The following is a 288358-nucleotide window of genomic DNA, read 5'->3' as shown; positions in this document are numbered from 1 at the left end:
GTCATCAGTAGTTTGATTGGGATTGTGTTAAATCTGTAGGTTGCTTTGGGTAATATGGCTATTTTCACAATAGTAATTGTTACAATCCAAGAGCATGGATAGCTTTTCATTTATTTGAATCAGCTTAGATCATAAAATTTATATGTAACCATAAGAGACATAAGATTATCAAAGCAATCCTGAGGAAAATAACAAAGCTGGAGGCATAATCCTCTAGACCTCAGACAATACTTCAAAACTATAGTAATCTAAAGAGCATGATATTGACACAAAAACAAGCATAGTAATTAATGGAACAGAACAAAGAGCCCAGAAATAAACCTTCACACTTTCGGGCAATTTCTGACAAAGGAAGCAAAAATATACAATCAAGAAAACATAGTCTCTTCAGCAAGTGGTGTTTGGAGACTGGACAGTCAGGCACATGCAAATCAATGGGGTTAGAACACTCATTCAGACCCTACTCAAAATGGCTTAAGATATGACACCATAAAACCCCTAGAAAAGCAAAGCATTTTGATATATGACAGAAATAGTAACAATGTTCTTTTATGTCAGTCTCCCAAGGCAACAGCAAAATAAACAAATGGACCCAATCAAATTTACAAGCTTTCATACAGGATAGAAAAACATGAACAAAATGAAAAGACAACTTATGGACTGAGAGAAAATATCTGCAAATGATGTGACTGACGAGGGCTTAATATCCAAAATAAACAGACAGCTCATATACAACTCAGTAACAAACAAGCAACCCAATTGAAAAATATAAGATATATCTAAACATTTCTCCAAAGAAGACATACTCTGAGTTAACAGACATAAGTAAAAATGCTCAACATTGCTAATTATTAGAAAAATGCAAAACAAAACTACAATGAGATACCGCCTCACACAGGTCAGGCTGGTCATCATTAAAAAGTCTAGAAATAAAAAAAGCTGAACAGGGTGTGGAGAAAAGGAAACCCTTCTTTAGTGCTGATGGGAATGTAAATTGGTGTGGTCACTATATAAAACATTATGGAGGTTTCTTAAAAAAACTGGAGTTGCATATGATCCAGCAGTCCCACTCTTGGGCATATATCTGGAGAAAACTAATTCAAAAAGACATACACACCCCAATGTTCACAGCAACACAATTTACCACAACTAAGACATGAAAAGTGACCTAAATGTCCTTTGACAGATGAACGAATAAAGAACATGTGATATATATATACACATTGTGTGTATATATACATATATATGTATGTGTGTATGATGGAATACTACTAAGCCATAAAAAAGAATGAAACAATGCCATTTTCAGCAACATGTATAGACCTAAAGGTGACCATACTAAGTGAAGTAAGTCAGAGAAAGCCATATAATACTTGTCATTTACATGTGGAATCTAAAGTATGATGCCAATGCACTTATTTACAAAACAGAAATAGATTCACACATACAGAAAATAAACTTATGGTTCCCAAAGGGGAAATGGAGAGAGGCATAAGTTAGAAGTTTGGGATTAGCAGATATAAATAACTATATATAAAACTGATAAACACCAAGGTCCAACTGTATAACACAGAGAACTATATTCAATAATTTGTAACAAACAGTAATGGAAAAAATCTGAAAAATATATATTTATATATGTTTTATATGCTTATACATATGTATAATATTGAATTACTTTGCTATATAATAGACACTAACACAACATTGTAAATCAAATACACTTAAATAAAAAGGAGTATTCCAATCATTTATTCTTCTAGCCTTTACCCTTTCTTGCCAGTTTCATATGTCCAGATTGAAGGAGGTACCTTATACCTTATACCTAGATGTGTTAATTTCTTTCCATTTATGAAAATAAGGAATATAGAACTAATGTGTAAGAACAATAGAATATTCTGATTCTGCTTAGACTAAAACACAGCATTTAGACAACTGTTTTTGTATCTTTCCTGTCCAATGAGGTTTCTATGTCTCTCTAAATAATCTGCCTGCAATGTGGGAGACCAGGTTCAATCCCTGGATCAGAAAGAGCCCCTGGAGGAGAGCATGGCAACCCAATCCAGTATTCTTGCCTGGAGAATTCCATAAAAAGAGGAAACTGGGGCCTGATGGGCTACAGTTCATGGGGTTGCAGTGTTGAAAACTAATGAATGACTAACACATACATGCATGGACACACGGTAATAGGTAGAAATAGTACACCATTTTAACACTTACTTGATCTTCCATTTTGACTGAAGGCAACTAAAAAGATCATTTAGAGGTCATTTATTCTGCTGTTTGCCATCTTATTTATCAGTATGACTAGTTCCCAAATGGTGTTAAAATGGGCCCCCTGGGAAGCCCCAAAGCACCAGTCTATTTCTACTGTTGCAAGTTTTCATTATCTAAATAGCTAAACTCAACTGGTTACAAGCCTTAGAAGTGCTTTAGAAGTACATCATAGGAAGGAACACTTTGATAGCTCACATTCATTCCTTTGATGCTTTGTAAAAATAGGACAGATATTACATATAAATTAAAAGGTATCAACTGAAGAATAGGTTAAATTAAAATTTTAATATTGAATATCAGAACTCTAAATTATATATTTCAAAAATAACTGGTGATTAATGCCAAAAATCATACATTAAATGAGTCATTTCAAATGCAGGATAGATCAATGGATTTTAATGAAACTTAATAGAACAGTTCACTGATAATGTTTCAAAATTTACACTGCAACAAGCTTTTAAGAAGCTAGCAATTGCCAAGTTTGGTATAGCATCAAAGAAGAATATCCACTATTATCTCAAAAAGTCATTCAAATAATTATATTTCTAATACCATTTCTGAGTAAGCCTGGATTTTCTTTACACATCAACAAAAAACAGATTCGGCATAGACTGAATAAAAAAGGTATAAAATATAACTCCTCTATTAAGGCATAAGCAAGGGAAATAATGCCACTTCTCTCAAAAATAGCTTTTCATAAATGTAGGTTTTAAATGTCTTTTATACAAACCTGCAACAGATTAATATTTTATAAAATTAATATTTAAAAATAGTTTTCATATTTAATGTGTAAACATCAATAGCTATATTAACCATGTACTAAAGTTAGATTATACTGAATGGCACATGGGAACTAATTGTTTAATATTCTGGAATTTTGAGAGGCAATTATTAAACTATTGACAGCTAGAAATCTGAGATGATATCAAGATTTAAGCCATACAAATCACAATGTTACAAATCAAAGTTTTTTGTTTTGTTTTGTTTTGTTTGTATTTTTGCCCAGATATCTGTTTTACCAGCCATCACTGACATAACCCACCTAAATAAAAGCTGTATGGAGTCCTTGATAATTTCAGAGTATAAAGAATTCCTAAGATCAGAAAGTTTGAGAAGTTACTTCAAATATATAATACATATTATGCCCATAACTAATTAAAAATTCTAAAACTAAATATAATTCAAAATCTTTGATGATTATTCATAGTTATGGGATAATCAAGATGAGTATCTAAATTATGGGCAGAATTGGGAAAGTAATACTTACCAAACATTCGACATGAGCCATTATATCATGTCATATGATTTTCCATATTTTAGTTTGGATGCGAAATAACCATATCTATAAAGAATAAGTGAAAAACATTGGAGATTTAGAAACAAACTGAAAATTTCTGAGATGATTCTTTTGTGGTACCCAAATTTAAGGGGTTTTGAAAGATGAGAAAGGATAGTTAACTTTGGTGGAAGTTATCAAATACACCCAGAAATTAATCAGTACTTTTGGTCTTTGATGGTATCACCTGTGTTCCAGCTCATCTATTCCTCATTTGGGTTATTAGAGTGAATTCATTAAACTATCTAGAATGTGTGACATTTTGCTTAAAATTTCCCAATGGCACTCCATCTCATTCAGAGTCAGTCAGAATCTTAGTAGTAACTTACTTGCCCTACATAATCTGATTCCAATATAACTGAGTACTATTGCTACTGTTCATCAACTTACTTCCACCTATCAAGCCACATGTAATTTTATGGTCTTGTTTGAAGAGATGAGACTTGATATACCATTAGGGCTCCTAAATATGCTGTTATTCTAGCCTTGAACCCTTAAACTTCCTTCATATTGATGGCTGCATGGCTTAATTTTCATTTACTCATATTTCTTTTTCAGCTACTCTCACCCTGATCATGCTACTTAAATTTTAACTACCTAGGTGACCCTTCTCCCTCTTCCCTGTTTTAATATTTTCTAATTTTGTATCTTCTAACAAAATGTCATTCATTTATGTTCTGTGTCCATAACTAGAATGGATGCTCTCTGAACACAAAGACTTTAAGATTTTTTTTTTTGGTTATTTTTATCATTTTTGTATCTTCAGGGATAATAATAAAGCCCAACATGTAATTTGTGTTTGCAAAATATACTTTGAATGAATGAAAGAATGAATGAACACAGATAGAAAACTAAAGCCTTAATCTAGTATTGTGTTTAGTGGATATCTGATAATACAAAGTTGGTAGAACTTAAGAACATAAGTGTGCAGAAAGATAGGAAAGAACAGAGCCTGGGAATGAAGTAGTCAAGGTAAAATCATAAAGGGTCATTCATACCATGTGTAAGGTATTAAATAAGGACATTTTGAATCACAGGAGTGTGAAATAATCAAAATAAAACATTTTAACACAGAAGAAGGAGGAAAAAGTGAAGGAGAAAAAGAAAAGGAAAGGCGTGAATAAAGAGGAGTAGAAAGAACTAGAGGTCAGGAGATGGGTAGAGGGCTATCTAACTAAACCGGGTAATAAACCGGGTAATAAAGAGGGCAGAGATGGAAGTCATGGTTTAATTTCCATTATAGCCGACAGAGGATAGGCTGAGAATGAAATGCTTAAAAAATATAAATGCTTAGTAGATAAGTGAAAAAAGTAAAGGTAAAGGCAACAAGACATAAACAGTAACAGCGGCTTTGTCAGACAACTGGATATTGGAGGAAGTGGTCCACAGGATCCATTTAGTTTGGCATCTACAAAGTCATATAAACCCTTGACAGCAGAGTTCCTTTGGTGTTGTAGAGAGAAAGCCTGATTCTCATATTTTAAAATAGGAAACTTACAATAGCCAATGGAGTGGCTCATGAAAGGCTCCTCACAGGTTATTTACCAAGATCTCAGTTTTGCAAAGATCTGGTTTCTTATCACTTCACTAAGGGTTTTCCCTATATAGAAATTGTATTTTTTTTAATTTTTTAAGTTTTTTTTTTACTTTACAATACTGTATTGGTTTTGCCATACATTGACATGAATCCACCACAGGTGTACATGAATTCCCAAACCTGAACCCCCCTCCCACCACCCTCCCCATATCATCTCTCTGGGTCATCCGGTATATGGACAATAATGATTAAAGCTAGAATCTTCCAACAATATTCATTATGTTATATTAACCTCAAGTTTTGGGAAACCTAGTAGTAGTAAACATTACTGGCATAAGCAAGTTGAAGCTGGTAAATGAAGTAGAAGTAGCAAGACTTGGCTTTACTATGAGAAGCAGACTGGTTACAGGAAGAATAAACAAAAGGTGATATTTTGACAGAAACAAAAAACATTAAATACATTTTTAAAGGCAAGTATGCTTTCTACTATGTGTGAAGTACACAACTGCATATATATGAATATATATGATTGGTAATATTGCTGATCAGATATTTCATTCAAAAGAAGAAAAGACACAGTATGGTGTCTCCTTGGCAAATCCTTTAAGTGTAATTCTGTTATATAAGAAAGTATCCCATTTGACTGTGAAAAAGTAACATTATTTGCTGAATATATTTCATCTACAATGTCTCCTCACAATAAAGCTGGTTATAGGTATGAGAATTAATGAGGGATCAAGGACAACAGTTCACAAACAATCCCTTAGATTGACAAGAAAAGATGATTCTCATTATCCTGTAAGATCACCAGATATTACTTTAGTGCTGTGCTAATGAAAAATGTAAAATGCAGCAGGAGCCCAAGTTCCCAAAACCTTTGTACAGATGGTCAATTGATTTTGAAAAAGAAATGAGGAGTCCACCTTTTGTCCATAACCTAAATTTCAGAGCTGGCTATCTTACCACCCTGCCCCCCATATACAAGGCATATGAAAACACAACAAAACAAAACCTTAATGCAGGAACACAAATGAGTAATCACTCTACTATTAATAATAACATTAATTTTCCTCACTTGACACTACTTCCAAACTGCCAAAAGAACTATGAAATTTAGACTGATTTAAGGGAATAATTTGAAGCATTTATTGTATCACTAAAGGAAAAATTAAACATTTGTAGTTGCCTTTAGTTCAAAATCCTACTAAAGTTAATTTTAAAAATCATTTAATATTCTTTTCAACTTTGTTATACAAGCTATAGTAAAGGTCAGTGAATCTGACCTGTATATGAAAGAAATTTATGCCACCAAAAGAGTGCTTCTCATGGAAAATTCTATATGATTCTGGACAAAAACTAACTCAGTAATGTTTACATTACTAACTAATGTTTACTACAAGTCACTGCCTCCCTCATTTTACTTTTTGTGGTATAAGCCCCAGAGTCCAAGTATAAACTAAAGGAAACAGAGAATACCAAAAGGACACATATTGTGGACTTCTTACTAACCTTTGCAAGTGGAAGCCTAGAGCCAAATTTGATTTAAACTGAATAAATGCCATAAATGTTGCAACTCAAAAATCATAAAGCAATTTATACCTGTTTCCTGCAAAATTCCTACTAGTTATCCAGTGCTTGCTATTCTGATTACCCTTTACCAGAAATAATTTACCTTAGATAAACCAAGGTAGAAATTTAACCAAAAATAGAAAGTTGTATGAGCCTGAGAATGATAAACTAGAAAAGTAAACAAGCTGTTTCATTTCAAATGTTTCTTTCAAAGCTGTTGGAAAATTCATGTTTAAAAGATCCGCAGTATGTGTATCAATAATATGACTAGGAACAAAAAACACGGAAAAAGGAGTTTTCATTAAAGGAGAAGTGAAGCAAAAGAAGATATTTTTGCCTATTAAACTTTGCAAATAAGTTTTGCAATCTTTATGTTCCACCTCTATACAAATTCAAACTTTCTGACATTAATCAATGATGCTAAATAAATCACATCAAAATGAAATAAGCTGTTTTTCATGATTTAAGGTGAAAATGTAAAGAAAATGTCTTAGTATCATTACTTAAACCTCTTCTATGCCATTTGATATTCTTGCCTGGAGAATCCCAGGGATGGCGGAGCCTGGTGGGCTGCCGTCTATGGGTCGCACAGAGTCAGACACGACTGAAGTGGCTTAGCAGCAGCAGTAGAAACAGCATGCCATTTGGAATGAAATTTTGCATCCTTGTTATGGAAAAAAGATTAGAACATTTTCAAGTAGAAATTCAAGAGTCTCTTCATTTATTATTCAGCAAATAGCTTTAACATCATTGAACAGAGATCCCAAACAGCATTATTATAAAACATATGGATGATTTCCATCTGATATGACAATCTAGATGCTATTAGTATATTACTTTGCCATACTACACAACCTTAACTAGAACACCAGTTCCCTGCATATTATCTTTGGGTGGCATTATCATTCCCAAAGTGGACACATTGTCTACATGATCTAAAATGGCTCTGGCACCAAGAACAGGGTCCAGAAAACCTGACAAAGGAGTAGGTAAGGAAAGACATGCTCTTTTTCTTTAAAGGTACAACATGAACATTTCAAAAACCACATCCACTGTCATCCCAATGGCCCAGACATGACACAGACCTAGCTGCAAAGCATTCTGGGAAATGTACAGCCTTTATCCTGAGCAGTCATATATAGTGGTAAGATTTGGAATACTGTATCTATGAAACTGATATACATATGGAAGGGGAGAGTGAATGTTGGAGAACCACAGCTGTCTCTGTAACATGTTCTCTTTCAGTTTTCAGTTTCTGTACTGTGCTCAGTTGCTTCAGTCATGTCCAACACTTTGAGATCTATGGCCCTGTAGCCCGGCAGATTCCTCTGTCCATGGAACTCTCCATGAAAGAATACTGGAGTGGATTGCCATTTCCTTCTCCAGGAGATCCTCCCAAGCCAGGGATCGAACCCACATCTCCTATGTCTTCAGCATAGCAAGCGGATTCTTTACTGCTGGACCACGGGGGAAATCCCTTTCAGTTTCTATCCTTATATAAACAAAAATCTAGAAAGAAGTTATTTGTTCAAGAGAACTGAATTTATAGTAAGAACTTTGCATACTTTTAAGCAGGTGAATAAAAAGCATTTGCATGTCCTTGAAGTCAAGTGTATAGAGGTTTAAAAGGGAAAGAAATAATTAAGCAAAAATCAAGGATACTCTTTAAAATTAGAGATTAATTTATTTAAGTATGTAATGTTTTATTATAAATTAGTCCACACCAGACCTTAAAGCTAACTGGTTTGAACATATTCATTTATTCTTTGCCACTATCTAACAGAAGACTTTAATGTGACTCAAGCGTTTGCAACACAATAAATTAAATAGATAGATTAGATAGATAGGTAATATAGTACTTGAGTGATGGAGAATTAAAGTCAGCATTCCAAAGAGGAACTAGAGAGTCAGTTGGTTCACAAAACGTATTGTACTATTTAACAACTTTAAAGTGAGAGTTCTTGTCAGGATCTGGATTATTTTTTTTTTCTGTACCAAGTTATAAAGTTAATTTGGAAATGATATGAGTCATATAATTCATATTATCTGTGAGGACTAATTACTTTTCTAAGTATAATTTATAATACACATTTTACAGTTCCTCAAGAAGGAGTGTGTGTGTGTATGATGTAGTAAACAGTGTTTCCAACAGTGATGATAAAGCAATATGAGTAGTTGACAAACCCTAGAATTCAAATCTCACAGTGGTGAATATTTAAACATCCAGCAACTGGCCAGCTTCATAATTTAGGCAAGCTGCTCACACATTGAAAAGTTGAATTCTCAGTTTTGAAATAATGATACCCACATCAAGGTCATTGAAATTTAATTACACTTTATATCAAGAACATAAAAGAAGGCAATTCTCTTTGTAGAAAGATTTATAAAATTTATAATATAAAATTGTCCAAATAATAATATTTCAGTATTAGAATCTATTTACTGAGGCTTTCTATTTTTTTTCATTTATTTCAATTGTACATGTAATTTCTCACTGAAGTGCCTATATCACCTAAATCTTGGCATCTGTGGATAATCTCTTCTCCCTCATGTTAGGTTTTTCCTCGTTCTTACAATGATAAGCAATCTTCATGTGAATCTTGGTTATTACATTGTAAGATTCTGCATCTTATTTAAATCCATTTTATCAAGTCTCTTCTGGTACCATGCTGGTGAACAAAGGCAAGTGGTTTCATTCTGGATCAGATCAGTTCAGTTCATTTCAGTCGCTCAGTCATGTCTGACTCTTTGCGACCCCATGAATTGCAGCACACCAGGCTTCCCTGTCCATCACCAACTCCCGGAGTTCACTCAGGCTCATGTCCATCAAGTCATAGATGTGGGGAAAATTCATGTTTCTTAACTTCATTACTGCTAGTGGAAGTTCCCAACTTGGCCTCCACTGATACCTCCCTGGTTGAGAAGGATAAGAATGCCTCTTTACTGCTTCCTGTGTTATGTCCATTGACATGGTGAAGGGGTAGCACTGTTATTCCAGGGCAGTGGTGAAAGCCCTAACCTTTCACTGAGACTCTTCTGACACCATACTGGAGGGCTGTTATTGCCAGGTGAACTTGGAACTCCAAGCTCTCCACCTGGTCTCAATGGACCCTGAAAGTGGAAGGAGGCTTTTTGCCAAATAGCAGGTATGAGAGCCTAGTTCTACACTTGGCTTTCTGACAAGACAGAAGTGCATGCCTTTGTGTGTAGGGGTGTGTGTGTGTGTGTGTGTGTGTGTATGTGTGCATGCACAGGTGAGTGTGTAACAAGCTTTCAACAGTTATAAGAGAGAGATTAGGCTCCTCGTTCAGACTTCCCTGAAGAGTGTAGGGGCCATCATGTTTTCCTGCTGGGATTTTGCTGGAATAGAGCACTTATTGCCTGGAAATTTGTGCCTTACCAGACATATTCTTCCCTTTTCTTTAGCTAAGCAGACCAGTCTTTTGGGGTCATCTTTTAGCTCATTGACATTTCCAGATTGCTGGTTTCTCTAATAATGAGGCCAGTGCATATAAAGAAAAGTGAAAACCCAGGAGACTCACAACATTTTGTTCTCTAGATTCTGAGATTTCTAGGTGGTATGTCTTTTCTCTCTGCCTTTCAGAGGTTTGTGTCTATTTTATGTATAGCACACAGGATTTAGTCCTACTTAGTGGGAGGAATGGAAAAAAAAGCACATCTACTTTATTTTCCAGAGGTGAAACTTCAGTTTTTTCCTACTAAAAATAATTAAAACAGACAAAATAATACTTCAACAGTTATATAATATAATGAAAACCTCTCAATTCACTACTTGATCCAAGAAGCACATAAACCTGTGACTATCGCCCGACTTCCAAGCATAAAATAAATTTTGTGTCTATCAGTACTTTCCTTTCAATAGGTTTATCAAGTTTCAACTACTTATTTTACATTTAAAAATACCATTTTGTTCACACACACGAGCATGTATTTTTTTTTTTCTAAACAAATGGGATTATCTCAGGATCCTGTTTTACAATTTACTTATTAAAGTAACCATATTTTGTGTAGTAGGAAATGGCAACCCACTCCAGTATTCTTGCCTGGGAAATCTCATGGACAGAGAAGGCTGCTGGGCTATAGCCATGGGATCACAAGAGTCAGGCACGACTTAGCAATGAAACCACCACCACCATGTACTATATTTGATATCTTTGAAAGCTCTTCCTGCAAAATGTCTATTCTGGAACAATATTATTCTTGACAAAACATTTGAAACTGAGACTTAATATTAGTGTATTATACTGGGCTTTACTCAGTTTGGCAAATGTATGGCTCTCTTTCATTTGACTTTCCCTCATTTGACTTTTTTGTAAATCTACCATTCCTTTGACTTACATACATAAAGAGTTAGAGCATACTAGTTTTTGTTCACTGTTCCTCATTTTCTGGGTAAGGCATATTTATGGAGGCATAGTTTTAGCTTGCTTAATATTATTCACAAGTGCATTCACAGAGCCATAAATTGTATCCTGAAAGGGGTCATGACACTGATCTTATTCCAAATGCCACTTCTCATTTCAGCATCTCAAACTATGGTATTAATGAAACAGTCTGGATTTCTCATCTGTCATAGTTTTTAAAATCAAAGTTGAAGAGCACATTCTAGTTAATGAGCATAAACTTGAACCAAATAAGTTTATGAAATTCACAGTATTGTTCAGCTGCTGCTTCTTCATGTATCTGCTAGTATTTTGTTCCTTTAAATAAAATCTACATTTGCAGGGTATCCAAAACTGAAGAATGCACCACTTATAGTTTTTAATCATAATTAAAAGTGAAAGGACCTATGAATCTTAATTGACTTTTGGTTTAATTATAGTATATTATCCATTGTTACCTTTAATGACAGATCTTAGGGCTTCAATTTATCAAACATTAAAGGTTAGATTAATTTATAATAGAAGTTTATTATAAATAATATTTCAGAGAAGGTAATGGCACCCCACTCCAGTACTTTTGTCTGGAAAATCCCATGGACTGAGGAGCCTAGTAGGCTGCAGTCTATGGGGTCGCTGAGGGTTGGACACGACTGAGCAACTTCACTTTCACTTTTCACTTTCATGTATTGGAGAAGGAAATAGCAACCCACTCCAGTGCTGTTGCCTGGAGAATCCCAGGGACGGGGGAGCCTGGTGGGCTGCCGTCTCTGGGGTCGCACAGAGTCGGACACGACTGACGCAACTTAGCAGTAGCATAAATAATATTTAGAGTTTGATTGGGGATAATATACACATATTGATTCTTATTTTCTCCTTGGAAACAAATATATTTTGGAGTAAGTCTCAGTAAAAGTAGTAGAAATATAATATTGAGAAAAAGTAACTTTTCCTATTAAAATGCTTTAAAAAATCTACAAATTCATTTAAGAAACACATACATTTAAGCATTTTAGAAATATTAACTTAGGTCATCTACATAACAATCCTCTGAGGTAGGCACTGTTACAATCTCTGTATTATATATAGGGAAACAGAGGCACAGACAGGTTAAGTTTTTGCCAAAGGATACACAGCACTAACTGGGAAGCAAATCTAGGTTGTCCACCTCCAGAAATTTTCACTCTTTATCACTAATCTATGCTGCTCCATTAAACACACACACATCCCTAAATCCTGCAATGATATTAAAATTAAGAACAAAAAATAAAATTATTAATTAAAAAATCAATAGAAAAGCAAAGCTCTTAGTAGTAAGTTTTTTTAGATTCATATTTTTACTTTTCTTCATTTCCTTATCCATGCATTTTCTATTTATACTTCTCATTAGCATCAAATGACCATTACCTTTCTGATCAACATTAGCTAAATTATGTCTTTATTTCCATTAAAATCTGACTATAATTACCTTTACTGAAAAAGATGATGAGAAAGAGAACCAATATTTACTATCAATTTATTTCTAAAAATGTAATGTTTGGGGAAACAGTAGCCTATTTGATTGTACTATATTTATAAAGGATAATTTATAGTTCTTGTTGAAATAAAAATGTGATACTTTCCAAAATGCAGCATCATATTTTTGGTTATACATACATTTTGCCTATAATATTTTCTCTGAAAAAAAAAACACTGACACATTCTTTTATTAAAGTTTAGTTTTAATAGTAGATTTTCAGTTCAGATCAGTTGCTTAGTCATGTCCAACTCTTTGCAACCCCATTGACTGCAGCATGCCAGTCTTCCCTGTCATTAGCTCCCGGAGCTTACTCAAATTCATGTCCATTGAGTCGGTAATGTCATCCAATCATCTCATCCTCTGTCATCCCCCTCTCTTACCGCTTCAATCTTTCCCAGCATCAGGGTCTTTTCCAATGAGTCAGTGCTTCGTATCAGGTGGTGAAAGTATTGGAGCTTAAGCTTCAGCATCAGACTCCGAATGAATATTCAAGACTGATATCCTTTAGGATGGACTGGTTGGATCTCCATGCTGTCCAAGGGACTCTTAAGAGTCTTCTCCAACAAAACAGTTCAAAAGCATCAGTTGAAGAAGAGCGCTAAGCTTTTTTTTATACTCCAAATCTCACATCCGTATATGACTACAGAAAAAATCAGAGCTTTGACTAGACAGACTTCTGCTGGCAAAGTAACATCTCTGCTTTTTAATACACTGTTTAGGTTTGTCATAGTTTTTCTTTCAAAGAGCAAACGTCTTTTAATTTCATGGCTGTGATCACCATCTGCAGTGATTTTAGGGTTCAAGAATTAAAGTCTGTAACTGTTTCCATTGTTTCTCATCTATTTACCATGAAGTCATAGGACCGGATGCCATGATCTTAGTTTTCTGAATGTTGAGTTTTAAGCCAACTTTTTCACTCTCCCCTTTCACTTTCATCAAGAGGCTCTTTAGTTCTTCTTTGCTTTCTGCCATAAGGGTGGTGTCATCTGCATATCTGAGGTTATTGATATTTCTCCCAGCCATCTTGATTCCAGCTAGTGTTTCATCCAGCCCGGAATTGCTCATGATGTACTCTGCATATAAGTTAAATATGCAGGGTGACAATATACAGACTTGATATACTCCATTCCCTACTTGGAACCAGTCTGTTGTTCTATGTCTAGTTCTGTTGCTTCTTGACCTGCATACAGATTTCTCAGGAAGTAAGTTAGGTGGTCTGGTATTCCATTTCTTTCAGAATTTTTCACAGTTTGTTGTGATCCACTCAATCAAAGGCTTTGATATAGTCAATGAAGCAGACGCTCTTTTTCTGGAATTCTCTTGTGTGTGTGTGTGTGTGTTTTGTTTTGTTTTGTTTTTTCTGATGATCCAACTGATGTTGGCAATTTAATCTCTGGTTCCTCTGCCTTTTCTAAATCAAAGTTGAACATCTGGAATTTCATGTTTCACTTATTGTTTGAAGCCTGGCTTGGAGAATTTTGAGCATTACTTTGCTAGTGTGTGTGATGAGTGCAATTGTGTGGTAGTTTGAACATTCTTTGGCTCCATCCCTTCATTCTTTCTGGAGTTCTTTCTCCACTGATCTCCAATAGCATATTGGGCATCTACCCACCTGGGGAGTTCATCTTTCAGTGCCTTATCTTTTTGCCTTTTCATACAGTTCATGCGGTTGTCAAGGCAAGAATACTGAAGTAGTTTGCCATTCCTTTCTCCAGTGGACCACATTCTGTCAGACCTCTCTACTATGACCCATCTGTCTTGGATGGCCCCAAACAGCCTGGCTTAGTTTCATTGAGTTAGACAAGGCTGTGGTCCATGTGATCAGATTGGATAGTTGTCTGTGGTTGTGGTTTCATTCTGTCTGCCCTCTGACGCCCTCTCTCAGTGCCTACCATCTTACTTGGTTTTCTCTTACCTTGGATGTGGGGTATCTCTTCATGGCTGCTCCAGCAAAGCACTGACACTGCTCCTTACCTGGGATGTGTGGTAGCTCCTCCTGGCCACTGACCTTCACCCTGGAGGTGGGGTAGCTCCTCTTGGCCATGCTTGTGTGGCCACAGCTGCCTGCGCTGTGAAAGTGCTGTACACTATATGCCAGCAAATTTGGAAAACTCAGGAGTGGCCACAGAACTGAAAAAGGTCAGTTTTCATTCTAATCCCAAAGAAAGGTAATGCCAAAGAATGCTCAAACTACCTCACAATTGCACTCATCTCACACATTAGCAAAGTCATGCTCAAAATTCTCCAAGCCAGGCTTCAGCAATACATGAACCATGAACTTCCAGATGTTCAAGCCAGTTTTGAAAAGGCAGAGGACCAGAGATCAAATTGCCAACATCCGCTGGATCATCAAAAAAGCAAGAGAGTTCAAGAAAAACATATATTTCTGCTTTATTGATTATACCAAAGCCTTTGGCTGTGTGTATTACAATAAACTGTGGAAAATTCTGAAAGAAATGGGAATACCAGATCATCTGACCTGCCTTTTGAGAAATCTGTATGCAGATCAGGAAGCAACAGTTAGAACTGGACATGGAACAACAGAATGGTTCCAAATAGGAAAAGGAGTACATCAAGGCTGTATATTGTCACCCTGCTTATTTAACTTATATGCAGAGTACATCATGAGAAACGTTGGGTTGGAGGAAGCACAAGCTGAAATCAAGATTGCCGGGAGAAATATCAATAACCTCAGATATGCAGATGACACTAACCTTATCTCAGAAAGTGAAGAACTAAAGAGCCTCTTGATGAAAGAGGAGAGTGAAAAAGTTGGCTTAAAGCTCAACATACAGAAAATGAAGATCGTGTCATCTGGTCCCATCATTTCATGGCAAATAGATGGTGAAACAGTGGAAACAGTGGCTGACTTTTTATTTTTCTGGGCTCTAAAATCACTGTAGATGGTGACTGCAGCCATGAAATTAAAAGACACTTACTCCTTGGAAGGAAAGTTATGACCAACCTAGACAGCATATTAAAAAGCAAAGACATTACTTTGCCAACAAAGGTCCATTTAGTCAAGGCTATGGTTTTTCCAGTGGTCATGTATGGATGTGAGAGTTGGGTTATAAGAAAGGTGAGCATTGAAGAATTGATGCTTTTGAACTGTGGTGTTGGAGAAGACTCTTGAGAGTCCCTTGGACTGCAAGGAGATCCAACCAGTCCATCCTAAAGGAGATCAGTCTTGGGTTGTCCATTGGAAGGACTGATGTTGAAGCTGAAACTGTAATACTTTGTCCACCTGATACAAAGAGCTGACTCATTTGAAAAGACCCTGATTCTGGGAAAGATTGAAGGCAAGAAGAGAAGGGGACAACAGAGGATGAGATGGTTGGATGGCATCACTGATTCAATGGACATATGTTTGGGTGGACTCTGGGAGTTGGTGATGGACAGAGAGGCCTGGCGTGCTGTGGTTCATGGGGTCACAAAAAGTCAGATATGACTCAGTGAATGAACTGAACTGAACTGAACTGACTTGAACATTCTTTGTCATTGCCTTTCTTTGGGATTGAAATGAAAACTGACATTCTCCAGTCCTATGGCCACTACTGAATTTTCCAAATTTGCTGGTATATTGAGTGTTGCACTTTCACAGCATCATCTTTTAGGATTTTAAATAGTTCGACTGGCATTCCATACCTCCACTAGCTTTGTTTATAGTGATGCTTTCTAAGGCTCACTTTACTTTGCATTCTAGGATGTCTGGCTCTAGATGAGTGATCACACCATCGTGGTTACCCGGGTAAAGAAGATTTTTTTTGTATAGTAGATATTATCTTAATTTATTCCTCTAATTATCTTAGTAATTTCATGTTGTTTAATATGAAGATGTTATTTAATAAATGATTTTATTTGATATAATCTATAACTGTTGTTGCGGGTAACAAGCAAGTGTTTTCTTCCCTAAATAAAGAAGTCTAAATACCTTCAAAAATTTTTTTTTCTTAAAAACCTATAGAATAGGTGACTTTAATACTTAGTGCTACAAATTTTCAATTATGTTCCATTGGCTTGCTGAGAAGAGAAAGAGTAAGCAGAAGGAAACCTAGGATTTATAGTAGAGCAATGTTAATCTGATTTGGAATAATGAACATTTTCATGCCATCGAGAAGATCACTTCTGTATTTCCATAATATTTGGCAAAGCACTTTTATATTTTAACAATCTTGGTGTTCATCAGTGAGAGATAATTCTTAAGGCCATTAATTTTTATATCATAAGACATTTAAAAATTCTCATTTACTAGAATTACTATGTTTGGACAGATAATATAATGAATTGGAATGGACACATTTTGTCATATTAGAGCATTACAGGATATATAAAAATATTGACAGTTTCAAAATAAGGTTGACAGTTACAGAAGTTGATGGTCTAGGAAGAGATCTATTTTTTTTGTGTGTTCTGCAGTTTCACATTCCTTCTGAAGGGACATGCCTTCACGAAATCCTCAAAATGGAGTAGTTTAAATTTGTATTTATACAAAAATAAGTTAAGTTCTAGGATATACATGTTGAGTGTTTTGATGGTGTAGTTGAAGTTTGCAATAAGAATTTCAGCCTTCAATAGGAACAACAACTATTGTACTTCAGAAGTTAGTTAGTAGAATTCTTGTTAACATGCTAGAACTATTGCTGTGTGTTATAATGGTATTCACACTCTGTAAGACTTAATCCAAGGCTCCCGTTTCCATAGGCATCCATAATCTTAACCTACATTATTATAAATAAGTGGAATGATTTCATTCCTTGCAAACTGGAAGAGTGTGCAGAACTACTCAAATTGATGTGACTGTAGCAAAAAGTGACTTTTCAAGGTATGACGGTAGCTAGGTAAAGGTAGATGATGTAGAAATTCTGTACATAGGGCCTGGAGTAATGGAAAGTTTCTTACCAAATTTTTAAGAAGTCTGTGTCCAGAAGAAGTGTTCTAGTCTCTAGACATCAGCTTGATAACTGTGATCAACCATCAAGTCTTTATATTACATCAATAAAGAAAATTATGTGGAAGGTGAGGATTGTTTTCACATATTTTCTATTGTTCAGTTCAGTTTGTTGACAGAAAAAAAATGTAACAGACTGATTTTGAAATATTAGATTAGGATGTTGAGCCTCCAATAACACTCACACAGTCAGGGAACTCTGGCTTTGCTGTTTATTAACACTGTTGCTGGTTTACATGACACTTTTATGTAGAAGCAGGAGGTTATTTGAGATTTTAAAATGTGAATTATAGTTCCATTGTACTTCACTGAATTATGAGCCAGGGAATTATTTTAATATTATTGGAGTTCACTCAGAAGCTGATTATACATTCTCTTTGGTGTGTTAATGAAGTACAAGATTTCTTGTATCTGCAGGACAACTTAAATGTCATTCTGTGAATTCCTTTACTGGTAAATAACAAATTTCACTGTCAGTCTGCTAGAAAAGAATTCTAATATGAAGATGATCTTATTAAAACTAAAAAACAAAGGGGTATTATAATTTCTTAAAATTATTCTCAGACTTTGGAAATAAAATATTTTGTGATTAATTTAAGTGGCTATAATATGGTGGAGGAAGTTATAAGGTACATTTTTTAGAACTGAGTATGAGGAGGGGTGATTATGCTTAAAAAATAAAATATCTGAGTACCATAATAGATCTGGATACGATAAAACTGGGTCCTATTCTGCAGTTGTTTAGTCACCAAGTCATGTTGTTCTCTTCTGCTACCTCATGAACTGTAGGCGGCCAGACTCCTCTGTCTGTGGGATTTACCTGCCAAGAATGCTGGAGTGGGTTGTCGTTTCCTTCTTCAAGGATCCTCATGACCCAAGGATCAAACCTGTGTCTTCTGCATTGCAGGTAGATTCTTTACCACTTGGCCACATGGAGAGCCCCACTCTATAGTTTACAACCCAGTATAGTTCAACAGAAGAAGCTGATTTGTGTATTACCTAGTAAAATGCCATTTCAATTCATCTTTGCTTTGTTGTTCTGTGTTTCCATGCTGCAAACCTGTAACATTTTTTTCCTCATTCTGATTATTTTGGCTGTTTACACAATCTTATCATTACATTGATGATGTTAATTACAGTCTGAGTAGTATTATTATACCTGGAGCTTTTACTCTGTAGCAGACAGTATGCTAAGCAAATAATCCAGTACAGTAGGAGTCAACAGAATAGTTAATTGGATTGGCTTTGAAGTCAGTTGCACATGCATCTGTACTAGTTACTGCTCAATCAATGATGAACTTCGTGAAAATATTACCTACCTCTCTATTTATTTGTCGTTGTTGTTCACTCAGTCATGTCTCACTCTTTGCAACTCTATGTATTAGTTACCAATAAAATGAAAATAATAATAATATGTGCTATTAAGACTGTTATGAGAATTAAATGAGTGCCTGGTACATGATAACCAATTTAACAAATTATATTTGCTATTAATGTAATTAGCTCTCTTCTACAGTTGAGAAAACTAAGGCTTAAAGATGTAAAGCAATCTTTCAATATGATATAGCTACCGAATGGTTTACACAAGGTTTGGATCTAGGTCTTCTTTCTGACATCAGAACCACACTTTCAAACACTATGGCTGTCCTACTGTCTAGTATTACTAATCTAGTCGTGGCAACTATTTTCATATTTTAACCTTTTATCCATGGAGAAACTTAAACTCTATATAAGGAGGCTGAAAGTTTTGACTGAATATATTTAAATAATAAAATATGCTTTATGCTGAGTATGGTAAATGTTGACCAATATTGTATGTAAGATCATTGTATGTGTGATCTTCATATATGGAGAAATGGCCCTTTGCTAGCATATATGCATAATAAAATGCTTTTTGTTGGAATGAGGAAGTAACTTTATGAACAGATGCAGGTGCTGCCATGTATAAACTGAAGGATGACTGTAAATTGGAAACTGTGAGTTGTAGCACAGAAGAAGGATGGCAACTGCTATTTATGGGGAAATAAAAATAACAATTACCGACAGAGTACTCTGACTCTACCTGTTCATTCTGATATTAATTATCAAGTGATCCTATATGTCATTATTATTCCTATTTTAGAGGTAATAAAGCTCAATATTCAGAAAATGAAGATCATGGCATCCGGTCCCATCACTTCATGGGAAATAAATGGGGAAACAATAGAAACAGTCTCAGACTTTATTGTTTTGGGGCTGCAAAATCACTGCAGATTGTGATTGCAGCCATGAAATTAAAAGACGCTTACTCCTTGGAAGAAAAGTTATGACCAACCTAGATAGTATATTCAAAAGCAGGGACATTACTTTGCCGACTAAGGTTCGTCTAGTCAAGGCTATGGTTTTTCCTGTGGTCAAGTATGGATGTGAGAGTTGGACTGTGAAGAAGGCTGAGCACTGAAGAATCGATGGTTTTGAACTGTGGTGTTAGAGAAGACTCTTGAGAGTCCCTTGGACTGCAAGGAGATCCAACCAGTCCATTGTGAAGCAGATGAGCCCTGGGATTTCTTTGGAAGGAATGATGCTAAAGCTGAAGCTCCAGTATTTTGGCCACCTCATGTGAAGAGTTGACTCATTGGAAAAGACTCTGATGCTGGGAGGGATTGGGGGCAGGAGGAGAAGGGGACGACAGAGGATGAGATGGCTGGATGGCATCACTGACTCGATGGACGTGAGTCTGAGTGAACTCTGGGAGATGGTGATGGACAGGGAGGCCTGGCGTGCTGCAATTCATGGGGTCGCAAAAAGTCGGACACGACTGAGTGACTGAGCTGAACTGAACTGAAAAGAGAGACTCATATATGTTGGATAATCTACTCAGCATCATAGTAATGGAACAAAAGATTAATAGAGATCAACAAAAGGAAGAAAGAAATAGTTAAAATATATGTCTGTTGCAATTAAGCCTGAAGGTCTTTTAGAATGGTATTCTAACATTTGGTGATAGGTTTAATTAAACATTTCTAGATGTATCATTGGACGGTTTTCACTGATACCACTACCAGCACCAAACCAACGACGCAACTCCTTTTTCCCAGCGTCACTTAGTTGACCCAGCTCTTTGGTTTACTATGCATTTTATTTAACTTAATGTGCAACCTTTATATATACACTAAAAGTTGGTTGTTTTTAAGCAAAATTGTTCCATTTGGCTAATTTAATCTATTTGAGGGATTGATAAATACGTTACTAAAAACAAAACAAAAACTACTGAGATAGAATCAGTCAAAGCTGATCTTGGTCAAATTCACTAAATAATGGAAGCAGGCCAATATTGTGGGGAGCATGATCATACTATAGGGAGTTTGAGGCTGTGGAAGCACTGTCTCCAACTCTTCAGTGGAAAAGTAATTCAAAAGTATGCTGCTGCTGCTGCTAAATCACTTCAGTCATGTCCGACTCCGTGCAACCCCATAGATGGCAGCCCACCAGGCGCCCCCATCCCTGGGATTCTCTAGGCAAGAATACTGGAGTGGGTTGCCATTTCCTTCTCCCAAAAGTATGCTAAGGCTCTGCTAATATCCTCTGAGAGAGTCACCTGGAAGCCAGTTCTAATTGTTTTGATTGAAACCTAGAATAAACAAGCACAAGACTAAAGAAAAAAAAAAAGGTGTTTATGCTGTTAAATTCATTCCTTCAGTTTTGGGAGATATCACTTGTTTTATCCCAAGGACAAAAATACCATTGTAAGAAATGGGCTGAGTTTCAAATTAGATAGGAAGAGAATTAAGGCAAGGAGACCACCTAGTAGTACTATCTCTAAAATAGACAAAATAATTGCAGGATTGTCCTAAAGGTTATCTTAGATCACACATAAGATAGTGTTCATCACACAATACTAACTAAAATTTTATTTTGTTCTCTTCTGTCAAACTCTTCTACACAGATACAAAAATAAAAGCCCCCATTTATGAATTATTGTTGTTTCGTTCAGTTGCTAAGTCACTTCTGAGTCTTTGCCTTTCCCATGGACTGCAGCATGATAGACTTCTTTGTCCTTCACTATCTCCTGGAATTTCTGAGACTCATGTGCAATGAGTCAGTGATACCATCCAATCATCTCATCTTCTGTTGCATGCCCTCCCCTCGCCCCCTTCTCCTCCTGACTTTGATCTTTCCCAGCATTGGGGTCTTTTCCAATGAGTCAGTAAGTTTACTCTATCAAGTCTCCCTCAAGGAATATAAGTAGAACCACAATATTTAAAACATTCTTGCCCTTTGTGATCTGTGGCTTTAAGTAATGTTTCCTTGCAAAGCCAGGGTTCCTGACAGGAACTGAATGTTTGCTCTGGGAGCAAGAGACACCATATTAAACTGTAAATCTCATTTTCAGTAAAACTTGCAACTTTTGTAGGCAATAATGGCATGCTGACTTTAGCCAATATGGTTCAATTCATTTTGCTGCCCAAAGATAGTCTTTACCTTGAGGCAACTGGGATTCATTCACACAAATAAAATGCCTGAGCTAAAGCCTAGAAGGGTAGGGAGAAACACAACAGGGAGTCTTATTTTCATCTCTATTTCTTGATTTGAAGTCAGCTTCAAGTGAGTGGATGAAAGCTTTAGAGATACTTCACTGGCTAAGAAAACTTAGGACCCTCATTGAGGCCACAATTTAAAACATGATTTGCATTATCAATTAGATAATAAAAGCAGAAAACTACTAATCTTTATACTATAAAATATAAATATGATAGTATGTTTAGAAGACAGTGGGTAATTTTTAATTAATGTAAGAGGTTTTTAGTATTTTTAATTCGATTTACAGCTTTTGATCTCAAATATCTTAAAGTATATATTGTATTCCTTTTCTGTCTGTGCATTTTCCATTCCCTTGTTTAACCACTTTTATTCTTATAAATCTCAAGACTAACTTTAAGACTCTATATAAGACACTAAAGAAGAATATAACTTCTTATTTTTAGTATTCACATGTTTCAACAAACCCATGGAACTTGCTTTGTGTTTCATAGTAATACAGACACATTTTGTATCTTTCTTTCATTATATGTTATTTTCTATGTAATTTATTCAACATATGAGTATCAGATATTTATTCTACCAGATATAATGAATACAATGATGATTGAAGCATTAGACCCTAATCTGTAGGATTTCATAGGTTTGTACAACATTGTTCAATAAAAAATATTAAAAGTCACATAGATAATTTAAAATTTCCTAGTGGTAACTTTAAAAAAGTAAAATGAAATAAATTAAATTTAAATTATATATTACTATATGTCAAATATTTCATAAAGCAATCAATACAAAACTTTGCTGAGATATTTTATATTTCTTTTTTCATTCTTAGTCTTAGAAAACTGGTATTAGTTTCATAATTAGCAAGGTAATTTCAATTTGGGTTACCCACATTTCAAGTGCTCAATAGCCACAAGTAGCTAGTCGTTACTGTGTTGGATAATACAGGTCTAAGATCAGTTAAAAAAAAAAAAAACAACTTCTTTTTTGCTGTATTTTTCTTCTGAGTTTCAGTGTATGTGATATTTTCATTAGGAAATAATCCTTCTGGTATACCATGGAGAAGATTGTATTATAAAACAAGTCTATGGTTGAGAGACCCTTCAGTAGAACAGACATATCAGTATTTTAAGTATTTTCTTACATAGTAGCAGAATAAGTTGGCCAGTAATAAATTGGAAACAACCATTAGTTATTTAAATTCACTTCAAGATCTACAAACACAGAAATGTTGACAGTAAATTGAGATAACCTAGAATTTAGAAGCCTGGTCTGTACCTTAGCCTTTCAGAAACTTAACAATGGAAGAGCAAAACAGGAACACTCATGAGTAGTCATAAAACTTCCAAATTATATTAGACAGAACACTAAGCTACTTGGGAAAATAAATCAGCTTTAAGGGACTACTTCCCTCCAGAGAAATCTTTGGATATGGTGAGTATATCTATACTCTATAACTCTGTGTTTCCAAGACTAGGTATTTTTCCTAATGAAATAATCAGACACATATAATGAAGCTAAAAAAAAAAGAAAAAAAAAGAAAAGAAAGAAAGAAATACTGGAAAAATGAAGATAATTATCTGTAATTCTTATATATTATCGTAAAAGCATTTCAGTGCAAATATTTTCAGAGCTACTGACTTTATGCTTCAGTTGGAAAACTCATCTCTGACAAAAATTTTTATAGGATAACATTTGTCAGGTAAGTTGTCTTTTTTGTACGAGTCTTTTGAATGTTCACTAGATGGTTCAAAATCTTAGGCCTCAATTTCACTCAATTCTAGGATAGGTGATACATTTATCCAATGAAAAACAGTTCCTCAACCTCAGTAGATTTGTTTTTTTGGAATAGATAGTTCTTTTGGGGGGGCCTAAAAGTACATTGTGGGGCTTTCCTGATGGCTCAACAGGTAAAGAATTTGCCTGCAATACAGGAGATGCGAAATCGATCCCTGGGTTGGGAAGATCCCCTGGAGGAGGGCATGGCAAGACCACTCCAGTACTCTTGCTTGGGAAATCCCATGGACAAAGAGGATGGCATGTTATGGTCCATGGGGTCACAAAGAGTTGAACACAACTTATGCAACTGCACACACACGCGCACACACACACAAGTACATTGTAGGATGTTTACCAGCATACTAAGGCCTTTACAAACTAGATGACAGTCACATTACTCAAGTTGTAATAATCAAAAACACTTTCAAGGCACAGCCAATGATTCCCTGTGAAACAAAATCACCTTTGTTTGAAAACCATGTATAAAGACTGGTAGATCCATCAAGATTCTTTCAACATATTGAGAAATCGCAAAGTTTAATTATAGATTTTCAAATTGAGACCTTGTCCACAGCCTATTTTATCATCTTTTAATTTCATTTCACTCTGCTCCATAGAGATTAATTTTAAGGTCTTCCTATTTACAAACTTTGTTTTCAATAATTATATTTCACTAGAATCTACAAAAGATTAAGTTGTTTTAAACTCCATAAATCAAATAGTTTCAAAAATTTTGCATATGTTTAATCAATTACAATCAAATTTAGGCAATGTATGAAAATATCCAATGCCATTGTAAAATTGCATTTATTAAAAAACAGTTTGTCAAAAGCTTCAAACATTTGTAAAATATTGATAGGCAACAAAAAATCTGTGTGAAAACTAACCTTATAAAATATGCATTTTAAAATTCAATATTGAATATGTTACAAAACTTTTCTAATTAATATATTTTATTTTCTAATTAAAATATTTTATTTTTCTACATTAAACCTACCTTTTGAAAATTATAGCTGTAATTTATTTTGGTTATAATGTATTTATTAAATTCTATAGTAAATGATTAATGTACTGCAAGCAATTCAATATACACTGTGTGCTATATCGTTTCATTATATAAAAACATTATCTTGAGCATAATTTCAGTAAAATTTGTATTTTTTTCTATGCTAAAATTTTTAGATGAACTTTCAGTAGCATTTGCCACAGTATCAAATGTTTCCTCTTTGGCCAAATCAACTTCAAAAGCTTTATCGTGATTACATAAATTATATTAAATAATGGAACCATTATTAGAATGAATTGATTTTCTATTGGAAGCAGATGACACTGGCCCTACTTTAAATGTTTGCAAAGCCCTTCTTCTAATAGAACTAATACTTCACAGCTATGGCTTCACTGTTTGTGAAAGTACAAAAACCATGGAATAGAAGATTAGTAAAAATGTACTGAGTAGAGCACACTGATCTAAGTGGTCTAAGTGGAAAGTCACGCTCCACAGGGTGATGCGTCAGAATGCTTCCTGCAGCTATCTGTGTCAAAGAAGCAGCATCCAACCCATTTACCTTTAAAATGCTATTAACTTTGAAGTTTGAGCTGATTCTTCTTTAATAGATTTATGTCTTTTGGTTTTCACATGGCTGTTAACAGCATCACTATTAATTATACTTTCATCATCCAATTTTTTGAGAAAAATATATTCAGCACATAATTATTAAGCTCATTCAATTGTTTTTTTAAATTTATTGCTTCCCAAAGTGTTTTCCCCCAAAATAAACAGTATCAATGAAATAACATAATGAAATATGTTATGATATGTAATGAAATCATGATAATAAATCATAATTTCATAATGAAATTATAATATAAAAACATAATAAATATGTAATGAAATCATAATGAGTAACATAACGAAATACCATAGAATGAAATAACAGTTGCCAATTTATTTCAGTGTCAAATTTTCTATGATACAAATGAATCTTAAGCTTCAAGTTTTTTTCAATTGCACCTGACTTTTTCAAAGTTCTAGAGGTATAGTTCTGGCAATGTATTCACAGTTTTTGTTTTTGTTTTTAATTTGAAAAACTAAGGCATTTTAACTATTGATATCATACATTAAGATTAATTTCTGTTTCTATTCCCATTTCTAACCACTTTGACCCTTGTGTTGTGTGATGTTGGATCAGTTACATGTTTTTTAGGATCTAGAAAAATTTGAGTTGAAAACACATTAACATTTATTAATAGTAAGCTATATGCAGATTCCTTGATGTCCTTTTGAGTATACTTAATTATTGTTTTACTACATAGTGTAGGATTGACCTATTAAAAAACCTACTGCACCCTGTTTAGACATATCTGATAGCATGCTATGAAAGTGACATGTTAATAGTCATTCCAATATGAGCAGGACCTACAAAATGAAATATCAAAATAACGTGAGGCATAGAGGAGAAACAAGATTTGACAAGTAAGGAATCAGAAACTAGCCTATGAAAAATTTTTCCAACAACAAACAGCTGTGGAAAGTTAAAGAGGAGGATTCAGTTTTCACTGACATCTAGTCAGAATGGAAATTCTCTCCAGTTAAAAATATAAGAATATGCTCTGAACATAAAATGTACAGCATTACATGTCACACACTTGGACACACATACAAATACACACAATGCACACATGTTTATTATAAAAAATAAAGCTTATCATAACTGTGTTATAAGAAAAACAGAGGTTACCTATCAGCAAACTTGTCTGTGTATAGAAAGATTCATGCCTCTTGCATTTCAACATGTCAGATCATGTCTTAGTGTATCCGATGCATCTCTTTGTGGTGAAGAATACCAATTTAAAACAACATGCCAAGCTGTCACCAAATGTGGTAATACAATTTGAAGAAAGAAGCATTCCAGTGACAAAAGTCTTACACATATTTGTCAAGAAGTCAATGGATGGATGTACTACATGATTAACTGATTAAATTATGTTGATCAAAAACAACATGGCAGTAATTTTAAAATTGTTTGAATTATCTTTGTCTAGGCTCTAACATGAGACTAATTCTGTATGTTCTTTCAGAATCATTGGTTACACTAACATTTATAATGATTACTGTAAAAATACACCTCATAGTAAATTATTATTTAATATTTCCAAACTTTGAAATGTTCCACTTTATTGTTCTGTAATAGAAAAATAGTCACTTTGTATTTAATTCTGTTTTCATAATGTTGTATTTTTCTTAAAATGCCTCCATCATTTTATAGATTTCTGGTCTTAAAAACCTTAGATCCATTCTCTAATTTCAACTAAAGAAAATGACAATCCCTTTGGCAAGATTATTCATATTTCTCTTTCTACAGCTGGGATGCTCACCTGTATTTCCAAAGTATTTCATAGCTACTTTATAATTTTACATAAATCATTACCTTTCTGAGCAAACCAGGGTGTAGAATCACTCTTCTGAGAGCAGCAAAAGTTTTGGATTTCTGCTCTTTTAGTTTTCTTATTTCTAAAGTGAAATTAATAGCAACATATTTTTAATAATGTTTTGAAAGTTAAATTGAGTGGAATAAATTTTACCCTAAATTTGAGATGAATATCATTATTTATTATCATTCTTCTTCTTTGTGTGAATGTTTCTATCCATGAGATCAGCTCTAAAAATAAATTATTATAATCTAGTCTCTTACTCAGTGGTAAAGAACCTGCCTGCTAATGAAGGAGATGCAGGTTTGGTCCCTGGGTCTGGAAGATCCCCTGGAAGAGGAAATAGCTACCACTCCAGTATTCTTGCCTGGAGAATCCCCTGGACAGAGGATCCTGGCAGGCTACAGTCTATGGGGTTGCAAAGAGTTGGACACGACTCAGCAACTAAACAAAAACAAATGTGTGTGTGTGTGTGTGTGTGTGTGTGTAGTAAGATAAGTTACATATTTAGTATAGGAAAGTTTGTAGGTAGGTTCATGGTAACTGCCTTTACCAGTGCTATTTTCCTGGGCCTATTACTTGCCTTATTATTTACAAACCATACCAGACTCTAGATCAGGGCTTTTCCTTACTTTTTCCTTTCTCTTTCTCTCCAAAAAAGAACTGAATTTGCCTCAAATTCAAGTCTGATAGTTGAGATACTGTTACCCACTGCCCTGAATTTATAGATTTCTTGGTTCTGAATTTCCTTATCTGTGGGTTATATCAATCTCCTTTCCATATGAAATATACTCAACTTGGTTCCACAATTTTGTTTTGACTTTTCTCCTAGATTCTCCTAGGATAAATCTACTTTGTAACAGTGCAGTTTAAACTACTTTTTCACCGAACACAATATTCCAAGAATATGGTGGCCTGCTGGAATCTGTTATGGGTCAAGCTGTGTCCACGACAAAAGCTGTGTTGGAGTGTTAAAACCTAATAGCTCAAAATGTGATCTAATTTGGAGACAGGATCTTTACAGAGGTAACTAAGTTAAGATGAAAACATTAGGCTGAGCCTTAATTAAATATGGTTGGTATAGAGGGGGAATTTGGACAGACATCTAACAATGTGAAGGCATAAGAAGAATTTGTTTAATAAGCCAAGGTAACAAGCCAAGGACTTCCCAAGGTAGAAGAATAACATGGAAGAGATTATTCCTCATAAACCTCAGAAGAAACCAACAATTGCTAACAACTTCATCTGGGATTTCCATTCTTCAGAACAGTGAGACAATTTCTGTTGTTTAAGCTATCTACTTTGTCACATAATATCACCCATAGAAAACCAATGCAGATTCAGAGGAAAAACTTGCCAATCCTGGTCTCTACATAATATTCAATAATTTCAAGTCTCTGGAGTTTGTATTTGCTTCTATTTTATTTTTCTATCTTTTGAAAATTATTTTGCTAATTATGAAAAAAGAAGTTACAAATTATTACTCTGAAATTCACTTTAAATCTTAGCAATTAATATTCTGCATAAATCATAATATAGCTTTAAACTAAATTATTCTGTCTTAAAAGATCATTGCTATTTAAGAAATAATGCTATATTATGATGCTAATAAAACTTTTAAAATAAATACTGAATATGGGTTGTGAGATACCACAGATCCTTAGTGAGTTATGACACTGGATTACTTTACATAGAATACATTTTTAAAAGCTTGAACAGTACAAATACCAATTTTCAATGATGCTATACATCTTTTCTATGCCTGATTAGCTGCTTGTATTATTTATAGCTCTGAGTCTGTGATGGAAACATAGGTTAAGAGTCATGAATCTTTAGGCCTCACTTGACAAGGCAACTAATACATCACTAAGCCTCCCCATTCTTGTTAAACTTACCTGTAAACCAATAGTGTCAGTCTTGAGTTATTTTTGATATTGAATCTACTGATGAACTGCAACGGTTAAAATTAAAGTCTGATTTATGTTGTGATCAAGAGCATGGTGTTAGAGCACCAAGTGATCTGTGCAAATTATAACCATAAATACACTTCAGATTCAGCTTTATAGGTCTGCTATGGAGCTCTAAGTTACCTTTCTCCCTCAAGGAGATTCCTTTGGATAAAAGGGCTGATAAAACTCAGTCTTTCAGATACTGATGACTTTGTGAACAAAGCACTTGATTTCTCCCCCTCTGTCATTTCACTCAGATGGAATTTTAAAACTGAATAGATGAATTTGACCAACGTGATCTGTGCTCTATTACTTGTAGGCAAGCATTACAGATCAGAAAACCATACACTGTATTTCACAGAGGTTCAGAAGAGCTTGATATCACTCCTGGTTAAGGGAATGAATTCATGACTCATTGAAGGCTTTACATTCCACATATCAAGGCTCTATTTGAAGGGAAGAATATAAATTCTCTTCAGCTTATCACATTTAAGCAGACAGGTTTCAACGATAGCAGGTTATCAAGAGACATGTAGACATACATGAATACAAATATGAAAAAAAAAAAGATAAACCCACTGCTGAGATGGTAGAATATCAAAGATGGTGTTTTAAGCTGGAATTTCTTTTGGATTATCTTAAATGTAAATGAGTAAATATCAGCGAGCCTGAGGATGCTGGCAGCAGGAGTTCTGAAATGCCATCACTTCCTCCCAAATATTAGATATGGCCTAAGTAGCCCGTGGGATTGTATCAATAGCTTAATCATTTTATCATACGAACAGATGAAAGAAATGAGATTTTTGCCTTCAATTTTATTTTCTGCTTTCTATCTTCAAGTAAAGGTCAATGAGTAGCATTTCCTTTGGACTGCTTACTTTGTGCCTACTTATGGATATTATTTGATCATACTTGTAAGTTTTAAAAGAGTCATCTCTGGATTTATTCATGTTTTGTGCTCATGAAAATACACATATAAATATATTTTAATGGTTATAATAAAATCACATAATGTAATGGATTTCCTTATAGGTAATATAAATAGTAGTGAAGACAAATAATATTTACTAATAAATAAGTGGTCAATTGTGCATAAAAGTGATTTGAAAATGAATTATTTTCAATATACTGTGGAGACATGGGATTTAAATATACACATCAAGAATCCCATCACAGAATAAAGAGTCCTATCAGTTAAAGTCAAAATTTTTTCAATAAGCAAAATTTTAATGTATACATCTATAAATATACATAAAATATATTTCTGACAGATGGTAATAGCCTTTATTAAATGCAAATAAATTATATGGGAAAATAGTGATAAAATACTTTTATTGAAACAAATACAGCATTCAAATGACCAATTTTATAACTTGTATTCAATAGGGACTTGAGGGAAAGTTAATACTTAGAATGACACCTTCAGGGGTGTATAGTTTATCTACTCTGCCTTGAATGGGGTAACATATTCTTGAGTTCTTCAAAAAACAATCAAATTTTCATCATCCAATAAATGCACAAAACTTAATAACTATATAACATATAGCATTATTTATTCAAAATATTTATTTAGGAGTATTAATGTTATCATTACTGTGATAAAATGTTTAAAATTTTACTTCATTTACATGCTCATTTTGCAGATGATTTTCTATGTGTTTTCTTATAGGAATGAAATTATATATAGTCTTATAAAGCGGATCTTTATCACTTGATTACCATGATATACCTTAATACAGCCTCCTATCAGTAATACTGGCCTATTAAGCAAAGCCAATCAAACCAACAGTGTAGGATGTGAGACCAATCCTCCTTCTTCCCTGGCATAATGAACATATGTTTTCTGAAGAAGTTCCACATTGCCTACCTTCATTCCTCACTGGAAATCACTGGCTATGAAACAGATGTATTCATGGATGTTATGCATGCTAAGTTGCTTCAGTCATATCTGATTCTTTGCAGCGTCCTATGAACATCAGGGCTGTATACTGTCACCCTGCTTATTTAACTTATATTCAGAGTACATCATGAGAAACGCTGGGCTGGAAGAAACACAAGCTGGAATCAAGATTGTTGGGAGAAATATCAATTACCTCAGATATGCAGATGACACCACCCTTATGGCAGAAAGTGAAGAGGAACTAAAAAGCCTCTTGAAGAAAATGAAAGAAGAGAGTGAAAAAGTTGGCTTAATGCTCAACATTCAGAAAACGAAGATCATGGCATCCAGTCCCATCACTTCATGGGAAATAGATGGGGAACAGTAGAAACAGTGTCAGACTTTATCCTTTTGGGCTCCAAAATCACTGCAGATGGTGATTGCAGCCATGAAATTAAAAGACGATTACTCCTTGGAAGAAAAGTTATGACCAGCCTAGATAGCATATTGAAAAACAGAGATATTACTTTGCCCACAAAGGTCTGTCTAGTCAAGGCTATGGTTTTTCCAGTGGTCATGTATGGATGTGAAAGTTGGACTGTGAAGAAGGCTGAACACTGATGCTTTTGAACTGTGGTGTTGGAGAAGACTCTTGAGAGTCCCTTGCACTGCAAAGGAGATCCAACCAGTCCATTCTGAAGGAGATCCATCCTGGGATTTCTTTGGAAGGAATGATGCTAAAGCTGAAACTCCAGTTCTTTGGCCACTTTATGTGTAGAGTTGACTCATTGGAAAAGACTCTGATGCTGGGAGGGATTGGGGGCAGGAGGAGAAGGAGTTGACAGAGGATGAGATGGCTGGATGGCATCACTGACGCATTGGACGTGAGTTTGAGTGAACTCTGGGAGTTGGTGATGGACAGGGAGGCCTGGCGTGCTGCGATTCATGGGATCGCAAAGAGTCGGACATGACTGAGCAACTGAACTGACTGATGGACTCTAACCCACCAGGCTTCTCAGTCCATGGGATTTTCCAGGCAAGAATACTGAAGTGGGCTGCCATTTTCTCCTTCAGGACTTAAACATGTGAATGTGCATAAAAATAAGCTTCAGTGTGACATAAAAATGACTATTTTTTCAAAATACCTTTTTTTAAATGTGGTATAATTTTTAAAGAAAAAGCGTTTTTATTTAAATTTCTTTCTATATATTTCTTTGTATTTCTTTATATTTTCTTTTATATTTATATTCAGTGAAGCTCTTTTATAATTGAAAAAATCCTTATATGGAAATAGAATCACTGCATATACAAAGTTAAGATGAAATTATTAGGTTGGACATTAATCCATTGTGACTGGTGCATATATGTGTGCTAAGTTGCTTCAGTTGTGTCCAACTCTGTGCATCCCTAAGGACTATAACCCCCCAGGCACCTCTGTCCATGGGATTTCCCAGGCAAGAATACCAGAGTGGGTTGCCATGCCCTCCTCCAGGGGCTCTTCCCTATCCAGGAACTGAATCCATGACTCTTATATCTCCTATAGTGGCAGGCAGTTTCTTTACCATTAATGACATGAAGTCCTTATAGAAAAAGGATAAAAGAACAAATTTAGACACAGAAATATACATACAAGGAGAGTGTCATGTGAATATAAACTCAAAGAGTGCTATAACTCTTCCACAAACTAAGGCAAGGAATGCCGAAAATTCCCAGAAAACTACTAGGAGCCAGGTGAGAGGCATAGCACAGATTATGTTTTATCGCTTTCAGAAGGAACTAACCCTGCTTACAACTTGGTATTAGATTTCTAGCTTCCATGACCTCGAGATAATAAATTTCTCTTGCTTAAACCATTCAGTTGTGTGTCCTTTGTTCAACAGCCCTAGCAAACAGTAGAGAAGGCAAAACCAGTAATTGTTCATTACAGTTAATATACCAGAAGTGTTCTTTAATACAGGCAAACTTTATTACAATATGCCAAAGCCTAGTTATACAATTTTCTAAATTTTTTTCAAACTTTTAACATCAAAATGTGATATACTAAATTTTCAAATCTCTTTGCATGTAGATTTGCTTGTAAAGGTAGAAATTGTTAGGCAGTCAGTGTATGGCTGAGACCTTGGTTCTTTTTATAATTTCAACTCTTTCATATAAACATCTCACCCCATTAACCTAAAGCTATAGCCTTTCTTACAGTTTCCTGACTGTCAGAGGAGTGCGTCCTTGGTCAGGTAGATCATAAAACACCCAGATCCAAGAGAGAACAATCATTAACTCCTGGTCCTCTTATCTAAAAGAAAAACAACAGGTTACCAACAGTTTTAGGCTCATATCTGGTCCTTTGAAAAATTGTCATAAGATAGGGTCATGGGATGGTGACTCAATGTCTGAGGAGATTTAGAAACTGGGTATCAAAAGAAGCCATAAAGATGACAAACCAGACACAGTGGCCTTCCAACTGATCAGCCATAAATTACATACATCACGGATATGAACCAGCGAAAAACAAACAGATCAATACTAGTAAGGATATAAGCTACTGTAAGTCACATCTTTTTCAGGGCATTTTACCCCCTCTCTCTGTCTATGCTGGGAGCTCTGCACTTCTCTCTTCTTTAAAGTAAATTCTGCCTGTTTGCTACCATTAGTGTTTGTGAAATTCACTCTTTGGCTCCACAAACAAGAACTCGGATTCCCATTTTAGTAATGCATACCCGTTGCTCACCACTGATATCAGACTGTGTCTAATTGATATAATAATGTTCCCCAGAGTCTAATAGTTTCTTGCATGACAAGATAGATGTTCAGTAATGATTTGTTGGTTTAAAGAATTCTAACTGTAGTATATACAGAAAGGATCTAGTTAGTAATAGTGCTGTTTGTGGAACATGTCAGGTGCTGGATTAGTTACTTTCATGGAAAGAAGCAAAGGACATAAAAATTCACTTTGAGAAGTGGATTAGTTTTCTACAGCCATTTTAACAAATTACTGTAAACTTAATGACTTTATAACAATACAAATGTATTACTTTAAATTCTGCATATTACCTTAAATTCTGTATATTACCTTAAATTCTGACATGGGTCTCAAATGGCTACGTTCAAGATGTTGGCAGAACTGAATCCTCTATTAGAGGGTCCATTTCTTTGCTTCTTCTAGCTTTCAACAGTCAACTAGATTCCTTGCTTCACCCTGAACACCTTTTCTCAAAACCAGCAAAGCTGCATCCTGATCATTCTTCCACAGTCATATCACCTTCTTATTCTACTCTGCCTTCCTTTCCCACTTTCAACAGTAAATTGAGAAGATCCCATGGAAACGTCCCCCATATCCTCTGCTTTAGATCCTCTCTGAAGTACCTGGATAATAGGAGTTAATGCACATTTTCTGAGTTGTTTTGCAGATGAAAAACACTCACCAAGTAGAAAATGTTAACTACTTACTGGCCATGAGCACACAGCCCCAGGCCTCCTGGAGTCTATAACCCCTGTGACAACACCCTTTTCCGTATTATCAGACAGTCAGAGATTCAGCAACACCGGTCCCTCATCTGGCTTTTAAAAACACTGCTGAAAACCTTCTGGGAGATCTAGGCTTTTCAGGGCATGAGCCACCTCATCTCCTCACATGGTCTTGCAACAAAACTTTCTCTGCTTCCAACTCTGATGTTTCAGTTTTTGTGACCTCATTGTGTGTCAGGCACACAAAGCTGGATTAACACAGTAACTCTTATGAATACAATGAGTTTACTTGGATAATTTCTCAATGTTATGGTCATCTAATCAGCAACTTTAAGTCCATCTGCAACCTTAATCCCCCACTCTCATGATACAGCATATTCTTCACAGATCCAATGGACATCTTTCAGTTCAGTTGCTCAGTTGTGTCTGACTCTTTGTGACCTTATGGACTGTAGCATGCCAGGCTCCCCTGTCCATCAACAACTCCTGGAGCTTGCTCAAACTCATGTCCATAGAGTTGGTGATGCCATCCAATCATCTCATCCTCTGTCATCCCCTTTTCCTCCTACCTTCAGTCTTTCCCAGCATCAGGGTCTTTTCCAATGAGTCAGTTCTTCACATCAAGTGGCCAAAATATTGGAGCTTTAGCATCAGTCCTTCCAAAGAATATTCAGATCTGATTTCCTTTAGGATTGACTGGTTTGATCTTACATTGTAAGGAACTCTCAAGAGTTCTCCAACACCACAGTTCAAAGCATCAATTTTTTGGTACTCATTTTTCTTTATGGTCCAACTCTCATATCCATACATGAAATTATTATCCATAGGTGAAATTATTCGAGGTGAAATTATTCTAGAAGTGAATTTCATCAAGCAGTAAAATAATTCATCAGGAGGTGAAATTACTGGGTTGCTATTATTCTACCTGCCACAAGAGGCTCACAGAGATTCCCTTGGGGTAGAATGGGGAGAAAGTAGAGATACATTTTTTTAATGTTTCCAATGGAATGGTATATACTTTTTCTCATCTTAACTGATAAGATAGATATTTATTTAAGAAACGTGCATTATACTGCTTGATGCACAGTGAGGCCAAACAAACTGAAATTTTGGCTTTTGGAGCAGAGAAAGGTTTACTGCTGGGCCATGTAAGGAGACAAGGTGGCTCATGCTCAAAAAATCCCTGCAAATCCTGGAAGGATTTTGGTAAAACATTTTTAAAAGCCAATAGGGTATGTGATCAGTTTAAGCACAATTCTCTGATGGGCTGATGGTTAGGGTGATGTCAAAGGGGTTAACATTTTTAGTCCTTAGGCTTCAGGAGGCCAGGGGCTATGTGCTCATGACCATTAAGTAGTTAACATCTTTCATTAAATGGGGGGATAGGGGGTGGTGGGTAGGTTTCACATCTGTTAAACAACTCAGGAAATATGCATCAGATATTCTTGTCTACTTCAGAGAGAAGCTATAAGCAGAGGATGTGGGGAAAATCTGTCCCTGGAAGGCCCCACAGGGTCCTGCTCAGTTACAATAATAGTGCCCAAACTCTTCCTTTCCCATTTGGGTGTTATCAGTAAGGGAATAGTTATACATTTATGATGCCTTTTTTCTGCAAGTCATTTGCCAGCTATAAATTGGTACTTGCCATCTACCTCTACAAGGATTAAATCATGAGCTGCTGCAGCTGCCGACCTTCAACACCCCCTTAAAGGAGCTCAGGGTGAAGATCAGGAATGAGGTTCTCTGAGTGCTGAGAAAAACTGGCAGAACATGTCTCCAGATAGTTAGATATTTCAGAAGAAGTTTTATGAAGCCAATTCTTGTGTCTCTTCATACATAGAATAGACTAAAATCATACTGACGTCTGCTCTTCATTACTAGTTGTAACATTCGAGAGACTGGCAGCAAACTTCTGCAAAAAAATGTGTACCTGCTTGGACATAATCTCCTTCATCAAATCACAAATATGCTAACTTTCCAAACAGCCTCTTTGGAGTTATGTCTTGGAGAAATCCAAAATGCTTTCTCCCAGTCTGTAGTCCTTATTTTGCCCTAAATAAAACAACTCACAACTCTAACGTTGTGCTTTTTTTCAGTTTGAATATTATGTATTCAAAACTTTTAGGGCTCTCTTATTTTTGAAAGTGTTAGACACTCAGTTGCAAACCGAGTCTTTTTGACCCCATGAACTGTAGCCCACCAGGCTCCTCTGTCAGTAGGATTCTCCAGGCAAGAATCCTGGAGTGGGTTGCCATTTCCTTCTCCAGGGAATCTTCCTGACTCAGGGATTGAACACGGGTCTCCTGCATTGCAGGCAGATTCTTTATCATCTGAGCCACCAGGGAAGCCCATTTTAAATCTGTTGATTAATTCTGACACTTTCAGAGCAACTGTAAAAATCATTTTGAATTCTATTTATATCCTCTAAAGTGTTAATTTTAATTCAGCATTATTTTAATATAAAGCATAGTGGTGAATTATGTCCAGGAATATGCATTTTGCTTGTTTCAAAGATATGCAAAATTGACCAAAATATTTTCTTAAGCCAAAAGAATACTAAACTATGCAGAGTTAATTAGATGAGAGATGACAAAGAGTAAAATATGGCCCACAGACACAGTCAAAAAGAAGGAAAATAAACCTTTTACTTATTTTTTTCACTATTAGCAATTCAGAAAAGCTGCAACCTTAAAATGTCTGATGGGCAGCAAGACACAGTGTTTAGTTCCTTTGCCCTCAAAAATGAAGCTATAATGAGAAATCACACTTTTGGGACTTTGCAGAATCAGGGTGACCTGAAGTGTAGGACTATGTAATTCCTAAATCTTCTGGTTAGAAAACGTTTTAGAAGAGTCTAATTCTTTTGAGGTGAGTAATCAGGATTTTCTATAAATAAATGCATAGCTACAGGGGTTCAAAACCAATCACAAACTCTGAAGGGTCAGAGAAGTTAAATTTTGGCCTAAATTACAATCAAGATTATGAGCCACCACTTAAGAATTTGTCCACACTTTATTTTTATTATGCTCCATGTTAAATGCTACTGTTGAGATTACTGTATGAAAAAAAAAAATCTTTTAAGATTTTGAAGACATTTGGGGATAATTTCTTACTCTGGATAGTGATTTTTGTTTGTTTGTTTGTTTTATTTTCCATAATCTGATTTCTGAGCAAAAAAGAGATCAATATATTCAGGTTAAAAGAGAAAATAGCCAACTCAAGCTTTTACTTACTCTCTGAACAACAGCTTCAGAAAACATTTTGTAAATCATATTCAGCCACATTTTTTCACACCCTAAAATATCAACCTTATATAATTCAACAGAATAGCTCAACTGGTGTTTATAGCAACTTAATAATTAGTACAACAGGATAGATTGCTTTGCCTTTACAAGACTTTCTAGGGCTTCTTAGGGTCATGTGAAAATATTGCAATTTCTCTGTGCAGAAATATTGCATATTCTTTATCTTTTTATCTTTTTTCTTTTAGGGCAGGAACTGAATAACCACCATGAGATTGACAGATATATGGACAATTCCATTCTCTGAACTTGCCTCAGAGTTTCTATATAGGTTTAGAATATAAAGTTTTCATAGGTGACATGGACAGAAGTCATGAAGAAGGAGTGCTATGATTCAATTTAGTCTCCACTTATTCCAATTGATATAAAAGTTTAACCAACCAATTTAATCACGATAACTAGATCTTTCTGGTTTTCACTGAATTCAAGTTGGTTGGTATAGTTTTAACATGTTAATAGCTGGCAATCAAAAAATGTTCAAAGATGAGTAGACTGATTTAAGTTTGCTGAATGAGTCTGTGAAGGAAAACAAAGATTGGCTATGTATTTGAGGTCTGGAAATACAATGCACATTATTCAAATATATTGAACAACTATTTCCTGTATCTGGAATAATATAGAAGGTAAGTTCTAGTCTTTCACAAATTACTCATTGCCATTTATAAAAAGTATAATATGGCTAAAAGTAGATTGCATGTATGCATGCTCAGTTGTGTACAACTCTTTGCCACTCTATGTCCTGTAGCCCACCAGACTCCTTGATCCATGGGATTCCCAAGGCAAGAACACTGGAGTGTGTTGTCATTTCCTCCTCCAGTGGATCTTTCGGACAGAGGGATCAAACCGGTGTTTCTTGTGTCTCCTGCATTGCAGGTGGATTCTTTATCCTCTGAGCTACCTGGGAAGCCCAAAAGTAGAATTCAGTTCAGTTCAGTCATTCAGTTGAGTCTGACTCTTTATGACCCCATGAATCGCAGCATGCCAGGCCTCCCTGTCCATCACTAACTCCAGGAGTTCACTCAGACTCACGTCCATCGAGTCAGTGATGCCGTCCAGCCATCTCATCTTCTCTCGTTCCCTTCTCCTCCTGCCCCCAATCCTTCCCAGCATCAGAGTCTTTTCCAATGAGTCAACTCTTCGCATGAGGTGGCCGAAGTACTGGAGCTTCAGCTTTAGCATCATTCCTTCTAAAGTAATCCCAGGGCTGATCTCCTTCAGAATGGACTGGTTGGATCTCCTTTGCAGTCCAAGGGACTCTCAAGAGTCTTCTCCAACATCACAGTCCAAAAGCGTCAATTCTTTGGCACTCAGCCTTCTTCATAGTCCAACTCTCACATCCATACATGACTTCTGGAAAAACCATAGCCTTGACTAGACGGGCCTTAGTTGGCAAAATAATGTCTCTGCTTTTGAATGCGCTATCTAGGTTGGTCATAACTTTTCTTCCAAGGAGTAAACATCTTTTAATTTAATGGCTGCAGTCACCATCTGCAGTGATTTTGGAGCCCCCCAAAATAAAGTCTGACACTGTTTCCACAATAACTTCTTAAATAAAACCTTAAATTTGTCAAGTAAGGGTTTCAGAGTACTTCTTAAAATACATGATATAACACAGGAAAGAAAGATAAAACCTGTCTTAAGATGTCACTATGATATTGTGAATGTTGCATTAAACTCCAAAGCATCCAAAGCTGGCTCTGAAATCTCCTTCTGATCAAAATGACATATATGTGGGATTTGTTATTCTTTAGTGTATTTTTTCATGTTTTTCTTCATGCAGAAGTTTTTATTAGATGCCTATTATGTCAAATTTTGGAGGAACAAAGAGAAAGATGACATGAGCATATTGTTTAGGAGCTCCTCATGTAATGGGGGAGGGAATGTGTATAGAGATAATTTCGGCACACTGTGACAAGCACTACAAATGTATGAAGAAAGTGAATAAAGAACAGTAAATAAGTTAGCTTGAGGCTGACACATACTCAGAGGGAATTTAGGTCTGGGAGAGATTTTAATGATGTGAACTTCAAAGGAGGAAAAAGCCAAGCAAAAAGAAGAATGTATTCATCAGAATCTAGTTGGAAGACAGAAACCATATTGGTAAATTTGAATGAGGGAAGTATAAATAATTGTTAACCATTGATTGTGGTTAAAAGAGGAAAAAAGAGAACTCAAAATATAAAGAAATTGAAATTACAGAAAACAGCTGCTACCTCAAGGGCTGAGGGAGAGTATCCAAAGAAGAAACAAATTTGGAAAAATGCACCCCCTCCATACTCCCCACCTGACCCTGGTTGAGTCAAAACTTTCTGGAGAGAGTGAACAAGCAACTTGTGGATGGTGATGAAATTTGCCAGTAGCACATACTCAAGCTGGCTTATTGGAACAGCCTACTGTGGGACTCAGGAAACTGCTAGCAGATGAGGGTAGGCAAGAGTTAGTGTAAAAGACTCAGGCTATATGGCTGAGATGTTCTTTGCTGTGCTGAAGGGAGGGATTGGTCCAGAGGATAGAGAGAGTGTCCTCGGACTTTTCTTAAGCCACTGGCAACTGTGCAGCAATAAGGAATGTTCCTTGGACCAATAACAGAAATGTATTCCTCTATGCCCTCACAGTGGTCCTCTAACATAGTTTATTGACAAAGTCTTAGAATGCATCAGTTGACCAAGGAAAAATGTAGCGCCAAGTCTGACAAAGCAGGAGAATGATGAGTGGATGAACATTGAGAAGGTTTGACTTGTGCGATGTTGGCTTCAGAGGAGCATAGACAAGTATGGAGAAACAGGGAAACATCAAACAGTTAAGTGTGGCTTGGCAGGAGTAACTTGGTAAAGTGTTTGGAAGGGATAGTTGAAACCAGATAGTAAAAAAAAAATTAGAAAACAACTGTAAAGCAGATCTTGGGGATAGCGATTAGGTGAAATCTGTTCTTTTGAATACTCTCATAGGAAAGGAAGTACCATCTAATTGGAAGCCTTTAAGGGAATGAATATCACTCCTGAAACTGCATCAGAATCACCCTGAAAGATTTATAGTATCACAGGATCCTATGTCCATCCCATATTTCCTATATAAAAAATTTATAGGGTGACATGGGCATTGGCAACCCACTCCAGTACTCTTACCTGGAAAATCCCATGGACAAAGGAGCCTGGTAGGCTGCAGTCCATGGGGTTGCTAAGAGTCGGGCACGACTGAGCGACTTCACTTTCACTTTTCACTTTCATGCTTTGGAGAAGGAAATGGCAACCCACTCCAGTGTTCTTGCCGGGAGAATCCCAGGGACGGCGGAGCCTGATGGGCTGCCGTCTATGGGGTCGCACGGAGTCGGACACGACTGAAGCGACTTAGCAGCAGCAGCAGCAGCAGCAGCAGCAGCAGCAGCAGCAGCAGCAGCAGCAGCAGCAGCAGCAGCAGCAGCAGCAGCCTCGTAAACCAGAAGATTCTAATGCCGATGGATTTCCCAATCATAGCGAATAGATGCTGCTATGCTGTGCTCAGTTGCTAAGTCATGTCCAACTCTTTGTGATACCACGGACTGTAGCCACCAGGCTCTTCTGTCCATGAGATTTCCCAGGCAAGAATACGGGAGTGAGCTTCCATTTCCATGACGATGACGCAAATCAAGGTAGTAGTCATGAAGATAGAAATGGGAAAGCATAATCTTCTAAAATTGCGTATTTTAAGTGACTTTTTTCTAGCAAGCAACTTTGTACGTAAAATATATGTCAAGCTATCTCTAGCAAAATTTCATCTTTTGTACCCTCTGTTCTGACACTCTCTCAACAAGTAATTCAAATACTCACATATCAAAATTTGTCAGGAAAGTTCTCATGTCACTCACTTCTATATGAGTGTGAATTTAAACCAAAGTGCTTCTTTTCCCCAGATACATTTGAATTTCATGTCTGACCTTTCTTTGCAGAATATGAAACTTTGCTGTTATTAAAAGAATTCAAGCACCAGGAAGATGAGGAGGGCCAGGGGGTTCCTTCTGTTTCATTAAAATTACATAAAAAATGATCACTCCCAAAATTTAATATGGTTTAAGTGTTATCCAAGAAAAAAAAAGAAATATTAAATTAGAGAACCAAAATTCTCATAATCCTGAATTAAATAAATCATTGTGTGTGTGTGCGTGTGTGTGTGCATACATGTAGATATAAATATTTCACTTTAACTGATTTATTTCATGTGTTTCATTTATTTCACTTCATTTTCTATCTGGTGAGGTATGTACAAAAGAGCCAGATTTCTCCAAAATACCTGGTATATTTGAAGGTTTGGTCATGCTGTTCTCCTGTGCTTAGAGAACCAGAAGCTAAATATCCTAAAGGAAGGGCAGAATCTTGTTTAATTATTATACAGCAAGTTTGAGGTTCTTAAGGCAAAGACTATGATATCAAAAGATTTTTTAAAGCACCTTAGTAGAATAATTAACAAATCATTACTGAAGCAAAACTCACATGACATTTTCTGACATTTAATTATATTTAAGGTCTGAAATAATGTGGTGTGCTATGCTGACAATTAAAAAATAGATTTGAAAAGGTTGCATGCTTCACTGCAATTTATTTTAATGTCTGAAAAATTAGTTTAGTCAAAAACAGTTCCTCCCTTCAAATGGCCAGCATAAACAATTAAAATGAAAATAAATGTCCACTTGGTTTGCTTACAAGTGGAACATATTGAGGAGATCTGCATTAGAAATTAAATGGCTTTCAGATCTGCAGCAAATGCACTGCACTCTTGATACCACTCTATGTATTGACTCATCGGAAAATAGCTCATGAGGTTTGGAACTGTGGTTAATTAAAACAGAAGCAAAGAGAAAAAGCAACTGTTCTCAAGTTGCTGTTTGGAGTCTGCAAATAGTTTCTGATTCATTCCATTAGCAGAACTGCCACAACATCGCTGTGGTGATACATGGAGTGCATGCATGCTCAGTCACTTCAGTTGAGTCTCACTCTCTGAGACCCTATGGACTGTAGCCCACCAGGCTTCTCTGTCCGTGGGATTCTCCAGGCAAGAATAGTGGAGTGGGTTACCATGTCCTCCTCCAGGGGATCTTTCCCACTCAGGGACTGAACCCATGTCTCTTGTTTCTCCTGCATTGCGGGCAGATTCTTTACCCACTGGGAAACCTGGGAATGCCAGTGATATGCAGAACCACTTTCAGAGACTACCCAAGACAGAGGACGTCAAGACTGTTTATCATATCTTATATGCTGACTAGTTGCTAAAAATCTATGTCAAAGCAAAATGTATTTCTACTACTGACACAGGTATGATCATTTAAAATTTTAAGTTAGTTGCCCCTTTTGATTTGTGTCTTATGTCACAAAAGATCCTAAATAAAATGCAGATTTTAGGGGAAGAGAGTTACAAAGATTGTTTAATATTTCAATGAATTCTTTGGTACTCTAGCATGTCATCTCTTCAAGGTCTCTAGATAATGGACCTTAGGTATGGCTGATGTTGATGGTAGATAATCTGTTTTTAGAAAAAGAAATATGAGTCCTGGTATCTGGCTGAAGGGAAATAAGGTTGATACTGAGAAATCAGGACATATTTCGAAGATAACAGTTTACTGAGTATTTAGCTCAAGAGATCAATGTCAAAGGCATCTAGTCAACATTAACCATGGAAAGAACCTAAAAGTACTGTGCCAAGCTCTCAAGGCACACACTACTAGTAGAGATATAGCATAGAGTTTATTGGAGAAAACTCTCAGGCAGACATCTAGTAGAGAACACACAACCTCTCCATCTGCTCCAACACTCATTGTCCCTTTTGTTGCTTCCGTTTAGTTGCTAAGTCATATCCAACTCTTAGTGACTCCATGGACACCAGTTCAACAGGCTTCCCTGTCCTTCACTATCTCCTGGAGTCATGTCACATAGCTTAGGCATGTCTTATCATCCCATAGCTTAGGCCAAACCTATATAGTCATCATGGCCAACACACAGTGTCCAGTAGAAAGTATTTTCTTTCATATAACTTTTTATGTACTTTTCAAGTTAGAGGGGAGAAAACAAACAAAAAACTGTAACACAAGAACTCATTGGTCACAGAGGTGAACATGTTATAAAGGAGGAGTCTCTGAAATTTACTTCCGTGTGTCAGCTTGTTTTTCTGTTTAGCTCACCTAGACCTGCTGTGCCAGTTCTCCTCTGATCTATTAAAAGTGTGGGGACAATGAGTCTTCAGATCTCCAGTGATTTTATTTAGGAATCTAATTGTATCTTTTCTTCATTTGTTTGCTATATGCTTGTTACATGTTGGCTTACTTCTTTCACACTTAATTTCTGCACTGGATTATTTTATGCCCGAAGCAATGTACATTTTATGTGCTCAGCATGCAAAACTCTGTGGTAGAGTCTGTCTTATTTTCATTATTTTCTTACTTTCCTCTCTCCTTAACAAAAGGTATCTTGGTGTGAAAATGTTAAGGCATGCTTTATAAAGATCCTCAGAGAATCTTCAACAGAAAGAAACCTAACTCACCATATAAATCACCTGCTCATTAATGCACCTCATTATTTTCTTTTTAAATTTGATTTCTCTATACAACTTTCCCCTCTCTCTCAATGATGTTACCTATCTTTATTTAACTTCTTCTTTTAGGGTCTACTTTGCTTGAAGACTAAACTAAAACATACTTTACATAATTAAGTGCACAATCTACTGCTAGTTCAGGGGTTCCTGGACACACAGCTCCGTTGCTGGTTTAGAATTCCTTTGGCATTCTGCCTCTGTCTTTTGTCTCTACTCTGTCTTCTCTCTCTAGCTCTTTTGAAGAAATTTGTTTACTAGTCGCCTCTTCAATGAACATATAGAAACTTGCTTTATCTTAATATTGTTACATCATTGCTCTGGTATAGTTTTACTTAAATAAGGAATAATGAAATGCCGTAGACCAAGAGAATAAATCTCACTATATTTTGGATACTTTGTGGCTGTTGTGTTAGGAAAATAGTCTTGGATATGAATCTTTTTTGCAATATCCATAAATAATCTCAGGTAGGTAATGAAGGTATTCTAATAAACTTTCTCTCCATCAATATGTTCTGTAATAAGTGAGCCATTAACTTCATAATGACACAGCTCCAATACTTCCAAATAAGTTTTTTATGAGCCCCATAAAGTCTGTTTTCTTAAAACATTTTGTGGTGAAATGTAACAGAATAAATCTGAATTTGCTTCATACTTAGCAAGCATACATTTTGTCTTATACATTTTTACTTCTTTAATTAGAATAAAGCAAAGTTTATGAGAATATAATTTGGATTTGACATAGTCCAACTGCAGATGGTGATTGCAGCCATGAAATTAAAAGAACCTTGCTCCTTGGAAGGGAAGTTATGACCAACCTAAATAGCATATTGAAAAGCAGAGACATTACTTTGCCAACAAAGGTCCATTTAGTCAAGGCTATCGTTTTTCCAATAGTCATGTATGGATATAAGAGTAGGACTGTGAAGAAAGCTGAGCGCCGAAGAATTGCTGCTTTTGAACTGTGGTGTTGGAGAAGACTCTTGAGAGTCCCTTGGACTGCAAGGAGATCCAACCAGTCCATTCTAAAGGAGATCAGCCCTGGGATTTCTTTGCAAGGAATGATGCTAAAGCTGAAACTCCAGTACTTTGCCACCTCATGCGAAGAGTTGACTCATTGGAAAAGACTCTGATGCTGGGAGGGATTGGGGGCAGGAGGAGAAGGGGACGACAGAGGATGAGACGGCTGGATGGCATCACCGACTTGATGGACATGAGTTTTAGTGAACTCCGGGAGCTGGTGATGGGAGGCCTGGTGTGCTGCGATTCATGGGATCACAAAGAACAACTGAACTGAACTGAGCTGAAGAGTTACCTAGATAAAAAGGGGTAAAAGGCAATTCCTTTAAACTCATCTAAATGAATTGAAAGCACTATTAGTAACAGAGTCTAACTAGCAAGTCTACTTACTAGGGCCACAGTGAACACAGAATTTATTAACTTCTAAACTCCATACTCATGTCTCAATATAGTCACAGTAGATAACATATCACCTTCATGAAACACAACCTTGTTCTGGTGAAAGAGCCAGTGAAACTATGAGCAATAAAGCTAGGGCAAACTATTCAAGATCACAGTAATCCAAGTCTATGCCACAACCACTGATGCCAAAGTAGCTGAAATTGAATGGTTCTCTGAAGACCTATAAGAAATTCTAGAACTAACACCAACAAAGATGTCCTTTTCATCGCAGGGGATTGGAATGCAAAAGTAGGAAGTCAAGATATATCTGAAGCAACAAGCAAGTCTGGCGTTGGAGTACAGAATGAAGCAGGGCAAAGGCTAACATAACAAAACAGTGTTTTGCCAAGAGAACACACTGGTCATAGCAAACACCCTCTTCCAGCCCCAAGAGATGTATTTACACATGGGCATTACCAAATGTCAATACCAAAATCAGAGTGATTACATTCTTTTCAGCCAAAGATAGAGAAGCTCTATACAGTCAGCAAAGCAAGACCTGGAGCTGACTGTGGCTCAGATTATGAGTTCCTTATAGCAAAATTCAGGCTTAATTTGAATAAAGTAGGGAAAATCACTAGTCCATTCAGGTTTGACTTAAATCAAATCCCTTATGATTATACAGTGCAGGTGACAAATAGATTCAAGGGATGAGATTTGGTAGACCTAGTGCCTTCAGAACTATGGATGAGGGTCTGTAATACTGTACAGGGGGCAGTGACTGACATCCTCCCCAAGAAAAAGAAATGCTAAAATGCAAATTGGCCATTTGAGGAGCCTTTATAAATAGCTAAGGAAAGAAGAGAAGCAAAAGACAAAGGAGAAAGGAAAAGATATACCCAACTATATGCAGAGTTCCAGAGAATTAAAAGATGCTTGCTCCTTGGAAAGAAAGCTATGACAAAACTAGATAGCATATTAAAAAGCGGAGACATCACTTTGCCCACAAAGGTCTGTATAATGAAAGTTATACTTTTTCTAGTAGTCATGAACAGATGTGGGTTTTGGACCATAAAGAAGGCTGAGTGCCAAAGAATTGATGCTTTTGAACTGTGGTTCTTGAGAAAACTCTTTGAAAGCCCCTTGGAAAGCAAAACGATTAAACCAGTCAATCCTAAAGAAAATCAGTCCCAAATATTCATTGGAAGGACTGATGCTGAAGCTGAACCTCTAATACTTTGGCCACCTGAAGTGAAGAGCTGACTCATTTGAAAAAGACCTTGATGCTGATAAAGACTGAGGGAAGGAGAAGGGGATGACAGATGGTTGGATGCTATCACCAACTCGATGGACTTGACTCTGAGCAAACTCAGGGATATATTGAAGGATAGGGAAGCCTGGCATACTGTAGTCCATGGGATCACAAAGAGTCAGACGTGACTGAGTGACTGAACAACAACAGGTTACACATCCTCTCTGTGGGAATGATGCCCCTGGTGGCAAATAGAGGGCTAAAAAAAAAAAAAAAGACTGAAAAAGTTTTGTCTTTTGATAAAGACTGTTCTTGTGAATTACTGTGCTCTCAACCTATCCCTTATTCAAGTGGAAAGTCAAAGTCAAGTCTCAAGTATCTTGTTATCAATATGGATGAACCACAACAGTACAAGATTTCTAAAGCTACACGTATTTTCTATTCTATCACTGGAAGTAGACTTCAGTGGCAATAGTTTTTTGTTTTGTTTTTGTTTTTGTTTTTCTGTTGTTGTTGCTTTGTTTATCATTTCCTTATGACCTGCTTAGTGAGTGAAGCGCTCAGTCATGTCCGACTCTTTGTGACCACATAGACTGTAGCATACCAGGCTCCTCTGTCCATGGGATTTTCCAGGCAATAGTACTGGAGTGGATTGCCATTTCCTTCTCCAGGGGATCTTCCCAACCCAGAGCTCTAACCTGGGTCTCCCGCATTGTAGACAGACATTTTACCATCTGAGCCATGAGGGAAGTCATGACCTGCTATACATATTTATTAGATGCATAGTTCTACTTCCCACTGGGTCAACAACCTTATCTTGCTGAATAAAGTAAAATTTAACCACCTTAGGAAATAAAATTTGGAAGTCAGCATTTGTTGTTTGATACAAAGTTCTTATTTTTGACCACTTAGCACAGAACATGATGTTAATAAACTGAGAGATACTCATTCACGTTCTCTTATATCCTAAATGGATATAATTAAATGGAAGCCCCCAAATAATGTTAGGAATACTTTACTTCACAGCTCACATCCCAGTTTTGGCTTTTCCTTTTTTCCATGCCATCAAGTGAAAAACACTTGTAACAACTCAGAACAAAGGGATACTGCTTTCACTCTTGGATTTCTTTTCATTTTCAGACAAGTTCTTGTTGTTTAGTTGTTAACTCCTTTCAGTACCCTTTTGCAGCCCCATGGACCATAGCCTGCCAGGCTCCTCTGTCCATGGGATTTCCCAAGAAAGAATAATGGAGTGGATTGCCATTTCCTTTTCCAGGAGATCTTCTCGATCTAAGGATCAAACCCAGGTCTCCTGCATTTGTAGGCGTTATTCTTTACAACATAGCCCCCAGGGAGCAACTCACTAAGTATGAAGACTGATATGAACCACATTGACTCCAATGTATTGTCCATAGGAAGGAAAAACATAATAAAAATAAAAGGACAATAAAGACTGAAAAATTTTTAAAAAGAAAATTTAAGACTTTCCTGGTGCCACAGTGGATAAAAATCTGCCTGGGGACATGAGTTCCATCCCTGATCCAGGAAGACTCCACTTGCTGTGGAGCATTAAGCCTGTGCATCATAACTAGCGAGCCTGTCCTTTGGAGCCCGGAAACCACAACTTTTGAGCCTGCGTGCCATAACTACTAGAGCTCGTACCTAGACCCCATGTTCTGCTACAAAAGAAGCCACCACAATGGAAAGTCCCAGCATCACAATGAAGCGTATCCCCTGCTTGCTGCAACTAGAGAAAGCCTGCATAAAACGAGGAACACCCAGCATAGCCAAAAATAAATAAATAAATTTTAAAAGAGAAAGGAAACAACAAAAACTAAAAACCGATCTGTGCTGATAGGACTTAGGATTTCTGTTTGGCTACAGCACAGATACACTTGTTTTCATGGAATTATCTTGGAACCAATAGTCTTGTATTTCATTGTTTTCAAAGAAAACCATTTTCCAAGTTTGGAATGATTGGTATAATAAGCAAATACTCACAAGACAATCTGTTGGAAAATGTGTAAGAAAGAGCTCTTTTCAACTGTTTCTGTCTCATTACATATTTGCATTTTATATAGATAAAGTATATATATAAACACCTTATAATGTTAATTCAGGTGAAAAATACTAGCATCAAGTTAGAGATTCTAAATTGTTGAATTATAGAAAAATGCATTTTATGGTAAGTAAATACGATGTTGTTGATACACTTGGGAGATTCAAAAAAAAAGGAAAAATAGCCTTGCACAATGTCATTTAGAGAACATCACACTGTTAAATTGTGCTCAGAACACTTCAGAGTATATGTTCAACATCCACTCCAGTACTATTGCCTGGAAAATCCCATGGACAGAGAAGCCTGGTGGGCTACAGTCCATGGGGTCGCAAAGAGTCGGACACGACTGAGCGACTTCACTCACTCATGAAATGTGAAATACTGTGATAATGCCATGCTATAAGACTTAAATTCTAAACAAGTTCTGGGAATATGTCTAAAAATAATTTTTAAATATTTTATACTTTTGATTAGTGGTTTTATTGATTTGCAGTTTATCATTCTATGCAAAAGTCAATACTAACTCAATTATCTTTGGTTATTACCTGGAGTTCAACTTCAAAAATTCTCTTATCCCCACTATTAAATAGAAGCAGTGCTAATGACATTCTGTCAGCTGCAGATTGACTGATTTATCACATCATTACCCAGCCATCCTGCATCTGCAGTTTGTTTGTGGAATGGTATAGCCTGAACATAACAAATCACTATGCTCTCTATCATTGAAAATGTTAGTAGGAAGGCAGCTCACATCCTAGGACACAAATGGTGCTGGAATGTTTAGATGCATTTGATTCGATAGTAGCTAAATATCAGTCATACTTTTAATCATTTACAACTCTTCCATTGCAAAGATTTCAAATTCTGTCTTCTCATTCCTTTTTACTATCTGCTCTGCTTTGACTGCATGATAGGTAGACCTCTGAAATCAATCGACCTATATAGTTTGAGCATTGATCTTATAAACAGATTTTATGATCACAGCTTGTATGCTGATCATGGTAATTGATTTAGAATGTGGAGGGTCAGAACAGCAAAATTAACTCCTAAAAAAGTTTTAAAATTCCTACTGGTAAACTCCTAAACTTCAGGCTCAGACTATTTTTTTTTTTTTTTTTTAGTAAAAATTAGGCATATCATATAGTGGCTCAATGGCAAAGAATCCCTCTGGAAAAAAAAAAAAAAAGAATCCCTCTGAAATGCGGGAGATTCAAGAGACATGGATTTAATCCTTGGGTAGAGAAGATCCTCTGAAGGAGGGAAGGGCAACCCATTCCAGTATTCCTGCCAGGAAAAAGCCCCATGGACAGAGCAGGCTGGTAGGCTATGGTCCCTGTGGTCACAAAGACCTGGACACAACTGAAACAACTGAGCATGCACACACACTTATCAGTTATCTATGCTAGATTTACACAGACAGTATTTTCACTTTGTTTTAATCTCCCAGTTATGGATATATATGTACTACATATTCTCCTGTAAGTATAAAAGTGTTTGTCCTCTTTAAAAGACTAAAATTATATCAGCCATATGATCACTTTTGTTTTTTGACTATTCTCAAAATTACCCTAAGTATACCATTAACTAAATCAAACTTCAATTTGATTAGATTTTGTTAGAGATATATTATTAAATGAATTTTTAATAATTGCAGATAGAAAAGAATATACTAAGAAAGTGAAAGTGACTCAGTAGTTTCCGACTCTTTCTGACCACATGGACTGTGTAAGTCCAGGGAATTCTCCAGGTCAGAATACTGGAGGGGGTAGCTGTTCCCTTCTCCAGGGGATCTTCCCTCCTCCACGGGATCTTCCCAACCCAGGGACGGAACCCAGGTCTCCCACATTGCAGGCAGATTCTTTACCAGCTGGGCCACCAGGGAAGCTCAAGAATACTGGAGTGGGTAGCCTATCCGTTCTCCAGGGGATCATGCTGACCCAGGAATAAAACCAGAGTTTCCTGCATTGCAAGCAGATTCTTTATCAGCTGAGCTACTAGGGAAGCCCATATACTAAAAGCTTAAATTAAAAAGAAAAAAAAAACTAACAATTTAATCCTCTTACTATGGTAAATTAATTTGAAAATAGTATTAAATTTAGTTATCATCTCATTCTAAATGGTTTGCACAATCTACCTGGAATGGTTTCTAACTGATTTAAAGAAAGCTAAATTAAAAAGAAGTGAAATAGACAATGAAACACTAGTTTGGCTATACAAAAATTAGATTAATAACATCCATTAATGATTGTTGTCTTATCATCTTGATTAATCTCTATGTGCACAATAATCATTATGCATATTTTAAATATATGTCATACCATGGGATTTATACATTTAATAAAATGTATTAATATATTTAATAAAACACTACAATTTCTATGTAAAAAATAAGTAAAGAAAGAAACCAACCAGGAATTGTTGAGTAGCTTTTAAAAATATCCCTGGGCTGGGAAGGCCCCTGAAGAAGGGAATGGTAACCCGCTCCAGTGTTCTTGCCTAGAGAATTCCATGAACAGAAGCGTCTGGCTAAATAAAATCCATGGAGTTGCAAAGAGTCAGACATGACTGAGTGAGTGACTAACATACACATACATGCTTTTAAGAATTCACCAATGTTAGCTGTTGTTATTTAAATTATCATTCTCAGGCTATTATTCTAATTACTAGGTATGAAATACTAGGTATGGGCTGCCTTGATAGCTCAGTTGGTAAAGAATCTGCCTGCAAGGCAAAACACCCCAGTTTGTTTCCTGTATCAGGGACAGGCGACCCACACCACTATTCTTGGGCTTCCCTGGTGGCTCAGCTGGTAAAGAATCCACCTGCAATGTGGGAGACTTGGGTTCAATCTCTGTGTTCGGAAGATCCCTTGGAGAAGGGAAAGGCTACCCACTCCAATATTCTGGCCTGGATAATTTCATGAACTGTCCATGGAGTCATGAAGAGTTGGACATGACTGAAAAGGAGTATGTCAAGGTTGTATATTGTCACCCTGCTTATTTAATTTCTATGCAGAGTACATCATGAGAAATGCTGGGCTGGAAGAAGCACAAGCTGGAATTAAGATTGCTGGGAGAAATATCAATAACCTCAGATATGCAGATGACGCCACCCTTATGGCAGAAAGAGAAGAGGAGCTAAAAAGCTTCTTGATGAAAGTGAAAGAGGAGAGTGAAAAAGCTGGCTTAAAGCTCAACATTCAGAAAACGAAGATCATGGCATTCAGTCCCATTACTTCATGGGAAATAGACGGGGAAACAGTGGAAACAGTGTCAGACTTTCTTTTTTGGGGCTCCAAAATCACTGCAGATGGTGATTGTAGCCATGAAATTAAAAGACCCTTACTCCTTGGATGGAAAGTTATGACCAACCTAGATAGCATGTTGAAAAACAGAGACATTACTTTGCCAACAAAGGTCCATCTAGTCAAGGCTATGGTTTTTCCAGGGGTCATGTATGGATGTAAGAGTAGGACTGTAAAGAAAGCTGAACAACGAAGAATTGATGCTTTTGAACTGTGGTGTTGGAGAAGACTCTTGAGAGTCCCTTGGACTGCAAAGGAGATCCAACCAGTTCATTCTAAAGGAGATCAATTCTAGGTGTTCTTTGGAAGGCCTGATGATAAAGCTGAAACTCCAGTACTTTGGCCACCTCATGCAAAGAGTTGACTCATTGGAAAAGACTGATGCTGGGAGGGATTGGGGGCAGGAGGAGAAGGGGATGACGGAGGATGAGATGGCTGGATGGCATCACGGACTCGATGGACGTGAGTCTGAGTGAACTCCAAGAGTTGATGATGGACAGGGAGGCCTGGCATGCTACAATTCATGAGGTTGCAAAGAGTCAGACACGACTGAGCGACTGAACTGAACTGAACTGAGCAACTTTCACTTTCATGGAATGTTCTAATGGAAGCATTTACTTTTTATTTTCCTAAATTTTCTCATCTTTTAGAAATATCCCTGGATATTTAAACATTAGTTGAAAAAACATACAATATTATGTAAAATTGTTTTTATAACAACAACAGTAACTGAAAAAAATTGTTCAAAGAGTGTCCTCAAATCTTAAAGATCAGGTTATTTCTAATCACATTTGTTAAAATTTATGTTTCTATTTTTACCACTTATTTGCTTTTGTTGGAAAGTAATTCTAATGAGACGCAAATTCGTCTAGCAAGTAAAATATTTATATATAATTAAACATCAGATTTTAGCTTTATTGGTGATGAATATTTTTAATTGTGTTAAGGAAAAAAAATAAACAGTATACTGAAAGAATATGTATGCTTTTTGGTCCCATAGCTTTGGAATTTATTCTTTCAGTTCATATAATCACAAAACTCATTACATAATATAAACCATCATTAAAATATGCCAATTGCTAAGAAACTATATAAACCAAATTTTATAAACATTAACAAAAAATGCTATTTAGCTTGACTGAAAGACAAGGAGTTGTTAAATCATAGTAGAAAACCTCAAAATGCACAGCTGCTGCTCTATCTGCAAGAAAAGAGAATAAATTCAAAGTTTGTTGAACTATCTCTGAGCCGATAATGCTCCATGATGTTAATCTGAAATGCATGACACTTAGATTCAAATCATAAGCAGGCCATAGAAATTATTCTAATGAGAAACAGTCTTGCGTATTTTTAGCTTTCTGTGTTTCAGTCTTTTTGTATATCATGTAAATTTACCTTGTTCATTCTCTTCTGTCCCAATCTCCTGGAACAAATTGATACATGGATATCCTCACTCTTGACTGGTGAACAAGAATCTGAGTGTTTCTCCAAGCTGAATCTACACTGTGCTACATTGTGTCTCTTTATTTATGATAGAGGGCTATATGTCATTAGTTTTTTTTTTTTTCTTTCCTCTTTTTAAACCATTCTATTTATATTCATCGGTAGTTGCAAACATCCCAAAATGATAACAGTAAATCTCATCACTGTATACTGTTTTCTGGATTTTTTTTCATTCTGTGTAAAGATATGGAAAATATCATATTTCCTTAATAGGGGACTACAGATATTGTGATGGAGATTTTAGAAAAGATATGACTTTATGTGCTTGTTTATGTCAGTGCTTGCGTGTTTGCAAGTGTGTATATACTTGTGTGCATATTTTGTATCTTGAGCTTCTGGCGAAAACTGTATTTAGAAATTATACTGAACATACTGACAGGAGAAGTCTGTCTTTACTTGATACATATTCATGTTTGAGAAACTTCAGCTGGAAGAAATAGGTGAAACTGAAATTGTCTGAGGATACCATTTATTGGAAGCTTAAAGAATAATCTGAGTAATTATTCATAACATTTCATTTTATTCTATTGAATGATGTATCCTTTCATGTTTCCCCCAGATGTAGGAAATAGAAATAATGTTCAAGATATCTGAATTTTATACAATTTAGACATTATTTATTTTATGTAAAGATAATTATATAGCAAATTTCATTCTTTATCACATTAAAAAAATCTGGAATTAATTAAAGAATGCTACTGTAAATTAAATGCCATAAATTTATCCAAATAACTGTATGCATAATACTTGAACAGAACTCCTTGATTCCCAGTGAAAGAAATTTGATTTTATAAACTAGGATACTTTTGCAAGAAGAAGTAGAAGAAGAAAAGGAAGAATTTGAGGAGGCAGCATAGGGGAAGAAGCGGGGAGGAGAACAATGGATGGGGAAAGGAAAGGAGAGAGAAGAAAAACAAAACCATTAAAAAAGAAGCAAATTTCCCAAAACTTCTTAGAAGTTTGAGAATATCAAAGTATAAAAATATATGTAGAAATGTTGAAGAGATCAGTGTATTTAAAAGCAGGCTTTATAAATAATGTTTCATTATTATAAAGAAGATACAAAAAGCATACCTCTCAAGGTATAAAGACTTCAATATGCACTGATAGAATATGTTTTGATTTTTGTCTGACATTTATGCCCGTTTGGGCTTCCCTGGTGGCTCATCAGGTAAAGACTCCATCTGCAATGCGGGAGACCTGGGTTCAGTCCCTGGATTCGGAAGATCCCCCAGAGAGGGGAACAGCCACCCACTCCAGTATACTGGCCTGGAGAATTCCATGGAGTGTATAGTCCATGGGGTGGCAAAGAGCTGGAAATGATGACTGAACAACTTTCACTTTCACTTTATGTCTGTTTGTGTATATGTGCTAAGTTGCTTCAGTCATGTCTGACTCTGTGTGACCTTATGGACTGTAGCCTACCAGGCTTCTCTGTCCGTTGGATTCTCCAGGCAAGAATAGTGCAGTGGGTTGCCAGGCCCTCCAGGGGATCTTCCCAACCCAGGGATTGAACCTGGGTGTCTCTTATGTCTCCTGTATTGCAAGCGGGTTTTCCAACCCACTCAAGTATTTTAGCCTGGAGAATTCCATGGACAGAAAAGCCTGGCAGGCTACAGTTCATGGGGTCACAAAGAGTCAGACATGACTGAGGATAAATACTTTCACATTTCTTTTCTCCTAGCACAAACTGGAAAGCCCCATATTCCTGTTTAACCTATATTTAAAATCAGCCCTCTTGATATGTTTGTTTCTTAAGTAAGGAAGATAAATGCTACGACTCCTTAAACAGTAGGCAGTTTCCCAGAATCTTTGATTTTTACATGGTAAGATGCATTTTGAATTTGAAAAGGAAGGCATTGTATAGAGCTTCTCAAACATTATTTGTCAACAGATTTTACTGTGTGGAGTTCCCTGAAATCACTTTGGAAATTATTGCTCTAGTGATTATTTTTCTTTAACGTGTCTCCTTGGAGCTTTGGTGAGAGAATGTGAAGTGTTACAGAAGGAATTATTAAATTGTTTAACATGTTAATCTTGTACATGCTACTGGTCATGCATGGGTCAGGTTTCTGGAAATGCAAAGATGGGTGAGAGTTTCTGCTCCCAAGAGTGTATATTCAAATGAACAAAAGAGGCAAGTAAATAGACAATTATTATACACACTCGTATGCACTGTATTGGGAATCCCTGGCGGCTCAGCAATGGAGAATCAGCCTGTAATGCAGAACATGTCAGTTCGATCCCTGGGTTGGGAAGATCCCCTGGAGAAGAAAGCAGCAACCCAGTAACTTGCCTGGGAAATCTTATGGAGAGAGGAGCTTAGCCGGCTAGAATCCATGGGGTCGCAAGAGTTGGACGCGACTCAGTGACTAAACCACCACCATACACTGTACTAGAGCATAAACATGGAACTCTGGGACATAGGAAACCACTTTAACTGGATTACTGGGTTCTCTAAAAAGTGACATGGGAGTAAATGTCAAAGATAGGTAAGCTATGTAATGTGAAGGGAATGACAGTGTGAGGAGAAAGAAAAAAACAGTTCTCAGGCTAGGGAAATAGAAGAGCCCTGGAAGTGAACAAGCTTTTTTTCATGGAAGTTTCCTATATATTACCAGTAAGGAAATAGTGAAATTGAACATATAAGCAAGAGCCAGGTTATAGACACCCAAGTGCACAAACCTAAGAATATTAGATTTTATCTGAGAGCTGTCAGAAACCAGTGGGGGATTTTAAATAGAGGGTAACATGATGAGATTTAAGAGTAAAGCTGAAGAAGGGTAATGAGATCAAAGCAAGAGATGAGGAGGACCTGCCAGTGAGAACAAAGTTCTTTACTGTTTACATATACACTGTATTGTGAAATATATAATATAGCTATAGAATAAAAATGTGTACATAAAATGATTTTTCTACAGATTAGAATGAATTCAATATTCATTTATAAACAGAAGTGTTTTGAAATGGTATTGGGTTTACCTTAGTTTTGGAGTGGTTGTTCAGTCACTCAGTCGTGTCCAACTCTTTGCGATCTCATGGACTGCAGCATGCCAGGCTTCTCTGTCTTTCACCATCTCCTGGAGTTTGTTCAAACTCATGTCCATTGAGTTGGTGATGTCATCCAACCATCTCATCATCGTTCATTCCCTTCTCCTCCTACCTTCAATCTTTCCCAGCATCAGGGTCTTTTCCAATGAGTCAGTCCTTCACATCAGATAGCCAAAGTATAGGAGCTTCAGCTTTAACGTCAGTCCTTCCAATGAATATTCAGGATTGATTTCCTTTAAGGTGGACTGGTTGGATCTCCTTTCAGTCCAAGGGACTCTCAAGAGTCCTCTCCAACATCACAGTTCAAAAGCATCAATTCTTCAGTGCTCAGCCTTCTTTTTGGTCCACATCGCACATCCGTACATGAATACTGGAAAAACCACAGCTTTGACTAGAAGGATCTTTGTCTGCAAAGTGATGTCTCTGTTGTTTAATATGCTGTCTAAATTGGCCATAGATTTTCTTCCAAGGAGCAACCATCTTTTAATTTCATGGCTGCAGTCACAATCTGCAGTGATTTTGGAGCCCAAGAAAATAAAGTCTGTCCCTGTTTCCATTGTTTCTTCATCTATTTGCCACGAAGTGATGAGACCAGATGCCAAATATTCTTAGTTTTTTTTTTTTAAATATTTAGTTTTAAGCCCGCTTTTTCACTCTCCACTTTCACTTTCAAGAGGTTCTTTAGTATCTCTTCGCTCTCTGCCCTAAGGATGGTGTCACCTGCATATCTGAGGTTAGGAGATCTTGTCCATAAAAATTGGAAGAAAGATGCTAAGTAGTACAATATGTCATGATTTTGTAATTAGAATATAGAATTGAAATATGTTTTACCCAAATAAAAATTAACACTATGAAACATATTTTCCCTGTGGCAGATTTCTAATTACTTCCTTCTATAGTAATCCTATTAAACATTCCTTTGTAAGGTAAACAAGGCTATTTTTAAGTCTACAATGATATTACATTATTCAAAGTTGCTGTATTTTAATTTTTATTTAAAATTCTGAAATGTAAATTGGACCTCTAAAACTTTTTAGAAATATTAGTAAAGATTAAATATGTTCAAATTATACATATAAACACATGTAGATATATACATGCTTATAGAGTTATGTTCTGTCTATAGAATTCCACTGAAAAACATACATATCTGTATATTTACTGGCAATAGGTCTCTTCCAAATAGATGCAAATAACTTATTTAACTGATCCTCTATTGATGGATGGCCTTTCTTGGTGGCTAAGATGGTAAAGAATCTGCCTACAAGGCAGAGGAGACCCGTGTTTGATCCCTGGGTTGGGAAGATCCCTGGAGAAGAGAATGGCTATGCACTCCAGTATTCTTGCCTGGAGAATTTCATGGACAGAGGAGTCTGGCTGGCTATGGACCATGGGATCACAAAGAGTTGGAATCAACTGAGCAACTAACACAACACTACTGATGGATAGTTTGGTTCAACATTTTCCTTTTAGAACAATCCTACAGGACTTCACTTGTGGTCTAGTGGTTAAAAGTCCACCTGCCAGTGCAGGTGGGCATGAGTTCCATTGGCTGCTTGGTCTTAGAGGAAGAATCTCTCATGCCCCGGAGCCACTTAAGCCGTGCACCACAAGTACTGAGCCAGCATTGTGGAGCCCAAGCACTGCGAGTCCCAAGCCTGAGTGCCACCACTACTGAGCCCCGTGCCTAGGGCCTGTGCTCTGCAACAAGAGAAGTCACTGAGATGAGAAGCCCACTCACCACGCCAAAGAGTTGCCTTTTTTCTCTGCAAGTAGAGAAACCCTGTGCACAGCAATGAAGCCCCAGCCCAGCAAGAAAGAAATAAAATAGAAAGACTTACATTGTCCCATATGTATATGCATAGGTATGAGATTATAACTACAGGCACTACAAGCAGTGTTTAGAGATGGAATGGCTCATTCAAATAAAACACTTTGTCTTCAATTTTGATATTACCAAATTTCCTTCACTTGCACCAATTTATTCTACTATCTACCCAGGATAAGAATATTTATTTCCCCAACAACCTCACCAATACCGACAATTATCAAGCTTCATGATCTTGCCAATATGACAAGTGAAAAATATTACCTTGCTTTCATGTACATTATTTGATTATGAAAGAAATTGAGCATCTTCTTCAGGATCACCATTACTATTCACTACAAAGGGATGCCCAGCTGAGTGGATGACCTAGAGCTGAAATCAAGGCTATAAACAGATTCCCAAACTGTGCTGTTTGGAGAGTCAATTCCTAGGCAGACTGATAAGAAGTTTGGGGTCCCCAAGGAGGAGAGAGGGGTCTGGAATTTTCAAGGAGGAGGAAAGGACAAAAGTCTTTTTTTCTGTACATTCCTTAGTCTTAGTTACATGAAACATTTTTTACTTTAAGCCTAGACCTGATGATTACACAACACAACTCAGCTTAAACGCTGTACTAAGGATTATATAACAGTGTATCCTGCTTGAGGTCAGTTTCTCCTTCCTGAAAACCTTCTGACTAATCCTGATATCTTAATTATGATAGTGGGTTTGGTAAAATCTTTCTATTGTTAAGTTCTAATCCTGTTATCTTAAAATGTAAATTGTGGGAGTAGGTCTTGTAAAATTTTTAAAACCTTGAGGCATTCTTTGGATTTATTGTAATAACTAAAAAAGTATATAGCTCCCTTGCTAAATACTAGCAAGTGGGCACTCTACCCACTTCTGATGTCTATGTCAGAAGCTTTTTCTGCCCCTTTTCACTGTAATAAAACTTCTGCCTCACAAGAGCCCTGAGTGGTCAAGCCTAGTTTCTGGTCCCAAAGAAAAATCTTCTTCTTTGGAGATCACAGATCTGACATCATTCACTGTAAGCTATCACTGAGATGGAGTTTTTGCTGCTGAAGGAAGGGGCGTTTCTTTTAATTCACAAGCAAGTTATCACGATAGGTAACATAGGCACCGTTGGTTTAGATAGTCTTTGGCTATTATTCTATGAATTTATTCACATCAATTTTGATATCTTTTAATGTTAAGCACATTTTTCTATGTGAAATGAGCTGCAAGTACATTTCAATGTTTCTTTGGGGTTGTTTATTTATTTTTATCTGTGATATTTCTTCACCATATAAAAGTTTTCAATTTTTTTGTAGTAAAATTTACTGCCTTTTCCATGTTGTGCTTATACAGGCACTCCCTTCTCCAATATAAGGAGATATTCCTCTCTATTTTCTTTTTTAAAGTTACAAATTTATATTAAATTTTAATCCATCTAGAACACATTTTGTTGTAGGACTGAGCTAGAAACTAGCTTTGTCTTATGTCTAAATAACTAATCATGTTCCCCCACATTGAAACACCATTTCTAACACTGAGTCTAATAAACACTGAAATTTATTTCTGCATATTTTTCTGCTTTGGCTTTTTGTCCAGGTGCACTACTTTAGTTTATCATTTTAGATTTATACTATAATTGAAAGTAGAATGAATTCTACCTCACCTTTCCCTCCCAGAATCAATTGTCTAATCTTAAATGTTCACAATCATAGAGAATCTTCAGTTTCAAATTTTTGAAACAAACATCTAGCTGTCCATTTAATTAGCAGAATATTAAACATGGAGTATAAAAAAATTGTTTCAATGTGAATGAAAATAAAAAGCTAAAAGTAGTAAAGAGTCTTTCATGAAATACATCTTGTAAAAAAAAAAAAGAAAACAAGAAACCAATGAATCAGAAATACAGACTATTTATAGAAGACTGTGAATAAAATGAGATAAAGTTTAAGGAGGCCTAGTGCTCATCCATGATGCATTATGAAATCTTTTCTCTTTCATGAATTCTGATCTTGCTTAATATGCAATTTCCACTGGCTTACCTGCACTGTCCTGATAGGTTCTGCAAGTTTACCATGATGTTTTACAACAAATGCACTGATAATGTTCTGATGACTTTTGACTGGGCTGTTGAGGTCAGACTCCTTTTACTTCCTCAAACTGACCCATCTGTTTATTTATGTTGCAAAGTAATATTCTGTATCTATTCTGTAGATCCATCTCTAAGTATGTACATCATGCCCATATTCTAATATTTAGATTTCTAGATTTTACCTCACCTTGCAGATTATCCTAGACCCCGTTCCCTGTATTTCCCTGTCAAAGCCAACTCTCTGCTGCTGGACTGGGATATATGAATTATATTCATGGTGTTTGCTGAAAAAGATAGAGAACAAATGAAAGATATAGGTCTTATTTGAAATTACTTGAAAAACTTGCACTAAGTTTTTACTTTTGAAAAATGGCTAACTTGTAGCAGCTCTATTTTCCAGACATCAACTCAGTTATATATCAAAAAATAAACAGCACTAATATAAATCACACTTCTGTGCTGGTCAAACATATAGTTCAAAAAATAATAAACAGAAAGGTATTAATATTTCCATTTGAGGATTTAATCATGTTATGTGGCAACCATTTGAAAATGAAAATTATTATGAGGACAGCCTGGTCATGTTCCCGTTGCCTACCCCTCTAATTAAGATTAATCAAGTTTAATCTCTACTTCTGGATCCACTGATCATCTGCCACTAACTCCTAATATTCTTCCACTGTGCTCTCTGGAACTCAGAATAACAAGTTATATCCTCAACCTATCTTTAGACATTTTCTTCACTGGCTTGTATTGAAAGACTCATTAAAAGCAGACCCTTTCTTGATGACAACTAAAATGACCACAGTCCATAAAAAACTCTTTTCGTCTGTATTTTCCTCTCTGTTCCTCTCTGTTATATGAGTTTTTTCCTCTCTGTTCTCCTTTATAACAACATTTCTGGAAAGAACTGACTATAGAATCTCAACTTTCAATTTCTCTCCTCTCACCCTCTCTTAAGGCAATTTCTATGAAGCTTTTCACGGAAAAGCCCCTAGCACTTCATGGAAAGTAGTCTTATAAATGCCAAAATTGGAAATGTTTCTCTCACCTTGCTGTCGTGATTTCCAAAATTTAAATTTATGGCAAGTTAAAAAAAAAAAATCTCTTTTACTGTTTACCCCTCATTTTCCCAAAGTTTTATCTTTAGAACCATCATGCATTTGTTTTTTCTTGTTCTATCTACACTCTCTCTCTCTTAGTGATCTTACCCAGTCTTATGGTCTTGCTCTATAACTAATGATTCTTATCTTTGTATCTCCAAACTAACCTTCCTTCTAACTTCCAGGATCATATGCTCAGCCACTTTTTTATTAAAATTTTGTATTATTTGAAGAGTTCAAATGTATATGTTGTTGACTTAAATAATCACAACCTAAAATTTGAGAGTTATGTTTTATTTGGTGGGATTTTTTAGGATATCTCACCTGGGAGACAGCATCTCAGGAAACCCTGAGATAACTACTCTGAAGAGACAGAGGGAGGAGCTAGGTTATACAGAAGTTTGCAGCAAAGGGCAGGTAGTTTTAACATCAAAAGATTATTAAGAATAATAATAAAAAAGAGAGAGATACCTCACCACCTTACCTGTCTCTTGAGAAACCTGTATGCAGACCAAAAAGCAACAGTTAGAATCAGACATGGAACAAAAGATTGGTTCAAAATTAGGAAAGAAGTACATCAAGGCTGTATATTGTCACCCTGCTTATTTAATATAATATGCAGAGTGCATCAACTAAAATGCTGGGCTGGGTGAATCACAAGCTGGAATTAAGACTTGCAGGAGAAATATCAACAATCTCAGATAAGCAGAAGATACCACTCTAATCTCAGAAAGCAAAGAGAAACTAAGGAGTCTTCTGATGAAGGTGAAAGAAGAGAGTGAAAAAGCTGGCTTAAAATTCAACATTCAAAACAGAAAGATCATGGCATCTGCTTCCATCACTTCGTGGCAAATAGATGGGGAAAAGTGGCAAATTTTATTTTTCCTGGGTTCCCAAATCACTGTGGACAGTGAATGCAGCCACTAAATTAAAAGATGCTTGCTCCTTGGTAGAAAAGCTATGACAAACCTAGACAGCATATTAAAAATCAGAGACACCACTTTACTGACAGAGGACTGTATAGTCAAAGCTATGCTTTTGCCAGTAGTCTTGTATGGATGTTAGAGTTGGATCATTAAGAAGGCTGAGCGCTGAAGATTTGACGCTTTTGAATTGTGGTGCTGAGGAAGACTCTGAGAGTCCCTTGGACAGGAAGGAGATCAAACCAGTGAATCCTAAAGGAAATCAACCCTGAATACTTACTGGAAGGACTGATGCTGAAGCTCCAATGCTTTGGCTACCTGATGTGAAGAGCCGACTCATTAGAAAAGACTCTGATGCTGGGAAAAATTGAAGGCAGAGGAGAAGGGAGTGACAGAAGATAAGATGGTTGGTTGGCATCACTGACTCAATGAACATGAGCTTTAGTGAACTCTAGGAGACAGTGAAGGACAGAGAAGCCTGGAGTGCTATGGTCCGTGGGGTCAAAAAGAGTCAGACATGATTTAGCAAATGAACAACAAGACATCTCAAGTTAAGAAATTTAGTACTTTTCTATGTATGGAAACATGCAAGAGCCTTCAGAAATCATTCCTTTCATATGCATCTCAGCTGTCTGGGGCCGGTATCCTGCAGTTTTCACATCTCTTGGAGCTCCTCAGTGCTCACTATAGCGAGTGGTTAGAGCTGCTAGCTGTCAGATAGCAAGCAGTCTTCTTCTTGGTCAACCTCCAGGCTCAGAAATTCATATTTGGAGGGCTGGAATTGCTGATGACTGTGGCATTATCGCTTACTGATATGTCAGGAAATAGTCCATTTCTCAATGTTTCCCCCCTGATTCTCTATGCATGTTTCTATCCTGCTCTTCCCAAGTCTTCCCTTCTCAGAAGTATATGTAATATAAGCCTGTTCTTATATTTGCTTATGCCAAACTTACTATCACTTCTGATTCTTCTCTTTCATGTCATCTAGGCAGCTGAAATTATCTTCAAATACCAGGATCTGATCACTATCAAATATCTCTATTACTACTACTCTTGTCTAAGTCATTGTCATCTTTCACTTGGATTATTGCTACAGATGCTTCATTGCTTTTCCTGCTTCTCATTTTGCTCCTTATGTTTTATTCTCAGAAAAGCAGACAGATAATCCGATAAACACTTTCAGTTTGTGATAGTTATTACATGAATATAAGACAATTAAAATTCATAAAACATTAAAGAAAAAAGCAACATCTATTTAATGGTGGGATAATTTAATATATATGTACACACATAGACATATACACATGTAGAGAGCTATATATTTAATGAAAAAAATACCTTTAGTCAATGAATATCACTTCTGTGCTCAATAGTGTTAATGGCTCCAAATGTCTTTCTACTCTCATGCCTTTTCAATGATATTAAAGGTCCTCCTCCTTTGATGACTGTCCCCATCACCCCATTACCCTCAGCCCATATTTTTTTTCGTTTTCTCTCCTCATCTCATTACTCTCCATTTCATTTACAAATATATAGTTACATTAATCTCCCTTTTATATTTGGACCATGCAAGGTATGTTTCTTCCTCGGGAACTTCACATCATGGTTCCTACTTTTCAGAACATTCTTTCTTTCATTCTTTCTCCATATATCACCAAAGCTCACCTCTCCTCTTTTGTAGGTCTTTGTTTAAAAGTTAAATAAGGCCTTTCCTGATTACTTTAAATTGCAAAGTGCATTCCCTCTCCCCTACCAATGTCTCTTCTTATTCCTCCTTTGTTTCCCCTGTTCTTATTGCCATATCCTCAACTATATGGTCCTTTTATATGGACCTAATGCTTTCTTTGTTCATTTTCCATCTTCATAATGTAAACCAGATATTTTCTCCTTTTGTTTGCTGGTATATCCCAAGAATTAGAAGCTTCTATGTTAGGTACTTTAAAACAGACACTCAATAATATTCAGCAAACAAATAAAAAATAATCCACTTTTTTGGAACAATTTAAATGTAGCTTTTTTGTAAATTTAATGATTTTTGAATAGTCTCAGTGTGACATTTTAGAATTTTATTCAAATAAAATCAATATAGCACAATATGCCATATGGGTAATTATTAGGGTAAAAATGTAAAAATGTGAGCTTTTTATATCACATGAGCCCTGTTAGAGCAAAGGAGACATTCAATACATTTATTATTAAATGACAATATACCTATTTTGTTATATAATTTAATAATTCATAGAACAAATTTGTCAAGTGTTGTGGCTGCTGGAAATATCACATTGAACAACAATTTTGGTTGAGGCCTGCAGAGATCTATGTCTAGTGGTCTGCGTATAGTTACAATAGAGATCATAATCAATTTCACAATATCTTGTTTCCCACATATAAAATATTTTTTTTAAGACTAAGGAAATGAAAGTATATAGGAAGTGGGATTTATACAAAATAAAATATGCACTTCATCTAAACTGGTTCAAATAAAACTGATCTAAACCCCAACTGTTTGTAAGACTGTGAAACCAAGTCATAGGTACCTAGACAAACTTTCTACTTTGTATCATCATAATTTTGTATCAATACATATGAATAAAATGACAAAGAATAATTCACAATAGATAAAATCTAATGCTGCCACATACAGGTGTAAAAACCTGATATCAGTCTCTTATTTTAAGAAAAGTCATGACTCTTGACTCCTGCATTTTAGTAATTTGATGACTACGCAGCAGTTATCATCTGGCCACGAGGCTAATTTAATCCTTTGGATCTGAAAGTTCCCATGGTAGTGCTATTTCAATATTGGCACATTTTAGTTCTCTGTTCATAATTTATCTTATGAAAACCATTTTTACATAATTTAAACCTACTTTTTATGTCTAGTAATTGCATATCTAATTTACTGTGAAAAGAAGAAGCCAATATTACATCTGCTAAAGTAACTAAAAAGCACAACTGAAAACATCATCCACCAATGATTTTTATCACTTTAGCTTTACTTTGTTAACTTTTGGAACTTTGCAAAATGTAGTTGCTTTTGGCCAGAACTTTGAATTGCAACTTCAATTTGGAAGAGAAATTATGTCTTGGCAAGAAAGAATACTTTATTTTACACACCACAAGTTTCTTGTTGATAGTTATGTAAAGAAAGCAATCTAATAACCACTACTGATAGAAAACATTATACTTCTAAGAAAGCTGATTTTCTTTTTTTTTTTTAGCTGAAGCCCAAGGGACAAATATTCATCAGTGGTAAATATTTTGAACAGCAGTGCAGTTGTAAAATATGTTTGAAGAAGTGCTTACTTCACTATAGTTGCGTTTTCCTATAGATGTAAACCATCCTGCTCCACAGAAAAGTATCTTGAGCAAAAGGATGATTTCTGTTCATGCCAGCAGAAGACTCAGTCAGGTTGCTCTGTAAAATTAAGGGCCGCTGGCAAAGTCATAGGGACTCAGGTAGGTAACACCAAGCTGTTTTAATAAACTTTTGCACAATACTTTCTATTTTTCAGAGTATTTTTATATCAACTATTTCATTTGCGTTTCTTAACTATGATATATCATCACACAGTAGAATCAGAATAACATAATTCCCTAAAAAAATCTGTCCTTCCTGAAACACTAAATAATTTAATGTATATTACATTCTGTTAATGAGTATAATTTGTTGGTATTATTATTACCAATCACAACTTTCAGTTCAGTTCAGTTGCTCAGTCTTGTCTGACTCTTTGCAACCCCATGGACTGGAGCACGCCAGGCCTCCCTGCCATCACCAACTCCTGCAGTTTAGTCAGACTCATGTCCATTGAGTCGGTGATGCCATCCATCCATCTCATCCTCTGTCTCATCACAACTTTAGGGTAAAATAAATATCTATTTACTCCACAGATTTTTAGAAATGCAAAATTATAGTTTTTTTCCTCAGAAGAATCAGTAATCAAAATGAGTTTTTAATTTTTTTTCCTCCCTAGCTATAACACGTCTAGTTCAATTTATCGTCTGTTGGTTTTTGATGTGGCTACTTGATTTTCAGTTCTTACTATCTCTCTTTGAGGACATTTTTCCAAAGCATTACTGTGAATAGATGACATCTCATCAAACAAAAGAGAACTTTCCTTGGTAAATGATATTCTGCAATTCCTGCTGGAACACCTCATCAAACTCTCAAAGTCTATGTGGACTGTTAATTGCCTTGATATCTAATTCAATAAAGAAACATTTAATTCCCACTTACATGTGGGACCTAGAAAAACAAAGCATATGATTTTTTTTGCAAAGCAGAAAAAGAGATGCAGATGTAAAAATGGACGTATGGATATAGGGATGAGGGAGAGAGGGATGGGATGAATTGGGAGCATGAAATGACATATACACACTATTAATTATAAAATAGATAACTAATGAGAACCTACTGTATAGCACAGGGAACTCTACTCAATGCTTGTAGTGACATAAATAGGGAAGGAAATCCAAAGAAAGAGAGGATATAGTTGATTTACTTTGCTGTACAGCAGAACCTAACTCAACATTGTAAAACAACTATATTCCAATAAAAAATAATTTTTTTAAAAAATAAAAGAAAGAAAGAAATAGGTCTTCCCAGGTGGCCCTAGTGTCTCCACCTGTCAATGCAAGAGATATTAGTGATGTGGGTTCGATCCCCAGGTAGGGCAAGAGATATTAGTGATGTGGGTTCGATCCCCAGGTATAGAACATCTCCTGGAGAAGGGCATGACAATCCATTCCATTTTTCTTGACTGGAGAATCCCATTGACAGGGCAGCCTGGTGGGCTACAGTCCATGGAGTTGCACAGAGTCAGACACCACTTAATGCTTAGCATGCAGCATTCCAGTTTTACTACTCATGGTTTCCTCACCCCAAGCAGCAAGCTACTTAAGTTTGAGTGAAAACTTTATTTTCTCATTTTTCTCTTGATATGAATAAATAGTAGTGATTTTAGGATACTAGGCAATCAACAAGGTATTTATTTTAACCTTTTGCTTCATAAGCTATTATATGATATGGGATGTGTGTGTTCAGTCACTGAGTCATGTCCAACTCTTTGTGGCGTCCGACAGGCCCTTCTGCCCATGGAATTTTCCAGGCAAGAATACTGGAGTAGGGTGCCATTTCCTACTCCAGGGTATCTTTTATAATGGCAAAAACTAGAAAGAATCTAGATGTCACTCAATGAGTCTACGATTAAGCAAAGTGTAACATAGCTATACCCTGAAATACTGCTCAGCAATTAAAAGAAGAAATTATTCATACATACAACTCAGATGTATCTCCAGAGAATTATGCTGAGTGAAAAGAAATCCAATCCCCAACGGGGACATTCTGTATGATTCCATGTGTGTAATATTTTTGAAATGACAGTATCACAGAAATGGAAAACAGATTAGTAATTTCTAGGGCTAATGAAGGATAGTGTTTTAGGAAAGTTAGTAGGTCTTTATAAGGACATCCAGAGGATTTTAACAGTTATGGAAACTTTTTTATCTTGTCTGTATCAACATCAAAACCTGGTTGTAATATTATACTATAGTTTTTTCAAGATGTTATTATTAGGGGAAATTAATAGCTATTACAAGGCATCTCTGTATTCTTTCCTTCAGCTGCATGTGAATCTACAATTATCTTAAAACAAAGCTTAATTAAAAATGAACAACAACAACCAAAAAAAAAAAAATGGGCAGAAGACCTAAATAGACATTTCTGATAAGAAGATATACAGATGGCCAAGAAGCAAACTTATCAGAACCACAATAAAAACATTCCATTGATCATAATTTCCAACTATTGCCCAAATTTGAGTTCCTACATCTACCTTAAAAAATTCTGTAATTTTCCTGGACTTCACTTATGAGGAATGGGTTTTATGAAAATTTAAATTTCATGGAAGGTATGAAGTTCCAAATGAACTCAAGTTTGAGATGGGATGTCAGATCTATGTGTTATTTTTCTGATTTTTTCAAGGCTAAAATAAAGCTGATAGATCATCTTGATTTCTGCTTTCATGTGAGGGATTTGATAATGCTACATGCCTTCTATTCTTATTTGAAGTGTTTCTGAGTAAAGTTAAGGCTTCCCTGGTGGCTCAGTTGGTAAAGAATCTGCCTGCAATGCAGGAGACTCGGGTTTGATCCCTGGGTTGGGAAGATCCCCTGAAGAGGAAATGGCAACCCACTCTAGTATTATTGCCTGGAGAATTCCCATAGACACAGGTGCCTGGGGTGGCTAGAGTCCATGGGGTCACAAAGAGTTGGACATGCCTGAGCATGAGCCTGTTATCACATTATAATTATGAGAAAAGTATTTAAATTATTAGCTCTTATCATCGCTTCTGCACTTCAAGTATGAGCATAATGTGCTTTTATTAATTCAGATGAACTTGTAAGCATATCATCCTTATTGAGCAGATTCATAACAAAACTTAGAGTAAAATTTCCTAGTTACTTATTAGATTAAGTATCATTTCAGTCGCTCAGTCGTGTCCGACTCTCTGCAACTCCATGAACTGCATCATGCCAGGCCTCCCTGTCCATCAACAACTCCCAGAGTTCACCCAAACCCATGTCCATTGAGTCGGTGATGCCGTCCAACCATCTCATCCTCTGTCATCACCTTCTCCTCCTGCCCTCAATCTTTCCCAGCATCAGGGTCTTTTCCAGTGAGTCAGCTCTTCTCATCAGGTGGCCAAAGGATTGGAGATTCAGCTTCAACATCAGTCCTTCCAATGAACACTCAGGACTGATTTCCTTTATGATGAACTGGTTGGATCTCCTTGCAGTCCAAGGGACTCTCAAGAGTCTTCTGCAACACCACAGTTTAAAAGCTTCAATTCTTTGGTGCTCAGCTTTCTTTATAGTCCAACTCTCACATTCATACATGCCTACTGGAAAAACCATAGCCTTGACTAGATGGACATTTGTTGACAAAGTAATGTCTTTGCATTTTAATATGCTCTCTAGGTTGGTCGTAACTTTCCTTCCTAGGATTAAGCATCTTTTAATTTCATGGCTGCAATTAACATCTGCAGTAATTTTTGGAGTCCCAAAAATAAATCTGCCACAGTTTCCACTGTTTCCTATCTATTTTCCATGAAGTGATGGGACCAGATGTCATGATCTTAGTTTTCTGAATGTTGAGTGTTAAGCCAACTTCGTCACACTCGTTTTTCGCTTTCATCAAGATGATCTTCTTCACTTTCTGTCATAAGGGTGATGTCATCTGCAAATCTGAGATTATTGATATTTCTCCTGGCAATCTTGATTCCAGCTTGTGCTTCATCCAGGCCAGGGTTTCTCATTATGTACTCCACATGTAAGTTAAAAAAGCAAGTCAGGAGGTGCCCAATAAGCTACTGAAGAAGGAGGAGAAATAACACCAGAAGGAATGAAGAGACAGAGCCAAAGTGAAAACAATCCACAGTTGTGGATGTGATGGGGGATGGAGGTAAAGTCCAATGTAGTAAAGAACAATATTGCATAGGAACATGGAATGTTAGGTCCAGGAATCAAGGTAAATTGGAACTGGTCAAACAGGAGATAGCAAGGGTGAACACTGACATTGTAGGGATCAGTGAGCTAAAGTAGATTGAAATGGGTGCATTTAACTCAGATGACCATTATATCTACTACTGTGGGCAAGAATCCCTTAGAAGAAATGGAGTAGCCATCATAGTTAACCAAATGGTCCAATATGCCCTACTTGGATGCAATCTCAAAAATGATAAAATGATCTCTGTTCATTTCCAAGGCAAACCATTCAGTATCACAGTAATCCAAGTCTACATCCCAACCATTAATGCTGAAGAAGCTGAAGTTGAATGGTTCTATGAAGACCTACAAGACCTTCTAGAACTAACACTCCAAAAAGATGTCATTTTCATTGTAGGGGACTGGAATACAAAAATAGGAAATCAAGAGATACCTTGATGACAGGCAAAACTGGCTTTGGAATACAAAATGAAGCAAGGCAAAGGCTAATAGAGTTTTGCCAAAAGAATGCACTGGTCATAGCAAACATCCTCTTCCAACAACACAAGAGAAGAATCTACACATGGACATCACAAGATGGTTAATAGGGAAATCAGATTGATTATATTCTTTACAGCTAAAGATGGAGACGATCTATACAGTTAGCAAAAAAAGAGACTGGGAGCTGACTGTGGCTCAGATCATGAATCCCTTATTGCCAAATTCAGACTTAAATTGAAGAAAGCAGGGAAAACCACTAGACCATTCAAGTATGACCTAAATCAAATTCCTTATGACTATACAGTGAAAATGACAAATAGATTCAAGGGATTAGATCTGATAGACAGAGTACCTGAAGAACAATGGATGGAGGTTCATGACATTGTGCAGTATGCAGTAATCAAGACCATCCCTAAGAAAAAGAACCACAAAAGTACAAAATGGCTGTCTGAGGAGATCTTACAAACAGGTGAGAAAAGAAGAGAAGTGAAAGGCAAAGGAGTAAAGGAAAGATATATCATTTGAATGAAGAATTCCAAAGAATACCAAGGAGAGATAAGAAAGCCTTCCTCAGGGATCAATGCAAAGAAAAAGAGGAAAACAATAGAATGGGAAAGACTAGAGATCGTTTCAAGAAAATTAGAGCTTGCAAGGGAACATTTCATGCAAAGATGTGCACAATGAAGGACAGAAATGCTATAGACCTAAGAGAAGCAGAAGATATTAAGAAGGGGTGGCAAGAATACACAGAAGAACTGTACAGAAAATATCTTCATGACCCAGATAATCAGGATGCTGTAATCACTCACCTAGAGCCAGACATCCTGGAATGCGAAGTTAAGTGGGCCTTAGGAAGCATCACTATGAACAAAGCTAATAGAGGTGATGGAATTCCACTTGAGCTATTTCAAATCCTAAAAGATGATGCAGTGAAAGAGCTGCACTCAATATGCCAGCAAATCTGGAAAACTCAGCAGTGGACACAGGACAGGAAAAGTTCAATTTTCATTTCAATCCCAAAGAAAGGCAATGCCAAAGAATGTTCATTTACTTCTGCCCTAATTTTTAAGATTTCTTTCCTTCTACTAACTCTGGGGTTCTCCTATTCTTCCTTTTCTAATTGCTTTAGTTGTAGAGTTAGGTTATTTATTTGACTTTTTTTTTGTTTCTTGAGGTATGCCTGTACTGCTTTTATTACTTTCCTCTTAGCACTGCTTTTATAGTGTCCCACAGGTTTTGGGTTGTTGTGTTTTCATTTTCATTAGTTTCTATGCATGTTTTGATTTCTTTTCTGATTTCTTCTGTGATTTGTTGGTTATTCAGAAGTGTGTTGTTCAACCTCCATATGTTGGAATTTTTAATAGTTTTTCTTCTGTAATTGAGATCTAATCTTAATGCATTATGGTCAGAAAAGATGCTTGGAATGATTTTGATTTTTTTGAATTTATCAAGTTTAGATTTATGGCCCAGGATGTGATCTATCCTGGAAAAGGTTCCATGAGCACTTGGAAAAAAGGTGAAATTCATTGTTTTGGGGTGAATTGTCCTATAGATACCATAGCAAAAATCAACAAAGCCAAAAGCTGGTTCTTTGAAAGGATAAATAAAATTGACAAACCACTAGCCAGACTCATCAAGAAGCAAAGAGAGAAAAATCAAATACAGAAATACAAAGGATCATAAAAGACTACTATCAGCAATTATATGCCAATAAAATGGACAACGTGGAAGAAATGGACAAATTCTTAGAAAAGTACAATTTTCCAAAACTGAACCAGGAAGAAATAGAAAATCTTAACAGACCCATCACAAGCATGGAAATTGAAACTGTAATCAGAAATCTTCCAGCAAACAAAAGCCCAGGTCCAGACGGCTTCACAGCTGAATTCTACCAAAAATTTCGAGAACAGCTAACACCTATCCTACTCAAACTCTTTCAGAAAATTGCAGAGGAAGGCAAACTTCCAAACTCATTCTATGAGGCCACCATCACCCTAATACCAAAACCTGACAAAGATGCCACAAAAAAAGAAAACTACAGGCCAATATCACTGATGAACATAGATTCAAAAATCCTCAACAAAATTCTAGCAGTCAGAATCCAACAACACATTTAAAGGATCATACACCATGACCAAGTGGGCTTTATCCCAGGGATGCAAGGATTCTTCAATATCCACAAATCAATCAATGTAATTCACCACATTAACAAATTGAAAAATAAAAACCATATGATTATCTCAATAGATGCAGAGAAGGCCTTTGACAAAATTCAACATCCATTTATGATAAAAACTCTCCAGAAAGCAGGAATAGAAGGAACATACCTCAACATAATAAAAGCTATATATGACAAACCCACAGCAAACATTATCCTCAATGGTGAAAAATTGAAAGCATTTCCCCTAAAGTCAGGAACAAGACGAGGGTGTCCACTTTCACCGCTACTATTCAACATAGTCCTGGAAGTTTTGGCCACAGCAATCAGAGCAGAAAAAGAAATAAAAGGAATCCAAATTGGAAAAGAAGTAAAACTCTCACTGTTTGCAGATGACATGATCCTCTACATAGAAAACCCTAAAGACTCCACCAGAAAATTACTAGAGCTAATAAATGAATATAGTAAAGTTGCAGGATATAAAATCAACACACAGAAATCCCTTGCATTCCTATACACGAATAATGAGAAAGTAGAAAAAGAAATTAAGGAAACAATTCCATTCACCATTGCAACGAAAAGAATAAAATACTTGGGAATATACCTACCTAAAGAAACTAAAGACCTATATATCGAAAACTATAAAACACTGATGAAAGAAATCAAAGAGGACACTAATAGATGGAGAAATATACCATGTTCATGGATCAGAAGAATCAATATAGTGAAAATGAGTATACTACCCAAAGCAGTTTACAAATTCAATGCAATCCCTATCAAGCTACCAGCCATATTTTTCACAGAACTAGAACAAATAAGTTCAAGATTTGTATGGAAATACAGAAAACCTCGAATTGCCAAAGCAATCTTGAGAAAGAAGAATGGAACTGGAGGAATCAACTTGCCTGACTTCAGGCTCTACTACAAAGCCACAGTCATCAAGACAGTATGGTACTGGCACAAAGACAGACACATACATCAATGGAACAAAATAGAAAGCCCAGAGATAAATCCACACACCTATGGACACCTTATCTTTGACAAAGGAGGCAAGAATATACAATGGAGTAAAGACAATCTCTTTAACAAGTGGTGCTGGGAAAACTGGTCAACCACTTTTAAAAGAATGAAACTAGATCACTTTCTAACACCGCACACGAAAATAAACTCAAAATGGATTAAAGATCTAAATGTAAGACCAGAAACTATAAAACTCCTAGAGAAGAACATAGGCAAAACACTCTCTGACATAAATCACAGCAGGATCCTCTATGATCCACCTCCCAGAATTCTGGAAATAAAAGCAAAAATAAACAAATGGGATCTAATTAAAATTAAAAGCTTCTGCACAACAAAGGAAAATATAAGCAAGGTGAAAAGACAGCCTTCTGAATGGGAGAAAATAATAGCAAATGAAGCAACTGACAAACAACTAATCTCAAAAATATACAAGCAACTTATGCAGCTCAATTCCAGAAAAATAAACGACCGAATCAAAAAATGGGCCAAAGAACTAAATAGACATTTCTCCAAAGAAGACATACAGATGGCTAACAAACACATGAAAAGATGCTAAACGTCACTCATTATCAGAGAAATGCAAATCAAAACCACAATGAGGTACCACTTCACATCAGTCAGAATGTCTGCGATCCAAAAATCTGCAAGCAAAAAATGCTGGAGAGGGTGTGGAGAAAAGGGAACCCTCCTACACTGTTGGTGGGAATGCAAACTAGTACAGCCACTATGGAGAACAGTGTGGAGATTCCTTAAAAAATTGCAAATAGAACTACCTTATGACCCAGCAATCCCCCTGCTGGGCATACACACCGAGGAAACCAGAATTGAAAGAGACTCGTGTACCCCAATGTTCATCGCAGCACTGTTTATAATAGCCAGGACATGGAAACAACCTAGATATCCATCAGCAGATGAATGGATAAGAAAGCAGTGGTACATATACACAATGGAGTATTACTCAGCCGTTAAAAAGAATTCACTTGAATCAGTTCTGATGAGATGGATGAAACTGGAGCCGATTATACAGAGTGAAGTAAGCCAGAAAGAAAAACACCAATACAGTATACTAACACATATATATGGAATTTAGAAAGATGGCAATGACGACCCTGTATGCAAGACAGGAAAAAAGACACAGATGTGTATAATGGACTTTTGGACTCAGAGGGAGAGGGAGAGGGTGGGATGATTTGGGAGAATGGCATTCTAACATGTATACTATCATGTAAGAATTGAATCGCCAGTCTATGTCTGACTCAGGATACAGCATGCTTGGGGCTGGTGCATGGGGATGACCCAGAGAGATGTTATGGGGAGGGAGGTGGGAGGGGGGTTCATGTTTGGGAATGCATGTAAGAATTAAGATTTTTAAATTAAAAAAATTAAAAAAAAAGAATGTTCAAACTATCATACAATTGCACTCTTCTAAGATGCTAGCAAAATAATGCTGAAAATTCTCTAAGCCAAGGTTTAACAATATATGTACTGTGAACTTCCAGATGTTCAAGCTAGATTTAGAAAAGACAGAGGAACCAGAGATCAAATTGCCAACATCCATTGGTTCATTGAAAAAAATAAAAAGAATTCCAGGAAAGCATCTACGTCTGTGATTCATGGGATTGCAAAGAGTCGGACAAGACTGAGCGACTGAACTGAACTGACTGTCTTATTGACTACTCCAAAGCCTTTGACAGTGTGGATCACAACAAACTGTGGAAAATACTTAAAGTGATGGGAATACCAGATAACCTTTCCTGACTCCATATGCAGGTCAAGAAGTTACAGTCAATATTGTACATGGAACAATGGACTGGTTCCAAATTGGGAAAGGAGTACCTCAAGGTTGTATATTGTCACCCTGCTTATTTAACTTATATGCAGAGTATATCATGTGGAATGCTGGGCTGGATGAGACACAATCTGAAATCAAGATTGCTTGGAAAATATCAATAACCTCAGATACACAGATGACATCACCCTTATGGCAGAAAGTAAAGAAGAATTGAAGAACCTCTGGATGAAAGTGAAAGAGGAGAGTTAAAAAGCAGGCTTGAAACCAAGCATTCAGAAATCTAAGATCATGGCATCTGTTCCCATCACTTCATGGTAAATAAATGGGGAAACAGTGGCTGACTTTATTTTTCTGGGCTTCAAAATCACTGCAGATGTTGACTGCAGCCATGAAATTAAAAGACGCTTACCGCTTGGAAGGAAAGTTATAATCAACCTAGACAGCATATTAAGCAGAGACATTACTTTGTCAACAAAGGTCCATCTAGTCAAGGCTATGGTTTTTCCAGTGGTCATGTATGGATGTGAGAGTTGGATTGTGAAGAAAGCTGAGTGCTGACTAATTGATGCTTTTGAACTGTGGTGTTGGAAAAGACTCTTGAGAGTCCCTTGGATTGCAAGGTGATCCAACTGGTCCATCCTATTGAAGATCTGTGTTGAATATTCTTTGGAAGGACTGATGCTGAAGCTGAAAGTCCAATACTTTTCCACCTGATGCAAATAACTCTTTGGAAAAGACCCTGATGATGGGAAAGATTGAAGGCAGGAGGAGAAAGGGACAAAAGAATATTTGATGGTTGGGTGGCATCACCCACCTGATGGACATCAGTTTGAGCAAGCTTCAGGATTTGGTGATGGACAGGGAAGCCTGGTGTGCCTTAGTCCATGGGATCACAAAGAGTCGGATATGACTGAGTGACTGAACTGGACTGAATATCATATTCTGATTGGCTGGCTTTAAAATGGCAGCATATTGTGTTCTTCATTTTTGGGGTGTATATTATAAACTTTCTGTACGGTTCTCTCTTGGTCATTCAGTGGCTTGTGTCCACTAAAATATTTTAATTGGTTAATTTTGAAAATCTTACTGTCACTTTACTTTGGGTGCTTTGTAACAATTGGATCCTGGCACTCATTCCATTTTTTAACCATGGGTTTGATCTCTTTTGAAAGCATTATTGTTTCTTTTTGCTTCTTAGTTGTGAAAAAAAAAATTAGAACATTTGGCATGAATTCACTGGGGGCCAGAATCAATCAGTTCTAGTTATGAACTCTGTTGGAGGATATGTGTAATTTACACTGTAGTGAATTAAAATGTACTTTAAATTTCTACTTTCCAGTGTCTCATTATTATACAATCAACAACTCTGTAGCTTTTAACCAATAGGATTTACTTGACATATAAGTCATATAAAATATACCACATTTCACTTTTAGGTATTCTACCCTAATTCCTAATGGCATCAAAATGCCTTCAAAAATTTTTAGTACCTATCATATTGAGTTACTTTGATATAATTTCTTAAATTTAAAAAAAAAGACTATCAAGTAAATTCTAATTTACAACAAATTAAACCATGTGAATGCAAGAAAGAATGTAAGAAGTGCTGATATATTACAAAGGACCTTATTTGTTGCATTTAAGGTACATAATGACACTCTGCATTACTTATGTCTTTATATCATACACAAAATAATACTTTAATTTTAATCACAGTAGTTTATGACACAAGGTATGTATGAAAATTAGCCTTTTACTAGGCATAGAACCTTACTTTTTCCCAGCAATGCTTTTAATTTATTAAATTCATACCATGAGCTGTATCTAGACTATTAGTTTTTATTTTTTACAAAAAGCCTTTGTAAAACTCATATTTTTTTCCTAAAAAAAATGCAAGTAAATGAATTTTTGCTCAATTTCTGAATGTTTAGTATTTCCCCATCTCCTTTGAGCTGGTGAATGGCCTTCTTTAATTGGTGGCAAGTTGAACTATTGCACTAAAACTGAGATTTATTTAGTTTCTGTTTCTAGTAGTAATATATAATTGTTCTTGATTATGTGACTAAAATTTTTGCTTTCATCGTATTCAATTATTTCTCTATAACAAATATTTTTTCAAAGAATAGAAACAAATTCCTTTTTTGCTGTATTTTTTCAATTCATAAGGTAATCTGTAACTGTAAAGTAAATCAATGGTTTTTCAGTCTCTTCAAAATTAAACAAAAATATTAGATATTTTCACAAACATTTAATTTATGCCATAAATAGTAATTTAAAATTATTTTCATTTAAAAGATAACCATAAGTATAAATTAACATGTGTATATCCACAAAACTATCCACATAGGTTTATGTGTTCTATGGAAATATATATATAAATGTATATTTCTGATTATCTTTTAAGTGAAAAGAATTTCTTGATTTTATATATATATGCACATATATATATACACATATATGTAATTTTCAAAAATGGGCCCATGATTACCAAATATTTACAGTTTACTTTGCAGCATGAACTGCTATAGGCATTTTATTATCCATTTCATTTAATATGAAGAGTCACATCTTCTAATAATTACAGAAATTTTTTTTTTAATGTTTCACTACTCTACTTGTCTGATGTTAAAAATTATTTTATTATATTTGAGACTTTTTGTTAATTTAACCTATCATCTTTATTATGTGAACTGTGTGTAAAAATGGGATAAAATAAATAATTTTAATGATCCTTTTGTATTTGGTTAAATTAGCTCTTAAGTACTTGAAAAACATTATTAATATAGCAATATTTCACAGGATAGTTCATATCTACATATTTACCTATTAGAATGTTTATAAGAATGAAAATTTAATTGGACAGACTACTTAAAACAAATATTTCAATTCGGCCCACCTTATAAAAGGGAAAAGCCCAAGTTTAAGTATAATCAAATGATTAAGCAATTTATCAAATATCATAACTACTGTAACATTCATGTCATTGCATTACATGTTACTCTACTAAATACTGTAGCCTTCAGACAATTTTAAATGAGTATCTTATTTTTTCCCTTATTCTGAAAATACTGCTTGAAAGGATATGTTAAATACAGTATATATTACTGAAGACTATATTTTATGGCTAATTGACAATAGGCTTGCAGATAAATAATTAAAAATTTTGATAACCATTTTGAAGGGAAAGATCAGGATGGTATAATAAACATAGGTATTTGCATAAATACTCAGTCCACTCATAAGTATTAAGACAGAGCTTCTAAAATATCTCAAGCCCTATTTGTAGGTGACCTTTTTCAGTGGATGTCTAAGTGAATTTCTGATGTAATACTAATCTTTGTCTATCAGTGTTAGCTGATCAGTCATGCCTGACTCTTTGTGATCCCATAGACCATAGGCCATCAGGCTCCTCTTTCCATGGAATTCTCTAGGCAAGAATACTGAAGTGGGTTGCCACGCCCTTCTCCAGGGGATCTTCCCAGCCCAGGGATCGAAAGTTGGTCTCCTGCACTGCAGGTAGATTCTTGGCTGCCAAGTCTAAAACAATAGAGACCACTGGGGTCTGTTTCCATAGTCCCAGTGGAAATGATGATTGGAGTGTTGACGCTGAGAGAATTAAAAAGCATTGCAAAGACCAATACAATGTCAAAGTCAGAAGAAAACTAGTGTGTCACATTTAAGTCAGTAGAGCAGAACTGAGCATCTGAATATCAGCAACAGTTTAGTACATTATTTTGCTGAGTCTGCCACCATAGAAAGATACCACAGACGTGATGGGTTAAACAATAAAATTTTTTACACAGTTCTTGAAGCTGGAAGTCTATGATCAAGGCTGACAGGCTTAATTTCTCCTGAGACATCTCTCCTTTGCTTGCACATGGTCACTTCTCAAATATCCTCACACAGCCTTTTGTCCATACTTGTGTCCTAGTCTCTCTTCCTCTTCTTATAAAAACAACAGTCATATTGGATTAGTGTTCCATCTTTATGACTTCATTTAACTTAATTTTATCCTTCAAAGCTCTATTTCTAAATGCAGTCCCATTGAGGGTTAGGATTTGAACATATGAATTCAGAAGGGACACAATTCAACTTATAATAGTAATGTAAGAATCAGTACAAAACAATGCCAGAAGGTGACACACTCTTAGCTATTATTCATCAGTTATAGTTTCAGTAGATTCTTGACATAGTCTGAAACTAAGATGCACATTAGCTATAAACAGCAATGAGGGAGACAAAGGAATCTATGTGGCCAATGAAAAGCTATGAAGTGAGAATGGGCTAGAACTCATATCATCTATTAGATTTTCAGTCTTAAAATCTCTGCATTCATACTAAACAAAATGAGTAGAATCTGAAATTACAAACATAATACCATTTATATTACTACCTACCCAAAATGAAATAATTAGGCATAAATCTAACAAAATATGTAAAGGTCTATAGAAGGAAAACTATAAAACTCTGATAAAAGAAATCAAGGAAGAACTAAATAAAGGGAAAACTAGTCCAAGTTCATGTATAAGAAGACTCATTACATCATACCTTGGAAATATTGTGGGTTCAGTTCTAGAGCACTGCAATACAATGAATATCACAGTAGAGAAAATTACATGTTATTTGGATTCCCAGTGCATATTAAATTTAGATTTATATAATAGTCTACTAAGTATATAATAGCATCATGTCTAAAAGAAAGTGCACATACCTTAATTAAAATAAGCTTTGTTGTTAAAAACTGTTAACCATCATCTAAGCATTTGGTGAGTCACAGTAGTAATATCAAAGAACACTGATCATTGTAACTAACATATTAATAATAAAAAGTTTCAAATACTGTAAGAGTTACCAAAATGTCACACAGAGACACAAAGTGAGCAAATGCTGCTAGGAAAATAGTTCTGATAAACTTGCTCAATGCAGAGTTACCATAAGCTTTTAATTTGTAAAAAACAGTACCTGCAAAAAACAGAAACCAAAGTGCAATAAAATGAGCTATGCTAGTATTGTCAAGATGTTAGTTCTTCCCAACTTAATCTATGCATCAAAATGCACTCCAATGAAAATTACAGAAGGTCATTTTGTGGATATCAACAAACTGATTCTAAAGATTAGAAAGAGAGGCAAAAGACCTGGAATAGTCAACACAATGTTGAAAGCAAAGAACAAAGTTAGAGGACTGAATTTTCTCAGCTTAAAACTTAACTATTAACTTATAAATATCAGAATGGTGTACTATTGGAAAATTAATAGACAAATAGATCAATGGGACAGAATAAAGAGGCCAGAAATAGACTTGTATCAGTTCAGTTCAGTTCAGTCACTCAGTCGTGTCTGACTCTGCGACCTCATGAGTCGCAGCATGCCAGGCCTCCCTGTCCATTACCAATTCCCGGAGTTCACTCAAACTCACATCCATCCAGTCGGTGATGCCATCCAGCCATCTCATCCTCTGTCATCCCCTTCTCCTCCTGCACCTTCTCCTCCTGCCCCCAATCCGCCCCAGCATCAGAGTCTTTTCCAATGAGTCAACTCTTTGCATGAGGTGGCCAAAATATTGGAGTTTCAGCTTTAGCATCATTCCTTCCAAATAACACCCAGACTTGTATAAATACAGTTGACTGATCTTTGACAAAGGAAGAAAGGCAATACAAAGGAGCCAACATTTTGTCTCGAACAGATGGTGCTGTACATTCACATGCAAAAAATCAATCAATCAATCTTGACAGAGGACTTACCCTCTTCACAAAAATTAACTCAATATGTATCATAGATCTAAAAAGGGAAATTCAAAACCATAAATCTGCTAGAAGATAACATGAAAGAAAATCCAGATGACCTAGGGTATGCCAATTCTTTTTTGATATAATACCAAAGGTACTATTGATGAAAAAAATGAAAAGCTGAAATTCAATAAAAATTTTCTCTGTAAAAGACAATGTCAAAACAAGAAAATGAGTCACAAATTGGGAAAAACATTTGCAAAAGATACATCTGATAAAGGATTGCTACCCTATATATAAAAATATCTAAAACTTAACAATAAGAAAACAACTTGATTATGAAATGAGCCAAAAACTTTAAGGAATACTTCACCAAAGAAGATAAACATATGCCAAGTAAAGGTGGAAGAAGAGGCACCACATTCTATATCACATAAAAGTACAAATTAAAACAAAATATTACTTATACATCTATTGGTGATTTAGTTTCTATGTCATGTCCAACTCTTATAACTTCATGGACTGTAGCTCATCATGAGATTTCCTGGCAAGAATATAGGTCTGGGTTGCCATTTCCTTCTCCAGGGGATCTTCCTGGCCCAGCAGTTGAACCTACATCTCCTGCATTGCAGGTGGATTCTTTACCACTAAGCCACAAGGGAAGCCCCACACATATTACAGAGTAGCCAAAACCCAGAACATTTGACAGCACCAAATGCTGGACAGAACAAGGAGCATTAAGAACTCTTATTCATTGCTGGTGGAAATGCAAAATGGTATAGTCACTCTGGACGACAGCTTGTTAGTTTCTTATAAAGCCAAACATATTTTTTACCAGATGATCCTGTAATTGTGCTCCTTGGTATTTAAAAAAAGGAGCTGAAAATTTAAGTCCATGCAAAAATCTGCACGTGGTTGTTTTAAGTTTTATTCATAATTGCCGCAACTTGGAAGAAACCAAGATATCCATTAGTAGGTGTGTGGGTAAATCAACAGAGGTACATCTAAACAATGAATATTATATGGCACTAAAAGAAATGAAAAGACAAGGGGGAAACTTAAATGCACATTACTGAGTTAAAATAATAGTAGTAATAATAATAATAATAAAAAGTACCTTTGATACTTTTCTCGACTGGCAATAATGGTGAAAAGATATATTCTCTTATCTTGGGTGCCTCTAGTGGTTCTTTTTAATGAACCAATCGTCTTTATCAATACGGTAATCTAATTGAGATAACACTTGGAGAAAACTGCCAAACAAAAGGATGACCATATCTATGAAGAGTTAACAAACAAACATAAAAAAATGTTAAATATCTTTGTTTTTGTTTGACATGTAAACTCAGTCTCAAAATATCTTTTAAGTATTTCAAAATCAAATCAACAGCCATGAGAACATACTTTTCAAAACTTAATTTTTTGATTTGTAAGCATGCAGATCTATTTCACTTAGCTTAAATTAATTTATCAGATTATTTTAAAAGAAAATAATTCAAATACATGTTTATTGGAAAGGAAGCATGTGGATGGGAAAGATTTTGACTGTGTTTCCTAAAGATACTCCAAACTTCCAGTTTAGCATCAAAATGAGCATTTATAATTATTCTTAAATAAATGACTCAGGTTAGAATAGAGAATACTAAAACATGGTATTCATATGACTTGTTCACTTATTCAGAAATGAAAGTGATAGTTGTTCAGTCATGTCTGAATCTCCGTGACCCATGGACTATAGCCCACTAGGGTCCTGAACATGGGATTCTTTAGGCAAGAATACTGGAGTGGATTGCCATGACATTCTCCAGGGGGATCTTTGTGACCCAGTGATCAAATGTGGGTCTCCTGCATTGCAGACAGATTCTTTACCATCTGGGTTACCAGGGAAGCCTCATTCAGAAATGTGCACCAAATAATTCTGTAACCTAATCAGGTAGGGTAAGTGCAGTACTCTAAGCAAGGCCCCACAATATGCATATAACTCATGAAAGAGATGTCATCCTTTTGGAGTCACTAAGTGGAAACAATAATTGCTTCAGAATTTCTATTCAACATGAAATAGAATTAGTCACCAATGCAAAGAAATAGAGGAAAACAACAGAATGGGAAAGACTAGAGATCTCTTCAAGAAAATTAGAGATACCAAGGGAATATTTCATGCAAAGATGGGCTCGATAAAGGACAGAAATGGTATGGACCTAACAGAAGCAGAAGTTATTAAGAAGAGGTGGCAAGAATACATGGAAGAACTGTACAAAAAAGATCTTCACAACCCAGATAATCATGAAGGTGTGATCACTCATCTAGAGCCAGACATCTTGGAATGTGAAGTCAAGTGGGCCTTAGAAAGCATCACTACGAACAAAGCTAGTGGAGGTGATGGAATTCCAGTTAAGCTCTTTCGAATCCTGAAAGATGATGCTGTGAAAGTGCTGCACTCAATATGCCAGCAAGTTTGGAAAACTCAGCAGTGGCCACAGGACTGGAAGAAGTCAGTTTTCATTCCAATTCCAAAGAAAGGCAATGCAAAAGAATGCTCAAACTACCTCACAATTGCACTCATCTCACATGCTAGTAAAGTAATGCTCAAAATTCTCCAAGCCAGGCTTCAGCAATACGTGAACCATGAAACCCCTGATGTTCAAGCTGGTTTTAGAAAAGGCAGAGAAATCAGAGATCAAATTGCCAACATTCACTGGATCATAGAAAAAGCAAGAGAGTTCCAGAAAAACATCTATTTCTGCTTTATTGACTATGCCAAAGCCTTTGACTGTGTGGATCCCAATAAACTGTGGAAAATTCTGAAAGAGGTGGGAATACCAGACCACCTAACCTGCCTCTTGAGAAATCTGTATGCAGGTCAGGAAGCAACAGTTAGAACTGGACATGGAACAACAGACTGGTTCCAAATAGGAAAAGGAGTACGTCAAGGCTATCTATTCTCACCCTGCTTATTTAACTTCTATGCAGAGTACATCATGAGAAATGCTGGACTGGAAGAAACACAAGCTGGAATCAAGATTCCCGGGAGAAATATCAATCACCTCAGATATACAGATGACACCACCCTTATGGCAGAAAGAGAAGAGGAACTAAAAAGCCTCTTGATGAAAATGAAAGAGGAGAGTGAAAAAGTTGGCTTAATGCTCAACATTCAGAAAACGAAGATCATGGCATCCGGTCCCATCACTTCATGGACAATAGATGGGGAAACAGTAGAAACAGTGTCAGACTTTATTTTGGGGGGCTCCAAAATGACTGCAGATGGTGATTGCAGCCATGAATTTAAAAGACGCTTACTCTTTGGAAGAAAAATTATGACCAACCTAGATAGTATATTCAAAAGCAGAGACATTACTTTGCTGACTAAGGTCCATCTAGTCAAGGCTATGGTTTTTCCAGTAGTCATGTACAGATGTGAGAGTTGGAGTGTGAAGAAGGCTGAGCACCGAAGAATTGATGCTTTTGAACTGTGGTGTTGGAGAAGACTCTTGAGAGTCCCTTAACTGCAAGGAAATCCAACCAGTCCATTCTAAAGGAGATCAACCCTGGGATTTCTTTGGAAGGAATGATGCTGAAGCTGAAGCTTCAGTACTTTGGCCACCTCATGCGAAGAGTTGACTCATTGGAAAAGACTCTGACGCTGGGAGGGATTGGGGGCAGGAGGAGAAGGGGACAACAGAGGATGAGATGGCTGGATAGCATCACGGACTCGATGGATGTGAGTCTGAGTGAACTCCGGGAGATGGTGATGAACAGGGAGTCCTGGCAAACTGCAGTTCATGGGGTCGCAAAGAGTCAGACACGACTGCGCGAATGAACTGAACTGAACTGAACTATCACATCTGTCCATGCTAAAACCAAATATAATTGAGTGAAAAGGACCCCAGTATATGTGTGTGGGTACATTATAACAATGGCCCATATGTTGGCTAAGAACACTTGTGTTCAGATTCAACCCCATGGTCAGAGGAATCACCTTCAAGAAAAACAACTTCAAAAACATTTTTTATATTTCAAAACTGTTAGGGTCTCACTTGTTCTTCTTGTTCACAAGTGTGTCTTTTATATTCAGTGTTGCTTATAAGAAGGGAGAAAAAGCACTTGTGAGGAAGAGGCCTTATGAAGGAATACAAGCTATTTTTTGTAGTTTATGAAATATATATTATGAAAATGTACTTGAAAACACTGCCCCAGCTGGATCCATAGATCAGTTGTTTATAACGATGTCTCTGAAGAAGGAAAGGTGTGTCTCACAGGGCAATTGAGGCTGAAAAGCTCTCTCCTCATTAATTAAAGGAAAGAATGAGCCCATCAAAATATGAGGCTCTATGTGAAAAATAGGAAGAAAAACATCAACAACAACAAAAATAACTCCAGAGCTCTACACCAAATAAAATATAAATGCAAATGTTATACAGTCCCAGATGTCATTTCCCCACCATTCTTTTTTTTTTTTTTTTTCTTTCTTTTTAGGAAACCTAGACTGGTTCCAAATAGGAAAAGAAGTACGTCAAGGCTGTGTATTGTCACCCTGCTTATTTAACTTATATGCAGAGTACATCATGAGAAACGCTGGACTGGAAGAAACACAAGCTGGAATCAAGATTGCCGGGAGAAATATCAATCACCTCAGCTATGCAGATGACACCACCCTTATGGCAAAAAGTGAAGAGGAACTTAAAAGCCTCTTGATGAAAGTGAAAGTGGAGAGTGAAAAAGTTGGCTTAAAGCTCAACATTCAGAAAACGAAGATCATAGCATCCGGTCCCATCACTCCATGGGAAATAGATGGGGAAACAGTGGAAACAGTGTCAGACTTTTTTTGGGGGGAGGGGCTCCAAAATCACTGCAGATGGTGATTGCAGCCATGAAATTAAAAGATGCTTACTCCATAGAAGGAAAGTTATGACCAACCTAGATAGCATATTGAAAAGCAGAGACATTACTTTCCCAACAAAGTTCCATCTAGACAAGGCTATGGTTTTTCCAGTAGTCATGTATGGATGTGAGAGTTGGATTGTGAAGAAAGCTGAGTGCTGACAAATCGATGCTTTTGAACTGTGGTGTTGGAGAAGATTCTTGAGAGTCCCTTGGACTGCAAGGAGACCCAACCAGTTCATTTTAAAGGAGATCAGTCCTGAGTGTCCTTTGGTAGGAAGGATGCTAAAGCTGAAACTCCAATACTTTGGCCACCTGATGTGAAGGGCTGACTCATTGGAAAAGACTCTGATGCTGGGAGGGATTGGGGGCAGGAAGAGAAGGGATGACCGAGGATGAGATGGCTGGATGGCATCACCGAGTCAATGGACATGAGTTTGAGTGAATTCCTGGAGTTGGTGATGGACAGGGAGTCCTGGCGAGCTGCATTCATGGGGTCGCAAAGAGTCAGACATGACTGAGTGACTGAACTGAACTGAACTGCAATGTATTTATTTATGTTTTAACTTTTATTTATGTTGTAGTATAACCAATTAACACAACATCTATTTCTGCTTTATTCACTATGCCAAAGCCTTTGACTGTATGGATCACAATAAACTGTGGAAAATTCTGAAAGAGATGGGAATACCAGACCACCTGACCTGCCTCTTGAGAAATCTGTATGCAGGTCAGGAAGCAACAGTTAGAACTGGACATGGAATAACAGACTGGTTCCAAGTAGGAAAAGGAGTACGTCAAGGCTGCATATTGTCACCCTGCTTCTTTAACTTATATGCAGAGTACATCATGAGAAACGCTGGGCTAGAAGAAACACAAGCTGGAATCAAGATTCCCGGGAGAAATATCAGTAACCTCAGATATGCAGATGACACCACCTTTATGGCGGAAAGTGAAGAGGAGCTTAAAAGCCTGTTGATGAAAGTGAAAGAGGAGAGCGAAAAAGTTGGCTTTAAGCTCAACATTCAGAAAAAGAAGATCACGGCATCCGGTCCCATCACTTCATGGGAAATAGATGGGGAAACAGTGGAAACAGTGTCAGACTTTATTTTGGGGGGCTCCAAAATGACTGCAGATGGTGACTGCAGCCATGAAATTAAAAGATGCTTACTCCTTGGAAGAAAAGTTATGAGCAACCTAGATAGCATATTCAGAAGCAGAGACGTTACTTTGCCGACTAAGGTCCGTTTAGTCAAGGCTATGTTTTTTCCTGTGGTCAAGTATGGATGTGAGAGTTGGAGTGTGAAGAAGGCTGAGCACTGAAGAACTGATGCTTTTGAACTGTGGTGTTGGAGAAGACTCTTGAGAGTCCCTTGGACTGCAAGGAAATCCAACCAGTCCATTTTGAAGGAGATCAATCTTGGGATTTCTTTGGAAGGAATGGTGCTAAAGCTGAAGCTCCAGTACTCTGGCCACCTCATGGGAAGAGTTGATTCACTGGAAAAGACTGATGCTGGGAGGGATTGGGGGCAGGAGAAGAAGGGGACGACCGAGGATGAGATGGCTGGATGGCATCACAGACTCGATGGACGTGAGTCTGAGTGAAGTCCGGGAGATGGTGATGGACAGGGAGGCCTGGTGTGCTGTGATTCATGGGGTCGCAGAGTCGGACACGACTGAGCGACTGAACTGACTGAACTGACGTTGTAATAGTTTCTAGTGGACAGGAAATAGACTTCGTTATTTACATTGGTATTTATCTGTATCAACATCATTATTATTGGGAAAAAAAGCCTCCCTCTGAGAGAAAGGAAATACTTGGTGTCTCAGCACTGTACAAGTTGGCTTTGCCCACTTGCGGAATTTTAAATAACTGGTCCCTTAGGCAAGGCATAGCTCTAAAGTACATCTTTACAAATGTTTGTAGAATCACATCATAGTAACAGGAGAGTTAAAGTTGTAAACTTTCAAGTTACATACATTATCATCTGAATTGGGGAAATAAAGTACTGGAAGCTTGAAGCAAGCAAAGTAATAATCATATACACTGAATTTTAAAAATGTAACAATGCAAGCATACTGTTAATGGATTGGAAAGGCTATTTACAAGAATGATAATAATACCTTCATTAGCATCAGCAATGTTTTTTGATGTTAGTTTATATGCTAGATGTAAAAGCCCTAAGTACCATGGGACCTGCCAAGAATTTCAAAATAAATAAGGAGAAATTATAGAGTGATATAAATGCTACACAGAGAAATAATTTATAAAGATGGTTATAAGATGTTATTAAAATCACATGAAGTAATAATTAAGCACATCCTCAAATTATCAATGGCAATGAACTGAAATATACCTGTTTTGCATTTTGAAAACTGAATGACTATTTATTTTTTTTAAAAAACCTAACTGACTTCCTCAGTTGTTCAAAATGGGAAGGCAATACAATGATGGAATGAGCCACGCTAATGAGTTCCTTCCAGGCAATGACTCCATCTTATTTGCTTTCATTTCTCTAGAACCAAAGGGTCGGTGGCCTGACATAAAAGATAATAAGTAAATGTTTAAATAGTGAAATTGAACTGAGTCCTAATGAACACAATCATCGCAGTCAGACAGTTTTAGTTCAGTTCATGGAGACATCATTTACATGCAGAATTATCTTGGAAAAAGTTATTTAATCTATCTGACTTTTTTCTCTTTAAAATAAGAATATCTGCCCCATTTTGTCAGATCATTGTAAAGATTAAATGAGGTTATATAAATATTGAAAAAATGTGGAACACAGGGACATGTGGTCAGTACTCAGTGACAGTTGCTGGTAGTAATCCCGCCTGATTTTTAGGATACCCCTCTTTCCCAGGACTGTTCTATAAGTTTCAGCTAAGTGCCCATCCACCCCAGGAAGCCTGTCTTCCCTATCCTTAGCCTGGACTGCATCTGTTCTCCAGTCACTTTCAGTGCATTTATTTGCTTTCATTAATTCTCATTGCATAATCTGTGATATCTAGAAATGATTTGTGTTTTCATTAAGTATGCTCCAGTATTTGACTTAAGAATAAAACATATGTCATATGTCTTCATATCTCCAGTGACTGATACAGTTCTATTAGTGAAAGTGAAAGTCACTCAGTTGTGTCTGACTATTTGCAACCCCATGGGTTATACAGTCCATGGAATTCACCAGGCCTGAATACTAGAATGGGTAGACTTTCCCTGCTCCAGGAGTAGGTACAACCATTTGATTCATTTATTAAGGCACAGGAAATAGTCTATCCTTATATTTCACTGTTAATTTTTATGGATAAATCTTTGAGAGAAAATTTTGATTTGAGATCATTGTGCTACAACATTATTACAAGAAAATAAAACATTATGATACAAAGTACTGTTGTCAATGTACTCTGAACATGGTGTCCAGGATATCTTCTTAGCAAGTCACAAGAAGTGCATGCTCAGTTGTGCCTGACTTTTTGTGACCCCAAGGACTATAGCCCACTCATCAGGCTCCTCTGTGCATGGGATTTCCTAGGCAAGAATACTGGAGTGGGTACTATTTCCTATCCTAGGGGAGCTTCCTGACCCAGGGAATGAACCCAAGTCTCTTGTATCTCCTGCACTGGCAGGCAGATTCTTTACCAACTGTGCCACCTGGGAAGCACATCCTAAGAGAACTAGGAAAAAGCCAGAGAAGCACTGCTATAATAACAGTCACAACATAGGAAGTCTTTGGTTGACTCTATACATGAAATTTTCACTGTGTTTCCCTAGAGTTAGATGAATACAGTGCCTATTAACTATGAGACCCAGAAAGAGAAAAGATCAATCCATTTCCTGAATATGTGAGAGTTTAATCAGTGTACCACATAGGATAAACATATGTTGGTGCCTCTTTACAGATGAAGGAAAATAAATTTTAACTTACTTTGTGAATTATAGGCTTCAAAAAGCATAGCAAAGTATTTGGGACAAAATGAACTCAAGAAAGAATTGGAAAAGTCATGAGTAGTAGAACCACAATAGAAAATTATAAAATGTGTATATTCCTTACCTTTGGAATTTTCATCTTGGAAGGTCATTTCTATGCTATTCTCTAAAATGTTTAAGAGTTACTTTTAGAGCAGTTTAGATCAGTATTATACAATATGGCATTACTTATATACTTACTATGAAGAAATTGGGCTTGGTGTTTACTCTGTTTTGGTATTTTAGAGGAAGGAGAATCACATGAAATAAGTCTCTGAAATATATTTAGTAGATTTTAGAAATTCTCATATGGCCAGATTTCCCTAAATGCAGAACCTTAGGACAAAATAAAATAAAGGAAGAAAGGGAGGGAGGAAGAAAGGGAGGTAGGGAGGAAGGAAGGAGAGAAAGAAGGAAGGAAGGATGGAGGCTTGGACACTGTTAGTAAGTTTATATAGATGAACTGAGAAGAGACATAGTACAGAATTCTAAGATCTCTAAGGTTGACTTCAGGGTGATTTCAAGCCAATTTGGTAGACAAAATTCCAAAGGAATTATATTTCAAATTTGAGATACAGAGAGTGTCATCATTGAAGGAAGTATTCCAACAGGCTGAAGGACTTCAGCTCTGTTTTCATACCTACTTAACATAATCTCCCATTATACACACTACACTGCAAGAGCTTTGTAAAAGCACACTTGTCAAATTGTTACAACCTAATTATCACACAAATAAGGAGTACATATTAAAGATTCATTTATTTAATGATAATTTCAAGAGAACAAAAGAAGTTCCAAAAAAATTTCTGAAACACATGTAGTTAACTAGAAAAAGTAACAAGATATGATTACTAAAATGTACACAAGCTGGTTAATGACCTGAAGGCTAATTGGAGTATTGAGTTCACCTTCTCTATGGGAAACAAAACAAAATTATACCTTACACTTTCCTGCAAAGTTAACATATCCAGGATTGTGAAACAGCATAATCCCAAACAATTGTGAAGTTAGTCTAACACAGTTAAATTCCATAAGAGAGACAGATGGCTGTGATAGAGGCTTATTAGGACATGATATTAAAAAGTCTCACAATCATCATTTGTTCATTCCCAAGTATTAGATAATTTTTGTGCACATCAGTTAAAGAAGATGAAATAGCTTAAGGCATAGTTCTAAATTATTAATTAAACTCAAGTATGAGGAAGAAAAATGCATGGATTGAAAAGGAAAATTATTCCAAAGATTTGGAAGAACATAAAATCTCATATTGGCACTGTTTAGTGGAAATACAAAGGTCGGTGGGAAAAAATGATACCACATCAAAAAAATCACTTTACTTCAAGCTCTATGACAGCTATGAAGTCATTGCTAACCTTGGAGAATCTATTTTCAGGTAGCATGGAGAAGATAGTAGTTTCTTACTGAAGAATCACAGAGATTCTCAGATGCTCAGATAATAGCACTCCAGTTATAAACATCACTTTTATAATGCATTAGAATACCAAAATAATTGTATGACTCACTTTATTACAGCTGTTGAAGCCAAACTTGCAATATAGGAGGTATGCCTGTATTGGGGAAATATTGGTATTTTTAAATTATTTTTACTACATTTTAAAATGAGAAGGTTACTTACTTTACTCTTTGGTCTTTGAATCTGGAGATCATGAATTATAAGTAAAAAACTATTCTCTTTAAAAAATACAATTAAAAAAATAAAAACAGTATATCTTACTGAAGATTGAGATCCATTTTTGTAGTGGATAAGATATTTTCATTTGACCTTGTCCAGAGTAAACAAAACATGCAGTATTTGAAACTTCTCCTAAATAGTAGAATTATACCAAGGACATTTTTTTTTTTCTGTTTGGTTACTGTGAAAGGTGAGTCATCAAAGCTATTATAAAAATTGAAGTTTCAGAAAACATGAAGCAATCTGATATGGAGCCATTTTCTTATTTACACTAATGACTTTATTAAGTCATTAAATATTTCAGATGAATTAATACTTTTATTATAATACTGGGTATATTTAAATTTTTATGATATACAATTAATTAAATGCCCACAATAGTTAATAATTGATATTGCATTAAACAGGATGTTGGATTTATAATAACATAGATTATTTTCAGAAAACTGAAAATTTCTGCTCTGTTATTAAATAACAAATGCATAATTTCTGTAACTAAAATCAATTTACTATGACTTTTCTTTACTAATCTTATTCATTTTTTAGTACCATGTGATGAGGAGTTATATATTATGCTTTTAATGTGAGTTCCTTTGAGAATCAAGAACATACAAGTTATCCACAATAGTGCCAAATTTGCTTGTCATCCCAAGAAAAAGGTATTCTATAAAAGTGAATTTTCTGTAAAATAAAATTTTAGTAATTTTAACTCCTAAAGTCCAATATTTCTGTTAACTATTTTATGAAAATATTTATAAAATGCTAAATATTTCTATGATTTTTTTCATAACTTCTTTGAACATGAATTGACTTTTATTTGGTGATTGTGCTATTTTAATAAACATTACTGATAATTCTTTGCTGTAATGAGTGCATGTTATACTACAAAAGATGAGATTTAATCTTAGCATAGCTTAGTGCTTTTAAAATTCGTGTACCTGCTTTTTTCCATCTAGTAGTTAGCACTATTACAGCTTCTGTGATCATGACTTTTGCTTATTTCTAGTTGGGCTTTTTTTCAGAATCTGCCTCTACAATGTTCTATATTTAGAAATAAAATAAAATTAGTGATTTATATTGTTCATACATCTAGTTAGAACCTCTCCATAAGGTGTTGAAAGTGATAACTATAATTAAAAAGAGTATATATTTCTGGTAAATAGGCAAGCATTCTATTAGCTTTCTCTGAAGTTAAAAATAACTTTCTACTTTGGGGCTTCTACCCCTATTGTGAGTTTATTGCTGTCAAATTTGAAGATAAATGAGGTGTTTGTATACTGTTACTCTGCGAGTTAATTGAACATAAGCAGAATCTACTGTAGAAAGGAATATTTACACAAAAGTTAAAAATCTCTCAGTTAAGTTACTAATGGTATTGTAAAAGAAGTCTGATGAATTTTTAGGGAACAAATCAGTGATTTGAAGTTCTAGAGTCCTGAGAGGATGATGCTCTGGAAAAATAAAATTGTAAAGGTTGATGAACTAAATCAACAAATATAAAATGCAAATAGATGATGAAGAAAACCTGCTTAAACTCACAGTTGAAAGCCATGTGACTCAGTTTTGATCAATAAGATGAAAACAGAAGTCTGATAAGGATTCTAGGAAATGTCCTGCTCCTCCATAAAGAAACAGACTTGACTATCATTGTCCTTTTCACCTTCATCCTACCCTGAATATTGATTTAACGTCTAAAGCTAAATAATCATTCTGCTGTCTGGAAGGCAAAAAGAAGTTGAGGGGAATCAGGAAGATACTGTAACTGACATCATTAAGACCCTGAACCAAGTTTGATAACTGTGTACCCTCGATTTACTACAGAAAATATATCTAACTGCTGAAAGCATTGGCTGGCATTTGTTATAAACTGAGATAAAATGGACAAACCTAGGAAATAAATGTTACTATGGTATGGGAAATAACTTTTCATTCCTTGCTAAAACAAATGGCAAGGCTTTGCAGCTTGCCATAAATTCAGTACTCTAATTTAGAGAAGACAGAATTGGTGGAAGCCTGTTCAATAATCTGGCAAGACAGGTTTAAATATCAACTGTGTTACTTTCTGGCTCTGTGTCCTTTGGTAATTTAGATAGTATTACAGGCCTCAATCTAAAAATGGAAGAATGATCTCTGTTCGTTTCCAAGGCAAACCATTCAATATCACAGTAATCCAAGTCTATGCCCCATCCAGTAATGCTGAAGAAGCTGAAGTAGAACAGTTCTATGAAGACCTATAAGACCTTCTAGAACTAACACCCACAAAAGATGTCCTTTTCATTATAGAGGACTGGAACACAAAAGTAGGAAGTCAAGAGTTGCCTGGAGTAACAAGCAAATTTAGCCTTGGAATACAAAACTAAGCAGGGCAAATGTGAATACACTTTGTTAAAAAAAAAAATGCACTGGTCATACCAAATACCCTCTTCCAACAACACAAGAGAAGATTCTACACATGGACATCACCAGATGGTCAACACTGGAATCAAATTGATTATATTCTTTGCTGCTAAAGATGGAGAAGCTCTATAAAGTCAGCAAAAAAAAAAAAAAAAAAAAAGACCGGGAGCTGACTGTGGCTCAAATCATGAACTTGTTATTGCCAAATACAGACTTAAATTGAAAAAGGAGGGAAAACCATTATACCATTCAGGTATGACCTAAGTCAAATCATTTACGATTACACAGTGGAAGTAACAAATAGATTCAAGGGATTAGAACTGATAGATGGAGTGCCTGAAGAACTATGGACAGAGGTTTGTGATATTGTACAGGAAACAGTGATCAAGACCATCCCAGAGAAAAAGAAATGCAAAAAGGCAAAATGGTTGCCTGAGGAGGCCTTAAAAATAGCAGAGAAAAGAGAAGCTAAAGGCAAAGTAGAAAAGGGAAGATATACCCATTTGAATGTAGAGTTCCAAAGAATAACAAGGAGAGATAAGAAAGCCTTCCTCAGCAATCAATACAAAGAAAAAGAGGGAAACAATAGAATGGGAAAGACTAGAGATCTCTTCAAGAAAATTAGAGATGCCTAGGGATTCATGCAAAGATGAGCACAATAAAGGACGGAAACTGTATGGACCGAACACAAGCAGAAGATACTAAGAAGAGGTAGCAAAAATACACAGAAGAACTATACTAAAAGGTTCTCCATGACCCAGTAAACCATGGCAGTGTGATCACTCATCTGGAGCCAGACACCCTGGAATGTGAAGTCAAGTGGGCCTTACTTAGGAAGCATCACTACGAGCAAAGCAAGTGGAGATGACGGAATTCCAGTTGAACTATTTCAAATCTTAAAAGATGATGCTGTGAAAGTGCTGCACTTAATGTGCCAGCAAATCTGGAAAACTCAGCAGTGGCCGCAAAACTGGAAAAGGTCAGTTTTCATTTCAATTCCAAAGAAAAGCAATGCCAAAGAATGTTTAAATGACTGCACAATTGCACTCATCTCACACACTAGCAAAGTAATGCTCAAAATGCTGCAAGCCAAGCTTCAGCAGAACATGGACCATGAACTTCCAGATGTTCAAGCTGGATTTAGAAAAGGTAGAGGAACCAGAGATCAAATTGCCAACATCTGCTGGATCATTAAAAAGCACAAGAGTTCCAGGAATATATCTACTTTTGCTTTATTGACTATGCCAAAGTCTTTGACTGTGTGGATCACAAAGAACTGTGGAAAATTCTTAAATACCAGACCACCTCAACTGCCTCCTGAGAAATCTGTATGCAAGTCAAGAGGCAACAGTTAGAACTGAACATGGAACAACAGACTGGTTCTAAAGGAGTACATCAAACTATATAGTGTCACCCTGATAATTTAACTTATATGTAGAGCACATCATCCAAAATGCAGGGCTCGATGGAGCACAAGCTGGAATCAAGATTGCTGGGAGAAATATAAATAACCTCAATATGCAGATGACACCACCATTATGGCAGAAAGTGAAGAACCAAAGAGCCTCTGGATGAATTAAAAGAGAAAGGGGAAATGTCAGCTTAAACTCAAAAGTCAGAAAATTCAGATCATGGCACCCATTTGCATCACTTTATGACAAATAGATGGGCAAACTATGAAAACAGTGACAGACTTTATTTTCTTGGTCTCCAAAATCGCTGCAGATAGTTACTGCAGTCATGAAATTAAAAGACACTTGCTCCTTGAAGAAAAGCTATGACCAGCCTTAACAGCATATTAAAAAGCAGCATTACTTTACCAACAAAGGTCCATCTAGCCAAAGCTATGGTTTTTCCAGTAGTCATGTACGGATGTGAGAGTTGGAGTATAAAGAAGGCTGAGCACTGAAGAATCAATGCTTTTAAAGTGTGGTGTTGGAGAAGACTCTTGTGAGTTCCTTGGACTGCAAGGAGATTCAATCTGTCAATACTAAAGGTAATCAGTCCTGAATATTCATTGGAAGGACTGATGCTGAAGCTAAAACTCTAATACTTTGGCCACCTGATATGAAGGACTGTCTCATTGGAAAAGACCCTGATTCTGGGAAAGATTGAAGGAGTGAGGAGAAGGGGATGACAGAGGATGATATGGTTGGATGGCATCATCAATGTGATGGACATCAGTTTGAATAGGCTCTGGGAGTTGGTGATGGAAACGGAAGCCTGGCATTCTGAAGTCCGTGGGATCGCAAAGGGTCAGATACGTCTGAGCAACTGAACTGACTGACTGACAAGCCTCAGATTTCTGTTACACCAGATATACCTACCTTATAATATCTGGAGCAGATTAAATGTCCTCACACATAAAAGGCACATCAGAATGCCTGGCATAGAGTCAGTGGTCTATATTTTTGATTTGTGCATACTGTTAGATATATCCATTTCTATAGACTATATAAGATTGAATAAATTAATAATAATGAGAATACAATTAAATATAACTGCTCTGTCTTTTAAAATATTTATTTGATTTACTAGGAGTTTAATAAATCTTATGAAGTATCTGGAACTCTAACAGTTGCTAGAAACACTGAGATAGAACAAAATTATTTCAAGAGATACAGAATATCAAGGAACATAACGATGAAAACAAAGCATAGTAAGTACTAAAAAAATATAACTATGGACATGTATTAAAGGAATAAAGAGAGGAGTACACTTAGAACTTTCCTTTATTTTGAATGGCTGGGCCGTCATATACTTGCACTGTTAAAGGAAACTTACTGCAGCCATGAAATCAAAAGATGCTTTCTCCTTGGAAGAAAAGTTATGACAATTTAGACAACATATTAAAAAGTAGACATGTTACTTTGCCAACAAAGGTGCATTAGTCAAAACTGGTTTTTCCAGTATGGATGTGAGAGTTGGACCATAAAGACAGCTGAACACTGAAGAATTGATGCTTTTGAACTGTGTTGTTGGAGAAGACTCTTAAGAGTCCCTTGGACTGCAAGGCAATCAAACAAGTCAATCCTAAAAGAAATCAATACTGAGTATTCATCGGAAGGACTGATGCTGAAGTTGAAGCTCCAATATGCTGGCCACCTGATATGAAGAACTGACTTATTAGAAAAGATGGAAGGCAGGAGAAGGGGATGACAGAGGATGAGACGGTTGGATGGCATCACTAACTCAATGGATATGAATTTGAACAACCCCAGGAGTTGATGATGGACAGGGAAGCCTGGCATGTTAAAGTCCATGGGTCACAAAGAATTGGACACAACTGAGCGACTGAACTGAAATGAAGACAATGGAACGACGGATAAAATTACATTTCAGGCAGAGGATGAGCATTTATAGAGGCAAGGAGATGCACAACACTGTGGCCCGTTTTGGAAAATATAACCACTTATGCACGGCTGTGACAGAGGCTTATGTGGAGAAGTGGAAAGAATGAAAGAACATATTCCTGGAATTAGATTAGAAAGTTCCTTTTATAGCTCTCACAGCTTGAATTTCAAATCAGTATAAAGAGTGGTTTTCAAATTATGTGCCATAGAATTCAATTATTCCACAGAAGCCTCTCAGGGCCTCTAACTTATATGAGAAAAAAGATGAGCAGGTGCATTTTGAGGATTCACTCCTCATTTTAACCAATTTCTTCATTTTTTGTTAAAATGTACACACATAACTAGGTATTATACATGATTGCTTTTGAAAATGAGAGAAGGCTGCTGAAAAAAATAAAGATCCTAATCATCAAGTGACACATTATATTTTCATACTTTCTATGTTAAGCTTTTTCTGACAATAATTTGAGGAATGTTTGTGTAAAGGACATTAATAATCAATGTGATAAATTAGATTAAATGGACTTGAATTAAAACTCTGAAAGTGGGAGTAGAGAGGAAGTGGGTTTTTTTTTTTTAAATTTTATTTTTACTTTATTTTACTTTACAATACTGTATTGGTTTTGCCATATATTGACATGAATCCACCATGGGTGTATACAGGCTCCCAATCCTGAATCCCCCTCCCACCTCCCACCCCATATCATCTCTCTGGATCATCCCCATGCACCAGCCCCAAGCATCCTGTATCCTGTATTGAACATAGACTGGCATTTCGTTTCTTACATGATAGTATACATGTTTCAATGCCATTCTCCCGAATCATCCCACCCTCTCCCTCTCCCTCAGAGTCCAAAAGTCCGTTCAATACATCTGTGTCTCTTTTGCTGTCTCACATACAGGGTCATCATTACCATCTTTCTAAATTCCGTATATATGTGTCAGCATACTGTATTGGTGTTTTTCTTTCTTTCTTGCTTCACTCTGTATGATCGGCTCCAGTTTCATCCACTTCATTAGAACTGATTCAAGTGTATTTTTGTAATGGCTGAGTAATACTCCATTGTGTATATGTACCACAGCTTTCTTATCCATTCATCTGCTGATGGTTGTTTCCATGTCCTGGCTATTAAAAACAGTGCTGCGATGAACATTGGGGTACATGTGTCTCTTTCAATTCTGGTTTCCTTGGTGTGTATGCCCAGAAGTGGGATTGCTGGGTCATAAGGCAGCTCTATTTGCAATTTTTTAAGCAATCTCCACACTGTTCTCCATAGTGGCTGTACTAGTTTGCATTCCCACCAACAGTGTAGGAGGGTTCCTTTTTCTCCACATCCTCTCCAGCATTTATTGCTTGTAGACTTGGATCACAGCCATTCTGACTGGTGTGAAATGGTACCTCATTGTGGTCTTGATTTGCATTTATCTGATAATGAGTGATGTTGAGCATCTTTTCATTTGTTTGTTAGCCATCTGTATGTCTTCTTTGGAGAACTGCCTATTTAGTTCTTTGGCCCATTTTTTGATTGGGTCATTTATTTTTCTGGAATTGAGCTGCATATGTTTCTTGTATATATTTTAGATTAGTTGTTTGTCAGTTGCTTCATTTGCTATTGTTTTCTCCCATTCAGAAGGCTGTCTTTTCACCTTACTTATAGTTTCCTTTGTTGTGCAGAAGCTTTTAATTTTAATTAGATCCCATTTGTTTATTTTTGCTTTTATTTCCAATATTCTGGGAGATGGATCATAGAGGATCCTGCTGTGATTTATGTCAGAGAGTGTTTTACGTATGTTCTTCTCTAGGAGTTTTATAGTTTCTGGTCTTACATTTAGATCTTTAATCCATTTTGAGTTTATTTTTGTGTGTGGTGTTAAAAAGTGATCTAGTTTCATTCTTTTAAAAGTGGTTGACCAGTTTTTCCAGCACCACTTATTAAAGAGATTGTCTTTACTCCATTATATATTCTTGCCTCCTTTGTCAAAGATAAGGTGTCCATAGGTGTGTGGATTTATCTCTGGGCTTTCTATTTTGTTCCATTGATCTATGTGTCTGTCTTTGTGCCAGTACCATACTGTCTTGATGACTGTGGCTTTGTAGTAGAGCCTGAAGTCAGGCAAGTTGATTCCTCCACTTCCATTCTTCTTTCTCAAGATAGCTTTGGCTATTCGAGGTTTTCTGTATTTCCATACAAATCTTGAACTTATTTGTTCTAGTTCTGTGAAAAATATGGCTGGTAGCTTGATAGGGATTGCATTGAATCTGTAGATTGCTTTGGGTAGTATACTCATTTTCACGATATTGATTCTTCCAATCCATGAACATGGTATATTTCTCCATCTATTAGTGTCCTCTTTGATTTCTTTCATCAGTGTTTTATAGTTTTCGATATATAGGTCTTTAGTTTCTTTAGGTAGGTATATTCCTAAGTATTTTATTCTTTTCGTTGCAATGGTGAATGGAATTGTTTCCTTAATTTCTTTTTCTACTTTCTCATTATTAGTGTATAGGAATGCAAAGGATTTCTGCGTGTTGATTTTATATCCTGCAACTTTACTATGTTCATTGATTAGCTCTAGTAATTTTCTGGTGGAGTCTATAGGATTTTCTATGTAGAGGATCATGTCATCTGCAAACAGTGAGAGTTTTACTTCTTTTCCAATTTGGATTCCTTTTATTTCTTTTTCTGCTCTGATTGCTGTGGCCAAAACTTCCAGGACTATGTTGAATAGTAGCAGTGAAAGTGGGCACCCTTGTCTTGTTCCCGACTGTAGGGGAAATGCTTTCAATTTTTCACCATTGAGGATAATGTTTGCTATGGGTTTGTCATAGATAGCTTTTATTATGTTGAGGTATGTTCCTTCTATTCCTGCTTTCTGGAGAGTTTTTATCATAAATGGATGTTGAATTTTGTCAAAGGCCTTCTCTGCATCTATTGAGATAATCATATGGCTTTTATTTTTCAATTTGTTAATGTGGTGAATTACATTGATTGATTTGCAGATATTGAAGAATCCTTGCATCCCTGGGATAAAGCCCACATGGTCATGGTGTATGATCTTTTAAATGTGTTGTTGGATTCTGATTGCTAGAATTTTGTTGAGGATTTTTGCATCTATGTTCATCAGTGATATTGGCCTGTAGTTTTCTTTTTTTGTGGCATCTTCGTCAGGTTTTGGTATTAGGGTGATGGTGGCCTCGTAGAATGAGTTTGGAAGTTTACCCTCTTCTGCAATTTTCTGGAAGAGTTTCAGTAGAATAGGTGTTAGCTGTTCTCGAAATTTTTGGTAGAATTCAGCTGTGAAGCCGTCTGGACCTGGGCTTTTGTTTGCTGGAAGATTTCTGATTACAGTTTCAATTTCCGTACTTGTGATGGGTCTGTTAAGATTTTCTATTTCTTCCTGGTTCAGTTTTGGAAAGTTGTCCTTTTCCAAGAATTTGTCCATTTCTTCCACGTTGTCCATTTTATTGGCATATAATTGCTGATAGTAGTCTCTTATGATCCTTTGTATTTCTGTGTCGTCTGTTGTGATCTGTCCATTTTCATTTCTAATTTTATTGATTTTATTCTTCTCCCTTTGTTTCTTGATGAGTCTGGCTAATGGTTTGTCAATTTTATTTACCTTCTCAAAGAACCAGCTTTTTGCTTTGTTGATTTTTGCTATGGTCTCTTTTGTTTCTTTTGCATTTATTTCGGCCCTAATTTTTAAGATTTCTTTCCTTCTACTAACCTTGGGGTTCTCCATTTCTTCCTTTTCTATTGCTTTAGGTGTAGAGTTAGGTTATTTATTTGACTTTTTTCTTGTTTCTTGAGGTATGCCTGTATTGCTATGAACTTTCCTCTAAGCACTGCTTTTATAGTGTCCCACAGATTTTGGGTTGTTGTGTTTTCATTTTCATTCGTTTCTATGTATAATTTGATTTCTTTTTTGATTTCTTCTGTGATTTGTTGGTTATTCAGCAGCGTGTTGTTCAGTCTCCATATGTTGGGATTTTTAATATTTTTTCTCCTGTAATTGAGATCTAATCTTAATGCATTATGGTCAGAATAGATGCTTGGGATGATTTCCATTTTTTTGAATTTATCAAGGTTAGATTTATGGCCCAGGATGTGATCTATCCTGGAAAAGGTTCCGTAAGCAGTTGAGAAAAAGTTGAAATTCATTGTTTTGGGGTGAAATGTCCTATAGATATCAATTAGGTCTAACTGGTCTATTGTATCATTTAAAATTTGCATTTATTTGTTAATTTTGTTTAGTTGATCTGTCCATAGGTGTGAGTGGGGTATTAAAGTCTCCCACTATTATTGTGTTATTGTTAATTTCCCCTTTCATGCTTGTTAGCATTAGTCTTACATATTGCAGTGCTCCTATGTTGGGTGCATATATATTTACAATTGTTATATCTTCTTCTTGGACTGATCCTTTGATCATTATGTAGTGGCCTTCTTTGTCTCTTTTCACAGCCTTTGTTTTAAAGTCTATTTTATTGGAGATGAGTATTGCTACTCCTGCTTTCTTTTGGTCTCTATTTTCATGGTATATCTTTTTCCAGCCCTTCACTTTCAGTCTGTATGTGTCCATTGTTTTGAGGTGGGTCTCTTGTAGGCAGCATATATAGGGATCTTGTTTTTGTATCCATTCAGCCAATCTTTGCCTTTTGGTTGGGGCATTCAACCCATTTATGTTTAGGGTAATTATTGATAAGTGTGATCCCATTCCCATTTACTTTATTGTTTTGGGTTGATACGCCCTTTTTGTGTTTCCTGTCTAGAGAATATCCTTTAGTATTTGTTGGAGAGCTGGTTTGGTGGTGCTGAAATCTCTCAGCTTTTGGTTGCTGGGTACAGTAATCTGGGCTGTAGGTTATTTTCTTTCATCACTTAAAGTATGTCTTGCCATTCCCTCCTGGCTTGAAGAGTTTCTATTGAAAGATCTGCAGTTATCCTTATGGGAATCCCCTTGTGTGTTATTTGTTGTCTTTCTCTCGATGCTTTTAATATTTGTTCTTTGTTTTTGGTCTTTGTTAATTCGATTAATATATGTCTTGGGGTGTTTCGCCTTGGGTTTATCCTGTTTGGAACTCTTTGGGTTTCTTGGACTTGGGTGATTATTTCCTTCACCATTTTAGGGAAGTTTTCAACTATTATCTCCTCAAGAATTTTCTCATGGTCTTTCTTTTTGTCTTCTTCTTCTGGGACTCCTATAATTCAAATGTTGGAGTGTTTCATATTGTCCTGGAGGTCTCTGAGGTTGTCCTCATTTCTTTTAATTCGTTTTTCTTGTTTCCTCTCTGATTCATTTATTTCTACCATTCTATCTTCTATTTCACTAATCCTATCTTCTGCCTCCATTATTCTACTATTTGTTGCCTCCAGAGTGTTTCTCATCTCATTTATTGCATTATTCATTATATATTGACTCTTTTTTATTTCTTCTAGGTCCTTGTTAAACCTTTCTTGCATCTTCTCAATCCTTGTCTCCAGGCTATTTATCTGTGATTCCATTCTGATTTCAAGATTTTGGATCATTTTCACTATCAATATTTGGAATTCTTTCTCAGGTAGATTCCCTATCTCCTCCTCTTTGGATTGGTTTGGTTGGCATTTCTCCTGTTCCTTTACCTGCTGAGTATTCCTCTGTCTCTTCATCTTGGTTATATTGCTGCGTTTGGGGTGGCCTTTCTATATTCTGGGAATTTGTGGAGTCCTCTTTCTTATGGAGTTTCCTCACTGTGGGTGGAGTTGTATCAGTGGCTTGTCAAGGTTTCTTGGTTAGAGAGGCTTGTGTTGGAGTTCTGGTGGGTGGAGCTGGATTTCTTCACTGCGCACACCGCTCAGGCTCTACGTAGCTCTGCCGGGGAACCGTCTGAGGCCGGCCCTAGGCTGCATGCACCTCCCCGGTCTAAGCCACTCAGGCTCGGTGCTCAGGAAGCCCTCAGAGGTGCAGATTTGGTTGGGCCTGCGTTTTGTGCCCTTCCCAGGTCCGAGAGGCTCAGGATTTTGGCGACCGCAATCACTGCGACTATGGCCTTTCCCTGCTGCTCAATTTTCTGGGTGTACCTCTGGCGTTCCTTCTCAGGTGGATGATGACTGTCCAGAACCCTCAGAAGTCTTAGTTAACAAGGAAACCTGCTTTCATTTTGGTAGGTAATGTCTCTCTTGGGCTGTGAATGCCCCCTTCAAGCCCTTAAGGCCCTGGCTGCCTGTCACCGGAGGGGGATGGTCTGCAGCCGGCTATTTCTGATCCGTCCTTTGTTCTGTGCACGGTCCGGGTGGTGTCTTATGTTCGAGCATTTCGCGAAGTAGCTATCCTACAGTCTGGTTTGCTAGCCCAATTTAGATCACTCTGTCCATGCGCTGGGCGCTCCAGCCCGATTCTCAAAAAAACACTGCAGCCCGCACCTCCCATGGCCAGATTCTTAAAAAGCACTGCCGGCTGCGCGTCCCGTTCCTCCCTGCCCAGCCCCCACTTGCTGGTGGCGGATACAGGCATCTGCACTGCTTTTCCACTGGGGGAGTTACTGTTGGGCTCCTAACCTGTTGGTTTTAATTATTTATTTGTTTTTCCTTCCTGTTATGTTGCCCTCTGTGCTTCCAAAGCTCGCCACAGACTCGGCTGCGAGAACGTTTCCTGGTGTTTGGAAACCTCTCTTTTTAAGAGTCTCTTCCCGGGACAGGATTCCCTTCCTGGGACGGAGCTCCCTCCCTACCTCCTTTGTCTCTTTTTTCGTCTTATTATATTTTTCTACCTGTTTTTGAAGCCAATGATCTGCTTTGCTGGGTGCCTGATGTCCTCTGCCAACATTCAGAAGTTGGTTTGTGGAATGTATTCAGCACTGAAATGTTCTTTTGATGAATTTTTGAGGGAGAAAGTGGTCTCCCCATCCTATTCCTCCGCCATCTTAGGACTGCCCCGGAAGTGGTGTTTGTGATAGATTTAGGAGACAGAATCAACATTTTCGGAGATTTGATACAAAGATCTTAAAAATCTTTTCTATCATGCCTACTAAAAATAATTGTGGAAATTTTTATTGGTCTTCAGACATTATTATATTGATTTCCACTTTTGTTTGAAGTTTGAATAGCTATAAATAATAGAATATCTGCAAAGTTTTAAAAATTGACATTTTGAAAGAAACTTCATTGTCATAAAATATATACAGACAGCAGAATCTAAATTCCATACCAAGTTGATTCAAATACTTACTTGAAACAAAATTAAAAAAATTCAACAACTATAAATTTATCTCACTACTTTTACTCCTTAAAACTACCCTAATAAATATATTGAAAGTTTTATTGGTCAAGTACTGTTGTTCTTCAACTTTAAAATGTACATTAAAACTTTAAAATTCTCTTCATTTTGGTGGCCATAAAATTCTAAGAGTTACGTTTTACAGGATAAAATAACATTTGTCAAAAATAAATGAAATTATAGTTATGTAAGATGAATAAGTTTAGAGATCTAAATTATAACCTAAGACAATAGTTAATAACACTGCATTGACTACTGAAAATTTTACTGAAACATAGGTGTAAGTTCCTATAATTACACAAAAATTTTGGTATATGAGGAAATATGCTAACTAGTTTGACTAATAATTGTATTTTTCTATGTATATGTATACCAAATCATCATGTTCTGCAGTTTATACACAATTTTATTTAAAAATAAATGAAAAAAATAGTGAAAACATGTCTCAATGAATGTAAGGGACCGATTACATTAAATATTCACACTGGCAAAAAGTAAACAACACTTTTATACCTAAAAAGTCAATTAGTTCCTAAACTTGCTCTAATTGTATATTATTTTGTTCTAAGAAATAATGATTCTGATAGTATATTAAACTATGCATATTTGCAGATTAAAAGTTGCTAACAAATGCTGCACTATTTCTTTCATTTCTAGACTATTTGGTTGTAGGGTAGATTATTTTGCCATTAAAATGAGATAATACTCAATATATTTTAGTTACCTAACATTAATAAATATTTGTAAAATATCAGATGTGACAAAATAAGAGCTGCATGATCATTCTAAATAAAATATATATTACATGCCCTTCTAAATAAAGTGTAGTAAATTAAATTATTTTTGGTTTGAATAATTTTTTCCATGTTTCCTTCTAACTAAAAAGAAAAGTTGCTTCTATACAACTTTCAGGGAGAAGGATAGACTAATTCTTCACTTGCCACAACCTTTCAATTACAAATGATTAAAAGGAATAAGATGAAAGATGTAGCTATGCTGAACACCCACAATGAGTGGGCCAACAGAGGAAAAGAAAACTTTCAAAGCCATTGCTGGTTGAAAGTCTCCAGTGGGCTGTCTCCTGGGTAATTCATTGCTTTAGGGAGGAAGGAAGAATAAGACGCCTGTCTATTTGATAGCTTTTCTTTCTACTGGAAGTAGGAAGTTGTTTTTTGAAGTGAAAGTCACTCAGCTGTGTCCGACTCTTTGCGACACCACAGACTAAACAGCCCATGGAATTCTCCAGGCCAGAATACTGGAGTGGGTAGCCTTTCCCATCTCCAGGGGCTCTTCCCAACCCAGGGATCGAACCCAGGTCTCCTGCACTGCAGGTGGATTCTTTATCAGCTGAGCCACACAGAAGTTGCTTAATCCTAAAAAAAATTACAAATGAAGAGGTGTGTAATTTATGTGAGAATAAAGTTGTCATTAGTTATAAGAATTCAAAAGTTGACTGTGTGGACTTTTTGAATGGCTGTGTATTACACCCCCACGATTCTCAAGAGAAAAAAAAAAGTCATATAAATTATGAAATGTAATTGAAGAATGTTATATGGACAGAATTAATGGAATTCTCAATAGCTGGATACAATCTTGAAATGTTATTGTCTTATCTTATTTCATAAATTTAAACTGAGCAAGGAATAATTCTTATTGAAGAGACTGATTTAACAAGCATGAACATAGCCTGTGGTGAAAGCTAGGCACTTGTAATACAAAACATAAAGCTAATGATACAGAAAAGAATGCTTTAATGAATACTGAGAACTGTGAACACATATTCAAAATACAAAAGGATTTAGATTGGACACATACAGTTGAGCTATGGGTCCAAATATTCCAGATTAATAGTTAAGAGCAATGCTATAAAATGTGGGTTCTGTGCTAATGCTTTATATACACTTGCATTTGATTCTGAAATCATCCTAAATGGAAATGACTTATTATTTTTAGAATATTTTAGGAAAATAAAATATATTTTCATATATCTTATTTTAAAATTTTTATGTTGTTTTCAGCAATGATATATCTGGGTCTCTCATCTAATCTATTTAATATATCTTGAATAATAAAAATCACATTTTTCTCTTCCTAATTAGTTCATGGTGTTACACATGAGCATTTGTGTGTCTCTCCATGTATGTATTTAAATAAAAATCCTGTCATATTACTTTTGTGGGGATTTTTCTCTGCTAGCATGACTAAAAGTGCAATGCAATGTGATATCTGGATTATGATAACTGTTATTAGTCTGAATAGTTTAATTTAAACTGCATCAGAATTAACTATGATATTCCAACAATATTGCCAACAAAATTCCATTGCAGTGTGAATCTAGGGTTTGACTGGTTGTCAGAATATTTCTACTTCTGTAGTGGAGTGATTCTTCTCTCTTTCCTTCTCCTGATTCTTATTGAAAAATATTATTGTTATAAAAATATGATTTAAATTAATCTTACTAGGTTAAGGGGTATATAAATATGATCTATGATGTAACCTAAAATTTACAAGCAAGGAAGTTACTTTGCAAGCAGTACTTTGATTAGTGTGATCTTTACAAGAATCTATTTGGAATATAAAAATCTGTAAATACATAGAGTAATAGCTTGGAATCAAATTGCCTAGGTTACGTGTTAGCATCTCAAATACCTTTATATACACTTAGTCTTTCTTAGCATCTTTTCTTCATATGTGAATAGGAAACAATAATAGCCATATTTACTAAGTTAGTGTATAAGTTAATTATTATGTTTATGTGATTACTCTGAATAAAAAAGAAGATTACCTTAGCAACTGGCTGACATATGCTTGGTAAATGATATCATATATAAGAAATAAAAAATTATAGTAGTATAAGAATAAATGGTACTAAGATTAACATACATAGAATCTATAGACTGTCAGAGAACAGCAAAGTAAGTTATTCACAGCACAAATGTGGCTGGCTGGCTAAGCTATAGTTTATTCATTTACCAAATATATCAAGTGCTTTATTTCATAATGGTACTGTTAGTTCCCTAAGGAACTCCCTCCTCTCAGGGAAACAGACATTAAGGAAACCCCCTAAATAAATATATACTTATCTCAAGATTCTTGGATGGAGCTTATATGGTTGAGACTACTAACTGCATTTATCATCTGTAATTTTCTTATTTATTTTCTTGGCCAAGAAATGTTCTTATGTGTTCCTTAGAACTGTGGCTTTCAGTAGCTCCATACCAATGGTTGTGAAGGGTAAGTAGTTACAAATATTGAAAAAGACCTATAATAGTTAACAAAGAAATGTCTCATACCTTTCACTAGCTTACAATGTATACTAAGGGGAAAATTACTAATAAATACAATAAAATTAAATAAAAATATAAGTAAGATCACAAAAATTTTTCTTTCTCAGAGGATAAAGAAAAGAACAAGAGAAAGTAAATCAATTAAAAAAAACTATTGAAATTAAAACATAAAAACAATAGATACTAAGCAACAACTTTACAACCCACGTGTAAAAAGTTAATGTTACTAGAGTAGTATATATATCTTTGTAGGAAACACCTTTCTATAGTTTTTCTTAGTAATACCTTCTATAAAACAAATGTAGATCTCTTTTCATCTCATTGAAAACTGAACTACTGTCTGTCCTAGATAAGTAAATGGTGTTTTTCAGAATACCCTTCTATCTAACAGAACATTTGAGTCTAAATGTTGGATAGATATATTCTAAAACCAATTACTGGATTTTCATTTCAAGAATTATGAATGCCTGCTGGACTGGTTCTCTAAACTATTTTTCACTTAACCCTTTAGTTGTTGAAGAAGGCAATGGCACCCCTCTCCAGTACTCTTCCCTGAAAAATCCCATGGATGGAGGAGCCTGGTAGGCTGCAGTCCATGGGGTCGCTAAGAGTCAGACATGATTGAGCGACTTCACTTTCACTTTTCATTTTCATGCATTGGAGAAGGAAATGGCAACCCACTCCAATGTTCTTGCCTGGAGAATCCCAGGGATGGGGGAGCCTAGTGGGTCGCCATCTATGGGGTTGCATAGAGTTGGATATGACTGAAGTGACGTAGCAGCAGCAGTAGCAGCATATAAATTTATAAGTATGCAAAATGAAAAATATTTCCTAGAGACTCATAAGAGTCTAGGTCTAGGCCTGTTAAACTTCTTTTAGATTCTTTCATCTTAAAGGGAAATTACTGGAACTCCAGAGTACCCGCAGTTCCTATATTTTGGTATGTCAAGTGTTTTTCTTATATGTTCCTTTACTAGTGAATGAGTCACCTCATTAACATCCACAGCAGGCTGAGGCCAACAACTGGATTAAGTCTTGTACTGCTTTGTGTGATTGAAGTTTATTATTCAGAAACTGAAAGCATGGAAATATCTTTTATTCCAACATGCTTTAATTTATTCTATAAACATATACATGTATCCTCTGGATGGATTTTAATTATGTTGAAAAAGTCCCTTTTTCAAGACATCTTTTCTATTCCATTATACTCTGACATCTAGATAAATGAATTTTCAAATGAGGGAGCTTTTGCTTGTCAGAGGACATCTGGTGACACCTGAAGATATTTTCGCTTTCTCAAATGAGTGAGAGGGGAAGACTACTAGCATCTAGTGGGTAAAGGTCAGGAATGCTGCTGCACATTGTACAATGATCAGCACAAGCACAACAAAGAACTATATGGCCCTAAATGTCAACTGTGCCAAGGTTGAACAACTGATCTACAACACAGGAGACATGACAATACGGACAGAAGCTGAAGCTGAAAAAATGAAATAAGTAAATCCTGTGAAATATTTTGTGTGACAAGGACAGTTTGTCTAACGAACAAATCATTCTCATTCTTTCTCTGCTAACAGAACCTAATGTTCAGCAGCTAGCAAATTTCCTAGCCCCAGGAATAAATTATAATCAGACAAAACTAAACATGGCAGGCCTTCCTCTTTGCTAGTAATTGGCCTAAAAGAGGAAGTGAAACTTTTCTAACCAAGGATATTTGTTGGAGACATCTTAGAATGCTGGAATCTTCATTCTATTAAAGGAGAAAAATTTACAAAGTGAAAATCCTTTTTTTTTTTTTTTTCTCTTTTCCTCCATTCTGTCCTCAGGTTCTGTTATGACAGGACATGACATCTGAAGCTAGATTAGCTATTTTATAAACAAGAGGGATCAAGCCTGTGATTTATACCTAACACTCAAAAGATTTTAAAGTCCAATATCCTTGATGTTCTACCTGTAAAACCATATTTAGAGAATATGACTAAGTAAAGACATGTAAGGTGGCCCTATTCAGCAATAACTAGATGGCTGATAGCAACACTTCTGCAGATAATAAAAATAATATATGTAAAAATACAGAAATAGTTCTTTGTGTTTTTAAATTAATTTATTCATTTTTAATTGAAGGATAAAATTTTGTTGTCTGTCAAACCTCAACATGAATCAGCCATAGGCATACATATGTTCCCACCTTCTTGAACCTCCCTCCCATATCCCTCCCCATCCCACCCTTCTAAGTTAATACAGAGCCCCTGTTGAGTTCCCTGAGTCATAGAGCAAATTCCCACTGGCTATCTATTTTATGGTAAAGAGAAACAGTTCTTTGAAGGTATCAGAGAAAAACCAAGGCATCCAACACTTGAGAATCCAAGATCTCAGACAGCAAGTAAGTCCAATGAGGTGTACTTTCTATTCAGTGCTGCTTTTCCTGTACCAAACATTTACTGATAAACATATACAGGGCTGTAAAATATTTTAAGAGTCAGGGTTTTATAGCAAATGAAACTGCAGAGAAGGAATAAAATCATTCGGTGCATGATTCCTGAAGTCATTTACTAATTTCTAATCTCTGTGTGGATCATGATTAAGAAGCTGAATACTGAACAGAAAGTGGTTATTAAGGGGCAAAAAGCAAGTTGAGGTTTGTTTGTGGGGTTTGTTTTTTTTGTTTTTTTTTGTTTTTTTTTTGGTCATTTTTCATTGCTGAGAAATCAACAACTGGAGCTAAGGGTCTGCCCACCCCCGCACCCTGCTGGGGAAAAAAAAAAAAAATCAGGTAAAAACTCTTTTTTTCAGTTGAGAACTCAGAAAGCTCAAGTCTTGGGAGCAAAGTTAAGACATACCAGCTATCAAAAGAAAAAAAATTAAAATCCAAAAATGAAGTCTGATAGTATTTCAGTTTCTCATTGGATCTATCTTATCTATCCATATTCCCTGCCTGTCAGAAGGAAGATAATCCTGCTTGAAAGACTATAATGTCATCTAGAGATTCTGTATTTTCAATCATAATATCTCATATTTGATATAAAATTATCAAATATGTCACAATAAGACATCAAGGAGAAAAAGTAAACAAGAGACAGTAAATAAACCTATATTTATTACATATAGCTATATATATTTTTTTACATGTAGTATAAATAACTCCAGATATTAACACTAGTAGAAGTGCAGCTTAATAAGTTTTCCCTGGTAGCTCAGATGGTAAAGAATCTGCCTGCAGTGCTGGAGACCCAGGCTCAATTCTTGGGTCAGGAAGATCCCCTGGAGAAAAGAATGGCTACCCACTCCAGTATTCTTACCTGGAGAATTCCATGAACAGAGGAGCCTGGCAGGCTACAGTCCATGGGGTCGCAAAGAGTTGGACATGACTGAGCAGCTTTGAATGTCTTTTATAATGAAGACAAATGTGTATACAAAATATGAGGAAAGGATAATACAATTTGTTATGAATCTATAATGGTTAATAAATACACAATAAAGAATACTAGAACTAAGAAATACACTGAAAGCATTTAATATATATATATTAAAGGAAGTTCATTTAGACACAGCAGCAAAGGGAATTCATATTTCTAAAGATAAATCAGTGTAAAATAATCCAAATTGAGGTGGATACAATAGAAAGACAGTAAAGTCAAGAAGAATGCATAAAATACAATTTGAATCATGGTAAAAGTAAAAATATATATCTAGTTTGAATATGAGTATCAAAGTTAAAAAAAATGAGGCAAAAGTTATCTGAATAGATACTGCCTACGAGTTTCTGGGAATTTCAGATGATAACAAGCCCCAAATTCAAAGCTGCTTATGCCAAGGAAAATAATATTTAATATTAAAAATCCCTAGGAATATTATGGTCAAGCTGCTACTGAATACTAAAGGAAGACATCTGAAGTGTGGTTAATATTCTATATTTTGATATGCCAAGGGTCATATATTCAAAGCTTCCAAGTAATAATGTATAGATGTGAGAGTTGGACCATAAAGAAGGCTGAGCATGGAAAAATTGATACTTTTGAACTTTGACGCTGAGGAAGATTCTTGAGAGTCCCTTAGACTGCAGGAGATCAAACCAGTCAATCCTAAAGGAAATCAGTCCTGAATATTCATTTGAAGGACTGAGGCTGAAGCTGAAACTTCAATACTTTAGCCACCTGATGTAAAGCACTGACTCATTGGAAAAGACCTCGTTGCTGAAAAAGATTGAGGCCAGGAGGAGAAGGGGACGACAAAGGGTGAGATGGTTGAATGGCATTACCAATTCAATGGATGAGTATGAGCAAACTCTGGGAGACGGTGAAGGACAGGGAAACCTGGCATGCTGTACTCCATGGTGTTGTAAAGAGTAAGCCACAAATGAGCGACTAAACAACATTTATTTCGTATAAGTGTAACAAACAGCAGACTCAGTTCAGTTCAGTTCAGTTTAGTTCAGTTCAGTCGCTCAGTCGTGTCTGACACTTTGTGACCCCATGAATCGCAGCACACCAGGCCTCCCTGTCCATCATCAACTCCAGGAGTTCACTCAGACTCACATGCATCGAGTCAGTGATGCCATCCAGCCATCTCATCCTGTCGTCCCCTTCTCCTCTTGCCCCCAATCCTTCCCAGCATCAGAGTCTTTTCCAGTGAGTCAACTCTTTGAATGAAGTGGCCAAAGTACTGGAGTTTCAGCAGTGGGTTGCCATTGCCTTCTCCAGGGTATCTTCCTGACCCAGGGATTGAACCCAGGTCTCTGGCATTGTAGGCAGATGCTTTACCATCTGAGCCACCAGGGAAGTCCCTCAGCATCATTACCTCCAAAGAAATCCCAGGGCTGATCTCCTTCAGAATGGACTGGTTGGATCTCCTTGCAGTCCAAGGGCCTCTCAAGAGTCTTCTCCAACACCACAGTTCAAAAGCATCAATTCTTTGGTGCTCAGCTTCACAGTCCAACTCTCACATCCATACATGACCACTAGAAAAACCGTAGTCTTGACTAGATGGACCTTTGTTGGCAAAGTAACGTCTTTGCTTTTGAATATGTGATCTAGGTTGGTCATAACTTTTCTTCCAAGGAGTAAGTGTCTTTTAATTCCATGGCTGCAGTCACCATCTGCAGTGATTTTGGAGCCCCCCAAAAAAGTCTGACACTGTTTCCACTGTTACCCCATCTATTTGCCATGAAGTGATGGGAGCGGATGCCATGATCTTCATTTTCTGAATGTTGAGCTTTAAGCCAACTTTTTCACTCTCCTTTTTCACTTTTATAAAGAGGCTTTTTAGTTCCTCTTCACTTTCTGCCATAAGGGTGGTGTCATCTGCATATCTGAGGTTATTGCTATTTCTCCTGGCAATCTTGATTCCAGCTTGTGCTTCTTCCAGCCCAGCATTTCTCATGATGTGCTCTGCATATAAATTAATCAGGTTGACCATATACAGCCTTGACGTACTCCTTTTCCTATTTGGAACCAGTCTGTTGTTCCCTGTCCAGTTCTAACTGTTGCTTCCTGATCTGCATATAGGTTTCTCAAGAGGCAGGTCAGGTGATCTGGTATTCCCATCTCTTTCAGAATTTTCCACAGCTTATTGGGATCCACACTGTCAAAGACTTTGGCATAGTCAATAAAGCAGAAATAGATGTTTTTCTGGAACTTTCTTGCTTTTTTCCATGATCCAGCGGATGTTGGCAATTTGATCTCTGGTTCCTCTGCCTTTTCTAAAACCAGCTTGAACATCTGGAAGTTCACGGTTCACATATTGCTGAAGCCTGGCTTGGAGAATTTTGAGCATTACTTTACTAGTGTGTGAGATCAAGATTTGTGTATATTATTTATATTACATTATTCTTCACTTAAATCATTATCAGTAATAGGCCTTTATAATTTCTCTAATTTGTAGAAAAATTTTCAGCTTATAGATATTATATAACATATCAGTAGGCCTGCTACTCTATGCAGGTGAAATCTTATAAATTAAATTGGCATGGAATTAACATGTTTATGTCTTTATTTCAGAAAAATAGTTAAATCCTTGGTGCGTAGAATGGATTACATGGTGCCATTCTGTTGGCAAAAAGACTGATTTGGTTTGAAATTGACTGCATTGTTTCCTCAATAATTTCCTTATAAAATTGGCAAAGCATTCCTCTGAGTTGGCATAATACTGTGATTTGCTCTGGTAACGCCCTTCAATTAAAGATCACCAGGAAATCCTGCAGTTGAACAAACTGGGTTTACTGCTGACAACAGTGAGGTAGAGTATACTCTGTAGGGAACCATCAGGAATCAGGAAAGAAGGTCATATCAAGACTTTGTTACAGGATTTGTGACTTCATTGGATAGTTTTGGGGAGAATCTATGCATGTGACCAATTGTTCTGAATTGGATGGTGCCAGAAAGTGAGGTCAATTATATGACTGGGTATCTCAATAAATCATATCTATAGGAAGAGAATACTAGAGTAAGGATGAAGCTTTGATTGCCAAAGGAGTATTGGAAACTCATTAGAGAAAGAAAAAGTGTTTGGTATTTTGTGGGTTTCACAGTGATCCCATTTTTCTCTTACTTTTTCATGGTCTCAGAGTGACCTCACTTGACACAGATATTCTGTGATATTGTTTGTGTCCAACAGAACTACATGGTTTAGGTGTAAAACTTCAACTGGGATAACACTGAGATTAGATATGAGGTCAGATCAGTTCCCTGACATCAGGGGACGTTTCATTCTTTCTTAACATCAGGGAAATACCATATATATTCTTGATTTTCCTAGAGTCACAATAACTTATCTGACTAATTAGAGAGTAATAATAAGCTCATAGGACTAACTATAGAAGGAAAAGAGGGAGGGATTCAAGAAGAGTAATAAATAAAGACATACAAACTGACAAATGATGTGTGTGTGTGTGTGTGTGTGTGTGTGTGTGTGTGTGTGTGAGTGCATGCTCAATGGCTAAATCATGTCTGACTCTGCGACCCCCATGGACTGCAGCCCATCAAGCTCCTCTGTCCAGGGGATTTCCCAGGCAAGAATACTTGAGTGTGTTGCCAGCCTTCCTCCAGGTGATCTTTACAACCCAGGGATCGAGCCTGCATCTCTTAGTTCTCATGCATTAGCAGGTGGGTTCTTTACCACTAGCACCACCTGGGGTCTTCCCTAGTGATTCACTCAGTAAAGAATTCTCCTGCCATGCAGGAGACCTGGGTTCAATCCCTGGATCTGGAAGATTTCTTGGAAGATGAAATAGCAACCTATTCCAGTATTCTTGCCTGGAGAATTCCATGGACAGAGAAGCCTGACAGGCTACAGTCCATGGGGTTGCAAAGAGCTGGACATGGCTAAGCAACTAACATACACACAAAGTATGTACATATACACATACATAAAGAATAAAGATAGCACCAGGTCGTGTTCGAGTCTTGCGATCCCATGAATCCTCTATCCATAGGCTTCTTCAGGCAAGAAAGAATACTGGAATGAGTTGCTATTTCCTTCTTCAGGGGAACTTCCCGACCCAAGAATTGAACTCAGGTCTCCTGCATTGCAGACAAATGCTTAAAGGACTGAGCTATATGGGAAGCCCTATATATATATGCATATACATATATATATATATATATATATATATATAGTAAAAAACAATAATGCTGTCTGTTTCATACATCTTCCATAAAAGGAAAAGAATCAACTCGGTTTCTAAAGAATAGCTGGAAGAAAATACATTCAAACACTGTATCCTTCTACAGAAAGCCAGAATGGAAAGCTGTGGTTAGAGAGTTGGACACAGAACTGGAATAACCTTATTCCAGTTTAGCAAACAACTCATAACCAATCAAATTTATAGGACAGTGTAGATTTGGACAAATTAATCCAAGAATAACCTATGTGGAGTAAAGAGCAGAAGGACCTTCCTAAGTGTTTGAAACTTATAAATCTGAGATATTTACAAGAAACAATAGAAGACTCAATGATAACAGATTAAAATATTCACCGTGATTGAAGTGTGGTCTAAAGTTACATTAAATGTGGCTTAGAAAAGTAAGGTTATATTTATTTCAAAAAACAAATTATTTCTTATTTTACTTTAGTGTGACACCAAAGTAAAATCTGTAACCTATATAGTCTTCTTATTTCTCAGTACAGAAATACCAACAATTAAATGTTCTGTCCCTAAACTATTTCTGGGACACACTCTTATATATGATGTCACTGTTTTGGGGGGAACTTCTCTGGTTCAGATGGTAAAGAATCTGCCTGCAGTGCAGGAGACCCAGGTTCGATCTCTGGGTTGGGAAGATCTCCTGGTGAAGAGAATAGCTGCCCACCCCAGTATAACTGCCTGGAGGATTCCATGGACAGACGAGCGTGGTGGGCTACAGTCCATGGTGTCACAAAGAGTCAGACATGACTGAATGACTAACACTTTCACTTTCACTGTGTTTTAGGATTGGTATGACAATAGTATTCATCCATTTCTGTATCACAATTTGCCCTTCATATCCTTCAGATTTTACTTATGGAAAAGAATTGTTGATAAAATGTAAAAAGTATGTATTAAAACACTAGCTTGTCAGGCATCTTAACTAAGGGTAGGGGGTAAAATCGATATTAAACCCAGGTCACTAATTGTGGCCTTGGTGACACAGTAAGTGAAGCAAGGGTAGAAACTGCCAATACAAGACTGAGAAAAGATTGATGTGTTCAAAGTCCTTGTCTTTAAAGTTGCTACTTTGAGGCATCTTGCTGTTCCCAGGGGAAGGCTTCTATCACTATCGTCACAAGGATGGGACACATCAGGGGAAGCTTGGGAATAAGAACTGTACAGATTATAGATATCTGATGCTTTAAATCTTTGCAAAATATATGCAAACTGGAAACAGAGTCAATAAACACAGAGTACATTATTTATGCTTTCAATATATTTTATCTCAGGTTAATAAGGCTTTCCAAGTTGCATGAATGGTAAAGAATCTGCCTGGCAACGCAGGAGACTTAAGAGATGCAAGTTCAACTCATGAGTCAGGAAGATAACCTGGAGGAGGGCATGGTAACCCACTCTAGTATTCTTGCCTGCAGAATTTCATGGACAAAGAGCCTGATGAGCTACAGTCAACAGGGTTGCAAAGAGTTGGATACAGCTGAAATAACTTGGCAAGCATGCATGCAATATGGTTTATTATAATGAAGAAGCATTGGTTCTGAAAGAAAACTGCATAGAAGACTGATATAACCAGATGTACTAGGGTGAATATTGTCTCCATAAAAGATAAGGCCACCTGGAACCTCAGAGTATTACTTTAACTGGAATGAACTCTTGCAGATGTTATTAGACAAGAATCTCAATATGAGATGATCCTGGATTATGGTTGGTCTTAAATCCAGTAACGCATTCTTAGAAGGGATACATAAGAAACACAAATGAGAAGGCCATGTGAAGACAGGAAGAGATTAGAATTATGCTGTGTATTGTGTTTAGTCGCTCAGTCATGCCTGACTCTTTGCCATCCTGTGGACTGTAGATCACCAAGCTCCTCTGGCCATGCAATTCTCTAAGCAAGAATGCTGGAGTGGGTTGCCATGCCCTTCCCCAGGGGATCTTCCCAACCCAGGGATTGAACAGTCTCCGGCTTTGCAGGCAGATTCTTTACCTACTGAGTCACCAGGGAAGCTAAAACAAGAAGAATACCACAGCCCTCAGAACTAGAAGAGGCACAGGAATCTCCTGGGAGCCTCCAGAGGGAGTACAAACCTGCTGATAATTTGATTTCAGAATGCCAGCATCCAGAACTGTGAAAGAATACATTTATGTGGTTTAAGCCACAAGGTCTGTGGTAATTTGTTGTGGCAGCCCTAGGAAACTAAAACACAATATAAAATGTCAAATCCTCTATCATGCTATAGTTAATAAGGAAAGGCAAAAAAAGCATATCACATGCCTTTGATCCAAGAATATAGCTCATTCAAAAGAACAGACAGAATAGAAATTACTAAAACTTAAATGCTTAGTTGAAAAAAATATTTTGCAATACATTGTGTTGGTCCTATTCAGAGTGGCCTCTAATAGCTTCATTGTAAATAGAAGTGTATTATTTATCCCATACCCTAGGTAAGAGTCTTTTCTGAGTGAACTCCAGGAGTCGGTGATGGACAGGGAGGCCTGGCATGCTGCGATTCACGGGGTCGCAAAGAGTTGGACACGACTGAGCTACTGAACTGAACTGAACTGAAGGAAGGACAGGGATTTCATTTTGTTTTTGCTTGTTTGCTTTCTTGTTCTTTCTTTTTCATTTTTAGAAATATGTAGCCCTTATCAGATCCTTCAGAAGAAAACTGTCTATGTTATATAGGGCTATCTATATATCAATACTACCTTTCATCAACCTCTGTCTCTAAAGCAATGGCTTCCTTTTTTCTTCATGAAGCAGCCACATCTTAGGCTCCTTTCTAGATCATATCAAAATAAACATTTGTGCTGTGGATGATAAAGCCCTGAAATATTTTTCTCCCCACATTTCCTACTACAGTCTTCTTTTTCCCTTCTCTCCCAGGCACAATGGGTGCCCTTTCTGTTTCTTGAGCACACAAGACACATTGCCTCTTCAGTGCCTCCTCCCATCCTGGAAAACTCTCCAGGTAGTCTCCTTGCCCTTTACTTCATCTCATTTGAAATTTTGATTAAACATTGCATATTTTAAACTCTAAACCCCTCATCCTCTGCACCTCCATTTTGTGCTTCCTTTATCTCAGTCTTACTTATTGCTTTTTGATAACATTATATATAACTCACTTATATGGTTATTTTTGTATGAATATTTTCCTGCTGAAGTGTAACCTGCAAGAGTTAGAAATCTGTTTGGTTAAATACTGTGTTTACAATGCTTAGAACAATACCCAGCTCATAGTAGTCTATCCATCTAAAATATTCACTGAAAGAGTAAATAAAATTGTGCGGTAAAGTCAACTTCTGAACACCATTTCATCTGTTTTTAATATCAGAATGCATATGTCCAGGTCAAGTGAAACAATCAATGAATATGTTCTGCGATATAATTCATATATGCTGAATATACCCTATTGACTTTCATACTCTATTTTTTTCTCCAGTGTAGTTTTTCTCTTGCTATCTTCTGAGCATACTCTTGATTATCTTAAGAAGGCTTCATGTAATATTTGGAAGATTGGAGAGGATAAGAATCCATTATTCTTTGGTAGCACTTATGCACAGGTACAGGGATGATACAGAGTTTCCATTCACTTCTGCGTATCATTTTGTGAACTACCTGTTTGAGTAGTCAGCTGACAGTATTTGTGCTTTTCTGTTATTTTCATATTTTGTGACTCCTTAAATTCTAAGTATGGCTTTTTCTCATGTTCTCTCAAACACTCCAGAACATAAATACATAAAAGGATTTACATCTCTGGCTCTGCTGTATCTTTGTGGAAGTACTACCATTCATTACATGCTACTGTTTAAATTCTTTTCACATGTACCTGCACAACTGAAATTGAATGAAGAAAAATATGCAGTCATTTTAACTGACCTAGTACAGATTAATGACACTGAACATCATATATGCCAATAATTCCATCAGGATACCACAGCATGCTGTCAAGTCTGTTTACTCATTCCTAAATAACAATTTCACTTTCTTCTCAAGTCACAAACAGTTGATGACCTTGACTTCCCTTTCACTTCACTGGGATACTTAAATAAAAGCTTTGACTCCCACTGCCATGTGTACCATCCGGCCAGCAAATGCCTTCCCATTTCATCTATAAACAAAGTTGAGACGTGTTCTCTGTCCTACAAACACCCAGTCCTTTCCCTTATGTGTCTCGGACTTACTTAAGGGTTTCACTCCAAAAATTCATCCCTCTCCCTTCTATATTTTAATTTTGGTGTTTCTTCTAATGCTTTGTAAATACCGCTTCCATCTTGAAAAATCCCCTACCATATCTATGGCAAATAGATGGGGGAAATGTGGAAATAGTATCAGATTTCACTTTCTTGGGCACCAAAATCAATATGGACAGTGACTGCAAGATGCTTGTTCCTTGGAAGATTACCTATGACAAACCTGTACAAGTAAGCCTGCAGGTTAAACCTGTATTAAAAAGGAGACACCCCATCACTTTGCTGACAAAAGGCTGTCTAGTCAAAGCTATGGTTTTTCCAGTAGTTTTGAATGAATGTGAGAGTTGGACCATAAAGAAGGCTGAGCACCAAAGGGCTGATGTTTTCAACTGTAGTGCTGGAGAAGATTCTTAAGCTGATCCTTGGACATCAAGGAGATCAAATCAGTCAATCCTAAAGGAAATCAAAGTTGAATATTCATTGGATGGACTGATGCTGAAGCTCCAGTACTTTGGCTACATGATGTGAAGAGCTGACTCATTGGAAAAGACCCTGATGCTGGGAAAAATGAGGACAAGAGGAGATGGGGGTGACAGAGGATGAGATATGAGATATTTGGATGGCACTCAATGGATATGAGTTTGAGCAAACTCAAGAAGATAGTGATGGAGAGAAAAACCTGATATGCTGCAAACCATAGGGTCACAGAGAGTAGGACATGACTTAGTGATTGAAAAACAACCACATTTTTAGATACAGCCAGATAGCTTTGTTCTGTTAGCAAAAACAGAAACAAAACAACAAAACAAGGAAAAACATCACCTTGAGTTTCAGGACAATAAACTTTTGTCTTCTTTCCTCTATGAGGACACTTTCTCAGTCTTTTTCTAATTAATTTCTTTCTTCTCTATTTGTTATAGTTTGAAAAGTCAGAAGACAATCCTTGTTACTCTTTTTGAATATCTACACTTACTCTCATTTGAAAAGACCCTGATTCTGGGAAAGATTGAAGGCGGGAGGAGAAGGTGACAACAGAGGATGAGATGGTTGGATGGCATCACTGACTCAGTGGACATGAGTTTCAGTAAACTCTGGGAGTTGGTGATGGACAGGGAGGCCTTGAGTGCTGCAGTCCATGGAGTCTCAAAGAGTTGGACATGACAGAGTGACTAAACTGAACTGAACATTTACCCTATTGGTGATCTCATTCTATCTCATATCTTTAAATGCCAACTCTAATGCTACTAATTCCCCGAGTTTATCTCTAGCCAGCACCTCTCACCCAATCTCTATTCATATATTCAAATTCCCATTCAACCCATTCACTTCAAAATCTAACAGACAACTCAATGTCAACTTGTGCAAAAATGAATGCTCTGTTTTCCCACACAGACCTCTTCCCAAAGCATCTCCCATACCTCACACACATCTTTTCTTATCTCAATTTATGTCAACTCAACTTTCTGGGCAAAATCTTTGAAGTCATCTTTGGTTACGCCCTTGATCTTAAAATTAATTCTAAAACCTCTATCTTCTAGATATATCTGGAATCCATCTACAATTACATTACATTACAATTTTTAATAAAAGCACCATGATGTCTTACTTGAATTACTATCTTAGCTACCTGGTATGTTTTCTCTTTCTTCCCTTGACTCCCTTCTCATTGTCTAGTTTAAATAAAGCGCCCAGTTCGATACTTTTAAATCACAGGCCATGCTAAGTTTGCTCAGCATTTGGTGGTCCTATATTTCATTTCAAGTAAAATCCAAAAGTCTGACTATTCTAACTTTCATACATTTTTTTATGAACTCAAACCCCCAAAGCTTTATGGGTTCCTTTCCCTTTGTTCCTTTCTGTTGTTTGAATATGCCAGGTGCATCCAGGTCTTGTGTGCATGCATGCAAAGTCGATCCAGTTGTGTCTCACTCTGTACTATGTACAGAGTACAATGTACTATGTACTATGTACTATGGAGTGTAGCCTGCCAGGCTCCTCTGTCCATGGGATCCTCCAGGCAAGAATACTGGAGTGGTTTGTCATGCCTTCCTCCAAGGGATCTTCCTGACTCAGGGATCTTGTATCTACCTGTATGGGTAGGTGGGTTCTTTACTACTAGTGCCATGTGGGAAGCCCCCATCCAGGTCTAAGATATCTTTTAAAATAATTTTTTAAAATTTTATTTTATTTATTTGGCTGCATTGGGTCTTAGTTGTGCTTTTCCCATCTTTCTTAGCTGTGGCACATGAGATCTTCAGGGATCTGTTTCCTTGACCAGGGATAAAAGCCGGGCCCCTGCATTGGGATCATGGAGTCTTAGCCACTGAACCACCAGGTAAGTCCCAATCTTAGAGAACTTAAACAACTATTTCCTCTGCCTTTAATGATCTTCTTCCAATATCTCCTTGCTAAACTCTCACTTTCTTCAGGGGTTTGCTCAAATCCCTCAGTGTTCTTAGGGATTCCCAGGTAGCACAGATGTAAAGAATCCTCTCGCCAGTGCAAGAGATATTATACATGGGTTTGATTCCTTGATCAGGAAAATTTCCTGGATAAGGAAACAGCAACCTGTTCCAGTATTTTTGTCTGAAAAATTCCATGGACAGCGGAGCCTGGCAGGCTACAGTCCATGGGATCACAAAGAGTTGGATAAAAATGAGAACACACATTCAATGAGGAACACCTTGGTTGCCCTAATTAACACTGCAATATCCCCACAGCCTGCTTTTCTTTTTCTATTTTTTTTTGTAACTCTTATCACCTTTAACATACAATATAACTTAATTATTGATCATATTTTCCTGTTTTTATCTGTTTCACCTGCTATAACACAGGCTCCAAAGCACAACAATCTTTTTCTTGCATGTGCACTGATGTACAGAAAACACATGGAAAAGTACCTTCCTTTCTGAAACTACTGAATAAATATTTTTAAGTAAAACAAAACAAAAAGATGAGTGAATAAACGAACCCACAGGAGGTTCAAACTGAAAGTTCATAAATACTAAATTTTCTGTATACCAAGTGGCAATAGTAAATAAATGAACAAAATATTGTCTTGAGGGTGATCATGATAAAACAACAACCATGTCTGTAAAATTAAAAATTGTAATTGAGGGTAAAATGCTAACAAGATATAAGATGGTGACAAAAATTCAGTTAAGAATGGAACCAAAGATATTTCATGCTAAGGATATGACAAGGATTTAGACACTAGGGTAAAGAATATCTGGCATGGGTGATGCATTTGTCAAGACCTCAAAAATACTCATCAAAACTTTTAGAGTATCTACAGTGAGATGGAAACTATGCTGGACTCTGAAGACACAAATTTGAACACTTTGATTACTATTTTCAATGTATTGGCAACATTTATCTGTTATCCTACATATTCATAAATTATGACTTCAAGAGCCTTTGACTGACTGCTCTTACCACTGTATATCCATCATAGTCAGGAATAACTGAGACATTCAGGAAGGCTATAATGTTAAGAGTCCTTAGGTTTTATAGGCATGGAGCAAACACATCCAATATGTCATTCTTCAAGACAAAACTCCATGTTAATATCTGTGCAGTTTGGATAACTGATAAAAGCATAGTTTGAAAACAGGTTGTTGAATGTCTGAATCTTCTGTATCAATGACCTGAATGTGACATGCTCAAGAGGCTCACTGAAGAAGTGGACTTGAGGAAAGCAGATCATTTCACACATGAACTCACCCTCCACATAAGACACAGCAAATCCACATGGAGGGGTCTCAGCTTATTCTCTAAAGTGGATACTCTAAAGATATGATGACTGTGCCAATGGCTTTCTATATGGTGGGAGAGAAAAGAAAACAGGGATTGTGTCAGCATTCTAATTCAAAATACTGTTGGCAAAATGTTTTATTTATGAGTTATGTTTTATTATTTTCCTCTTCCAAACAAAATGTATAGAAATATTACAATTAAAGGCATAGATGCAATCCTGAGCACACTGTAGGTATTCAAGAAATATTGTTAATTGATGGCTAAGATCATGCACACAGTAAAACTATTAAGTTTACAATAGAATCATTGAAATGATAATACACTATAAAGTACACCGTTTTACTGACATTACATCTAAAATTTCTGATAACTTGAGTAAAAGCAAATAATGCAGTACATAAACCTCTTAATCAAGTAAATGGAAGCATCCTAGAGGCTGAAGAGATTTTCTTTGTTAATATTAATTTACTTGCTGCTACTTCTATTCTTGAATCAGATTTAGACTTCTTTCAGACAGAGACTGGGATTATGAAAATGCTTATAGGTCCTGGTGGACAATATAACTGTGCAAACAGGCTAGTTACATGGAAATACCAGTGGAAAATTCTCCTGACCCATCTTTATAAATAAGGCAGATGTGATTCAGCTCCAACTGACAGACACCTGATGGAGATATCAAATTACTATTACCAGAGTTTTGTTTTTTTTATGGAAAAGTCAGATTTTAGTATTTTTGTTACTGTTTAAGTATAATTTCCTTATACATATTTATATGCTGATATTAATTTTTTAAATAAGGTTAGGTCAAATATATGACTAACAGGTTCCTGGGTTACAATTTACAAATCACTTTTTTTTTTTTTTTACTTTAGTATATTCCTTGGCATATTGAAGACTTAGTGAGACCTATTGAATTAATAACTCTCTAAATGACAAGCCTGAAAGAAGAAGATAAATAAGGAAAACGAAAAGAAAGAGCATCTTTTTTTTTTTTATCATCACATTCTCATTCTACATGATGTAGTTTTGAGCAGGTTTAACCATTTTTATTTCTCAAATATTTAATTTCATGTTGACAACAATTCATAAGATAATAATATTTTTTCTTCATGGTACTACAGATAGAAAAAACTGAGGTTAGTCATAAAATTAGTATCATTTTCTACTAAGCCTACACCTTTATAGGATTCAAAATGTAAATATATCTAACATTATCATGTTGTCATTTAGTTGCTACATCATGTCTGACCCTTTTGCAGCCCCATGGACTGAAGCCTGCCAGGCTCCCCTGTCCATGGGACTTCCCAGGCAAGAATACTGGTGTGGGTTGCCATATCTTTCTCCAGGGGATCTTCCCAATCTAGGGATTGAACCCAGGTCTCCTGCATTGTAGGCAGATACTTTACCTCTGAGCCACTGGGAAGCCCAACATTATCATAAACAAAGTCATATGCATGATGAATTCATTTATTAGATAGATTATATGTGTATAAACAGTAATTTGAGTAACACTGAATCAGATATATGAAAGGTATCTTTGTATATGGGCTTCCCAAGTGGTGTAGTGGTAAAGAATCTGCCTGCCAATGCAGGAGACTCAAGAGAAGACCCCTGGAGCAAATAATGGCAACTCACTTCAGTTTTCTTGCCTGGAAAATTCCATGGACAGTGGAGCCCTGCAGTCCATGGGGTTGCAAAATGTTGAACATGACTGAATACCTGTGCACACACAAATACACAGATTTGTATATAATCTCTCTGAAGCACTTATGTTAACCATGAGGTCAGTGAGGACAGTTTAGAGTCAATGTCTACCTACTACCATAGAGCCAGTTCATAATCATACATATTTGTATAGAATTAAAAATAAACTCCAAGAATGTGCTATTGTCTAAGAAAAAGTCTCATATGGACTACTTTCTCTACATCTATGCACAATGTTCAAAATCAGAAATAAATGGTGACACAATTATCATCTTTCTGACCATCTGGTGGAAATCAGCATACCAGTAAAAGATTAAACTAGTGACCTGAACTATAACCATTTACTCCATCAGTTCAGTTCAGTCGCTCAGTAGTGTCCAACTCTTTGCAACCCCATGAATCGCAGCACGCCAGGCCTCCCTGTCCATCACCATCTCCTGGAGTTCACTCAGACTCACGTGCATCGAGTCTGTGATGCCATCCAGCCATCTCATCCTTGGTCGTCCCCTTCCCCTCCTGCCGCCAATCCCTCCCAGCATCAGTCTTTTCCAATGAGTCAACTCTTTGCATGAGGTGGCCAAAGTACTGAAGCTTCAGCTTCAGCATCATTCCTTCCAAAGAAATCCCAGGGCTGATCTCCATCAGAATGGACTGGTTGGATCTCCTTGCAGTCCAAGGGACTCTCAAGAGTCTTCTCCAACACCACAGTTCAAAAGCATCAATTCTTTGGTGCTCAGCCTTCTTCACAGTCCAACTCTCATATCCATACATGACCACAAGAAAAACCATAGCCTTGACTAGATGGATCTTAGTTGGTAAAGTAATGTCTCTGCTTTTGAATATGCTATCTAGATTGGTCATAACTTTTCTTCCAAGGAGTAAGCGTCTTTTAATTTCATGGCTGCAATCACCAACTGCAGTGATTTTGGAGCCCAGAAAATAAAGTCTGACACTGTTTCCACTGTTTCCCCATCTATTTGCCATGAAGTGATGGGAGCGGATGCCATGATCTTCATTTTCTGAATGTTGAGCTTTAAGCCAACTTTTTCACTCTCCTCCTTCACTTTCATCAAGAGGCTTTTTAGCTCCTCTTCTCTTTCTGCCATAAGGGTGGTGTCATCTGCATATCTGAGGTTATTGATATATCTCCCGGCAATCTTGATTCCAGCTTGTGTTTCTTCCAGTCCAGCGTTTCTCATGATGTACTCTGCATAGAAGTTAAATAAGCAAGGTGACAATAGACAGCCTTGACATACTCCTTTTCCTATTTGGAACCAGTCTGTTGTTCCCTGTCCAGTTCTAACTGTTGCTTCCTGACCTGCATACAGATTTCTCAAGAGGCAGGTTAGGTGGTCTGGTATTCCCATCTCTTTCAGAATTTTCCACAGTTTATTGGGATCCACACAGTCAAAGGCTTTGGCATAGTCAATAAAGCAGAAATAGATGTGTTTCTGGAACTCTCTTGCTTTTTCCATGATCCAGCGGATGTTGGCAGTTTGATCTCTGGTTCCTCTGCCTTTTCTAAAACCAGCTTGAACATCAGGAAGTTCACGATTCATGTGTTACTGAAGCCTGGCTTGGAGAATTTTGAGCATTGCTTTACTAGCGTGTGAGATGAGTGCAATTGTGCGGTAGTTTGAGCATTCTTTTGCATTGCCTTTCTTTGGAATTGGAATGAAAACTGACCTTTTCCAGTCCTGTGGCCACTGCTGACTTCTCCAAATTTGCTGGCATATTGAATGCAGCACTTTCACAGCATCATCTTTCAGGATTTGAAACAGCTCAACTGGAATTCCGTCACCTCCACTAGCTTTGTTCGTAGTGATGCTTTCTAAGGTCCACTTGACTTCACATTCCAAGATGTGTGGCTCTAGATTAGTGATCACATCATCATGATTATCTGGGTCGTGAAGATGTTATTTGTACAGTTCTTCTGTGTATTCTTGCCACCTCTTCTTAATATCTTCTCCTTCTGTTCGGTCCATAACATTTTGTCCTTTATCATCTGACAATAATAATAACAAAACATGATACTTCTTTCATGGAAATATTCTATAGTTATTTGAGACTTATATATGGATGCTTTGGGTTTTGAGGGAAATGTATATTAAAACACACATTTAACATTAAGTATAGTTACACTATTTTGAAGATCACTTTTAGCAAGTCTAATTTTACTGGTTTAACAGCATCATGTTACATAAATAGATTCTCAGCCTTAAATGGTTATAAATCTTGTGTTCAAAATCCCCAAATATAGAACAGATGTATTATTGTAACTCAAGCTAAGAACAGAGGTAAAATTGTCATCACACATCTTTCAAATACATTTTACTTTTCATATGTGGGGAAGCATCTTAATTCTTTAGAAATATTCTTATTTTACTATTTATCATTTTCATTTAGTACTAAGAGGATCTTTTATATTTTATAATTCTAAGGAAAAAATATCATAGGACACACTATATTTTTGCAATTTTTTTAATATTTTAAGTACTTAAAAATTCTGAAAAATAGTTCTTGACTTACATTCTTGAAAGAATTGATTTCTGAGGAGTTTTCTCTTCCTCTTAGCTTTTACAGGTGGTCAAAGGAGAAAAAAACTTATACACACTTACCTTTACTGTAGATTCTTAAGACAAGAGATATGTAAATTAAAAAGCAAAATACCTTTGTAATGGGACTCCTTTCCCTATTTGAAACCAGTTTGTTGTTCCATGTCCAGCTCTAACTGTTGCTTCCTGGTCTGCATACAGATTTCTCAAGAGGCAGGTCAGGTGATCTGGTATTCCCATCTGTTTAAGAATTTTCCAGAGTTTGTTGTGGTCCACACTGTCAAAGGCTTTGGCATAGTCAATAAAGCAGAAGTAGATGTGTTTCTGGAACTCTCTTGCTTTCTCAGTGATCCAGAGGATGCTGGCAATTTGATCTCTGGTTCCTCTGCCTTTTCTAAAACCAGCTTAAACATCTGGAATTTAATGGTTCACATACTGTTGAAGCCTGGCTTGGAGAATTTTGGGCATTACTTTACTAGTACATAAGATGAGTGGAATTTTGCAGTAATTTGAGCATTCTTTGGCATTGCCTCTATTTTGAGGGGCTCCAAAATCACTGCAGATGGTGACTGTAGCCATGAAATTAAAAGACACTTGCTCCATGAAAGAGAAGCTATGACCAACCTAGACAGTATATTGAAAAGCAGAGACATTACTTTACCAACAAAGGTCCATCTAGTCAAGTCTATGGTGTTTCCAGTAGTCATGTATGGATGTGAGAGTTGGACTAAAAGCTGAGCACCAAATAATTGATACTTTTGAACTGTGGTGTTGAAGAAGACTCCCTTGGACTGCAAGCAGATCCAACCAGTCCATCCTAAAGGAAAGCAGTCCTGAATATTCATTGGAAGTACTGATGCTGAAGCTGAAACTCCAATACTTTTGCCACCTGATACAAAGAACTGATTCATTTGAAAAGACCCTGATGCTGGGAAAGATTGAAGACAGGAGGAGAAGGGGATGACAGAGGATGAGATGGTTGGATGGCATCACCGGCTCAATGGACATAAGTTTGAGTAAACTCAGGGAGTTGGTGATGGACATGAAGGCCTGGCTTGCTACAGTCCATGGGGTCGCAAAGAGTCAGAAACGACTGACCGACTGAACTGAACCAGTCCTTCTGATGTTATCAGTAGGGTTTATTTCTGAGTGTTTCATTTTTCCCTTATGTCCATTCATCCTTCACCATGAAGAGTCTATGCCACTATTTCAGTCACCAAATGTGTGTACACTTTGTTTCAGAGAAGAAAACAAAGATAGTACTTCCAGATAATTTTCTGTTTGATTTATCCTTAGCTCAAGATGAATAATGGGGAATGAGGACCAAAAATTTATGTTAAAAAGTAATTGAATAATTTAATACATACCTATTAAGCATCTGCTATAGACCAGATCCTAATGCAGGCGCTCAGGCTACAACAGTGAAAAAAATAGAAAAAAAAAAAACTAAAAATAACAGCACTTGCATTCTCATGTGGGGAGACTATTAATATCAATGGATAAAATATAATATATAATATTAAACTAAATAAATTTAGTTGTAACTAAATAAATTATGTAGTATAATTAACAAAAAAATACAATAGACAGAATTGAATAACATAAATGAACTTGGAAATACTATTGGGAGGGTTTATAATTTAAATGTGTGCCCAGGGTAGGTTTTGCTGAAAGGGGGAGATTTGACAAAGATTTGAAGTCAATGTGGGTGTAAGCCATGTAGATAACTGGGACTAAGTCATTCAAGACAGTGGAAAACTAAGACTCTCAGGTGCCTGCCATCTTTAAATAAAAGCAAGGAGGCTAGTGAGGCTGTAACAGAGTGAGTTAAAAGCAAAGAAAATGTTGGAGAAATAACCATGAACTACACTGTGTAAGATCTTGTCAAGTACAAATAAACTAATCATGAGTAAGCCAAAGATAAAGTAAACTTTGGGTAAATGGACTTACAACAGTACATGATAAACAGCAGAGCTGGAGAGGAGAGGCTGGAATGACCTTGGGAAAGAGGTTCCCAATGGGGGAAACTTTATCTTTCTCCTCTTGGGGACACTTGTTAATTTCTGAAGATAACTCTGATTACCATGACCTGGGGAAGGAGAGAGGTAATGCTCCTGGAATCTAGTGAGTAGAGGTCAGGAATGCTGCTAAATAAATCACAATGTGCAGGTAAGCCTCTCTCAGAACAATGAAGTATTAGGCCCCAAATGCCTCTTGTGCTGAGGTTGAAAAACCCTTCTTTGGAGAACCAAGTCTAGTCTATTTTCGGCACATCCTTATTGCTTAAAACTATATAGTGTAATTTCTATGTATTTCAAACTTTGCAGAAAGAGTTAGGAATTAACAAAGTGAAAGCAGAGAGGGCAGAAAGGAAATTTAATAAAAAGCACAATTGAGCATAGAAAAGAAGCATCCCAATAATAAAAATCTTTGAATGAGTATCAAGAATAATAATTAATTCCATGAGGACTAGTATTTTCACATTCTCCCTGCTCTAGGTCATATCTTATATAATAATGAATGAAATTAGGCCAAAGAATAATACCTATTTTAAGAAATGAATTCAAAAGTAGAAAGCATTTATACTAAGAAAAAATAATTTCAAGCTCTGTCTCCTAAGGCAGATATACAAGGATTATCACAAGTTAAAAGAGACATTTGTTCGGATCAACTTAGAGATAACCATTCACAAGTGGCATTATTGTGGTCATGCTTCTTACAGCACTGAATAAAACTAACAAGCTTTCTTGGAGTTTTCACTGCAAGAATGAAATTTATCTGCATGCTGCATCAATCCTTCAGAATCACTAGTGGGTCACTGAGGCATATCAGGCCTTGTTAAACCCTAGGAAAATATGCTACTCCGGTATTTAACAATGGTTCTTTTCCATCAGTCTGCCTCCAATATTGTTTGTTTGTTTTCTCACTTGCATGATCAGTTTCCATCTTGGAATCTTGTTTACTGTTTCCCCCAATGGAAGCAGATACTCTCAGTCAGTTCAGTTCAGTCGCTCAGTTGTGTCCGACTCTTTGTGACCCCATGAATCGCAGCACGCCAGGCCTCCCTGTCCATCACCATCTCCCGGAGTTCACTCAGACTCACATCCATTGAGTCAGTGATGCCATCTAGCCATCTCATCCTCTGTTGTCCCCTTCTCCTCCTGCCCCCAATCCCTCCCAGCATCAGAGTCTTTTCCAATGAGTCAACTCTTCACATGAGGTCGCCAAAGTACTGGAGTTTCAACTTTAGCATCATTCCTTCCAAAGAAATCCCAGGACTGATCTCCTTCAGAATGGACTGGTTGGATCTCTTTGCAGTCTAAGGGACTCTCAAGAGTCTTCTCCAACACCATAAAATTTATAAATATATAAAACCTATTACCTTAAAACATATGATAAACTCTTATATGATTAGAAGAATCACCATGAACGAAGAACAAGTGGTACCCTCATGAATGATAACTGTGACAGTTTGCCATCATTTGCCTTTTTAAAAGTTATCTGTAAATTACCAACCTTATGTATAAATACTATATATCTGATTTCACGGAGAAATGTCTCCTCTGTGGAAAAAATGGGGAGTGTGACTCATGGAAGAAAAATAACATGAAGGAAACGCCAGGTCTCAGAGTGGTAATTTGGGCTTCCTCCACTGCCTGGCTGCCACATGACCTTGAACAATGCCTGGCTCCTGTGGCCCTTAATTTATCCATTTCTAGGTGAGTGTAACACCACTAGATGACGCTCATAAGATTGTTGTGAGGAGTCTCTAATAAAAATGTACTTTAACAAAATGCTGCCTAAATGCTAAATAGAGTAAAATATGTCTTGCTTCCGTTTCATTTATGAGAGCTTTATGTGTAGGTTCTCCCATAATATTGAGCACCTCAATGAGCTGCAGCAACCTTTTCAAGTACCGTACAGGCAATCTATTTGCTTGTGTGAGTGCAAGGGAAATTTGGATACCAGACTAGACTCGTAGACTAGATAGCTAGCCTGCTATCCACAGAGGAAAGCAAATTGCTCGTTCAATATACACTTTGCTATACATACACTAATATGTGATGTCTGTCCATAACTGCTTAAAGGTTCATATCCTTCAAGATACAGGATATAAAATTGTGTTCTACAGTAGAGCAAAATATTATATTTCCTATTTGGCTGCAAAGGGAAGCAGGAGGATTCACTATGTATATTCTAATTCATCAGAGTTTTCAGGGAAATTTTTTTTTAATTTTTTAAATTATATTATATTCTTCTGCTTTATTGACTTTTTTTTTTAACTTTACAATACTGTATTGGTTTTGCCATACATTGACATGAATCCACCACAGGTGTACATGAGTTCCCAACCCTGAATCCCCCTCCCACCTCCCTCCCCATATCATCTCTCTGGGTCATCCCAGTGCACCAGCCCCAAGCATCCTGTATCCTGTATTGAACCTAGACTAGCAATTTGTTTCTTACATGATAGTATACATGTTTCAATGCCATTCTCCCAAATCATCCCACCCTCTCCCTCTCCCACAGAGTCCAAAAGTCTGTTCTTTACATCTGTGTCTCTTTTGCTGTCTCGCAAAAGAGACAGGGTTATCATTACCATCTTTCTAAATTTCATATATATGTGTTAGTATACTGTATTGGTGTTTTTCTTTCTGGCTTACTTCACTCTATATAATTGGCTCCTGCAAATAGAACTGCCTTATGACCCAGCAATCCCACTGCTGGGCATACACACCGAGGAAACCAGAATTGAAAGAGACACGTGTACCCCAATGTTCATTGTAGCACTGTTTATAATAGCCAGGACATGGAAGCAACCTAGATGTCCATCAGCAGACAAATGGATAAGAAAGCTGTGGTACATATACACAATGGAGTATTACTCAGCCATTAAAAAGAATACATTTGAATCAGTTCTAATGAGGTGGATGAAACTGGAGCCGATTATTCAGGGAGATTTTAGAGTAAATAGAATACAGTGACAAGATGTAAAACTAACTCCATTTTAACGGATTTGGGTGGAAATAGGTGTAGATATGGGGACTATGCTCTAGGTTAGATTAATTATGGTGTTTAAATTATTTTTATATATGTAATTACAAATAAATGGATTCAAAACAAAGCAAGTAATCTTAAAAGTTTTGATGAATAGGATTGGCTGGTCAAATCAGCATATTCACTTCTTCAAATGTAAAATATTTTAAATAAATTATTTAATTTATGTACTTTGAATTAATGTCAAATTAATAAAGCAAAATTGTAGAAGTGTAATACCTTGAGAGTGTCAAATCTTATTGGCTGAAAGTTGATAGTCATTGTATATACATGTAGCTCTCAACTTACTCTTTAGGCCCTAGAAGAATCGCATCTAAATCAGGTTGTATGTATAAACATTCAACTTTCTGACTATTTTTCATTTGAAACATATAATTTTAACATTCTAGTGATGTTTATTTCTTATTTCTAGCCAAGGTACCAACTCTTAGGTTGCTGAGAACAGAAGTGTTAGTAGTAATAATCTAGTATAGCAATTCTCAAAATGGACTGCTCATTTCAAATACCTTGAAAATTCAAAATAAAAATAATAGTTTAGTAGGCACTATTTAATCCAGTAGATCTTATTTTGGGCCTAAAAAAAATCAATTTGGGCTTTAAAAATATAAATTCCTCAGTGATTCTGTTGTTCAACCAGTGATAGAAACCAGTAATACAGTTAATAAAAAATAAGAGTCCCAGAGTTGTTGAGTGATACAGCAAGGACTTAGAGTTAACTGGCAGAACTGAAACTAGAGACCTAGTATCCAGAAACAGAGGGTGTATTAGTAACTTTCTTCTCTGGAAAGCAAAATACACTTCTAGGTTAAACATTCTATAAATTAAAATTCTATTAAATAAATTAGTGTTCAGCTTTTCTCAATTTTCAATTCCATTCATGTGTACATGTGTTTGTGTATAGTGTATTTGAGGTTTCCCAAGTGGTACTACTGGAAAAAAACCCACCTGCCATTGAAGGAGACAAGAGATGTGGGGTGATCCCTGGGTCAGGAAAATCCCCTGGAGGAGGACACAGCAACCCACTCCAGTATTCTTGCCTGGAGAATCCCTTGGCAGGCTACAGTCAAATAGGGCTGCAAAAAGTCAGACCTGAATGAAGCAATTCACACATGTAGTGTGTTTCTTTACATATTAGATTTTACTTTTCCTCTACATTATATTCCCTTTCCCTAAACTTTCTGCCAGGAGACTACTTCTCTCAATAAATAAACTAACTGCACCCAAGCTTAGCCTTAGTTTGTGTATAGTTTATCATCTTATGCTGAAAATATTTAAATAATTTGAATATAAAAAATGTCTCCTGATCATTTCCTAAGGGATATCATAAGAGGGGCGCACCAGAATGCTTGGCTAGGAGGCATGATCCATGTGATGTGGGCAAGAATGAAATGGTGAGATCCTCAAAATACCAAGGCTCCTGAGAACTACACATCTTATGGAAAGGGCTTTGGAGATACACACACAGTAGTATCAGAAATGACTTAAGGCAGTAATTATAAACTTTGTACTGAAAATTTGATAATAGTAGGTCAATCATATGATTAATGATTAATTCTTACCTAGAGCAGGAGAATGAGTATTCATTATGTTGGTTGTCATGTTCAACAGCTATAATCCAAAATATTCTTTATTCATTTTGAACACTGAGTGGTCTTCTAATTTTAGATTAGTCTTTCTAACCACATATGCTATAGTATTTATTACTCATTACAAGGTCAGAGTTATTTCTGTGCTAGTTAAAAAAACAGACCCCTGGGAACTCACTGGTAAAGAATCCATCTGCCAATGTAGGAGACGCAGGTTCAACCCCTAATCTGGGAAGATCACCTGGAGAAGGGAATAGAAACCCACTCTAATATTCTTGCCTGGAGAATTCCATGGAGCCTGGTGCGCTACAGTCCACTGACTTGCAAAAGAGACAGGCATGACTTAGAGGCTAAACAACAACAGCAACAACAAATACATAGACATACATATTTCAACAACAATATATAACATCAGTATCAATACAAATGTCTGTGTTTGTATATGGACAAAAATAGGTAACATCAATATCAACACAAATTTCTAAAATAAACCTAAGCCTTTACCTGACCTCTTTATTTACATGTTTAATTGCATATTTTACATATTCACTCAAATGTCCAAAAAGAATTTCAAGCTATTTAGCAGAATAGGTTTCTGATATATTCATTTGTTTCTTTTAACAGGTATTGGCCTACTACCCTTCCCACCTTTCAAGCAAAGATGCATACTGCCTAAATGAGGAATTGGAAATGCAGAAAGAGGGCAAAATGTGAATTCTTTTTGGATTTTGTGTTCACTTTGAAAAACCTGGAAAATTCAGGATATAAACTTAAGGTATATGAGAAAAGGAAGAGCAAAATCCTGGAGCTCTCCCAGAAAATATTACACCATTCCATTAAAAAGAGTTATTCCCTTGGGTTGAGATAAAGTAAACTGAAAGGGAACTGGATCCTAGAGAGGCATCAGACACTCTGCCATTGAACACAAGCCAGATAAGTTAGCAAAACATTAGCAAGGAAAAGGAGCTGTGTGGTCTGAAGGCAGAAGCCACCTGAAGCCTGGTAGGGATACCTCTGCAAAGGATGCTCTCTCATACATCCAAATAATTGCTGCTACTCATTTTCAGAACCTAGTTACACTATCTCTTCTTTATAAATGTCCTCAATTACATGCTCTCAAGCACTTTACTATATAGCACTTTGTAACATTTAAAATTGGCAAGTTATTTGAATGATATCATGATAATGTCTAGCTCCTCCTATACAGTGAAAACTATGAGATCAGGGTGCTTGTTAATGTTTGATTCCTAATGTATATGTGTGTGTATGTGCTAAGTTGCTTCAGTGCTGTCTGATTCTGTGTGACCCCATGGACTGTAGGCTCCTCTGTCCATGGGATTCTCTAGGCAAGAATACTGGAGTGGATTACAATGTCCTCCTCTAGGAGATCTTCCTGACATTAGTTGTCTGATTAATAATTGCTCAAAGAACAAATAAATGAATGAACTTATTATTGTTACCATTGTAACTCACTTTGTGTAATGTTTCCCAGATGCACTGTGGCGTGGCTGGACCAAAAGATCTTACAAACAAACATACTCAAACATCCAGAAAATCATCTTGTTTTCATACTCATCAATCATCAAGGTAACATATTTGCAGCTCCTTGAGGGTCTTATTTTTGCTTCACTCTGAGATACACTGATCCAACATCTGATGTCCACTGAGATAAAATAAATCCAGAGACAATAAAAGCATCCCCCAAACTAAATCATAGGTGAAGTATATTTTATTTAATCTTAAATTCTTTTCTAGGGTTACTAGATTAAGATTTCCTTGAAAACCCAAAGCTGCATTCACTAAAAATCATTTTTCAGATAACCTGTCTACAAATTTATAAATTCTTATTTTTTAATCTCCCATCTTGTAAAACTCTCTTAATTATTAAAAAGATAACTATTTTTTTTAATAAAAGAACTTTAAACATGCAGTGCTATTTTCATAACAGCTCTCTGAATAATTATGTCATGTATTATCCTACCCACCACCACTTTAAAGATGAAGACATCAGAATTTAATGAGGTCAAACCACATGTACAAGGCTGTACAAGATGTACAGAGCGCAGCTGAAATTTAAACCAGTTTTACGATGCCAAATATAATTTTTTTATTTCATCATAATTCTAGTCTATAAAAGTAATGTACTGAAAGTAAATATCTTTCAGAGCAAGGTTTTTCCAATAAACAAACCATTTCTACAACTGCTATCAAATTACAAGTTGTCTGCAATTTTATTTGTTACTGTGTTCCTATCAAATTCTGTAAATATATGTATATGTGATGACAACATCAGAAATTTTAGAACTGGAATTCTACATAATCTGTGTTAAACATCATTTAATTCAAACTATTCATTTTGCACATAGGATGGTCAGGCTCAAAGAGAACAGGTCCATCATAGTTCAGTACCACATACTTGGCAGCTTAGCAGATACTAGTACTGATTCTTCTTACATGTTTCTTACTGCATGTGATATTAAAAATATTTCCTATCTCCAGGAATGGCTTAAGACACCAGTTCTCTCTATTCTAATAAAGACCTAAACCCAGGAACAGTGCATCAAAATCTCTGCTGTAAAGTCTTGGCATCAGTATTTTTATAAAGTTCCTTGAATAGATCCTGATATATAGCATGAACAGAGAACAACAGTTGCAGTGCAAAAATAGAGACATAGACATAGAAATAGAGAATAAATATATGGATACCAAAGGGGGAAGAGAAGGGTGGGGTGAATTAGGAGATTGGGATTATCTATATACACTGCTAATATTATGTATAAAATAGATAACTAATGAACCTACTATATAATTCAAGGAATCCTATGCAACCTTCCATGGTTACCTAAATGAGAAGAAAATCCAAAAATGAGGGGATATATGAAACATATAGCGGATTTGCTTTGCTGTATAGCAGAAATGAACACAACATTGTAAAGCAACTATGAAAAGTGAAAGTGAAGTCGCTCAGTCATGTCCGACTCTTTGCGACCCCATGGACTACAGCCTTCCAGGCTTCTCCGTCCATGGGATTTTCCAGGCAAGAGTGCCGGAGTGGGTTGCCATCTCCTTCTTCAGAGGATCTTCCCGACCCAGGGATCAAACCTGGGTCTCCTGCATTGTGGGTAGACACTTTACTGTCTGAGCCATATTTCAATAAAATTAATAAAAAATAGTAAAGGATCATACATAAAACTTTCTAGTTGCCAACTATTGTCTTCAGTATTTAGATTGCAATTTTTTCCATTAATTTAGATGAATAGAAAAGTACTTTTCTTTTTTTCCTGCACTGAGTTGAATACTTGTGTGTATGACTGTGTATGTGTGTGTTTAATCTTCACCACATCTCTGTCAAACAGAAAATAGTTTAGTTTTCTTCCATGCTGTGCATGGAAGGGAATAGAAGCAAAATCCTGCTTTATGCATGTATGTGAATGACTGAATATGTAAGTGTATGTGTGTGAACCTTCTGAAAATAACATTTAACTGCGTGAATTCAAGAATCTTCTCAATTTTGCCTGCTAAATTCTATATTTGTATGAAATTATTTTCTAATCTATACTATCCTCATTATAAATTTATAGATAAAGGAGAATCCTATTTAATTCTGATACATTTAGCCTTCCTCCATTCTCCATTATGTTCTTTGAGGTAAGAAACTAGGATACAGTCATTTATTCAAAAATTGAATTAACATTTATAACTCTTAATATGTATTTTATACATCTTTTTATGTATCATTTTAATTCCAATAGTGAGATTTAGCTTTCCCGTTATTTTAAGATTGACTTGAGGGCAAATGATTAACTAAATGAGTCTTTATGCAAACTGTCCCTTGATGCACACATTAATTAGATGAATAGTGATAATAGTAATTAAGAAAAGGAATACACTAGAGTAAATCATTGTGTGGATATACACAGGGGCCCAGAGGTAGTATGATTTGAGTAAATGTGTTTGATATAGTACATGTGGTGACATTAAATAAACACTTGTTTTGATATGGCATGTAAGTGATATCTCAGTGTATTAAGTGTGTATCTTTATTTTCTTCAAATTTTAAGAATGGTCTCAGGATGAACCACCGCATGAGTTTATGGTTAAAGCTCTAGATATACATACATGCTGAAAAAATTAAAAATCCAAGCAGTAGATCATAATTGCTTTCTGAAGAAGGTATCAAAGCAGTGTATTTGGAGAAAGCACCAAAATTGGAAGCAGTGTATTTGGTAGCCACATTATTCTTTTTAAATGGGATATAAAACTTACCCTCTGAAATAGTCTATGACTTTCTGCATTTACTAGTTTACAAATGAATAATGGACTGAAAATAGTAAATGTGTTGAAGTTCATGTTTGTGTTTATTTAAACATAACTTCAAGGAAAATAGCTTTCATCTTTCTGGTTTTGCCTTCCAAAACCACTCAGTAGTTTATGTAAAACATTTTCTGGAAAATTTTGAAAGTTAAAAATATATGTTTTAACATAATTATAAAAGTTTACAATGTTTATAACATATTCAGAATAAATTTATCATGAGTTTATAAAAATCATGAAATATCAAACCACTGGGTTAGAAATACTGATAAAAAATAAAAACTATCTTAATTTACTACAGGATTGATTCTTTTTTCCAACCTCTTTGACAAGACATGACATCTTGACACACCAGTTAACATAAATGGCTTAAAACGCCCTGAGCCCTTGCACTTAATACATTCAGTACCCTGCACTTCAAATTGTCATACACTATTATCATGTTTCAACATGTCAGTCTCTTAACTGAAGGATATCACATCATCAACGTGTAAACTCTTTGGATATTTGTCTTTCAATGTCAGCATCAAAATATGTGCCCTTTGATCACTAATCTAATCCTTTACTGAGCTGTAAACAGACAATAACAATCAAGGATTTCCATCAGCCTACAGTATTTATGATAGGATACTGAAAGAAAAACTCGCCAGGTCAGTAGGTGTCCAATATGCTACTGGAGATGAGTGGAGAAATAACTCCAGAAAGAATGAAGGGATGGAGCCAAAGCAAAAACAATACCCAGGTGTGGATGTGACCGGTAGAAGCAAGGTCCGATGCTGTAAGAGCAATATTGCATAGGAACTGTGAACATCTACATTCTAGGAATCAGCAAACTAAAATGGACTGGAATGGGTGAATTTAACTCAAATGACCATTATATCTACTACTGTGGGCAGGAATCCCTTAGAAGAAATGGAGTAGCCACCATAGTCAACAAAAGAATTCAAAATGCAGTACTTGGATGCAGTCTCTAAAATGATAGAATGATCTCTGTTCGTTTCCAAGGCAATCCATTCAATATCAGGGTAATCCAAGTCTATGCCCCAACAAATAATGCTGAAGAAGCTGAAGTGGAACAGTTCTATGAAGACCTACAAGACCTTTTAGAACTAACACCCAAAAAAGCTGTCCTTTTCATTATAGGGGACAGGACTGGAAAAGTAGGAAGTCAAGAAACACCTAGGGCAACAGAAAAATTTGGCCTTGGAATACGGAATGAAACAGGGCAAGGGCAAATAGAGTTTTGCCAAGAGAACACACTGGTCATAGCAAACACCTTCTTCCAACAACACAAGAGAAGATTCTACACATGGACATCGTCAGATGGTCAACAAGGAAATCAGATTGATTATATTCTTTGTAGCCAAAGATGGAGAAGCTCTATACAGTCAGCAAAAACAAGACTGGGAGCCAACTGTGGCTGACATCATGAACTTCTAATAGCTAAATTCAGACTCACATTGAAGAAAGTAGGGAAAACCACTAAACCATTCAGGTGTGACCTAAATAAAATTCCTTATGATTATACAGTAGAAGTGAGAAATATACTTAAGGGACTAGATCTGATAGACAGGGTGCCTGATGAACTATAGAATGAGGTTCGTGACATTGTACAGGAGACAGGGATCAAGACCATCCCCATGGAAAAGAAATGCAAAAAACAAAATGGCTGTCTGCAGAGGCCTTACAAATAGCTATGAAAAGAAGAGAGGCGAATAGCAAAGGAGAAAAGGAAAGATATAAGCATCTGAATGCAGAGGTCCAAAGAATAGCAAGGAGAGATAAGAAAGCCTTTCTCAGCAATCAATGCAAAGACATAGAAGAAAACAACAGAATGGGAAAGACTAGAGATCTCTTCAAGAAAACTAGAGATATCAAGGGAATATTTCATGCAAAGATGGGCTCAATAAAGCACAGAAATGGTACGGACCTAATAGAAGGAGAAGATACTAAGAAGAGGTGGCAAGAATATACAGAGGAACTGTACAAAAAAGATCTCCACGACCTGGATAATCACAGCGGTGTCATCACTCACCTGGAGCCAGACATCCTGGAATGTGAAGTCAAGCGGGCCTTAGAAAGAATCATTACAAACAAAGCTAGTGGAGGTGATAGAATTCCAGTTGAGCTATTTCAAATCATGGAAGATGATGCTGTGAAAGTGCTGCACTCAATATGCCAGCAAATTTGGAAAATTCAGCAGAGGCCACAGGACTGGAAAAGGCCAGTTTTCATTCCAATCCCAAAGAAAGGCAATGCCAAAGAATGCTCAAACTATCGCACAATTGCACTCATCTCACATGCTAGTAAAGTAATGCTCAAAACTCTCCAAGTCAGGCTTCAGCAATATGTGAACCATGAACATCAAGATGTTCAAGCTGGTTTTAGAAAAGGCAGAGGAACCAGAGATCAAATTACCAACATCCGTTGGATCATGGAAAAGTGAAGAGAGTTTCCAGAAAAACATCTATTTCTACTTTATTGACTATGCCAAAGCCTTTGACTGTGTGGATCACAATAAACTGTGGAAAATTCTGAAAGAGATGAAAATACCAGACCACCTGACCTGCCTCTTGAGAAACGTATATGCAGGTCAGGAAGCAACAGTTAGAACTGGACATGGAACAACAGACTGGTTCCAAATAGGAAAAGGAGTATGTCAAGGCTGTTTATTGTCACCCTGCTTATTTAACACATATGCAGAGTACATCATGAGAAACGCTGGACTGGAAGAAACACAAGCTGGAATCAAGATTGTCGAAAGGAATATCAATAACCTCAGATATGCACATGACACCACCCTTATGGCAGAAAGTTAAGAGGAACTAAAAATTCTCTTGAAAGTGAAAGAGGAGAGTGAAAAAAATTGGCTTAAAGCTCAACATTCAGAAAACGAAGATCATGGCATCCGGTCCCACTACTTCATGGCAAATAGATGGGGAAACAGTTGAAACAGTCTCAGACCTTATTTTGGGGGGCTCGAAAATCACTGCAGATGTTGATTGCAGCCATGAAATTAAAAGACGCTTAGTCCTTGGGAGGAAAGTTATGACCAACCTAGACAACATATTCAAAAGCAGAGACATTACTTTGCAAACAAAGATCCATCTAGCCAAGGCTATGGTTTTTCTAATAGTCATGTATGTATGTGAAAGTTGGACTGTGAAGAAAGCTGAGCGCCGAAGAATTGATGCTTTTGAACTGTGGTGTTAGAGAAGACTCTTGAGAGTCCCTTGGACTGCAAGGAGATCCAACCAGTCCATTCTAAAGGAGATCAGTCCTGGGTGTTCTTTGGAAGGAATGATTCTAAATCTGAAACTGCAATATTTTGGCCACCTCATGCGAAGAGTTGATTCATTGGAAAAGACTCTGATGCTGGGAAGGATTGGCGGCAGGAGGAGAAGGGGACGACAGAGGATGCGATGGCTGGATGGCATCACCGATTTGATGGACATGAGTTTGGGTGAACTCTGGGAGCTGGTGATGGACAGGGAGGCCTGGCGTGCTGCAATTCATGGGGCCGCAAAGAGTCAGACACAACTGAATGACTGAGCTGAACTGATCTGCACTGAAATTATTTAGACAATGGTAAATCTTCCTCAAGAAGAAATCATTGAAACATCAAATGTAAACAGTGCTGAAAAAAGAAAAAATACATGAAATCTAATGGACTTATATAACCAATATTTCTTCTTCATCTCAAAAGTTTTAAAGAGGAGGCATATAAATCACTCAGCAATGCAATAGATAGTAGTTATATGGCTAAACATACTCATTCCTCATTATGTAAGTGTTGGGTTATCTAATACATGCAAACACAGATAGATATTGAAGCTACAGAAGTTAGGTTTATGCCCTCATGAAACTCATCATCTGGGGAAAGCTCAGGGGACAAGCATATTACATTAGAAGAGAATACACAAACTATCTGAATGCTTAATAGGAGACAATCGCCAGTTTTCATACAGCTAACACGTAGTTATGGACCCAAAGGCACCTCTGAAAAGAATCTAAAATTTTTCATTTGTCAGGAGTCTGAATGAACCAATCTCCAAAACATATTTTATATGAAAGGACCAAGGCATTATGAACTAAGAACTTGAATCTGAAATTATTTCAGTGAAAACAAATCAAATTTTCAACTGAGTAAAGCAATGCATTTAAAAGAAAGTCATTCTATCAAGTGAAATCAAGGATGCAATCTGAGAATATTCTTTTATGATTTCTTTGAAAACTTAATAATCATTCTGGTAGCTACTTGTAGCAACTAAGCTAAGAGTTTTAAAAACCTGTTTGAGTTATACAAACAAGTATGTTAATATGTGTGTATACACGCACAAACACACACACACACATATATATTTATTTTAAGGTGATATAAAAAGATATCTTAAAAGAACAACAGCAGAGAATTAAGGAGAGATTTAAAATCATGATTTTTAACTAATGTTTATTTTTTATAGACTCTAAAATAACATTTACTGTATTTTACTAAAACACACTGCATTAGAATATTTACCTTCAACTGTAACAGCATTTGGATGGATCTCTCATATTTAAAAAGGCAGTAGCCCTTTTGGATCTCTGAGTAGCACCATGGTATTCAGGAAGAACAGGCACCTTACAAAAGCAGCAAAAAGGGAGCCAAGAAGAAAGTGGTTGACTCATTTTCTAAGAAAGATTGGTATGATGTGAAAGCATAAGTATGGCTAAATAGAAGAAATATTGGGAAAACACTGGTCATGAGAACCCAAGGAATACAAATCACAACAGATGGCTTCAAGGGCTGTGTTTTTGAAGTGAACCTTGCTAATCTGCAAAATGATGAAGTTGCATTTACAAAATTCAAGCTAATTACTGAAGACGTTCTGGACAAAAAATGCCTGACTAATTTCCATGGCTCAGATCTCACCTGTGACAAAATATGCTCTATGGCTCAAAAAATGTCAGACTGACTGAAGCTCACGTTGATGTCAACATTACCAATGGGTATTTGCTTCTTCTGTTCTGTGTGAGTTTAACTGAAAATGAAACAGTTATGCCCAGAACTGGTAGGTCAGCCAGACCCACAAGATCACAATGTAAATCATGAGGGGTGAAGACAAATGTCTTGAAAAGGGTGGTCAATAAATTGATTTCAGACAGCAATGGAAAACACATGGAAGAGGTTTGCCAATCTATTTATTTGCTCCATGATGACACTGTTATAAAAGAAAATATGCTGAAGAAGCCCATGTATGAACTGGGAAAACTCATGGAACTGCATGGAGAAGATAGCATTTTTTAAAAAGTTATTGGGGATGAAATAAGTACTAAAGCTGATCAAGCTAACGGGTATGAGTCAGCTGTCCAAAAATCTGTGAAAAATTCGGACTTTTAATGGTGATAAATAAAAGGTCTTATTTGTGTTAAAAAAAAAAAGGCAGTAAAAGTAGGTGATAGCCAGCTAAATTTTTCTAATAAATCTTTTTCAATGCAAATTTACATTCCACTGCTGTATATATAGGGAATAATTTGGACAGGTGTTTAACTGACTTTCTTTATTAAAATGCTCCAACTGTCAAATTCAAATTGCTCTAAGCACAAAAGCCAACAAAGTAAAATTAACTAATGGTAAAAAGATTACCATATCTTCATGAGAGGAAGTTTTTAAATAATTAAGTGAAGGGTAGCTTTGCATGTGACAAATAAGATGAAATAATAACTTCAAGTTGACCTCCCAAGTACTTTTTTTCATGCTCTTTTACACGAAGAAACAGTAAATAACGCTTGACTTTGGCTGCTTCTTCTGTTTTATTTTTGAGACAAGTCAGTGTTTTTACTTTACAGGTGACAGAGGACACTTGTCTTCCTGTTTGCAACATTAGAAGGGACTTTTCACTCCATTTCTGGAAGGAACAGCAGGAGAGGAACATTCTACTCTAAATTTCCTTACTTCTTCCCAGGAGGAAGGAGTTATTTAGCTGATTCACACAACTGGAAGAGGGAGATAAATATGACTCCACCCTTAAGAGTTCACTCACTGTGAACTGCCTGCCTGCAAAGAGGGTACTTGGGATCTGCTGGTGGCAGTCAGCTATCCAGCACTGCCCAAGACATAGTAGATCTCTCATCTGGAATACACGTTAAGAGGTCTATTTGGCCACAAGTCCGTTACACTTTCTCCAGTTTAGATTTACAGGAAAAAAAATTATTTTGATTTTTCACCTTAGCTACAAAATGGTTCCAAACCTGGGCGTTAGAAGGGTGCTATTTGTTTTTCTTCTAAAATCTGAACAAACATGATGTTAACAGATAACACAAATTCTATCAATTAAACCTTTCCTTTAAAATTTGTATGACATGAAGCACATCTGACTCTTCATGGGATTCTCCATTTTCTACTTTATTCTATTTACATGACCATATTATACACATTATATTATTTCAAGTATTTTGCCTGTTTTTGTGTAGGATTGGTTGGAGTTTTTATGTTGATTTACATGGGAGGGTAAATTTGTTCCATGTGAATACATCTTGGCCAGAGGGGAAGCACTCATTCTTTCTTCATTCAAAATGGATTTCTTGTTAATAAAATATATTTGAGTCTTGTTTTTTTCATCCATTATGACAATTTGTATTTAACTGATGCATTTAAACCATGGACATTCAAAGCGATTATTAGTACAGGTGGCTCTGTCATATTTGTTACTGTTTTCATTTTCTTCATTTCTATTTTTGTCTTCCTTGCTTTTTCTGCCACCTGTGATTTGTCTCTATGATTCTATTCTCTCTCCTTTGTTAGTGTCTCTTTTGTTTCCTATTTTTACCTTTTTATATGTTGCTAATCAAAGCCTACTTTCAAATAGCACTATGCCATTTGACAGGTAGTGTGAGGATTTAATAAGAACAAAACAATCTTAATACCTCCCTTTCATCCCTTGTTTTATTGCTATGATTCATTTATCTTGCAGTAGGAATATCTAAGCATATTTTTTCTAACATACATAGCTTATATAATTAAATACCTTATTGGTATCATTATGTTTAACAAATTGTTATTAGACTGATTAAGGATGAGAAAAGTTAAAGTTTTTTACCTTCATCTATTTATTCTTTGAAAGTCTTTTCTTTATGTAGATTGAAATTTATGACATACCACCTTCCTTCTCTCTAAAGAACTCATAACATTTCTTACAAGGTAGATCTTTAAAATTCAGTGTACAGTGTATAGTTTATTTCACTGAAGCCTCTTCTTGCTTGCATGGGCTGAAGAGGAGTCAGAAGTAAATCTTAAATTCATTTCTTTACAGGTAAGATGTTCTTTCATTTGACTTCTTTCAGAACTTTATCTTTGATTGTCCATGGCTTGAAAATTAGTAGTCCTAAGTATCCTGGGATTTGTTTGTTTGATTGGTGGTTTTTGTTTTTGTTTCATTTTTTTTTTTTTTTACATTAATCCTACTGATGGTCTCTGAGCTTCCTGGATCTATGGTTTGCTGTCTGACATTAATTTGGAAAATTTCTCATTCTTATTGTTTGAAATATTTCTTATGATCTTTTCTCTTTTTCTTCTACTTCTCAGGTCAGTTCAGTCACTCAGTCATGTCTGCCTTTTTGTGATCCCATGGACTACAGTAAGCCAGGCTTCCCTGTCCATCACCAACTCCAGAAGCCTATTCAAACTTATGTCCATTGAGTCGGTAATGCCATCCAACCATCTCATTCTCTGTTGTCCCCTTATACTACTGTCTTTAATCTTTCCCAGCATTGGGGTCTTTTCCAATAAGTTGATTCTTTGCATCAGGTGGCCAAAGTATTGGATTTTCATCTTCAGTATCAGTCCTTCCAATGAATATTCAGGACTGATTTCCTTTAGAATGGACTGACTGAATCTCTTTGTTGTCCAAGGGATGCTCAAGAGTCTTCTCCAACACCACAGTTCAAAAGCATCAATTCTTTGGTGCTCAGCTTTCTTTATGGTCTCACATCCATAAATGACTACTGGAACAACCATAGCTTTGACTAGATGGACATTTGTTGGCAAAATAATGTATCTGCTTTTTAATATGCTGTCTAGGTTGGTCATAACTTTTCTTCCATGGAGCAAACATCTTTTAATTTCAGGGCTGAAGTCACCATTTGCAGTGATTTTGGAGCCCCCCAAAATAAAGTCTCTCACTGTTTCCATTTTGACTCATCTACTTGCCATGAAGAGATGGAACTAGATGACATGATCTTAATATACTGAATGTTGAGTTTTAAGCAAACTTTTTCACTCTCCTCTTTCACTTTCATGAAGAGGCTCTTTAGTTCTTCACTTTCTGCCATGAAGGTGGGGTCATCTGCATATCTGAGGTTATTGATATTTCTCCCATCAATCTTGATTCCAACTTGTGCTTTCTCTACCCTGGCATTTTGCATTATGTACTCTGCATATAAGTTAAATAAGCAGGGTAACACTATATAGCCTTGACATACTCCTTTCCAGATTTGGAACCAGTCTGTTGTCCCATGTTCAGTTCTAACTGTTGCTTCTTCACCTGCATAAAGATTTCTCAGCAGGAAGGTGAGGTGGTCTGGTATTCCCGTCTCTTTCAGAATTTTCCACTATTTGTTGTGATCCACAGAATCAAAGGTGTAGTCAAAAGCAGAAGTAGGTAGTTTTCTGGAACTCTCTTGCTTTTTTTGTGATCCAGCAGATGTTGGCAATTTAATCTCTGGTTCCTCTGCCTTTTCTAAATCCAGCTTGAACATCTGGAAGTTCACAGTTCAAGTACTGTTGAAGTCTGGCTTGGAGAATTTTGAACATTATTTTGCTAGCGTCTGAAATGAGTGCAATTGTACAGTAGTTTGAACATTCTTTGGCATTGCCTTTCTTTGGGATTAGAATGAAAACTGACCTTTTCCAGTCCTGTGGCCACTGCTGAGTTTTCCAAATTGGCTGGCATGTTGAGTGTAGCACTTTCACAGCATCATCTTTCATGATTTGAAATAGATCAATTGGAATACTATCACCTCCACTGGCTTTGTTCGTAATGATGCTCCCTAAGGCCCACTTGACTTTGCTTTCTAGGATGTCTGGCTCTAGGTGAGTGATCACACCACTGTGGTTATCTGTGTTATGAAGATATTTTTTGTATAGTTCTTCTGTGTTTGTTGCCACCTCTTCTTAATATCTTCTTCTTCTGTTAGGTCCATACCATTTCTGTCCTTTATTGAGCCCATCTTTGCATGAAATCTTCCCTTGAAAGCTCTAATTTTCTTGAAGAGACCTCTAGTCTTTCCCATTCTATTGTTTTCCTCTATTTCTTGGCAATGATTGTGGAGGAAGGCTTTCTTATCTCTCCTGGCTACTCTTTGGAACTCTGCCTTCCAATGGACCTATTTCATGGGTTTCTTTTTTCTTTTGCCTTTCACTTCTCTTTTCTCAGCTATTTGTATGGCCTCATCAGAAAACAATTTTGTCTTTTTGAATTTCATTTTCTTGGGGATGGTCTTAATCACTGCCTCCTGTATAATGTCACAAATCTCCAACCATAGATCTTCAGTCATTCTATCAGATCTAATCCCTTGAATCTATTTGTCACTTCCACTATATAACCATAACGGATTTGATTTAGGTCATACCTGAATGATCAGTGGTTTTCCCTGCTTTCTTCATATGAAGTCTGAATTTGGCAATAAGGAGTTCATGATCTGAGCTACAGCCAGCTCCCAGTCTTGTTTTTGCTGACTGTATAGAGCTTCTTCATCTTTGGCTGCAAAGAATATAATCAATCTGATTTTGGTATTGACCATCTGGTGATATCCATGCATAGAGTCTTCTCTTGTGTTGTTGGAAGATGACGTTTGCTATAGCCAATTCATTATCTTTGCAAAATTCTATTAGCCTTTGCCCTGCTTCATTCCGTATTCCAAGGCCAAATTTGCCTGTTATTCCAGGTATCTCTTGTCTTCCTACTTTTGCATTCCAGCCCCCTATAATGAAAGGGACATCTTTTGGGGGTGTTAGTTCTAGAAGGTCTTTTAGGTCTTCATAAAACTGTTCAGCTTCAGCTTGTTCAGCATAACTGGTCGAGGCATAGACTTGGATTACTATGATATTGAATGGTTTTCCTTGGAAACGAACAGAGATCATTCTGTTGCTTTTGAGATTGCATCCAAGTACTGCATTTCGGACTCTTCTGTGACTATGATGGCTACTCCATTTCTTCTAAGGGATTCCTGCCCACTGTAGTAGATATAATGGTCATCTGAGTTAAATTCACCCATTCCAGTCCATTTTAGTCTGCTGATTTCTAAAATGTTCATGTTTACTCTTGTCGTCCCTTGTTTGACCACTTCCAATTTGCCTTGATTCACGGACCTAATATTCCAGGTTCCTATGCAATATTGCTCTTTACAGTATCTGACTTTACTTCCATCAACCACCACATCCACAACTGGGTGTTGTTTTTGCTTTGGCTCCGTCTCCATTCTTGCTGGAGTTATTTCTCCACTCTTCTCCAGTAGCATATTGGGCACCTACCGACCTGGGGAGTTCATCTTTTGGTATCACACTATTTTGCCTTTTCATACCATTTATGGGGTTCTCAGGGCAAGAATACTGAAGTATCCAACTGTTTGTGACCCTATGGCCTATACAGTCCATGGAATTCTCTAGGCCAGAATACTGGAGTGGGTAACCTTTCCTTTCTCCAGGGGATCTTCCCAACCCAGAAACTGAACCTATGTCTCTCTCATTACAGGAAGATTCTTTATCAGCTGAGCCACAAGGGAAGTCCTCTTCTCCTTCTAACATGCCTATTATTTGCATGTTACAACATTTGTAGTTGTCACTCAAGTCATGTGTTCTGCTTCTTTTTCCAGCCTTTCTTCCCTTTGCTTTTGGGTTTCAAGGATTCTATTAATAGATCCTCTATCTCCCAGATGCTCTTCTCAGCCATGTCCAGTCTACTAGTAAGCCTAAGAAAAGTATTCTTCATTTTGTTCACACAAGAAGTGGGAAAATGAGATAATCTCCTTGTTAATATTCCCAGCCTTTGGGTACAAATGTTTCACCTGATCATTTGTATTGGTTTGTGAAAGCTACCACACAAAATACCACAGATTGTATGACTTACACAACAGAAATTTGTTTCTTACAGTTTGCGAAGCTCAAAGTAAAAAATCAGGGTGCCAGAACAGCTGGCTTATCCTGAGGACTCTCTCCATCTCTTAAATACAATCACCTTCTTATTGCTTCCTTTCATGGTTGTACCACTATCTGTGTGTGTGTGTGTGTGTATACATATATATATATATATATATATATATATATATATATATATATATATATATATATCCAGATGTTCCTATGTTCTAATCCAGTCAGACTGAATTAGGGCTCACAATTATGGTCTCCTTTTAACTTAATTATCTTCATAAAGGCCCTGTCTCCACATATAGTCACAATCAGAAGTGCTGAAGGTTAGGGCTTTCAGTATGTGAATTTCAGACAGACACAGTAAATCCAAAATATCATTTAGAGTTTTAAACCCTTTTTTATCATTACCTCCAATGGAAATTGATGTCTCAAATTTAAAATTTATTGTTTTACAATGTAAATAAACTTTAACATCTCTCTATGGATATGTTTCAGAGAAGGCAATGGCAATCCACTCCAGTACTCTTGCCTGGAAAATCCCATGGACAGAAAAACCTGGTGAGCTGCAGTTCATGGGGTCTCTAAGAGTTGGACACGACTGAGCGACTTCACTTTCACTTTTCACTTTCATGCATTGCAGATGGAAATGGCAACCCACTTCAGTATTCTTGCCTGGAGAATCCCAGGGACAGGGGAGCCTGGTGGGCTGCCATCTATGGGACACAACTGAAGCAACTTAGCAGCAGCAGCAGCATGGATATGTTTACCCACTGTGCTTGTCACTTACCACTTACTCTTCCATCTTTTACATATTCTCCAAATTTATTAAAATTTGCTTTCCTTTATCATTTTCATTTCCTCTTATTTTCTTAGGAAGCCTTGGTGGCTCAGATGGTCAAGAGTCTGCCTGCAGTTTGGGAGACCCAGATTCGATCCCTATGTCAGGAAGATCCCCTGGAGAAGGAAATGGCAACCCACTCCAGTATTCTTGCCTGGAGAATCCCATGGATGGAGGAGCCTAGCAGGCTATATTCCATGGGGTTGCTAAGAGATGGACGTGACTGAGCAACTTCACTTTCATTTTCATCATTTTCTCTCCATTTATATTAGTCTCAATGTATTTCTATTACCTGTTTATCATTTATCTAGGAGTTTGGGCATGAAATGTGTTAGAGACAAGTTCACTGTATTTTTTATCAAAATCAAATAAATGTTTTTGAGCTGAAAGGAGTGATGTTAAACTAAAATAAACAAAAATATTTTAACTTTTTCCTTCTAAGTTGGTCTGTTCCCACATATTTTAAAAGGTCTTCATTCCCAGACTATAATTAGAATTTATCATCCTGAGCAGTCACCCTGAACCTGGGGTAAGTCTCTTGGCTTCCTAATAGCATAAATAGTTTGGACTGAGAGCCGCTAATGAACTGAAGATGATGAATACCAATTCTGTCAGTGCCAATGGACCATGTGTACATGATGATTAAAGAAATACATTTTAGACTGTCATAGATAGAAGCCTGGTTACACTAACCACAGGAGTAAGTGAGGCACCTGGAAGTTTTTCATTTAAAAAGTAGAACATAGGAGTTTCACTTGCACCATGATGCTGTAGGCTTCCTAGGTACCTCACCTGGTAAAGAATCCACCTGCAATGTAGGAGACGTGGGTTTGATCCCTGACTTGGGAAGATACCCTGGAGAAGGGAACAGCTACCCACTCCCGTATTCTTGGCTGGAAAATTCCATGAACAGAGGAGCCTGGATGGCTACAGTCTGTGGGGTCGCAGAGTCAGACACAACTTTCACTTTGGGGCTTCCCCGGTAGCTCAAATGGTAAAGAATCTGCCTGCAATGCAGGAGACCTGAGTTCTACCCCTGATTTGGGAAGATCCCCTGGAGAAGGAAACGGGAATCTACTTGAGTATTCTTGCCTGGAGAATTCCATGGACAGAGGAGTCCAGCAGGCTACAGTCCATGGTGTCGCAAAGAGTCAGACATGACTGAGTTAACTTTCACTTTTTGTTTTTTCATGATAAGGAAAAAGGAGTTCCATGGATCTTCTCCCAAGTAAAATTGCTAAGAATGACAAATTTGATAGAACAGCAAGATTTACATTCCTTAGAAGAGAACTGGAGGCCATAAAGCATATTAACACACTTGTCCAAGAAAATTTAGTAAAAGTCAGTAAGAATTTTAAGAGTTCTATGTTAATGAAGACCCACACCATCCCTCTTCCTTGCAGCTCAGTGAGGCAGAAGCTATTGCAAACTGGTACAACCAGGAAGACAGGGCTACCTCTTGCCTCCAGCTTCCAGTCAGAAGACCATCTGCTCAGGAGGGACAAGACATCAGCATTTTGTATCCTGCTTTCAGGAACCCGCCAGTGAGAGGTTGGATTCTAGAAAATAATATCAAAAGGTAGGGACTCATGGGGTTACAAAGACTTGGACATGACTGAATGAATGAAGTGAACTGATCTAATTCTGTCCATCCCCCATTTATGTAACAGAAATTCTACCTAAAGTTGGATGCAACTGTGGATACTGGGATCCTGATTACCCTTTGCTCTGGCTTATCAGATGGGAGTCCCATGACAAGAAAGGCAAACTAAGTAGACCTAAGTCTGTTTTCCTCCATGCACTGACATACATTGTGTATGTAAAGTAGGAGTGTCACTTAAAAGAATGTCATTTTCTCCATCCCTAGCACTAATGCTATGGCTCAGAGATTTTTTTTCCTGTGGGGAGACACAGCCATAGAACAGAGAGCTGTGATGTGTTGCCAAAAGAACTGACTTCATATGCCACAGACTATGCAGAAGTTTGTGCCTAATGGTACTCTCAGAAATAGTGGAAATAGTAGTAAGAAATAATTAGGGGAGATTTATAGATTCATTGGAGAAATAGGCTAAACTTCATGACTGCCAGTTTTTCAGAAATAGTGAAAGACATGGATAAGAAGAACACTTATGAGATCAGAATAAATCTCAAATACTGACCTTTGAAACATTACCTTGTAAGGAGCCTTAGTTTGATTGGATTAGCCTGTGAGGCAAAGTATGCAGAGTACTGTTGAAAACAATAGAGCAATCAGCTCACAGTATAATAAGAGAAAGACAAGGAAAGAGAGCTCTGCCAAAAATCACTGTCATCTTACAGTGACTATGGACATACCCAAGGATGTATCCCTTAGGAGTAACATAAGAATTTTCACACTGGAAGGTGGGGGGCGTCAAAATAGATCTCACCAGAATAATCTAGTCAGTCATTAAACAAGGAAATGAACAAGTAACAAGCTCCATACTAGAGGGAGGAAGAATACCTCAAACTGCCATAATATATTATATAAAATGTCCAGTTTCTAATTAAAAAAAAGGGAGAGATGTAAAAGAACCAGGAAAGTATGACCCATACACCAAAGAAACTAAGCAGGCAACAAAAGTCACCTGCTATAGTCAACCAATGCTGGATTTAAAGAAAAACTTTATATTAGCAAATATAAACATACTTATAGAACTAAAGAAAAACATATTTAAGCAGGCAAAGAAAGGTATGATGAGAAAGTAGTATCAGATAAAGAATATCTACAAAAATTTAGAAATTATAATACAAGAAGGATAAAATGAAAATTTTAGAGTTGAAAAGTACAATAATAGAAATTTTAAAAATTTACTAGAGTGGTTTAAGAGTATATTTGAACTGAAAGATTTAGTCAAGTAGATAATAAGTGATTGAAGATCATACAATTTGAAGAAAAGAAAAAAATAGAATGAAGAAAAACAAAGGTTTTAAAAGCTGGACACTGTTAACACACCAACATACAGGTATACTTTGTTTTACTGCATGTCACTTTATTGTACTTTTCAGATATTTCATTTTTTTGCAAATTAAAGGTTTGTGGCAACAGTGCAAATCTATAGGTGCGATTCTTCCAACACTAGTTGCTCCATTTGCATTTCAGTGTAATATTTTGGTAATTTTTGAAATTTTTCAAATCCTGCATCAGCAAAAATATTATGACTCATTGAAGACTGAAATGATGGGTAGCAATTTTTAGTAATAAAGAATTTTTAATTAAGGTATGTACATACTGGGTTTTTAGACATAATGCTATTGTCCTTAGAGTACAATATAGTGTGAACATAACTTTTATATGCACTAGGAAACAAAAAGATTGTGTAACTTGCTTTATTGTAATATTCACTTTATTGAGGTGGTCTGAAACCGAGCATGTAATATCTTCAAGGTATGCCTATATTCATAATGGTAGTACCAGAGAAGAGGAAAAGAAAGAAGGAGAAAAATATTTAGAGAAATAATGGCAGGAAACTTCTGTATTTTTTGGAAACATTAACCTGTACATCCAGAAGTTTCATCAAACTCAAGTATGATAAATGCAGATATCTACAAGTAGAAACATTAAAGTAAAAATGCTGAAAGACAAAGTCAAAGAGAAAATCTTGAAAGTAGTTTAAGAGAATAATGACTGCTCACTTAGAAGTGGACCTCACTAAGTTTACCAGCTTATTTCTCACCAGAAACAATGGAAGTCAGGAAGTAGGATGTCATATTCATAGTGTTCAAAGGAAAGAGTAGGCAAAGAAAGAAATCTTGTCAAATAGAATTATGTATCCAGGAATGCTATCTGCTATCTTTCAAAAATGAAGTAAAGATAAAGCATTCCCATACAGACAAAAACAGACATAATTTGTTTCTACCAGATCTGCTTTATAAGAAATACTAGCTTCAGGCTTAAAGTAAGTGATCCCACCTAGTAATATGAATTCACATGGAAAAAAAGAACAACAGCAAAACTAACTGTACAATTATAAAGGACATTATTAAGAAATTATCCATTATGCTTGTGATGGATTTTGCAATCAATTGCACAAAACTATATACATATATTGTTGGGGCCATAGCATCTAGAAATGTATTTGCCAGTAATAGCACAAAGGAGCGATGTGGGATTAAAAACTGTATTATATCATATTCTAGCACTTTGTTTGGAAAAGAAAAAATGTTCTTATCAGATAATAGACACTGGACTTCCTAGAAGTTATAAACAGATTTGTAAAGAATAGGCTACAGACTAGGAATGTGTGTTTAGAACATATTAGTTAGAAAGTAACTTTGTGCAGTTTGTACCACTGTTCATGATGGAGCTATTTGTTTCAGGCTTTATAGGGTTTCTTTAATCAGTGCAGAAATTATTTGATGGTCAGAGTGCCGCCGTAACTGATACAAATAGATGAACATTTTAGGAGTGATCTATGAGGAAACTGGTATCAGCAGGTAGAAAACTAAAGATCTATTTTATGAAGAGACAATACAGTTGGCAAAACTGTTATGGTTGGTAACTTGGAAGGCAGTCCATGTCCTTAACAAGACTGCAGCTCTGTGGGAACTGTTTGGAAAGAAATGGAGTGATAGTGTTTGTTGGCATTTATTTTCTGCTTTTACCAGAGTACTAAACAAGAGAAATGAGCCCAAGCACAGAAAAGAGTTGACAGTTTTCAGGCAGAAATGTAAGAGAATAAATAAAGTCCAGAAATGTGTGGCCTTGCCAGTTAAAAAACCCAGCTGCTTCTGGCCTCAAAATCTAGTAAATGAGTCCAAAGTTGTTTGAGTGATAAATGTCCATTAAACTTCCCATTAAACAAGATCACTCAGCCTTGTGACAAAGTACAAACTAAGGGTCTTTCTTTCCCACCTATTGAGAAATAAAGCCATCTTAAGACCTATGTCTAGGAAGAAAAAAACTTACTGGAACACAGATATTTCTAGAAGGAAACAGACGAGCCTTCTTGTCTTTCTTTTGGGGAAACTGTGTTACCAAGAATAGCAAGAGCTTAATGTAATTGTGGTTTTCTCTATTAAGGATTAAAACATTTCTTTGCCCCCAAACTTTCAATAGTAGGATAAAAGCAGTGGAAGCTGTGTAGGCCCCAATGAGAACACATTTCCAAAGGACCACTTTAGATGATGCAATCAAAGGATGAGAGTGAGGAAGGATATAAGGTGGGCATGCTTGCTCACGTGTGTGTGTCTGTGTGGACATACACACAGACACACACACACACATACGCAAGACACTGAAGATACTTGACAATGCTATTCCTTCCAAACAGCAGAATCTGAATCTAGTTAAGGAACTTCTCCTGTCAACATAGAAGTAAACTTTTACAAAGTCTACTCAGTAAGATTTCATAATTTTTATAAACCAGTGACCTCTGTATGTGATGTCCCATCTCCACTCTTGAAGTGTGCAAAGTGGTCATTTTCTCCTTGTTCATCATTACATACTGGATGAGAAGGACAAATTTCTTTTCAGTTCACAGCTTAATAAGTCATGAATAACCATACAAACAATGACCTAATGGAGACTATTGTACAGTTACTAGATATTTGGGACTTTGAAGTGAATGTAATAATTGGAATTGTAGAAAGGTCATAAAGATCTAATATACATATTGCATTTCTCCTCCTGGGAACATTACTACTATAAAATTTTGGAAGCTGTTATGGACGAGTTGCTTGCATTAGCCAGCGAAATGTTGGCAACAGTTATATGAGTTCTGTGTTCTGCTCCCCCTGCCCTGGTGACAACGGAAGTATACACCTTTCTGAAGCTTCTACCACATTGATTCCCTGTGTGATCACTATAGTCAGAACCCCTCTGCTAAACTATACCGGGCTTGTATTGTGGAGTGACAAATAAATTTAAGTGGCATTAAGCCGCTAAGACACTGCCTTTGTCAGTTAATGAACATAACCTAAATTATTCTGATTGATTGTGATTGAATCCCTTGAGAATTAAGTGACTGCTATTTGTATGGGATATGAAGAGGCCAGGAAGCAAACTGGCAGACCAGAGAAGAAACAGAGTAACTGGTATGTGTTCTTTTCCTCCTCTTCTTGGGCACAAAATTGGGCTGAAATTTCCAGCTTCCTTTGCCAGAAGATGTGATCGTATAACTTACTTCTAGCCATGGGAATATGAGCACAGATGTTGTGTCTCAGTTAGAGTAGGGCCTATGACTATCTTCTACTTTTGATTAAGACACTATTTCCTTTCCTCCAACCAGTTGTGTATAAAACAATACATAGAACTTTGAAGAACAGAGGAGGCAAAGATGTTGTTAATACTGAGTATCTTATTTATACCTCAGAGAAAAGCCTCCCACAAATTAAGATGATGTTTTGAATCAGTGGATTTTACTGGGTTTTGGTGGAGTCATGTTCTGCAGCATCTGACATCACACTGCACTCCCTGCGTGCACATGTGTTCAGTCACTTCCGTCGGGTCCGACTCTTTGTGAACCCATGGACTGTAGCCTGCCAGATTCCTCTGTCTGTGGTGATTCTCCAGGTGAAAATACTAGAATGGGATACCATGCCCTCCTCCAGGGGATCTTCCCAACCCAGGGATCAAATCTGTGTCTGCTGCACTGTAGGTGGATTCTTTATAGCAGAGCCATGAGGGAAGCCCCCTCTCTTCATAGCATACACATACCGGAAAGAAGAAAGTCCTAGATAATATACTGGATTTCATATGACATAAAGACAGGTAACCTCAGATATGCAGATGACACCACCCTTATGGCAGAAAGTGAAGAGGAACTAAATAGCCTCTTGGTGAAAGTGAAAGAGGAGAGTGAAAAAGTTGGCTTAAAGCTCAACATTCAGAAAACTAAGACCATGGCATCCGGTCCCATCACTTCATGGCAAATAGATGGGGAAACAGTGGAAAGAGTGTCAGACTTTATTTTTGGGGGCTCCAAAATCACTGCAGATGGTGATTGCAGCCATGAAATTAAAAGACACTTACTCCTTGGAAGGAAAATTATGACCAACCTAGATAACATATTCAAAAGCAGAGACATTACTTTTCAAGCAAAGGTCCGTCTAGCCAAGGCTATGGTTTTCCTAATAGTCATGTATGGATGTGAAAGTTGGACTGTGAAGAAAGCTGAGCACCGAAGAACTGATGCTTTTGAACTGTGGTGCTGGAGAAGACTTTTGAGAGTCCCTTGGACTACAAGGAGATCCAATCAGTCCATTCTGAAGGAGATCAGTCCTGGGTGTTCTTTGGAAGGACTGATGCTAAAGCTGAAACTCCAGTACCTTGGCCACCTCATGTGAAGAGCTGACTCATTGGAAAAGACTCTGATGCTGGGAGGGGTTGGGGGCAGGAGGAGAAGAGGACAACAGAGGATGAGATGGCTGGATGGCATCACTGACTCGATGGATGTGAGTCTGAGTGAACTCCAGGAGTTGGTGATGGACAGGGAGGCCTGGCGTGCTGCAATTCATGGGGCCACAATGAGTCGGACATGACTGAGTGACTGAACTGAACTAATGCTACAAAAGATTGAGGGCAGGAGAATGGGACAGAGGATGGGATGGTTGGATGGCATCACCAACTCAATGGACATGGGTTTGGGTGGACTCTGGGAGTTGGTGATGGACATGGAAACCTGGCATGTGCGGTTCATGGAGTCAGAAAGAGTCGGACATGACTGAGCGACTGAAATGAACTGAACTGAACTGAACTAGGATCCTCCTTACCTTTTTTTGATGTTACAACTACTCAGTGATCTACTCCTTCTCCCAAAATGAAAGAACTAAATGACTATACAAATGTGAGCTCTCCCAGAGGATAACCTAACTTTGCATCAAGTGCACTGCCTGTAATAATAACAGGGAGTATGAGCCTGGAGCACCAAATATGCTGAAATAAGTAAACTAAGGTGGTGATGTCCTACTGCAGGGTGGTGACACGAGGAGCTGATGAGTCACTGAACGTAGTACACCTAGTGGCTTTTATTCTCAGTTGTCACTTTTAGTCTCTGAGATTAAATGGGAAATATTTGTCTTGGTATAACACCTACCATATTATGCTACCATTATTATCCCAATTATATGTGGGACAGTTGTGCACAGAACTGATTTCTAGACAAATTATTTACTCTTGCAGTCTTGAGGAATTGGAAGTAATTAATTTCACTGCTAAACTAAGAATTCTGTGCTTGCCACCTATTGATTTGGGATTTTTTTCTTCTGGGGTGAGGGCGGTTCCTATCTCTCAACTTAAATAAATGTGTATGTGTTTAATTTTTTACATATTTTCTGTTTCTTGATTTCTGTCTTCTCTGAACCTCTTTCTAGATAAGGCTTTCATTGATCTCAGACTGACAATGAACTAATACCTATATTTTACACTTGACTTTGCTTCAATTTAAATGCCTATCTTTTCTTGTATGCAAACCAATCCAATTAGAAACAAACAAACAAACGAAAAAGATGAACTTCCAAAATGAGCATCCTTGAGAGTGTGTCCAGTTACTTGGACCCAAGCCAATTATTCATTTTCTGGGCTTCCCAGGTGGTGCCAGTGGTAAAGAATCCGCCTGCCAATGCAGGAGATGGAAGAGACACATGTTCCATCCCTGCATCAGGAAGATCCCTGGAGTAAGAAACAGCAATCCATTCCAGTATTCTTGCCTGGAGAATCCCATGGACAAAAGAGCCTGGTAGGCCACAGTCTGTGGGGTCGCAAAGAGTCAGACACAATTGAAGGGACTTAGCACAGCACAGCACAAGACACATGTATGGACTGAATGTTTGTAAAACCTCAAAATTCACATGGCTATTCTGGTTCCAGCCCATTTCAGGCAAGGAGGACATGTTAGAAGTTAAAGACACAGCTTACAGTCCTTAAACTTCTTCATCTATGTCCAAGGCCTGATAACGTGTCTGGCATATTATTAGGAGATCTGTAAATACTTTTAACCATTCCTACTCCTTCCTTCACCCCAAATTTCTATTTACTAATTCCTATTTCACTTAAAGTTTCCTCATTGTAACACAATCTCAAAACTATCTTCACATGCTCTCTCTTTTGCATCTCTACCCAATCCAGTTAGACATTAACTCCATGATGAATATTGGTCAACTATATATTCTTGTCAAATCCTAATTCAGATCTCATTATTTCACAACTGATTTACAGTAATAATTTCCTCACTTGACTTTATTTATCCATATGTTTCATTTGTCAGTTTTCATTGATCTCAGTTTGAATTGCTTGCCAAACAAACAAAAAATCCATATCTACCTTTTAAAATTTTCAATAGCTCTCTGTTCTTTATGGAGAAAAATGTTCATAATCCTTATAAGACCTGTTTGGCCATCTATGAAATTAAGAAATCCATATCTCTGAAGCTGCTCCAGTGCTACAATTCATATCCTTCTTCAATTACAGCACAATTGTTCTCTGGTCAAGCACTTTTTGTAATGTTCTGTCTTCACTAAGCTTACTTTTTTCTGCCCCTGTCGCTCTTCTATGCTCTATTTTTTTTTTTTAATTTTCAAATTCTAAATAAATTTTTATTACTCTAGGAAATATTCCTTTAGTTCTAATATTTAAAAAGACTGTCTCCTGGGGCCTCCCTGGAGGTCCAGTGGTTAAGACTCTGCACTTCCAATCCTGGGGGCATCGGTTTGATTCCTGGTTGGGGAACTAGGATCCCATAAACCATGCAGCCAAAAATAAATAAATAATAAAAATAAAAAATACTGTCTCCTTACTCAGTGCTATTATAGTATGCTTCATATAACCTCACTGAGCAATTCTTTCTTTATTTCTTTATTTTTTGGCTTCACTGGGTCTTCATTTCTGTACAGAGGCTTTCTCCAGTTGTGAAGAGTGGGGGCCCGTCTCTAGTTGCGGTTTGAGGGCTTCCTTTGTTGTGGAGCATAGACTCTAGGTACAAGAGCTTCAGTGATGGCTGCACATATGCTCAGTAGTTGTGGCTCACGGGTTCCAGAGCAAAGGCTCTAGCTGTGGCACACAGGCCTCGTTGGTGGTGGCATGTGTGATCTTCCTGGACCAGTGATTGAACCAGTGTCCCCTGTGTTGCAAGATTGATTTCTTACCACTGGACCACCGGGAGAGCCCTGAGCAATTCTTTCATTTGGCCTTGTTACCATAATAATTGTTTTTTTAATTTAAATTATTTATTTTAATTGGAGGCTAATTACTTTACAATATTGTATTGGTTTTGCCATACATCAGCTTAAATCTGCCACTGGTGTACATGTGTTCCTCATTCTGAACCTCCCTCCCACCTCCCTCCCCGTACCATCCCTCTGGGTCATCCCATTGCACCAGCCCCGAGCATCCTGTATCATGTATTGAAAGTGGACTGGTGATTCGTCTCACATATGATATTATACATGCTTCAATGCCATTGTCCCAAATCATCCCACCCTCTCCCTCTCTTATTTACTAACATATATCTGTTTTCCTCATCATCACATTCCTAGTATTTTCAGCAATTTTGAAGGAAATAACACATGTTATTTATCTTTGCTTATTTTTTAATATCTCTTCACAACGCTTCATGGACCATCAATCAGTGTTTTGAATTTAATTGAATGCGTTCATATTTTGCTTCAAAAATGACCATGAAATTTCTTTAAATTTAAACCACAAAATGAAAATATAGAATGAGTATATTAAGAATAAGATCTTACACTAAATATGCTCAAAACTCTCTATTTTTTACTACTTTTATAACATAGAAAACATTAAGGATAAAGGGAATTTCTTATTGATAAAACATTACTTAATGGTAATGGCATCTAATAATTACAGGAATTTTAATAAATTATTTCATCTGGTATCCACAAAGACCTTTTAGAAAAAAATACAATGACTCTTTTATCTTCACTATATAAAAAAAGAAAAAAGCCTCAGGATTACTACTCAAGGTCATAGAAATAATAAGACCTAAACTGTATACTCAATTCTGTGACCTAATAGCCTGCTTAGCTTTTCTTCTATAATACAAGGACCATCACAGAAATATGATGATCAATTTGAAGATTGTTTTTCAGTAAAAAATTCAGTGTGTCACTTAATAAGTTACAGGTCCTCAAGTGAAAAGAATGAAAAATCTAACATTTTAAAAACTCAGTGAATCTACTTTGAGTATATTAGTACTTACTATGTGACACAGAAACTACTTCTTTATGTGATTAAATTACTTTAAAAGGTTTAACATGTTCTCTCTTAATGAATATTTTTATGTAATTCTATAATAAGCTTTGTAATGCTTATTATAAAGAGTTTTGAGCTGCAAAAATTATTAGACCAAATTATATGAAAGAAATCTATGTAATAACATTAAATTTACTGCTGTTTATTTGGGGAATGGTAGCTATTCACTGGAATTTCATAAAAAGGAAAATATATGATTGATTATTCCTATTAAAAGTTATGAAGTCTGGATATTTATGTTATGGCCTATGAAATGTGACAGGGAGTCAATATGTAATGGTTAATTCTACTTTGTTTGAAGACTAGGAAAGAAACTCCATTTTTATATATTTTAAAAAGTCAAGGTAATACATGACAAAATGCAATGTCAATATTTATGTAGATGTGGAGAAACACAAATGTGAGAAAACATTCTCAAAACTGGTTAATGCTTATAATTATATACTTAGGTAAAAAGTCATGTTTCTGTTCATAATCTGTCAAAATCTCTAAATGAATTTCTGTTGCACTATGACTGCTATCAACATTAAGAACAATAAAGTACTGCTGTCTGGTATCAAATTATTCATGCTCATTTTTCACAATCCTTTTGTAAAAGGTGCTAATTAAAACACATAGTGCTCCCTGACAATCAAACAGTCGGTCATTATCCTTTATTTTAGCTCATAAAGATATAACGCATAATCAGTTACTTTTTTTCAAGCTAAATTTCAGGTACTACACCAGTGGCTCAGCAGTAAAGAATGCACCTGCAGTGCAAGAGACACAGGTTCAATTGCTGGGTCGGGAAGACACCTGGGGAAGGAAATGGGAACCCACTTCAGTATTCTTGGCTGGAGAATTCCACAGACAGAAGAGCTTCAGTCTATAGTGTCATAGAATTGGACACAACTGAGTGACTAAGCCCAACACAGCAGCACATTGGATACAATTATTGAGGACATACATAAGACTATAAGACATTAATCAGACCTATGTTTTATCCAGCTCAGTTCTGACACTGGCATGACCATACACTGTGTAATCTAAACATGTATAATAGGAGTGCAATGTGTGTGGTCTTCCCTGGTGGCTCAGATGGTAAAGAACCCTCCTGCAACCTGGGTTTTCTCTCTGGGCTGGAAAGATCCCTTGGATGAGGTTATGGCAACCCACTCCAATATTCTTGCCTGGAGAATCCCCATGGACAGAGGAGCCTAGCAGGCTATTGTCCATGGGGGTCACAGAATCAGACACCACTGAGCAACTAATCATAGCACAGCACTCATACTCAACTGTGTCTGACACTTCACAATCCCATGGACTATAGCCTGCCACGCTTCTGTCTCCATGGCATTTCCCAAGAAAGAATACTGCAGTAGGTTGCCATTTCCTACTCGAGGGGAATCTCCCCAGTCCAGGAATTAAACCTGTGTCTCTTGTGTCTCCTGCATTGGCAGGAAGACTCTTTTACCACTGTGCCACCTGGGAAGCCTGAAAAATGTATAATACTATAGTTAAATTTTAAATTGCTTTGAGAAAAAAGAATTATCTTTTTGGGAATGAAAGTTTAGGTCACTTTGGCTCTCTTGCTAATGTTATTTGGAAAAGCTGAATAATTTATTTTTAAAAATGTGTAAAGATATTGGGAAGCTGCTAAGTCAGTGCAGTGTTTAAGGGTCAAGACTAGAAAGAGAAGCCTGAAACCAAGATGTCTTCCTCTAGTTAATTCCAAAATTATTAGACAAGAATCTGAGAAACTGACCCACTGTTTTGAAAATCTGTTTAAAACTATTTTCTTTGAAAAGGGAAATCTGAGACAAATTAGCAAATAAAATATTATGGATCAATATATTTGGAAATGAGGGCAAATAAGTAGATCCAAACAGAGAGAAAATGTTAGTTGTAATGTAGACCCTCCTAAGGTCTTAGTCAGCTTCATGAAAAATACTCAGCTGGCATGACTCAACATAATTGCTCCAAGGTTGGGAAAAGTCTAGGATTTTAACATATCAATTTGACTAGTCATCGATACGAAGTATCAGTTCTTTCCACTTGATCTATATGTCCAATGCAATTACAATCAAATTCTAGAAAATTATTTTCTTATTTTATGCTCAACAAATTAATTCTAAAGTTTATACAGAGAGGCAAAAGAATTAGAGCAGCCAACAGAACATTGAAGGAGAACAAAGTTGGAAGATTGATGTTGACATCAAAACTTACAGCAAAGCTACAGTAACCAAGACTGTGTGGTTTTGGTGAAAGAATCAATGTAACAGAGTAGAGACCAGAAACAGACTCCTATAAATATAGTCAACTATCTTTAAAGAACAAAGGCAATATAATGGGACCAAAAAAGGCTGAAACAATTGATCATTAACACGGAAAAAAAGTGAATCTAGGCAGGATACTCACAATCTTCACCAGATAAAATGTATTTTGGATCTAAATTCAAAAATGCAAAACCAACTTTAAAACCTCTAGAGACAACATAGATGACCTTGCACACATAGATGCTTTTTAAAATGTAACAGCAGAGACAATCCATGAAAGAAATAATAACTTCATTAAAATTTTTTTAAAAAATCTGCTCTGCAGAAGACAATCAAACTAATTAGAAATAATCCACTGATTGAGTGAAAACATTTGAAAAAAAAATAGCACATCTGATAAAAGTTACTAAAATATACAAGGGACCCTTAAAACTCATCAGTAAGAATGCAAATAGCCTGATTAATAAATGGATCAAAGACTTTAATAGACAACTTACCAAAGAATAAATACAGACGGCAAACAAGCATATGAAATGATGAACCATATATTATATTATCAGCAAAATATTAATTCAAGAGATCGTTAGATACTACCACACACCTATCAGAAGGGCCAAAATCAGAAACACTGACAACGCAAAACACTGGCAAGGATGGCAACAGAAATTTTTATTCATTGTTAGTACTAGTAGTGTTAGTCAGTTAGTCGTGTCTGACTCTTTGTGATCCCACGGACTGTAGCTAGAAGGGCTCCTCTGTCCATTGGAGTGGATTGCCATTCCCTTTTCCAGAGGATCTTCCTGACCAAGGAATCAAATCAAGTCTCCTGCATAGCAGGCAGATTTTTTTTACTGTTTGAGCTACAAGGGGTTTATTATAATCATTGTTAGTGGGGATACAAAACTGTACAACTTCAGAAGACAGTTTTGCAGTTTCTTACAAGCTAAACATACTTCTATAATACTAAATAATTCATCAGTGATTCTTGTTATTTACCCCATGACGTTGAAGGTTTATGTAAACACAAAAACCCACACAAGGATATTTACAGCAGCTTTATTCATAATTGCCAAATTTTCCAGATACCATTTTGTTATTGATTTCTAGTTTATTTTATGATATGGAACATACTTTGCATGATAACTGTTTCTATTGTTTTGCTCTGTGGCCCAGAAATATGGTCTACATTGGAAAATGCTATATGTGTAATTGAGAAGAATATATTCTCTGTTCTTATTGCATGGTGTATTTTATATTTAAAAAAATACAAAACTTCATTAAAAAATACTTTAATACTAAACTCTCACTAGGGATCTGAAGTTTCACCAAGTGTCAGTTGTAAGGTCAAAGATTGATCATATACCACCATGACAAATACAATAGTAATTTAAAAGCTTGATATATTGTGGGAATTAGCAAAATGTGATACAGAAATGCAGAGTGAGCAAATGCTGTTGGAAAAACCACACCTATACACTTGTTTGATGCTGGATTGCCACAGACTTTCAAATTGGAAAAATGGTGCACTATCTGTGAAGCTCAATAAAACAAAGTGCAATAAAAGGAGGTATACCTGTACTGAAAATAGGTTTCTTCCATTTAAAATAACTTTCTCCTTCACTATGCTCATTAAGTATTCTAAAGGTTAAATCTTCATTAATTACAGAAATCTTCTCTGAAAATTAAATCTACAGTAATAATTGTCATCTTCTAATAACCATACAATTGTCCTTTATTTATAATCACAGATTATTTTAAGCAATTAAGATACTCAACTAACTCTCAAAAGAACTCTGTATTTGGAGACATATTTGAACTCCAACCTCTAGATACTAGGCCAGACTGAATGATTTAAAACGTTTCATTCATTTGCATTTTTCCAAATTGATTCAAAAACCTTATAATACATTACAAAGACATCACTGTATTACTATAAACCCTTTGGAGTACTCAGTGAATGTTTAAAATGTGTGGGCTAAAACAAAACTAGCATATCATTTTCAAATGTTTTAGCTTTGAATCACTGTATGGATCTCAAAATTCTTAAGCAAAATGAGAAGACTGTTTTTAACACAAATTAGAGTGCTGCATATTTTATTTCCTTCAGCAGCCCTCATGTCAGTTTCACTTCCTAGCAAGAGCAAAGTCATCTCTGTTAGGATAAGCATTTGAACTGTCAGAATCTGAATGATTATACTGGACATAAGTAATTTTCATGTCAAAAAGCTATTCTACTAAGTACCGTCAACACCTATTACACATACTGTTGAGAAATGTGGTAAAGCCTTTCTAAATGCATAGATCAATATTCAATGCCAGTCATATATGTGATGAATGATAGCTCTTTAAATCTTGATGTTTGGAAGCTTAGCCTATCTCCCTTTATCCAGCAGGGAATATTTAGATAATACTTGTAAGATAAGGTTTTATGTTCTCCATTTATGCCTGAAGATATTTAGTAAGTTATTCTTTGGTACAGTAGATATATGTAGAAAATGAAAAGGCAATTCATATTACATAGACTCTTGCTCTAAATATTTAAGGACACTTTAAATACAGCATAATTTAAAATTTCAGTATTTTCTTTTAGTATTTTCAAAAAAGCGATATAAAATTATGCTTTGATTTTTTAAGTAATGATTTTAGATACAAAACATTTCCATATAAAACAAAAAAGGCAGGATTTCCCTGGTGCTACTATGAATAAGAATCTGCCTGCCAGTGCAGGGGACACAGGTTCAATCTCTGGTCCAGGAATGCCCCACATGCTGCAGAGCAACTGAGTCCACACACCACAACTGCTGAGTCTGTGCCCTAGAGTCCTCGTGCCACAACTACTGAGTCTCCAATTAATTCAGTTAAAAAATCACTGAAGCCTGGGCACCTATAGCATGAGCTCCGCAATAAGAGAAGCCACTGTAGTGAGAAACCCATGCACTGCAATGAAGAATAGCCCCAACTAACCACAACTAGAGAAAGCCCACATGCAGCAATAAAGACCTAGTGCAACCAAAAAAATAAAGTAAAAAAAAAAAGGCATATCTTGTCAATCATGTAGGTGTAGGCATGGTAAGGGTTGGTTTACCTATAGCCTAGACTAGCTTTTCTTTTTAAAAGGATATGAATCTATTAATTTTTCTTTCTCATAATATCGATATGAAGAAAATTCTATAAACCTAAGAAAACCTAAGAAAATTAGGTTTCTTTGGCTAAAGACTAAATTTACTAGTATCCAAACTATATTTAATTTGGCAGTTATCCTAAACAAAAGAAAACAGACCAACTATGAAATGTTTGTGATGTATATTCTGAAAGGTGTTTAGGTTAAACTTTTGCATTTTCATTAACCTGACTATATTTTAATCATTTTCCATGGTCCAAGTGAAACTTAAGTAAGCAATTTGTAGTGGTTTTATTTATCTTATAGTGTTATCAGCTCTCATAAATGCAGAATTTTGAATCAAAATATAATTAAATATAATAATAATTAAATTTGGAAATTGAATAAGATGTTGCTTATGAAATATTGTGTATAAAATCAGACACTGAATAAAGAATCAGACAGTTATTTCATAGACACAGCCTAGATTTCTTACTGCTTCTCACCACAAAATAGAAAACTTATTTTATATCATGTTAATACATATATAAGCATTTATGGATACTCTCAAAAAGAACTGCATTCGATAGAGTTAAATAAAGAAGGACGATTTTATTCAAGACTACTGCAAAGTGTCAAACTTTATTTTTTGGGGTCCAAAATCACTGCAGATGGTGATTGCAGCCATGAAATTAAAAGACGCTTACTCCTTGGAAGAAAAGTTATGACCAACCTAGATAGCATATTCAAAAGCAGAGACATTACTTTGCCGACTAAGGTCCGTCTAGTCAAGGCTATGGTTGTTCCTGTGGTCATGTATGGATGTGAGAGTTGGACTGTGAAGAAGGCTGAGCAACGAAGAATTGACGTTTTTGAACTGTGGTGTTGGAGAAGACTCTTGAGAGTCCCTTGGACTTCAAGGAGATCCAACCAGTCCATTCTGATGGAGATCAGCCCTGGGATTTCTTTGGAAGGAATGATGCTAAAGCTGAAACTCCAGTACTTTGGCCACCTCATGCGAAGAGTTGACTCACTGGAAAAGACTCTGATGCGGGGAGGGATTGGGGGCAGGAGGAGAAGGGGATGACCAAGAATGAGATGGCTGGATGGCATCACAGACTCGATGGACGTGAGTCTGAGTGAACTCCAGGAGTTGGTGATGGACAGGGTAGGCCTGGTGTGCTGCAATTCATGGGTTCGCAAAGAGTCGGACACGACTGAGCCACTGAAGTGAACTGAACTGAAAATACAGAGTAAGACTATTGTAATAGGGAGGGAAGACTGAACTCAGCTCTACTGAAACAAAGGACAAGGGAGGAAAGACTGAACTCAGCTCTACTGAAACAAAGGACAACACAGTTTTTTAACCCTAGGGTGAGCTAGTGAAAAAGAAAAAGTAATGAAGAATATTAGGGCAAAGGTAGGCTGTGATTTGAGGTCAGAGGCAGAAGTCAGGAGGACCCCACGCCTGAGGGGCAGAGGCCAGGAGGAGCTGCCCCATGCCCGAGACAGTGGCTGTGGCCATGAGGTGCGACCCCACGTCCAAGGAGCAGTGGCTGCACAAGCGCTGAAGGGCTTAGAGGAGTTATTCCACGTTAAAGATCGGGAGAGGCGGCGGTGAGGAGATACACCTCATCCAAGGTAAAGAGCAGCTGCTGCGCTTTGCTGGAGCAGCCATGAAGAGATACCCCACGACCAAGGTAAGAGAAACCCAAGTAAGACAGTAGGTGTTGAAGAAGGGCAGACACACTGAAACCATAATCACAGAAAACTAGTCAATCAAATCACACTAGGATCACAGCCTTGTCTAACTCAATGAAACTAAGCCATGCCCTGTGGGGCCACCAAAGATGGGCTGGCATGGTGGAGAGGTCTGACAGAATGTGATCCACTGGAGAAGGGAATGGCAAACCACTTCAGTATTCTTGCCTTGAGAACTCCATGAACAGTATGAAAAGGCAAAATGATAGGATACTGAAAGAGGAACTCCCCAGGTCAGTAGGTGCCCAATATGCTACTGGAGATCAGTGGAGAAATAACTCCAGAAAGAATGAAGGGATGGAGCCAAAGCAAAAACAACACCCAGTGGTGGATGTGACTGGTGATAGAAGCAAGGTCTGATGCTGTAAAGAGCAATATTGCATAGGAACCTGGAATGTCAGGTCCATGAATCAAGGCAAATTGGAAGTGGTCAAACAGGAAATGGCAAGAGTGAACGTCGACATTCTAGGAATCGGTGAACTAAAATGGACTAGAATGGGTGAATTTAACTCAGATGACTACTATATCTACTACTGTGGGCAGGAATCCCTTAGAAGAAATGGAGTAGCCATGATGGTCAACAAAAGAGTCCAAAATGCAGTACTTGCATGCAATCTCAAAAATGACAGAATGATCTCTGTTCGTTTCCAAGGCAAACCATTCAGTATCACAGTGATCCAAGTCTATGCCCCAACCAGTAACACTGAAGAAGCTGAAGTTAAACTGTTCTATGAAGACCTACAAGACCTTTTAGAACTAACACCCAAAAAAGATGTCCTTTTCATTATAGGGGACTGGAATGCAAAAGTAGGAAGTCAAGAAACACCCGGAGTAATACACAAATTTGGCCTTGATATGTGAAATGAAGCAGGGCAAAGACTAATAGAATTTTGCCAAGAAAATGCACTGGTCATTGCAAACACCCTCTTCCAACAACACAAGACAAGACTCTACACATGGACATCACCATTTGGTCAACACCAAAATCAGATTGACTATACTCTTTGCAGCCAAAGATGTAGAAGCTCTATACAGTCAACAGAAACAAGACCACGAGCTGACTGTAGCTTAGATCACGAACTCCTTATTGCCAAATTCAGACTGAAATTGAAGAAAGTAGGGAAAGCCGCTAGACCATTCAGGTATGACCTAAATGAAATCCCTTATGATTATACAGTGGAAGTGAGAAATAGATTTAAGGGACTAGATCTGATAGATAGAGTGCCTGATGAACTATGAAATGAGGTTAGTGACATCATACAGGAGACAGAGATCAAGACCATCCCCATGGAAAAGAAATGCAAAAAAGGATAATGGCTGTCTGAGGAGGCCTTACAAATAGCTGTGAAAAGAAGAGAAGCAAAAAACAAAGGAGAAAAGGAAAGATACAAGCATCTGAATGCAGAGGTCCAAAGAATAGCAAGAAGAGATAAGAAAGGCTGATCAATGCAAAGAAACAGAGGAAAACAACAAAATGGGAAAGACTAGAGATCTCTTCAAGAAAATTAGAGACACCGAGGGAACGTTTCATGCAAAGATGGGCTCGATAAAAGACAGAAATGGTATGGACCTAACAGAAGCAGACAACATTAAGAAGATGTGGCAAGAACAACAGAAGAACTGTACAAAAAGGATCTTCATGACCAACATAATCACAATGGTGTGATCACTCATCTAGAGCCAGACATCCTGGAATGTGAAGTCAAGTGGGCATCACTATGAACAAAGCTAGTGGAGGTGATGAAATTCCAGTTGAGCTATTTCAAATCCTGAAAGATGATGTTGTGAAAGTGCTGCACTCAATATGCCAGCAAGTTTGGAAAACTCAGCAGTTGCCACAGGACTGGAAAAAGTCAGTTTTCATTCCAATCCCAAAGAAACGCAAGGCCAAAGAATGCTCAAACTACTGCACAATTGCACTCATCTCACATGCTAGTAAAGTAATGCTCAAAATTCTCCAAGCTAGGCTTCAGCGATACATAAACTATGAACTTCCAGATGTTCAAGCTGGCTTTAGAAAAGGCAGAGGAACCAGAGATCAAATTGCCAACATCTGCTGGATCATGAAAAAAGCAAGAGAGTACCAGTAAAAACATCTATTTCTGCTTTATTGACTATGCCAAAGCCTTTGACTGTGTGGATCACAATAAACTCTGGAAAATTCTGAAAGAGGTGGGAATACCAGACTACCTGACCTGCCTTTTGAGAAACCTATATGCAGGTCAGGAAGCAACAGTTAGAGCTGGACTTGGAATGACAGACTGGTTTCAAATAGGGAAAGGAGTACGTCAAGGCTATATATTGTCACCCTGCTTATTTAACTTATATGCAGAGCACATCATGAGAAACGCTTGGCTGGAAGAAGCACAAACTGGAATCAAGATTGCTGGGAGAAATATCAATAACTTCAGATATGCAAATGACACCACCCTTATGGCAGAAAGTGTAGAGGAACTAAATAGCCTCTTGATGAAAGTGAAAGTGGAGAGTGAAAAAGTTGGCTTAAAGCTCAACATTCAGAAAACAAAGATCATGGCATCTGGTCCTATCACTTCATGGGAAATAGATGGGAAAACAGTGGAAAGAGTGTCACACTTTATTTTTTTGGTCTCCAAAATCACTGCAGATGGAGACTGCAGCCATGAAATTAAAAGAGACTTATTCCTTGGAAGAAAAGTTATGACCAACCTAGATAGCATATTGAAAAGCAGAGACATTACTTTGCCAAAACAATGGTCCATCTAGTCAAGGTTATGGTTTTTCCAATGGTCATGTATGGAGGTGAGAGTTGGACTGTGAAGAAAGCTGAACAATGAAGAATTGATGGTTTTGAGCTGTGGTGTTGGAGAAGACTCTTGAGAGGCCCTTGGACTGCAAGATCCAACCAGTCCATTCTGAAGGAGATCAGCCCTGAGATTTCTTTGGAGGGAATGATGCTAAAGCTAAAACTCCAGTACTTTGGCCACCTCATGCGAAGAGTTGATTCATTTGAAAAGATTCTGATGCAGGGAGGGATTGGGGGCAGGAGGAGAAAGGGACAACAGAGGACGAGATGGCTGGATGGCATCACTGAGTTGATGGACACAAGTCTGAGTGAACTCCAAGTGTTGGTGATGGACAGGGAGGCCTGGAGTGCTGTGATTCATGGGGTCACAAAGAGTCAGACACGACTGAGCATCTGAACTGAACTGAGCTGAGGTTGTGATTAGGCCACGTGTTTTTGCTAATCGGCACTTAGTGAAGTTGGCTTCCTTGGTGGCTCAATGGTAAAAAATCCATTTGCCAATACAGGAGATCTTGGCTGCATCTTTGATTCAGAATGATCCCCGAGATAAGGAAATGGCAACCACTCCAGTATTCTTGCCAGGGAAATCCCATGGACAGAGGAACCTGGTAGGCTATAGTCCACAGGGTCAAAAAGAGTCAGACGATTTAGTGACTAAACAACTTACTGAAGTTAGACCCCTGTCCTCACAAAGAGAATGGGAGGATTCTCTCTGTGAAAATAAAAATCCTATCTTTCTTGATGTTTGCATTTTAATGGAATAGCTCCCAGATCCTTGGGGATGACATTCCAGGGTTATAAACCTTGCAAGAGACTGGGATTTATCTCCATTCGAGAAGCTGAGAAAGAATTTGCAGTTACACATTTTCTAAAGTAAAGCTCTAAGTAAAAGGTGATAAGAGTTAGAGTCAGAAAAAAAAAAAAAGAAAAGAAAACTCTGTAAAGTTTAGTCAAGCTGAGGAGGATGTTAAGGTCATCTTGATAAATATTACATGAATTATTTTAGTTTATTACAAATAGTTTATGAGTCTGAATACAAGGATATAGGCTAACATGCTAAGTGTTTAATGATAACATTTGAGAAAAAAAAGTATGACAAGTCAAAGAAAAAATAATTTATGTCCTGGAATATGTCATTCGTATCCTACTCTTTTGTCATAGAGAATCACTATATATTGAATGGATGCCGCTACTGCTGCTAAGTCATTTCAGTCATGTCCGACTCTGTGTGACCCCATAGACGGCAGCCCACCGAGCTCTTCTGCCCCTGGGATTCTCCAAGCAAGAACACTGGAGTGGTTTGCCATTTCCTTCTCCAATGCATGCATGCATGCTAAGTTGCTTCAGTCGTGTCCAATTCTGTGTGACCCTATGGACAGCAGCTCACCAGGCTCCTCTGTCCACGGGATTCTCTAGGCAAGAATACTGGAGTGGGTTGCCATTTCCTTCTCCCTGAATGGATGCTACATTGATCAATTTGGTGATTTTGTTTGCTATTGCAAAAGGAAGCAGAGAATGCACAGAATGAGAATAGAATGTATTCGCCAGAAGACTATGGTCGATTATTACATATAGTTCTGATTTGGTAAGTTAAATGCATTTATTACGTTCTTGACTAATATTCTATAAATCTTAGGAAAAGGAAAAGTTATTGTGTTATGTCAAACTGTTCCCTGTTTAGGATCAAAAGGGTAAAGCAAAATTATAAATGATGAGACCTGAAGATTATGCTATTGGCACTACTTGGAGTGGAAAACAGTGTGTGGGTTTTTTAAATAGTGAGGTCAGAGGTTTCAATAAACAGGATATTTCAAGCCAAAATGCAGATATTACCAACTTAGATGCTGGTATACATGCTCTATGTTTGTCATCGGGGAGAAAGTTGAGATTGTGAGCTAACTTTGAGGGTTTTCTCTTTCCTGCCTTGAGAAGGGACCTGTTTTAAAATCAGTATATTCAGGTCTCCATCAAGCCTTTTTTTTTTTTTTCTGCTGTGTATCCATCAGTATTAAACAACTAGAAATCCTGATCACCACAGTCTTTATGCAGATGAATGAGTAATGAGTAGGAGAAGAGTCTATCATTAAATTGGTGAGAAACCTATCAGCTTAGAATCCCTTAAAAACAACAGACATTTTTTGTGTGTACTTACATTACTATAACTATAGGAAAAAAATAATAACAGTATGGCTTCTGTCTGCTTTCTCTTTCCAAACCTTTCTAATTGCATCTAGGAGGAAAAGAGAGACACTTAGGTCAGTGCTGCCTAGAAGAAACACAGTGCCAAGTATCCTGTGTTCACATCTGTTCTTTGCAGTGTAAACATTTGATCACGGTGCTCTTTATTATCTCACGGTTTCTGTGGTTCAAGGGTCTGATTCAGGATCTGGACATGGTTTAGAAGAATCTCTCAGGGTTTCAAAAGGTGGAGAAAAAGGTGTCAGCCAGTTTGTGTTTTTTTTTTTTCTTTTTTTTTTTTTCAGTTCATTTTATTTATTTATTTTTTTAATTTTAAAATCTTTAATTCTTACATGTGTTCCCAAACATGACCCCCCCTTCCATCTCCCTCCCCACAACATCTCTCTGGGTCATCCCCATGCACCAGCCCCAAGCATGCCGCACCCTACGTCAGACATGGACTAGCGATTCAATTCTTACATGATAGTATACATGTTAGAATTCCCATTCTCCCAAATCATCCCACCCTCTCCCTCTCCCTCTCCCTCTGAGTTCAAAAGTCCGTTATACACATCTGTGTCTTTTTTCCTGTCTTGCATACAGGGTCGTCATTGCCATCCTCCTAAATTCCATATATATGTGTTAGTATACTGTATTGGTGTTTTTCTTTCTGGCTTACTTCACTCTGTATATCTTTTAAGTTTAACCAGATTGATTTCAAGGTCACTTAAATAGAAAATTTATTTCCTTGAGTTTTTAGGACTGAGAGCTCTGACTTACTGCTGCATTTTACCTGCTGGAATCTGCTCTCAGTGTCTAGAGGCCAACCTCAGCTTCTAGAAGCCATCTGCAGTTCCTAGAGGCCTCTCACAATTTCTTCCCACATGAAACATTCCCAATACAGTCATTTTGTTGAGTCAGCAAGGAAAATTTCTAGACAAGCTTTCTATAACAAGATAGGATCTTATATAACATAATGTAATGAGAGTGATACCCCGACACCTTTGCCATATTCTACTCATTAAAAGAAATTCATCTCTCTGCCCATATCCAAAAGTGTTAGTCACTTGGTTGTGTCCAATTCTTTGTGACCTCATGGGCTGTAGCCTGCCAGGTTCCTCTGTTCATGAAATTCTCCAGGCAAGAATACTGGAGTGGGTAGCCATTCCCTTCTCCAGAGGATCTTCCCAAATCAAGGATCGAACCTGTGTCACCTGCATTACAGGTGGATTCTTTACTATCTGAGCCACCAGGGAAGCCTATATCCAAGGGAGACGGTTATATAAAGCAATGAACACCAGGGATCACTGAAGGCCACCGTAGAGTTTATCCTCCACAGAGACTGATACAAATAAAAGTGCAAATCAAAGAGCCAAGACAAACAAGGCCTAAAATGAAAACTACAGACAAGAAGGACCTAATTTGCTTTATGGAGAACAAATGAAATAAGCCATCGTGAGTAGTAACCTCTTAATAGTATAGTATAAAAAGCAACTACCCAAAATAAATAATAATCTGGAATGACAAGAAGGGAGGCAAGATATTCCATAAAGTAAACTCTATGAGTAATAATGCCAAGTTTGAACATAATAGCTACTAAAAGTATCAGACAAATGGACATAAATACCAAGACATTATTAAAATGTAGGTCATATAGGGCCATAGAAATAATTAATATTCAACTGTTTTTGAATTACAAAAGTAGACATTTCATACAATTCAATATAAAAAGTTAAAATCCCAAGGGTGCACTAAGTTCTTCAACATTTTTCCATCAGATAGAGATAGAGGTACTTTAGCAATTGTTGACATTCTGAAATATTTTTGTGTGACAAGTACAATATCAAGGGAAATTTGTAATCAGGTAGATACCCTGAATGAATGGATGACATTGTGTTCCCTCTGATTATAAGTCAATTTACTTGTTCAAATCTTTAGTCTTCTAAAGATAGTGAATAATAGTGTATGCAGTAGGTATGAGAGGATATGACTTTGGTAATGTGAGAAGATAAAGGGTTCAGTGTTTTGAATATGAATTAGGCAGAAGTAATAATTTTCAAAATGATTTCCAAGTACAACTATATTTCAATATGAAATTAGAAATAGTTATAGAAGGAGCTCAAGTCAAGGAGCATGTGCACATTGTCAATAAATTAAAACTGTCAAAAATTCATTGAGTTACAAAATTGAGAGGAAAAATTCTGAGTTATCAAGTCAAAATCGACCCATGACCCTCCACCAGGGAAACAATATTGTCAAGTACACAACTGAAGCAAATAAATGGAAAGACTTGGCCTTTTTAAAGGTCAAAAAATAACAAGCAACTCTAGACTAATTGATATTGGTGTGTTCATTGTAAATGATGGGGAATGGGGGAAGGAATCAATGATGAGCAGCCATGGAGAAACTTCCAAAACAGATATGTCAGAAGAGATGGCAGGACATAGACAGTGAGCACTGAAAGAAGCATAAAGGAACAATAAGAATAGGGAAGCTTTGGCTGATTGCTCAGTACTTGGGTGTTTTCAGATTCCATGAAAACACTGTGGGAAAAAGTAGTAGAATTTTTATCTATAACAATTGAGGAAAAGGTTTTACTTCTTTTTATGTTAATTTATTGTGCATCAGCTACCTCTCAGACCAGAATGAAATCATAATACCAAACCTCTATGAGAACAAGCAAAGAACACAACCAAGAAAGGGTAGGTAAAAGGGTGGTCAAAGGTTTTAGGATTAGTTAATCCAGGGCAGGATCCTAGTCACAACTAAATTGTGTGAAATTTGGTAGCTATATAAAACTTTGACGTTCTAATTTCTCATATAACACACAATTCTCAGTTTTGTGATATAGTTAAATGAAGTGTGCATGCATGCTCAGTTGCTCAGTTGTGTCTGACTCCTTATCACCCCATTGACTGTAACCCACCAAGCTTTCTGTTGATGGAATTTTCCAGGCAAGAATACGGGAGTATTGCTATTTCCTTCTCCAGGGAATCAACTGGGAACCCCAACTGAAGTGTAAAGTAATTGCTACTGATGATAATAAGTAAGTACTCAGGAAGTATTTTTTTTTTTTAGAATGACAGAAGATTTAAGAAAATTTCTATTGCTGATCATAAATAATCATATATACTGGATATATTGAATATAACTTTACCATTAGGAGGTCAATGTTAACAATTTAAAGAGTTACATAAGTCCAGGTCTCAAGCACTTCTATTTCATATTTCTTATGTTAACCATGAAACTAGGTAGATAGATATGATAAATAAATCTAAAGTATATGCACATAGGCACAGAAATATAGTCCACAGTTTAGATATGTACATCTTCAGTTGAAATTATCTTCACTCTATTAATAAACAATTAATTGTTAGTTTTCACTGACAATATCTTGAGCAATTTAAGTTAACACAAGCATATCAGGTTCCTGAATTGTCAGTTTTAAAGGGAAGATGCATAATGCATATAGCAATTTGCTGTCTGTTTAGTGATGCCAGATGAAGACTGTTTTTGAAAAGAAAAGTAAGAGAAATAATTTTCATCAAGCTATTCTCAGCTGTAAGTCCTAGAGATTTTATGAGAAAAATATTGTTCTATAAAATAATAAAATGATATATAATTTAACTTGTCACATGAGAGTTAAAATAATGGGTAATTTTCCACCGAATATTAAAAATGCACACCCTAAGAGAGATTTTCAATATAACACTTTAGCAAATTCTGAAATCCATGTTCTAGTTTCTTTCTAATCATTTTCAGAAGTAAGTAATAATACAAACCAAGACTCCAGTTTTGAAGTCTAAGTCTGTAAATGAAATTGCTAGAATGATCAGTGAAATTTGCTAATTGAAAAACAAATGCATCAGATTGCAGAAGTTCACCATTTTTGATGGAATCATCTATCAGTAACCTGAAGCAACTCTGAAACATTAAAATATGTATATGTGTATAGAAAGAATTACTGGTTCTGAGATATTATTTTGATATTACTGTTGTAGCAGAAAATAAGTAAGTACATGGTTTTCACATTTCAGAGTGCATCAAAATTAATAATAATAACAGCAGCAAGTATAGCTAATATACTGAATGTTTAATAGGTGACATGATATTTACTGAAATTAGCTATACAATAGTCTAACTAGTTACTATTATCTTTATTTTTACAGATAAAGAGGTTATAAGTCTCTCACTTGAGACAAAGACTTAGTCATCTGTATTTCCTATGTGATTCCCAGATGGCACTGATGAAAATCAAATTTTTAGAAGTTGCTCAAGTCATACTTTGTATGAAAATTAAAGACATACTGTCACTAAACTTTTCCTCAAGACTTCTATGTGAATTATCTCTACATACAAGAAACATCTCTGATTATGTTGTACTCTTATAAGCTCAGTCAACTCATGATCTAAAAACTCACTAATTCAATGGGTATTCTGAATATTTGTCAGGCTTTAAAGAAAATTGCTGAATGTGCTCTAATTAGGAAATTCCAGGGACCTTCTTGATTTCAATAGACTATTTTTTTTTTCTGAGCACTGTTTAATACAAGATATATATTTTGATCTGAAATATGATACATAATTCATGGGCTTTTTTCAATTAACATATGAAATGTGTAACTTTCACTCTGTAATTAATTCAAGTCAGTATATCAACAAAACATGTAAAAGTCCACATACACAAAATATTAGTCTATTAAAATTTAATCAAAAAGAAGAGTAAAGTGTCATATATTAAAGTAGCCAATAAAATTCTGTCCCACCAGATTCAGATAATTTAAAAGGTAGTCAGGCTTATTCAATAGCCCAAGTTTAGCAGGTTTACTTCCTTGAATCCTTAGTCCTTGAGAATATGGACTACTTAAACACCTTGGAGAAGAAAATAGTAACCCACCCCAGTATTCTTGCCTTGAAAATCCCAGGACAGAGGAACCTGGCAGGCTAGAGTCCATGGGGATGCAAAAGAGTCAAACATGAGTTAGGGACTAAACAACACCTTAAATATGTAGTATTTTCTTCAGCCAAAGGAAATTTATGACCAACCTAGATAGCATATTAAAAAGCAGAGACATTACTTTGCCAACAGAGGTCCATCTAGTCAAGGCTATGGTTTTTTCCAGTGGTCATGTATGGATGTGAAAGTTGGACTATAAAGAAAGCTGAGGCTGAAGAACTGATAGTTTTGAACTGTGGTGTTGGAGAAGACTCTCAAGAGTCCCTTGAACTGCAAGGAGATCCAACAAGTCCATCCTAAAGGAAATCAGTCCTGGGTGTTCATTGGAAGGACTGATGTTGAAGCTGAAACTCCAATCCTTTGGCCACCTGATGGGAAGAATTGACCCAATGTAAAAGACCCTCATGATGGGAAAGATTGAGGGCAAGAGGAGAAGGGGACTATAGAGTATGAGATGGCTGGATGGCATTACTGACTCAATGGACAAGGGTTTTGGTGGACTCCGGGAGTGGATGATGGACAGGGAGGCCTGGCGTGCTGCAGTTCATGGGGTCGCAAAGAGTCGGACACGACCGAGAGACTGAACTAAACTGAACTGATGTCTTACATTCTTACTCAGACATAGTCTACTGAGATTTTGACCTACCAGTTAAAATTCGAAAAACATGAAACAAAATTATATTTAATTTTAATTTCTAAATCTAATCTCTATCTCTTTTTATTTCCCTACTTCTTTTCTCTTTTCTATCTCTTTCACACAAAATCACAAGGTAAAACTAAAGGAGACTTCAGTAGCTATTTAGAAACTTAGAAACAAATGCAAAAAAGGAAGCAAGTAAGCATAAAATTGTTTACAAAATTCAAGTCAATGTTGTTTTATATCTTTATTTTCCATCACAATGTCATAATTACATATATATATATATATATATATATATATAACCCATATATGAAACTTTGCTGAAAAATAAAATTACATATGGCCAATGTGATTTTAATTTTCAGAGGCAACCATAGTAATTAAAACCAAAGTTTGAATCAACTCTCCACTGTTAGTTGGAGTGTCCAATGTTTGTTTCATGTCTGTATCAGTGGCTACTAAAATTCAAATAATTGTTACCATTTCTTAACATTAACTCTTCAGGCATCACAGCATGCCAAATTGAGTGCAAAGTGGTACCTATTCGAGAGGATTTCATAATTGAAATTTTAAACTGAACATACATTTGCAAGATATTTTTTATCTTTTATTACTTTAAAAAATATTATGGAAGTAAATTATAATACCGCAGAAACTTTAAACTTAAAGCGGCCTTCAAGAATATCTTCTGAGAAACCTTGAGTTTAGAGATTAGATTTGAGCTTATAACAAAGCTAGTGAGCTGTAGTGGTAACTAACACTCTTACATTTAGATCTCCAGACAAAGCCTTGTTGGAGTTACCCTCTTCTATCTGCTTTTATCCCTCCTTTCTCTAAGGTTGAGAGCAGCAATAAAACATATCTGATCTGTTGCCTGGACAACTGCAGTGGTCTTCAAAAGTTATCTTTGGTTTGAGCCTTGATACACAGAAAATGGATTCAAAGGTATACTCTGAACTTCAATCTTCAGAGAGAACATGTGGGTAATTTAGGTTGGATCATGTACTTGTCCTTGACTTTAGACTATAGCTACCAGATAATGTCTATTGTTTATAAGAAAATGAGTTAACATGTACACATATTTCACTTTGTGTAATATACTACTTTAATGATTTCTATGTTTCAGTCCACTTAAATATTATATAAATCAATAAAACTGGTGCTATTTTAATACCCCTAAAGATAACTGTGATATAAACTAAAAATACTAAATGTCCACTCTCCCTTTCTATCATTTCAAGGATACATTCTTGTGAAAAGATTCTGAATTTGAGGTTGGCCTTTATTAAGGCCATGTCAATAAGACTAAGTAATTATAATTACATCATAGGACACTTCTTCTCAAGCCCGATTCAGCCACCTCTGTGGACGATATTATTAAATTATGTAGAAAATGGTCATTATTTCAGTGTCAATTACCTAGATGATTTAAAATTGAATAGACTCAGATTTAACCATTGTTTTAGGTGAGTGGTTGACATGAGATCATTCTGAAATCATATTTTTGCCCAACATCTTGTAGATAATTGTTAAAGAATGGTTGAAAATGCTTTTTTGTTTGTCTTTTTTTCTTTTTAATATTGGAAAATTCAAAATCTTGGAAAAGAAATTGATGAGAGATATATATCAATAATAATCTATAGTTAAATAATGAAAAATAATAATAATAATAATAATCTATAGTTAAATAATGAAAAAATGTCTAATGCAGACACTATTTCAAATGAAGCTCAAACAAGGCAGAGATAAACCCATGCATGTATGGTCACCTAATCTACGACGAAGGAGGCAAGGATATACAATAGAGATAAGATAATGTCTTCAGTAAGTGATGATTAGTAAACTGGACAGCTACATGTAAAAGAATGAAGTTAGAACACTACCTAACACCATAAACAAAAATCAACTCAAAATGGATTAAAGTTCTAAATAAAGGCCAGATATAACAAAATTCTTAGAGGAAAACAAAGGCAGAACACTCTCTGGCATACAATTGCAATGATATCTTTTTGAACTGACCTAGTGTAAGGAAAATAAAAACAAAATAAACAAATATAACCTAACTAAATTTAAAAGCCTTTCTACAGCAAAGGAAACAAACAAAAAAAAGACAACACACAGAATGGGACAAGATATTTGCAAACAATTCAACTGACAATGGGTTAATTTCCAAAATATATAAGCAACTCATTCAGTTCAATATAAAAAAAATCAAACAATCAAATCAAAAACTGGTTGAAGAACTAAATAGACATTCTCCAAAGAAGTTTACAAGCCAAAAAGCACATGAAAAGATGTTCAATATCACTCATTATTAGAGAAATGCAAATCAAAATCACAATAAGGTATCACCTCACACCAGTCAAAAAGACAATCATCAAAAACTCTACAAACAATAAATGCTGTAGAGGGTGTTGAAAAAGAGAACTCCCCTACTATGTTGCTGGGAGTGTAAATTGGTACAATCATTATGGAAAACAGTATGGAGGTTCCTAAAAAAGGAAATATATAACTATCATATGATCCAGGAGTCCCATTTCTTGCTATATATCTGGAGAAGACCATAATTTGAAAAGACACATGTACCCTAATGTTCATTGTAGTACTATTTACAATAGCTAAGACTGCAAGGAGATCCAATCAGTCCATTCTAAAGGAGATCAATCCTGGTTGTTCTTTGGAAGGAATGATGCTAAAGCTGAAACTTCAGTACTTTGGCCACCTCACGCAAAGAGTTGACTCATTGGAAAAGACTCTGATTCTGGGAGGGATTGGGGGCAGGAGGAGAAGCGGATGAGAGAGGATGAGATGGCTGGATGGCATCACCGACTCGTTGGACATGAGTTTGAGTGAACTCCGGGAGTTGGTGATGGACAGAGAGACCTGGCGTGCTGTAATTCATGGGTCACAAGGAGTCAGACACGACAGAGTGGCTGAACTTAACTGAACTGAAAGACATGGAAATAACCTAAATTCCCATTGACAAAGCAATGGATAAAGAAGATCTGGTACATATATATATATATAGGAATATTATTCAGCCATAAAAAAGGACAATACATAAATTTATATTTAAAAATAAAATAAAAAGGACAAAATAATACCTTTTGTGGCAACATTTATGGACCCAGAGATTATCATACTAAATGAAGTAAGACAGACAGAAAACCAAATATCAAATGATATGTTATATGTGTGATTTAATAAAAATGATACAAATGAACTTACTTACAAAACAGAAACAAACTCAGAGAGTTTGAAATCAAACACAGCTGCCAAAGGGGAAATTTGGGGAGACAAATTAGGAGATTGGAATTAACATATATACACTACTATATAAAATATATAACTAATAATGACCTACTATATAGCACAGTGTGTGTTTGGGTGTGGGTGTGGGTGTGTGTATGTGTGTTCAGTCACTCAGTCGTGTCCACCCACTCTTTGCAACCCCATGGACTGTAGCCTGACAGGCTCCTCTGTCCATGGACTTTTCCAGGCAAAAATACTGAAATGGGTTCCCATTTTCTCCTTCAGGGGATCTTCCCAAACCAGGGATCAAACCCATGTCTTTTGTGGCTCCTGCATTATAGGTGGGTTGAGCCATCATGGAAGCCCAGAACTCTAGCCCATAGCACCAGGAAATTCTGCTCAATATTCTGTAATATGTAATTCTGTAATATTACAGAATATATGTAATATTCTCTAATATGGGAAGGAATCTGGTAAATAATGTATATGTGTGTGTGTGTGTGTATATATATATATATATATATATACACGAGATTCACTTTGTTGTACACCTGAAACTAACAAAACATAGTAAATCAACTGAACACAATATACTAAACCGATTGTATGCCAATCAAAAAAAAAAAAAAGAGAGTATGAACTTTCCAATGCCTCTTCTCTTGGATGGTTCATGATAAAGAGCAGTGATCTGTGGTGAACCAGACGGGTGGGATAGATGGGTGTCCTAGATGAGGGGGAGGGCGTCCAAGAGGGTGTGGCTCTAAGTATACAAATAGCTGATTCACTAACACAGCATTGTAAAGCAACTATACTCCTAGGTTTTCTTTCTTTTTTTTTTTTCTTTAAAGCAGGTAGTAATATATAATACTATAATTTTACTGTTTTGTCTCTGAAGCATGGGATTGACAGTAAATGAGCAACAAGCAGCTATTCTTCTTTATTGTAATGTAGATTCTACTTTGCTAAAGATTATCATTTTCACATGTTAGATTCTTGATGGATACTGTTGTTAGCATCTCATACACCATTTATGATCTTACCTTTTAAATCAACATCATAGGTGATGAATTTCTACTCTAATTTGTATATATTCTTGTCCTATGAAAGCAAAATCTGTAGGTCAAGTTCTCCTGAACTGATAAAGATGAGGGTGGGGAGAGTCTTAGATGACTCTTACTCAAGTTGATAAAAAAAACATTTATTATAATGAAACTAAATTCAGGGATTTCATCTTAAGCACATATGCCTACTGCAACAAAGTAAGCCAAGTGAAGAAAACTGTGACACACTTAGAAGACAATAGAAAACAACGAGACATATTCCAACGTTATGAATTTCAAGAATTGGTTCTTATTATAGATGTTACTTCTAAAGCATTTCTGTAAAAAATAAAATAAAATAAAATATTTTTGTTTGGCTTAGGCACAGTTTTAATGAGGTAAGAAAAGGTATTAATTAATCTGGATTTACTAACAGTGACTAGTAAAAAATGTTTTAAGGTACAATATATGCATTTTCAGTTACCACTATCATTTAAAGAGAACTTTGTTATTATTTTTAAAGTGATTCCAAAGTTTCTTTTCTTTCTGCTTTCTGATATAACTATTTAAACAGAATGATCTATCTCTACATCTTATAATTAAATGATGATTTTATAAATTACGTACTTCTTATTTCTAAAGTTTCGTTTGTTTATAGTCATTTTAGCATTAATCCATGAATCATCTTCCTATTCACTTCTATGTACATCTAACCTAACTTTTGGAGAAGGAAATGGCAACTCATTCCAGTATTCTTGCCTGGAAAATTTACAGTCCAAGCGGTCGCAAAGAGTTGGATGTGACTGAGCGCAATCTGACTTTTAAGGATGGAGTTATGTACTTAAAATATTAACATTCAACTAATCATGAGCCCCTAATAATTTTACACTGGAAATGTACCCTATCTTACAGGATCAGAGGCAACATGGAACAATCTGTGTGCTTGTGTACTGGTAATACTGAGATGCCTCTGACCCTGTTCAAGTTCCTCACCTTAGCTACCACTACCCTGGTCTAGAAATAACAATATGTGTTTCAAAGTAATATCATTAAGATTAAGAAATGTATGTGAAAGTATCCAGTCCATTATCTGGCATAGGGGATACTCAATAATTTTTAGTTGAATGCATCTACAAAAGCCAAATTTTGTTATGAAGGAAGAGGTCTCAATTTCTTGAAGCATGGGCAGGGTTGAAAAGATACTTCTGGGCAAAAATAATGAAGATTCAGAGAATAGCACTGAAAGGGGAAATTTTTAAGATTTAAATCTACTCCTGAAGTGGAGTAGAGTAGGTCAAAGGCAGATTTTGGCTACCACTGAATGGTGTGATGACATAAGTGTCTCTCTTTATGTGTACAAATTCCAATGCCATGTCCTACTGTTGGAGATACGTAATATAGCAAAGAACTTGTGGATAGTACTACTTTTTAAATGATCTATATTGAAGTATAATGTATACAGAATAAAATTCACCAAGTTTAATTTTAGAGTTAGATGAATTCTGGGAAATGTACATTTCACATAAATACTACCACAATCATAAAACTGAATATTTCCATCACGCAATCATACCTCTACCTTCCATCCCAACCTGAAGCCCCTTAGCAACTCTTGACATGATTTCTGTCACTAGAGTTTTGACTTTTCTAGAATATTCATATAAATGGAATTACACAGTACGCAGTTGTTTTTTTTTTGTGTGTGTGCCTGGCTTTTGTCTTTTAACATGCTTTTTTGTCCATCCTTTTTGTTATCAATAATTTGTTCCTTTTAACTGCGGAGTAGAATTCTATTGACAACTGTCCTATCTGGTTTATTTTCAGGAGGTTTTCTTTTTAATGATTAAAGTTACTATGAACATTTAAGTACAATTCTTTGTGTGGACATTATTTTAATTTCTTTTGGATGAATACACAGAAATGTGATTGCTAGGTCCAGTATTAATTTTATGCTAAATTAATTTGCCAAAATTCTTTCCAAAGTATATGAAGCAATATTGTTTCAACCAGCATCAGAGTTCTGTTAGCCTCATCTTCCAACTCTTCTGTATTTATTTCCTCTTTAATTATAGCTAGTCAAGGGGACATACAGGAGTAACTATTTCCAGTTCCCCAAAGCTTTATAACATTAAACCTCTTTGCAATTTCTCACTTCTCATTCCTTTTTTTGTTTCCTTGCATGAAATACCCGCCAAAAGTATCTGTCCAGTTTTTGAGGATTATTTTATTTTCAAATATTTAGGTTTGGAGAATTCTTTATATATTCTGGACATAAGTATTTCTCAGAATCATGCTTCGCAAAATATTCTGCCTGTTTTTGGTTTGTTATCCATTTTTTTTCAAAGCATCCTTTGAAAAACAAAAGTTTTAAATGTTTCAGAAGTCCAATTTATTCTTTTATATTGTATTGTTTAATATTATAAACCTTTGCTAAAAATAAAAGTCACATAGATTTATCTGTTTTCTAGTTTTAGTTCTTAATTTAGTGCTCTCGAGTCATTTTTATTTATTGTTGTGTATGTGAGAGGTAAAGGTATAAGCTTCTTTTTTTCTTTACATGTGTACATCCATATTTCTAACATCAGACGCATAAAAACTACATTTTTCCCTACTGAATCACCTCGGCAACTTTGTCAAAAAATCAATTGACCACAAGCATGTGAATCTCTTTATTTTATTCCATTGATCTTGATGTCTGTCTTTATTACAAACATAATGCTGTCTTCATTATTTTATGGTAAATCTACTTCATTTATCTTAGTCTTACTTTTTGTACTTACTTTGCTTATTCTCAATTCCTTTCAGTTTTCATATACATTCTAGAACAAATCAATTTATATGAAATATTTTGCTAAGATCATAATTGGAATCATCTTGCTTTTATAGTTCAATATATAATTTATCTTAACAATATAATATTTTCTAGTCCATGAACATGCTCATCTCTCCAGTACAGCATTGCACATATTTTGTAAACATATCTTATCTTTAATTGTTTCATAATTTGGTGATATTTAATGACTTTTTCAAATGCAATGCCTAATTGTTTCCTGTTAATGTGTGTGTGTGTGTGTGCGCGCGCGCGCGCGCGCACCTTAAATACTACCCTGTTAAACTATTACTTTCTGTTGTAGATTCCTTAAGATTTTCTTCTAAATGAAGAGATTATGGATCACTTGATGTTTCACAGATTCCAACTGATAGAAGCTAAAGCACTTTTTCAAGGTTTCTGTATAAAAGTAACTGAATGTTTAAGTGAACAAACATTTTTTTCGTCACTTACTTTCCATAGCAAATATTGGTTAAATAACTAGTTCCTTATCAAATAGCTAAAGAGTAAGAAAGCTGGAAGAGAAACGTTAAAATCAGTTTTCTTGACTCGAAAGTTTTGGGAATTTTATTTGCAAATTTTCTTTCAGTTCAGTTCAGTCGTTCAGTCGTGTCCGACTCTTTGCGACCCCATGAATCGCAGCACGCCAGGCCTCCCTGTCCATCACCAACTCCCGGAGTTCACTCAAACTCATGTCCGTCGAGTCGGTGAAGCCATCCAGCCATCTCATCCTCTGTTGTCCCCTTCTTCTCGTGCCCCCAATCCCTCCCATCATCAGAGTCTTTTCCAATGAGTCAACTCTTCGCATGAGGTGGCCAAAGTACTGGAGTCTCAGCTTTAGCATCAGTCCTTCCAAAGAACACCCAGGGCTGATCTCCTTTAGAATGGATTGGTTGGATCTCCTTGCAGTCCAAGGGACTCTCAGGAGTCTTCTCCAACACCATAGTTCAAATGCATCAATTCTTCGGCTCTCAGCTTTCTTCACAGTCTAACTCTCACATCCATACATGACCACTGGAAAAACCATAGCCTTTACATTATAAAATCATTATGCTGTTCACCCAAACCTGGAGGAAGAAAGCATGTCAGGATTTGAAGTAATTAAGATTAACTTGGTAATGCTTATGGAAATATTTATTAGTTTGCTGGTTTTACTGGTATCTCAATTAAATGTGATAGCAATACAAAATTAGTTTTCCTTTTTACTTTAGTTTTATGATGTATAAAAACTATAGAGATTAATTCATTTTGAAAATAGTCACTGAAGCTTTAAAGTGCTATTTTTAAATAATCAACCATCTCCTCATTTTGTCACCTTTGTATCAAAACATTTCCAACTCTAAGCTAATCAAATAATGTTTTGTTATACATGTGTTTGTCTATAAACCCATATAAAAATTAAAAGCAGAATTATGATTTATTTTAACTATGAAAATTTTATATCCAGATGGTAAAAACTTGAATAAACTCACACACAAATGCACCCCTTATTTTGGGTTGCAACAATTACATTATTAAAATGTACCTTTAATATTATAATACATATTTAATTATTTAAAAAGAACTTTATGTATTCTTTTTCATTAAATCTACATAAAATCCTGTAAGATACAAAGAGGTGAAGTGACTTACCTAAGACTAAAGAGAATGGAAGAATTGGAACAAGAGTCCAAGCCTTCTGTTTTATGGCAGGTGCTTTCATTCATTCTCTTTTTCTCAGTCCTTCTTTGGAAAAAAGTCAATGATTTCAGTGAAAGAAATGTTTCTATTCCCTGGATATTGTTGAAAAAAATGTCTGCATAGTTTTTCGTGTATTTATTCTTTCTAAATCCTTACCAAAACATTTTTGGATAGTAACATGCTGATTATTGTTATAATGTTAAATATATGACAAACATGTTAATATTAACTGGAGAATATATTATTAGCATGCTGTTCTGCAAAATGCAAAGTTCAATATTAATCAAGACAAGACTATACTACTAGCACCAAGATTATTATTAAAGTAAAAAAATGTTATAAATAATAACTGAGATTTGAAAACTACTGCAAAAACAATGTATTTGAGCTCATGGATTGTCTCTTATGAAAAAATGAGTATGAAGATAACCATGCAGTACTATATATTTGAAAGATATAATCATTAACCTATTAGATTAGGATGAGGTCCTCAAGAAGCACGAATGGGCATAAGATGATTGTCAAAATGACTTCTAAGAAAGGTGGAGTCCTCTGAATGTGAAAGTGCCTGAGAGCTGTCTTCTGCAGATAATTTTCTCAGAACAATGGAAGGGACACAAATGATCACTAACTGTGGTCTGATTGCTCTTTTCTTTATCCAACATTATTCATGATTAAGAAATATTTTACAAATATGGTTTTGAAGAGGCTACATATTCAGCCTAGAGAGATATGCCCTTTTTTCCAGAACAGAAAGATCAGCACTGAGACACCCCTACCATGACTTGTGAGGAACCTCATGAGGTATCTTCATATCATACTTCATAGATGCCTCCTGAACCACAGCCTGAAACTGCTGCAGTGTGTTCTCAAAAATGGCAACCTTCCCAGTCACATGGCAAATAGATTAGAGGAGTATTCCCAAATCATGTTTTACACAATCTTACCAGAACTCAAAAGGGGCTGATAAAATGCTGTGCCTCTTTTAACTGTTGGAGATTCAAAATGAAATATATTGCCCTCTCTTTTTCTAGAGGGCTTCCCAGGTGGCTCAGTGTTAAAGAATCTCCTGCTAAGCAGGAGAGGTGCATTGGATCCTGGATAGGAAGACCTGCTGGAGAAAGAAATGGCACCCCACTCCAGTATTCTTGTCTGGGAAATCCCACGGTCAGAGGAGCCTGACAGGCTATAGTCCATAGGGCCGCAAAGAGTTGAATATGACTTAGCATTTAAACAACAACAAAACCTTTTTTAGAGGAGTTATCCCAGAATGCTCACATCCTATATATTACACTGATCATGAAAGATAGTGAAAGTGAAGTCGCTCAGTCATGTCCGACTCTTTGTGACCCTGGGGACTGTAGCCTACAAGGCTCTTCCACCCATGGGATTCTGCAGGCAAGAATACTGGAGTGGGCTGCCATTTCCTTCTCCAGAGGATCTTCCTGACCCAGGGATCGAACCTGGGTCTCCCGCATTGCAGGCAGACACTTACACCTCTGAGCCACCAAGGAAGCCTATGAAAGACAGTAGAAAAGCTTATCTTCCAACCACTGCTATGCAGGTGCCTTACCAGTGTATCAGGAATATTTGCTGATTGTCAGGTCTTATTAACACAATGTCATCAAGATAGTGCATCAGTAGATGTTCTGTCAAAATGTCAATATGAGAAAATTTTACACAAACTATATAGAGACAGAGAGCAGGGAGAGTCAACTCTGCCCCAGGGCAAAACTAAAACTGATTACTATAGTCTGGTGTTCTTTCTTGATGGGATTGAAATGAAGGAATTCACCAGATCAACAGCTGAATAAAAAATGCTGGAGGCTGTAATAACACATTGTAGAAGAGATACTACATCAAGTGAGGCAGTGCAAATTGGGACCACAACTTATTTTTAAGTTTAACTTAATTATCTTCTGCCATATTTCATCAGGATTTTGCGTAATTTTGATAAAATAAAAGCAAATATGATGGGTAGCATCCGTGCTGCATTCTTTAAGTCTGTATATTATGAGCAGTTCTAATTTCTGTCACTGCATCTGTGATAAAATGTTATTTCAGTTTCATTAATCTGCCAAAGGAGAGAAGCTTTAAAAACCTCCATTTGCCTTTTCCTCAGTAATTGTTCTTGCTGCATAGGCCAGGGGACCCATTGTTAATCTTCTGCTAACTTTGTTGTTGTTCAGTCACTCAGTCGTGTCTGACTCTTTGCGACCCCATGGACTGCAGCATGTCAGGCTTCGCTGTCCTTCACCATACCCCATGGTTTGCTAAAATTCATGTCCATTGAGTCGATAATGCCATCCTATCATCTCATCCTCTGTCGCCCCTTTCTCCTACTGCTCTCAATCTTTCCCACCATGCTGGGAAATATATAGGATGTGAGCATTCTGGGATAACTCCTCTAAAAACGGTTTTGTCGTTGTAAACGCTAAGTCATATTCAACTCTTTGCGGCCCTATGTACTGTAGCCCGTCAGGCTCCTCTGACCATGGAATTTCCCAGGCAAGAATACTGGAGTGGGTTGTCATTTCTTTCTCCAGTGGGTCTTCCTGACCCAGGGATCCAATGCACCTCTCCTGCTTAGTAGGAGATTCTTTAACACTGAGCCACCTGGAAAGCCCTCTAAAAAAAGAGAGGGCAATATATTTCATCTTGAATCTCCAACAGTTAAAAGAGGCACAGTATTTTATCAGCTCCTTTTGAGTTCTGGTAAGATTGTGTAAAACATGCTTTGGGAATACTCCTCTAATCTATTTGCCATGTGACTCGGAAGGTTGCCATTTTTGAGAACACACTGCAGCAGTTTCAGGCTGTGGTTCAGGAGGCATCTGTGAAATATGAAGATGCCTCATGAGGTTCCTCACAAGTCATGATAGGGGTGTCTCAGTGCTGATCTTTCTGTTCTGGAAAAAGGGCATAGCCCTCTAGGCTGAATATGTAGCCTCTTCAAAACCATATTTGTAAAATATTTCTTAATCATGAATAATGTTGGATAAAGAAAAGAGCAATCAGACCACAGTTAGTGATCATTTGTGTCCCTTCCATTGTTCTGAGAAAATTATCTGCAGAAGACAGTTTTCAGGCACTTTCACATTCAGAGGACTCCACCTTTCTTAGAAGTCATTTTGACAATCATCTTATGCCCATTCATCCCCAGAGGTGGATGGTCATTTGTCGAATAACTATATCCGGAGTAAAGATACCTTTCAAGGGCTATTGAATATAGTCTAAGGAGAGAACTAATATCAAAATACTGTCATGTGTGTGTGTTAGTCGCTCAGTCATGTCCGACTCTTTGTGATCCCATGGACTGTGACCTATCTGGCTCCTCTGTCCGTAGGATTTTCCAGACAAGAATACTCGAGTGAGTCGCCATTTCCGTTCTCCAGGGATCTTTGTGACCCAGGGATCCAACCCTCGTATCCTTGATCTCTTGTACAGGTGGATTCTTTACCTGCTGAGCCATCAGGGAAGCCCCGAAATATTGTCATACTTCCCCTCTTACAGTCAGATTATACAGAAACGCTGTGTTTAGGATAAGGACTTGGTCCAGGTCCAAGACCATGTCATAAGAATTCTGTAAGTTTAGATCCAATCGATGACTATTTCACCTATTCCTTCACTCCAGATATAGTTACTGGACAAGTGATGGCCCATCTCTGGGGAATAGCTACTCCTTATATTTGCTGTAACATTACAAGTTTCTTCCTGAAGAGATCACAGTCTCCTCCTTTGAAATTCTCTGATTTTTAATTTTCTCTTTCTTATAAACCCATTTAACACAGAGAGTAGCTTCGCCATCATTTTAAGCATTTACTTTGCTACACAAAGTGTGGGGCCTGGGACCAAATGCCTTTTCATCATCTAGAAGACTTGTTAGTTCACTTAAACTTACTGAATCAGAAATCTGCATTTTTATCAACATGCTTAGGCATTCCTTAAGTGTACTAAAGTTTGTGACATGCTAGTTTCACACAAATATGGGTCATGTGTGTTAACTAATATTTCAAGTTCTATCATTTTTATCTCTAAAATAAGACACAAAGTTAGCTAAGGATAAGAACTTAGAAAAATGTTTTTATGCTCTGAAAAAAAAATGCCTTAAAATAACAAGTTACTGAATTAAGAACTTAATCAATGATTTTCAGTTACATGCTATTAATGTATGGAACCTATCATAGTAGAGTTTTAATTCATAAATTATGGATTCATGCACTCAAAGTCTCCTTTGTATGAGTGTACTTTTTAAATATTTCACAGAAATTGGCACTTTCTGTTGCCTATACATTATGGATTCTACAATGCACCAAGTTTACTCACAGGATGTTCTACTAATACAAGATATAATATAACTGTAAACAGAGAAATATAACTATAGTTCTATGGCTAAGAGTACTTGAAGTAGAAGATCCTTTGCTCAGAAAGTAATGATTGAAGTACATTTTCAAACACAGAAACCAACTACCAATTATATAAAATAACAGTTTTCATCTACTTAATGATATGGCAAATTAGATGGAGATTCTTGCATCCTTTGAGTTCAGTTAAATCAGTTGACTTGTTTTGTGCTTTCAAATTGTAAGATAAATTTTGTTTAACAATATTCAACCACATTTTCCAAATAAACAATTGAGCATTTTTTAAGGCTCTATGTGTTGTAAACAAAAATTATTATCCTCAAAATGGCTTAATTGGAGAATAAGCTGTGTATTACGTTCCACAAATAGAATTATAGAATAAAGTGATACTCTATATTAAACACTGGTACACTATATCACATACATGCAAACAAATGTAAATGTAAACATATCGATATCTAGGAATACATAAATAGGGATACATGTGATATGGAGACAGATATAGCCACCTATACACAGAGACATAGATATAAAAATAGATATAATTGGTATATTTAATGTCTCTCTGTTACAAAAATTTTAACTTGATTATCATTATTGAAGTTACAAGTCAATTCTCCTCATTTGACTCAGAGAGATTTTACGGTGCATAGAGGTGACTTACCTCTTAGGGAAACATTAAGCCAGTAGCAGAATCAAATCTAAATTGGTCTTCTCAATACCTAGCATGGTGATCCTTTCTGAGGTTCCCTTTTTATTCAGGAACTTTCTATTAAGGCTCTTTACATTGCTTAATTAACATATATTTTAAAAGTCTGAAAAAGAAAGTAGGTGCTACTGATAAAACATGGACTCATTTTAATGTCAAATAATCAAATAGTTTTTGCAGTGTTCTCTGCTTTTAACAGCCCAGTGGGACTCATTCTGCCACATTATTCTTCAAAGTAATAAGTGTCCTAATTGCATGTGAAATGTTACACTGCATTAGTATGAAGGTATAATCAATATATGGCCAGTTCATTCAGTATTTTGAACACTCTGCAGAATGTAAGGTCATGCCTGATGAGAATACAATAGCAAGAGTGTCACCAAGTGATTCCAGCGATTCCACAGTAATCAGAGTATTATTTTACTTAGATGCAGTGCTTAACTTGCTTACTACCTAAAAAAATTTAGTATCAAACTCTTCTTGCTTTAAATATTTTATCATCATTCTAATCAGTAATTGAAATGCAAAATCAGTACCTCACTATAAATGTCCTTGAGGTGTAGTCCATTTTGAGTCTATGAGAGCAGTGAGTATACACCTTTCAACAGGTGATGTTGTAAAACACAACTTAAGAGGCATACAGTCAAATTTATAAGAATTTTTTCAATAAAAAATCAGCAGAGTGCTGAATTCATTATGACAGGTCACAAAGAATACTGCAGCCAACAAATTTAAAAAGTTAGAAATAATAAAAATAATGATAATAAAAAATAGTAACAATTATTCAGTTCAGTTCAGTTCAGTCTCTCAGTCGTGTCTGACTCTGTGACCCCATGAATCGCAGGACACCAGGCCTCCCTGTCCATCACCAACTCCTGGAGTTCACCCAAACCCATGTCGATTGAGTTGGTGATGCCATCCAGACATCTCATCCTCTGTCGTCCCCTTCTCCTCCTGCCCCCAATCCTTCCCAGCATCACGGTCATTTCCCATGAGTCAACTCTTCACATGAGGTGGCCAAAGTATTGGAGTTTCAGCTTCAGCATCAGTCCTTCCAATGAACACCCAGGACTGGTATCCTTTAGGATGGACTGGTTGGATCTCCTTGCAGTCCAAGGGACTCGCAAGAGTCTTCTCCAGCACCACACTTCAAAAGCATCAATTCTTCACTGCTCAGCTTTCTTCACAGTCCAATTCTCACGTTCATACATGACCATTGAAAAAACCATAGGCTTGACTAGACGGATCTTTGCTGGCAAAGGTCTCTAGGTTTGCTCTCTAGGTTGGTCATAACTTTCCTTCCAAGGAGTAAGCATCTTTTAATTTCATGGCTGCAATCACCATCTGCAGTGATTTTGGAGCCCCCCAAAATAAAGTCTGACACTCTTTTCACTGTTTCCCCATCTATTTCCCATGAAGTGATGGGACCAGATGCCATGATGTTAGTTTTCTGAATATTGAGTTTTAAGCCAATTTTTTCACTCTCCTCTTTCACTTTCATCAAGAAGCTTTTTAGTTCTTCTTCACTTTCTGCCATAAGGGTGGTGTCATCTGCATATCTGAGGTTATTGATATTTCTCCCAGAAATCTGGATTCCAGATTGTGCTTCTTCCAGCCCGTGCTTCTTCCAGCCCAGCGTTTCTCATGACGGACTCTTCATATAAGTTAAACAAGCAGGGTGACAATATACAGCTTTGATGTACTCCCTTTCCTATTTGAAACCAGTCTGTTGTTCCATGTCCAGTTCTAACTGTTACTTCCTGACCTGCATATAGGTTTCTCAACAGGCAGATCAAGTGGTCTGGTATTCCCATCTCTTTCAGAATTTTTCACGGTTTATGGTGATCCACACAGTCAAAGGCTTTGGAATAGTCTATAAAGCAGAAATAGATGTTTTTCTGGAACTTTTTTGCTTTTTTGATGATCCAGCAGATGTTGGCAATTTGATCTATAACAATAATATAGTAATAATAATAAAATATATCATTTCATTGCATTAACAAGCTTTTCCCCCTGGACACTGTAATTTCAATTTTATAAATATGCAAACTGAAAAGTTAAATAATTTGCTTTTTATCATTGAATTGTATGAGTGTGAACAATTTGAACTCATTTATTTGCAAGAGAAGTGTTTAGTATTTATGTCAAATCTGAGAAAAATGTTTCCTGCTCACAAAGCTTCCATTACCTAGTGATGGATGGAATACAGTCAACAACACAACTAGGAACATTTAGCAGAATATATAAATGTTTCAGTTCAGTTGCTCAGTCATGTCCGACTCTTTGAGACTTTCAACAAAACAGTAAGTGAACTTGATAGTCACATTTAAATTTGACTTTAGTAAATGTAGCTAAATGTTCCCAGATAAGGTAATATTTGACCTTAGATTTACACGGTACTTTCTTATGGACAAACAAAAAAAGTCAACTTTATTTTCATGATATTGAAGGCTATGAGGAACAACAAATCAAGAATGATCCTGGCATGTTCAAGTATTAACAAGCAATTCGGTACCTACAAAACACAAAATACATAAAGAACGGCAGAAGAAGAGGGTTCAGTAATTAGACATAAGATTTTAAAAAGACATAAGAAGAAACCTTATGAAGTACTCAACTTGCCATGCTAAGACATTTTAAAATTTTTCTATTGGCAAGAAAAAGAAATATAAAAAATGAACACTGAGATTTCTCTGGGAATGGTGTAAGGTGAAATGGCATGCAGAGTGACTTAAACCCAAGGCTGTCATTTGGGAGAATATTTGAAGGGTTTAACTGCAGTGAGATACCCCTCTCCACTATGCATATATCTAATGAGTAAATGTGCATCCAGAATCATTCCATAAAATGTACAGTTAATATTATTTATGATAATAGCATCTATTTTGATATCACTCTATAGCCTAAAATTAATCTCATTTATGCATGCAAAGATGGGCTCAATAAAGGACAGAAATTGTATGGACCTAACAGAAGCAGAAGATATTAAGAAGAGGTGGCAAGAATACACAGAAGAACGGTACAAAAAAGATCTTCATGACCCAGATAATAATGATGGTGTGATCACTCACCTAGAGCCAGACATCCTGGAATGTGAAGTCAAGTGGGCCTTAGAAAGCATCACTATGAACAAAGCTAGTGGAGGTGATGGAACTCCAGTTGAGCTATTATTTCAAATCTTGAAAGATGCTGCTGTGAAAGTGCTGCACTCAATATGCCAGCAAATTTGGAAAACTCAGCAGTGGCCACAGGATTGGAAAAGTTCAGTTTTCATTCTAATCCAAAAGAAAGGCAATGCCAAAGAATGCTCAAACTACCGCACAATTGCACTCATTTCACACACTAGTAAAGTAATGCTCAAAATTCTCCAAGCCAGGCTTCAGTAACACATGAACCGTGAACTTCCAGATGTTCAAGCTGGTTTTAGAAAAGGCAGAGGAACCAGAGATCAAATTGCCATAATCTGCTGGATCATGGAAAAAGCAAGAGAGTTACAGAAAAACATCTATTTCTGCTTTATTGACTATGCTAAAGCCTTTGACTGTGTGGATCACCATAAATTGTGAAAAATTCTGAAAGAGATGGGAATACCAGACCACCTGATCTGCCTCTTGAGAAACCTATATGCAGGTCAGGAAGCAACAGTTAGAACTGGACATGGAACAACAGACTGGTTCCAAATAGGAAAGGGAGTACGTCAACGCTGTATATTGTCACCCTGCTTATTTAACTTATATGCAGAGTACATCATGAGAAACGTTGGACTGGAAGAAACACAAGCTGGAATCAAGATTGCTGGGAGAAATATCAGTAACCTCAGATATCCAGGTGACACCACCCTTATGGCAGAAAGTGAAGAGGAGCTAAAAAGCCTCTTGATGAAAGTGAAAGAGGAGAGTGAAAAAGTTGGCTTAAAGCTCAACATTCAGGAAACTAAGATCATAGCATCTGGTCCATCACTTCACGGGAAATAGATGAGGAATCAGTGAAAACAGTGTCAGACTTTATTTTTTGGGCTCCAAAATCACTGCAGATGGTGATTGCAGCCATGAAATTAAAAGACACTTACTCCTTGAAAGGAAAGTTATGACCAACCTAGATAGCATATTGTAAAGCAGAGACATTACTTTGCCAACAAAGGTCCATCTAGTCAAGCCTATGGTTTTTCTAGTGGTCATGTATGAATGTGAGAGTTGGACTGTGAAGAAAGTTGAGTGCTGAAGAATTGATGCTTTTGAAGTGTGGTGCTGGAGAAGACTCTTGTGAGTCCCTTGGACTGCAATGAGATCCAACCAATCCATCCTAAACGATACCAGTCCTGGGTGTTCATTTGAAGGACTGATGCTGAGGCTGAAACTCCAATACTTTGGCCACCTCATGTGAAGAGTTGGCTCATTGGAAAAGACCATGATGCTGGGAGGCATTGAGGACAGGAGGAGAAGGGGATGACAGAGGATGAGATGTCTAGACGGCATCACCGACTCAATGCAAATAAGTTTGGGTGAACACCAGGAGTTGATAATGGACAGGGATACCTGGCTTGCTGCGATTAATCGGGTCGAAAAGAGTCGAACAATACTGAGTGACTGAACTGAACTGAACTGATGTATGCTCAGCCGTGTCCACGTCTCTGCGGCCGCAAGGCCTGTAGCCTGCCAGGCTCCATCCCCCATGGGATTTTCCAGAGTAGGTTGCCATGCCCCACTCTACGGGATCTTCCAGACCCAAGGATCAAACCCGTCTCTCGGCATCTCTTGCATTTGCAGGAGATTCTTCACCACTTGCACTACCTGGGAAGTCCAAATGTTAAAGTAATCTCATATACTATTATATTCGATCTTGTGTGTGGGAGACATGAAAAAAAGCAATACGGGTATTTTACCAGGATTCTGAAGTACAGAAAATATAATGTAAAATATAATATTGTATTAAAAATATGAAAATATTTGCTCAGACTCATAAAGCAATTACTGAAGAAAACTAAATGAAACCTTGAGCCTCCTGACCCGATTCATCATCTTATGGTAAGTTCTAAGTAACAAGGATAAAAGATATCACATTTTAATATGCATTTATAAATACCAATATTTAATTTGATATTATTTCTAAAGTACTGAATAGAGTGATACTTTATATGTGTCTGCTTACTTACAGTTTGAAAACCATACTAATAATAATTAATACTTATATTTTGCTAGCACAAATGAATCATTGATAAGGAAGGAAGAGCCTTTAATGAAGGCTCTTCTATTCTTTAATGAAATCTCAAACCTTGCAGAGAACAGAGAAATTAATGTAATAATTACTAAAATCATAATTCCTCTTTACCTACTAATTAATTTTAAAAACCATAATAATTTACATATTTAATTTATACCCCTTCATCCACAATGCAACAGAACACATTCAGGTAAAATATCTTGAATTAAATGTTATAAACTACTTGAAATCTTGTCAAGAGTCCAGTTATAATCATCTCTTTTGGACACAGTCTGCTAGCAGGACTTTTGGAAATATACTTCAAAAGCTCTGAAATCAAAGTTTTACTGGGAAGTAAAGATGGCTTATGAAAGAAAAAGAAGAAGATGAAGGACTTATAGCTCAGCTCCCCCACATAACCTCACAAAAGAATATCAAGGTGATTTTTCTGTCAAAGGGAATTTATGGGGTTCAATCATGATAAAGCTTTCAAAAGTATATCTAGACACACCTAGATCAACATGACACATGGCTGAGTATAGTACACTGTAGCGTCTCCAATTTTTTTACACATGGATATATAGAAAAATGAAAATTCTCAGCAACTTGGAAAATGAAAGACTGGCAAATAAATAGAATCTGAGAGAGAATCTCTTTTTAATGATAAGATATGGTATCCAAAGCTGAGAAACCTAACTGAAATTGAAGTTATAGGACGTGCTATAATTGCTTCATGAGAAGACATCAAGGAAAAAGCTAGAAAGTCATTTCATTCTTATGTTTATTATCTAACATCCACTGACCCACAAACTTGGGGCGCAGAGTGCTCAGTAAAGATGGCAGGCGTTACCTTCTCACCTGGGGAATTGTCTTATAAGATGTACCCTGCTTTCAACCTCTGAAATTCCATCTTTTCCATATAATAGTATATTTTTAAAGTAGGATAAGTAGTTATAAATATCACAAGTCAAAAGCTGAAATTGGGAACTGACTGGTGGTAGCATTGTGCATTTCGAGATGTCAAGTCATGAAAAAGCATAGAATGAAGACTTTGTGTACCACAAAAGCTTTAGGAACTTGAAAACCAGGCAAACAGAATAAAAATAAGACACTGTGGAAAATTTTAAAAAAAGAAAAAAGTGCTAAAATCAAGAAATCTTGTATTTCTTGAGTTCACTTCCAGCTAGAGAACTGAAAAATTTTAAAAGCCTTTTTAGGAGGTTGAATGGTGAACAGATACTTCCTACTCCACATTATTGGATAATCACGGTAGTCTTTTTTTAATAGGTAAAAACAATATGTGGGGTCAATGTATAACATCTAAGATAATCAGGAAAAAGCTGGTTAATATTAAAAGGCAAGAAAAAATTAAATATTCAGCAGAAGAAATAAGGAAAAATGTCATGGAAATGGCAAATATATTCAAATTTATACTAAAAAAATAAAGAACAGAATTAATCCAATCCAATTAACAACAAAAGAAATAAACAAAAAATGCAATAAAGCACTAGAACAACTCATCAGTTGTTGAGCATGTTTGAAAAAAAGTTCTTAAAATGGAAAAGAGAGGACAAAGAAGTCAGCATTATGAATGAGAGAATATTATCATTAGTATTAATTGGGAACAAAAATCCAACATGTGCATAAGAAATAACAAATCATATGATACATAAATTAAACTACTTGTGTACAGGAGAGATCCATACAGTCAGGCAAAAACAATAACAACAGCAAATATGCAGGCAATTTCTAATAGTAATATCTGAACTTATAAATATTAGTAAGTTTATTGGCTACTATGGGACCCCACTCCAGTACTCTTGCCTGGAAAATCCCATGGATGGAGGAGCCTGGTGGGCTGCAGTCCATGGGGTCGCTAAGAGTTGGACACGACTGAGTGACTTCACTTTCACTTATCGGCTACTAAAATGCAGTAATCAACTATATAAAATGCTCAAAGTTTTAAACCAAAATTACTACCCTTGAACAACATCTCCCTTGCAACTTGTAATAATATAAATACATCCTTGAGGTATAATGCACAGCATAGTGATTACAGCCAATCATATTGTATTATAAAGTTCAAATTTTCTAAGAGACTGGAATTTAACTGTTCTCACAATCAAAACAGTTATAATTATTTGTTAGAGCTATTACTAACACAATAGTGATAAACATATTGCTATATACATGTATCAAATCAAAATATTTCACTCCTTAAACTTATACTATGTTTCATGTGCATTATGTCTGAATAAAAAATAATAAAACAAAATTACTAGACATGCAATGAAACAGGAAACTGTGCCCCACCTTTAGAGGGAAAACTAATAAATAAAATATTAATTTCAAGAAGACTCATATTTTGAATTTAGCAGTAAGACTTTAAGGAGGCTAATATAAACATGCTACAACACAAGAATGAGGCAAAATAAATAAATAAATAGTAAACTTACTGGAAAAGGAGTTTAAAAAGCACTTGCAACATGCATTACTGTATATGTAGAAAATACTAAAAAAAAAATCACAAAATTCTACTGAGTTAACTAAGTGGATTTAGTAAATAAGCAGACTAGAAAATCAATTTATTGCAATTAACTTATATATACCAGAAGTAAGTAGTGCAACATATAATACATTTAACTGTTTTTAACCATTCATTGTATCACTAAAAGAAAATAGAATATTTTTAGCAAAGATCTGCAAGTCCTATACAGTAAAATCTATAAAATACTACCGAATAATTAAAGCAGGCTTGGGCAAAGGGCTAGCCACCCTGCTTTTATGATTTGTAAGGCTCAGATTTGTTAAAGACGTAGTTCTCCCCAAAGTGATTTATACATTTAATGTTATCCCAAACAAAATCTCATCAGACTTTTTATAGAAACTCACTAGCTTATTCTCAATTCATATACATAAAAACTGACATTAAAAAGCCAATATAAGTTTCAAAATAAAAAAAATAATAAAGTTAAGGACTTGCAGTACATTATTGTTATGCTATAATCAGGGCAGTATAGTATTGCTACAAGCATAGACAGTAAATGTGTAAGTTATTGGAATGGAAAGAGTCTTCCCATGGGCTCAGACAGCAACACACACATATATGGATTCAATTTAATTTCATTAAAATGCCAAAGTAATTCAGTGTGAAAAGTATGGTCTTGCCAACAAAAGACAAACATGACACAAACAAAAAGAGCTAAAATCAGAAACTTCTAAAGGAAAACTTGTGGAAAATACATGTGACCTTTGGTTAGCAAATATTTCTTTGATAAGACACAAAATACACAAATCTTAGAAAAAATGATAGACTAAATTTGTAAAAATTAATAACTTTTGTCCAGCTGAGGACACTATTCATAAAATGAAGAGAGGGACAGATTAATAGATTTTCTTTCTTCTGACATGGACAGGTTCTCTGTTCTGAAGTGTGGCCAGCGCTGCACACACCTTTCCCCAGGAAATACTAGGGGGTGAAACTGCCTGCCTGATGCATATGAGCTCAGCGCACCAGGCGACTGGGGCCGTGGTATGCTAGGGGGATTCTGGATCACAGTTTTTCCGTAAATGCTGCCCCTCACTCCCACCCCTCCCATATTTGGTTCCCAGCATGGGGAGGCAGGATTCCTCTGTGGCCTCCTGATGAGGAAATGGTGTGGATTGGCACCCCAACAGCTTGAAGCCTCACTGACCTCCAAGCCGCATGGCTGGCCTCACCTGGACACCCAGTGCCAGTCGGCCCAGTGGCTCCTGTTCCTGCTCCGCAGCTTGGTCAGACTAAGCCGCTCCAGCTGCTCCAAGCGCTCCAGTTCTTCATAACATTTGCACATGCGGGTTCAACTGCATGAGCATCATCTTGGAGAGCTGCCTGAAAAGGGGCAGCATAAGTGTGTCCAGGATGCCAGGGCTTTCTTATTACTGGTTGGGGTCTATGTCCTGGGACCACTGGGCATCCTGAACCATAGTTTACCTGCAGGGAAGAAGTGGCGATGGCTTCTGCAGTTACCCTGTCCACCCCCGCCTACCCCTGCATGGAGCACTGCACTGAAGGGTTACCAGGCCAGAGGAGGCAGGCTCAGGGGAGCACCCACCTCCTATCCACCCTTGTTTTGTGGCGGCCCCTCCTCATGACCTGATGCAGAGGCACTTCAAGGGACAGATGCTGCAGACCCCTGGGTGGTTAGGGGAGGAGGTGGGACTAAGTGGGTCCCAGGAAGACCAGGGATAGGGTGCCATTTCTTTCTGCTTCTTGGCAACCACCTATGTGCCAATCCAAGCTAAGCTTCCTCCTGGACAAGGTCACTTCTGTAAACTTTTTCCCATGGTAACTAGAGGATTGATTCCTATCCTGTTTCCAGGAGGGCCTGAGGGTCAGGGATAGCACCCAGACACCCCCTACTCCAACGGGGCTGGCTTTGCGTTCAGCAGGTTCTGTCAGCTGGCCTGGGAAACATCAACCCTCTATGAATCAGGCTGCACGGAATTCTTCCTTTACCACAACCTGTTTGTCTGCTTCTCAAAATCTACAGCCATCACTTCTCATGTTTTATGCTGAGCCTAGGCAGCAGCACCAGGCCATGATGTACAGCAAATGGTACAGGAAATAGGAGATGGTACAGGAAATGGGGGATGGTACAGGAAAGCATGGTCTAGCTAGGCACTTAAGAACCTGCAGGCTTTTCCTAGTTAATAAGAGCTGTTCTGGGAAGCTGTCCTGCAGGAGATATAGCTGTCAGCATCAGCAGCACTGTCCTTTCCTCTGACATCAGTGCTGCAGAAGCATGTCCTAACCATCCCCCATTCCTGGAAGTGGAGTCAATGTCTGGGTCCCCAGTTAAATCTGTCTCCAACATTTCCCACGTGCACTTCCCTGGCCCTGTCCCCTGACACACGCTTCACTATAAATATTGCTTCCTTTCCAGAAATTCCAAGGAAGCAAGACCCACTTATTTACCAGGGATCTATTTTAGGTTGGAAGGCAAGTCTCAGCTCCTCCAGAGAGGCACACTGTGGTCACCCTGGCCAGGAACTAAACCAGGCCCAGAGACTCTGGCCCTGCTGGGAGGAGCTCAGTAAGTAGAAGGCATCTGTTAATCAGCACCTAAAATGTGTTGCAGCCTTGGGTGCTGGTGCTGGGAGGCAGAGTCAGGGCTCTACACTTTCCACTTGTAGCACTTCCAGTCATCAGATTGACCCGCACTTCTTGTGCAGAGAATATGTGTAGTGGCTTGCTCAGTATCAGGTGCAGGGACTCTTACCCACCCCACTCCAGCCTTTCCCCCAGGTGTACCCATCTACCAACTCAGCCACCCCTCTGTGACCCCCCTGGCAAGTCATTCAATCTATCAAAGCCTCTAAGCTCCAGTTTTTTCATCTGTAAAATGGATAAATATAGGGGAGTCATGCAGGTTAGCCCCTGGCTCTCATGCCTATAGTCTCAATAATCAATGCTTATTTCAGGAGCTACAGAATGGGACTTCCCTGGTGGCTCAGATGGTAAAGCGTCTGCCCCCAATGCAGGAGACTTAGGTTCAATCCCTGGGTCGGGAAGATCCCCTGGAGAAGGAAATGGCAACCCACTTCAGTACTCTTGCCTGGAAAATTCCATGGACAGAGGAGCCATGTAGGCTACAGTCCATGGGATCGCAAAGAGTCGGACACAACTGAGCGACTTCACTCACTCACTCACAGAATGGTAAAACATACCCAGCCAGTGTGCAACACACTACACTACCGTGAGGCTAGCTTGATTTGTTAACACACGTCATTGTAACACCTAAGAAAATATCCAAGAAATGTACCCACACATAAAGAAAAAAAGAGAGAAGGAAATCAAAGCAAAATGCTACTAAAAAATCAAGATGAAAGCAGTGGTGGAGAAAATGTGGGACAAGAAGGTATAAAACATATAGAAAACAAAGAGCAAAATGGCATAAGTACTTTCTTATCAGTAATTATTGAGCTGGCCAAAAAGTTTGTTTAAGTTTCAGAAAAACCCAAACTTTTTGGCCCACCCAATACTTTAAAATAGATAAATTAGTTTTGCCAATTAAAAAACAGAGATTGACAGAAAAATAAAGACATGATCCAACAACATACTGTCTATAAAAGATTCATTTTGGACTAATAAAGTTGGGGTGAAAAGGTGGAAAAATAGCCCATGTAAATTCATAATCTAAAGAGAGTTGGGGTGGCTATACTAATATCAGACAAAATACACTGTAAATGAGGAACAAAAGTACTATATATTGATGAGTCCATTCATCAAGAAGAGATAACAGTTATCAACATATATGCATCAAACAGCAGAAATTCAAAATGTACAAAGCAAGTATTTGTGTAATTAATGGGAGAAATAGAGAAAAGTTCTATGAGTTGGAGACTTCAATATTCCACTTTCAATAATGAGCAGAATATCTAGACAAAAGATCAATAAGCAGAAAGATGGCTTGAACCACACTGTAGCTAGATCAGAAAACATAAAAACATGACTTATTTTTTTATTGAAGTATGGTTGATTTACAATATTGTGTTTCAGGTATACAGAAAAATGATTATTGATACATATAATTTTTCAGATTATTTTCCTTTATAGATTATCACAACCTGGATGTTGAATATAGTTCCTTATGCTATACAGTAAGACCGTGCATGCCTGCTGAGTTGCTTCAGTTGTGTGTGACTCTGTGCGACCCTATTGACTGTAGCCCACCAGGCTCCTCTATCCATGGGAATCTCCAGGCAAGAATATTGGAGTGGGTTGCCATTCCCTCCTCCAGGGAATCAAACCCTGGTCTCTTATGTCTCCTGCATTGACAGGTGGGTTCTTTACCACTGGTGCCACCTGGGAAGCCCCAGGAACTTGGTTATCTATTCTGTAAATCATAGTTTCCACCTGCTAATACCAAACTCCTAATTTACATCTCACTTCCTCTTTTGTAGCCATAAGTTTGTTTCCTATGTCTGTGATTATATTTCCATTTTGAAAATAAGTTTATTTGTATTATTGTTTAGATTCCACATATAAGTGATATTGTATTTGTCTTTGTCTGATTTACTTCACTTAGTGTGACAATTTCTTTGTCCATTCATTCTGCTGCAAATGGCAATATTTCATTCTTTTTATGGCTGAGTAATATTCCATTCCATATCACATCTTCTTTATCTGTTTATCTGTCAGTGGACACTTAGGTGGCTTCTATGTCTTGTCTATTGTAAGTAAAGCTACTGTGAAAATTGGGGTGTAGTTATCCCTCACAGCTCAGTTTGTAAAGAATCTGCCTGCAAAGCAGGAGACCCCGGTTCAGTTCCTGGGTTGGGAAGATTATCTGGGGAAGGGATAGCTGCCCTCTGTAGTATTCTTGGGTTTCCCTTGCGGCTCAGCTGATAAAGAATCCACTTGCAGTGCAGGAGACCTGGGTTCGATCCCTGGGTTGGGAAGATCCCCTGGAGAAGAGAAAGGCTACTCACTCTAGTATTCTGGCCTAGAGAATTCCATGGACTGTACAACCCATGGGATCGCAGAGTCACATAAGATTGAGTGACTTTCACTTTCACACCTTTGATTTAGAGTTTCCATCTTTTCTGAATATATGCCCAAGCAGTAGTACTACTGGATCATAAGATACCTCTATTTATAGGTTTTTAAAGAACCTCCATTCCCTGATGCATCAATGGTAGAGAACCCACCTGCAATGCAGGAAACCACCTGCAATGAAGGAGATATGGGTTCGATCCCTGGGTTGGGAAAATCCCCTGGAGATGGAAATGGCAAGCTACTCTGGTATTTTTGCCTGGAAAATTCCATGGAAAGAGGATCCTGGTGGACTATTCTACATGGAATAGCAATATTACAACATAACTTAGTGACTAAACCACATCACCACCATACTGTTCTCCATAGTGGCTGTACTAATTTACATTCCCATCAACAGTATAGTAGGATTCCCTTTTTCCACATCCTCTCCAGCATTTATTATTTGTAGAATTTTGATGATAACTCTTTTGACTGATGTGAGGTGATATCTTATTGTGGTTTTGATTTGCATTTCTCCAGAATTTTACTCCTACGTATTTACCCAAGGAAATGAAAACTATAACCACACGAACTGACTTGTATGCAAATGTTCATAGCAACTCTTTCATTCTCATGTCTTTTCTCTCTTCCCTTCACACCCACCAACTCTGCCTCAGCCAGCCACCAGAAATTTTTAGAGTTTCTCAGTCCATATTTCATCTGGCATAAAGTACTGTGGTTCTGCTAGGTGCTGGGTTGTAGGTCTGGGTTCCTGTCTGGGCAAGCTTGGTGGGGGAATTCACCATCTAGAGATAATCATCTTAATTTTAGCCTTGAATCTTTCCTAAATTGCCATCATGGGTTTCAATTTTAAAGAAAATTCACCTGGTCATGCGTGCATAGGGGTGTGTGTGTGCACGCATACACTAAGGTGGCATAAAGGGGAGCAGTCTTGCATTACAAATCTGTATTTTGTAAATCAGATTTGTACTTTGTGAATCACTAAAAATTAATATATTTTCTTTTTACCCTCCAAAACGTGTCTCCTGTCCTTTTTGTAGGTGTTAATTTATATACACTATTAATATTTTATTATCATCATAGTGACTTTTCAGGAAGGAACATAATGAGTGAATTTAATCTTCCATTTTTACCTTGTAGCATTTTGTTAATATGCCACCTTTTTTTTTTTTTCAAGGCCATGCATTTATGTCTAAATACTGCATTGGTTGTGCTTCCCCGGTGGCTCAGTGGTAAAGAACTCACCTGTCAACGTAAAACTCGCAGGTTCAATCCCTGGGTCAGGAAGATCTCCCTGGAGAAGGAAATGGCAATCCATTCCAGTATTCTTGCCTGGAAAATACCATGGACAAAAGAGCCTAGGCTACAGTCCACGGGGTTGCAAAAGAATCAGACACGACAGCAACCAAACAACAATATCTGCATTGGTTACACCCAACTTTAAACATGTTGAGCTTTTCTTATTTTTTCTCTCATAAATATTTATTTTAATATGGTTTATTTGACCCATGAAGTATTTAGAAGTGTATAGATGCAACATTTTACAAAATATGGATATTTTGTTGTACATTTTAGTTACTGATACCTAATTTTTAACTTGACAGATTACCAGGCCTATGTTAGTCAATCTTTGTTATTTATGACTACCATTTTGTAACTATTGTGTGTGCATTTGAGAAAAAAAATATGAGTATTGTCTAATTATTGAATACAGAAATCTATGTATATCACCTGGTCATGTGTTTCTCAAATTACCTGTATGCCTAAACTGTACACTTCATTCAGTATTTTCTGAAACAAATTTTTCACTTTGACGATTTGAATATCTAATTCTTCTTGCAGTGTTTCAAATTTTGTTTTACATATGTAGAGAATGTACTGTGAAATAAGTGTAGGTACAAGATTTTTTCACGCTATTTATCTTATTTATTTTGCCAACATGTAAGAGCTCTATTCCCAATAATTATTTTTATAGAGAGTCTATATTGTCTTTTATGTCTTTTGCTTTTGTTTCTTTATTTTCACGTTTCTTTAGTAGAGCCTTTTCCTGTACCTTCATGTTATACATTTTGTGTAGAGGTATTACTCATAAATAACATATCTGGATTTTTTCCATCCAACTTGAAAAACTATAACTGTTGATTTTACAAGTTTCGCATATTTGTATTTTTTTTGTTAATTTTATTTTTCTATTTATTTTTGTTTCCCCTTTTCCCCTGCCCTTTAATTAATTGTTTACTCTTTTCACCCATCATTTTTCTAACATCCCTATATTTTAATTCTGTTATATGTATCTTTGTTTTAAAGCACCTTTGTCTCTCAGTAGTGACTGTAACTTGTCAGCAGATCTGCTCCCCAAAGATTCTGATTTATTGACAAGCTACAGTAACCACTGAGAGACTTAGACTTCTTTTACCGAAGACACTGCCTTGAAAAACCAAAGTGAATGCAATGTTCTCCAAAGTCAAATTCTGAAATAAGTAAGGAGGCCTTTTTAAATGATTTGGATCTATTTTAAGCAGCTTCTTACTGTTACATAGTAAAACTTCTTTTCTCTTCCTCTTTTCAGGATACACAAGATTTAGGACACAACAGTATTGATATCCTAACATTAAAAAAAAAAAGATTTTTATTTTCAAGAGGTAGATTTAAATCCTGTCTTAACTAACTAAACGTATATCTATTGAGCATATTGAACTATGTGCTTGTAACAATGCCAGATTCATTGACTGGAAAAAAAACTACATAAGAAAATCTTTGCTTTTGAGGAATTGACAGGATATTGAAGATACAGACTAGTAATTAAATATTCAAGGAAGTATGATAAGGGGAATACGAATTCATCCAACTCAGTGTGAGTGGTTAAGTTAGAGTTTTAATAGCTTCAAAGGTCTCGGCCACCTACATAACATCTAGAGCAGTCCACTTCCCTAGGGCTAGTCCAGATACGGGCTGCAGGAGGAAAATGAACAAAAACAGGGGAACTTCTGTCAGACATGAGGCCTACAGAACTTCTTCCGTCAAGAGTATATTATTATTGAAGATAAAGAGAATTGTGTTTCACAGCATTTTTTTTAATGTAAAATTAGCAAATTTTTAAAAGAATTACATCAAGAAATACAAGTTTGGGCATTATTTTTACAGCTGATAGCTACATTTAATGCTTTTCCTCTGTGATCCTATGACTTCTTGGGAACCTCTTTAACTTAGATATTGAAAAAGTCTCACTACATGTCTTTCCCATTAAACTATCAACTTAGCACAGTTATCTGTATAGAGGAAAATCATAAAATATAGAACTGTAGCAGTTGCCAAATACTTTGAACTGAATGAAATTGCTGAACTTAGCAGGAAAAGGGCAAAAAATAAAAATAAACACACCCCAGTTCATATCTGAGACAAAATTGTATGGACAAAAATATATATCATATATAATTAGACTAATGTTTTTCTAATTAAACAAATTATTATCTAATCTTTACTTTCTATTGTACATAAAGACTTGCTTGCTCAGTGATTGTGCTTAGTTGCTTCTGTCTTGTCAGATTCTTTGCAACTCTATGGACTGTAGCTCTCCAGGCTCCTCTGTCCATGGGATTCTTTAGGCAATAATACTGAAGTGGGTTGCCCTGTGCCCTCCTCCAGGCTCAGTGACTATATGGAGATGTATTTTAAATTATTTCAAAGATTCTGAATGAAGAAAGAATGGATGCACTGAACTTGCTTCCTTTACAATTAGACATTTCAGTGGCCATGGTTAATTCTTAATGACTCAGACACTAACTACAGCTTCTAGTATTAAGGTTTAGGACAATTTTAAGATAGTCTATAACAAAATAGGATATATAGTTTTCTATTTTAATTATATTACAAATCATAATAGAGTTATTTTGGTTTTACATGTGTGTTAGTTTTTTTAGAAATATCTTAATATTTGGAATGAGAATATTTGAATTCAAGTCTTTGGTTTTACATTTATGCCCAGACTGATAGCAAGTGATTTTTATCATTTTGAACCACAATTTCCCATTCTACAAAATTTGGGCAAAAGTATGTGATATGTAAAAAAGTGCCTTCCAACTGTAAGTTATCGTTTTAAATGAAGTACATTAAGATGTTATGCATGCTCTTCAAATTACTTGAAATTTGTTGTTATACTGAAAAGATGAGATATGTTTTCTTTACAATGTTTTAATGCAGGATATAGTGCTACCTAATCATAAGAGTAAAACTGCAGTCATGTATAGTTGAAATCAAATATCTGGTAAAACCAAAAGTCACCACCAGCCCCCAAACCAACTAAATAAATGTAAATATTGGTAGATTTAATTTCATTTATAAAAGGGAAAGAACATGGAGAACAGCAAAAATCCAATAGCAACGTTATTGGATAAAAGTTTAAAACTTGGGTGCATTATTGAATTTAGCTCAGGGCATTTTTAAAAACTTTATTTTATTATGTTTTCTTTGTTGTAAATACCACATAACTTTAGCACCCTCTTCAGGATCCAACTTTTCCCAAGAACGGCCTCTCTTATTCATATATATGTCCCAAGAGGGAAAACAAATAATCATCCTGCAACTATATAAAGAGAAGCAATTCTGAATTCTCTTATGAATAATAGAAAAAATTGAAATGTATGGAATTTAAAAAAAAATCAAACCTGCAAAGACTCCAGCAACCAAATGGTATTTATCACCATGAATATTCTTGATATATAAAAAAAGAACAAGGTGTTTAAATTTTGAGGAAAGGCATTTACTACCCAGAACTAAATCAGCTTTATAACTTGCAAGCTGCTTTAATCTGTCACAGGAGGGGAGAATGATGGTTATATATTATAGGTAGTTAAAGGTGTGGTTTTTAAAAACAATTATTTGAGTTAGGATGAACCTAAGAATGTAAAATAATCTTATGACCCGTCCCATCCATTATGTTTGGAATAATATTCCTAGACAATTATATGGCATAATAATAAATAGTCTCTTAAGTTAACAGATTTAAAAGTGTATTTTTCATCATCAAGATCACTAACTAGCACTTACTGGAAGTTTGACTCTAATGGATATTGACCTTGTAAAGAATGGCATTTAAATATGGAATGCTTTGCCACATGATAGACATTATAGCCAGCCATGTTCAATGGAATGATTTTGTCTCACACAGGTTTTCATTTTCAGTGACTGTTAATACATGTGTATTAGTTGCTCAGCCATGTCCAACTCTATGAGACCCCATGGACTATAGCCTACGAGGCTCCTCTGTCCCTGGAATTTTCCAGGTAAGAAGGTAGGAGTGGGTTGCCATTATTTTTCTCCAGGCGGTCTTCTGGACTCAGGGATCGAACCCAGGTATCCTGCGATAAAAGTGGACTCTTTACCATTTGAGCCACCAGGAAATAGATGATGTCTTCAACCAAGGTAGTTTTAGTTGCTCATGCCATAACCATGTCCTGCTCAATTATCTGTTGTGTTCTGAAGGCTAAAACAAACATTTTCAACACCTACTGAGTACTGGGCACCACAGACTGTGCTAAGATTTTTAATTTGTATTAGTTGATCCAACAGTGGGGCTTCCCTGGTGGCTCATATGGTAAAGAATCTTCCTATAATTCAGGAAACCCAAGTTTGGTCCCTGGGCCAGAAAGATCCCCTATACTCAAAAATAAAAATGAATACATGAACTGAATATCATCATCTGCATTCTACAGATTAGAGAATGATACATAAAATTTAAAATTATTGATAAAGAAAATAAAGAGTAGAAGATATGATTCAGGATTCAAATCCAAACAGTTGGATTCTTGACCCAGCAATGCTAGGACTTCATAGGATTTCAGCTAAACCCACAATAACATGAAATGACAATGTCCCTAAATTTTATCCTCAGGGAACTGAATCCCCAGGCCCCTTATGCCAGCTCTAAGTTGAAAATTTTAGTAAAATAACACATCTAATTTTCTAACTGAAGCTCCCCCTTATAAATGAAGATACATTGAAATACCATAAAGGACAGCTTCTTAAACAATATGTCTACAACTGCATTCCCTAGTTTTATTTATTTTTTAATTATTAATTTGTTGTTTCTACTGTAACAACATTTCATTTGTTGTTTCCACTGCTGGGATGGATGAAGCACAATCTGGAATCAAGATTGCCAGGAGAAATATCAATAACCTCAGATATGCAGATGACACCACCCTTATGGCAGAAAGTGAAGAGGAACTAAAAAGCCTCCTGATGAAAGTGAAAGAGGGGAGTGAAAAAGTTGGCTTAAAGCTCAACATACAGAAAACAAAGATCATGGCATCTGGTCCCATCACTTCCTTGCAAATAGATGGGGAAACAATGGAAACAGTGACAGACTATTTGAGGGGGAGCTCCAAAATCACTGCAGATGGTGACTTCAGCCATGGAATTAAAAGGCACTTGCTTCTTGGAAGAAAAGCTATGACTGACCTAGACAGCATACTAAAAAGTAGAGACATTACTTGTGCTGACAAAGGTCCATCTAGTCAAAGCTACAGTTTTTCCAGTAGTCAGGTATAGATGTAAAAGTTGGACTATAAAGAAAGCTGAGCGCTGAAGAATTGATGCTTTTGATTTGTGGTGTTGGAGAAGACTTCCTTGACTGCAAGGAGATCAACCCAGCCAATCCTAAAGGAAATTAGTCCTGAATATGCATTCTAAGGACTGATGCTGAAGCTGAAACTCCAATACTTTCGCCACCTGATGTGAAGAACTGACTCATTTGAAAAGACTCTGATGCTGGGAAAGATTGAAGGTTGGAGGAGGAAAGGATGAGATGGTTGGATGGCATCAATGACTCAATATACATGAGTCTGAGTAAACTCCAGGACTTCGTAATGGACAGGGAAGCCTAGCATGCTGCAGTCCATGGGATCGCAAAGAGCTGGACATGACTGAGCAACTGAACTGAACTGAACCGTAACAAAGAGGCCTCCATTTTTTGATAAAACACAAATCCTTCCCACTTCTTTTTTCACAATTTAACAGATGAGCTTAACTGAACTTATGAATCAAGTGAAAGATCACTCTTTCAAATATTTTTTCAAGTCCAATGGGAGAGCAGAGAATGGGCAAAGTTTACCCCTACTGTTCTCTCTCCATGATACATGATTTGTCTCATTTTTCTCATTTGTTCTATTGTACTAGCCTGGTTTGTAAGGGATAGAATTTTTTGCCACTGAAATAGAAGAGTCAAGGATGGCTATCAGTGCAATCTATCCTAGAAAATCAGTTTTAAACATAATAGAAAGGATGTTCCTCACAGAGTAGTATCATCATTGAGATTAAGACTCAGTAGCATTATCCCGGAGAAGGCAATGGCACCCCACTCCAATACTCTTGCCTGGAAAATCCCATGGATGGAGGAGCCTGGTAGGCTGCAGTCCATGGGGTCGCTAAGAGTCAGACACAACTGAACAACTTCACTTTCACTTTTCACTTCCATGCATTGGAGAAGGAAATGGCAACCCACTCCAGTGTTCTTGTCTGGAGAATCCCAGGGACAGAGGAGCTTGGTAGGAGGTGGTTTATGGGGTCGCACAGAGTCAGACACAACTGAAGCAGCTTAGCAACAGCAGCAGGAACAGCAATCATATCCAGGAAAGAAGCAGGCTGAGCAAAGCAATAGGGATCTATGTAGAGGACTGTTAGACATCCTGTCCTGTATTCTATCTGAGTCATAAAAATATTTTGGAAGAATTAAGGTGACAGCTTAAAGAAAGAGTAATGATTTAGATCTGGGTTGTTAAAACCATCAAACTGTAGAAAAGAGCAGCTATTTTGTTTTGTTTAACTTTTCATGGTTTGAACTGATATGGAAAACAGCTTTAATTGTTTTAAGCATTTTATAAACACCATCTACCTTTGTTTTTATGTTTCCTAAGCTATTTTTACAGGTGTGTAGAATTCTATCTTATTTGTTCTTCAGTTCATTGCCTGTGCTCTCATTCAGCTCAGTTCGGTTCAGTCACTCAGTCGTGTCTGACTCTTTGAGGCCCCATGAACTTCAGCACGCCGGGTCTCCCTGTCCACACCAACTCCGGAGTTCACCCAAACCCATGTCCATCCAGTCGGTGATGACATCCAACCATCTCATCCTCTGTCCTTTCCTTCTCCTCCTGCCCTCAATCTTTTCCAGGATCAGGGTCTTTTCCAGTGAGTCAGCTCTTCGCATCAGGTGGCCAAAGTATTGGAGTTTCAGCTTCAACATCAGTCCTTCAAATGAACACCCAGGACTGATCTCCCTTAGGATGGTCTGGTTGGATCTCCTTGCAGTCCAAGGAACTCTCAAAAGGTTTCTCCAACACCACAGATTAAAAGCATCAGTTCTTCGATGCTCAGCTTTCTTCACAGTCTAACTCTGTGAAGTTAGACTTCACATACATGACCACTGGAAAAATCATAGCCTTGATTAGATGGACCTTGGTTGGCAAAGTAATGTCTCTACTTTTTAATATGCTGTCTAGGTTGGTCATAACTTTCCTTTGAAGGAGTGTCTTTTAATTTCATGGCTGCAGTCACCATCTGCAGTAATTTTGCAGCCCAGAAAAGCCACTGTTTCCACTGTTTCCCCATCTATTTCCCATGAAGTGATGGGACCAGATGCCATGATCTTCGTTTTCTGAATGTTAAGCTTTAAGTCAACTTTTTCACTCTTTTTACTTTCATCAAGAGGCTCTTTAGTTCTTCTTCACTTTCTGCCATAAGGGTGGTGTCATCTGCATATCTGAGGTTATTGATATTTCTCCCGGCAATCTGGATTCCAGCTTGTGGTTCTTCCAGCCCAGCGTTTCTCATAATGTACTCTGCATATAAGTTAAATAAACAGAGTGACAATATACAGCCTTGACATACTCCTTTTCCTATATGGAACCACACATTTTCATAAGGGAACACAAATTTATTATCTTCCATTCTGGAAGTCAGAATTCCACAATCAGTCTTACCAGACTAAAGTCAAGGTGTCAATAGAGCTGATTCTTTCTTGAGGCTCTAGGTCATTCCTTTTTATTTGTTTTCTCAAGTCATTTCTTCAGGCTACCAATTTCATTGCCTAATGTTTACATCACTTTAATCTCTGTCCATCACATTTACTTTTCTTCACTTTACCTTCTGGTAGGGATCCTGCTATTTAATTGGGCCTATCTAAATTATGGCAACCCATTCTAGTACTCTTGCCTAGAAAATTCCATGGATGGAGGAGCCTGGTGGGCTACAGTCCATGGGGTCAGGAAGAGTCGGACACGACTGAGTGACTTCATTACGAAATAAATAAAAATAATCTCCTTGTCTCAATATGCTTAACTAAATGAGATATGCAAAGTATCTTTTAGTATGTAAGAAAAGATACTTATAGGTTCCATGGATTAAGACATAGGAATACTTGTGGAGCCATTATTCCACAATAAGGTATGGGAAATTTTTTTCTTTTAATGAAAAGCAAAATTCAAATTTAAGTTTTATTATTTTCATGTCAAGTAACCAAAGATTCATAAGTAATAAGATATAGACACTAAGGAGTAATTGTTCATAGTTTTCTTTAGGTTAATATTATTTTTAGTTCTATTTGATCTTCATAGAAATTCTAATTATGTGTGTCAAATACCATGATTCCCACTCTCTAGAAGAGAAAATGGATAAGTATAGTCCACTTTCTTAGGTAACATGTATAATTAGAGATAGATTTAGGGCTGAAATCCAAATTCCTAAAACCTAGTCAAGTGTACTGCCTATTATCATCCAATATTTATTCTTTTAAGACAAGAATTTTTTTTTTAATTTATTTATTTTAATGGAGGGTAATTACTTTACAATATTGTGATGGCTTTATCCATTTATCAAAATATCAACCACTATAAACATAGAGTGTCTAGAAAATCTAATCCCAATATCACTAGTTCAAGTCAGAAAATATGTCATTTTCATCTGTGTAACCACAGTTGCTGATGTATAGTAGGTTACTAAATATAGTATGTTTGGAGAAGGAAATGGCAATCCACTCCAGTATTCTTGCTGGAGAATTCCATGGACAGAGGAGCCTGGCGGGTTACAGTCCATGGGGTCACCAAGAGTCAGCCATGTTTGAGTGACTGACACAAATAAAGTATGACAGAGAATAACAATGGACTGAGAATTTAGATTAATGACATGAGTTTATTTATATTTTCTCCCATATGTTTTATTTTATTTAGTATGGATAGACAGTTTAGTGCATGTAAAATATTCATTTAAATGGGAAATATTAATACCTACTCAAAGATATTTTACTTTGCTTTCTTGCTTGGGCAACTTCCTATATATTTATTTCCTGCTGGCAGCAAAACATGAAAAATCAAAGTCAGAGCATAACTGAATGCAATATAAATAACCCCTACTGTATACTCTGGGCTTCTTAGGTGGAACAGTGGTAAAGAGTCTATCTCCTAATACAGGAGACACAAGAGATGTCAGTTAGATCCCTGGGTAGGGCAGATCCCCCAGAGGAGAAAATGGCAATCCTCTCCAGTATCTTGCTTGGAAAATCCCATGGACAGAGGAGCTTGGCAGGCTACAGTCCACAGGATCGCAAAGAGTGAGGCATGACTGAGCAACTGAGCCCAAAGGCACATACTGTATACTCCAGGCTTAACTGAAATTCTGTAACATTAGCTGCATCCACCTAGTCATTACGATGGACAATTCCTTCCAAGATTCTCTATATTCACCTGGTGTTATTGGTTTCTGTTGAAAATAAAATCAATGCAAACATTAGGACTTTCATCACAGAACGGAATGAACCAATTTCTGGACTTTGCCAGTACTTTTCACTGCAGGTAACAAAGAACTATTAAAGGTGCATTATCTATTTTCCCCCATGAAATTCCATTTCAGTCTATAGTTTATTGCACAACTCTGTTTCCTACAGCCCCTATGCTTTGAGTGCCTTCAGCATCTCCTCTCATTGTAGCACAGTGTATTTCTTATTGCTCTGATTTGGGCATTGACCATGTGACTCTGTTTGGCCAGTGGAGTAGAAGTGGCTGTGGTGTATTCCGAAGCTATAAATGGCTTGTGTAGTTTGACCTGGCCCTTGCACTATCACTGTCCTAGAAAAGAACATGTCTTAGGTAGCCACTGACCAGGGAAGATAAAAGATACATGACAGCCTTGGGCTTCAAGCACAGACTGGCTCTGAGTGGGATGTAACCACTGCCTGAGGAGACCTGCCCATGCAAGCACAACTGACATTACCCAAGCTGTGTTCAGATCCACATAACTATGAATATGAGGGTGAGTTTGCTGTAATAACTGCTGAATGTTGAGTGATTTTTAAGCAGCATTCTTGTTAAAAAAAAAAAAAACTGATAAAACAACCTTTCCAAATTAAACTCAAAGTTCATTCAGACTGGTTGGTTGATTCGTGTCCTCATCTTTCTCCCATTTCTCACAGGTTATGACCCTCGCTTTTCTTATAGCAAAGCCACATATCGTTTGCTTTTGAGTTTCTTCCTTAAAATGTTTAAGGAAAGAGCTGACATTTAGAGATAATTTGAATGTTAACAGTATTGAAAGACCTATTATTTGCAGTCTTTTTTTTTTTTTTTAATGAAAGGCTGACCACTACCTAAATAATGACTTTTCAGGCTATGACTGTGTGGTATGCAATCTCTTGCTGAATATATTACCTTTTTATTATTGGTTACAAAGTAAAGAGTGCACTTTTGATTTATAGTATCTTTCTTCTCCTTATCTTTTAACTTTCCAGTTTTATCTTCCTGCTCCATAAGTGAGTTAGAAGTGAAGTGAATAAGTGAAGTCTCTCAGTCATGTCTGACCCTTTGCAACCCCATGGACTGTAGCCTACCAGGCTCTTGTGTCCATGGAATTTTCCAGGCAAGAGTACTGGAGTGGTTGCCCTTTCCTTTTCCAGGGGATCTTCCTGACCCAGGGATCAACCCTTGGTCTCCTGCATTGCAGGCAGACAGTTTACTGTCTGAGCCACCAGGGAAGCCTCTGAGTTAACATACTGTCAAATGACAAATGAGAAATATTGATTGAAATTGAATATTAAACTTTTACTTCACATCTTATAGTCCTTGCTGAGACTTTAAACTGTGTTGAATAGACACAATTAAAAATATCTCAATAATATAAATCATAAATTATTTTATTACACTGATTGCTTTTTTACTGATTATTGTCAACTTTCCACTAATTTTCCTTTATATTCATCGTTATCTACTATTTATATATGTTTACTGTTCTTTTCTGAGAAGTTTTCTGTTTGCTCGGGTAGAATATGCCCAATGTTTTGTTGTTGATTCTTTAATGAGGACCAGGAAAGGCATATGAGCCTAATCAGGTGAGGCCTTTCTAGAGCCTAATCAGGTGAGGCCTTACTAGAGCCCACTCAAGCAAGCCAGGATTCTACCAGCAGCTCACCTTTGGGCTACAGCTCTTCCCGGAGTCTGGGGCCTGCTGATATACTCCATCAGATTTTGTATTCACCAAGCCTCCGTAGTTATGTGAGTCAATTCCTTAAACTAAATAATTCTCTCTCTCAGTGTGTGTATGCATTCTGTTGGTTGTGTTTCACAGGAGAACCCTGACTTGGAAGACAGAGGCCTACCTTCCCTTGGTGGATTTGGTAGGCGTGAGGATTTGTTTTTTCTGTGGTGTCTAGATGGTGCAGTGTGGTTATTTTCTAAAAGTTTCCTGTCTTGCTGGTTGCTCTTTTAATGGTCCTTCAGCTAGAGACAGCAGACAATGGGGGAAGGGGATGATGTTTATGCATCTATGAGTGAAAAAGAAAAACAACACATTGTGGGGTTTCTGGGTTACTCCAGCCAGGAAGTCTGGACTACAGGAGGGAACAAGAAATCCAAGGAATTTACCACAGTGTGCTTCTCAGTTACCTATTATCCTGTATTTTGGGTATTTATTTATCTTCTATAATAATTATTCTCTTTACCTTTAAATTTTCTCTACTCCTTTCTCTCTCTTCTCTCTTTCCCACCCCCTGCCTTGCCTCTCACGATAGTTATTACTATTTGAGTTGAATCTAATCTCTCTTGCACATTTTGAAATTTAATGTGAACAAAGCTGGTGGAGGTGATGGAATTCCAGTAGAGCTATTTCAAATCCTGAAAGATGATGCTGTGAAAGTGTTGCACTCAATATGCCAACAAATTTGGAAAACTCAGCAGTGGCTACAGGACTGGAAAAGGTCAGTTTTCATTCCAATCCCAAAGAAAGGCAACACCAAAGAATGCTCAAACTACTGCACAATTGCACTCATCTCACACACTAGTAAAGTAATTCTCAAAATTCTCCAAGCCAGGCTTCAGCAATACGTGAACTGTGAATTTCCTGATCTTCAAGCAGGCTTTAGAAAAGGCAGAGGAACCAGAGGTCAAATTGCCAACATCCGCTGGATCATCAAAAAAGCAAGAGAGTTCCAGAAAAACATATATTTCTGCTTTATTGACTATGCCAAAGCCATTGACTGTGTGGATCCCAATAAACTGTGGAAAATTCTGAGATGGGAATACCAGATCACCTGACCTGCCTCTTGAGAAATCCATATGTAGGTCAGGAAGCAACAGTTAGAACTGGACATGGAACAACAGACTGGTTTCAAATAGGAAAAGGAGTCTGTCAAGGCTGTATATTGTCACCCTGCTTATTTAACTTATATGCAGAGTACATCATGAGAAATGCTGGACTGGAAGAAACACAAGCTGGAATCAAGATTGCTGGGAGAAATATCAATAACCTCAGATATGCAGATGACCCCACCCTTATGGCAGAAAGTGAAGAGAGCTAAAAAGCCTCTTGATGAAAGTGAAAAAGGAGAGTGAAAAAGTTGGCTTAAAGCTCAACATTCAGAAAACTAACATCATGGCATCTGGTCCATCACTTCATGGGAAATAGATGGGGAATCAGTGGAAACAGTGTCAGACTTTATTTTTGTGGGCTCCAAAATCACTGCAGATGGTGATTGCAGCCATGAAATTAAAAGACGTTTACTCCTTGGAAGAAAAGTTATGACCAACCTAGATTGTATATTCAAAAGCAGACACATTGCTTTGCTGACTGAGGTCCGTCTACTCAAGGTTATGGTTTTCCCAGTAGTCATGTATGGATGTGAGAGTTGGACTGTGAAGAAGGCTGAGCACCGAAGAATTGATGCTTTTGAACTGTGGTGTTAGAGAAGACTCTTGAGAGTCCCTTGGACTGCAAGGAGATCCAACCGGTCCTTTCTGAAGGAGATCAGCCCTAGGATTTCTTTGGAAGGAATGATGCTAAAGCTGAAACTCCAGTACTTTGGCCACCTCATGCGAAGAGTTGACTCACTGGAAAAGACTCTGATGCTGGGAGGGATTGGGGGAAGGAGGAGAAGGGGACGACAGAGGATGAGATGGCTGGATGGCATCACAGACTCGATGGACGTGAATCTGAGTGAACTCTGGGAGTTGGTGATGGACAGGGAGGCCCGGCGTGCTGTGATTCATGGGGTCGAAAAGAGTCAGACACGACTGAGTGACTGAACTGAAGTGAACTGAACTGAGTGACATGAATCTTTCTGGTGTTTTTCTGTTTGCTTGGTTTAGTAATCCCTTTCATAATTATTTTCTTGTTTAAAATGCATTTACGTGCTGAGTAAGATTACTGTTTTGTAATCTGAATATTACCCTGTGCTTAAGAATATTATGTTGATTTTCAGTTAGTTTTCCTCTATTTATGATTTGAGAGAGTTTTTTTATTACCTGTAATATTTTATCATTTTCTAGTTGCATTTTATGATACTGTACATTATTTTATTTTGAAATTACTAATAAGTTCCTGAAACCTCAGTAATAGTTATTTCTCTGTAAGCAGCCTTAAAGAATTTGGGCAACTTCTCAGATTTCTCAAATCAATATTGTTTTTTTCTGTTGGTGTGAGTAACTGCAGTTTCTTTAATGGATGGCATATTTTGGGGAGAGAATATTAACTTTGACGTACTCCTTTGTTTCTATTGATCGTTAAATGATCTCCTTGTTTTCTTTTTCTCTTCACTGATTTCTTTACAAAGGGCTCTTTCTCTTCCCTATAACCATTGTCTTCCTTAGATTTCACTTCCAGATTTGATTCCCTGAATCTTTGAGGTTTTAGGACTAAGCCCGCTTTCTCTTACTAGCCAATGGCACACTACCATTTAGTTCTTAAAGGCCTGTTTTGAGTCACTGAATCTAGAACCCTGCATCTTAAAGTAGCAATCATGGTTCAAATTGGAACTTCCTGACTTCCCCTTTGACTTTCTCCTGCTTCCAGCTGGAGGCAGTTCTGTTTTTAAAGGTCAGGCATTATTAGTTACACCTAGATAGTCGAGGCTACCCTCCCTATTTTAATGTCTGTAGGCTCAGTGGTAAAGAATCTACCTGCCAATCCAAGAGACATGGGTTTGATATCTCAATTAGGAAGATCCCCTGAAGAAGGAAATGGCAAACCCATTCCAGTATTCTTAACTGGGAAATCCCATGGACAGAGTATCCAGGCAGGCTGCAGTCTATGGAGTTGTAAAGGGTTGGACATGACAGCAACTAAATAAAAACAACAGAAACCAAAGTCATATGCAAACCATTTATTTCCCAGGATACTTTGCCACCCAAATTTTATCCCCCTTTCCATATTATAACTATTGTTTTACTCCTAAAGTGTCCATATGTAAAGCCCATCAAATGCTGGTTTTGAGGCCATTAATCCTTAACCATCTGATTCAGCAATACTAATTCTCTCAAATAATTTTGTTAAATTGCAATACTATAACTTATTCATGCAAAAGGTACTAATTGTTTCTAGAAGATTCCAGGTAAGGACAAGAACTTATTGTTCATGTTTAGATTTCACACATCATCACTGTGAATTTGTTGGATTATCATATATTTAAAAACCCTCCCACTAATCAAGCATGAGAAGCCAAAAAATATATTCTGCACAGATGGGCAGTTAATTTCTTTCCCATTGAGCTTGCAATGTGCTCCATGATGTTGCAACAGCTGTGATGAGAATGGTGGATATCCCCAATCTATGCTTCATTTAACTTCAGGAATTCTAAAAGAGTGCATCCTGTAGGAAATGAAAATGTATTTTAAAGCAGGGGAGTTTGGTGTCCTGAAGCAGCATTTCATTTCTAACAACTGAAATTTTACCACAAATGTTGATACTTGTCTGTTTCTTTCTTCTGACAACTTTACCATCAACTTAGATTGTGTTTCATCACTAAACACATACTGTCGACCTAGTCCTAGACATCCTATGAAAATCAATGGAATCTTGATACAGTAAATGGAAGAACTGTACAGTAAATACTGTGTTTCAGTTGTCTACCACTCAAGTTTATTTTTCAGAGACATTGATAACATGATATTATATTGGTATAGAACTTTTTATATTCAAAAGCATTCTCCTGTCAAGTGGGAATAAAAATGCTTTTCCTAACCTCTTCACAGAGCTGATGATGTGATTATCTGACATAAAAGAAATAAAATGCTTTCTAAAGTAGAGTGCTATAAGAGATATGGGTTTATCATTGTCATCACGCCTGAGGAGAATTTCAGTCACTAAAAGGTAGGGTCTTTGAAAGAAGAGCTGGATCTTGCTCCTGGTTCTGTTACTCACACTATGTATGTGCATGTGTGCATAGTCCTGTCCAACTCTTTGCAACCCTATGGCCTGTAGCCCACCAGGTTCATCTGTCCCTGGGCTTTTTCAGGCAAAAATGCTAGAGTAGGTAGCCATTCTCTTCTTCAAGGGATCTTCACAACCCAGGAACTGAACGCATGTCTCTTACATATCCTGCATTGACTGGCACATTCTTTACCACTATCACCATCTGTAATTTCCTTTTTTCACTGAGCCTCAGTTTTTTGCTGTGTAAAAATGTTGAATAATGTAAACTAATATATAAGGAATGTGTGTGTGTGTGTGTGTGTGTGTGTGTGTGTGTGTGTACACACTTGAAAATTACAAGGGATGGTATGTGGAAAATGCCTAGCTCAATGGAAGGTTAATATGTGTCATTAAAATTTTTAGATACCATCAGAGCCATTATTTTGAAAGTATCAACTGTGGATAGACTGGTACAAGATATACTCTGACAACAGATATTAAGGACTTTCCAAGAAAAAAGAGGGACTATAATGGCCAAAGGAGATCACGTTTCCCTTGCCTTCATTCAGTATGCCTAAGTGGTATGTGCAGTATTTCTGCTTAGACAGAGCCATTTGATGACCATATTTCTGGTGGATCTGTAACTGCTAGATTATATATCATAGATCATAATCCCTTTAGAAAAAATTCTTGCTAAATTTCTACGGGTAACTCAAGACTCCTCCATAGCATTCTCTTCCAGTCTTCAAGAATGGGTCAGGTCACTTCATCCCCAGAGAGTAAAAGGGTTATTCAGGTTTTAGAGTGTCAAAATGTTTGAGCTACAATGACAAGGGAGAATATTGATATACTGAGTTAAAATTTGAAGTATACATAGTTATGGTCCTTTTTGAGACTTCCTCTACTATAGCTAGTATAGTAAATATTAGTGGCTATTTTCTGTGATTTTTCTTTTTTGATATTTCTTTTACTGTTGCACTTTTCTTCCTATTAAATGGAGTACAAATAATAGGGTTCATTTTCTCAAAGAAGGTGTTCATTAATTTCATATGCATTCTCAGTGATTCAGTCCTTTCTGACTCTTGGTGATCCCACAGACTGTATCTCACCAGGCTCCTCTGTTCATGGGATTTTGATTGGCAAGAATACAGGAATGGGTTGTCATTTCCTCCTTCAGGGGATATTGCTGACCCAGGGATAGAACACACATCTCCTGTGTCAGCAAGCGGATTATTTACCTTTAAGCTACCTGGGAGTCCCTTTTGATTTCTTATGATCCCTTAATTGGAATTAGTTTCCTTTCCTGCTTTCTCACTTCTGCAGTTCTCAAGGGGACATAAACCCGGTCCTTTTAGAAAGAAAGCAAGCTCCACCATCTTTTAATTCATATATTTCTCTTTCTTCACCATACATATTCCATAATTTCAGTGCTGTTTTCTTTGACATCCTTCTTTACCTGATGTCCCAGGCTCACAGTTCTATATTTGGTGAGCTAAACTATCTACTTGAGTGGAAGATAAGCTTAGATCAATTATTATATCCTCTCCTGACCTCTATTTCCTACTTAGAATTCAAGCTTTAGACTTTACTATTTTATTATCTGATGTAAATTGTCTTTTATTCATTTACATATTTAATGTCTATTTCCTATTCTTCCACTAGAATATAAACTCCCTGGAGGCAGGGGGTTTTATAGTTTTGTTTCTTTCTATTACTCAGAGGAGTGCTTGTAAATGCAATAATTGATGTAAAATAAGTCAGTAAATAAATACAAAACTTGTTTTGAACTTAAAAGACATATTTCCTGATTTGGACTTCCCAGTGCAGGAGAAAGGTGCAATGTGCATATTCCAGCTAAGCATGATAGGATTCTACCATAGAGGTGAGTCAAATCCTAGCTAATAATAAATTATTACTTTGAATAAATAATAAATAATTTTTGAATAATTTTGAATAAATTATTTATAAATTATGTCTTTAATTTATTTATAAATTTATTTATATAATTATAATTTATCTATAAATTAAATTAATAATGTATTAATAAGTTATTCTTTTTTATTGTCTTTGTCAAGATCCTCACAGTTCATGCTACTAAAAAGAACAAGGCAAGAGATCAAGACAATATTGCATTGTCATTACTATGTAACAGCGCATTAATCCATCATTTTCAAAAGTATGTAGTTTTCCTAATGATGAAAGAAATTATAATCATTCTACAAGACAAAAAAATGTATAGAAGCATAGAAAAAAGTATACATAATTCTAAAACAAATATAATTTGTTGTACTTTTTTCTTGGCATTTTTTTTAGCTATATTTTTATTTTCTAAAGGTTCATAGTTTTCATTAATGGAATTGTTTATGGCACAATATCAAGAGTGTCATCCCCCAGTATATGCTACATATAACATGAGTTCTAAAGTTTGCATAGGGCACCAGATTATCAGTCTTGCCTCATTTAGCTAATTCCCTAGGGTTGGGAGAATGCTGGGATTTTTTTCTTCTGTTTTGTGCTCTAATTTTCATAGCTTGGTATCAGTATTTGATTAGAAATGATCTGCTAAAAATCCTTTGATTTTACAGGGAAGAAATATTAGGGCCATGGATGTGTAAGTTAAATTACCCAAGAATCATATTTTAAGACTTAGAATTTCAACTCAAACTCTCAATTTTTATTTCAGTGCTCTTAAAAAATGCACATGATTATAAAAAAGTAAGTTTTATTACTTATTTTAAGCCTTAAATTGTGCTCTAGATTTTCATTGTTAAAGAAACCAGCTGGAATAGGGTAGTTGTTAGGGAGTTTTGAGTCATAAATCTTTGACACCAAGATCTTAATTTACTTTTATTTATCATAAAATAGAATTATATCTAAAATAAGTCAATAATAAAAGACTACCCAAAGGTGTTGAGGGGATGGCTCAAGCATAGGCCAATGACCCTCATGTATGAAGAGGGAGAGAAGGGCTGTGGGCACAAGTTCATTCTTTTTTGTTTCGTTAGCACATTTCCTCCAGCAATGTATTTACTAAGGTTGATGCAGGAGATGAAGAAGGCATGAATTCCATCCCTGGGTTGGGAAGATCTCCTGGAGGAGAAAATGGCAACGCACTGCATGGAAAATCCCATGGACAGAGGAGCCTGGTGGGCTACAGTCCATGGGGTCACAAAGAGTCAAACATGACTGAGCACAGTACATCAAGTTTTAACTCTGTTATATGAAATAAATGAAAACAAAATGATTGGGAAAACTAAGCACATTCATTTAAAAATGATCTCAGTTAAACTCAATGTCATTTATGGTAATTAATATGTTTTAAAACAATACATTCTATATATACATGTTTGTACATATACGTATGTGAGTGCAAGGAGACCAAACCAGTCCATTCAGAAGGAGATCAGCCCTGGGATCTCTTTGGAAGGAATGATGCTAAAGCTGAAACTCCAGTACTTTGGCCACCTCATGTGAAGAGTTGACTCATTGGAAAAGACTCATGCTGGGAGGGATTGGGGGCAGGAGGAGAAGGGGATGACCGAGGATGAGATGGCTGGATGGCATCACAGACTCGATGGACGTGAGTCTGAGTGAACTCCAGGAGATGGTGATGGACAGGGAGGCCTGGCGTGCTGTGATTCATGGAGTCGCAAAGAGTCGGACACGACAGAGCTACTGAACTGAACTGAACTGATGTGAATGCTTATATATTTGTATATATATATAATAAATATATATTTACAAAAATGTAAATATATTTACAAAGAATGCAATATATATATATACATACACACACACATATATATATTTTGTGATGTTATGCTAACACATACATGCATACACATTTTATGCTGTGATTGTTCACTCAGTCTTGTCTGACTCTTTGTGACCCCGTGGACTGTAGCCCACCAGACTCCCATGTCCATGGAGTTCTCCAGGTAAAAATACTGGAGTGGGTAGCTGTTCCCATCTCCAGCAGATCTTGGCACTCCAGGGATCAAACCCAGGTCTACCATATTACAGGCAAATTCTTAACTGACTGAGCCACCAGGGAAGCCCCTTTCCCCAAAACAACTTTCTAGGTTTAAAAATACTGATTTCGATTAAATAAAGTTTTTGTTTCAATAGCAATACAGTACTTTAATTCCATTGTATATTACTTGATAAGATTTAAAAGGAAATAATATTTAAAATAGATTCTAATATTTAAAAGGAAATAATATATTAAATTGATTTATAATTGTATAAATTGATTTGTAATTTATAATTACATTATAAATAATAGTGTAAAAAACCCTAAATACTAAGATATTCTTGTCTTACTACATTTGAAAATGATTGCAGCTAATAGTTCTTTTAATTAATTTAAAATGTTTGTGAAACCCCACAGATATTCTTATGACATCCCTATTATCAGGTGAATATCTCTATATGGATGATGCAACAATATTTACTAAAAAAGCTAATGTAAATGTTGCTGATATAGTTTTAATTTTACTTAAACCTGAACAAGCCTGAAATTCAATTGAAAATGGTCTTCAAAACCAAGCAGGTGTTCTGGTCAATAGCTCAAATTTATTGAAATGCACTGAGAGTCTTGAAAACTAATTAAACATTTCAAAAAGAAACACTCCCCTATGAGAGCTTCACTTTTTCTGTGAAGCCCTTTTGGAACTCCCACATTCAGAACTGGGAAAACTAAACACCTGCTTTTAAGGGACTCATGAATGTTTAATCCTGATGAATAGATTACTCCAGTGGGATCTAGGCAAACAGAGCGGATCAAGTAAACATGAAAACAAAATACTCCTCACTCCAGAAGCATCTCCTTCTGCTGCTTTACTTCAGTCATTCTTTTTTATTCTATTTATTGAAATTTGTATTTTCTATCGCTTATGGTTATATATGGATGTATGTATATTCTTGCAAAATTATTGGCATGGGTATCAGACATATGTAAGAATATTTGATGTGACTTTTAATTACTTTCTTAATCTCTTAGTAATTTATATATAATATATTAGCAAAAATTGTATCCAAAGTTGATTTCAAGTTATTTTAATAACTGGAGCTAATCCTAGGAAAATCATGTTCTCTAAGTGTAAGGTATACTGTAATACATTCTTTAAGTTATGAATTCTTAGCATATATCCTAAATGTGCATAAGTAACCTTTAGAAATAGTAAGAATCATACACTCAATGTGTTATTTTATTTATATGTAAACCACAGATCCCCTTTGAAGAGAATTAAAATGAATCATGTAAAGCTTATAAAAAGTTAATGTAACTTCCAGGTTCAGAGGAAGAAGAAACTCTGTGAAATACTGGATACATACATATATACATTACATATAAACATTTACTTACATATATGCAGTACAATTTAAATCAATAAGATTATTGTGTGCTGCTTTTAATTTACAGCCAAGTCTTCAATCCATCAATTCTATAAGATGCTAAGTTAGAGAGTGCAAATAAAAATTTAAAACAAAAATACAATTGAACAAATAATTATTCAATAGTCTGGTATGTCACTTATTGTAAGTATGCACTTGACATTCTGAAAATTTTTCAATATCTCTTTGAGTGGATTTTATGTTCTTCATTGTCAAAGACATAAGTAAGACATTTAACAGCAGTTTTCTGCACCTTAAGTAGAGTGTCCTATTTCAGCTGTGTAACTGAATCCAGTTATACAGATATTCTGCTCACTTAGTGGAAAACTAGGGCTAGTGAGATCATATGGATGAAATAAAGTGGTACAGAAATCTCTACCTGGAAAAAACTCAAAACCCACATGAAGTAAGACAGCAAAAAATATTGCCTGATTTTGTTTTCCCTCACACTTCAAATTCTGCCAATCCCAACTTCCAAATTTATATTGTATATGTTTCTTTCTTTTCACATCCACCATAAGTACCTCAGAATATGTCACCATTTCTCACTTCTGATTACAGCTCTAGCCTTCTTTTTTTTTTTTTTTCCTTCCCACTCTTGCCTATACTCTACTAAAGCGCTAGTGTGAACCTGAAAAAAAAAAAAAAAGTTGAAATGTATATCAGGTTATATCAAACCTCTGATAAAATAACTTGACAGTCAGGAAAAAAAGCCATATTCTTTATAGAGAGTTGCATGATCTTTCCCTTGACTTGGCACTAGGGAAAAAAAAAAAAAAAGAAATGAAAGAGTTGGTATTTTGTGGTGACTCAGCTGGTAAAGAATCTGCCTGCAATGTGGGAGACTTGGGTTCAATCCTTGGCCTGGGAAAATCCCCTGGAGAACAGTATGGGTATCCACTCCAGCATTCTAGTATTCTGGCCTGAATAATTCCATGGGGTCACAAAGAGGCAGACACAACTGAGCGACTTTCCCTTCACTTATAGCAACATTGATGAATTCAAAGGTATTATGCTGATTGAGAGAAGTCAATTTCAAAAGATGATATATGATCCATTTGTATGACATACTGGAGAAGTCAAAACTACAATGGCAAAAAAATATTCAGTGTTTGCCACAGGTTAGAGGTAGTGATTTTAAACGAACAGCACATGAGAGTTTTGGGGTCAATGGCATTCTATCCCCTGATAGTACTGATAATTACACAGATCTATACAGGGATGGGGAACCCTGGTCGGCTGCCGTCTATGGGGTTGCACAGAGTCGGACACGACTGAAGTGACTTAGCAGCAGCAGCATACATGTGCTAAAGCTGTACATCTAGAACATTCAGATTTCCTATTTGTTCACTGAAAAATAAAATTAAGTAAATATTAGTTCCAGTTTTTCAATTGGCCAAACATCATTTTGTATTCCTGGTAAGCTATTCAGTTTCTCTAGCCAGAGTTTCTTCATAAATGAAATGAAAAGTAATTAGCCTCCAATTAAAATAAATAAATTAAAAAAATGCAATGAAAATAATACTGTTATCTTTATTTTTTTTTTAATTTTTAGTTTTTTATTTTTTAAATTTTAAAATCTTTAATTCTTACATGCATTCCCAAACATGAACCCCCCTCCCACCTCCCTCCCCATAACATCTTTCTGGGTCATCCCCATGCACCAGCCCCAAGCATGCTGCATCCTGCGTCAGACATAGACTGGCGATTCAATTCACATGATAGTATACATGTTAGAATGTCATTCTCCCAAATCATCCCACCCTCTCCCTCTCCCTCTGAGTCCAAAAGTCCATTATACACATCTGTGTCTCTTTCCCTGTCTTGCATACAGGGTCATCATTGCCATCTTCCTAAATTCCATATATATGTGTTAGTATACTGTATTGGTGTTTTTCTTTCTGGCTTACTTCACTCTGTATAATCGGCTCCAGTTTCATCCATCTCATCAGAACTGATTCAAATGAATTCTTTTTAATGGCTGAGTAATACTCCATTGTGTATATGTACCACAGCTTTCTTATCCATTCATCTGCTGATGGACATCTAGGTTGTTTCCATGTCCTGGCTATTATAAACAGTGCTGCGATGAACATTGGGGTACATGTGTCTCTTTCAATTCTGGTTTCCTCGGTGTGTATGCCCAGAAGTGGGATTGCTGGGTCATAAGGTAGTTCTATTTGCAATTTTTTAAGGAATCTCCACACTGTTCTCCATAGTGGCTGTACTAGTTTGCATTCCCACCAACAGTGTAGGAGGGTTCCCTTTTCTCCACACCCTCTCCAGCATTTATTGCTTGCAGATTTTTGGATCGCAGCCATTCTGACTGGTGTGAAGTGGTACCTCATTGTGGTTTTGATTTGCATTTCTCTAATAATGAGTGATGTTGAGCATCTTTTCATGTGTTTGTTAGCCATCCGTATGTCTTCTTTGGAGAAATGTCTATTTAGTTCTTTGGCCCATTTTTTGAATCAATATAGTGAAAATGAGTATACTACCCAAAGCAATTTACAAATTCAATGCAATCCCTATCAAGCTACCAGCCACATTTTTCACAGAACTAGAACAAATAATTTCAAGCTTTGTATGGAAATACAAAAAACCTCGAATAGCCAAAGCAATCTTGAGAAAGAAGAATGGAACTGGAGGAATCAACTTGCCTGACTTCAGGCTCTACTACAAAGCCACAGTCATCAAGACAGTATGGTACTGGCACAAAGACAGACATATAGATCAATGGAACAAAATAGAAAGCCCAGAGATAAATCCACACACATATGGACACCTTATCTTTGACAAAGGAGGCAAGAATATACAATGGAGTAAAGACAATCTCTTTAACAAGTGGTGCTGGGAAAACTGGTCAACCACTTGTAAAAGAATGAAACTAGATCACTTTCTAACACCGCACACAAAAATAAACTCAAAATGGATTAAAGATCTAAATGTAAGATCAGAAACTATAAAACTCCTAGAGGAGAACATAGGCAAAACACTCTCAGACATAAATCACAGCAGGATCCTCTATAATACTGTTATCTTTAAAGGACTGCTACCTCTAAATATAAAATGTTGTCTCCCTATCTTATCCTTCTGTCTTTTTTAGGCTTGTTTATTCAGTAAGTATAGAAAGATACATTATTTATATTTCTCAGGAGAGTTCAATTGATCTAATTTCTGTTAATGCATTCTATGCAGTTACCTTGTTTTTGTAAGGGAGCCAGTTTTGTTGGAATCCCCATGGTTTTGTATACCATGGTGCTCTGCAGATGATACATACAAATTGCAAATTAACATAATTTTGAAATCTCCTGCTATAAAAATATACTGATGACAAACTAAAATAATATAATTGTATTTTTCAGAATGAATGTGATATGCTTAAATAATCAATTAAAAAGTAAATCAAGGAGCCCTTCTAAAATTTAATAGGCTATACAAAATCATATTTTTCTAATTAAAGTATAATAAAATATCCTGACTTTAAAAAATATTGGCAGTGCAGATATAACATAATATCCCTTTTCACAACAGTGATCCTCAGGTGTGATACCTCCGAATTTAGATGGATACTTGACATGTTTATTCAGTCTTTTTGCAATCAAAAGGAACCATATGCCCTTTACTGATTTAAGATGAGAGGTGTAGAATATCTCTGCATTGAAGGGTGATTATTATATTTCTTTCATGAGTATGAAAGTCTCATAACTCACAGACATCACAAAGTGCCTATGGAGTTTGTGAGTTATTAGGGTCAGCCATGGGTATAAAGAAGATAATAACTTTTTACTGGTGAACTATTCAGTTTATTTTATGAGAAAACTTTTTATTGATTACCACTTCAAGAATGGGAGAAACTAATAAAGAACCCAGGGGAATTTTCCATCCGTCTATCCAACATTCCAGGACCTATTGGAGTGTACTGTTATTGTTTTAGTGATAGTCACACACTGAAACGATAACAGAGAAGAATAAAGATTTCTTCCATTTAATCTTGTGAATTTTTAAAAACATTTAAACATAAAACAGTTCTCTGCTTTATTCATTAATTTAGTTTCAGGGAGTAGGAAAAAAAACAAAACAAAACAAAGGAACACTGACTAGAATGACTCTGCTGCTGCTGCTGCTGCTAAGTCACTTCAGTCGTGTCTGACTCTGTGCAACTCCATAGACGGCAGCCCACCAGGCTCCCCCGTCCCTGGGATTCTCCAGGCAAGAACATTGGAGTGGGGTGCCATTTCCTTCTCCAATGCATGAAAGTGAAAAGTGAAAGTGAAGTCGCTCAGTCGTGTCCAACTACTAGTGACCCCATGGACTGCAGCCCACCAGCCTCCTCCATCCACGGGATTTGCCAAGCAAGAGTACTGGAGTGGGGTGCCATCTCCTTCTCCAAGAACGACCCTAGTCAATGTGAAATAAGGATGTCATTTTTCAGCTTTCTAGAATGGGCTTTCTTTGAAAATCAAAGGCAGTAAAACACAAAAATCAAGGACTTCTGAGTAATTCTAGACTCCAGTACCTAAAGAACATTTTATAAAATGGGAAATTCATTTTGTTAAGGTATATTTGCATAATTACCAAGCAAAATTCTAAGGCTCTGAACACAGTAAAAGAGAAAATAATAATTGAGAAGGATGAAAGGATCTTAGATGTTTTGAATAGCAAATGATGTAGTATGTAAGAAAGGGCATCTGTAGGTTTGTGTATGTGATGTATATGCACTTATAACGTTAAGACTATTTAAAATGTATGACAGGAAAGAATGATACAGGGAAATGTTTAGGCAATCTTAGAAATCAGTGTTTGTTTTATCTTAATGCTTATGAAGGTGACTGATATGTTTCCCTGTATTGACTCATTGTTTTTAAATATTATTTTAATGTGTATCACTTTTAAGGCCTTTATTGAATTTGTTACAGTTTGTTTCTGCTTTCTATGTTGTTTTATTGGCCATGAGGCATGTGGGATCTTAGCTTCTCAACCAAGGATTGCACCAACACACCCTGCATTTGAAGGCAAAGTCTCAAGCACTGGGCTGCCAGAGAAATCTCACTCATTAATTGTGGAATCATTCAGTTTTTATGCATCCATTTCTTAGAAGGTTCTCAATTTCACTGTGCAAAACATCTCTCCCGTAAGGTTGTATATCCTGGAAATAGTTACATTCTTTATCAGTATTTTTACATATCTAATTTTATTTTCTGAAGTATTTGAAGACAAATATCATTTCCTCCAACTTATATTTTTGATAGTAAAGAGCCACAAGGTCAAGATTTCCTTATTTAACTTATTTTGAAGTGCCTTCATTTTCTACTTACATTTTTCTCATTCAGTTTAGTTCTTCTCGCAGTGATATTTTAAAATCAAAGTTTCTATGTGGCATGGACATAGAGTAGATGTGAAAGTCAAAAAAAATGTCAAATGCAGTATGCTGATTATCAAAATGATTGGAGTGAGCTAGTTCTAGGAGTCTTGAAGACGCTTAAACATGATGATAAAAAAGGTTGTAAAAAATATTCATTTGTTGAGAATTAGGGATAAAAAATAATGAAATTTTGCCATTTCCAAAAGCATGGATGGAGTCGGAGAGTATTATGCTTAGTGAAATAAGTCAGACAGAGAAATATAAACACTGTATTATGTTACTTACATGTGGAATCTAAAAAATGCAAACTAGTGAATATAAATGAAAAGAAACAGACTTATAGATATAGAGAACAAACTAGTAAGTACCAGTGGGGAAAGGAAAAGAAGAGGAGAAGCCGACAAGTTTAGGGAATTAAGACGTGCAAGCTACTATGTATAAATAAATAAGCTACAAGGATATATTGAACGGCACAGGGAAATAGTAAATATTTTATAACGACTGTAAATGGAGCATAACCTTTAAAACTGGTGAATCACTATGTTGTAGACCTGAAACAAATAATACTGAAAATCAATTATGAGTAAAAAAATAAAAATAAAAAAATAAATGGGTTGTTAGGTTTTGCATACTGCTGCCACCTGGAGGTGAGAAAAGAGGTCAACAGAAAGAGACTTGTGAACCAAGAGAAGTCTTGGAACTGAGATAAGAAATATTTGCAGCCACATGAAGCAAAACTCACTCTCTTAGGCAAAAACAACTGTTGGTGGGAAGTACCTGGTAATAGGGATTTCTATCTCAAAATAGTCCCTGAAAATGAAAGAAAAGCTACCTTTAAACAGCCGATACCCTAGAAGACACCAAGACAGATTTAGAAGATCCTAGTTCAAATAAGGGTTTTCTGCCCTTTTTCATTCTTCATTTCCCATATTCCTGCTCCAAACAGGTGAAGCAACATACTTCATACATTTCATGTTTCCCTGCTTGTAATTTTACTTTGATAGGTTTCTTTAATTTAAACGTGTATATCCTCTATTTGTCTTAGTCAATATTTTATTTGCCATAATAAGTGTTTCTAAACTTCCTGGTTTGGAAAAATCTGGAGGTTCACTATTTTATCTTCCTCTGTCTTCGGAATCTAATGTTAAGGAAAATAGAGACCTAGAAGTAGTTTACATTTTTTTGGTTATGTTGTAGGTCATCTATTTGTTTTACTTAGTAAATTCTATTGGACTGAGCACATTGAAATCGTATAGACAATCTCTTTTAGCACAGCTCGCTTCTCTTATTTCATTTGTTCTCTTCTTCATGGTGAAAGTGACAGTGAAGTCGCTCAGTCATGTCTGACTCTTTGTGACCCCATGGACTGTAGTCTACCAGGCTCCTCTGTCCCTGGTATTTTCCAGGCAAGAATACTGGTGTGGGTTACCATTTCCTTCTCCGGGGATTGAATCCTGGTCTCCCGCATGGTAGTCTCTTCCTTTTCTGGGTCTATATTACTAGTAATTCTTCTTAAGTCCTAAAGCTTATACTATGCCTTTTTGTTAATAGTGCCAATTCTATATTTTAGATATTTAAAACAGTGGATTATTCTTTTTAATCAGAGCAATTATTAGTTTCTACCTAAAATTAAATATATTCTTTTACATCTTTCAGTTATTAGTATCTCACTCAGAATTTTTTCCAAAGCATCTGTGTTGTCTTAAATTTTTTGTTTATTTCCTTGCTTATTTTTTAACAGTAGCAGTCCCATAGATAAATATGTGTTCAAGGGGTTTCTTTTAAAGACTTGGTTACACTGAAGGGAAAAATAGCTAATTAAAAATACCAAATATATTTATTTATTAATAGTGCATTTTTAAAAAGATAAAACATCTTTTAAACTATCAGAAAATTTACAGTAATAGTACACTATTATCTCAATATCATTATAAAATATATAAGAAAATAAGCTAGCAAACATAAGAGCATTGATCCAAACATTGATCCAAAAATTCAATGACATATATTCCTCTTGAAAGTGTCTCCTACTTTTAACAACAAAAGCAGGAACTCTTCTGGGAGACAGTCGCCCATGTATTCTCTTCCTTTAGGTGATATCTTGAAAATTGAATGACCCCACAGTTCACCTGTAGTCATGCATTAAGATGAGCATGTCATATTAGTAGTGTTTAATTCCGAGGGGAAGTCTGTCTATAACATTCATCACAAGTCACACTTATTTCTAACTGATAGGGTGGGTATATGAGTGGTTCTCACAATCAGAAAATAGCTGATGATAAGTGCTTATTCCTGACTATTATGGCCACTGTTAAAAGGTTTTTTTCACTAAGTACTTGTAGATTTAGGCTTAAAGTAGTTATGCTACAAAAGCTTAGAAATTACTTTAAAACTTTAATTAAATAGGGGATTTTGGTTATAGATTCAGAAGCAGATCTGATATTAATAATTTTTTCTATATGTTTAAAATAGTGACTTTTGAACTTCTTAACTTTAGCACATACTAAAAACAAAGTTTCTATATCATGACAATACATACACAGACACACATAACTGAAATGTGTACAACCTATACTGCACTCTGTTATTTCTTTTTTAATCTCTTTATTAGAAATAATAATAATGGCTCTCACAAACTAAATTTCTTTTATGACCCATAATAAGTGGCAAAACAACAAATTCAAAATAATACTCTGAAATACCCAAAGCCACAATATTTTGAGTTTGTCCAACATCAACTAATCAAAAGGCTGGAATCCAAGGGTTCTTATATTCAAATATAGATTTGATTACTAGATTTAGACATTGCCTTCTCTAAAGATTTAGACAAGACCTGCTCTAACAGACATAGCAGATGGGGGAAATCCTTGTGAAAATCCTTTATTGCTAAATCCTAGAATAATCTATCTTTAAAACTCAGAGAACATATCAGATATCCCCTTCAGGGCTGTAACTGCTGGAAGATACTTCATAGTGAATTTTTCTTTGGACTTGGCTTAGACAAAAGTTACAATTAATAACAATTAAATCTGGTTTCAGAAACGTAACCAAGCATTTGCATTTTATAAAACAGTATGCTCTAATTTAATATGGAATATATTTAAAATTAATTTTTCTTGGGGTATATTTGCTTTACAAAGTTATGTTAGTTTCTGCTGTAGAGCAAAGTGAATCAGCTATCAGTTCAGTCACTAAGTCATGTCTGGCTCTTTACGACCCCATGGACTTCAACACACCAGTCCTCCCTGTCCATCACCAACTCCCGAGGTATACTCAGACTCATGTCCATTGAGTCAGTGATCCCATCCAACCATCTCATCCTCTGTTGCCCCCTTCTCCTCCTGCCCTCAATCTTTGCCAGCATCAGGGTCTTTTCAAATGAGTCAGTTCTTTGCATCAGGTGGCCAAAGTATTGAATTTTAGCTTCAACATCAGTCCTTCCAATGAATATTCAGGACTGATTTCCTTTAGGATGGACTGGTTGGATCTCCTTGCAGTCCAAGAACTCTCAAGAGTTTTCTCCAATACAACATTTTGAAAGCATCAATTTTACAGTGCTCAGCTTTCTCTATGGCCCACTTCTCACATCTGTATATGACTACTGGAAAAACCATAGCTTTGACTGTATGGACCTTTGACGACAAAGTGATGTCTCCGCTTTTTTAATATGCTGTCTAGGTTTATCATACTTTCTTCCAAGAAGCAAGTGCCTTTTAATTTCATGGCTACAGCTGCCATCCACAGGAATTTTGGAACCCAAGAAAATAAAGCCTGTTACTGTTTACAAGCTTCCCCATCTATTCACCAAGAAATGATGGGACCAGATGCCAAGATCTTAGTTTTCTGAGTGTTGAGCTTTAAGCCAGATTATTCATTCTTCTCTTTCACCTGCATCAATAGGCTTAGTTCCTCTTCACTTTCTGACATTGGGTGGTGTCATATGCATATCTGAGGTTACTGATATTTCTCTTGGTAGCCTTGATTCCAGCTGGAGCTTTATCCAGCCCAGCATTTCACATGATGTACACTGCATATAAGTTAAATAAGCAGGATGACAATATATAGCCTTGACCTACTCCTTTCCCAATTTTGAACTAGTCTGTTGTTCTATGTTTTGTTACTTCTTGACCTGCATACAGGTTTCTCAGGAGAAGGGTAAGGTGGTCTTGTAGTCTCATCTCTTTACAAATTTTCCAATTTGTTGTGATCCACACATTCAAAGGCTTCAGCATAGTCAATGAAGTACAAGTAGATATTTTTCTGGAACTCTGTTGCTTTTTACATGATCCAGTGGATGTTGGCAATTTGACCTCTGGTTCCTCTGCCTTTTCTAAATCCAGCTGTCCATCTGGAAGTTTCTGGTTCATGTACTGTTGAAGCCTAGCTTGAAGGATTTTGAATATCACCTTACTAGCATATAAAATGAGTCCAACTTTGTGGTAGTTTGAACATTCTTTGGCATTCCCTTTCTTCGGGATTGGGATGAAAACTGACTTTTTCCAATCCTGTGGCTACTGCTGAGTTTTCTAAATTTGCTGGCATATTGAGTGAAGCAGTTTAGCTGCATCATTTTTCAGGATTTGAAATAGCTCAACTGGAATTTCATCACCTCCACTAGCTTTGTTTGTAGTAATGCTTCCTAAGGCCCATTTGACTTCACACTCCAGGATGTCTGGCCCTAGGTGAGTAATCACACCATCATGGTTATTCAGGTCATTAAAACCTTTTTTGTATGGTTCTTCTGTGTGTTATTGCCACCTCTTCTTAATATCTTCTGCTCCTGTTAGGTCCATATCATTTCTGTCCTTTATTGTGCCCATCTTTACATGAAATGTTCCCTTGGTACCTCTAATTTTCCTGAACAGATCTCTAGTCTTTCCCATTTTATTGTTTCTCTCTGTTTCTTTGCACTGATCACTTAGGAAGTCTCTCTTAGCTCTCCTTGCTATTCTTTGGAACTCTGCATTCAAATGGGTATATCTTTCCTTTTCTCCTTTGCCTTTCACTTCTTTTCTCACCTACTTGTAAGGCCTCCTCAAACAACCATTTTGCTTTTTTTCTTGGCAATGCTTTCGATCACTGCCTCCTGTACATTAAGAACCTACATCGATAGTTCTTCAGGGACTCTTGTCTATCATATCTGATCCCTTGAATCTGTTTGTCACCTCCACTGTATAATCACAAGGGATTTGATATGGGTCATACCTGAATATCCTAGTGGTTTTCCCTACTTTCTTCAATTTGAGCCTGAATTTTGCAATAAGTAATTCATGATCTGAGCCACAATCAGCTCCCAATCTTGTTTTTGCTTACTGGATAGAGCTTCTCCATCTTTGGCTGTGAAGAATATAATCAATCTGATTTTGGTATTAACCATCTGGTGATGTCCGTTTGTAGAGTCATCTCCTATATTTTTGGAAGAGGGTGTTTGCTATCTATGACCAGTGCATTTTCTTGGTAAAGCACTGTTAGCCTTTTTCCTGCTTTGTTTTATACTCCAAGGCCAAACTTGCCTGTTACTTAAGGTATTTCTTGACTTCCTACTTTTACATTCCAGTCCACTATGATGATGAAAAAGATATCTTTTTTTTTTTGGTGTTACCATTAGAAAATTAAAATCCAGTCACTTTATATCATTTTATATCAGATATCTAATAAGTCATATCAGTGCCTAGAACATAATCAGAAATAAGTCATGGTTAAGTAGTCTTGCCAGACAATCTTAAAATGATATCAGATTTCACAAAGTGAAGATTAAGAGGATAATAAAACAAAACCATGAATTAGCCCAACATTCTAGGTTTTCCAATGGCTTTGGCTCAATAATAACAAACAATTGTCTTTAAATGTCAGTGTTCTTAAGAAAGTGACTAAAATGTCATACAGGCATGGGTTTAGATAGGTTATTTAACTCTACCATGACTCATTTTTCTCAGGCTCAAAACTTTAGTGTACTCTACTCAATTCTCTGTGGTTACCTAAATAGGAAGGGAATGTATAAAAGAAGGGATATAATTATAACTTATTGACTTTGCTACAATGTAGAAACCAACACAATATTGTAAAGCAACTGTATTCCAAAAAAGTTGTTTTTTAAATTGATGAAGTAAAACTGCTGCTGCTGCTGCTAATCGCTTCAGTCGTGTCCAATTCTGTGCGACCCCATAGACAGCAGCTCACCAGGCTCCCCTGTCCCTGGGATTCTCCAGGCAAGAACACTGGAGTGGGTTGCCATTTCCTTCTCCAATGCATGAAAGTGAAAAGTGAAAAGTGAAAGTAAAGTTGCTCAGTCGTGTCTGACTGCTAGTGACCCCATGGACTGCAGCCCACCAGGCTCCTCCGTCCATGGGATTTGCCAGGCAAGAGTACTGGAGTGGGGTGTCATTGCCTTCTCCAGATGAAATAAAACTACTTACCTCATAAGGTTGTATTGTACATGAAACATTAGTTCACATAAAGCACTTAGTGTTTGCCATAAAGTAAATAACAATAACCATTAGATACTGAGTTTTCAAAAATAACAAATATTGGTTCAGTTTCTGAATTTTTTTATATTTCGCAAATGCACATGGTAGAATATTTTAAATGAACTAAAGTATTCCCTGAAATCTAATGTGAATAAAATTATCACAAATAATATTAATAAGACCAATAAAATAAAGTAAAATAAAAGCACCAAGAGAAAAAATAAATCTAAAAACAAATTTAAAAAAATAACAAAAACCTATATGAAGTAGCACTGGAGAACAGAAAGCATTTCTTCCTATATATGATATATAAATAATTTACAAAACAGAACAGTAATGATTACTCACATTTCAGGCCAAAAAACCTCATCTTAACCTTGTAAATTTTCTGAAAAGATATTATATATAATTTCAAATATTCAAATTAATTAACACACTACCAAGCAAAAGTCACAGTTTATTGGATAAGATTCTCTTTGTCAAACATTGAATATTTAAGCTCAGTTTCACAAACAACCCACATTCTTTTGAAATGTACTATGTGTGTCAGGACTTGAGGTAGGGTAGGCAAGGAAGACCATGTCTAAATAAAATGTCAGCATTTGTTTTTTATGAAATGACATTTCTTGTATAACTTAATTTTTTTTCTTTGACTTTTAAAATTGTTTTTGGCTATAAAAATATAGCCTTTCTGGGACTATTCCAGCTGCCCTTACATTAATTCTTACAAATAGTTTTTCATAGATAATTTAACTTTTGGATCAAACTTCCCTTCTCTTGTATCTTTCTTCCCTTTTATAATTATTATTTTATTAATATTTATTAGGGTATAGTTGCCTTATCTTGTGTTACTTTCTGTTGTACAGCAAAGTGAATCAGCCACATGTGTACATATGTTCTCTCTTTTTAGGATTTCCTTCTCTTAGGTCACCATGAGTGAGTGAGTGAAGTCGCTCAGTCATGTCTGACTCTTTGGGACCCCATGGACTGTAGCCTACCAGGCTCCTCTGTCCATAGAGTTTTCCAAGAAAGAATACTGGAGTGGGTTGCCATTTCCTTTCTCCAAGGGATCTTCCCAACAGGGATTGATCCCTGGTCTCCCGCATTGCAGGGTACAGCAGACGCTTTACCATCTGAGCCACCAGGGAAGCCCATAGGTCACCATAGAGCACTGAATATAGTTCTCTGTGCTATACAGTTCAGTTCAATCGCACAGTCGTGTCTGAACCTTTGTGACCCCATGAATCGCTGCACGCCAGGCCTTCCTGTCCACCACCAACTCCCGATGTCCACCCAGACCCATGTCGATTGAGTTTGTGATGCCATCCAACCATCTCACCTTCTGTTGACCCCTTCTCCTGCCCTCAATCTTTCCCAGCATCAGGGTCTTTTCCAATGAGTCAACTCTTCACATGAGGTGGCCAAAGTACTGGAGATTCAGCTTTAGAATCATTCCTTCCAAAGAACACCCAGGACTGGTCTCCTTTAGAATGGACTGGTTGGATCTCCTTGCAGTCCAAGGGACTCTCAAGAGTCTTCTCCAACACCACAGTTCAAAAGCATCAATTCTTCGGTGCTCAGCTTTCTTCACAGTCCAACTCTCACACCTGCACATGACCACTGGAAAAACCATAGCCTTGACTGTACAGTAGGTTCTCATTATTCATCTGTCTTATACATAGTAGTGTATATATGCCAATCTGAATCTTCCAATTCATCCCATGCCTCTCTCTCCTCCTACCTCCCTACCACCTCTTGGTGTCCATGTTTTCCCTCTATATCTATGTCTTCATTTCTACTCTGTACATTAGTTTACCTGTGTTATTTTTCTAAATTCCACATGTAAGTGGTATTATTTGGTATTGCTTTTCTCTTTCTGGGTTACTCCACTCTGTATGACAGTCTATAGGTCCATCCATATGTCTGCCAATGGCACAATAACATTCTTTTTTATAGCTCAGTAATATTTCATTGTATATCTGTATCATATCTTCTTTATCCATTCCTCTGTTGATTGACTTTTAGATTGCTTTAGTTCTGGATCTTGTAAATAGTGCTACCAGAAATGTTGGGGTGCATGTATATTTTGAAATTATGATTTTCCCCATTTATATGCCCAGAAGGTTTCCCTGGTAGTTCAGCTGGTAAAGAACCCAATTCAGTTTCTTAATCAGGAAAATCTACTGGAGAAGGGATAGGCTACCCATACCAGTATTCTTGGACTTTCCTGGTGGCTCAGACAGTAAAAAATCCACTTATAATGCAGGAGACATGGGTTTGATCCCAGGTAGGGAAGATCCCCTGGAGAAGGGAATGGCTACCCACTCCAGTATTCTGGCCTGGAAAATTCCACGGACAGAGGAGCCTGGAGGGCTACAGTCCATGGTATTACAGAGAGTTGGACACAACTAATCAACGTTCACTCACTCACAGAGTCTCTTAGTTTTTCTCTTTTTTTTAAAAAAAAAGGAAGCTCCATACTGTTCTCATAGTGGCTGTATCAACTCACATTCCCATCAAGAGTTCAGGAGAGTTTCCTTTTCTCCACACCCTCTCTAGCATTTATTGTATGTAGATTTTCTGATGATGGACATGCTGACCAGAGTCAGAAACCATTCTCTCCTCCTCTTAAATATTGTGGTTATTTCAAAAACTCAAGCTTTAAAACAGCCTCTTCTCTCCGAGCAGAATTACCTAATCTCGCAATCTGAATGCTCATCTTCATATGGCTACTTACAGAGTTTAAATATCTGCATTTTATTACAATTGATTTATAAGTTGCACCACCTAGCTTTCTACTTGGTAGCTAACTAATGATCCCTTAAAACTCAATATGTCACGAATGAAAAGTATTTCTTTCCTCAATAAACACTCCTCCCCTCTTATTTCTCTTTCTGTTGGCTGCATCCTCATTCTTCCAATCACCTCATTTTGAAACCAGAAAGTAATCTTTTAGTCATTCTTTTCCTCTGGTCTTTATATATATCCAGTTTCTGAAATCTACATCTCAGTTCCGTTTTCCTACTTTGACTTCATTTTTATGACTCTACATTAGGATTTTACCTTCTTACAGTCAGACTACCAAAAGGGTCTCTTCACTGATACCTTAGTTTCTATGCTCTGATCTTTTCAACACATCCTCCTTTTTATTTCCAGAGTAATCAGACTATTTAGTTATGTCTCTTACTTCTTCAAAATTTACAAATCCCCTTTGTTTCTTAAATTTGAAATTTATTAATCTTTAATAAAAGATGTATATTTAAGTATACAGCATATTGATTTGATATATAAAAACACAATGGAATGATTACTACAGTCAAGCTAATTGACTTTTTCATCTCATCTCATAGTTAATATTTGTGTGTGGGTGGAAAGCACCTGAAACCTACAATCTTGAAAAATTTCCAATATTCAATAGAGTATTATTACATTTAACCATCTACGTTAGAGTTCTAGGTTTATTCATCCTCCACGATTTTGTACCCTTCAACCACACTCTCCCCCTTTGCTGTACCCTATGGACACTTATAATGACCTTTTACTTTCTGCTTCTGTGTATTCAGTCTTTCTAGATTTCACATAGAATAAGATAATGCGCTACTTTTCTTTCTTTTCTTTAAGTTTAGGATTATGACATTCATTTTTATATGTACTTTAAGGTGAGATTAGTATTTCAAAGAGATACCAGCACACACTTACAGTGTTGCGGTGTTGTTGATAACAGGAAAGATGTGGAAATAACATAAGTGCTCCTCCATGGATGAATGGATAAAAATTGTGATATAGATATAACTGTAGGTATAATAGACATCAGTTCAGTACAGTTCAGTTGCTCAGTTGTGTCCAACTCTTTGTGACCCCATGAACTGCAGCATGCCAGGCCTCCCTATCCATCACCAACTCCTGGAGTCCACCCAAACTCCATGTCCATTGAGTTAGTGATGCCATCCAACCGTCTCATCCTCTATCATCCCCTTTTGTCCCACCTTCAATCTTTTCCAGCATCAAGGTCTTTTCCAATGAGTCAACTCTCCGCATGAGGTGGCCAAAGTATTGGAGTTTCAGCTTCAATATCAGTCCTTCCAATGAACACCAGGACTGGTCTCCTTTAGGATGGACTGGCTGGATCTCCTTGTAGTCTAAGGGACTCTCAAGAGTCTTCTCCAACATCACAGTCCAAAAGCATCAATTCTTCTGCACTCAGATTTCTTTATGGTCCAACTCTCACATCCATACATGACTGCTGGAAAAACCATAGCTTTGACTAGACAGGCCTTTGTTGGCAAAGTAATGTGCTGCCATTGATATACCAGCCCTAAGTGACTTTCTCCTTTACCCTCAGGCAGTCCCCTCTAGAATACCTCCTGGACTTTTTGGACTCCTGCCTCCACAAACCTTCTGTCTTTTACTTGACCTATCTAGTTTGACTTCTAAAGGAATTACTGTTCACCCTGGAGTAATTGATTCAGATTATAAAGGAGAAATTCAAATTATGATGTCATCCCAGATTTTATGGCAATTCACAAACGGGGATGAAATTACTCAATTACTCCTTTTACCTTACATTTCTATTAACTCCTCTAATGATGTACAGATGGGCGGATTCGGCAGTACAGATCAAAAACAGTCCTTTTGGACATCATTAGTATATGAATTTGCCCGACTGACTATAAATATCAAAGTTAATGGTAAAAGATTTTCTGGTCTCCTTGACACTAAATTTGATATTACTATTATTTCCAAACATTTATGGACCAAATCCTGGCCTGTACAAAAAATTTCTTGCCAAATTGCAGGGATTTCTCAAACCAAAGTACAAGAGGCTTATCAGAGTACTCAAATTTATGCATGTGAGGGACCAGAAGGCCAACTTACAACATTAAAACCTTGTGTGATAGATGCACCCGTTAATCTAATAGGAAGGGACTTACTTACGCAATGGCAAACTCAGATGTACATTCCACACTTTTCCTAGGGGCCACTGCTCATTTAACAATACAATTATTAAACAGCTTGGAAAAATGAGCATATTTGGACAGAGCAGTAGCCCCTCACGAAAGGGAAATTACAGGAGGCTAAGGAACTTATAGATACACAACTAGAATTAAAGCATATTGAGGAATCTTCTTCTCCTTGGAACTCTCCTAAAGAAATCTAACAAATGGCATTTCCTAACAGACCTTAGAAAAGTTAATGCGTCTATGAAACCTATGGGTGCATTACAACAAGGAATCCCATCACCTACCACTGTTTCTCAAAACTGACATATTATTATTATTTATTTAAAAGATTGCTTTTTTAACATACCTTTACACCCTTTAGACCAAGAGAGATTTGCTTTCTCTCTCCTTTATCCTAATCATATTGGACCTCATATACAATACCAATGGACTATACTGCCACAAGGGATGATGAATTCTCCCACCATGTGTCAGTACTACGTAGCTAAAGCCCTTGAGCCTGTGAGAAAACAATTTCCTAACTTTCTTGTTATTCACTACATGGATGATATATTGTTTTTGGCTCCATCCATCTTAGAAACTCAACACATGTTTGATATAGCTCAACTATGCTTAAAAAACTCTGGATTAATTATTGCCCCTGAAAAAATTCAAACCTCTACACCTTATCATTACTTGGGGTTTGTTGTTAATAGACATCCTATTACTCCCCAACTAACTCAGATCCTTACTGATAAATTATCAACCTTAAATAATTTTCAAAAGCTCTTAGGTGATTTTAAATTGGATTAGACCTTCTTTAGCAGCAGCAGCAGTTGCTAATTATCAACTGAATAACCTATTTAATACTTTAAAAGGAGATCCTGATTTAAGTAGCCCTTGTTGCAGCCATGAAATTAAAAGATGCTTACTCCTTGGAAGGAACCTTATGACCAACCTAGATAGCATATTAAAAAGCAGAGACATTACTTTGCCAACAAAGGTCCGTCTAGTCAAGGCTATGGTGTTTCCACTGGTCATGTATGGATGTGAGAGTTGGACTGTGAAGAAAGCTGAGTGCCAAAGAACTGATGCTTTTGAACTGTGGTGTTGGAGAAGACTCTTGAGAGTCCCTTGGACTCCAAAGAGATCCAACCAGTCCATTCTAAAGGAGATCAGTCCTGGGTGTTCTTTGGAAGGAATGATGCTAAAGCTGAAACTCCAGTACTTTGGCCACCTCATGCGAAGAGTTGACTCATTGGAAAAGACTCTGGTGCTGGGAGGGATTGAGGGCAGGAGGAGAAGGGGACGACAGAGAATGAGATAGCTGGGTGGCATCACCAACTCGATGGATGTGGCTTTGGGTGAATTCTGGGAGTTGGTGATGGACAGGGAGGCCTGGCATGCCAGAATTCATGGGATCGCAAAGAGTCGGACACAACTGTGTGACTGAACTGAACTTTTCACTTTCTCAAGAAGCACAAGAGGAACTCTATTTGGTGCAAAATAAATTACAATAGCAATGTCTTACTCGCATCAAACTAGATTTACCTCTAGAATTGTTATACTCTCCTCTCCTCATTCTCCCACAGGACTTCTTGCCCAACAAGAACACGCAGTAGAATGGATCTATACCCGTTTTAGGGAAATATATTCACTTACACCCTAACTTGATTTAATTGCTCTAATCATTATCAATGGAAGAAATAGGACTAAACTCTAATTGGCTCTGATCCTCATAAAATTATAATACCTATCAATAAATCTCAATTTGAGAACACATTACAAATTTCTACCGATTTTCAAATAGCTTTTCTGGAATATTTTGGAGAAATTTCATTTCATTATCCTTCTGGTAAGCTGTGGAATTTCTTCAAAAATACTAAATTTATTATTTCTCGCATTATCAACTCAAAGCCTATACCACAGGCTGAATTTTTTTATATAGATGGAACTAAAAACTCCAAAGCTTCATTCCGGTCTCTTAAAGAATATGAAGTCTTTTATACTAAATTTTATTCTGCTCATCAAAATAAATTATATGCTCTTATTCAAGTTATTTGCCTACATCCTTTCCCCATTAATATATTCTCTGACTCTATATATTCTGTTTTTGTGTTAAAAAATATAGAAACCTCCACCATAAACTCCAATCAACCTATTACTCAACCACTCTTCTTTGAACTACAATTTGTTGTTAGAAACTTCAATTCTCCCATTTATATTACACATATTCGAGCACATTCTTGTCTTCTGGGCCCCATGACTTATGGTAATGAACAAGCTGATAAACTGGTTTCTTTTGCTACTCCAGAGAAACTCTGTTACTCCAGCATGCTCTGTTGCATAACAACCCTGGCTCCCTTCATCAGCTATGGAAAATCCCATACCACCAGGCTAACGAAATTATTAGTAATTGCTCTACTGTAGACCCGTACATCTTCAACCCATCACACAAGGTATTAATCCTCGTGGTTTGCAACCGAATGAACTATGGCAAATGGATGTAACTCATTGCCCTGAATTCTCTCCATCTTCTTTCTTGCATGTCTGTATTAACACTAATTCTTTTATTTGGGCCTCTTCGTGGTAAGGCTACACAACACATTATAACTCGCTTATTAGCTTGTTTTGCTGTAATGGGAACTCCTAGTTCTATAAAAACAGACAATGGCCCTGCCTATATTTCTAGACACTTTAAACAATTTTTACAATCTTTTTCTATTAAACATATTACAGGTATTCCTTATAATCCACAGGCACAAGACATAGGCAAATGAGCACATCACACACTAAAGTTGCAAATAAAAAAATTTAAAAGGGGGGAATATACAGGAAAACTACTGTCTTCCTTATCTAAAGCAGACTTTACTAGATTCCAACATTAGATATTTTCTAAACCTGTAACTATTGTTAATACAGATTTATTTGTTTTAAATTTTTTAAACTTACCACAGGGAGATATCTTAATGAGAACAGAAAGGAATTTCGAGGAATTGAAGGACACTTCTCTTCCTCTGCCCATTTGGTTCCAAGACAGGTTAACAAAACAATGGAAATTGGGGAAACTAATCTTACGGGAAAAGGAGTATGCTTGTATTTCCCCAGATGGATCCAACGAACTCACATGGCTTCCTCTTCTGAAGATTCGACCCGGGGGGGGCCCAGCCTTCAAAATGGAGACAGGTCAACAAAAACCCCAGGAAGAAGAAATTCCAATACAGGCCATGGCGGCATAGCCCGTATGATCTCCCCACTTGGGGAAAAATAAAAACCCTAACTAATCAAACTAAAAATCTGGTTTCTCAACAGGAAATGCCTCGGAGTCCTAAAAACATCAGTTGGCTTGTGCAACCCCCGCTCTGAGCCAGTTTAACTAATCAGACTTAACCGGGCTTACTTACCCAGTTCAATTCAGTTCAGTCGCTCAGTCGTGTCCAACTCTTTGTGACCCCATGAATTGCAGCACGCCAGGACTCCCTGTCCATCACCAACTCCTGGAGTTTACTCAGACTCACATTCATTGAGTCTGTGATGCCATCCAGCCATCTCATCCTGGGTCGTCCCCTTCTCCTCCTGCCCCCAATCCCTCCCAGCATCAGAGTCTTTTCCAATGAGTCAACTCTTTGCAGGAGGTGGCCAAAGTACTGGAGTTTCAGCTTTAGCATCATTCCTTCCAAAGAAATTCCGGGGCTGATCTCCTTCAGAGTGGACTGGTTGGATGTCTTTGGTTCAAGGGTCTCTCAAGAGTCTTCTCCAACACCACAGTTCAAAAGCATCAATTCTTCGGTGCTCAGCCTTCTTCACAGTCCAACTCTCACATCCATACATGACCACAGGAAAAACCATAGCCTTGACTAGACGGACCTTAGTCGGCAAAGTAATGTCTCTGCTTTTGAATATGCTATCTAGGTTGGTCATAACTTTTCTTCCAAGGAGTAAGTGTCTTTTAATTTCATGGTTGCAGTCACCATCTGCAGTGATTTTGGAGCCCAAAAAATAAAGTCTGACAAGTTTCCACTGTTTCCCCATCTATTTCCCATGAAGTGATGAGACCGGATGCCATGATCTTCATTTTCTGAACGTTGAGCTTTAAGCCAACTTTGTAACTCTCCTCTTTCACTTTCATCAAGAGGCTTTTTAGTTCCTCTTCACTTTCTGCCATAAGGGTGATGTCATCTGCATATCTGAGGTTATTGATATTTCTCCCGGCAATCTTGATTCCAGCTTGTGCTTCATCCAGCCCAGCATTTCTCATGATGTACTCTTCATATAAGTTAAATAAGCAGGGTGACAATATACAGCCTTGACGTACTCCTTTTCCTATTTGGAACCAGTCTATTTTCCATGTCCAATTCTAACTGTTGCTTCCTGACCTGCATACAGATTTCTCAAGAGGCAGGTCAGGTGGTCTGGTATTCCCATCTCTCTCAGAATTTTCCCCAGTTTATTGTGACCCATAGTCAAAGGCTTTGGCAGAGTCAATAAAGCAGAAATAGGTGTTTTTTCTGGAACTCTCTTGCTTTTTCCATGATCCAGAGGATGTTGGCAATTTTATCTCTGGTTCCTCTGCCTTTTCTAAAACCAGCTTGAACATCTGGAAGTTCACAGTTCACATATTGTTGAAGCCTGGCTTGGAGAATTTTGAGCATTATTTAATAGCATTTGAGATGAGTGCAACTGTTCAGTAGTTTGAGCATTCTTTCGCATTGCCTTTTTTGGGATTGGAATGAAAACTGACCTTTTCCAGTCCTGTGGCCACTGCTGAGTTTTCCAAATTAGCTAGAATATTGAGTGCAACACTTTCACAGCATCATCTTTCAGGATTTGAAACAGTTCAACTGGAATTCCATCACCTCCACTAGCTTTGTTCATAGTGATGCTTTCTAAGGCTCACTTGACTTCACATTCCAAGATGTCTGGCTCTAGATGAGTGATCACACCATTGTGATTATCCGCGTCGTGAAGATCTTTTTTGTACAGTTCTTCTGTGTATTCTTGCCACCTCTTCTTAATAGCTTCTGCTTCTGTCAGGTCCATACCATTTCTGTCCTTTATTGAGCCCATCTTTGCATGAAATATTCCCTTGGTATGTCTAATTTTCTTGAAGAGATCTCTAGTCTTTCCCATTCTGTTGTTTTCCTCTATTTCTTTGCACTGATCCCTGAAGAAGGCTTTCTTATCTCTTCTTGCTCTTCTCTGGAACTCTGCATTCAGATGCTTATATCTTTCCTTTTCTCCTTTGCTTTTCACTTCTCTTCTTTTCACAGCTATTTGTAAGGCCTCCCCAGACAGCCATTTTGCCTTTTTGCATTTCTTTTCCATGGAATGATCTTGATCCTTGTCTCCTGTACAATGTCATGAACCTCATTCCATAGTTCATCAGGCACTCTATCTATCAGATCCAGGCCCTTAAATCTATTTCTCACTCCCTCTGTATAATCATAAAGGATTTGATTTAGGTCATACCTAAATGGTCTAGCGGTTTTCCCTACTTTATTCAATTTAAGTCTGAATTTGGCAATAAGAAGTTCATGAACCCCCTTTTATTGCAGGTCTGATCCTGTCAACCAATGACTCCACCCATATGGCCCCTCCCTCAAACCATCACACCCTGGGACAGAGGGAAGTCTAAGTAACATTTCTTTAGGCTATGAAGTCCTTCCATTGTGGCTGGGCCCAGAGAAATTGTGCATAAATGTTAGCCAACAAACTTGGGCTTTTGCCCTACCTCCCAAAAAGGATTTTCAGACATTGTTTGGACTATTTACTGCTCTTTCTTTGTGTGTGAATCATCTTTATACTACTGAGACTTAAGGGAAAGTGTTAGGAAAAGAGTTAGGGAAAGAAAAAAGAACATTATGCAAAGGGTTTACTTGTAAGAACTTCACATATACTCCTGTTCATTGAGAAAAATGTCAAGCCAAATCAGGAAAATTAATGCTTGTGGCTAATCGTACAATTGTTGATTGGGGACCCCATGGTATGCGGTTATCTAACTGCTCAGAAGAGGTTAATAGCACAGTATGTGACTATGTTACTCAAGGGACATGGAAGGTCACTGACACTATGATAGAGGATTACCATGACAAAGGACTTCTTGGGTGGCTTGACAGTGGATTAGCCCCACTTCATCCTAGGATTGTCCTCTATAAACAGAGTGGGCCTGAACAATGGGACATTTAGAAACTTGCTGTGAGCACCAAGCACCAAAGAACTTGGAACTTGGACCGGACATTTCACAGGGACCAGTTGTGATCATAGTAACTATTTCTTTCGCTATAATCAGTCATATCTTATACAGGCCTGTGTCCCACATCCTTTTGTTATAGCCATAGACAAGTATTACCCACAGCATCAGGTCTGGAACTATAACTTTGGTGATTGTCTTGGTAATTATATTTGTTGTTTATCATTGCCTTTCTATAAGGTTGGTTAATACTAAACAAACTCAATTGGTCAAGACCTTTTTTACAAATATAACAAAATAGGGGGAATTGTCAGGAAGCATTTAACAGGAGGCTTCCTATGTGCTGTTTTGGATATGTCAGGAATCCTCTGTCAGGAGCCCAGAAAAATAAAGTCAGCCACGGTTTCCCCATCTATTTGCCATGAAGTGATGGGACCAGATGCCATGATCATAGTTTTCTCAATGTTGAGCTTTAAGCCAACTTTTTCACTCTCCTCTTTCACTTTCATCAAGGCTTTTTAGTTCCTCTTCATTTTCTGCCATAAGGGTGGTATCATCTGCATATCTGAGGTTATTGATATTTCTCCCAGCAATCTTGATTCCAGCTTGGGCTTCATCCAGCCCAGCGTTTCTCATGATGTACTCTGCATATAAGTTAAGGAGGGTGACAATATACAGCCTTGACATAGTCCTTTCCTATTTGAACCCATCTATTGTTCTATGACCAGTTCTAACTGTTGCTTCCTGACCTGCATATACGTTTCTCAAGAGGCAGATCAGGTGGTCTGGTATTTCCATCTCTTTAAGAATTTTCCACAGTTTGTTGTAATCCACAAAGTCAAAGACTTTGGCATAGTCAATAAAGCAGAAATAGATGTTTTTCTGGAACTCCCTTGCTTTTTCAGTGATACAGTGGATGTTGGCAATTTGATCTCTGGTTCCTCTGAATTTTCTAAATCCAGCTTGAACATCTGGAATTTCATAGTTCACATACTTTTGAAGCCTGGTTTGGAGAATTTTGAGCATTGTTTTGCTAGTGTGTTAGATGAGTGCAATTGTGTGGTAGTTTGAGCATTCTTTGAAATTGCCCTTCTTTGGGATGGGAATAAAGACTGACTTTTTCCAGTCCTGTGGCCACTGCTGAGTTTTCCAAATTTGCTGGTATATTGAGTGCAATACTTCCACAGCATCATCTTTTAGAATTTGAAATAGCTCAAACAGAATTCCATCACCTCCACTAGCTTTGTTCATTGTGATGCTTCCTAAGGCAAACTTGACTTCACATTCTAGGATGTCTGGCTCTAGGTGAGTGATCACACCATCATGATTCTCTGGGTCATGAAGATCTTTTTTGTACAGTTCTGTGTATTCTTGCCACCTCTTCTTAATATCTCCTGCTTTTGTCAGGTCCATACCATTTCTGTCCTTTATTGAGCCCATCTTTGCATGAAATGTTCCCTTGGCATCTCTAATTTTCTTGAAGAGATCTCTAGTCTTTCCCATTCTGTTGTTTTCCTCTATTTCTTTGCACTGATCATGGAGGAAGGCTTTCTTATCTCTTCTTTCTATTCTTTGGAACTCTGCATTCAGATGCTTATATCTTTCCTTTTCTCCTTTGCTTCTGGCTTCTCTTCTTTTCACAGCTATTTGTAAGGCCTCCTCAGACAGCTATTTTGCTTTTTTGCATTTCTTTTCCATGGGAATGGTCTTGATCTCTGTCTCCTGTACAATGTCATGAACCTCCATCCATAGTTTATCAGGCACTCTGTCTATCAGATCTAGTCCTTTAAATCTATTTCTCACTTCCACTGTATAATCATAAGGGATATGATTTAGGTCATACCTGAATGGTCTAGTGGTTTTCTCCACTTTCTTCCACTTAAGTCTGAATTTGGCAAGAAGGAGTTCACGATCTGAGCCACAGTCAGCTCTCAGTCTTGTTTTTTCTGACTGTATATAGCTTCTCCATCTTTGGCTGCAAAGAATATAATTAATCTGATTTCGATTTTCTCCATCTGGTGATGTCTATGTGTAGCGTCTTCTCTTGGGTTGTTGGAAGAGGGTCTTTGCTATGATCAATGCATTCTCTTGGCAAAACCCTATTAGCCTTTGCCCTGCTTTACTCTGTATTCCAAGGCCAAATTTGCCTGTTACTCCAGGTGTTCCTTGACCTCCTACTTTTGCCTTCTAGTCCCCTATAATGAAAAGGACATCTTTTTGGGGTGTTAATTCTGAAAGGTCTTGTAGGTCTTCATAGAACCATTCAACTTCAGCTTTTTCAGTGTTACTGGTCAGGGCATAAACTTGGATTACTGTGATATTGAAGGTTTTCCTTGGAAATGAACACAGATTATTTGTTCTGTCGTTTTTGAAATTGCATCCAAGCACTGCATTTTGAACTCTTTTGGTGACTATGATGGCTACTCCATTTTTTCTAAGGGATTCCTGCCCACAGTAGTAGATATAATGGTCATCTGAGTTAAATTCACCCATATCAGTCCATTTTAGTTCACTGATTCCTAAAGTGTTAACGTTCACTCTTGCCATCTCCTGTTTGACCACTTCCAATTTGCCTTGTTTCCTGGACCTAATATTCCAGGTTCCTATGTAATATTGCTCTTACAGCATTGGACCTTGCTTCTATCACCAGTCACATCCACAACTGGGTGTTGTTTTTGCTTTGGCTCCATCCCGTCTTTCTTTCTGAAGTTATTTCTCCACTGATATTGGGGAGTTCTTCTTTCAGTGTCTTATCTTTCTGCCTTTTCATACTGTTCATGGGGTTCTCAAGGCAAGAATACTGAAGTGGTTTGCCATTCCTTTCTCCAGTGGATCACATTCTGTCAGACCTCTCCACCACGACCCATCCATTTTGGGTGGCCCCACATGGCATGGCTTCATTTCATTGAGTTAGACAAGACTGTGGTCCATGTGATCAGATTGGTCAGTTTTCTGTGATTGTGGTTTCAGACTGTCTGCCCTCTGATGCTCTCTCTCAGCGCCTACCATCTTACTTGGGTTTCTCTTCTCGGCTGCTCCAGCAAAATGCAGCCATTTCTCCTTACCTCAGACGTTTGGTATCTCCTCTCAGCTGCCATTCCTGAACTTGGACATGAGGTATCTCCTCTCTGCTGCTCACCGCTACTGCGAGTGGCAATGTCTCTTATTCATAGACATATATGTCTATATATATGTGCGTCTATAATAGACATGCATTAATAGATACAAATATTTTGTATCTGTTTTTATATTTTATAATTTATTTTATATTTTGTATCTTTTAATAGATACAAATATTTTGTGCTCAGTCACTCAGTGGTGTCTGACTCTTACTGACCATATGGACTGTAGCCCTCTAGGCTCCTCTGTCCATAGGATTTCCCAGGCAACAGTACTGGAGTGGGTTGCCATTTCCTTCTCCAGGGGATCTTCCAGACCCAAAATAGAACCCACATATCTTGTGTCTCCTGCATAGCAAGCAGATTCTTTATCACTAAAGCCACTTTGGAAGGCCAATTATAAATATCATTCTACATTTAAAAAGATCCTGCCATTTATAACAACATGAATGTTTCCTCTTTCTGAACTTTAAAATCTCATGTCATCTTGACTACCTGTTTTGTATTCTTGTATATGCTCCTACTTACTCATTCTTGATTTCATGTCTATGGTCTTATGGTTGGTCTTAGCCTGTAATGATTTCCCAGTTTTTTCTATCCAAATCCTACTGATTCTTTAAGCCTCTAATGGTTTCCCATTTGATTCTATCCAAATCCTACTAATTCTTTAAGACATACCTTCTAATATTTCCACTTGGTAATGTAATACATTGAATTTTCTTTCCTCTTACCTGCACCACACTTGATGATTGCATCCAGTGGTTAGGCTCTAACCTCTTGGATTTTTTGTTGCTACATGGTACATTGAGTGCAGAATATGAAGTTGGGAAGAAGCTGTAACCATACCAGATATTTTATTTTATAATTAGGAACCCTGGATTTTAATACATTTAATATTCAAAAGTTTCTTGAAACTAGGGTAAGTGCTACATCATTCCTCTGTATTCAAACACCCTCCCCGCATGCATTTAGTATGGCACTGAGATTCCATTAGGCACTAGTTAATTCTTACATCTAACCTGATAATATGACTTAAGTTGTATCTTCAGTCAGTTCAGTAGCTCAGTCGTGTCCGACTCTTTGTGACCCCACAAATTGCAGCATGCCAGGCCTCCCTGTCCATCACCAACACCCGGAGTTTACTCAGACTCACATCCATCAAGTCCGTGATGCCATCCAGCCATCTCATCCTGGGTCATCCCCTTCTCCTCCTGACTCCAATCCCTCCCAGCATCAGAGTCTTTTCCAATGAGTCAACTCTTCGCATGAGGTGGCCAAAGTACTGGAGTTTCAGCTTTAGCATCATTCCTTCCAAAGAAATCCCAGGGCTGATCTCCTTCAGAATGGACTGGTTGGATCTCCTTGCAGTCCAAGGGACTCTCAAGAGTCTTCTCCCACACCACAGTTCAAACGCATCAATTCTTCGGCACTCAGCCTTCTTCACAGTCCAACTCTCACATCCATACATGACTACTGGAAAAACCATAGCCTTGACTAGACAGACCTTAGTCGGCAAAGTAATGTCTCTGCTTTTGAATATGCTATCTAGGTTGGTCATAACTTTTCTTCCAAGGAGTAAGCGTCTTTTAATTTCGTGGCTGCAGTCACCATCTGCAGTGATTTTGGTGTCCCCAAAAATAAAGTCTGACACTGTTTTCACTGTTTCTCCATCTATTTCCCATGAAGTGATGGGACCAGATGCCATGATCTTCATTTTCTGAATGTTGAGCTTTAAGCTTAGTTGTATCTTAGAAGCTGAATTTTAAGCATTTGGATGATAGAATTGGTCATTTCTGTAATACTTCTTTATGATACATCTATTAGAGATAAGGCTATATGAGTTACTTATATTTATTGAAATCATGTAATTTTTATCTTATATAAAATATACATGTATGTATATACACATGCATATGAGAATGTATTTTAGGCATACATATTCTCCCATATTACTGTGTGAACACTAGTCGTTTACATGACTGGGTAGTGGTGAAGCCATGTTTAAGATAGGTCAGATACCAAATACTCCCCAAATAGCTTCCATGTTATAGTTCCACTATACACTTAAAAACAGTGGCTAAATAGATGCCTTTTAATTAAGTTGATTACATAGCTTGGAGAAAGCAAGGAGGTTCTAGAAAAGCATCTGCTTCATTGATTACACTAAAGCCTTTGACTGTGTGAATCAAAACAAACTGTGGGAAATTCTTAGAGATATGGGAATACCAGACCACCTTACTTGCCTCCTGAGAAATCTGTATGTGGATCAGTGAGAACCAGGCATAGGAAAACTGACTGGTTTAAAACTGGGAAAGGAGCACAATAATGCTGTAATATTGCCGTGCTGCTTATTGAACTTATATGCAGAGTATATCATGTGAAATGCTGGACTAGATGACTTACAAGCTGGAATCAAGATTGCCTGAAGAAATATCAACAACCTCAGATATGCAGATGATACCATTCTAATGACAGAAAGCCAAGAGGAACTACAGAATGACTTGATGAAGATAAAAGAGGAGTTAAAAAGCTGTCTTAAAACTCAACATTCAGCAAACTAAGATATGGCACCCAGTTGTATCACTTCATGGAAAATAGAAGGAGAAAATGTAAACAGTGACAAATTTTCTTGGACTCCAAAATCACTGTGGATGGTGACTGCAGCCATGAAATTAAAAAAAATAAAAATTCTTCCTTGTAAGAAGCCATGACAAGCCTAGTCAGTGTATTAAAAAGCAGAGACATCATTTTTCTGACAAAGGTCCATATAGTCAAAGCTATGTGTTTTCCAGTAGTCATGTGCAGATGTGAAAGTTGGACCATGAATAAGGTTGAGTGCTGAAGAATTGATGTTTTCAAATTGCAGTGCTGGAGAAGGCTCATGAAAGTCCTTTGGATAACAAGGAGATCAAACCAATCAATACCCTAAAGAAAACCAACCCTGAATATTCATTGAAAGGACTGTTGCTGAAGCTCCAATACTTTGGCCACATGATGCAAAGAGCCACCTCATTGGAGAAGATCCTGATGCTAGGAAAGATTGAGGGCAGGGAAAGTGGGTGACAAAGGATGAGATGCTTGGATTGCATCATTGACACAATGGACAAGAGTTTGACCAAACTGTGGAGATAGTGAAGTACAGGGAAGACTGGCATGCTGCAGTCTGTGGGATCACAAAGAGTCAGATATGACTTGGTGACTGAACAGCAACAAATATAGCTTGTATTTAAGCTGTTTATAATAACAAAATAATATTATATTGTTATATATTTGTGATAACAAATAATATCATTGGATCCATTCTATATGAAAGTTTTTCTAATGAATTCCAATAAATAAAGTATGTATTGAGAAAATACTAATTAACTACTATTTATGAACTAGGTACTAAGCTTACGATAAGAAATACAATGATTCTCAAATGGTGCATTTAGAGGCATGTGGCATCTTCCTTCCTTTACACAAAGCACATAGAATATTTTTGCTACTGAGATGACAGCTCTTTAAAGACAGGCATATTAACAAAGTGGATGCTAAAACAAAGTTACCTCAACTTTGTATGACAGTATGGGCATACTCTTGATACGAACAGGTGAGTTTCTATATTGCCAAAATGATAGGAGACTTTTCTACTGAAAAGAAAAGAACAAAGAAGATAGAAAAGAAAGGGGGAAAATACCCTTTACCTGTAGCTCTAATGTCCTGAATCCTAGTGAGAGCCCCACTGTTTTTTATGACTTAGCTCTTAGTGCAAAAAAAAAAAAACCTCAATATGATTTGCATGTTAATTTGCATGCTTTTGTATAATTCATGCTGCTGCTGCTGCTAAGTTGCTTACCTGTGCAACCCCATAGACAGCAGCCCACTAGGCTCCCCTATCCCTGGGATTCCCCAGGCAAGAATACTGGAGTGGGTTGCCATTTCCTTCCCCAATGCATGAAAGTGAAAAGTGAAAGTGAAGTCACTCAGTCATGTCCGATTGCTAGTGGCCCCATGGACTGCAGCTTACCAGCCTCCCCCACCCATGGGATTTTCCAGGCAAGAGTACTGGAGTGGGTTGCCATTGCCTTCTCAGTGTATAATTTATATATGTTATCAAATTTGCTGGTAGCTGATACAATTCTGTAGTTTCCTTGAATGCCAATCCTAAATTCTCTGATGTGTATAGGCAAGATGACTAGATTGGAGTGAGTAAGAGATTACGTTGCTGTCTCTTTCACTTTGAAATTTTGTTATTTTACTGAAATACCATATCAAATGCTAAATAGTTGCAGAGATAATTTATAAGAGCTGTCACTAACATGACGTTTACTCTGTGCCAGGTACTGTCTTACAAAATTTATTCTGTAATTTTTCAAATAGCATTAAACCTATGCTATGATATATATGCTAATATTATTTTTATTTCTCACCTGAGTTTAATTAGCTGATCAAAGATGGCATAGCCAGGAAATAGTAGTCTAATATTTGAATACGTTTAGTCTGGCTTTTATACTTTTGTTCCTAATCACCATTTTATACTCACTCTTAGGAGTCTGATAAAGAGTGAAGATATATATGTTCCTAATTACTTATGTTATTTTCTACATCATGATATTTGAAGTTGATGCTAAATACATTCTGATAACATGGCTCACTAATATTTTTATTCGTGTGATAGAAAATGCAAATGACTGGAGAATTATTTAAAGATAAGCTAGCACAAATAAGGCGCTAAACAATTGCCAATGAATGCTGCAATTGAAATGTAATGTGAATAAATTTCTGTAAAACAAATAACAACTTTACTTCACAAGATTGAAAGGGAGATGGAAGAAAATTTGATCATTAGTAAGATATGTTTATCTTCTTTATAGTTTTTTCTTTAGTCATGCGGGTTTCCCTATCAAATTCATTGTTAAATCTATTATCTATCACCCTTTTTATTTTCTCATGGAAAGACTCTTTTGATTATAGAAGTTATTTATTTGTTAATTCTTTCCATCCTTAAAAATACCAGTGAGAATCAAGCTAAGTGTTAGAATTCATATATTTGGTGAGCAAATGTTTAAATTGAAACTTGAAAGATAACAGAATTTCCTAAGTAAAGTGAGGTGAAAGGGTAAGAGACATTTTAGGTTGTAGAAACAGAATGTGTTACTATCCAGAAATGAGAAACAAGTCATATTTGTAGGTTAGAGTTAGAAGAGGAGTTAGATGAGACAGGACATAAATATGACTGCTGGACCCTGAAAGCTTTTGTTGAGAGAGTTGTACTTAGTCTTAAATACACTATAAAGCTGTTTAATGAATTTGAGAGATTCCAGGTTCATCATGGAAAATGATTTCAAGTGAGCTAAATATGAACTTAGCAAGCTTAGTAAGGAGGATTTCCTAGAAGTCTATTTTAATAGATGATGATCTGAACAGTACTTTGGCATTTAGAATAAAGAGAAACACAATTTTTAGAGTTATAACAGAGTAGAAGGCAATGGCAACCCACTCCAGTTCTTTTGCCTGGAAAATCCGGACGGAGGAGCCTGGTAGGCTGCAGTCCATGGGGTCACTAAGAGTTGGACACGACTGAGAGACTTCACTTTCACTTTTCACTTTCATGCCTTGGAGAAGGAAAATGGCAACCCACTCCAGTGTTCTTGCCTGGAGAATCTCAGGGATGGGGGAGCCTGGTGGGCTGCCGTCTATGGGGTCACAGAGACACGACTGAAGTGACTTAGCAGCAGCAGCAGAACAGTTTAAGACTTGATAATGGATCTAATTTGTTAGTATGGCAGTGGAAAGGGGTCACGGTAGCACTCTGACTTAGGAACTGCATATGGTGGCACAATACATTGAAACAAGGAATACTGAAGGGAAAGCAGGTTTAAAAATGTTGAATGTGAGATTCTTGTGGAGATGTCCAACATATAATGTGGTGAGCAGAGCTGGTAATTGGTGGGTAGGTCTGTGTTGATATGTAAATCTCTGAATATTTAATGCATGATAATGACTGTGTGGATCACAATAAACTGTGAAAAATTCTGAAAGAGATGGGAATACCAGACCACCTGACCTTCCTCTTGAGAAACCTGTATGCAGGTCAGGAAGCAACAGTTAGAACTGGACATGGACCAACAGACTGGTTCCAAATAGGAAAAGGAATACGTCAAGGCTGTATATTGTCACCCTGCTTGTTTAACTTATATGCAGAGTACATCATGAGAAATGCTGGGCTGGATGAAGCACAAGCTGGAATCAAGATTGCCAGGAGAAATATCAATAACCTCAGATATGCAGACGACACCACGCTTACGGCAGAAAGTGAAGAGGAGCTAAAAAGCCTCTTGATGAAAGTGAAAGAGGAGAGTGAAAATGTTCGTTTAAAGCTCAATGTTCAGAAAATGAAGATCATGGCATCTGGTCCCATCACTTCATGGGAAATAGATGGGGAAACAGTAGAAACAGTGTCAGACTTTATTTTAGGGGGCTCCTAAATCACTGCAGATGGTGACTGAAGCCATGAAATTAAAAGACGCTCACTCCTTGGAAGAAAAGTTATGACCAATCTAGATAGTATATTCAAAAGCAGAGACACTTTGTCAACAAAGGTCCATCTAGTCAAGGGTATGGTCTTTCCAGTGGTCATGTATGCATGTAAGAGTTGGACTGTGAAGAAAGCTGAGCCCTGAAGAATTGATGCTTTTGAATTGTGGTGTTGGAGAAGACTCTTGAGAGTCCCTTGGACTGCAAGGAGATCCAAGCAGTCCCTTCTGAAGGAGATCAACCCTGGGATTTCTTTGGAAGGAATGATGCTAAAGCTGAAACTCCAGTACTTTGGCCACCTCATGCAAAGAGTTGACTCATTGGAAAAGACTCTGATGCTGGGAGGGATTGGGGGCAGGAGGAGAAGGGGACAACAGAGGATGAGATGGCTGGTCTTTTCTAAGGAGTCAGTTCTTCGCATCATATGGCCAAAGTATTGGAGTTTCAGCTTCAACATCAGTCCTTCCAGTGAACAGTCAGGACTGGTCTCCTTTAGGATAGACTGGTTGGATCTCCTTGCAGTCCAAGGGATTCTCAAAAGTCTTTTCCATCACCACAGTTCAAAAGCATCAACTATTCAGCACTCAGCTTTCTTCACAGTCCAACTCTCACATCCATACATGACTGCTGGAAAAACCATAGCCTTGATGAGATGGACCTTTGTTGGCAAAGTAATGTCTCTGCTTTCTAATGTGCTGTCTAGGTTGGTCATAACTTTCCTTCCAAGTAGTAAGCATCTTTTAATTTCATGGCTGCAATCACCATCTGCAGTGATTTTGGAGCCCAGAAAAATAAAGAGTGACACTGTTTCCACTGTTTTCCCATCTATTTGCCATGAAGTGATGGGACCAGATGCCATGATCTCAATTTTCTGAATGTTTAGTTTTAAGCCAACTTTTTCAATTTCATCTTTCACTTTCATCAAGAAGCTCTTTAGTTCTTCTTCATTTTGTGCCATAAGTGTGGTGTCATCTGCACTCCTGAGGTTATTAATATTTCTCCCAGCAATCTTGATCCCAGCTTCAATTCATCCAGCCCAGCATTTCTTGCTGCTGCTGCTGCTGCTAAGTTGCTTCAGTCGTGTCTGACTCTGTGAGCCCCATAGACGGCATCCCATCAGCCTCTTCTGTCCCTGGAATTCTCCAGGCAACAATACTGGAGTAAGGTGCCATTGCCTTCTCCGCCAGCATTTCTTGGTAGGCTACAACAAAAGGACAGCCAAATTAATCAACTGACTCCTGAGACAGGGGTGAAAGTGAAAGTCTTTCAGTCATGTGGGACTCTTTGACAACCCCATGGACTATATAGTCCATGGAATTCTCCAGGCCAGAATGCTGGAGTGGGTAGCCTTTCCCTTCTCCAGGGATCTTCCCAACCTAGGGATTCAACCCATGTCTCCTGCATTGCAGGCAGATTCTTTACCAGCTGAGCTACAAGGGAAGCCCAAAAATATTGGAGTGGGTAGCCTATCCTTTCTCCAGCAGATCTTCCCAACCCAGGAATTGGACCAGAGTCTCCTGTCTTGCCTGGAAAATCCCATGGACAGAGGGGCCTGGTAGGCTGCAGTCCATGGGGTCGCAAAGAGTCGGAGATGACTGAGTGACTTCACTTTCACTTTTCACTTTCATGAATTAGAGAAGGAAATGGCAAGCCACTCCAGTATTCTTGCCTGGAGAATCCCAGGGAAAGGGGAGCCTGGTGGGCTGACGTCTATGGGGTCACACAGAGTCAGACACTACTGAATCGGCTAAGCAGCAGCAGCAGCTCCTGAATTGCAGGCAGATTTTTACCAACTGAGCTATCAGGGAAGTCCAAGGGATGGAGGTAGAGACTTACATATAAAATTAGTGATAATTTATTTATGATTAGACAAAAATCCCAAAGTTATAAACAGTGGCAACTCACAAATTTCCAGGGTATTTTCTAGTAGTATCATGTCACTTTGTATCTTATAGTAAAATACCCTACTCCTTTACCCTTCCTTACTTTTCTTCAGAATACTTCTCATTGTTTTAAAGTATATCTTTTTATCTCATTATTACTTTCTTTCCCAGTTATGCCATGATTTCCACAGAAAGGAGAGGGTTACTTTTTACTCTCCAGTATATCTCTTATGCCTAAAACAAGGTCTGACACCTAGTCAACATTTGATATTTCTTGGAAGAGCGTTGCAAAACTGGGAACATGGAGAAAATATTCCAATAGCTTAATTATTGAAAGTTCACAACTTTTGAAAATTATTATGACATATACCAGAGGTTAGTAAATTTAAAATGAAAAGTATATTTTCATTCAACTGTTTAAAATAATGAAATCTGCAAATATGTCATAGTAATTATGAATTACAACTACCCAGGGATGAAAGAAAGGACCCCTGCTGGGTTCAGAGAGAGCTAAATTACATTCATAAAGGAAATCAGAATGAATTTTGTTAATACAAAGCAAGCTTGGTTAAGTCAGTAAGATAGGAAGATTGCCTCCCTACCATCTCTAGGAGCTACCTACTGTGTATAATAAAGTTATAATGTAATTTTCTCTGAGTCTCAATTTCTTTATTCTAAGATCAGAATTAAAAGTCCTGTTTTGCCTAACTCACAAGGATAGAGATACTGCAATATTTAAATATGATAATACATTAAAAAGATAAAAATGCTATACAAAATATATTTGAAGTTTTTCAGCTTAAATGACTTAAAAGCTATTTTATTCAAATAATCAAAAATAACCAAATACATATGAAAAGTTTTTTTAAATATTAAGTTTAATGGAAATGATATCATTAGGTTTGGGGGTGGAAGGAGACTGAAACATTTGCCTTTAGTAGCAACTTTTATATTTTGCAGCTGGACTTGTTTGCGCTTTCAGTCTAATTTCTCCTTAAATTCACTGAAGGAATTAGAGAGCTTTATATTTAATCAGACTTATCAACCAAGGCAAAATAGATACTGAAACAAAAGCTAAAAGGATTATATAAAGCAATGTTATATGAAAACAGTGTTGTATGAAAACTTCTTGAACTTTTTGTCCTTACAGAGTGTTAAACCACATATTGGCACAGTTTTACAGAATAATTTCCTAAGTTGATTACCATGCTTCTTGTAATTTTTCTTTAGAAATATGGTGAGTTTGCTAATGACTTTTAAACATGCTCTAAGATTTTGAAAAAGTTAGAAAAAAAAAATGACACTGAAGTAGACAAATTTTCCAGATAATTTTTTTTCTTTCTCTTTTCTTTTCTTTCTCCTTTTTTCCTTCTATGTCTCCCTCTTTTCTGATAAACTGCCACTACCAACATTTAGCTATGCATATCCATAACATACTGTTCATACTGTTCAGTCTATTCTGAAGGAGATCAACCCTGGGATTTCTTTGGAAGGAATGATGCTAAAGCTGAAGCTCCAGTACTTTGGACACCGCATGCGAAGAGCTGACTCATTGGAAAAGACTCTGATGCTGGGAGGGATTGGGGGCAGGAGGAGAAGGGGACGACAGAGGATGAGATGGCTGGATGGCATCATGGACTTGATGGACGTGAGTCTGAGTGAACTCCGGGAGTTGGTGATGGGCAGGGAGGCCTGGCGTGCTGCGATTCATGGGGTCGCAAAGTGTCGGACACGACTGAGTGACTGAACTGAACTGACTGATCCATAACATTGTTTGTCTTAGAGGACATATTTATACCTTACATATGTACAACAATTTATGTCATAACATTTCCTTAAAGTGTTTGTGATGTGCTTAGAACAAGGACTTGTTTATCTTGTAGATTTTGAAACCTATGATTCCCCAAATTTGTACCTGAAACTTTCTTAATATCTGATATAACTGAAAATATGTAAACCATTGCTGATCTTTAATAGTATCTCTGTTCATTGTTTTCTTTGTTTACTTTATACTAAGAGTTATTCATAGCTAATTATGTGCCAGTCACTATTCTAAGCAGAGTAGGTTTCTGTTAATATGCATAACAAACCTTTTTTTCTGCCTTTTTAGAGATATAATTAACATGTAATATTGTATATATTTAATGTGTGCAAGCTATTAATTTGATAGTTGTATGTATTGCAAAATGATTACTCTCATAGCGTTAGTAACACAAGTTTCCAATGCTTTCTGAAAATATTCCTTTGACACTTTTGCTAAATTGAAATGGTCTGAAGCAAAGGCTGTTGTCCAGCTTTCCAAAAATTCCTGTCAGGCCAGTTTGCTTTTAAAAAAGATCTATATTAGTACATAATGGTTTCTTTCTTAAAGGTAAAAATCCTCTTTAGATTTTCTTCAGTTAGTGAAGACAGGTACTGATGTGACTACTATGTTGGCAACTTTCAAGTATGTGTTTGTATATGTGCATAGTCGTGTCTGACTCTTTGCCACCCCATGAACTGTAGCCCACCAGGCTCTTCTGTCCATGGAAATCTCTAGGCAAGGATACTGGACTTTTTCCTCTTTATAATTGTTAGCATTTGCCATATGTATTGAGTTGTTCCTATGTTGGATGCATATGTACTTATTATTGTTATATCTTCTTATTGAGTTAATCTCTTGATCATTATGTAATGTCCTTCCTTATCTTTTCTCATGGTCTTTATTTTATAGTCTCTATCTGATATGAGTATTGCTATTCCTGCTTTCATTCTGCCTGCCCTCTGATGGATGAATGTTCAACATACCCCACAGTTGCACTCATCTCACATGCTAGTAAAGTAAAATTCTCCAAGCAAGGCTTCAACTGTATGGGAACCGAGAACTTCCAGATGTTCAAGCTGGATTTAGAAAAGTCAGAGGAACCAGAGATCAGATTGCCAACATCTGGTGGATCATAGAAAAAGCAAGAGAGTTCACCCTTATGGCAGGAAGGAAAGAACTAAAGAGCCTCTGGATGAAAGTGAAAGAGGAGAGTGAAAAAGCTGGCTTAAAATTCAACATTCAAAAAACTAAGATAATGGCATCTGGTCCCATCACTTCAATAGATGGGGCAACAATGGAAATAGTGAGAGACTTTATTTTGGGGGGCTCTAAAATCAGATGGTGACTGCAGCCATGGAATTAAAAGATGCTTGCTCCTTGGAAGAAAAGCTGTGACCAACATAGACAGCATATTAAAAAGACATTACTTTGCCAACAAAGATCTGTTTAGTCAAAGTTATGTTTTTTCCAGGAGTCATGTATGGATATGAGATTTGAACTATAAAGAAAGCTGAGTGCCAAAGAATTGATGCTTTTGAAATGTGGTGTTGGAGAAGACTCTTGAGAGTCCCTTGGACTGCAAGGAGATCCAACCAGTCCATCCTAAAGGAGATCAGCCCTGGATATACATTGGAAAGACTGATGCTGAAGCTGAAGCTCTAATACTTTGGCCACCTGATGCAAAGAACTGACTCCTTAGAAAACACCCTGATGGTGGGAAAGATTGAAGGTAGGAGGAGAAGGGGACAACAGAGGATGAGATGATTGGATGGCATCACTGACTTGATGGACAGGAGTTCAAGCAAGCCCCGGGAGTCGGTGATGGGCAGGGAAGCGGGTGTGCTGCTGTCCTTGGAGTCACAAAGAACATGACTGAATGACTGAACTGAACTGATTGGTCCTACTTTCTTTTGATTTCCTTTTTCATAAACTCTTATAACAGCCCCAACCTGTGGATACCACCAGGAATGTTGAGTGCAGGATGAATTGAGAAAGTAGCACTGACATATATACACTATCATGTGTAAAATAGTGGGAAGCTGCTAAATAACATAGGAAACCCAGCCTGGTGTTCTGTGATGACCTAGAGGGGTGGGATAGGGTGACAGATGGGGGGCTCAGGAGGAAAGGGATATATTTATATAATTATGACTAATTCACATTGTTGTACAGCAGAAACCAACACAAAATTATAAAGCAATTTTACACCAGTTTAAAAATAAATAAAATTAAAAAAATAATACAGCATATTGCCATATCCTATTCCAGAATATCTTCCTGACTCAGGAATCTAACCCACTTCTTCTGTGCCTCCTACATTGGCAGGCAGATGTTTATCACTGTGCCACTTGAGAAGCCCCATACATTAAAGTCCCTGGAACTTATTCATTTTAAACTAGACATTTATTCTCTTTAACAAATGTCTCCAATTTTCTCCATTCTCCAAACTGGTAACCATCATTCTAGTCTCCATTACTCTGAGTTTAGCTTTTTTAGATTTCACTTATAAGGGATATCATGTAATAATTGTGTTTCTCTGTCTTGTTTACTTCTTGCATTACAGTTCTTATTGTAGATATATTACTATCTCATTTACACAAAAAACAAACTGAATCACCAAGATATAATTGTTAATGATCACAAAGAAATTTTATCTTAAAACAATGTTAAGCATTTATTAACTTTAATATATTGTTTTATTCTATAAGCAGAAACTATTAAATCAAGGATAAAATTAATGACCATGCAAAACTGGTATCAGGACAAGGACTGGTTTATTAGTGGTACTTGCTATCCAATAATTATAGCATTTGAGATTACATATTTATGTCTATGTCCCTATCTATCTGTCCTTCCATCTATCTATCTGTCCTTCCATCTATCTGCTTTGAAGTCAGATTATGAATTTACATATTGAACAGCCCAGTGGGAAATATATTTAACTTTTCTAAGTTGAAATTTCTTCATTTGCAAAAATAGGAAGCAGAGGAAAATAAAGAATCAGAAAGAGGATGGAAAAGATGAAGATGGAAAAGAAAAACATTATAGGGTGTGCCTTAAAGTGGTCATTCTCAGCTGGAGTTGATTTTTCTCCCCAGAGAACATTTGACAGTGACTGGAGACATTTTTGGCTATCACAATTTATGTGGGGGTGTAGTACTGGTGTCTAGTGAGTAGATCCCAGGATGATGTTAAATGTTCAACACTTCACAGGACAACACCCTACAACAAAGAATTGTCTTGTTCAACATGTGAATAATATCAAGGTTAAGAAACTCTTAAACAAAAATGTTATGAGGATTACAAGTTAACACACTTTTTAAAAATTTAGTGGCGTATTGGAGCCACCTCATACCAGCTTGTGAGAATAGAGTTTTTCATACATCTGACTGACTTCTATTGATTGATAATTTATTGTTAGGTTGAAGTTGGTCATACTGGGAGTGTTTATGCCAAAACAATGCACAAACTACAAATAAAGGCCCTCCCCTGATCTAGCCCTGTTTCCAGAGAACTAGTGGTTAGCCATTTACCAGCCACCAAAGCTTAGATATAATACTTTTCGGTCATATTAATTGTTACGTAACACAAATCTAATCTTGCTACTTCCATATTTAATATTTCACAATGTCTTGTTATTTCTTATGGTATAAACTGAACTATTTCATATTGCATTATGGGCCTTTCAAGTCTCATTCCAGTATATCCTGAAAGTCAGAGACTCTCTGCTTAGATATATCTACTGTACATATTCTATTGCTCTTATTACATTATACTCTCCCACTTTCCTGTCAAACTAAATTTAGCTGTTAGAAAAAACAAGCTTTGTCATCATTTTACTGATCCATTTTTTTTTGCATATGCCTAGACCTTAGCTTCAAAATAAAAAGCTAATGATTTGACTGTTTTTATATTGAGTAGTCATAGTTTATTAAAAAAAAAAAAGAAGTGAGCATAGAATTTTCCAAATACCTCCCAAATAAAAAGGAAGGTCACAACAGTTAATATGTTATAATTTGGTTGCCTGGTATGTAGCAATTTGAACATTTTTATGTTCTAAATTCTACAATGTGAATATCTCTACTAAATTTGTATATAAATTATATTTTTCAAACTATCTAGTACATTACAGAAGCCCAATAAATGTTAAGTACAATAATTGATATAGAAAGAAAAGTATCGAATAATTTGTTCACATGAAGCTCAAAATCATTTGGAACAAATTATATTTAAACTACAGCATTATTATAAAATAGAAATACTTAACAAGCATCTGCTAACACACAATTTATTGTGAACAACATTAAACAGAAAACATAGGAAAACATGTCCAACATGACTTTTATAAATATTTATGCATTATGAGTTCCTAACTATATACTTAACAATATAAAAATAAAGACATACTTTTAAATGTATTTTTCACAGCAGAATTTTACTACTTAAATTGCTATAATAAAGCTAAGCAGAGGAAGCCATGGGCAGCATTTATAGTACATGCAACATGCTCTTCTCTAGAATATGTTTTGATTTAACATTTTTACCCAAGCATATAAAAATTCAAGGCACAATAGGAATCTGTGCCCTGACTGATAACATAAGTGTAAGAACTTATGTACTGGCCATCACATGAGAAAGAAATAAAAAGACTTGCACTAGCACCTATCAGAAATGTATGACTTTCAGTCATCAAACATTTAATTGAACATCATAAAATGCCAGTGTGGAAAAATGAATAATACATGCACTCTGCCCTTGTAGCTCAGTCGGTAAAGAGTCTGCCTGCAGTGCAGGAGACCTAGGTTGGACTCCTGGGTCAGGAAGATCCCCGGAGAAAGAAATGCCAACTCACTCCAGTATCCTTACCTGGAAAATCTCGTGGACAGAAGAGCCTGGTGGGCTGCAGTCCATGGGGTCGCAAAGAGTCCGGCAAGACTGGGTGACTAACACGTACTCTGCCCTTGAGGATATCACAGGCTACAAAAAGTTGTTGTGTATACCAGAAGAATAAAAAACAGGTGGGCAATTTACAGGGGAGAAAACATAAAATGACCAAGAGGATATGAAGTTAGTAGAAAATGAATTAAAAGCACAGTGAGCTACTATGTCACATTCATTAAATTATGAAAAGATAAAATACCAAGCAACACTGAATGATGACAAACATATGGAGTCATAGAAACTGTCATCTATTGTTTGTTGTATAAATTGGAACATCACCTCAGAAAACAATATGTGAAAAGTTCAATATATGAAAAAGTAAAATATACATGTCCTAGATCCTAACAGTTTTACTTCTTGATATGAAGCCTAGAGAAAGTAACTCACATATATGGACAGAAATATTTGGAGGAACATTGTAACAGTATAAAAAATAATAATTGAAGCTGGTTATCAGAATAAGAATTAAATGAGTTACATCTGAACCATGCAAAGATACCACAGATTTCCTCTTAAACACATACATCACAAATGTATTGAAACTCTTGTCCAAAAAATTCAGTCATAGAGAATACACAAACACATGTATATACATGCATAAAGAGAATATAAATCTTGAAGACATCTGAATAATATATATGTATAATGTATTATTATATCTGTATAGTTATAAAAATATAGTAAAACATACAAACTATGTATAAAAACAAAAAATATCAATATTAAGATGGTTAATTCTAAGTAGAAGGTGGCATATATTGTACTGATAATATTTTGTTTTTTACAGTAGCTTTTGTGAGAATAATTCTTTCATATTATTATATAGGCTTTTTGAATATCAGAAAAATTTGATAGTACTTGTTAAGTGTGAATAATCCACTGGGAGCACAAAGAAGAAAATACCAAGTTTGTTTGGAAAATTAAAAGAGAACTTGCCAGAGTACAATTTGGGGAACATATGTTAAAGAAAAGCAATGAGTTTTCTAGAGTGGAAAGGAATGTTGTTGAAAAATCAGTGAAGGAAAGGAGTCTTACAGTTAGCTAAGACTGAGAAGTGTGAAGAATGAAATGTTTAGGTACCAATGAATACAAACTTCACTGGCTTATTTACCTAGAGCCCTGTAATAGGCAATAGTGGTTAATAATGAACCTATATAAGAAAGTAGAAAATATTTTGATAGAAACTTCTAGAATAATATTTGACCAGATATCTGGATACATAGCCAAGCTGATAGAAATTTAGTCATCACACTCAATAATTCAGCTTTTAGATGAGCAATTTCAATTTAAATCATGAAAATTTATTTTAGTACCATATAGATAGAGTCAACTACACAAAAGTTTCCCAGAAAATAACATTGTAGTACTTATCTATGATGGACTTTAAATTTTAATTTTAAAAAACAAATATAGATTTTTAATTGGAGACTTTACTCAGATAAGTTTTATGTCTAAAATATCTAATTTTGTCTATTATTTCTGTAAAATTCAATTTGTAAACATGAGATGTTAATTATACACACTTCATTCTGTAGCATTTGAAATGATGTTAAAATATTCAATATTCTGACTTAATGTTATGGCAGCATATAGTCACAATGTAGTGTACTCTCATATTGTTGTATAATTGAGGAACTCATTTATCAAAATGTATAATTTGTGTAAGAATTTTTTCTAACAATTGTGTTCTAATATCATGTTGAAATTCAAAACAAATGTTATGGCCAAATTTTTAATCTACTTATTTATTTATCATACTGCATCAAATAAGTGATTTATGTAGTCAACTTTTAAAATAGAAAGAAAAATGAGTCTGAGAACTAGGTATGGATTCTAGGTATGACTAAAAAAACAAACTATGTGTGAGTTTAAAAGAGTGGTTTAATTTCTTAGAACCTAAATATCCTTATTAGTCCAACTACAGAAATGATTATCCTAAGCATTTTAATAAATATATAAGTACCATAACATTATTTGAGGATATTATTTTATTATTAGTTAAAATGAGATCATAGAAAAAAAAAAAGACTTATACCCATAGGAGTAAATGATACTTTCATATATTAACATAATGTCTTTTAAGCTTTTAGTAATTTCCTTTTGCCCTCCCAGCTAATTTATCACTACATGCAGGATGGAATTCCATCTTAAAAGAAAAACAACCAAAAACTGATTCTGACTATAAAATGCATATGCTTTCATGTTGTTATGTCCTGTAGTGTTGCTTTTTAATCCCTGAGGAAAGTCAAAGATAAATTATATTCCATAAAATACTACGGATTTTCAGGAACGCACCATGATGTAAGAGCCAGATTTTCACCTTTCCCTGACACTATGATGGATATTCTCTTCTTGCCTCTCCAGATGCATTCTTCATCTTCTCCTCCTGTGTCTCAGAAGTCTGCACCATATTGAATGTACCAATGACCTCCCCTGCCCTGTGGCAGAATATCAGAGTCAAGGAAGAGAGAATGGCCAAGGCATGTAATTTCCATTTCCCTAGAGCTCTCTTGCTATTGATCAACATTGGTTAGCTGTGTCCATTGTCTGAAGTGTGCAGGTCTTGGACCTTCATCAACTGTCTTTTCCATATAGTTACTTTTTCTAATTTCCAAAAGCTATTATCTCCTTGGCTACTCTGACCTAGGGCAGCTAATATTTTACCATTGTTTTTAGTTCTGGGAATAGCAACATCCTGTATTGGTCAAACCAATCAACATTTGAAAATAGTCTCTTTATTTCAGTCCCCATAATTGCCCTGTTTGAATGTGCCTTTCTTGCCTGCCAGAACACTGGCATAGTTTCAAATGTTTTAAACATTTATAGACTGTTGCTAGAATACAAAAGGAGATAAATCAACTAGGTGTAACTATATGTTGGAGGACATTACCCAAATAAATCCAGACTCTTCTTTTTCGCTGAGCTGCTCTCCACCCTGGAATTGGGCTGCTCTATTTCCTGAATTTAGACTTCCCTGTGGCTCAGATGGTAAAGCATCTGCCTACAATGTGGGAGGCCAAGGTTCAATCCCTGGATCAGGAAGATCTCCTGGAGAAGGAAACAGCAATCCAGTCCAGTACTGTTGCTTGGAAAATTCCATGGATGGAGGAGCCTGGTAGGCTACAGTTCATGGGGTCGCAAAGAGTTGGACACAACTGAGCAACTTCACATTTCCTGAATTACCTGGAGAGACCTGAATCCTGATCAAGGCATAAAACACACTGATTTGTTGTGTTGCTTGGTAACCATAGGTCTGTGGAGCCTGAAGATGGTTTTTTATTGGGTATTCAGCAATTTTGTTGATAACAGTGAGATTGATGATTTGTACCGGTATATGTCAGGTCTCTGGAACAACTTGTCTTTGGTTCTACTAGGTGGAATACACTTACATGGCCTTTAGAAACTTCAAGGGAGTCCCCATTTTGGGCTCTGTTACTGAAGTATTTTGTGTGTATATAATGGTTCTGATCTGAGGTGGAAAGTGTGTTTGATACTGCATTACAGGACAATTATGGCTCAAATTTGACTTCTTTGGACACTGTCCTAAAAAGCATTCATCATCTGTGATGCATATCCTTACTTTAATGCTGTTGGTATACTGTATCTTTTCCTGAAATAGACTACACATGTGCAAGTATTTTATTTTGGTCATATTCATCTTCTTTATCAATCAGACCCTTCTAAGTGACACTGTTAATGTAGCCTTGCTTTTCTGATGTTGCCTGAGAAGTTGGCACCTTTCATTGCATGTATCAGTACAGTTCAGTTGCTCAGTTGTGTCCTACTCTTTGTGACCCCATGGACTGCAACACGCCAGGCCTCCTTGTCCATCACCGACTCCCAGAGTTTACTCGAACTCATGACCATTGAGTCAGTGATGCCATCCAACTATTTCATCCTCTGTCGTCCCCTTCTCCTCCCACCTTCAATCTTTCCCAGCATCAGGGTGTTTTCAAGTGAGTCAGTTCTTCACATCAGGTGGCCAAAGTATTGGAGCTTCAGCTTCACCATCAGTCCTTCCAATGAATATTCAGGACTGATTTCCTTTAGGATGGACTGGGTGGATCTCTTTGATATCCATGGGACTCTCAAGGGTCTTCTCCAACACCACAGTTCAAAAGCATCAACTCTTCAGCCCTCAGAGTTCTTTATAGTCCAACTCTCACATCCATACTTGACTACTGGAACACCATAGCTTTGACTAGACAGATCTTTGTAGGAAAAGTAATGTCTCTGCTTTTTAATATGTTGTCTACGTTAGTCATAACTTTTCTCCCAAGGAGCAAGTATCTTTTAATTCTATAGCTGCAATCACCATCTGCAGTGATTTTGGAGCCCAAGAAAATAAAGTTTGTCACTGTTTCCACTGTTTTCCCATCTATTTGCCATGAAGTGATGGGACCAGATGCCAGGATCTTTGTTTTCTGAATGTTGAGCTTTAAGCCAACTTTTTCACTCTCTTCTTACTTTCATCAAGAGGCTCTTTAGTTCCTCTTCACTTTCTGCCATAAGGGTGGTGTCATCTGCATATCTGAGGTTGTTGATATTTTTCCCAGCAATCTTGATTCCAGCTTGTGCTTCATCCAGTACATCATTTCTCATGATGTACTCTGCATATAAGTTAAATAAGCAGGGTGACTGTATACAGCCTTGACGTACTCCTTTTCCTATTTGGAACCAGTCTGTTGTTCCATGTCCACTTCCAACTGTTGCTTCTGGACCTGCATACAGATTTCTCAAGAGCAGATCAGGTGGTCTGGTATTCCCATCTCTCTAAGAATTTTCCACAGTTTTTTGCATCTATAGCATCCAGCATAGCTCAGAAGTCATTAGAGATAGATTAGATGGAGATAGAGATATTAGATAGAGATAGCAGCACGAACTCTTCAGTCAAAAGGGCCTGAGAAAGTTTTTGTTACATTTTTCTGTGCAATTATGAGTAACCTTATGTTTCCATTGTGCCCAAGAATGGTGTGGATAAAGTGTTAACAACCAGGTTTAGAGAAATCTTGTGATGGGTAGAAGGAAGCCTGAACAACACTTTATATTGTCCAGCTCTGTAAGACTTTGTGAGGATGTAGATAACTCAGCAGATGCCAGTGGAGTAAGGTGACAGTACCCAAAGAATTTATAATCTCACCTTACAAGTAATTTACTGCCTAAGCCTCTGATTGTAGAACTCACTCTGGGGTGAATGAGGCATATTTTGACTGGGCAAACACATTATGGAATGAGATTTTAATTATTGATTGAGTAATGCTTCTCTATCGTGTAATGTAATGAAGCTCATTTGTAAATTAAGTTCATTAATAGAAAAGTGAAGTTACGTTTGTAATACCAAGAGGTTATAGCCTGAGATTAATATCTATTTGGAATACTGACTTTTCCCTCAGGCCACCCAGGATACTCATAAATTAACAACCTTCAGAGAATCTTACCCAGTACCCTATATTAAACAAATGTTTATTGAATATGCAGTAGGAAATGAGTAATATTACGAACAAAATCTGAGAAGAATCTTGTTGAAAATAACCTGACAATCAAATATCACAAATAAATGTTTAACTTATTGCTTAATAAATTGTCTGAATTATGGAATACAAAGAACATGGTCCCAAGTTTCTGTTTAAAGTGTGGTCAGGTCTACTACTGGAGGAGTGGGCCAGTGAAGCTCTTTGTTGATAAGACATTTGTATTAAAGTGTAAAAGATCAAGAAAAGATGAATAAGTACATTTGAATGTACTAAGACAGGAAGAATATCTAAGAAGGGAAAAAAATGTTCAGTAAGTTAAAAGATGAATATTCCCAAATATCTCTGAAAAAAAAATCTTAGATACTATTTTACCTGCAGCTGAGAATCTCTACCCTGAGGGTGTGTGTAAATGTATGTTTCAAAAGCAATTTCAATTTCAATGAACTTTCTTTACAAAAGTGAAAGAGGCCTTTTTATTAAACTTTGACTTTAGCCAAAGGTTATAAACTCAAGTTCCTCTGTGGCTAAAGAAAAGAGTGTAAATCATACTAGAAAATAGTAAACTGTAGGACTCACGCTTATCTAGAATGGAGAGTTATTAATAATAGTATTGTTGAGTAATCAACCAAGATAGGAGGATACCAAGCATGGTGTGCTAATTAATGGTGTTAAATGCTACAGCTACACAAGGAGGCAGATTATATCATATCTCTTCTTTAATGATGAGGAAGCTGAATCTAATAAAGTTACCTGCTTAATATTCATCCTGTTTTTGAAAGTACGGAACGTCTGCAATGAAACATATGATACTCATACTCATGTTTATATTTATTGTGCTGTGTAAACTCTAAGAAGAGAATTTATTTTCTTTTACTAAATAGCATATCAGTTTCCTAGGTCACTTAGTGGTAAAATATCTACCTACCAATACAGGAGATTAAGGAGACACAGGTTTGATCCCGGGGTCATAAAGTTTTCCTGGAGAAGGAAATGGCAACCAACTCCAGTATTCTTGCCTGAACAGTCCCATGGACGGAGGAGCCTGGTGGGCTACAGTCCATGGGTTCACAAAAGAGTCAGACAAGACTTAACAACTAAACAGAATAAGGAGTGAGTTTGTGTGGATGCCATTTCTTCCCAGTGTGCAAATGCTGCTTTCTCCTTTTATGAGAGAAACCTTATTGATGCACATGTACTTCCTCAAGAACTCAGCCCATGTGTTCCAAGGGAAAATGATTGATGGATTCTGAACTCTCTAATCTAATCCTGGTAAACCCATTCCTCCTGCAAGTATCTGACATACAAGAGGGCAGGCCTACGCAAATTTGGTCAATTAACCTGAGAACTATTTGATACAGGCTTCCTGAAAATACAACCTATTAAATACAACCTAAATACAACCTCTTCCTATTAAAATACAACCTGAGGAAAACAGGCTCCCTTGCTGACAATTATGCATGTGGAAGCTTGGCCCAAATTGCTGCTGCAGTTATGAAGGGTCCAGTCTCAGGGTGTAGCAAACATGCAGGGGGCAGAGCAAAGCCAGGACGTTGCTCAATATTTTAGCAAAATTTTCATCCTTGTTTTTGTTACCTACTTGCCTTCTCTTAAAGCTTATGGCTTTGTAAATTAGTGAGTATGTCTGTGTTCACACCTGTGTTTTAAGTCAGTTTAAGTTTTAATTTATTTCATTTGTTTAATGAACTTACTAATAATGTAGGCAGCCTCAATAGTTAAACAAACAGTATTTGGAAGAGAATTTTCAAGTGCACAGGAAAGGAAAAGTGATTTTAGGATGATGAAAAAGATGGGAGGAAAGAAAACCATGACAAGTGGCCTGGGACCAAAGAAGTTTCAGTATGATTAAAGCAGAAGTTTAGTTAGGGTGGAGATATAAGAAAATTTAGAAAAATATAAGTAAAGTAGAAAAAAGTACAAGACAAATCAAATTGATTGCTGCTTGGTTGGAACTTATAAGAAAAAGTATTTACAAATATAAATATACATTTGCTTTAATAACTATGTACATTTAAACAGTAGGAATAGAATAAAATCTAAAGAATCATAGCAGTTATGAAAATAAAAAGGGACATATGCATTAATTCCTAACATCAAACACAGCACTAAATATTTTATGAAGATAAATATATACCAAAGGACAGAATTAAATATATTACAGTATGTACACTTGGGGAGGAGGAAAATTATACTGGAGGTTAGGAATAATGTGGAGAAGAAAATCATTAGGATACTGATTTTATTTCATTGGGAATATACCCAGAAGTGTAATTGTTGAATTATATGGTAGTCTTATTTTTAATTTTTTGAGGAACCACTTTACTCTTTTCCATATGGTTGTACCAGTGTACATTGCCACCAGCTGAGAACAAGAATTTCCATTTTTTACAGGATCACCAATACTTATATTTTTCATCTTTTGAAAATGACTATACCAGGTGTGAGGTGATATCTCAAAGTGGGTTTAATTTGCATTTCCCTGAAATAGCAATACATCAAGCATCTTTTCATATACTGGTTGGCCATTTGTCTGTGTTTTGGAAAAATGTATATTTAGGTTCTTACATATTGCCTTTTATTTTCTGTTGAGTATATGCATTCCTTATACATTTTGGATATTAACCCATTATCTGATATATGATTTGCAAATATTTTGTCCTATTCCATAGTTTACTTTTTCATTTTTTTATTGCTTCCTTTGCTATGCAGAAACTTTATAGTTTGTTGCAGCCTGTTTGTCTGTTTTTGCTTTTGTTGCCATGCTTTCAATGCCAAATTTTAAAAAATTGCCAAGACCAATGTCAAGGAAGCTGCCCCCCAATATTTTCTTCTAGAAGTTTTATGGTTTCAGGTCTTATGTTTAAGCCTTTATTTCATTTTGAATTTGTGTGTGTGTGTGTGTGTGTGTGTGTATGCGTGTGTATGATGTAAGATAATGGTACATTTTAATTGCTTTTCATGTTGATGTATAGTTATCCCAGCATCATTTTTGAAGATACTATTCTTAGTATTTTTGTTGAAGTTCACTTGGCCAAATATACATAGGTTTATTTCTGGGCTCCCTATTCTGCTCCATTGATCCATGTGTCTACTTTTTGTCAACACCATACTACTATGATTACTGTAGCTTTGTAATATAGCTTGAAATCATGAAGTGTGGTGCTTCCAGTTTTGTTCATCTTTCTTAAGATTTACTAGATTAATTCTCAAGATTACTCTGGATATTCAGGGTATTTTGTGATTCCACTTGGATTTTAGGATTGTTTTTGGTACATCTATGAAAGATGCCTTTGAAATTTTGACAGAAGTTGCTTTGACTTTATAGATCACTTTTTGTACTATGGCTAATTTCAAATAATTTGTCTTTTAGTTTACAGATTCTTTTTTCTGCCTCATCAAGTCTGTTCTTGACACTCTGCTACTGCTAAGTCGCTTAATTCGTGTCCAATTCTGTGCGATCCCACAGATGGCAGCTCGCCAGGCTCTCCCGTCCCTGGGATTCTCCAGGCAAGAATACTGGAGTGGGTTGCCATTTCCTTCTCCAATGCATGAAAGTGAAAGTGAAGTCTTGTCTGACTCCTACCGATCCTGTGGACTGCAGCCTACCAGGTTCCTGTATCCATGGGACCTTCCCGCAAGAGTACTGGAGTGGGTTGCCATTGCCTTCCACACGTTGCACTTTTTCAAAACTTTCATTCATTTTATTTTTCAGCTCCATAATTTCTGTTTGGTTCTTTGTTATGGTTTTCATTATACATCTTTTAATACTACTAAATGAGTTATGTCTTTCCCTCTTTAAAATAGAATTATCTCAATATTTTTCATTAGATATTTATCCAAATGAATTGTATATGTTTATCTAAATTAATATACCCCTATTGAAAATGTCACTTTTGAAATAAGTGTTCTTAAACTACAAATTCAACAGTGCTCATGAAATAGATGTGTTTGCTTCAGAGTCATGCACATGTGCATTTTCTTTCTGTAGGAAATATGGCAGTATTTGTGCTTTTAAAATAAAGGTTATTCTTTGAATTTAACAAGACATTGTGTTCAGGTGTGCTAAGTTGATTAGTCACGTCCGACTTTGCTGTGGACTATATGCTATAGACTATAGCCCACCATGTCCATGGAATTCTCTGTCCATTGGATTTTCTGGGCAAGAATACTGGAGTGGATTGCCATTCCCTCCTCAAGGGCACCTTCCCGACCTAGGCAGTGAACCCACATCTCTTTTGTATCCTGAACTGGCAAGCAGATATTAACTGTAAATCAACTTTGCACCTTTTCAAAAGATGAAACTATAACAAAATATTTTGTCGTATTAATCTTAAGAGGAAGTGGTACTTCACTCATGAAAGATTAAATTTGGGGAGAGCAACAAACATGTCAAATAAATAATTAAAATAGAATTCTCTAAATGATATTTTAAAAGGATGTACAAAATGCTAAGAGATGATACAGGAGATATAGTTAATAAATATATTCAGGCTTATACATGTTCTTTTATAGGTTCAATTTCTTGCCAAGTTTAATTCTTCCCCAGAATGTGAGGAATTGTAATTAACAAATCAAATTATTTCCAGTATCTAAGCAGTTTCATTCATAACAACACTTAACAAGCCATAACAGTAATTTTGAATTGTAGAACTGTGTTACTATTTTATTATAAGCGTAATCTAAATGTATATAAAAGAAAATTATTATAGAATCTATATTTTTAGTTAATTACAATATCTAGTTATCAACATTAGTATTTTCAGAAGGAAAAAAATAAGGAAAAAGTTGTAGTGATAGTGATTAGGGTATTATTATATCTTACAAGAAACGCAAATTCTAAACATATACAATCTCAGGAAAGCAAACTAAGCTCTTGTCCGTGATTGCAGTTTCCAGTCTAATGTTTCTCACCTTCAGTGCTTTTGCTTAAAATCTTTTCTCTCTCCTTATCCTCATATCTGTGTGTTCAAATTTTACTTTCTTTTCAAGACCTATTTCTCCTATAAGTCTTTCTAGATCACATGAGTTAAAGCTACTCTTTTATAGTATTTATAAATCCCAAGTGATTAATTCTATTCATTATAATCTGCAATAGATTTTCACATTCATCTTTGTAGTATGGCAAGATAAATGCCATGCCAAGATAAATCAAATGCCAAGATAAATCACAGATGTTTATTCTAAGTGGCTGTGATTAGTTTTAAATATTAATTTTGCCTATGGTAAGAAATAATCACCAATTGTGATTAGATATCAGATAGATTACAAAAACATTTTAAAATAGAAATCAAAATAAATCAGCTTCAGGTAGCATGACATAATATGTAATATAACATGATTTCGGAACTATACAACCTTGCATTACAGTCCTAGCTCACTAATTTAGTTCTGTCATATAAGTCAAGCCTTGAATTGTAGTGTCCTTCTTATTTGTATAATAGGAATAATATTACTTAACATTCAAAGGAGAATTTGATAATTATAAATCATAAATATAAATACTGGAATAGCATTTCTTACAAATGCTCAAAAATTGGTGATTAATACCAGGAGAGGTAATAACAGTCAGTATTATCAGTTGTCTAAAGATTGACTAGAAAAGAAGCACCAAGAAGCCCATCATATTGAAATTAGAATTATTGAAATTGAAATTAAAAGATGCTTGTTCCTTGAAAGGAAAGCTATGACAAACCTAAACAGAGTATCAAAGAGCAGAAACATCACTTTTCTGACAAAGTTCCAGATGGTCAAAACTATAGTTTTTCCAGTAGTCATCTACGGATGTGAGAGTTGGACAGTAAAGATGACTGAGTGCCAACAAATTGATGCTTTTGAATTGTGGCACTGAAGAAGATTCTTGAGAGTCCCTTGAACTGCAAGGAGATCAAACTAGTCAATCTTAAAGGAAATCAACCCTGAATGTTCATTGGAAGTTTTGGTTGCTGAAGCTGAACTTTTTCATTGATGATTTTTCATTGGAAAAATACTGGGAAATATATAAGGCAAAAGGAGAAGTGAGCAGCAGAGGATGAGATGGTTAGGTAACATCACCAATTCAGTGGACATAAATTTGAGCAAATTCAAGGTGATCATGGAGGACAGAAAAGCCTGGCAGCATCTGAGGTCCATGGGGTCACAAAGAGTTGGAAATGACTTAGAGACTGAACAACAAAAATTGAAATTAAGATAACAGCCAATTTGGTTAGCTCATATGCACATATTTGTGATAATGTACTTATAAATCTAAATTGTCTGATAAAAATTATGATAATATTCATAAAATATTAGATACTTCCAGCACAAGAAAAGCTCAAATAATAGACAAGTGTAGCTTGATCAGATATTCTGTGGTTGGCCATGAGTTAACGAAAACTTTTAAAATATGTAGCCATAGTTTATATGAAAATATATGCTATCAATTGACAATATAAGCTTATCTATCTTAATTGAAGTAGTAAAATAATTATTTTAGAAGCTACCAATTTTACTTGTATAACTCAAAATGCAATTTTATAAATATCCAAATATCAGATGCATGAATATATTTGTATACCTCTTTGACTTCTACTTCATTTCCTTATTTGGGAAAAAAATGTTGTATATCTCTATGGGTAGTGTGTGTGTGAGAGAGAGAAAGAGGGAGAGAGAAGGAGGGAGCAAGTAGACAGTGAGAAAATATACAAGATAGAAATAGTTTTTTAAATGATGAAATAAAATAAACTGAAGAGAATGCACCCAAAATTTATCACTAAGAAATAGACTATAATACTAATACAAAACAACTGTTGTCTTTCCTTGAGATTTATGTTTTGAAGGGACTTCTATAAAATATTCTCATCGTAATAGTTCTCAAATCATTGTGCATGTTTACTTTAGAAACTATACAAGTACATTTAAAAATTGTGGCTCAAGAAAACAAACAATCTGCCTGCAATGTGGGAGATCTGGGTTCAGTCTCTGAGTTGGGAAGATCCCCTAGAGGAGGTCATGGCAACACACTCCAGTATTCTTGCCTGGAGAGCTCCATGGACAGAGTAGCCTGGCAGGCTACAGTCCATGGGTTCACAAAGAGTTGAATATGACTGACCAACTAATGTGTGTGTGTGTGCATGCACACACACACAGACACGCATACACTCTGATGTTCAGAACTCACTTCTAAAATAATTATTTTCTAAAAACTCCTCTTGTGCTGTCAGATGGAGTTAACATTCACATTTTTATATTCAATTCCTTAAAGCATAAATCCTTTCAAATACAAGAAGATCCTAAAAATAGTCACCAGCCAGTAAGGATTAATCAGACTTTGCTCATCTTATCAGTTATTTATATAACATTTTCCCAACTAAGTATCCCTCCACCATAATGACCTGAATGCATGCAGTGCTCAGCTGCCGAGTCAAAGCTTACAAGCTGATTTTATGGCTCTAGACACATTGAACATCAGAAGAGCCCATCAGCACAGGAACATTAGGATGCCAGAAGTGTGTTCCAATCATTTGAAATAGGAAATCACTCTACAGTATGAATATATATCAAACCTTGTGTCTCTTTTTTTGAAGTCTCTAACACCTAATAAACTATATCTTAGCAGCAGTGATAAATAACATTCTCTTGAATTGCAAATGATATTTCTTTTTTATTGAAATATAGCTGATGTGCAATGTTGTGTTTATTTTATAAATGCTATTTTAATTTTATATTTAAGTTAAATGATCACCACTGCCCACTAATGGTTCTATAGTTAATCTCTTTGCCTTCATGGCACTACTTAAATTTGGGAGTATATTGAATTATCTTCTGTTGAGTGAGAACAATAATCTTAATATCCATGATATTTAATAGTACTTTTATTTTTTGGGTTGAGTCCCAGACCTTGCATAGAGTATTCCTATTCTTATACCATAGGGATTTAATTTGTGTTTACTTTGAGTCACTGAGTTAGACAGTTATTTATATCTTATTCATCTGTCCTTGAAAAATAAAAGGGTTTTTAAGGTTATGTATATATATGTATTTATTTATATCTGTAGTAGATCCATTCCAGAAACCAAAGTAAAGATGGGATAATTATCTCTAATTCACATATTTATATCTAAACTTTTTTATCTTAGAAATTTCACATATGCCAATTTATAGTTACTATGGTTGATGATTTCATATTGTAATATCCTTATCTTATGCAAAATATATGTTTAATGCCATACCATACTAGGAGGCTGAAGGAATTAGAGACTGTCACTAAAAAATGTATCACTATAAGCATTTATTTTGATATCACAGTTCATTTTCTTACAACATAAAATCTCAGATTGGCAGAATCTTCTAAAATACTGATTCACTGTCAAAGCTTCATTGCAGAGAATGAAACTTTAATGAAATTTTAATTATTTTCAATCCAACAAAACATCTATTATGTTTAATTTTATGTTGATGACTTCAGCAAGAACCAAAAGTATTCAAATATTTGACAAAGCAATGGTAAAGTACATAAATCAAAAAAATAAATTTTAAAAACTTTAATTCCCATTTTTGCATTGTCATGATGGCAAATAACTCTGTATATTTAATTCATAATTTTTCACAGATTTTTAATATAATAATGCAAAGTTGTTTATGTGAGCCTATTACCATAACTTTATCAATTTACTAAGCAAATGCAAATATTTTTTTCTATCTTAATTATTTAATATTTAATTATAAGAAACAACTGATAGAAATAAATACAGGGTAAACATCATGGCCTGTTCAAGTGGTCATTTTGCTAATGAGGAGTACAGCTCAAACACAGTGAACATAAATCTGAATGGTTGTAAATGATAGAGTATTTCTCAATTAGGTATTACTCTGTCATGAATTGTCAGAGCATCTAGCGTAGTATATGGCTTGTAATGTGTTAAATAAAATTTTCTTGCTGAATTAACAGTAAATTATAAGGTGGTCTTTAGAAGACATTAGAGGAAATCTAAAATTAATGCATTTGAAGGTTCTCTGGACTTATTAAATAATTTCTAGTATAATTTACTAGAATACTTGACAATTAACATTTAAAATTTTAAGTGTAGTTTGTTTTACTTTGGACTTTTAATAGAATTAAACCCATTTAATTCAAAATAATTTAGAGTAAAATAATATTTGAAGTATTCTGTTAAATAATAAAATTTTACTAAATGCCGTGAAAGAAGTGATTGATTAAGGGTATGAGAAATCATGTTGGACAAAGTGAAGTTTGGGTGGAGGGTGCCTAAATCAGTAGATTTAAAAGGCTAAAAATAAGATTGGTTATAAAGTCCACCTGGAAAAGGAAATGGCAACCCACTCCAGTATTCTTGCCTGGAGACTCCCACTGATAGAGGAGCCTGGAGGACTATAGTCCATGGAGTTGCAAGAGTCAGACATGACTTAGTGACTAAACTACCACCACCATAAAATCCAATATGCAGTTGATTTTAACACTGAGTTAAGAAGATGCTGTGACCACAAGTGGTTGATATTCAAATACGTTTTTTCACTGTTATCTTGTGTCATGTTGACAACTCCTGGGAGTTTCTCTTTTAATGATCTTAAGTGATCCAGGAGAAAGTCTTTGAATGGCTTATCATTCAAAATTGTCATCTGTTAATTGGCTAAATAACAGTCATTATAATTTAAAAGAGATCAATAATTTTATCTACAGAGATAAAGTGAACTATATATAAAAAACCCCTATTGGAAAAAAAATAAAGAAACTATGTAATATTAGGAACTATAAAACAGAAATATTATCCCATGGAAACATTAATGTATTTCATTTTGTCATCAGATACATGGAGTGGAGACATTTGAAATTATTAAAGAGGAAAAGATCAATTCTCTTGCCTATATGAAAATGAAAAACTATTCATCAAAGGGGAAATACCTTAAAAAGAAAAGGGCAACAGAAAAATAGGAACAGGATATTTATAATAATTGATCTAAAAGGATGCTTCAGTGAATTTGTCAGTATTTTTTGATGGAACTTAATCTGGAAAATTCCATGGATAGAATTAGCAGGCTTCAGTCCATGGGGTTACAAAGAGTCAGACACAACTGAGCACACACACTCAACCAATGACAGGCCTAAGAGTGAGGGCATGAGGACAGTTCATTTCCCAGGCCATATGTGACATTCATAGATGAACCTATTTTTCCAATAAAGCCAATGAATCATCTTCAGGAAGTATGCTAGTATGACTTTCTCAGAAATGGTCTTGAGTTTGATGGTATAATTGATTGTATGGATTATGGAATCCAGAGCTGTTCAGGGCCATCTTTAGTGCCACAAATAAAATGGTTGAAATGGACAACATAAAAATAAGGCTATAATTGAAAGATGAAATGAAGGATTCTTAAGCATTGCTTGAAAATTTGAATCTATGTCTGGAATTTTAAAATTCCTGGCCCTTCCTATTTTATGAATTGGTAAGTTCCATTTCAACTTCAATTAGAAATGTTTTGTCATTTGAAAATAAAAGTTATAAATAATACTAATATCTTATTTTTAAAATGAAGAATTCATACAAATTGATGATACATGAACCATGAACTCCCTGATGTTCAAGCAGGTTTTAGAAAAGACAGAGGAACCAGAGATTAAATTGCTAACATCTGCTGGATCATCAAAAAAGCAAGAGAGTTCCAGAAAAACATCTATTTCTGCTTTATTGACTATGCCAAAGCCTTTGACTGTGTGGATCCCAATAAATTGTGGAAAATTCTGAAAGAGATGGGAATACCAGACCACCTGACCTGCCTCTTGAGAAATCTGTATGCAGGTCAGGAAGCAACAGTTAGAACTGGACATGGAACAACAGACAGCTTCCAAATAGGAAAAGGAGTATGTCAAGGCTATATATTGTCAACCTGCTTGTTTAACTTATATGCAGAGTACATCATGAGAAACGCTGGACTGGAATAAACACAAGCTGGAATCAAGATTGCTGGGAGAAATATCAATCACCTCAGATATGCAGATGACACCACCCTTATGGCAGAAAGTGAAGAGGAGCTAAAAAGCCTCTTGATGAAAGTGAAAGAGGAGAGTGAAAAAGTTGGCTTAAAGCTCAACATTCAGAAAATGAAGATCATGGCATCCGGTCCCATTACTTCATTGGAAATAGATGGGGAAACAGTAGAAACAGTGTCAGACTTTATTTTTTGGAGCTCCAAAATCACTGCAGATGGTGATTGAAGCCATGAATTTAAAAGACTTACTCCTTGGAAGAAAAGTTATGACCAACCTAGATAGTATATTTAAAAGCAGAGACATTACTTTGCTGACTAAGGTCCATCTAGACAAGGCTATGGTTTTTCCTGTGGTCATGTATGGATGTGAGATTTGGACTGTGAAGAAGGCTGAGCACCAAAGAATTGATGCGTTTGAATTGTGGTGTTGGAGAAGACTCTTGAGGGCCCCTTGGACTTCAAGGAGATCCAACCAGTCCATTCTGAAGGAGATCAACCCTGGGATTTCTTTGGAAGGAATGATGCTCAAGCTGAAACTCCAGTACTTCGGCCACCTCATGCGAAGAGTCGACTCATTGGAAAAGACTGATGCTGGGAGGGATTGGGGGCAGGAGGAGAAGGGGACAATCGAGGATGAGATGGCTGGATGGCATCACGGACTCGATGGATGTGAGTCTGAGTGAACACCGGGAGATGGTGATGGACAGGGAGGCCTGGTGTGCTGCGATTCATGGGATCTCAAAGAGTCGGACACGACTGAGCGACTGAACTGAACTGAATTGATGAGTGGAAACCCCCATAATGAACAGAAAATACACAGACATTCATTACATACATTTCTAGTTATCAGTTGAAAAATTGTTGAAGTTCATTTGTAATTGAATCTGGAAAAGCATATCAAATGTCTTAATTGGTGTATAATTGAAATATAACATGTAACTTTCAAGTATAATGATTTGATGTTGTATATTAATACATTGTAAAATGTGACCACATTAAGTCTAGTTAACATCTACTACCGTTCATAGTTGTAATATTTTTTTGTGATAAGGACTTTTAATATTTACTGTCTTCAGTTTAGTTCAGTCGCTCAGTCATGTCCGACTCTTTGCGACCCCATGAACCACAGCACGCCAGGCTTCCCTGTCCATCACCAACTCCCGGAGTTCACCCAAACTCATGACCTTCGAGTCAGTGATGCCATCCAGCCATCTGATCCTCTGTCATCTCCTTCTCCTCCTGCCCTCAATCTTTCCCAGCATCAGGGTCTTTTTACTCTCTTAGTGATTTTCAAATATGCAATATAATATTATTAGCTATAGTCACCATGCTTTACATTATATCTCCATGGCTTATTTTATAATTGAAAGTTTGTACATTTGACATCATTTTATGCATCAAATCTTAACTGATTAAAATGATACTTATTGTAGTCATGATTTGAACTGTAATTTGGAGTGTCCTTGGAAAGGAAAGCTGGTTTCTGCTGTCCCTGGAGCAGCTGGAAAGCAGCTTGCTTGGTGGAACCATCTAACTATTTCATTCATGAAGTCTGAATTAGGAAGCCTCAAAGAGTTGGGCCTCCTTGACCATTTCTATCTCTGTGCAGTCTTTCTTTGTGTCTCTGCAACATGGACTCTTTAACGTAGTGGGTTTTGTTTGTTTGTTTGTTTTAAGCCTCTCTTTGCTGAGGTGAAACTGCACTCCTTTTTAGGACCTAGAACTCAGCAGTTACATAGTATCACTTCTACTGCATTCTATCCATCACATCAGTTTCAAATACAATAGTAGGTTCAAGGGGGAGGAAATAGACTCTATCTC

General features: G+C 36.6%; 1 pseudogene; it reads left to right on the top strand.

Annotated features, from left to right (window-relative positions):
- The first annotated feature begins 142877 nt into the window (after positions 1-142877).
- On the top strand, positions 142878-144672 carry LOC138443403 (small ribosomal subunit protein eS1 pseudogene; annotated as a pseudogene).
- The last annotated feature ends 143686 nt before the right edge of the window (positions 144673-288358 follow it).

Source organism: Ovis canadensis, chromosome 1, assembly GCF_042477335.2.
Source record: "Ovis canadensis isolate MfBH-ARS-UI-01 breed Bighorn chromosome 1, ARS-UI_OviCan_v2, whole genome shotgun sequence".
NCBI lineage: Eukaryota > Metazoa > Chordata > Mammalia > Artiodactyla > Bovidae > Ovis > Ovis canadensis.
The sequence above is the reverse complement of the archived record's forward strand: the minus strand, read 5'-3'. Positions and strand labels throughout refer to the sequence as shown.